At 41.5% G+C, this 288,358-nt stretch overlaps 5 protein-coding genes and 2 long non-coding RNA genes across 19 annotated transcripts; 4 read left to right on the top strand and 3 right to left on the bottom strand.

Annotated features, from left to right (window-relative positions):
* Positions 1-16,477: 16,477 nt before the first annotated feature.
* Cltrn (collectrin, amino acid transport regulator) lies at positions 16,478-45,150 on the bottom strand. Of its 2 annotated transcripts, NM_020626.2 has the most exons (6): positions 45,007-45,150; positions 44,590-44,648; positions 40,376-40,461; positions 29,248-29,361; positions 26,818-27,012; positions 16,478-17,141 (listed from the first exon to the last, which is right to left on the bottom strand). In NM_020626.2, exons 1-6 carry the CDS (start codon positions 45,062-45,064, stop codon positions 16,985-16,987), a joined length of 669 nt encoding a protein of 222 aa, NP_065651.1. In that variant the 5' UTR covers positions 45,065-45,150; the 3' UTR covers positions 16,478-16,984. The 2 variants fall into 2 exon arrangements, with proteins under 2 accessions (NP_065651.1, NP_001300648.1); NM_001313719.1 differs by lacking the exons at positions 26,818-27,012; positions 44,590-44,648; positions 45,007-45,150 and adding an exon at positions 42,994-43,148.
* Positions 45,151-58,843: 13,693 nt separating this feature from the next.
* Siah1b (siah E3 ubiquitin protein ligase 1B) lies at positions 58,844-64,634 on the top strand. Of its 3 annotated transcripts, none has more exons than NM_001308385.1 (4): positions 58,844-59,150; positions 59,668-59,759; positions 61,987-62,047; positions 63,110-64,634. In NM_001308385.1, the coding sequence occupies exon 4, from the start codon at positions 63,255-63,257 to the stop codon at positions 64,101-64,103; it is 849 nt and encodes a 282-aa protein (NP_001295314.1). In that variant the 5' UTR covers positions 58,844-59,150; positions 59,668-59,759; positions 61,987-62,047; positions 63,110-63,254; the 3' UTR covers positions 64,104-64,634. The 3 variants fall into 3 exon arrangements, with proteins under 3 accessions (NP_001295314.1, NP_001295315.1, NP_033199.1); NM_001308386.1 differs by lacking the exon at positions 58,844-59,150 and adding an exon at positions 59,202-59,222; NM_009173.2 differs by lacking the exon at positions 58,844-59,150 and adding an exon at positions 59,202-59,322.
* Positions 64,635-107,326: 42,692 nt separating this feature from the next.
* On the top strand, positions 107,327-158,515 carry Car5b (carbonic anhydrase 5b, mitochondrial). Its single transcript, NM_181315.4, has 8 exons — positions 107,327-107,402; positions 120,343-120,534; positions 134,901-135,098; positions 143,868-143,986; positions 144,817-144,912; positions 146,925-146,987; positions 148,084-148,239; positions 155,967-158,515. The coding sequence occupies exons 2-8, from the start codon at positions 120,393-120,395 to the stop codon at positions 156,144-156,146; spliced, it is 954 nt and encodes a 317-aa protein (NP_851832.2). The 5' UTR covers positions 107,327-107,402; positions 120,343-120,392; the 3' UTR covers positions 156,147-158,515.
* Gm38561 lies at positions 151,504-176,596 on the bottom strand. Its single transcript, XR_878297.3, has 4 exons — positions 176,492-176,596; positions 158,538-163,256; positions 152,957-153,042; positions 151,504-151,900 (listed from the first exon to the last, which is right to left on the bottom strand). It is a non-coding gene; the product is annotated as a predicted gene, 38561 (long non-coding RNA).
* A 74-nt stretch (positions 176,597-176,670) lies between these two features.
* Zrsr2 (zinc finger (CCCH type), RNA binding motif and serine/arginine rich 2) lies at positions 176,671-202,743 on the top strand. 5 transcript variants are annotated; one of them, NM_009453.3, is made up of 11 exons: positions 176,671-177,063; positions 177,342-177,421; positions 178,784-178,865; positions 180,855-180,963; positions 181,681-181,767; positions 185,112-185,150; positions 185,959-186,077; positions 192,024-192,237; positions 195,163-195,218; positions 195,922-196,031; positions 198,372-199,894. In NM_009453.3, exons 1-11 carry the CDS (start codon positions 177,011-177,013, stop codon positions 199,046-199,048), a joined length of 1,626 nt encoding a protein of 541 aa, NP_033479.2. In that variant the 5' UTR covers positions 176,671-177,010; the 3' UTR covers positions 199,049-199,894. The 5 variants fall into 5 exon arrangements, with proteins under 5 accessions (NP_033479.2, NP_848909.2, XP_011246117.1 ...); XM_011247815.3 differs by lacking the exons at positions 176,671-177,063; positions 177,342-177,421; positions 178,784-178,865; ... (1 more) ...; positions 181,681-181,767; positions 185,112-185,150 and adding an exon at positions 189,988-190,044 and having other exon boundaries at positions 185,988-186,077; positions 198,372-202,743; XM_011247814.3 differs by lacking the exons at positions 176,671-177,063; positions 177,342-177,421; positions 178,784-178,865; ... (2 more) ...; positions 185,112-185,150; positions 185,959-186,077 and adding exons at positions 186,084-189,899; positions 189,988-190,044 and having other exon boundaries at positions 198,372-202,743.
* Positions 201,671-226,883, bottom strand: Ap1s2 (adaptor-related protein complex 1, sigma 2 subunit). Of its 6 annotated transcripts, none has more exons than NM_001290379.1 (6): positions 226,064-226,320; positions 223,830-224,008; positions 218,754-218,862; positions 217,494-217,631; positions 203,966-203,974; positions 201,671-203,204 (listed from the first exon to the last, which is right to left on the bottom strand). In NM_001290379.1, exons 2-6 carry the CDS (start codon positions 224,006-224,008, stop codon positions 203,157-203,159), a joined length of 483 nt encoding a protein of 160 aa, NP_001277308.1. In that variant the 5' UTR covers positions 226,064-226,320; the 3' UTR covers positions 201,671-203,156. The 6 variants fall into 6 exon arrangements, 5 of the variants coding, with proteins under 5 accessions (NP_001277308.1, NP_001277307.1, XP_011246071.1 ...); XM_011247769.3 differs by lacking the exon at positions 226,064-226,320 and adding an exon at positions 225,690-225,905 and having other exon boundaries at positions 201,974-203,204; XR_387077.4 differs by lacking the exon at positions 203,966-203,974 and adding an exon at positions 214,337-214,431 and having other exon boundaries at positions 202,751-203,204; positions 226,064-226,883.
* Gm52456 (predicted gene, 52456) lies at positions 225,806-227,227 on the top strand. The gene is made up of 2 exons (NR_165469.1): positions 225,806-225,926; positions 226,039-227,227. It is a non-coding gene; the product is annotated as a predicted gene, 52456 (long non-coding RNA).
* The last annotated feature ends 61,131 nt before the right edge of the window (positions 227,228-288,358 follow it).

The following is a 288,358-nucleotide window of genomic DNA, read 5'->3' as shown; positions in this document are numbered from 1 at the left end:
CTTCTGACAGAAACAAAAAGGGTGATATTAGGAATACGAGAGAGAGAGAGAGATTTAAAGTTTACATAACCAGGAATGAATCACACGCAGTACAATTGGTTTTGGCTACACATTGATCACATACAGTAAGTTTAAACGTTCTTTAGAAAAAACAGCAAGTTGGTTTCTGCCCACTCTCTCCTTTTTCCATATTCAATTTCACAGTAGACCGTTGCTCCTACAGATAATCTCCATTAACCAACTTGACAAATCTTTTCAACAAAAGTCAAATTTGTAGGAATACTCTGTGTGTTCCTGGGAAGGTAAACCGATTGAGTTCCTGAAATTTATGACTCTGTCTTACTTGATGCAGTAATCCTGATATATTTTCACATATAAACTATAAAATATCAGACAGCACGGGAACAGGGAAACCACTAATATCAATTTATGTCTAGGACCTTAACAAGGCTGTTTCATGAAAATCCTGTTTCATGTAGGCTTTATCCTACATGAAACAGGATTCGTGGCAAAGGTAAAATAGAAATGTGACATGATCTTGTTTACCGTTGAGAGAAACCACTTTGGTTGCTATTCCAAGAGTACACTCTACATAAGGCAAGACTATATGCAGAGATCAGTAAGGACAGCCGTCATCCAAGGAAGGTATAATAGGGCTTGGTGGCGGAAGTATTGGCAAAGCGTGCTTAGATTCTGAATGCACTTGGTTTTTGTTTTAAAGGAGTCTCAAAAGCTGAAGGATCATTTGAGTCTTTGGAAGCTAAACAAATAAAAGGTCAAAGTTGAAATCAATTTAGAAGGAGAAGATTGCTAGTAAACAGGTTTGGAGGGATGATTAAGAGTCTGGTGGAACTTGTGAGATCAGTTGGAAACCCAAGAAAGATGCTGAGAAGACAAATATGAAGTTTGGCAGAGAGTTCAGGGATAGGAATTTAAATCTGATAATTGCCAACTAAGGACGGTAAATTAAACTTACCTTGACAATTAAGACCAAGTGATCCCAGTGTACTGAAAATTATTACTTAGTTCAGACTGAAGAGAAATAAGATACACGAATAAGATTCAGGTGTGGTGGTGTCCACCTTCAGTCTCAGTCCTCCGGAGGCAGAGGCAGGTAGAGCTCTGAGTTCAAGACCAGCCTGGTCTACAAGACAGCCAAACTTACCCAGAGAAACCCTGTCTCCAAAAACCAACCAACCAAACAAACAAACGGACAAAAATGAAAAAAAGCTACTGAAACAACCAACCCTAAAAGGGTCTTCTGCGAAATACACACATGGTCATGATGCAGGGGAGTTTTAGGAACTTGACTACTAGTTTTCAGCCACATTAGAACTGTCTTCGAAGCACAGAGATATTGAGTTGTCATAAGATGAACAGCCAGGAAAGGCAACTAACACAAAAGCAATGTTAAGTGATTTAGAGCCAATGCACAGAAAGGCTTCAACATTGCTGGGCATTCAAAATACAGTTAAAAAAAAACCTCATTTTAGAGCCAGATCCTGTCTATCAGCTAAAGTTTAAAGGTGACTAAAGAATTTTCCATGTTGGTCAATGCTCCTAATTGTCTCTAAATATCTTAGAAAAGCCTTCGCTTCTGTTGGCTTCTATCCCGGGCTACGAGTCATACTTTCTGCTCCAACTGGAAATGTTCAATGGTAGTTGTCTTCTTGACAGACTGTGCCTGGAGACCTCATTGTACTCTTCCTCATTCATCTAATGGATGTATCTGTTTTAGGTCATCAGGGAGAGCCTAGTCAAGACCAGTTATTAACCTTCTCCCCCATCTCCATCTATTCAGAGTCCATCTTATCAATCTGGAAGATGGAACCCCCTGCAGTGCCTAGTAATACTAAATGTCTCCCATCTAAGAACTAACCAAGCCTGACCCTGCTTAGCTTCTGAAATCAGATGAAGTCAAGTGTGAAATTCAGGATGGCATGACCATAGACAGGATAAAGGCCCTTAAAAACTAATGAAATATTATGTAGCATGGTGGTTTAAACTTTATTGTCAGCTTGAGTAAGATTTGAATCACCTAAGACACGAGGTTTGACTGTAGGTACCACCATCCCATGGAACATGAAACTTAATGGAAGGAGGAAGTGAGCTATGTGCCATCCTTCATCTCTCCCTACTTCTGGACTGTGGATACAATGTGACCAGCTGCCTCATGTTCCCACTACCTTGCATTCTCCACCATGATGGATTGCATTCCCCACAACAGTGGACCAAAATAAACCCTTCCTCTCTAAACGGGTAATTCTTGCCAGGTATTTTGCCTTAACTACGAGAAGGGTAACTAATATACCTAGATTATCGCAACTGTACTAACTTGCAGAAGAAGTTATGTCCAGAAGAAATGCTGATAAAGGTTATAATGAATTTATTTCATTTTATTTTTGCAATTTGCCAATCTGACACTTGAATTTTTTTCAATGTCATAATCTTCTTTTTTAATGAGTTGAGAAACAGAACTCTACCTACACAACCACATTACTAAAACTGCTCATCACCATCACCACATACACATATATTAGCACTATTTAGACCATTTCCATAATTTATTGTCCTACACAGCACTTACCACCATATGTGGATAATTACATTCTATTAGTTTATCTTTAATATAGCCTGCCCTACTAAAACATCATCTCAAAGAGATTAGAGAGTTGTCTGCTTTGTTCACTGCTTATTAGCTTCAGCTGTTTAGAAGAGTGAACATCACATTATAGGCACACAGTAAATATTAATATATTCTAACACTTAGAACCTCAGCAATAAGAAAAGGAAGGTAACTCAGTTACCTATTCTGTATCACTTATTTTATGTTCAGGGTCCAATCACAGAATATGGTAGAGAGGGGTATCAGCTGAAAAGGGGGCAGGTAATTCTTTTCATACAAGATGAAATTTGGAGCTACAATTTGAATTAATATGCTGGATGATATGAGAAGAAAAACAGCATGATTATTCTAAGCCAGATGTTGTGCTAAATGCCTTATATGTGTTAAGTCACTAAAGAGATCAACTAAGTGATCCTATAAGGAAGAAATTGGCACCACTTTTTGTAAGTGAAAATCTAAGTCCATCAAACTACTCCTTCAAAGAGCATACTATTAATTTAGGAAGTTGCAAGTGTAAATGTTGAATACAGGTCATTCTTTGTCTTGATCCAGATGTCTCAGTCTCCAATCAGTGAATTAGGCAGCAAAAGGAGTAAGGACACTTTGACATTGTATGATACAAAATATTTCTATATCACAATCACCATGATACCAAACTTCTTGCTGCCTGAGAAAGTGAGATGTCAAGGATTGATGTAGCACATGTGGAAATCTTTACAGTTGATCTCATTAATAACCTTTATTTGAAAATCTTTATTAAATTTACTCATTCAGTTTAAGTTTTTATTACATTGATTCTTCAGTCCTATTTAGTACTGTCTCATCTGTAGCCATAAACTAGCATTCATTTTCCCACAACTACATTTATCAGAATCCTTAGATGAGGTAAAAGGTACTTTTCTAATAGTGATAGCAAATTGAAACACTCCCTAAAATAATAGAATTTTAGAATATAAATATAAAATTTTCTAATAGTGTATAGAATACATATTCTGGAAAAGCCATTAGGAGGTATATATACTCTTTAAACTCAGCAGTGATTATAAGAGTGCTAATTTATTTATTCCATAATCTAGGAGTGCTATGAACTTAGAATGTTAAAAATCCATTAGAATGTTAGAAGTCCATACCATGGGGGACGAAATGATGGCTCAGCAGTTAAGAGCACTTGCTGTTCTTCTAGAGGACCCAAATTTGGTTCCCAGAACACATGTTGGAAAACTCACAAGCACCTTTAACTCCAACTTCAGGGGATTAACACCCTCTTCTGGACCCTGAGGTACCCATGAATCTGATACACACAGCCACATAAATTAAAAATAAATAAATAAATCTTTAAAGTGCGCCTTTAAAAAAAAAACCAACAACAAAAAATGAGTCCATCCCAGAGTCATTATGTTAAGGCAAATAATCCAGAGCACACCCCACCCTACGAGAGAGAGAGAGAGAGAGAGAGAGAGAGAGAGAGAGAGAATGAAAGAACAAAAGGAAGACAAAGAAAGAACGAAAGAAAGAAAGAGAGAGAGAGAGAGAGAAAATAAAAGAAGGAAAGGAGGAAAAGAAGCCATGCTTTCACTCATTTGTAGAAATCAACAAATCATACTCAATATTGCTGAAGAACAGGATGGACTAGTGGTCACAAGAGACTTTGGGGGGGGCAGAAATGGAGAGACAATAAACTCAATGAGGACCACTGAAACAGAATGGGGAAAATACTTTTAATTCTTTAACATGGTAAGATAATTATTAGTTAAAGCAAGCTATGGTATCTTTTAAAATAACTAACAGGAAGAATTTCCCCCAAACATAAGGATGATCCCAGTTTGAGTGGGGGAAAAAAGTGCTTCTCGCCATGATTTGTTTATCACACACTGTTTATATGCATTGGATTGTCATAATATTCCCTGTAAAGATGTACAGATATTCTGATTCCATAAAAAAAATGAGTCCCGGTCATTGTTGTGCTCCTCCATTAGCTAAGTAACTACAGCACAAATAAGCTCGGATGCTGGTAACTGAAAGGCGTCTCTAACAGCCATGGTGGACGTACTCATTCCTACAGCCACAGTTTGTGAGAACAAGGATGGAATACTTATGACCTGCAGCTGTGAGAGGCACCACACCTGCTAACAACAATTGTGCTATTGGAATGGGTGTATTTACTTCATAATAAATAGCTGACATCAATTATAGAAGCATAGGTCACCCTATGAATCACGAGATCTTTGGGATTCTCTGACACGTATGACCCAGAAGTCTGCCCATCCTCTGAAGTCCCATTTTTTGTACTGCATGGGATAATTCCATCACCACAGCTTTTTATATTATGTGGTTGAGCAGTTGATTTAAAGTTAAAATGTGTGATTAATATGAGAAAAAAAACAAATAAAGTCAAGATACTTGATGACTTCATAGTTTAATACATCATAAAAATAATATTCCTAAAGTTCTGAAAGAGAAGAGAATGATTGTTGAGAAGACACAGTGTGTGAAAATGGCTTTACAATGCATAGAATTCTCTCCATTTTTGTCCTTCACTCACTGTATCTCAGATAAGAACATCAGTGATGCTGTAACAACTATAAGCTTCAAGGACACGAGGCTTCTGAAAAACTAAACAACCAGGATGAGGCTCTGAGTGAAACTTGCTTGTCTTTCTTGTCTATAGTGCCAGAGAAAGAAGCTTGATCAGATCTCCAAAATTGTATCCTGTGAAACTAGTACTGATTGTGATAATGAGGGAAAGTGTAGGTGATATTAGAACCATTGCACTTTCCAATATCATTGACATTGAGAGTAGATATGACACTTTGTAACTCTTCAGAATCACAGTATCCTAACTTCAAAGAGGACTAGTCTAAAAGTCATAAGTTAAAGGTGTGTGCTTCAATACCCGCACAAATATATGAACCTGGAATTATAAAAAGGTGCTGATGCCTGAGTCTTCTTATGTTTTAAGTTACTGCCTCTTGGCTTCTACAGTGCTGGAGATGTGATGTCATCATGAATATATATACTAAACACTGGAAGTAAGTTAGGGAACTTTATTTAGCATTTGATATAATACCCAAAACTCTCCATTGAAAGGTATACGAGCCTGTATTGAATCCTATCAGGAGTCTTTGTTAATCATAAATAATGATTAACATTTACATGCAAGATTTGCTGTGAGGCATTTTACAATCATGCATTTTAATATTTTTAATATGTTTAAAAATAAAATTACATCATCCCACCCTCTTCCTTTTCTTCCCTCCGTTGTCTTCCATGTTTCTCCTTTAGGTTCCCCTATTCCCTCCCCCCAGTCCCCATATCCTTCTCAAATTATTGGTCCCTCTTTCTTTGATTATTGCATTTTGAATGCAGAGTCACTCCACGAGTAAGGAGTCGTGGTTTTCATTTTGTGGAGGTATAAATGAAGACTGAAAGACATTAGCTAAAGAGCCCAAGTCCAACTAACAAGTGGAAGTGCCTGGATTTTAGTCTATATATTTGTCATGAAGGACTAATTAGACAGAGGGCTGTGTAAATGTGTACTATAAAGTATTTGTGTTACATTGAAAAACTCTTTCTCACTTGATCTTTGACAAAGTAGCTAAAACCATACAGTGGAAAAAAGACAGCATTTTCAACAAATGGTGCTGGTTCAACTGGCAGTTATCATGTAGAAGAATGCAAATCGATCCATTCTTACCTCCTTGTACAAAGCTCAAGTCCAAGTGCATTAAGGACCTCCACATAAAACCAGATACACTGAAACTAATAGAAGAGAAAGTGGGGAAGAGTCTGGAACACATGAGTACAGGGGGAAATTTTACTGAAAAGAACACCAATAGCTTATGCTCTAAGATCAAGAATTGACAAATGGGACCTCATAAAATTGCAAAGCTTCTGTAAGGCAAAGGACACTGTCAATAGGGCAAAATGACAACTAACAGAATGGGAAAAGATCTTTATCAATTCCTACATCTGATAGAGGGCTAATATCCAGTATATACAAAGAATTCAAGAAGTTGGACTCCAGAGAACCAAATAACACTATTTAAAAATGGAGTACAGAGCTAAACGAAGAGTTCTCAATGAGGAATACTGAATTGTTGAGAAGCACCTAAAGAAATGTTCAACATCCTTAGTCATCAGGAAAATGAAAATCAAAACAACCCTGAGATTCCATCTCACATCAGTCAGAATGGCTAAGATCAAAAATTCAGGTGACAGCAGATGCTGGCGAGGATGTGGAGAAAGAGGAACACTCCTCCATTGTTGGTGGGATTGCAAGCTTGTACAACCACTCTGGAAATCAGTCTGGCAGTTCCTCAGAAAATTGGACATAGTACTACCTGAGGACCCACTAATAGCACTCCTGTTCATATACATGTAATAAGAACACATGCCTCACTATGCTCATAGCAGCCTTATTTATAATAGCCAGAAGCTGAAAAGAACCCAGATGTCCCTCAACAGAGGAATGGATACAGAAAATGTGGTACATTTACACAATGGAGTACTACTCAGCTATTAAAAACACTGAATTTGTGAAATTCTTAGGCAAGTGGATGGAATTAGAAAATATCATCCTGAGTGAGGTAACCCAATCACAAAAGAACACACATGATATGCACTCACCGATAAGTGGATATTAGCCAGGAAGCTCGGAATATGGTGAGCCAAAAAAAAAAAATGCTCAAAGTAATATGAGACAGAAACAAAATGACTTACAAAAGTACCATTGAGTGCATTTTGTGTTGACCTTCAACTACTGGGCATGGGGTCTACCCTCAAGTGTAGTTAATATAACCAGTGAGACTTCACTGGACATATTTTTCCTTTCCAAGCAGGTACCAATTGGAGATAGTGTCTTGGTTAGGAATGGAGGTAGTGCTTTTTTACGGCTTATTATTATTATTATTATTATTATTATTATTATTTACATGTTTTTGTGCCTGGGTGAATGTATGTGTGCCATGTGTGTGAAGGTCTTCATGGAAGCCAGGAAAAGGTGTCAGATACCCTGGAACTGGAGTTACAGGCAGTTGTGAGCTTCCTGGTGGGTTCTGGAAACTGATCCTACATCCTCTTCAAGAGCTGTGAGTTCTCTTAACCACTGAGCCATCTCTCTAGCCACTACCTTGGTTATGTCTTAAGGAAATAGAAAGCTGGGCAGTGGTGGCACTGCACTTGGGAGGCAGAGGCAGGTGGATTTCTGAGTTCAAGGCTAGCCTGGTCTACAGAGTTAGTTCCAGGACAGCCAAGGCTATACAGACAAACCTTGTCTCGAAAAACCAAAAACCAAAAACCAAAAAAAAAAAAAAGGATATAGGAAGGGCACCTTTCATACAGGGCATTATAAATAATCTACTTATTCTGCCTACTGTAGTAATATTCTGAAGAACAGTTTCTATCGTGTCTTCATCCCAACTTTGATGTTAGGGTTCTTGGGAACTTCAGACACCAAAGGGAAAACTTACAAGATCATGTCTGTGACCTTCCCGTCTGTCCATCTTAACATCAACATCAGGCTAAGGCTTCTTCATACTAACTGAATCTGATATAATCATCAAAGAATGATGTTTTCCATGGGTACTAACTCCCCATGTGGTGTTAACAAGCACTACTACTAGAAGTAGACTCTAGAATGGACATCACACACACCACACAGATACTGTCACTGGAAAATTGTTTTCAGATGGTGTAGATAAACTACGATGTGGGTGAGCTCTGATCTGTACAGTTACAAGACCTTCCCTGATGGGATGTCATTAGGAGCCCAGTAGCTTTTCTGAGGAAGACAAAGAGGTGACCCACAGGAATTGCTACTGTGGCTGCTGAGAATTAAGTTCCAGAAGCCACTGGGTGCTTGCTAGGTGCCAGACCTTTTTGCTGCTTTGTTGGGGTATGTCAATCACTGTTACCTTTCTGAGTATACCAAACCATATCTTAATGCTCAGTATTTTAGTTAGTGCCTGGTTTGTTTCACCCAGTATGAGAAATGGAGTTTAAAACAATCCCCACATCTTTCTGTGGAAGGTGGGAAGAGACTCAGAAAAATGGATATGATTCTTGAAGGAGAAAATAATTATGATTTTTTAAAATAGACCGAAATAGCAGAGTACTTTTGCCTTGGAGCTTGTTGACGTCAGCGCACAAAAGACATTGACCAGATACCAAAGCATCTCTTGAGACAGGAACAAGAGGAAATGACTGAGAGGACACTGCACAAGCTCATGTTTAGCCCTAAGGGAGAATCGCTTGACAGTTGTAAACACTGATACACATTTCTGAAGGAGGCTGTATAAACTGCATCTCTGGAAGGTTCCGTGGGATCGATCCCTAGCTCCGAGGTTTGAGTGTAGTCCTGACTATGAGGGAGCATGGAAAACCAGAGGTCCAGATAAACAATAAGCCCTGACCACAGTCAGCTGTCGCCTTCCCCTTACCCACTGTGCCACTTGTATTGCTGTTATAAGGACATTGGTTCCCTAGGCAACCAACCCTATCCCCACTTTATCTATAACACGAGAAGAATGAAACCATCTGTCCCTGGCTCCCAACACTCCTAGAATACAGGCTCCCCTTAAACCTCTATCAGGCCACTTATGAGTGGTTCAGTAAAGATAGTAGACAAGCGCATGTTTGTTTGCTGCACTGATTTTCTTCTACCTTTGCTTCACTGTGAGTATGTTTTATGATCTAGAGAGGGGGAGGGTTTATAGGAGGTAAGGACAGAATGTTGGGGGGAGGGTTCCCATGATTGAGACACCTGGGCTTCTCCCCTGGGAGAAATTAGTAGATGTTTGAGAACGAAGAATGGTGTGGCCTAATTTTCAGTTATAACAGGAAACACTGGGGTTTTTCTTTCTCTAAATTGGTCTTGGTACCAGGATGAAGAGAATTCCAGTTCTAGATGCAGCTCTTTCTCATCCCCTGAAGCATGCTCTCCACCACAGACAAGAAAAAACACAAGGAAAACGGGGATCCACTCAGCTCATGGCTCAGGAATTTGCAGCAGGCAGTTAGCCACACCGATATCTAAATGGGAAAGCAAAATAACAGCCCTCTCTTTTGGCCTCTCCAGCTGTGAAACACACCCCAACTGCCCAAGTTCTGCTGCTGCTCTGCACTGTTGTTCATGGTGCTCAGTGTTGTGCGCTGCTTGCCTCCGCGCTCAGCCTAGCAACCACCTCAAACACTCTCCAGCCATGGGGTTCCAGACACCCCTCCCAGTTCCTGCCCTCTCTAGAGTGCGTACCTGGCATGATATGCTCCAGTTATTCCAGGAAGACAAGCTGACGATGAAGCATTTTTTTAAAAAAACTGAAATAAGATAAAGGTAGAACAAAGGGAATCAAAACAGAAACAAGACCGGACAACGTTAGTCTTCGGCAAGGCTAGCCTCAGCTAAACAGGAAGTTTAAGGACGGTTTGGACTACAGGAACTCCTTTCTCAAACCATCAAAATGATAGTTGTTGGGAGAGCTCAGCAGATAAAGGCAGCTGCTGTCAAGCCTGATGACCCAAGTTCAATCGCCAAGATCCTTGTTATGGTAAGAGCAAACCTACTTCTGGAAGTGTCCTCTGGCCATTACATGCACACCATCACACTCTCCCCTCCCCTGAAAGCAATTTTATAGATATCTATTTAATTTTATGAATTTAAACATATGCCTGATCATATGTGTGCCATGTGAGTATAGGAATCTACAGAGGTCAGAAGAGGCAATGAGTTGTCTTGAAAAAACAAAACAAAATAACCAAAAAAAAGAGTAAACCTGAGTGAATAAAATAAGACCAATAAATGACATTTTCAAGTGATTTATAAAAACTGACATGGAAACTTCCCAACACAAATCCACAAAGCAAAACAAGGGAGGGCTTATTTAAGGAAATCTTTGATGCAATAACTTAGTCTTCACATCCACAATGACTAAATCTTAGGGCTAAGATGAGTTCCTGATTGGAAAGATCGGGAGATCTGTCAGAAAGGTGGAAGAAGGGAATGCACAAATAGGAACCTACCTCATTTCTTAATGCATGCAAAAATTACACAACTCAGAAAAACTGCCAATACAATGATTTCTGACCCGTCACAAGACCTTCAAGCCTCCACCTGCCCTGCAGAAACTAAACTCTGTTCTATTCCTCAACCAAGTTTCCGAGGAAGTATTTAGTGGACTGCTTTACTGGAGTGTCCCAGCACTCCCTTCTGCAATCATGGTACTTACATAAGCCTCACTATTCTCTCACTGTACCCGCACAAATGATAATCCAGCAAGCAAACAATGTATGATAGGAATTAAAGCGAAAGCCCCAGTCACTCAACATGATGGCAAGTGTATTAACACTGGCCACCTTTGCCATTTTTGAGCCAGTAGATTCTAGGTCCTCTACTCATTGGTTTAAATTTCTTTAGCTGTTAAGAGAGCAAGTTGGGTCGCCTGGAATTATCCTACGCAGAAGCCCCAAAGGCTTATCCTGAATGTAAAAACCCATTCCTCCTCTTGCAGGGCCCTGTCCTCCCAGGGACCTTTGAAACCTTGCTCATAGGAGGTACAAGTTATGAAGAAACAAGGCAGGTGACTCATCCCCAGGTATCCGGGAAGCAAGACAATGTCAAAGAGTCAGAGTGTTACTTGCCTTTGCCCTGATGCAATGCTGGACTACTTAATCACAAAGCAATTTGTCCAGTTACTGGATAAAAGCTTCACCTTGGGTTGGTGACTGGGAAGAAAATTTATTCAATAACTATAAAAAATGGGATGATGCTCATCAGAGGCTGGGTTGGTGACAGCAGTAGAAAGGGAAAGAAGAAATATTGGTTAAAAACTAAATGAAGGCCAGTGTAGCTGGACATGATAATGCAGGCCCGACACCCAAGCTGTTCTAGAAGCTGGAACAGGTGGATCCCAAACCCAAGGACTTCCTGGCCCACAGAATGATTTCAAGGCCTAGCTAAATGTCTCTGTGAGACCCTGCCTCAAATATAAAGTTAAAAAAAAAAAACATAGCTGAGTCCATAGCTCATTAGTGGAGGGGTTGATCAGCATGAACAAGCTGGCGATTGGGGATTAAGAGTCATGATATGCACTCACTGATAAGTGGATATTAGCCCAGAAACTTAGAATACCCAAGATACAATTTGCAAAACACATGAAACTCAAGAAGAACGGAGACCAAAGTGTGAACACTTTGCCCCTTCTTAGAACTGGGAACAAAACACCCATGGAAGAGTTACAGAGACAAAGTTTGGAGCTGAGACGAAAGGATGGAGCATCTAGTGATTGCCATATCCAGGGATCCATCCCATAATCAGCTTCCAAACGCTGCCACAATTGCATACACTAGCAAGATTGTGCTGATAGGACCCTGATATAGCTGTCTCTTGTGAGACTATGCCGGGACCTAGCAAACACAGAAGTGGATGCTCACAGTCAGCTATTGGATGGATCACAGGGCCCCCAATGGAGGAACTAGAGAAAATACCCAAGGAGCTAAAAGGCTCTGCAACCCTATAGGTGGAACAACATTATGAACTAACCAGTACCCCAGAGCTCTTGACTCTAGCTGCATATGTGTCAAAAGATGGCCTAGTCGGCCATCACTGGAAAGAGAGGCCCATTGGACTTGCAAACTTTATATGCCCCAGTACTTGCAAACTTTATATACCCCAGTACAGGGGAATGCCAGGGCCAAATAGTGGGAGTGGGTGGGTAGGGGGGTAGGGGGGAGGGTATGGGGGACTTTTGGGATAGCATTGGTAATGTAAATGAGGAAAATACCTAATTAAAAAAAAGAATCATGAGCTATATCTATAGGGTGTTGGTGCTGTAACACCAGCTTCACAGAGACTCTGGAGGGGTATAAACTAAGAAGGCCGTGACCTTAGCAAAGAAAACTCCAGTGACCTTTGAGGGAGCAGTCTCGTCAGAACACAGAACAGAAGTGAGCAAGCAGAGCCTCAGAGAAAGTGTAAGGCAGTGAAGGCAAATATGAACTGGGCTGACTTTTCATGAACAGGTCTTGCTGTGTTGCCTTGACTGCTTTTAAACTCCTGAGATCAAGCCATCCTCCCACCTCAGCCCCCCCCCCCCATGTAGCTGAGGCCATGGGCAGCCACCACTGCAGCTGGCTGATAGAACTACCTTTTTATTTACCAAGGTCAGTGTCTGTTGAAGGCCTTCATACCTGTCCTTGTTCCTATTTCTTGAATCTGGCATGATTTCAGGAATGGAGTGAAAAGCATCAGACATGTTCTTGGGGATGGCAGGAGAATAAAAAGGGAAAGTAGAAATGAAGCCAAAAAAAAGTTTTGTATGGTATGTGCTCACTTAAGGGAGAGAACAGAATATAAAATATAATACAGAATATTAGAGTTTCATGGCTTTTTAAATAGAGATCAGTAGTGTATGTGAGTGTTTAATTTCTTCTTCTTCTTCTTCTTCTTCTTCTTCTTCTTCTTCTTCCTCCTCCTCCTCCTCCTCTTCCTCCTCCTCCTTCTTCTTCTTCTCCTCTTCCTCCTCCTCCTTATTCTTATTCTTCACTTCCAAACTTGTTTAAATAATTGCAGACTGCTCCAGCAACTTGCCGGCTCCAGATGTTCTCTCTGAATCTGCACCCCAGGTGTTGGCACCAGATGAATGAAAGGAAGAAAAAAGGATATGACTGTTCCTAGGTAAGGTGAAGGAGGTTTATTGTAGATATGAGAGAGCATACTCAGAAGCAGAGATGTCTTGGAGAGCCCAGAGTAAACATGACTCTGAGTTGAGCCATGTAAGGAGACAGGGAAAGGGAAAGGAACCACTGGCCAAGAAAGGTGGCCTGGGCATAGCCAAAATGGCTGAGTTTCATAGGGACCAGAGGAGTGGTTGAGGAGGGAAGTTCAGCCCAATACTTGGGATGGAGAGTTCAGGGTAGTGGACAAGGGTATGCCAGCTAGGAGGACAGTGTAACAGGTAGAGACTGAGGGATACTTGGAGAACCTGGCAGCCAGATCTGCTTTGATATGTTAGTGGTACCTCAGCCATTTGCTCTGGGTTTGAGACCTAACACTCTTATTCCTTGATACCCGGGAAAGACAGTAAATGTTCCCTGTTTACAATACGAAATATGTAACTGTATAAAATATGGTAATTGTGTATAAAATATGGTAATTTTTCTAAATACCCTAACCAACTATCCCCCACCGTGTGTGTGTGTGTGTGTGTGTGTGTGTGTGTGTGTGTGTGCGTGTGTGTGTGTTGCTGTGGGTGGAACTTAGAACCTTAAGCTTCCCACACGTTCAGCAAGCACTGTACCACTGAAATATACCCTAGCCCCACTCTCCCACTCTTTCCTTCTATGATCATTTATCTTAGTTGTTTTTTCTGGGAAACATGAATGTTAAAAGTCTATTTTCAAAGACCAAGGCAGCAGTATTTACATTTCTTCGGTGAAATAGGTCCAGATGTCATCACCATCTAAGTGCTTCTGTGTTGTGTTGGTTTTCAGGTGCACCCTGTCTCCCCAGTTTCACTGAGGAGTTTGTGCTAAGGACAGAGAACAAAAAAAAAAAAAAAAAAAAAAAACAACCAGTTCCGTTCCCACCTGCTTTTCCATTTGCTTTCCAGTACATATTCCCTCCCAGTGGCTGCCCGCCTGCCCGCCCGCACAGCACATTACGTGATCATTGCATTAAGAAGGAGAAGCGGGTTGATAATTGACTCCTGTGTCCCCCAGAGTGTTTGTCAAAGGCAGGAGGCAGAAGCTCCATTTTGCCGTTGTGGTGATTGTCAAGGTTACAGCACATCTCTGTTAGCATAAAACTTTTCTCAAACAAGGTGTTTAATGGAGCAGACCTTTCCAGGGGGAGGGTTTAAACCCTCCCTGTCAGGATAAACAGTAAAGAAAATGAGCTAGTGACCAAGGTGAGCTCATCTCTGCCTTCCAAACAAAATCCATATCTAGTATTAATGTCACTTAATCTTTTTCTATAACTAAGACATTTTCCTAACAGATATATATATATGTGTGTGTGTGTGTAATACAGTTGTAATATTATAATTATGTAGTATATACAATATGCATGATGTTCTTTAATCTTTTGGAGGGCCATAAACCATTGTGACATGGTAATATCTCAAATTTCACCACCACCCTTGTGTGTATGTACACTATGTACCTTGTCGCAAGTGCACATCTTGGATTCGGCTTGCTAACACACTCTGAGTCAATTCAGATGACGTTTCACTGTTAAAGACTTCTCTATATAAAGCCACACTAGAGTGCTTCTAGAGTGTAGAACTCAAGAGAGTGGAAGATATAAAATTGATCTTTAGCAGGCTGGAGAAATGGCTCAGCAGTGAAGACTGCCGGCTGTTTTTCCAGGCGACCTTGTTTCATTCCCATCAGCCACATTAACTGGATCCAAGAGACCTGGGCTGCTTTTTCCCGGCCTCCTCAGGTACTGCACGCGAGTGGTACACAGAGTCACATTCAGGCAAAGCATCCCCCCCACACACAAAATATAAGTAAAGCTTTAAAAATTAAGCAAAATAAAAACATAATTGTACTTTAGTAAGTCATATATGTTGCTAACTAAATGATCAAATCCCCTTCCTCTCATAGAAGTTGTGAGTAGAAAGTAGGGGAGCTAGTTCCATGGTGTGATGTTTTCCTAGTACATGCAAGGCCTGGTTTCAATCCTTTGTACCACATACCAAAAAAAAAAAAAAAAAAAAAAAAAAAAAAAAAAAAACAGAAGTTGAGAAGAGAATGAGAATAATTATTACTAGAGTAGCAGGGAGGGAGGGAAGGAGGACGGTTAATCCGTGGGATTAACCTAAGTAATAGTTGGACAGGAACATGCAGTTCTGGTATGCCATTGCACAGTAGGGTGACTACAGATAGTGCTGTGTTTTATATTCTAAAACCATAGAAGAAAATATTTTGAATATTGAAAATATTTTTTCACCAAAAAGAAATGTTGTTTTTCAAGAAGATGGGTATGTTAAATCTGCATTAAACATCATATAGTTGTATACAGATAACAAAACGTCATGCTGGGTGTTCCAGGATGCCTCTAATCCCAGTACTCTGAAAGCAGAGATAGATGAGTCTCTGTGAGTTCATGAGGTCAATGTGATCTACACAGTGGGTTCTGGGCCAGCTAGAGTTACATAGTGAGATCCTACCTTAAAAAAATCATGCTGTATGTAATGTATTCTTATGAATATGTTGTAGATATGCATCACCATGCCTATATTTTACATATATTAATATATACAATTTACACTAGTAGATAATTTCATGGGTAACCCTGCTTACTGCAAACCCAGACAACCTGAGTTCAATCCCTAGAACCCATATGGTGGAAGGAGAGATTGATACCCCCCAAACTGTCCTCTGACCTCCACATACCATATACATGTTATGAATGCACATGTGGACATTCACACACACACACATATAAACACGTATTATGCACATTAAAATAAATGTTAAGTTTAAAATATACAATTCTATGGTTTATGCATAAGTTTAAAGGTTATTTTAAAATTTTAAAAACTTGTGTCCGTAAACAAGCAAGGATGTACACAAATAAAGTCAGACAGTGGTGGCACACTCCTTTAAGAAGAGGAAGACAGATCTCTGAGTTTGAGGCCAGCCTAGTCTACAAAGTGAATTCCAGGACAGCCAGGGCTATTACACAGAGAAACTCTGTCTCGAAAACAAAACAAAACAAAATGGATGTACACCATAAGAGTAACATCCATTTCCAGGGCTGTAGATGAAATTAAATATAACTAATAAAGTTAAACTCACTATGTTCCACCTTGTGAAAATGTCTAAAAGCGTAGTCAGCCATACAATCAAAATGAGATGATCACTACTTTATTAAATCAGCATAGGTAGGATGTGTACAAATTGCAGGCAACAACAAATAGATCTGCTTGCCCTACTAAAGACTAATATGCAGAAACTATACAAGCAACTGTTGGTGTGATAACAGAATAAAATTCCCTTGCCATTTTTATCCATCTCTTGTTTAATTTTACTCGATGCATCATATACAGAGTAATATAAACAGTATTCAAAAAGATCCATTTTTAATGATTTCTATGCCATGTTATAGCCATTCTCCAGTGAAAATTTTTTTCTTAGGTCTTCAAAATATGAAATATAGTTACAGCCCTGACTTTATTTCTAGAAATGCTCAAATCAGTAACTACAAACACACACTATACCTACATAATCAGTTATCAAAAAGAAAATTCTAGAATATTTTGAGAAGCTAACACCTTATGATTTCATTGGTCTTTGTGGATATAATTTGTTGTCAATCACATTCAAGCATCTTAAAATTTTCTTACAAGACTGTCACTCTCAGAGAGGGGTGAGGCGCTCATCCTCTGTCAAGAAGCCATCATTAATGTGCCCTCCCTTCATGTCCAAGGGATCACAAGGGATGCCATTTTCTATTGTGATGATGTTTTCACACTTGTCTTCTGCATCTTCCACTCCAGGTGGTCCTTTGTTGTTCCTGAAAGCACATAAAAAAAGAGAGTGGAATCTAGAATGAGGAAGGGTTGGATAAATACAGTCTTGTTTGCAATTGTGGCAAATAAAAAGAGGCACAAGAAGTTATGAATGCTGAAATAATTTCTGTGTACTTTCCAGGACTATAACAGTTAATGGGGTAAAAAGACTACCAAGATAAAGATTTGCATTAATGATGTAATCTTATTTACAAGTAGTCTTATTTAAAATACTAGAATAAGAGCATAAGAATAGGTATATTAATATATTACACATATGAATTCATTTGCATATAAATCCTTACAAACAAGTTGCATAAAGGAGCATGAGGAAATATATAGTACACTGGCAACTTTTTAAAAGTTACCTCAGCCGTGCCGTGGTGGTACACAACTTTAATGCCAGCACTTGGGAGGCAGAGACAGGTGAATCTCTGTGACTTCAAGGTCTGTCTGGTCTCCAGAGCTAGTTTCAGAACAGCCAAGACTATATAAAGAGAACTTGTCTCAAAAATAAATAAATAAATAAATAAATAAATAAGCTCTAAGCAAACTCTGTAACATATGGGCTTTCAAAAGGTAATAAATTCCTCTCATGGAATTTGACAAAGTAATGTCTCACAAATGTTGAGTGAAACTCAAATTAATGAAATATCAGAAAGCCAATTTACCTGACTTTGAAGAAAAGTCAACTGACCAACTTTACTCATTAGCAAATAGTTGTATTCATTTTTAAGTCTGGGTTTGGAGTTCAAAAAAACACTTTGCTAATTATATTTAGCACACAGCTGCATCTCCAAATCATTCCAATTCTACATGACAGAGTTAAGTGGTGGATTTTCTGATGTTCTGACCTCCTGTGTACCTTGCTATTCCCAATTCATATCCTTAATGTTTCTTCAGAGTATTGAGAGCTGTGCCACTGGGGCCTTGAGATATCATGAGGTGAGGGACTCCTCACAATGGTGGAAGTAGCTCAGGTACCTGACAGATAAGGAGATAGCAAAGATTCCTTGATGATGATCAAGAGTGGATTTCCTGAAATGTCCTACATGAGAGTCAAATTTCACGTGTTTTAATGACTATTAGGTACACAAAGGTGAAAGAAAAGAATGCTTTTCTTTACAGGAGAATTCCAGCTAATAAAGAATAATAATAATAATAATAAAAGAATAATGAAAAGCCACTACTGCTATAACAGTCGATTCTGTTGAGGCTCATCAATGAAGACAAAACAGTTGAGTAAGTGATGCTGGAAATAAGATATACACATGGTCTCAAAATACCCTCATAATCAACTAATGAGATACAAAAGACTATCCATAGGTAGAAAAAAAGTCAAGTGCGTTCAGATGAACACTGAGAAGATCCCAAATATTGTTTATTTTTCTGCATTCTTTCCCTTTCTAAAATTTTCATCTGAAACACATAATTAAAAATGCAAGTTTAAAGATATTTTATAAAAATAACTGTCCTGACCAGGTTGTGGTAGCACACACTTTTAATCCCAGTACTTGGGAGGCAGAGGCATAGAGAGCTCTGAGTTCAAGGCCAGAGCGAGTTTCAGTACACCCGGGAATACATAGAGAAACCAAGCCTCAGAAAGACAAAAACAAACAAACAAACAATCACCTATTCTGGACTCACTCAAAGATAGACATTCAACTCAGGGGGATGGATTAAGTCAATGAAAGTAGAACACTGGTTGGGTACATAGATAACAAATTTTGGATGGTCAGATGGATGGATAGATAGATGGGTGGATGGATGGATGACTGAACAAACAAGTGGATAAGTGATGTGCAAACTAACATTGTAGGCTAAGGTGCTCAAATATTACTCCAATGTAGATGTTGAATGGAATCCATCATAAGTAGAAGAAAGGGAGAGGAGGAAGCAAGAAGAGAAGGAAAGAGAGGAAAGGTGGGGGACATATATACTTAGGAAATTTGGTGAATCTCTTGTGCTTTCTTTCAATGGCTGAAGAAAATACTCACATTCCAACCTTAGGAATTAGGAGTTAGTATTGTTTTACCAGGTTTTGCTGATGACTTACTAAATACTTTAAATAGTTGACATTCATAATGAAAAATAAAATAGCATTCCAATTCTGCCAATCCCAATGTTATCATTTGACAGCATTTTGCCATTGTATATGCTACTGTATAAGATGGCACAAGCAACTCTCGGGGCAATTACTAAACAGGAGTCATTGGATTTTTAACATTAACTCATACAACTTTTGGCTTAATGCAGGGCTGGAAGTTTGGAGTTGTCTTTGCAGGTAGGATATTGTGTTGCCTCTTCCTTGGGATGAAGACACATCACTGGCCACTCCAAATCTTAGCAATCAGCACAGACTTGGGTACATGAGACCTTAGTATGACGAGAGGATCCTCATACCAAGTTAACTCACCCACTGAAAGACCTAAATACTCTATTTAACACAGGGATGCCACCATTTTCTATCCCCTCCAAAAAGTCAAAGTAACTAACATCCGTAACAGTGAATCACATCACTTCCTCTCACAGTAGGCAGCATTTGCTAACAGATATGACTTGAATTGGAAGACAGTCCTTCACCTTTAAAAAACAAAAAAGGATTCAACAAAAATGAAAAAATTCCAGATTCACCTATCCTCTCGCTCTCCACTTATAACATTCTATAAAAGACAGAAGTGATTTTTTTTCATAAAAATGAAATCCTGCTGAGAAATGTGTACATCTAATGACCTGATTGTGATTCCTGGAACCCACAGTAGAAGATTGACTCCTGAAGGTTGCTCTCTGACCTCCACACATGCACTGTGGCCTGCACACACACACACACACACACACACACACACACACACAATATAATAATAATAATAATAATAATAATAAATATAATTTTCTTAGTACAAAACTAGTGCTATGGTTACTTAAGACAGGAGCCTAATATGGCTGCCCTCTGAGAGGCCCAACAAACAGCTGAATGAGTCAGACACAGATACTGACATCCAACCAATGGACAGAAGCTGGGGACTCCTGTGGTTAAATTAGGGAAAAGCTGGAAGAAACTGAGGAGGAGGGCAACCCCATAGGAAGACCAGCAGTCTCAATTAACCAGGACCCCCAAGATCTCTCAGATACTGAGCCACCAACCAGGCAGCATACACCAGCTGATATGAGGCCTCCAACACATATACAGCAGAGGACTGCTGGGTCTGGCCTCAGTGGGAGAAGATGCGCCTAGTCCTCAAGAGACATGAGACCACAGGGAGTGGGCAGGCCTTGTGGGGCGGGTGGTGGTGGTGGGGACTTCCTTGGAGACTTGTGAGGAGGAATGGGATGAGGAACTAGGAGGGGAATAACAACTGGGCCGTAAAAAAAGATAATTAAAAACAGAAAACAAAACAACCACACACACACACATACAAATACCCCTAAAATTGTTCTTTGGCTTGGAGCGAATAACAACTTTCTAGAACACTAGATTTTAAACAAAGTTTGCTCTGAATTATGTCAATCCATGTGACAAAACCTTTTGGTAGTGGTGGTTCACATCACTAAATCTCATCATTCAGAAGGCAGAGACAGATGGTACCTGTGAATTCAAGGCCAGCATGGACTACAGAGTAAGTTTGGGGCCAGTCTGGGCCACATGGTAAGACTTTGTCCCAAAACAAAAAATCTTGGTGGATTTTTGAAATAAGGAACACACAAACAGACAAACACACACACACACTGGCATATACTTACGTACATATACATACTATCTGTGATATGGCAAATATATATATATATATATATATATATATATAACATACTGAAATATGCAATTCAAAGGTAATCTGAGAAACATGGCCAGTATCTACTGGCCAGCCAGTTTCTTCTGTAAAACATAGTTTTGTGGGGTTAGAAAAATAATGACACAGAGCTAAGTATGTGCAGATCAATGCAAGGGATCTAACCTCCCCTATTCCAACTGCAAAGGAAGAACAAACCATCAGGCATCAAAGTGAATAGGGAATAAATCAAAGAAAAAGACAAACAGCAGATGAGTTTCTCTTATTTCAAAGAAGGTTCAGTTCCCCACCAGAAAGAGTCAGAGGGAAATCCTCATGGAACCCTATGAAGTTGAGGTGTGTTGGAGACAACTCAGGGACATCTTGTTCTATGTGACCTTGGGTCCAGTTGTTCAGAGTCTTGGTGCTCGTAGGCTTCACAAACTGCGGCATCAGGAACTTGCTGGTTGGCAGACATGATAAGCAGCTCAAAGGTTATCTAACAACTTTATAGCACTCCGTCACATTGCATAGCTTGTGCCATAATAAACTGATCCAATACGCGTGGGTTGCTCTTACTGAGGATAATAAAACTTAACTGTCTTTCGGGTTATTCTGATTTGATGTTCTGCTAAAAGCATGAGTTCTTTTTTTCTTGAAAGGTCTGAGAAGGAAAGCTATGATGAAGCTACCACCTAGGAGACTTGAGGGTGGTTATCCCTCATAAATGCAGAGAGAGGTGGTCCAAAAAGAGGACATGAGAAATCTCAGGAGGCCTTTGAGGGTACAGTGTGTTGTTAACCAGAATATGCTCTGTTCTGAGTATATGAGGAAAAGCAGAAAGAATATTCATGTCTCTATTAAAAGAAGGGCTCGGGAGATAAGTCCCAAGACTGGCCAGGAAAACAACAGTTAGACCAAATACATTTTCAAACAAGACAGAACTAATTATTGGCAATTGGAGCAGCTCTAATGGTCCATCTAAACAATTCCTAAGGAAAATGTCATTGTTGTTGGAATGACTTAGTAGACATTGCAGTATAGTCCTGGATTCTCTGGCAACTTTCTAATCGTGCATCACAGTAAGCAAGTTCTTTCATATTGGTCAATAGCCAATTTTATTCCAATAGCTAATTATTCCAATCATATTGAAATAATAATGGTGATAAGAATCTCTTCATGGCATGAGTCACACTAGATACTTTCTATGTGTAATCTTACTGAGTTCTTGTTACAATGCAATACAGATTTTATTATTCTTGGTTTTTAGGTGATGCAAACTGAGTTTCAAATATATAGAGTGACTTTTCTTTCAGAATGGAACATAATCCATGAAAGGAGGTGGCCTAGAGTACTATTTTAGATACACCAGCCTCGACCCAAAACACACTGACTTACTACAGCATGTGTATTTTTATTTCTTTATTGATGATTCATTCTGTGATAGGAGCTTTTGTACAGATCACAGAAAACATGAACATAGATAATAGAGATGGGCCCTGCCTACAAGGTGATCATAGTCTGGTTCTTGGTAATGCAGCAAGGCCAAGGACTTAAGACATAGAACCCTAGCTAATGTTCACACATGAGCAGAGTCATTATTAAATTTGCTTGCTTTGTTTCTAGTTATTCTTCTTTTCCTGTGAGGCCAGTGGCAAATCAAAGTATATTTGGGCTTCTTTTAAATCCTCCCTCTTGTACAAGGCTGTAATTCTCTCAATAGTTTCACATATTACAACTTGACATTCAAGCCAGATGTAGTGGCTCATGACTTTAATCCCAGCACCCGGGAGGCAGAGGCAGACAGAGCTCTGTGTCTCAGAGGCCAGCCTGAATTGCATATTTTAGTATGTTTATATACATATATGTACACACACACACACACACACACACACACACACACACATATATATATATATATATATATATATATATATATATATATATATATATATGAGTTTGTCTAGTTTGAACTCAAGCCCATACAACCCAGCAGTCCTGAGTGCTCAGCGTAATGCTGTCATTAACAAAACTAACAGATTAATGCTCAATAGTAAGTCTAACTATGCATCCTATCTTAGACAACTTTAGCATGCCTCTCCACAGAAGCAGAACAGTAGCTCAAAGGACCACATAGCTCCTTCAGGTCTTCTCAGTCTCAGCTTATGATCTTGGAACACAAAACTGTGTTCATTATTGTTTAACATATAGATGGGTTGGTTAGACATTTCTTTTAAAAATGTTCATTACATTTATTTATTTATTTAGTGTAAGCGTGTGTGAATGGGTGTTTGTGGACCGTGGCATGAGTGTGGAAGTCAGAAGGCAACTTGCAGGCATCTGTTCTCTTCTAGCATGTGGGTGGGTTCCAGGGATCAAACTTAGGTCATTTCCTTTTACCTTCTGAGCTGTCTCTGATGGCCCGAGTTGAACATTTCATTAGCTTTCTTTCTCAAGGCTTAAAAAGAAACATCTACTTTCTCTATGATTATAACAAGTTTTCAGACCAGGCATGGTCACACATATCTGTAATCTCACTATATGGGAGGCAGAGGCAAGATGATCAATGGTTCAAGGTCATCCTCAGCCATATAATTAATTCTAGACCACACTGGGCTACATGAGACCCTGTCTCCAAAAAACTGGAGCCATAGGCTTTCCCCCAGTTAAAACTGTACCCTCTCCTAATCTTTGAAACAATATTTTGCCAAAGAGAAAAAGCACCACAGATACTATCAAACTTAAAACCCAGAAACAATTTTGTTCTGGGAGGTTGTCATAATTGTCCTGACTATATTTGATAATTGTTGATGCTTTCCAGGTTTACACAAAATATTTGTCCATCTGTTTTCCTAGTTTGAATGTGAAATGAATTTGTAAAGGCCGAGTTGTAACAACAGCCTCGCTTCTCCTAGGCAACAGATTATGATACTATGCAGCCAATTATTATATTACTGCAGAATCTGTTTGGAAGGACATAGCTGGAAGACCTGCAAATGGCAAGATGGTAAAAGAATAGTAACAACTAACACTTGCTGAGCACTAGCTGAATGCCAGATAGCACTCTAAGGACCTCTTGTACTGAGTCTTTTAACCTATCGAGTTAATTATTCCCAGTACACTTAGCTTATCAGTCAAGAAAAGTTATCTATGCACAACCAGCAAAGGTGAATTTAAGCAGAATGACTAAGACCACAAAGCCATATTCTCCTCCCAAACTCCGTTTCCCTGCCTCTTTGTTTGTACTCACATAGAGCTAATGGGTTCCATGTGAGAGTGCAATGTAAGAGATCAATACTTCGAATCTAAGCAGTTCATCTCCTCAATCTAGTCCTTTTATTAAACTCCTACATTGTATTGTACTAGTAAGGAAATTGGGAATCAAGCAAATGACGTCAATTCACAAAGGTTTTAAATCATTTGGGCCCACGATGTATAACCATCTCCGAATGAACACAACTTTAAAGTGCTAAGTGTGGATTTCAAATATTGCAAGAGAATGTGTCTTGATATTTTAAAACCCAAAACAAATGTATGTGCCATAGCAAATAAGTCAGCATCTCATGTCACAATCACCCAGAAAAATCAAACAAGTACCACTCGATCCTAATCTTTAGGTTTAGTTTAAAGCATATACATATAGCACATTTATACCATAGTGTATACCACTCGTGGAAAAAATGGAAGTATTTGAAACTTAAAATGCTTCTGTTAGTAATCAGGGAAGCCCACAGGAAATGTACTAAATCTGAGGAGAGGCGTTTAATTTAACACATACTTGATCAAACATACCCCACAGGTCCAAACTGTATATCAACCCTTTCACAAGCCATGTTCCTGTGGTTTTAGAATGTATATGTCCCCATGAGTGCCACTTCTGTCTCTGTATCAGAAAGGAAGGTTTAGACAGGTATAGACAGGTTTAGAAAAGGATTAATTGGGGTGGGGTTGGAAAGATGCCTCTGCTTTTAAAAGCACATACTGCTCTAATTGAGGACTAGAGTTGGTCCCCACAACCACATCAGGTAGTTCACAATCACTTATAACTCCAGCCCCAGAGGGATCCATCTCTAGCTTCTTCAGGCTTCTGCATTCATGTGTACAAACCCCAACACACATGCACATAACTTACAATCACAATTGTTTAATTGAGGCAATTCTCATTTTCCTCTCCTTTTATCATGCTGACAAACCTTGTCTCCTCTCCTGGCTGCTACTTCAGTAACTGCCAATGATCTGAAATCCGCCTTTGAAACAATATTAATAACTTAGACATTAACTCAGCTTGTCTCACTGAATGCAAGAAAATGAACTCAAGAAACTGAACCCTGCATGTAAGTTGGTAAACTGAATATTTGAAAACTAAAGAAATTAACACAACCTGGGCAATATCAAAATGTAGTTCTTTCAAGTATTCTAATTTAGTAAATCTGAGAGTCAGAGGAAAAAAACTACACTTTATAAGGAGATCCTGATTCAGAGAGATGGTTCAAAAGCCACAAGCAACAGGGCTCTTTACAATGACAAACACATAAGGGACCAGTATCCATGAAGAGAAGAGAAGAGAAGAGAAGAGAAGAGAAGAGAAGAGAAGAGAAGAGAAGAGAAGAGAAGAGAAGAGAAGAGAAGAGAAGAGAAGAGAAGAGAAGAGAAGAGAAGAGAAGAGAAGAGAAGGAGTTTGGCTTACAGGCTTCAAGTCAGCAATGATAGGGAGGCCTTAAAACATTTGTGTAACTATGGACATTCGCATGTAGGTTGCTACCAAAACCTTAACTCTGCCCCTGCAAAAAGTGTGCTTTTCTCTGTATATCCTGCATACAAAATTACAGCATAGAACTTTACAAAACCTAGAGTCATCTGAGAGGATAAACCTCAAGGAACTGCCTTTATCAGGTTTATCTGTGGGTATTCATATCTGTAAGGGACTGTCTTGACTATTAATTCATGTAAGAAGACTTAACCCTCTCTGGCCAGCACAGTTCCTCAGACAGGAGGTTCTGAGCTGTATAAGAAAGCTAGCTAAGCACGAGCCTATGAATGAGCCACAGGGTGAGCCTGCAGCTAGCATCCCCCATGGTCCTTCCCTGGGAGTTTGTGCCCTGACCCTGACTTCCCTTAGTGATGGACTTTAACCTGTAAGAGGAAATAAATGTTTTCCTCCCCTATGCTGCTTTTGGTCAGCATTCTGGCATAGCAATGGAAAGGAACCTAGAACATATACCTTAAACGTAAGTCTGGATATGAAACAGTCATATAATATACAATGGAGGAAACCAATGAGGTTGCTTATTGGGTAAAGGTGCTTATTATGCAAATCTGAAGGCTTGAGTTTGAGATCTTGGGCCCACATATAGGGGAGAGGAGAAAAGTAACTGCATAAAGTTGTCCTCTAGCATACACACATACATACACACATACACACACACACAGAGAGAGAGAGAGAGAGAGAGAGAGAGAGAGAGAGAGAGAGAGAGAGAGAGAGACATGCATAAGAATAATTAAGAGAATAGAATAAAGTACAACACAATAAATAGAGGAAAATAGTAATGAAAGGAACCTCATTAAATAAGAGTCACTGGATTCTAAAACCATCAAAAGGGTAAAATTAAAATAGCTATATTGAAAGTCATGACTTAGGTAAGTTTTAGATATTACCTTAAACCAAGCATAAGAAAGTAGGTAAATATTCCTTAAACCGTTCATTCTCAGGGCATTGGAAAGATGGCTCAGCAGTTAAGAGCACTGACTACTCTCCCAGAGGTCCTAAGTTCAATTCCCGGCACCCACATGGTGGCTCACAACCATATGTAATGGAATCTGATGCCCTCTTCCGGTTGTGTCTGAAGGCAGCAACAATGTACTCACATACATAAAGTAAATAAATCTTTTTAAAAAATCATTCTGAACATCCTACCTTCTGCGTTGCCGGATTCCAGATAGAACCAGTAGTGCAATTGCAACTGTAACAATGCAAAATATCACACCGAATACAATAATCCAGACGGGCACAGATGGCTCCATCGGGGGAGCAAGAGTAGAAGGAATTTTTAAAAATTCCAGAGTATGGTCATCCAGAAAAAATGCACTGTTGATCCGGTTCCTATTCTTTCTAAAACAAAAAAACAAACAAAAAAAAAAAAACAATGATAATTGTAGAAAACAAAGACAGCAGTAAAAACACTAGTTACCAAGCACAGACCTATCTCTCCACTGTTGTACATCAGAACCTTTGAGCTCTGCCCCTACCCCATTTTATTTCTTGATATTTGAATGAATAACAGAACTTCAAGGTGGCATACATAAAAACCAGCTGTTTCTTTAACTTAAAACATTTTAAAAAGTGCTTTTGTGTGACTGTCCACAATGACTTCTCAGGAGCCCAAAAGTCTAAAGGCATATGAAGGCAAATGGTTCTGTTTTCCTGTAGGAAGGGAAGTCTCAGTGTGGTAAGAGTCAGGTTGGTGGGGAAGATTTATTTTGCTTTGTTTTGTTTTTGTTTGGAGACAGGGTTTCTCTGTGTAGACCTGGCTATCCTGGAACTCACTCTGTAAACCAGGCTGACCAGAACTGAGAGATCTGCCTGCTTTGTCTGCCTTCCAAGTGCTGGGATCAAAGGCATGCATCACCATCACCAGACTATAGATTTTGTTCGATAATTGGTGTGTTTTATACTTTGCATGCACCTGACTTTTTGACTAGCTCTAATTCAAATGTTTGGTAGGCACATTAGGCTATTAGTATCAGGACTGAGCAATCATGGTCTAAGGCAGTGGCTCTAGAATCTCTGCAGCCCAGCAGCCAGCCATCAGGAAAGATCTCCATCAGCAAATAAAACTCTATGCTAAGGTCAGAGGATGTTGCTCGGTAGTACATCTCCACTCAGTATGCACAAAGCTGAGTTCCATCTCCAGAATCACATACATTCACAATTCTATGCTCTGGCATGACCATTCATAGACAGGAAAGAGGACCCCAGTGGCAAAAGGATAATTTAAATGTAATTTTAGCAAATTGTTGAATGTTTTCCTTTTTAGTCATCTAATATTTTAAAATAATTGTGTGTGTGCATGTGTGCCTCGCCTTCCATCTTCTTTGAAACAGGTTCTCTTTCTTACTTGCCATGAAATAGGCCAGGCCAGCTGCCCCCATGGGCTTCCCTAGGTTCTGCCTCTCATCTTGATGTAGGAGCCCTGGGATGACTGACATGGGCCACCATGCTGGTTCTTGGCATCCAAATTCAGGCCCTTATGCTTTGTGGCAAGAGTTTTACTCACTGAACCATTTCCCCAACCCTCATAATCGAATCCTTTTAAGTATGAGAATGAAAACCTTTTCCCAAAATAATGCACATCATTGCTAAGTTAGGAGGAAAATGAAAACTTGTCCTGTACCCTCCCTTCATCTCCCTGCCTCATTAACCCTTTGCTGCTATTTTGCTCCACACCAGGAACATCCTCTGTCACCTCAGGTAGACTGGAAATTCTAGTTAGGTACAGATAATATCACCTCCACCACTGAACTCCTCCCCCTAAGGATCAGACAAGATTTAGCCAAGACCTGGGTTTAATTACTTCAGTCTTCACAATAGAGCTATAACAGGCACTTTAGAACCAGTTGTTCTTATCCACACCTCAGTCCATACATGTGACTACTTCTAGTGCCGATTTTAAAATCACCATGAAAATGGCAACAAATAGAATATTACCATAGTGCATGTATCAAAATGTCTATTGAGACCAATTATTTTGTATGATTAATATATGCTAATAAAGCTTAGTTTAACTTTTCAAACTCATTGTAGATGGGGTAGCAACATATTTGGGTTTGGTTCTTCACTCTTTTGTGCTAATATTTCAACAAGGGTACACAACTGACATTTGAGATCAAATAAGTTTTAAGGGAGGTTCTGTCCTATGCATAGTAGGGTGGACAGCAACATTCCTAACATTTTGTGCTAATATTTCAACAAGGGTACACAACTGACATTTGAGATCAAATAAGTTTTAAGGGAGGTTCTGTCCTATGCATAGTAGGGTGGATAGCAACATTCCTAGCTTCTGCCTGATTAGTATGGGTGGTGCCTCCTTCTCCTCCAGTTGTGACAAGAAAAATGTGTCCAAACATTTCCAAGCATTTGTTTCCTTGAAGGCAAATTGCTACTGGATGAAAATTACTGATCTATACCAATCTCTCTGTTGGAAATGAAGTGAATGGAATACTTGACACGTTAATCGGTGCATCACGTGTGGAGTGGAATGAGAGCTCTTGAGTATCTTTGGAAACAGATGAGCTCATCAGGAAGTTGATAGATGGATCAGTGAACAGCATACATGGGGAGGATTACCTTATGGCCGACTGTACTTCAGCTGCAGGAAGAGTATAATTGTTGGAAGGGTCCGTGACCACAAACCAGAACGACACCCTCTGGGTTATGTTGCAAAGCAGGACATGGGAAATTCTGTAGAGATGGGAGAAATGCGTTATAAGAATATCATCATAAATGGCATGAAACTATTCACTCTGATGTGATAACCATCACACGAGGGAGCTTATATGTGTGTGAGAAGTCATTTCTACCATTGAAAAGAATGTCTTCACAAAAGAACTCACATGATATGTACTCACTGATAAGTGGATATTAGCCCAGAAACTTAGAATACCCAAGATATAAGATACAATTTTCGAAGCACATGAGACTCAGGAGGAACGAAGGCCAGGGTGTGGACACTTTGCCCCTTCTTAGAATTGGGAGCAGAACGCCCATGGAGGGAGTTGCAGAGACGAAGTTTGGAGCTGAGATGAAGGGGTGGACCGTCTAGAGACTGCCATATCCAGGGATCCATCCCATAATCAGCCTCAAAATGCTGACACCATTGCATACACTAGCAAGATTTTGCTGAAAGGACCCTGATATAGCTGTCTCTTGTGAGACTATGCTGGGGCCCGGCAAACACAGAAGTGGATGCTCACAGTCAGCTATTGGATGGATCACAGGGCCCCCAATGGAGGAGCTAGAGAGAGTACCCAAGGAGCTGAGGGGATCTGCAACCCTATGGGTGGAACAACAATATGAACTAACCAGTGCCCCCTGGAGCTCTTGTCTCTAGCTACATATGTATCAGAGGATGGCCTGGTCGGCCATCAGTGGAAAGAGAGGCCCATTGGTCGTGCAGACTTTATATGCCTCAGTGCAGGGGAACGCCAGGGCCGGGAAGTGGGAGTGGTGGTGGTGGGGAGGTATGGGGACTTTTGGGATAGCACTGGAGATATGAATGAAGAAAGTACCTAATTAAAAAGAAAAAAGAAAAGAATGTCTTAATGCCTTTAATCCCAGTACTTGGGAAGCAGAGGCAGGTGGATCTCTTTAAGTTTGAGGCCAGCCTAGTCTGCAGAGTGAGTTCCAAGGCAGCCAGGGCTACACAGAGAAACCTTGTCTTGGGGGGTGGGGAGAATAGAAGATAAAAATTCAGTTTATGAATGGATTTAAGGTCTGTTCCACAGGAGGAAACACATGCCTAGTACTGCAAATATGACAAAGAACCCTTGGTGGGGAAGCCCACCCAGAACCTAGGAGTGAAGCTATTTCTATTATTTTGCTAAATAGACACAGTACCAACTGCTCCCTAAATTTATAGCCCGACACCCATGGATCATACCCATAGATTATACCCATAGATTAGTGCAGCCCTCAGACCTCACCAAGAGAAGCTTCTTTGTGCAATGGATCGCTGTTAATGCAAAAATTCACAATTGGAGAAAGTAAAGAGAATGCATGTCTGTGGAATGCTTAACCATAAGGGGATATCTGTACCACCCTCGCCCTGGGACTCAGGGACTATAGAGGAAGAAGGGGCAGAAAGACTGTAAGAGGTAAGGGAGGTCTGGAATGAAACAGTATCTTCTGGACATAATAGGACTACTGTGCTCCTGAACCCACTATAGCTGTGTTTGTCTGCACAAAACTATACAAGATGGAGCCAATCAGACTTCTAGCACAGACTGGGAGAAGTTCAAAGACCCCTACTTCTAACAGAGGAGCTATTGACACGTTGATAGCTTCTGGGAGAAAGTCAATTTTCTTTAATGCTATGGCCTTTGGTTGGTTAATCACATAGCAGGGTGTCTCTACACCATGAGTATACAGGCAACACAAAGTGGACTTGGTTATGTTTTTAAAAGGATACAAAGTTGAAAAGGGGTGAGGATGAGAGAGTGGATCTGCGAGGAGCTAGAGGGAGAAGCAGGGGTGGGGTGGTGTTAACAGTAATCAAAATACAAGATAGAAAACTTTCAAGGGGCCAGCTGGTGGTGGCACACACCTTAAATCCCAGCATTTTGGGAGGTAGAGGCAGGCTAGCCTGGTCCACAGAGTGAGTTTGAGGACAGCCAGAACTGTACAGAGAAACCCTTTCTCAAAAAAGATAAAAATAAGAATAAAAGAAAAAGAAAAGAAATTCCAGTTATTTCAAAATCATGCACTTGGGGATTGTTCCTTAAAGGATCTGTCAAAAAATAAAATAAAATAAAATAATAAAAATAAAAATAAAAAAGTTGTGATTTGGAAGTAGAGAGCATGAGTGGAGTTCATTGCTCATTTTCTAGAGGCTGACAGCCTCCTGCTTTCTCAGCATGTGGCCTCTGTCTCAGCTGCAGAAGCCTCAATGTTTTCTCATCAAGTCTGCACTTGGCCTGTCCATTACCTCCCAGCAAAAGCTGCTGCCCACTCTTCAATTTACTGCTCTCTCTCTCTCTCTCTCTCTCTCTCTCTCTCTCTCTCCCTCTCTCTCTCTCTCTCTCTCTCTCTCCTCTTCCTACACCAGCTTTGGGATCATTAAGGGGTGCTTTCCAAATGTACTTTGGAGGGTGAAGTTCACAAGAAGAGTGAGCTGTTTTTATACTGCCTTGAGTAGTCCCCCAAACACAAGTGCTACCTACAATCACCAGCAACTCTTGCCCCTAAACCTTAAGTCACATGCTTTTCTCCTGAAACTTAGAAACGGGACATGCTCTATTCCCTACATATGGGTTACTAATAAAAGTGAAAAGAGAAACGACGTTAGCGTTCAAAGAAATGAAAATCTTTACAGGGGTGGATGAAAGCTGAAAATTATAGGAAAGGCCACAAGGCTGGTATACAATGTCAATCCTGCATGCTGTTAGCAATTTCCTAAAGAAAAAAATTGCAAAAGCAAGAATGTGTGTCATGAGTATCCATCCCACAAGAATGAGACACACATCCATCAACTTCATGGAAAAGACCAGAATCTTGCTTTTCTTTAAAATGAACATTCAAGACTATATAATATTGAAAGCTAGCAGTCCTTCGGCCAGAAGCTGTGTATTGCAAAGTTATGTCTTTTCTTCGTTTCCGTATCACATACAAAAGTAGAAGCAAGCGCCCCTCTGCCCAGAGCTAAGTGTCTGGGACCAGCAATAGGAAACGGGGGGGGGGAGGGGGGTTAGCTCCTTTGTCTTCTATGCAGCATCAGCTCAGCTGCAGCTGCTATACCCCAAGGTGGCCTGTTGCCAACAGGCTCCAATCTAGAGGGTGAGGAGCTAAGGGCAAAGGTTCAAAGTGGGCCCCTTGCCGTTCAGAGAGCAGTTTCGTAGTATCAGCTAGCTCAGGTATGGCCCATGCAGATCTTAACAGTATAGGGTTGTGTGCTCCCTTTATCATCTAAGCCAGTGTTTCTCAACCTGTGGGGTATGACCTTTGCGGGGGCAGTGAATGACCCCTTCACAGGGCTCGCATATCAGATATTTACACTACAATTCATATCAGTAGCAAAATTATAGTTATTCAGTAGTAACAAAAGTAATTTTGTGGTTGGGGATCACCACAACATGAGCAACTATGTTAAGGGGTTGCAGCGTTATGAAGGTTGAGAACCACTGATAAGCAGTAGCAGCCCCTAATGACATTGTCTATGGTCACCTACCTGGTAGTCAGGTAAGCAGAGGGTCCCTGGCATCTTTTGTGCTTTGCTTGTGCCCTAACACCAACCATCAGTCCCTCTAGTCCTCTGTGCTTCGATGGCCACATCCTCTCAAGAGCTCCCATCCCCCTGCCTCCCTCCTAGATGGGCAAGTGAGGAGGCACTGGCTCGGACACGGGGACACAAATGCAGGTGGGCAGAGGGTCTTTCCATGGCACTTTGCCAGAAGGCAGGGACGCCTTCTCAGGCCCACCCGTGAATTCTGCAATCAGGACCTGGAGTTCACGGTCCACTTGCCTAAACATCACCAGAGCCCTCAGAAAGCTATCCACTCTGCTCCAAGTCCAAGCTAAGGTCCCCAGAGGCTGCCCCTGCAGCTTCACCAAAGGACTGATTGTGCTTGTCTTATGAGAAGGAAACAGAACCCCAAGACCAGGCCATCTGCCTTCAAGCTGGTCACCAGAAATAGAGTGGCCTGCCATATAGAATAGGAAGAGTTTATCATCTTTTATTCTGAGACTGTCATTTATTTCTCTCTAGGGCTACAGCATGATTTTCTGCAAGTGGTACTGTTGAGGCTTGGGGCCAGATTACATTGTATGCCTTAAGGAAAGCAGCATTCTTGGGATCTCAAGCAGTAGACAACAGTAGTGACAACCAACTAGGGTCTCCAGGCACTTCAGTAATCATTGGAATAAGAATCCAAAAAGGAATAATAAGTAAATAAATAAATAAATAAATAAATAAATAAATAAATAAATAAGAAAGAAAGCACTGGCTGAGAACCACAAACCAATTCTGACCTCTACTGGCAAGAAACTGGCAAGCTTAGTCTTTCAAAATGTGTGGCTCTGCATAATAAGTAACAAAGATACAAATATGACCAGAATGAAGTAGGTAGGGCATGTTTGCTCTCTCTCTCTCTCTCTCTCTCTCTCTCTCTCTCTCTCTCTCTCTCTCTGTGTGTGTGTGTGTGTGTGTGTGTTTTCCATTTTAGGGAGGTGAAGTCTAAGGAAACACAGGTCTACTTTTTGTAGCCTGTATTAGGTTGGGAATAATTTTTGTTATTTAGCCTCACTAATAAGCAAAATACGTAAAATGGATTTTAAATTAGAGATTTTAAACTTTTAAACTTGCTTAGCATTTTAACAGATGTATTTAACTCTTATTTATGTGTCTGATTGAGTGTATGTGCTTGTGAGCAGGTACCTTCAAAGGTCGGAAGAGGGCATCCAATCACCTGGAACTAGAGTTACAGGCCACTGTGGGCTGCTGGGAAAAGGAACTTGGGTCCTCTGGAAGAACAGGAAATGCCAATAACTGCTGAGCCATCTCTCCAGCCTCTTCCTCAAATTTAAATTTAAATAATACCAAGTACTGGCAAGGTGCACAGAAATGGAATTCCAAGAAGCTATGAAAAAGCCAATGGGTCAAGTCACTCTGGAACATTAATTATACGTATTTTCCAGAAGATGGACTGACTGTGGCTACCTAAAATTCTTACATCTGCACACACGTACCCAGAGACACTGATAAGGACCGTCTTTGTAGCATTCTTCATTAAGCATCGAAACAACATAAGTGTCTATTGATAAAGGGGGAAAGGATAAAGTAACTAGGATATATGCCATCAAAGAAATATTTCTCCATATACTACTAGAAAGATACAACAAAGCCCAATCAAGCCAGATAATTCTGTCGTGGGGAAAAGGGTACATATTTTCTTAGCAGTGAATTTGAATTCTAAACAGCCTCCAGCTTTGACAATCAAAAATGTCTCCAGGTATTGCAAAACATCCCTGAAGGGCAAAATAATCACTTAATAGAAACTGCTGAAGTAGAACTACATATTTTTAACAAAAAGTTAGGGGCTGGAGAAATGGATCAGCAGTGAAGATACTTGCAGCTCTTGCAAATGCCTAGAGTTCATTTCCCAGTGTCCACACCACGCAGCTCATATCACCTATGGCTTCAGCTCCAAGGAATCTGATGCTCTTTTCTGGCCACTGAAGGCATTCACACACACACACACACACACACACACACTCAATAATAAATAAATAAATAAATAAATAAATAAATAAATAAATAAATATTGTTTTTAAAATATGTGGTGGTGATGGTGGTGTACATCTTTAATCCCAGTATTCAAGAGGCAGAGGCAGGCAGATCTCTGTGTGGTGAGTTTGAGGCCAGCCTGGTCTACAGAGTGAGTTCCAGGACAGCCAAGACTACACAGAGAAACTCTGTCTTGAAAAACCAATAAAATAAAATAAAATTGAAATACGTTTAGCACAACTAAATACAAATCCTATATTTTCCAAATTTTATATATGGATGGGTCTAATGAAACCATGTGAGTTTATTTTAGCAACCATTCTGAACAATGATTGGTTGATTGATTGATTTTCTTTTGCTTTGCAATCATGTATGTATGTGTGTACTGAAGAGCCAGGCTGCCTCCACCTTAAGCTTAAAAGCCATCTTATAGTGAAGACAAACTAGGTTCACTCCTGTTTATGATTAAACCTCTGTTTCTCAAGGATTAGGCTGTGCCCCACCTGTAACCTTAACTACAAAAGGTTCTACCTGCCTGTTCCAGGAATGACGATCACTCCTATGTTTCATAAAGTTGTTGGTAACCATCTTGCAGCCCTGCCTTTGTTTCAAAGGGTTAGATGACCACCTATAACTACCTTGTTCTGCTCACGTTGAGGCCATGTCTTTGTTTCAGGAAGGGCTAACTTGTTATCCTTATGTTCTGCTCCTGTAACCCTGCCTATTTTGCCTGCCAAATGCCCCATTTGGAAATTTCCTACCTCCCAGCTATAAAATAAAAGTCTTGTCTTCCTTACATCCAATGCTGACCTCTCCAACTTTGCCTGACGGGGAGACAGCCCACGTACATGAATAAAAAAAAATCTTGCTTTAGTTGATTTGGTCATGATGAATTGGGTCTGTGGTCTCTCTCCTCCCATCCTTGGGATTAACAGCACCATGCACATGCTGGTGCCTATGGAAGTGAGAAGAAGGCATTGGGTTCCCTGGAACTGGAGTTATGGATAGTTGTGAACCACCCTGTGGATGCTGGGAACTGAACCTGGGTCCTCTGCAAACGCAATAAGTGTTTTTAGCTGTGTTTTTAACCACTGAGTCATCTCTTCAGCCCTTGACCAATGATGTTTATCAAAAAATTTGTTAACATCTACATGAATGACTTCTTTCAGCAATTCACTAGAAAAAGCCACAAATGTTCCCTCTGCCTCCTTAAGTGTGTGAAACACTGACCTGGAGGTACTTCTCTAGCTATTTCTCATCAATGAGGCCAGACAAAGCCAAGGGTGGTAAGAATTAGGCTCTTGTTTCTGAAAATCAGGACTAAAAATGAGCTGGCCAGCAAGCACGAGATGGGTAATCCCCTTACCTATCCATGGGCACAAGAACACATTGTTCATTTTAAGTCACAAGACTTATCCTTGAATAATTAAGTAGAGCAAGAAATCCATTACGTGCTCTATGCTACTTTAAAAGAGAAAGCATCACCTGCAACAGACTTCTACCTATCTTGCTAAACGTGATCAATTATCTTAAAAGCCAACATTTGTAGAATACGTAGTTAAATGTCTGCTTGCCTGAAAACTAGACTAAACTTCTAACTAGCTGATAGTTTCCTTGAAAACAACTTAGAACACTCTGGAATTCCTGCTGCAATAAATCCAGCTGAAGTCATTTGGAACCTGTGCCCTAAGCAAGGCCCAAACACCTAACCTCAATAAACCAACTAAAAGAGTCGAATTAAAAGCAGAACGCAGAAAAGGAGATTTATTTAATGTGGCCACATTGGAAGAGAGACTATAGGATCCAGAGAAGCCCCAAAGTCCATCTTGAAGGCCCTAAAGTGAGATCAAAGTTTAAATAGAAGGCCAAGGATATGCACATCTAACAGCTTCTGTCAAGGTGTGGTCCTGCCCATTATCGGCCCCCCACCCCCGCCCCGTGTCTGGGATTCAGTCTCATCCTGGAAGGTGGTCTGAATCTCTTTCCAGAAGACAAGTTCCTCTTGGCTGGTACCTGCCTTTTCCTTCTCCCAGCATAAGATTTGTGGGGAGATTCTCATTCCTTGAGGCTCATTGTTTTTTGATAACAAGTAGTCAAATTGAGAGGCATGGGTATGTTCAAATGTCTTTACATCTGTCTGGCCTGTTCAAGTACACAGCAGGCTTTCAGAACAGGGTATTTACTTCTGGGGCTACCACTACAGCAATATACTTCCTTAGGCTGACCCCACAGTCCAACTGAAGGAAAATGTGTTCCTCACGCCGTGGTCACCTTTGGCCTTCACAGAAACAAACTTCACTGATCTAGTTTTATACTTTGATAGATTTAAGATAAGCAACAAAACTTCCATATATCCTGGGTGACCATTGAAAATTGAATCACCTTTCAAAACACACACACACACACACAAACGCAAAACTAGATCTGATATGCACAGACCACCACAATGTCCCAAGTTCTGAAGGAAAACATTCCAAAGGTGAATTCCTCAAATTCTGAAATGTTACACAGCTCATCACTTTTGTCCAAGCACCCAAACATTTGGTTGAACAAAACCATGAGCCAGGGGAAATGTAGGCACGTGGGAGAAGTCACATTGCCAGGGACACAGCAATGTAGAGAAAGCATTTGCTGACAAGGAGAGCTAGTGCACAAAAGAAACGCTTAGTGCTAACCCCAAGACATAAGTGCTTTCTTTCCTTTTGAAGTTTTGTAATGCAATCACCTTGATTTTATTTAGATTGATTCTCTTCTAATTACATGTATTATATGTGTCTGTGTGATTATTGTTTTATGCATGCATGTATCCCCACAGAGGCCAGAAGAGGACATCAGATCCTCTAGAGCTGGAGTTCCAGGAACTGGAACTGAATTCATGTATTCTGCAAGAACACTGTACATCACTGCTAAGCCCTCTACCCTTCTCCCTTATTTTTACTTTTAAAAATTATAATGCTAGGGGGTATGGAAGGGAGGTAATAATGGATGGATATGATCAAAATATATTGCACAAATGTGTGAAATTTTCAAAGAATAAATTTTAAATGTCATTAATTTTTTTTTAGAATTTGATAAAGCATGGGGAGAATTTAGGGCACACTTTTTTCTTGTTTTTCTATATACTTTCTTAAAAATTGTTATTATATAATACATTATTCATTATTATTATTATACATGCATACAAATATACATGTGTTGAAATTGGGGAGATATCTTAGTTGTTAAAATGCTTGACACATGACCATGAAGACCTGAGTTTCAAGTAACTGTCACTAAGTGAACAAAGGAGGCAGAGAGACAAGTAGATGTTGGAGCTTGCTGGCCAGTCAGTCTAGCCAATCCTTGAGCCCCAGGCTCAGTGAGAAACCCCTTGTTAGAACAACAAAAAAATAAAGTGGAGAACAAGAGAGGAAGACACCCAAAATCAAACTCTGGATTTCACACACATACACACACAGGAATGCATGTGCACATCCATTCACATATAGTATACAGATATACACACAAAATTACTTTAAAAATGAAAGTAAAAAATAAAAGGGGGAAAGATCCACTTTTAATACGCATGTGTGTATACAAATATACATTTCATGTGTTTCATTTCCTCAAAATCTACTCTTTCATTTCTTTATATTATACACACACACACACATACACACATGCACACACACACACACACTGAAATAATGTTTCACTATGTAGGCCTAGTTGACCTAGAACTCACTTTGTAGACCAGGCTAGCCTCAGACACTCAGTCCCACCTCTGGAAAACTGCCATTAAAAGGTGTGTACCATCACACCCGGATTCCTTTTCCTTTTTTATTTTTTATGCTCACATCAGATATTGGGAATCTGAGGGAAATCAACTGATAGTTATCCTCTTCTCTGGGCTCTGAATTATTGCAAAAGTCACTCTTTAGTAAAGCACTTAGGACTTGGAGATAAAAGGACTGGTTGGAGACTATTTAATCCCCAGGCAAATTTTTCCTCCCAATCATAAAAAAATCCCAAAATTAAACCAGAAGAGGGTGATACATGCCTGTCATTCCCAGTACTCAGGATGCTGAGACAGAAGGATCAGGATTTCAAGACCATCTTTAGCTACATAATGAATTGAAGGCCAGCTTGGACCACATGAGACTGTCTTACGCCACCACCACCACCAATCCTGAAATGAACTAAGTTCAACCGTAACTGTCTTTGGTAGAGCTGAATTGAGATAGGTATCCTGTGTTTGGGGAATACATAGCAGGCTGTACAATATGGAAACTTCCAATCTAAGTGCTCCTTAACTGTACAGAGCAAATACAGCCTGCTCGTACTTGGAAGTTCTACTAGGAAGCAGCACCAGGAGAGCCTGGTGGGAGCAGATAGGGCAAGCTTGCTTGAAGACGCTTTATCCAGCCCACCAGTCATTTCACCTCCTGCTGGAGGCACTGGAGAGGGAGTAGAGAGCCACCAGGAGTGGTAACATAATCACAAATAGAAAAGGACAGAATCTCTACAAATAGAGAAGATACATGCAGGAGAGTAGGGAACAAATATAAAACTGTTAAAAATGGCCCAGGCATGGTAGCAAGCACCTTTAACTGCAGAGAGACAGGGCAGGCAGATCTCTGTGAGTTCCACACCAGCCTGGTCTACATAGCTCCAGGACAGCCAAGGCTACATCATGAGACCCTGTCTCAACAAAAAAAAAAAAAAAAATTAAAACTTTGTACTAAGTGATTTTAAGAAAATTAACAAGATATATATCAATGTGGGGCCCATATTTTGGTTACTTTTTAGAGAATAGATTTCTTTGATATTACCTAGCTCTCTGCAAGAAAAATTACAATGGAAACATGGAAAGCTTAGGACATAAAAGATGTAAATATAATTTTGATCATGGCCATTGATAGTCATATTACCTAACCACTGAACAAAGGGAATATGATAGAAATTGTAAGCTGAGCTCTACTGTGAATGTTTAAGTGTTCCATAAATATGCAGGTTCCAGGCTGGTCATGGTATCTCATGCCTGCTACCCCAGCACTTGAATGGCTGAGGCAGAAGGATCATCACAAGTTCCAAACCAGCCTGGGTTACACAGCAAGTTCCAGGACAAGCAAGTTTACATAGAAAGTTACTAAGCAAAGCAAGGGCTGGAAAGATGGTTCAGTGGGTAGAGACAGTTGCTGCCAAACCCGAGGGCCTGAATTTCATCCCCTGAACCCACGTCACAGAAGGAAAGAATTAACCTCCCACAAGATGTCCTGACTTCCACTTGCATGTCATGATGTGTGTGTGTGTATGCACACATGTAGACATACACACACCTACACACACACAAAATAAGTAAATAAATAATAATAAAAATTAAAAAGAAAACTGCTGGTCCCTTAAATCAGGGGAGGGTACTAGATCATATTCAACATAGGAAATTGAAATAATGTATTATCTCAAACAGGCACTTGAGATTTCGTGCTGTCAGCTTACTCTGTTGCTTCTCTGTTGGGAACTTTTCTCATGGAGAATGCCACCATTGCTCTGAAGAGGTATTCTTGATCCGTGTCCCAGACATACTGAAAGAAAAGGGAAAGTCGGGATGAATGGGATAGGAAAGAGTCCATTTGATGGTATGTTCCATCACCCTCCTCCTCCTCCTCTTTCTCACCCACCTCCATATGTTTCTCACAAAGCAGGGATCATGACAACTCACACCTCATTCTAGCACCTCATGAGAGTATTGTTAAGAACCAGGCTCATACTGAGATAGAAACACATATTTTATCATAACTGTTCTTTCTTTCTTAGAGTGCTGAAAAATAAATGATCCTAAACAACAGCAGAAAATTTATCCCCTGGTTACCTTCTCTATACATGAAGGGTGTATATATATATAGATATAGATATAGATAGATAGATAGATAGATAGATAGATAGATAGATAGATAGATAGATATTCTTTCCTAAGTAGTTTCAGAGTCCAAGCTTACAATAAATAACCTTAACACCCAGGAGGGTGGGGTAAGAGAGTCGAGACAAGCTCAAGGCTGGACCAGCCTGGTATATATAAAGAGTTCCAGGCCAGCCAGAACTGCATATTGAGAGCTTGTCTAATAAAAAACTATACATATAGGACTAGGTAGATAGCTCAGCAGGTAAGAGCACATACTGTTATTACAGAGGACCTGAGTTCAGTTCCCAGCATCCATATCAGGTGGCTCATAATCACCTGTAACTCCAACACTAGAGTATCTGACACCCTCTTCTGATCTCTATGGACACACACAAAACTAAATATTAATTTTAAAAATAAGTATACATATGTATTACATGTATATGTAATTTTATATACAATATTACAAATGAGTATACACGTATACACATCCCTCTGTGTGTGTGTGTGTGCGCGCGCGCGCGCACAGGGAAGCCTTGTTGTGATGTGGAGACAGGGAAGGAGCCTGCTCAAATATAAATGAGAATGCCAGTGTAGCAAACAAAAATGACAATGTCAACCAGAACTTGCCAGAGCATGGCTTTAAGTTGCATTTGGGATCTTAGTAAGGATACCTTAGTTCCTTTTACAAGATGAGCAGAGCTCTCCCAGCAGGAGTGTGGCTTAGGCCACAGAATAAAGCTCCTGAGAGCTGGAAAACACTAACTAGTGCTGCTTTGTGTTGGGAATTGAGCAGAGAGAACTAACTTGAGTTGAAGGCAAGACTAAAAGTCGGTGTGTCTAGCAGTCACGTCACATTTCTACTATGGCTTTCAAAGTATTTCCGAGTAGTTTCTAGGAAAAAATGTATAGTAATAAAAAATGTACACAACTAAAGAATGATAAGGAACGTGTTGCTCAGAGATACAGTCCTGGCTTAATACCCACAGACCAAAATAGCACGGAAGAGACATAGACAAGAAGGCTCATAGTACTTTATGTACCTGTTGTCCAGGTATCTAACATACAGACAGTATAAGTATAGACAACTGAATGTATTGTTAGAGAACAGTTGTGGCTTCATGGACCACACAGTGCATATCAACTGCATGTATTTATCTGTCATCTCATATTCCTTGCTTCCTCATTTGAATAACACTTCTACCAAGTCCTCGAGTCTCCCAGGTCATTTTACTTTCTGCTTGCATCGAAGAACACTGAAACCTCACATTTTAGTTGAATAGTCAAAAGTAACAAGAGAGTCACAAAAATGGGACTTGTTTAATTTTAAATTCATGATGCCTGACCCTCAAATTCCCTGCTCGCCTCTTAGCATTCTCCATAAGTTCTTTGTCTCAAGACAATTGTCTGTCCCAAGATGGCTTCAAACTTCCGACAGTTCCCCACCTCATCATAATACTTTTTCTTCCACCTCAGCTCTCAGTGGATGCTTTTGGTTTTATACTCACTCCAACATCCAAAGCAGAAGTCTGAACCCAGGGACTTTCCCTTGCAAGCTCTCCACCAGTGAGCTTAATCCTTCACCCCTGAGTTTGTAATTTAGAGATAAAAGTCTCAAGTTAGCGATTTAACCTCCCTTGACCTCCCAAGGCAAAGAAACAAACCTTCCACCACTGTACTTCCTAAGCACTTCCTCTCCTCAAGTGCCAGACATTTGTCTCCTGATAAAGGCTAATCCCCACAAGTGTGCTGGGAATGCCTCTGCTCCTCCCTTCCCAGACTTGAAACCGCATCAGTTTCTTCTGAGTACTCAAGGCCAGTTGGAGTCTGTCCGCTGACTTTTACTCATGCTCAACTTGTTTCCACTAAACCAACAGTAAAAACCTGTGGTTTTGCTCCATCTTCCGACTGCTAGCTCTCTCCAACCTTTCAGAGCCAGACCTCCCTCTCCCTCCCCCTCTCGGGGTCTTATTATCACAGGCTAAGTGGGTAATGAAGAAGGACCGTGAACTTCTGATCCTTCTGCCTCCATCTCCTAACTGCTAGCAGGCCTGGCTTATGGGGTGTTAGAGATGGAACTCAGGGCCTCACACATGCTTGGCAAGTATTCTCCCAGCTGAAGTACAGCCCAAGTCTCCTGACTCAGCAGCCTCCAGACCAATCCAAAGGATTTATAGGAGTGACCTATACTTCTGCATGTTCACCCCCAACTTACCCTGCTTATTTTATCCCCCTCTCCAATATCTGACTTTTTCCTTCTCCATCTTTGCAAAAACAGCTCCTGCTAACCTCCTCAGCCTTCACAGAATGATCTTGGCCTCTCACCAGCATTTGATGGTTTAAACAGTTCCTTTGTCTTGAAACAACCTCCCTCCCACCCACTGCCCGCATGAAACACATTTCCCATGCAGTCCCCCTTTTTCAAGGTCCTCAATGTCGTGTTCTTCCTCACAGCTTCTGTTCCAGACATCCTGGTCTTCTTTCCATCCTTCAGGGTCACCGAGCTCCTGGAGATTCTTGTTATGCTCACATGTGACAGCCCTCTGCCATCCTTCCCTCCTTCTCTGTTCTGTGTCTCTTCATGGTTACATTAGACATTGCAGAAGTGCCTGGGACAGAGGCTCCTGCTGAGGCCAGAGACCAGTATACTTCTCCTTCCTGTAATGCTTCTTAAGACTGCACATCGTATTTGCTTTACTCACTATTTGACACACAGCTGACTCTCACTATTATAAGTTCCGCAGGGAACAGACAAGCCCAGTGTTAGCTGCCATCACATCCCTAACATGCAGGCAAATCTAAAGATCCTGTGATAAGAGATTTTATACCCTGGCTGGGAGCAGGGTCTCTGCAGTCAAACTCGCTGGGTCTGACTCTCCTGCCATTTACTGACTTGAGATCTTCAAAGAGTCGCGTATGTGTCTGGGCCTGTATGTTTTCACTCATCCAGTCAGAATGGATATACCTGTACTCAAAGGGGAAGGGCTCAGAAGCTGATAGGAGTTTAGTGTTTAGAAGAGCCTCCACAAAGAAGTAATAAATAAATAATGATTTGATAAAGGTTTATTTTATATGCTATAACAACTATTACTTATCAGACGAATAATGAAAACTCTGGCAGCTGATTAGTTAGCAAGTAGAATACTTTCAAATCCCTTTAGCAATCTGGGTTTTGTTTGTTTTTTTTGTGGTATGAGGCATTAATATCACCTACTGGTCTTTTTTTTTTAATGCAGAGCATACTAGGACACTGACACTAAAGTTAGACAATAGCATCTCCTTAATTCAGTGATCTTTCCTACTCTTCACCCCCTATAGACTCTGAGGATCTTAAACTTCTATTATTTCAAGCACAATCTCCGTACTGTCACCTTCATAGATGGGAAGAATTGAAGCTTCACATAGAACTGGATAATTTTGTACTATGAAATAAATTGGTAGCACCAGTCTTTCTTTCTGAGAACTAGAAAACAGACTGATAACATTTAGATGCCCATGATAGTGGAGGGCAGACTTTACCTAGACAAACACATCTACATCAGACCAGACAGCCCACTTTGCTCTATGTTGCTGGACTGAGTCTTTCAAGCTTTCAAAGCTGTTTTCCATAACACAATTTCCCCATGTATTTTCAATCACTCAGTACTGATTGTGTACTTTAAGAAAACTCATTCTATCAGTGACTCCCATGTTACTGTAATCTAGCTTTGGCAAAAGATCAGACTTGAAGACTCAGAAGCCATCTATTTGAGAAAAGCCCAGAGCTATTGGAAAACAAAACTTGAAATGAGCCAGCAGGTGTTCTACTTACTGCTTTATCTCCAAGAGCTGCTCTGATGCTAAGTCTTACTTTAAAGGCATTTTCTGCATCTGCCAGAGAGAGGGGGAAAAAGAAAAGGGAGGGGGGGGACAACAAAGAGCAGTAAATTAGGATAAACTGTGAGAAAACGGAGCCTGATAAACCCTAATGTTTAACACAGCCCAGATGAACATAACAAAGAACTACAATTGATCTGTACTAGTGCCCCTGCAACTTAAAAGAAAAAAAAAGCCTATGAAATCACCCCCATTTTCCCTTCCGATTGCTAAGAGTCACTGGTTCAACTTTCAAGCCACATGTCCAAAGACTTAGGAAAAAAAAATCATTCTTTTTTTTTTTCTCCACTCTATGACTTTTCAAGCATTCAGGAATCTGTTAATTTATTTTTTAAGCTTCAAGGCTACGTACCTGGATGGCAGAGTTCAGCGTGAATAGTAGTCACCAGGAAAAAGAGCGCCCACAACATTCTTTCAGAGCCGCAAACAGAAGACAAACTGAGGGGAAAATAATCCACTCTCTACTTAAAGCTGCTTTAACCATTCTGTGACCCGGATTAGGGTATCGGAGAAATCAGCGAGCCACCATCTAAAAGGTTTAATAATTAACGCCCATCAGTTGGGTTAATACGTCCATAGAAGCGAACCATCCCCTGTCAGTTATTTACGAAAATCTATTTGAGAAGCAGGTTAGTGGGTTCTTCCTCAAACTCTACCTCATAAGAATGTTTCCTGAGCTGACACAATCAGAAGCCTCCCACCTGCCTCCTGTAGTTGTTTGGTTAAGCTAAACGTGGAGAGCATGGAGTTTTCTTTGGCATAATCTTTGTGCCCTTTCAGGCTAACCAATCTGATTCAAAGACAGGCTACCATACTTAGGAAACAAATATAACTCCTTTTTCACCTCTGGAGAGTAAAGGGAACAAGACTTCCTAGACTGTTGGTTGGTTAACAATTCCCAACTAGAGGATGGCTAGGTTAAACTCTAAGATCTGGCTACTGTCTAAAACTCAACATTAATGATATAAAGCCTCACGCTGGAGATGATGATCATTGGGTGATGACGATGGTGATGGTGATGACGATGGTGATGGTGATGGTGATGGTGATACCTTCCCTGAACAGTGCTCTGTCCTGGTGCCACTAGGAAGAAATGAATGCTAACCCTTTAAAAGGGGCTAGAACTGCTAAGAACCTGTCATTTAGTTAAGTTGCTACACAGTGCTAGTGACAACATTGTTCAGCGCAACTATTTAACAATGACTAAGAACTACTTACTGTGAGCTAGGCTCCCTGATTATTTCTCAAATCCTTACAGTGGTTACAACCGTCTCACATGTGGGGTATCCAAGGACTGAGCGTTAAAGTCATTGGGTGCAATGACATGAGGAGAATGTCCCTTTCCCAGCTACCCTGACTTAGCTTCAAGCTTATCACCATTACACTGAGTCTCTGGTCCTAAGAGGTCAAAACTGAAATTAAAACCAACCCCTGAGATACTCTGAGGTCTAAGATAGTGGGATGAAGGCTCTCCCCCAGTGGGCATCCCACCAACCATGGCAATAGAAGTTCCTTGGGGCCTAGGCCTGGGCTTTCCTCTCCCTCGTGGCAGTTCCTTCCTGGAAAGTCCTGAGTGGGAAGATGAGCCTGGATGACTCTGATGTTCAGTAGGACATTTATTTGGGTTTTGAAGCAACAAGGAGGAAGCTATGAGCAGGGGCATGTCTGTTCCACTGAGAGACACGGTGGGGGCAGGGTATGTTGGAGATGGCTCTCTTCTGTCAGCTCGACCCACCCAAGGGAGGTCGAGCGATACCCACCATTTCTCCACCTTGGCACCAGGGATGTTGAGAGAAGAAAAGCTGTCCCAGAGGAAGAGGCAGCCAAGCCAGGCCAGCCACTCTAGCAATGTCACTGTTAAATGCAATGGAAATTTCCCAGAGGAAAGAGCTGACCTCATTTCAGGGGAGAAAAAAAAAAACTAGATGAGAAGAAAAAGACCGTAGGCACAGAGAGATAAGGAGTCAGTCAGGGTGCAGTGGTGTGTTGGAGACACAGACATCTAATTTAATTTGCTTGTAGGCTTTCACTTTATAAAAGTAATAAATTCCCATATGCTCTTATATGGCTGTGACTGGAATTGTAGGAAAAGCACACTAAAATACTGAGTCTTAGCCGGTGTACAACATTCATTTCCAAAGGGAAAAAGTCTCTGAACAGCTCTTGTTTCCCAGTGATTGATATCTCTCTCTGTATCTCTGTCTCTGTCTCTGTCTCTGTCTCTCTCTATCTCTCTCTCTTTCTCACACACACACACACCTGAAGGCACTGCATTGCACACATGTTGTGCACAGACATACATGAAGGCAAAACACTAATATACATAAAATAATAAAAGAAGAAAATATGGAGAAGTAAAAAGAAAGGTTTTAAATACACCTAACACCACCAGTATGAATGAATAATGTGGACATATTTTAAAAAATAACACACATTTTTCTTGGCTGTGAACTTTTTGTCTTCTTTCATTTTCGTTTTCTTTTCCTTCCTTCCCTCCTGCCTCCTTTCCTTTCCTTTCCTTTCTCTCTCTCTCTTTCTTTCTTTCTTTCTTTCTTTCTTTCTTTCTTTCTTTCTTTCTTTCTTTCTGACAGGTAGCCCAGGTTGCCCTCATACTCACTGAACAAACAAGTATGACCTGGATCTCTTGATTCTCTGCTTCCACCTCTCAAGTGCCACAATTATAGATGTACATCACCATACCTGACAGCTCTGGACCTTCTGGTCTGTTCCTATGAACTGTTGTTTTGGCTCATAAACTGGCACAATCAGCACAAGGTGGTATGATGCTGGAACTTGAAATGGCCTCTTGTCTTCTCTCCTTAAAGAAATGCTGCTATTCCGCAGAATCTAGTGAGTTAGTTTAAGAAATGATACCTATGGAATAAAGGTAACTTCTTACTTCTAAATGTGTTTTCTTATTTTCTGTATGCCTGTGGTGCATGTGGTTGTATGAGTGTGTTCACTTGTGTGAGTGGGTTCATGTGGGTGGCTTCATGAATGCCAGGAGAGAATGTCTTGCTCTGTCACTCTGTCTTACCACTTGAGACAGGGTCTTATTCTGGCCCAGGAAATAAGCTGAGTCATCAGGAAACCCCAATGATCCTCCTGTCTTTGCCCCACTACAGTTTTGGGGGTTCCAGGTTTGAGTCCACATAAGTCCTCATTCTCAGGCAGTATGTGCTCTAACCCACCAAGTCTCATCTCCTCAGGTGTGTGTGTGAGAGTGTGTGTGTGGGGGGGTGTATACACCATATTGTGGAAGCACATGTGTGCAGTGCTGTTTCCCATCTGAAGGTCAGATATTAACTTTGTACATTCACACCTCTCCTTCGACCCTTGAATGGGTTCTAAATATCAAAGTTGTGTCTACAGGCTTGCTTAGCAAGCCCCTTCACCTGCTGAGAGCCCTCTCCCTGGCTCCCAAGGGGCTTTGTTTATATGTTTATTTTTTACTTCTTATTCATTAAATGTGTGTGGTGGTAGTGTTTTGTGCACATGTGTGCCTGTGCAAGAGAGAGGCACAGAGAGGTGGGGATAAGGGGAGGGGGAGGGGGAGAGCACATGAAAGCACATAGGCTTTGGCTCTTGTGTGGAGATCAGAGAAAAGCGTTTCGTGTTTGGTTTTCTCTTGTTTTTGTTTTGATTGTTTATTTGTTTTTCCAATCTAGGACCTAATTCAGGTCTTCGGCCTCCTCACACAGCCTTTATCTGCTGAGCCATCATGGGAGCCTATCAGTAATTGACAGGTACACTTTAACCAGTTGCCTTTTCATTATCTATAAGCGCATTATGATCTTGGGGGTTGAACCACCTGCTGCATTCAAAAAATTCTTGCAATGTTTAAACTTTTTTTCTATGTTTGTTTAAGTTGTGGTGGTGGTGGGTGGTTGTTTGTTTTTTGTTTTTGCTTTTGTTTGTTTTTGAGAAAGGGTCTCACTATGTAGCGCTGGCTGTCCCTGAGTAGCACAGGATGGTCTCAAACTCACAAAGTGAGTCCCTCCCAAATGCTGGTATTAAAGGCATAAAGGTGTGAGTCATCACATCCAAGTAAGCGAATCTTTTTTTTTAGAATTATTTTTTATTAGGTATTTTCCTCATTTACATTTCCAATGCTATCCCAAAAGTCCCCAATACACTCCCCCCCCCCACTTCCCTACCCACCCACTCCCCCTTTTTGGCCCTGGCGTTCCCCTGTACTGGGGCATATAAAGTTTGCAAGTCCAATGGGCCTCTCTTTCCAGTGATGGCCGACTAGGCCATCTTTTGATACATATGCAGCTAGAGTCAAGAGCTCCGGGGTACTGGTTAGTTCATAATGTTGTATTTTTAATAGTATGGTCTCTCTACATACCACTTTCTGGCACGAAACTCACGATGCAGACCAAGCTGGCCTTGACCTCACAGAGATCCACCTGCCTCTGCCTTGTGAATGCTGGGCTTAAAGGCTTGAGCCCCCACACCTGGCACATTATTTAAACCCTTAAACAAACTTTGCTTCCAACTTTAACTTTAGCATTAATAGTTTGTCCTGTAATCCTTTGAAAAGAGATTTATTTGCAACTGTGTTGGTGCATGTGTTTGCGTGTTGGTATATGAAAGCAGGTACGCAAGGAGAACAAGTTATGGCATTAGACCTCCCTTGGAATGGAGTTACAGGACTAGTTTTAAGTATCTGGTCCCAGGTGCTAGAACCAAACTCTGATCCTCTGTAAGAACAACAAGCACTCTTAACTGCTAAGCTACCTCTTCATCTGCCTACCTGGTCAGAGTTGGTTTCAGCTTATTTTATTTGTATAGTATCATGTTCTAAACCAATGCTTAAAATTCCCCCCCCCCTTGCCCTTACAGCATCATTTTGAAAATGATATGAAAGACTTCTAGCCCTTTCTATGTTTATGCCACTGGACTCTATTCCATCACCTCTTTTCTTTCATATTTTATTATTTATTTATTTGTTTGTTTGTTTATTTATTTATTTATTTATTTATTCATTTAACAGGTTCTCACTATGTAGCTCTGGCTGGCCTGGAACTCACTCTGCAGTCGAACTCACAGAAATCCACCTGCCTCTGCCTCTGCCTCCTGAGTGCTGGGATTGAAAGTGTGTAGCCTCTCTTCTGTTTCTTTTTTTATTTCTAATTTGAGACAGGGTCTCGCTTGTCCAGGTCGGCCTTGAATTCATTCTGTAACCCATTCAGTCCTTGAACTTTCATTCCTCCTGCCTCAGCTCCAGGGTAGCTGAAATTACAGACCAGCACCAGCAGGCCCAGCTACTAGATTCTGTTTATGCTTTTTAGTATGTGTATTCGTTTCTCTCATTTTCCATTGAAATTGCCAGAGATTTACCTATTCATGTAATTGGAGAAAGAACAAGATCCTGGGTCTAGTTTTTGATTCTGTTCTGATTCCTGACTTATTAGCAGTTTATAATTTGTTAAGCCCTTATTTCTATGACCAGTATATGTTTCTTGTCTCCTTTTTCTAATTCTTGAAATGGTTAATGGGTTAATTGTGATACTATACAAATAAAATGAGCTAAAAATGGGGAGACAGGTAAAGAGGTAGTTTAGCAGTTAAGAGTGATATATATATATTTCATTTTTCTCTGTATAGCCCTGATGTCCTGGAACTCACTTTGTAGACCAGGCTGGCCTCAAACTCAGAAATCCCCCTGCCTCTGCCTCCCGAGTGCTTGGATTAAAGGTGTGCACCATCACGCCCGGCTAACAGTGCTATATTTTTAATCTTTTTCAGTTCATAATGATTTCGAACATCTAAGATTAGCAATATACTTGGAGTATTGTTCTAGCTATATGACCTAAGACAAAATTACACTCTTTTTAATTTAGTTTTATTTTATAAGATTATTTTATGTGTACGGGTATTTTCCCTGAATGTACGTTTGTGTGCCATTTGTCTGTCGATGCCAAAAGCAGGTGACAGCTCTCCTAGAACTGGAGTTACAGAGAGTTGCGAGATATGATGGGTCTTCTGAAAAAGAAGCTTATGTTCTTAACTGATGAGCCATCTCTCCAGTCCTTACTGATCTGATTTTTATTTTTTAAAACATTAAAGTTGGGGCTGGAGAGATGGCTCATCAACTAAGAACACTGGCTGCAGCTAATGGTGGCGAACACCTTTAATCCCAGCGCTGGAAGGCAGAGGGGGCCAGATCTCTACAGCACCCAAGTTCAGTTCCCAACATCCCCATGGCAGATCTCACCATGTCCCCTCTTTGCCTCCTCAGAGACTGCATGTACATGGTACACTTACTCATACACATAAAAACGCGTTCTCCACCGAAAATCAGAAACAGCAATGGAAAATGGGAGTGTGTGTAATATAGTTGTGTTTAGATCCTTTCACACAAATAGAGACACAAGCACAAGTGTCAATCAGGAGACTCTGCCAATAATGTGAGTTGACATGTGAAGGTACCACAAGTGACTTGTCCCAGTGAAAGTACTGAAAACAACGTCGTTGCTAAGTAGCTTGATAAAGATCTCAATAAAATATACAGAAAGCTGAGTTGTATACTGGGGTTTTTGTTTCTCAATGTACCTCCTGCAGGTTTCCAAACTTTGCATAGATTTGGTGTTCATTTCAATTACAAGTATTCTATTTGTTATATTTATTTACTTGATTTGTGCATATGCATAGACAAGTGTATGTGCCATGAGGTGCATATGGAGCTCAGAGAACAACTTTCAGGAGTGCTTGTCTTCCTCTATTATGTATAGGTTCTGGGGATCAAACTCAGGTTGTCAGACTTGCCAGCAGTTACCTTTACCTACCTGCCATCTCACTTCCTCTTCATAATCTATGTCTGCCTGTCTGTCTATCTGCCTCTGTGTGTGTGTCTGTCTGTCTGTCTGTATCAATTTTGCCATGCTAGGGATCAAACCCAGGAACATGCTAGGCAAATACTCTGAGATATATATATATATATATATATATATATATATATATATATATTTCTCATTTTATTTTGTATTTTGAAACAGGGCTCATTAAGTTGACCAGGCTGAATTTAAACTTGCGCTGTGGCCAGGCAGTCCTTAAACTTTGATCTTCCTGCCTTAGCCTCCCACATAGCTAAGATTCCAGGCCTGTACCACCTGATTCTGTTTCATGTACAAATTTTAAGTAGCAAATTTCCAGAAGATTCTTATCTGTTTAACTTGCTTCACAAACTGCTCATTTTGGCAGTTTTAGTAACTTCTTAGTCACTGTGGTAATGATGACAAAGAAAAGAATTTCAATTGTAGAATATCACAATTTATGTCCAAATGTTCAGAGTATAGAAAGCATCAAAAATATGTTTAGATTATTGTTGCCATAAGCGCTCACAGGGGTAGCCAATATCCTGAGGCAGGAAACAGACATTGATCTCTGCATGTTTTTAATATCCTAGCTGTTTCTGGGTACATAACTATTGATCTACTCAGACAGAAGTCAGTAAAATATGAGATGACGCAAAATGGAAATGTCTCTCATGTTCTACTGACTCATGTAGGATGCTATTTTCGTTTAGTTGGTTTATCTTTTTGTTGTTTTCTTGTTTGTTTGTTTGTTTGTTTGTTTGTTTTGAGACAGGGTCTCTGTACTGAGCCCTGGCTGTCCTCAAACTTGTGATGCAGACCAGGCTGGCCTCTGCCTCCTGAATGATGGTGTTAAAGGTTTATACCATCATGCCCAGCATAAGATGCTTTTAAAGATCACTAAAACTGTAGAAGTGCATTTACCAATAATAAAGCAAGAAGTAGGAAGGACTAATGTCCCTTTAAAATTTTAACCTATTCTGTTTGATTGTCACAACTAGAATGATTTTATTCTCTTTACATTAAAACACATGGGAAACCAAGATATTTCTGTCCATTCTGCAAAATATTATATTTTCACTTAAATATTTTTTTCTTTCTTTTCTTTTTGAGACAGGGCCTCACTATGTAGCCCTGGCTGGCCTGGAACTTACTATGTAGACCAAGTAGATCTCAAACTCACAGAGATCTGCCTGCCTCTGTCTCCAGAGTACTGGGAATAAACGTGGGTGTCACATGGCAAGTCAGTTGTTTTCAGTCAGAGCGATTTTGTCCTCTGTAGCATATTGCCAGTGCATGAAGACATTTTTGATTATCATAAATGGGAGAAAAGAAACACACTACTGATAGCAAATGAAGAGGCCACTGATGATGCTAAGTCTTTTAGAAATTTTAGGAACATAATTTGGGTCACTATCTAGTAAATTGTCCTTCTTATCTGTAGTGAAATTAAAAGAAATAGTCCATGCAAGAATAACAGGAGTTAATAGGGAACCAAATTTGTATGCCAGGGGTGGCTATGTAAAATTACTCACATTGTAAAGATGGTATAGTATATGCTAGACAGATGGGTCAGTGGATAAGAGCCCTTGCTGCTCTTGCAAAGGACCTGGGTTCAGTTCCCAGAACCCACATGGCCATGGTACCCCACAACTGTAGATAACTACAGTTCCAAGGGACCGAACTTCCTCTTCTTATCTCCTTGGGCACTGCCCAAACATGATTCACGGACAGACATGGACGCCGAACACACACAAAAATAAATAATGCGAGCCGGGCGTGGTGGAGCACGCCTTTAATCCCAGCACTCGGGAGGCAGAGGCAGGGGGATTTCTGAGTTCGAGGCCAGCCTGGTCTACAAAGTGAGTTCCAGGACAGCCAGGGCTATACAGAGAAACCCTGTCTCAAAAATAAATAAATAAATAAATAAATAAATAAATAAATAACACTTAAAAGAAAATATAGTAGGGCTGGAGAGATGGCTCAGCAGTTAAGAGCACTGACAGCTCTTCCAGAGGTCCTGAGTTCAAATCCCAGCAACCAAATGGTGGCTCTCAGCCATCTGTAATGGGGATCCAATGCCCTCTTCTGGAGTGTCTGAAGATAGCCAAAGTGTACTCACATACATGAAATAAATTAATCAATTTTTTAAAAAAAGATTGTAGAAAATCATATATGGGGTTTTGTTTTTGAAAATAGTTTTTTACACAATATATTTTAAACATTTTAAATAATGTATTTATTTTTATTTTATGTACAGTGGCGTTCTGTCTGCTTGTATGTGTGTTTGAGGGTGTACATACCCTGAAACTAGAGTTACAGACAGTTGTAAGCTGCCATGTGGATACTGGGAATTAAACTTAGGTGAGAAGAGCAACCAGGGCTCTTAACTGCTGTGTCATCTCTCCAGCCCCTGTACAGTATATTTTAATCTCAGTTTACCCTCTCTCATCTCCTCCCAGATCCTCTCCACCTTCCCTCCCATCCAACTATATGCCTTCTTTCTCTCTCTTTAGAAAACAAACAGGCAAACAAAACAAACAAACTGGAATAGAACAAAACAGAGAGAAAAGGGGCAGGAAGCACACACATACACATGCAGAGACACGTGTACACACACACACACACACACACACACACACCACAGGAAAGTCACAAAAGCATGAATCAGAAACCATAAAACCATAATATATAAGCAAAAGGCAAGTGAGGTGTACACACACACACACACACACACACACACATATATATATATCACATACACACATGCCTAGACAAACCATTAAGAGACAAAAAGATCTCCCCAAATCTCTATTTTTGTTCTGTGTTACCCACGTATAGCCAGGCCTGGGGCCTCCCTTAAGTGTGGTTTGTATATCCAGTGAGGCTCTATTAAAATAAACTGGCTTCAACCTGTGCAGGCCCTGTGCATGCTGCTACCATCCCTGTCAGTTTGTATGTGTGTCAGTCCTGCAATTACTACTAACATAAGTTCATTTGTCTTTTAACTAACATTGGTAATGTGAAAAAGTAATTTCCTGGTTATCGGAGCCATGAGCATACACATACCAGCGATTCAAAAGCCCATGATTATTTGCATTAGTGTGTGCACACTGGAGACCAACTGTCTTAAAAGCCCCTTCCTCTCTCCCATTGTTCCTGATATTTATACTCACTCCATTTCCACATTCAAATGCTCATATGTGTTCCAGTGTACACTCAAGAGAATCTCAACTCTTTGTGCCCTAAAATCTGAACAAGCCTAGCTTTCCAGAAACATCTACAGAAATTATACAATATTTTTATCATATTCTCTTCTTGCCCAAGTCCTCCAAGATTCTTTTCTCTCTCTCTCTCTCTCTCTCTCTCTCTCTCTCTCTCTCCAAAAAAACCAGAAAATGAAATTTAAAACAAACAAACAAAAAGCAGGAAGAAAGAAAGAAAGAAAGAAAGAAAGAAAGAAAGAAAGAAAGAAAGAAAGAAAGAAAGAAAACAACGTGAAGCCAAACAAAACCAAAAAGCATGGAATCCATTTCATGTTGGTCAATTACTCCTGGGCACAGGGCCTGCCTGAAGTGTGATCCTAGGCTCATTTTAAGGTAAGGAAGTCATACACAAGCATATTTAAAAGTTCATCAAATTTTGTAAGTTAATCAATAGCTGTAATCACGATGACCTTTGTCTTTTATTTTTCACAGGTTAACATTTTTTGTTAGTCAGAGAAAGTTAATCACTACTGCTTGTGAATAAAAATTAATTCAGAGAAACCATTAAGTAAATGAAATTCTGCCAACTTTTCTAAGGCAGGATTTTTGTTTGTTTGTTTTGTTTTTTTAAAGCGAGGTCTCTATGTAGCCCTGGCTATCCTCGAACTTACTATGTAGACTAGGCTGGCCACCCAAGTGCTGGGATTCAAGGTGTATGCCACCATGTTCGGCTTTAAGACAGGAATTTAAAGGACAACTTATTCAATGAGCTGTGTCTCACCTTGGGCATGGAGATGTTATCATGAATTTCATCTATTAAAAGCAAGACTTAACTGCCCGTCTGTCCTGCAGGTGCATCTGTTTCCACTGTTGCTCAGGTGTGCTATGCAAGGATTATAGAAGGACATTGTTTTGGATTTAGAATCTACATGAAGCCCAAAGAGCCATGCCCTAGCAAAATGGAATCACTCTTTCAAAATGGCATTGACTAACCTGGAACTTTAAGGAAGCAGATGCAGCTGATCAGACCAGCTTTTCCTAAAAGTACTCTAAAGGCGCCAGAGGACCCAGGAGCTCAGTTGAAGTGGAAAGTTTAGGCAGTTCCTAAATTTCACTTATTGTCAATGTAGCAATGGTTTACATGAAAGGGGTCAGTGGATTGACACTTTCTTCCCACTTACCTCACATCATCCTCATGGGTTACAGTCTAGAGGTCTTGAATGGGTTTGTTTTCTCAGCCAGTTAAGAAGTGAAAAGGCAGGGAAAATCTCCAGGGCATCAGGTAACATTGGGAGAAATCTCAGACACAGCAGACAGTAGCAGACAAAATCAGCAGTAAAGAAAAGACTTTTAGTTGGGGTGAGGAAACACATACACACACACACACACACACACACACACACACACATACAGAGCACAAAGGACACAGAGAAAAAGACCCTCTACAAAGTAGAGGGGGAGAGCCAAGAAGGTAAAGTCCAGCCCTCAATGAGGGCTGGGCATTTTAAAGGTCTTTTGAGATGGGTCTTGCCCCCAGTTTAAGGTTGATCAGTTTGAACAAAGGGAAGGGAGGCTGAGAGCTCCACATGTCTGGGGGAAACAGGTTCCGTTTTGGCCTTGGACTTGTTGGACAGGAAGGGGGTCCCTACTAGTAAGAGAAAAAACGCCCAACAGGCTTTTTTTTTTTTTCAGACAGGGTCTATCTGTGTAGTCTTGGCTGTTCTGGAGCTCACTTTGTAGACCAGGTTGGCCTCGAACTGAGAGATCCACCTTGGGCCTTTGTTTTAAACTGCCTGTCATTAGTCTCTGGTCAGGAGGATGAGGAAGAAGCCAGCCATCTTGGAAACTCACCATCTATTGCCTAGTCATAGCCCCAAACTCTTACCTGTTTGCCTGTCAGGGAGTCTGATTAGCTCTTTGTCCCCAGCAAGGAATCACAAGTTTCCCTCAGGACAAGTGTTTGGAAGTATGCTTTATGAAACCCATATCTTGATCGGCTTTTATGAATACTCTAAAACCTTAAAATAAGTTTCATTTCTTCTGTTCTGTAGCCCTTTTAGAAACGTAGAGCCGCATCTACTTCCCACCTTCAAGTACTGTTTTGAATCTGATGATTTGCAATTGGATGCCTATTTATTCGCCTCATTTATCCCCATGTCCAAATCTTTAAAATACTTCTCTTGTAGAATGTTGTGTACATTTTAGTAGGCTGCTTCGAGTCATTTCTGAAAGATGAAGGATAAATAATGCTATCAAATTCAAAACAGTCATGTTTATAGGGTGAGGCAGAAACTAACAAACCAACAAACAAAAAACATGGATGGCATTTTGAGAAATAAATGAGGGGTCTCAGGGCCAGGGTGAACTTAATAAAAATGCTTTGTTAAAACCTATTCTTTAAAACTGGAGGTGAGGGGCTGGTGAGATGGCTCAGGGGGTAAGAGCACATGACTGCTCTTCCAAAGGTCCGAAGTTCAAATCCCAGCAACCACATGGTGGCTCACAACCACCCGTAACATAAATCTTAAAAAAAATATTTAGAGTTATAAAAAAAAAACTGGAGGTGGGGGCAGACACCTGTAGTTCTAGCACTTGGACTGCAGAGGCAGGTGAATAGCTGAATTTGAAGCCTGGCTACACAGAGAAACCCTGTCTCAAAACACACACACACACACACACACACACCAAAAACCTGTTCTTTACTCTGTGCTCGTCTAAGGTCAGGATTGTTACCCTGTGCATACACACACTGTCTTCAAGCCACACAAGGGTGGAAAGTGGAGGAGAGGGAAACTCATATTTTAAAGTGATCACAAAATCGTGACTGCTGACACATGGAACTAATCTTTGTGTGATGGAGGGGAAACTTGTAACCCTCCACACAAATGAAAAGGCGATATTGTCAGTGAATATTTGTTGAGAATTTGATTGTGTGAGGGCTGTAGTAACTACTATGGAAATGGCCAGTGGTTTCATGCTCCCAGCTACTCCTGCCGATTGGATCAACACACCAGCTCTTACCAAGCACTGGTTCCACCTATCCAGTCTCTTATCACATCTTTTTTTATTTATTTATCTTGTCCTTGAAGCAAAGAACTTCAAGATTCTTTCAGGCTTCTTGTACTTTCAGAATATAGTCACAGATTTTGAATGTAGGAACAAAGAGCGAATGGAACGGTTTTTTTCCTCCCTGTGTGCCCATTCAGAGTTTTTTGGGTTAGCATTGTCTCTGTGGGAGCCAAATTATAAGAGTAATGTCGGAGTATGGGGTAGGGGTGGAGGGCTTCAAAGCAGAGATGAAAGTGTGGTGCAGTCTAGAGAGCTTCATAGTATGAGGGAGAGCTGGTGCCTAGAAAAAGTCATAAGAACTAGAAGGGCAGTGTGCTTCCTCCACGTACCTGTCTAAAATTTAAAGCCTGCTGAGTGAGAGGCTGGAAGAAACACTGGGTTGGCTCCCCAGGTCTCATTAAAAGGGCACGAAAAAGCCGGGCATGGTGGCGCACACCTTTAATCCCAGCACTTGGGAGGCAGAGGCAGGCAGATTTCTGAGTTCGAGGCCCAGCCTGGTCTACAAAGTGAGTTCCAGGATAGCCAGGGCTACACAGAGAGACCCTGTCTCGAAAAACCAAAAAAAAAAAAAAAAAAAAAAAAAAGGCACGAAAAGGAATTGCGAGGTTTCAGTTCCACCACTGAACCCCACCACTGGGCAAGCAGTTTTGTTTCCCATCGGTTTCTGCTCATAAATTACCACTGGCAGAAACACGAAAAAATAAAAGTGTCATTACTTTACTTTTTATTTATTTATTTATTTAGCATCTAGAATTTGGACTGTTTTCAAGAGGGACTTTGGGGTATCCTTTTTCAAGAGAGACACTCGATCTGGCGAGAGAGGGGCGGCCAAGGTGAAGGCCACGGTAGGTGATTAGGGAACCTCTGAGGTGTCTTAGACTTAAAGCAGTAAAATATGCTTGCAGGGGAAAAGAGGTCTCTTTGAGAGGCGGGCTCATAGCTTGCTCTCAAGCCAAGCTCTGATAGGCCAATAAGAAAGTCTAACGAAAGAGGGGACGTGACGTGACGTGACCCAGCCAGGCTTCGGCACCATGGTAACGGCATCACCCATAAGAAGGAGCTAGTGGTACAGCCCGGAGGAAAAGGCGTGGTCTAAGCGACGGATGGAGGCGGGCTGGTGACATGGGCGGAGCGCGAAAATCGGCCTGTGGTCTTAGGCGCAAGGGTGATCGCATGCCGCTGTTCGAGATCAAAGGCCTGGGCAAGTCACTTGTGGCTGTTCTCAGGGTCTCCTCAGCGGTCTCCCTGTAGAGCTGCGGTCGAAAGCCGGAGCCGGAGCCGGAGCGAGCCAGAGCCGGATTGAGCCGGAACCGGAGCTACCGGAGGGCGGGACTTCCGGTTTCTGGGCCCAAGACAGAGGGCGGGTCAGGAGTCAAGGTCTCGCGAGGCTGCGGCGTGAGGTAAGGGGGCGTAAGCAAGCTCCTCATAGGCTGGCAGCCTCGTGCCGGGAGCCCGCGCGGAGGTTGAATTCGGTAAGGATGGGCGACTGTGTGTGACCGCGGCCGCGGGGTCGCAGGGCCTGTCTGTGGGGACAAGGACTACCCCTTTGGCCTTTACACGCACTGTCTTGAGGTACCTTGGTCCGGGGAGACCCGAAAGATGTAGGTCCGAGAGTATAACGGAGGGGCTACTCGAGCTTCCCCCAGGAACCGGCTTCCCAGGGCGCTCTCGTCAGTACAGGGTCACTAACTAACCCCTGGGGATTGGATCCGGTTTGGAGATGGGGCGACTGCATTTCTAGACACCGAGGCTGAAGACGCTGGAACTCATCCGGATTGGGGGGGGGGGGGACGGATAACGCCACCCTCCAGGGTGGGCATTGGTAGCACAGTAGTGTCGGGAACACAAGTCTGACCCGTCTCCACTTCTCAAGTTCTTAACATCTTTTTTTTTTTTTTCTTTTGTGCCCTACTCCAGATCGAGAGACCAGGAACTTCAAAATAGTGCCTGGGATCCGGATGACAGCAGGCATTAAGGGCTGGCTACTGGACTGAAGCTGCTGGAAACTTGTAAGTATAACTCCACCTCGTTTGTCTTTTCCTGAAAAAGCTTGAGAAATAATTTGAATGTGTACACCTTAGTTTGAATAATCTCTTCTGAAAACCACGGTTGCTTTTTCTCCTGCTTTCTGGACTGTAAGTCTGCCAATCTCCCCTTTGCTATCCAAAAGTTTGGTTGGCATGTGTGTGCCCGAAGAACTGTGAGCATGACTAGTATGCACAACAAAGCTTTTCTTTTTGAAACTTTAAGCATGCTGAAGTTATGCAGAAACGGAGAGAGAGTTGCAACCAGTGTCAACTATCTCAGAGTCTAGTGTGGCCTGTTTGAGGTCGTCTTTTTTTGATAAGGCAGGTCTCTATACTTCTGTTTATTTCTGTGGATCTCAACCTGTCCAGAGGTTAGATTTTTAACATTTTCAAGCAGTTCAGGGTTAATTCTAGCTGGATGGTGTGTAAGTGTGTGCCTTGCTGTGAACATGGAAAATGGAGTGAATTAGAAGATGGTTTTTCTCACATCCCTCTCTAGTCCTTTCCTGTAAGTTATGTCTGTTGAGGTCTCCTGCCGTAACATAGCTGTAGACATTTTGTTCCATGCCTGCCAGCTATTTCATATTGTTGCAGTAATATGGGTACCAGTCATTAACACAGAAAAATAACTTGACTCAAAGCAGGGTCATGCTGACCACATACCTTGTTATGTTCCGAGGTTATGACGTTTGTTAATCTTAAGAAATTCCACAACTATAAGCTTCACCAGTAGGACCTATCAAATTAAAGAACTGTTATGTGACTTCCAACATTGGCATATGAGCTCATTGTGGTTTTAGTTGTTTTAGCCTTTATAAGCTGGCCCTGAGAAATGTTTGGGGTCATAGTTCCCAAAGTCTGAGCTGTGTCAGTCAGTCCTACGGTGTGTTGTTTAATAAACCATCCCTGTTTGACTGAGGTTGGTGTTCATGTGGTTTGTGGGGTGACTCCTGAATCCCAACAATATCCAGGTCCTGATAATGCCAGGCAGAAGGGAGTAATTATAATAGGAGATAATAATTTTAGTTTTAACTATGGGTATGTGTGTAGGCTTCTGCATGAGTCCACTAAAGTAGAAAGAGGCTGCTGGGTCACCTGGAGCTCGAGTCACAGGCAGGTAGGAGCAGCCTGCCATGGCACTGAGACTGGAACTCACTCAGGTCCTCTGGAAGAGCCTTTGACCATGGAGCCACCTCAGCTCCAGGACTTAATTATTCTCCATTGTGTGCATCTTCCTGAGCCCTGTAGCTATTAAAGGGCATTTCTGACCTCTCAATAGCACCTTCCCCCAAATGATCACACTAAAATGGGTCTCAAGACATGTCCAGACCTCCCCTGATCACATTCAAAAGGGTCTCAAGACATGTCCAGACCTCCCCTGAGAAGGATGATGTTGTTAGAAAACCACGGAGACAAGACTTGTGTATATGTGATCTTGATGAGTTTAATGAAATGTCTAATATCTTTTAAATGATTAATATGTATCCACTATTGACAATGAATTAGTGTTTTTGAACATTACTTTGCTCTAAGGGTTTCTCAACTTCTTTGCAGTTTATTAATTCATGTAGGAGAGGAAACTCATTACTAGTGCTAGGTTAGTTCCACCCGAGGCTTGAAAGTGCATCATGAACACACTGCCACTGGCAGTTTCTTTTCTCCAGCATTGATTGTAGTTTCACTGAAAGGAATTAGCCCTGACCAAAATACATTCCTGGCTGCTGGTTATGCCTACACCCTCCCTCGCCTGGTTATTCAGAACACTCGCACTTGATGTGCTTAGGCTTAAAAGGTCATGTTCATCTAGTTACTAATGTTTTTGTGAGTGGGACTTTTCTTTCTGCAGGTTATTATTATGATTTGGTTTTATGTATGGAAGTTAAAAGCTGAAGGCCTGAAATCGCAATGTTCATATTAGGATTGTTTGCTGGGTTTGGTCCTAACCAAGAAAACAAAAATAGTGGCCCACAGATGCGGAACTTGATTTGATTGACTTCCCATACTGTAAGCCATGTTCATATTTCTAAATTGTTTTGAAAAAAAATAATGTACAGTAGGCCTTGATTGAGCTTTCAGGATGCTATCTACACTGTCTCAACCTATTTCTACCCAGGAAATATTATGGTCTTTGCTGCGCTCCTGAGTATATGTCCTCTAGTGATAATGCACCCTTGGTAATACTCACTGTTTCTGGCAACTTCATTGACAGGGGAAGACCAGGTGTACACTCAAGACCTAGAATGACCAAGAATGTGGAACCTTAAAAAAAGGTAAAGTGCGCTGGGCGTGGTGGCTCATGCCTTTAATCCCAGCACTGGGGAGACAGATTTCTGAGTTCGAGGCCAGCCTGGTCTACAAAGTGAGTTCCAGAACAGCCAGAGCTACACAGAGAAACCCTGTCTCAAAAAAAAAAAAAATAGGTAAAGTGCAAAACCCTTTGCTAGTTCCCACAGCTCAGAACTCAATGTTGACTGCTGTTTCAAGTAAGAGGATTGTCAACATATCGTTAACATTCTTCTTCAGATGTTCACATCTGACTTGTTGAAAGCAGCATTACTAAGAGGTGGTAGTTTATTCAGAAACCAGCATTTCAGGCCATCCCTGAGCACTGTGCTTATATTTCTGCTTGCTGAATGGAATCTTTGGTTGTAAACTAAGATTGTTGCCTGCTGTTTTCTTAGATAAGAGACTATAACTGGTGACTATTCTGACTTGAATTTAACGGCTTGCATATGTTAGTTACTAACGAAATTCCTAGTCACCTAGAAAAGAAATGAGGCATAAGGTCCTAAACTGTGGGGAGATAAACTGTCCTTTGCTATTAATGAGCTATGACACATATGAGCTAGAATGGGAATGGTAGAAATGTAATGTTACTCCAGTGATTGGTAATGCTTATGGTCCCTGTACCTTTAGAAAGAAGTGAAGCAGGGCTCACACCTGGGACCCTAGGGAGGTCAAGGCAGGACTTCAAGACATTCTGGGCTGTATAGCTATGAAACAGTATCCCCAGCAAAACCAAACAGATAGAGTGTGAGTCTCTGAAATGTAGCCACAAGTCACTTGTTATTTACAAGTAAATTTTAATTTCATTAAACATTTATAACTGTGCCTACTCCTTGCTATATTTATATCATACATTTCCATCTTCAAAGAAAATTTGGTGTTATGACTGCATTACTAAGTTCTCCCAGTTTTCCAATTAATTTGGAAGGCCATCAGACTTGGAGAGCAGTAGTAATAACAGGCTTGTTTTATGAAGTCTTTAGGAAGAATTCTGATGGAGGATGGAGTGCTCTTTCATTAACCTTCCAATAACTGGTGTTCTCTAGGGTGGCGGCCCAGGGTGTCCCATAGGTCTCCGTGCGACTAGGAGGGGCAGCGGTGGCGGCGGTGGCAGCGGCAGCAGCGGCAGCGGCGGCAGCGGCAGCAGCAGCAGCTAGCAACCTGGTCAGGGTACGCTCTCCATCCACAGAGATGAGCCGTCAGGCTGCTACAGCATTATCCACTGGCACCTCAAAGTGTCCACCATCCCAGAGGGTACCTGCCTTGACTGACACAACTGCATCCAACAATGACTTGGCGAGTCTTTTTGAGTGTCCTGTCTGCTTTGACTATGTGTTGCCACCTATTCTTCAGTGTCAGAGTGGCCATCTTGTTTGTAGCAACTGTCGCCCCAAACTTACATGTTGTCCCACCTGCCGGGGCCCATTGGGATCCATTCGCAACTTGGCTATGGAGAAAGTGGCCAACTCAGTACTCTTCCCCTGTAAATATTCCGCTTCTGGATGTGAAATAACTCTGCCACACACCAAAAAGGCAGAGCACGAGGAGCTGTGTGAGTTCAGGCCTTACTCCTGCCCCTGCCCTGGTGCTTCCTGTAAATGGCAAGGCTCCTTGGATGCTGTCATGCCCCACCTGATGCATCAGCACAAGTCCATTACCACCCTGCAAGGAGAAGACATAGTTTTCCTTGCTACAGACATCAACCTTCCTGGTGCTGTTGACTGGGTGATGATGCAGTCTTGTTTTGGCTTTCATTTCATGTTAGTCTTGGAGAAACAGGAAAAATATGATGGTCATCAGCAGTTCTTTGCAATTGTACAACTGATAGGAACACGCAAACAAGCTGAAAATTTTGCCTATCGACTTGAGCTAAATGGTCATAGGCGCCGATTAACTTGGGAAGCGACTCCTCGATCTATTCATGAGGGGATTGCAACAGCCATTATGAATAGTGATTGCCTAGTGTTTGACACCAGCATTGCACAGCTTTTTGCAGAAAATGGTAATCTAGGCATCAATGTAACTATTTCCATGTGTTGAAACGGCAATCAAATATTTCTGGCCAGTGTTTAAAATTTGCATTTGACTTCACAGAGAATAAGCCACCCATCTGCCTGCCAACCTAAAACATTCCTGGTAGGTAGAAGCTAGACATGAAGGTAAAGAAAAAGAAAAGCTGTTAATACAGGAAACAGTTGCATGTAGTAACACTAATAGATTTAAAAATAATTCAACAGTAAACCACTGAAAAACCATATATACTCAAGATGGGCATCTTTTGTATTAAGAAAGGAAACGTTGTAAAATATTTCTGAACTTTGTATTTGTTGTAGATTGATTGTATTGTTGACAATTTTTCGGGGTGGGGGTGTGCCTGCACACATGCGTGCACGTGTGTGCTTGGTTTTCCTTTAACAAGCCATCTACGTGTCATAGCCCACTGTTTTCCCCTTGTGAGTCAACACATAGTGCTGCTGTGGTTTTGGTTTGGTTTGCTTTTGGTTTTTGATGTGTGTGTATTTGATAATTTTTATTCTAGTTTTTCATTAAATAAATTTGACTTTTCTGTCATTCAGGTTTTTCTCACTTTTGTACCTTTTAAGTTAGTGTCTTTTTGATATTCATAATTGCTTAATGTCAAAAGTTTGTGTTCAGTACATACTTTCTTTTCCTTCAATCAATTTATTAGAACTCTTTTTGTCTCTGTGTATCCCTGGCTGTCCTGGAACTCACTTTGTAGACCAGGCTGGCCTTGATCTCAGAAATCCGCCTGTCTCTGACTCCCGAGTGCTGAGATTAAAGGCGTGCGCCACCACGCCTGGCTAGAACTATTTTTTTTTTTTTTTTTTGGTTTTTCGAGACAGGGTTTCTCAGTATAGCTCTGGCTGTCCTGGAACTCACTTTGTAGACCAGGCTGGCCTCGAACTCAGAAATCCGCCTGCCTCTGCCTCCCAAGTGCTGGGATTAAAGGCGTGTGCCACCACGCCCGGCTAGAACTATTTTTAATTTAGCCCTTTTGTGAAAATAGGAATTGCAAAAAGGAAAGGTAGCAGAGCAGCTGTCAAGGCTGAAGCGAGTGCAGGGTAGGTTAGGGAGTAAACTCTGATTTATATAAATTTTAAAAAGTCAGGCTTTTCCTCTCTTCAAATATCCCGGGCAAATCACATGTTTGAATTGGCTCTTGTATTTATTGTTTTTGCAAAAGAGTGCAGCGTCATACACAGTATTTGTAATTAAAGTAAATCATTTGTTTTTTTAAAAAGGCAGTTTGCAAAAAGTGTTTTTGATCTTTTATAATTCTCATTAAAAGATTATCTGGCAATTAAAAAAAAAAAAAAAACCTTCCAATAACCTTGAGAAGCAATGGCTGAATTAAGAATTTCTTTATTTTCAGGCCGTCTGCGGCTCCTGGGGACTAACAGGAAGCCCTGGAGCTAGCACAGGAAATGCAGGCTTTATTCCCTGTGGCAGCAGTGCCATGTGATTCCACTGATTAGTCAGTTCATCGGCAGAGTTTTCCCCATAGCCCTGACAGTCCAGCAAGGAGACTTGTGCTTCTGCGAGTGTTGGTAAAGCCTTAATGAGAGCCTGCGTACTCCATTGTTTGTACCCTGGCTTAAGGTCAAAGCCTACTAAGAAGGTCTTTGGTGCTGTGCTTTTCCTCATGAAAAAGACAGGCTAGAGAGCTGTCAGGCAGGTGGGAGTGAGCCACAATGGTCATTCTCAGTTTTCTAATAGGTTAGAAAAGGCGAAAGGAAAATCATTTTGGTAACTTCATTGTTTGATTTTTTTTTTTTTTGAACCAGGTTCTTTCTGTATAGCTTGAGCTAGCTTGGAACTCATACAGATTTTCTTGCCACTGCCTTCTGAATGCTGGGTTAAAGATATGCACCATGATGCCTGGAAATGTATTTAATGTAAGCCTGTATAGTTAGGATGTTGACCTCTTTAATATGTAGTCAGTTTAAGAATCACTTCTAAGTTTTCTTCATAGCCCGGTGGGTGTGTTCTGTTCTAGCACCCCGTGCTTTGGACTGACCGAAGGAAACAGCAGGAAGAAAGCAGAGCTTAAGAAGGAAGGGAGAAAGGGGGTGAGAGAAGTTGGACTTTAGTACAACAGTCCAACTGGGTAATTTCAGGAATCTGCTGAGAGTCAGGACACAGATTTAGAAGAGTGACAATGGAAGTTTCATTGGCTGGCTGGGATCTAGAGGCCTGAGCTAGATTGGCTGTCCTGGGCAACGAGAGGAAGAAGTAATGTAGTGATCATTGTGGTAATGGGAACTAAAGGACAATCAAATGTCTCTAGTGATGCTCTTCATCTCATGCCATTCAGTCAATCTACAGGTTGGGGTGTGTTTGCTTTTCAGACTAGAGAAAAGGTATTACTGACAGGGTTTTTTTGCTCACTCCATGACTAATAAAAATGCTCTCCTTTTTCCACCAATATGAAAAATCCTTGGTTAGACAATATCCTACATTGAAGGAAAATGAACATATCAGGAGATTATTTCAGACTGCTTTTTATTTAAGTAGAGGAAGAGAAGGAAGGAGGGGATGAAAGTTTTTTTTCTTTTTAGAAAAACAAGCCAGGGCTGGAGAGATGACTTAGTGGTTAAGAGTACTGACTGCTCTTCCAAAGATCCTGAGTTCAAATCCCAGCATCCATATGATGGCTCACAGCCATCTGTAATGGGATCTGATACCCTTTTCTGGTGTGTCTGAAGACAGCAACTGTGTACTCACTTAAAACAATTAGGAAGAAAGAGAGAGAGAGAGAAGACAGAAAGACAGACAAGCCAATGGCAAAAAGCTAATGAAGAGCCAGGCTGCCTCCACCTTAAGCTTAAAAGCCATCTTATAGTGAAGACAAACTAGGTTCACTCCTGTTCATGATTAAACCTCTGTTTCTCAAGGATTAGGCTGTGCCCCACCTGAAACCTTGACTACAAAAGGTTCTGCCTGCCTGTTCCAGGAATGATGATCACTCCTCTGTTTCATAAAGTTGTTGGTAACCATCTTGCAGCCCTGCCTTTGTTCCAAAGGGTTAGATGACCACCTATAACTACCTTGTTCTGCTCACGTTGAGGCCATGTCTTTGTTTCAGGAAGGGCTAACTTGTTATCCTTATGTTCTGCTCCTGTAAATCTGCCTATTTTGCCTGCCAAATCCACCATTTGAAAATCTTCTATTCCTGAGCTATAAAATAAGTCTTGTGTTCCTCACATCCAATGCTGACCTCCAGAACCCTGCCTTAGGGGGAGCAGCCCTGTGTAGATGAATGAAAAGTCTTGCTTTAGTTGATTTGGTCATGATGATTTGGATCTGTGGTCTTTGTCTTCCCATCTTTGGGATTGACTCTGGATCAACCAAGAAGTTGGTGAGGAAGTCTTCTAGTCAGTATCTTAGTTAGTCAAAGAGGAGGTGAATATGGGGAAAGAAAATACAGATGAAACTGAATTTGTAAGCCAAAGGCTAAACATGATAGGAACATATGGCCAGAAGAGGCCAGTTGAAAGGGTAGGCCCTGGTCTCTAGCTGGTGAGTGTGTGTGAGAGAAAATAGATAGTTTCCCTTTTTTCCTCCCTTCCCTCCTCCCTCCCTCCCTCTTTTCCTTTTTTTCTTCCTTCCAGTGTCGTCGTTGTTTTCAAGACTGTTTCTTTGTGTAGCCCTGACTGTCCTGGAACTTGCTTTGTATACTAGGCTGGCCTTGAACTCAGAGATCCATCTGCCTCTGCCTCCCAGTGTTCCACTACCCAGCTCAATTTCCATTTCTTCAAGTGGTAAGCCATTATGGATTGCTTAAACAGGGAGTTCTTGACTATTCCCTTTCTTTCCCAGTTTTAACAAAGACTTTATTCATTGGCTTTGAAAAAGATGACTTCTGTGGCAGTCACTTAATATGCCAGAGGGGAAGATGTATGGCCTCTTTGACAGATATCCTTAAAACAAAACCAGCTGGCTCTAGTGGCACTAAAGAGGCTGTGAGGTGTTTAGAGTTTGATGCCAGCCTGGGATACAGACAGACCCTGTCTCAAAGAATTAGAGCCATTTAAGGAATTTCCAGAAACACTTCCATTCTGATCAGATTATACTATTAAAATAGTGTGCCATTTAAACATTTGTGTCCTAGTTGGTTTCTGAAATACAAAGCTTTCCAAAGAACATGGGCTTCAGGTATCTCCAAAGAAAGAAGAAAAGTGTGCTGTACAGGGGAGTAATAAAAAGCATCCTGGTTTCAGAAGCTGCTTATCAAGCATTCCTGTGCCTACTTTGCCAAGTTCCAACTCAAAAAGTATGTTTCCCTTTCTTTCTCTTTTTTTGGATACTGGCTAAAAGCCTGGGAGTGCTTTCCCTGGTACTTTTTCTGTGAAGTCACTTCCCCTTTGCACCATGAACATGCTGCCCCTAGACTAACAACAGCTCAAAAATGCGACCCCATTTTCTGTGACAGGCTTCTGCTAGTCAGTAGCTCTGCCTTTGCCATTTGTCCCCATCTATAATCGTATAATACAACTTTATAAACCAAAATAAAAGACCTAAGTTTTCATAGGATGGGATTTCTCAACTGTAGCACTCAAAATTTTAGGCTGGAAAATTGTGGGAAGACACATATACTCTAGGGCAGTGGTTCTCAACTTGTGGGTCATGACCCCTTCGCAGGTCACCCTTTCCTAGGAGTAGCATATCAAATACTTAAATTATGACTCATAACATCAGCAAAATTACAGTTATAAAGTAGCAACAAAATAACTGTGCTTTGGGCTCACCCCAGCATGAGGAACAAGTCATGAGCTTTTTATTATTTCCCCCTGTATTGCAGCATTCCTAAGTTGAGAACCACTGCTTAGGGGTATTGAGAGCATCTCTGCCACTTGACCACTAGATGGCACTGCCGCACCTTGTGATAGTATGACCATCAAGGGCAGACTCACTGGCCTTGACTTTTCTAAGAGTTCCCTGTCATTGTTGCTTTGACACTTGTCCCCACCCCCACCTCCCAGTACACACATACCTGGAAAGAAAAATGAATATATGTTTTGAATTTCTATTTTTAGCAATCGGGGGGAACTGTCTTTTCTGTGAAGGTGAATGAGAATAAACAGATTCCTATTTTTGTGGAAATAGCCTTCCCAGGCACTTAGGTCCATAAGCCCTTCATCTTAGTTTACCTGAATTTCAAACGAAACCAGCAAACAGAAATTGATAGAGAGATGATTTTTTTTTTTTTTTTTTTTGTAGTTTGGACAAATGTTGAGTTGTTGGCTTCTTTTAAGTGCCTTTATAAACTCGAAGACAGAAATTTGGGGTTGCTAATTTTATCCAACTCTAGGCTCAGAGAACACAGGCCTCATAGGGAAGCACTCCCCATTTTCCCAGGGACCCTCAGATCTTGGGTTTTTTAGGGTACTAGGTAGAAAACTTCTGCTTACAGTCCTTTGTTCTCCTTAGAAAGATTTATTCTGACTCTACTGCAGTTTTGGAGCCCCAGGGTCATCCTGAAGTCCTATTAACATACTAATAAGGAAAAGAAAGAAGGTAGAGCCCAAGTGTGAAGGATTAGTTTGCCTGTGAACCCTGGTGATAATCGAGTCTTACAGGCTTTGTTTATTTTGCATATCAATGCATACTTTGTAGTCTATTCTGTTACCTACCTGTTTAATTTCTGTCCTGCTCTGCCTATGGCCTTCTTAAGATTTACCGGCAGCCAGGAGACAAAGGCTAGAACATGGGCTAATTAGGTCCAAGGTGGGTTATCTAGTCCACCACTCGATGGGAGGGAGCAGAACTCCAGCTTGCTTCTGTTCTCTGTTACTGGAAACAAGTTGTTGTTGTTGTTGTTTTTTAAAGTCTGGGCTGAGGAAAATGGAGTCCTGATGATATCACTCCCTCCAGTTTTAAAAAGAAAAAAGTCCTTTTTTTAAAAGATTTATTTTTTTATTTCATGTGAGTGTGTTGTTGCAGTCTAAAGACACACCAGAAGAGGGCATCGGATCCCATTACAGATGGTTGTGAGCCACCATGTGGTTGCTGGGAGTTGAACTCAGGTCCTCTGGAAGAACAGTCAGTGCTCTTAACCACTGAGCCATCTCTCCAGCCCTCGGTTGTTTTGTGTGTGTGTGTGTGTGTGTGTGTGTGTGTGTGTGTGTGTGTGTGTGGCACACCAGGGTACAATCCCCATTATACCCTTGCCAAATCCCTCATTATATTCCTTGCCAAATTCTTTATGCCTAGGTGTCGAAGTGCAAGCCTTTTGTGTTTTGTCTTGGATGTCAGCTTCCTGTGAACTCCTTACCCGAAAGGGTTCAAATTCTCTGAGGTAAAAAAGAAAGATGAGTCTGATAGCAGGGCCCTGCTGTCTCGTTAGAGCAGGGTTCTCAACTGTCCTAGTGCTGTGAGCCTTCCATACAGTTCCTCGCGTTGTGCTTATCCCCAGCCAGAACAGTATTTTGTTGCTACTTCAAAACTTTAATTTTGTTACTGTTATGAATTGTAATGTAAATATCTGATACACAGGAACTCTGTGATAGCTTATTTCTCTGCCTCTGGTGAAATGAGCCAATTCAAGCCAGATTAGATGATATTAAAGGCAGGTTTATTGGGAAGCTGCTCTTGGGTGACTTTACTGACCCCAAGGATCAAGGCCAGGGGAGTCACCATGGGGAGGTAGGAAGGGAGAAGAGAAAGAAAAGGTGGGCACAGAGGGAGCTGAGGAGAAGGAAGGAAGGAGGGAGGGAGAATATGAGAGAGAGCATGAGAGAGCGCAAAATGGATTATATAGGGAGGAGCCTCTGGGGGAAAGGGCAGCCCAGCCGCTGGGCTGGAAAGTTGAAGGTTGGTTGCAGGGTATGCCAGGTAGGGACTGAGGGATGCGGGGAAAACCTGGAAGCCAAGACTGCTTTGGTCTGTTAAATATGCACCTCAGTGACTTGTCCAAGGTCTGAAACCAAACATCCCAGCCTTTTGCTGGCCATAAATGAATAAGGGATGTTGTAATTGTCCACGACTACTTCTTGCTGACATTAGGGTGCATTTTAGGGTGGGGGCAAAAAGGTGGAATGTCAGCCAATCCAGGAAGAGCTGGTTGTGTCACTGCTGTCCAGGTTGTGGAACCATTTTAGGGAAGGAGGGTGTAGGCCTAGTTGAAGCAGTCTGTGAGGCTGGGCCAGAACACCTGTGGGATAGACAATCTATGTCTGTTTCTAGTTATCTGTTCCAAATTGTACATCTAGCCAACAAAGCAGGAAGCGAAATAAAACTTAACTGCATCACTTCTCAACATGACTTTAAATATAATTCTGTACACATTAAAGGATATGATCATTTATAAGGTTACTGGCTATCTACCTGTATTTTTCAATTATAATACCTTTTATAAAACTAGAACCAAAAACCTTACCTCAATTTTAAAGTATCGTTTGGAGACCTGCTTCCCTGCTCATGTTGTTGCCCTTAAGAAAGATAATGGTGAAGCCACAATTCGGCCATCTTTATCCCAAAGTCAAGATGGCAACCAGTCACAATCTGTTTGCCCAGTGTGCTCCTGTCAGTGAGGTGGGTGATTTAAAATGAGCAAGCTAGTTGTTCACTATCATTTTTTGCCTTCAAAGCTGCTGGTGGTGCTGCCGCTACCACCTGGGCCACACAAGGACAAGCTGGAGGTGGGAATGGGACGTGGAGGAGGGAGGGCCTATGTGGCACCTGGAGCCCTTAGCTCTCTGCGGTGAAGGGAGGGTGGGAGGGCACAGCTTCCAAAAAAACTGGACATAGCAAGTGCAGACCAATTTGAATAATTTTTTTGTTTTAGATCCCGTGACACCCATCTTCCCAGTACCAGAGATCTCAACACTATTGAATTGATGTCCTAATTCATAGTCTGGAATCAAATGGTGTGTATGTGAGGGCAGTAGCCTCAAATACAACATCTCAGGGCTCAGAAACTAAAGGAGGCTACAGGCTTGAGCTGGAAAAGCAATTGAAAGGGCAACTTGATATTGAAGGGAAGAAAGATATCTGTTTGTGGGAGGATTGGAGCACTTCTTATAGCCAAAGGATACCACTGGTCCCCAGAAGAGATGAAACGGTCTAGAATGGACTGCGATCTGCAAAAGATCGTCCTTGAGTGCTTCCAGGAACAGCAGAAATTGGGATGTGCTCTGGGATATCCAGAGTATCTGGAAGGGAGGGGATCAGAAACAAGAGAGGCTACTTAAGAGGTGTGGAGACAGAAGGAAGGGCAGCAGTTTTCCTGGGACAGTTGTACACGACAGGTTTCAGAGAGAAAGAACTAGATATGGGTAAAGACAGAACGAGCCAGAGAATCAGCACGAGGTAGAAGATTAGATTCCGAGAGTTAGTGAGGCCAAGCAGAGCAAGTCAGGAGAAGCTGAAAGAGACAAGCCAGATTGAATCCGTTGCTGTGGAGAGGAGTTTTGAGCCAGAACAGGCGAGTTGACCAGCCAGCTGGAGTTCAGAAAGAGCTAGAAAGGGTAAGCTTATTCAGCAGTAAGTCTTAGAGACTGAAAGCATTCTAGGCCTAGATTAGATTGTACCGAGGCTAAAAGCTTCCAGGACTAGCCCTAAGGTTAGCAGACAGGCAGGAAGCCTCCAATTACTGTAACTGAATCAAAGTTACTTTTACAGATGGTGTTTTTGGTGTTAGGGCTTGATCTGGATATGACAAGGTGGTCTGTGGAGCCAGTTGATTGGCGTGGTTGTCAAGAAGAGAGATATTACTTGTCTTCTTGATGTCCACTATAGAGAAGATGTCCACTTGGGTGGGGAGGAGACAGCTTCAAGGAGTTCCTGTAACAAAAGGCAGTTAATAATTGGTGTTCGCTTTTGCATCACGGAGCCCCTTTCTCTCCAGATTAAGATGTTGGAGTGTATTATATTGTAAATGTATTTGGAGTATATATATATGTATGTATATATGTGTGTGTATGTATGTGTGTATATATATATATATATATATATATATATATATATACACATATACATATACATATATACCGACCATGAGGTTGGAAGCAAGTGTGAATGTTAACATTCTGTTTAAACTCCACCCCACAGTTACCTGGCAACAGCCAGATATGCTCCACCCTACAGTTACCTAGCAACAGCCAGGTAGGCCCGGCCCACTAGAAAAGGGGCTGCTTACAGCCTCCTCCCTCTGTTGCTTCTGTCTTGCTCTTCTTGTTCTCCCCTTCTTGCTCCTTTCCCCCTCACCCCTTCCCTATCCCCCCCCATGCTCATGGTCATCTCTATTTCTCTACTCTTCTCCTTCCCCCCTCTCTCTTTCTTGTCTCTACTACCCTCTTAATTCCCCTCCCCATGCCCTGAATAAACTATTCTATGCTATACCATCCTGTGGCTGGTCCCTCAGGGGGAAGGGATGCCTTGGCATGGCCCGCCAAGACACCCCTCCCCCCCACCCCTCACCCCCCACCATAGAACATATTCTCTCTCGCTCTATTTTTCTTTTTATAAACACATCAGTGAGTGCTCGGGTGAAAGCTGTTAGTTCCACATGTTGGCAAGTTTTGCTAGGGGTAGAGATTTGGCTTATGTGTGGACTTGTGGGAGTAGCCAGGTATCCTTGGAATACAGTATATCCTGCCTCCACCCTAAAGACTTGGTTTAGGGGCTGGAGAGATGGCTCTGTGGTGCTCATCGAGAGGTTCAGAGTTCATTTCCCAGCAACCATATGTGGTTCACAACCATCTGTAATGGGATCCGGGATCCGATGTCCTCTGCTAGTGTGTCTAAAGATAGACAGTGCACTCACATACATAAAATGAATAAATAAATAAATCTCTTTTTTTTTAAAGACTTGGTTTAGGGTATTACCACCTATAAATTGTGATATCTAGGAAGATTCCATTCTCTATCAGGTGCCCTCTGAATAGCCTTGGCCTCTGCCCTAAGTTCCTGAAAGTCGAGTTCCTAGAAACCTGTACCTTTCCCAGAATGGTGTACCTGTTGTAAGATAATAAACTGCTTGCTTCAGCTTCTCTAAACCCACTTATTGCTATGTACAGGGAAGCGAGGCAGCTTCAGCTTCTCTAAACCCACTTAGTGCTATGTACAGGGGGAGCGAGGCAGCTCTTCACATAGCTGAGGGGATTGAAGACGATTCTCGGCTGCAGATTGATTCCACAGAAGCAAGAGAATTGTGGTCTCCACCTTTAAAAACCCTTCCCTTAGCCCCTGCTGGACAACACACCTTTGATTTGGCTTTTGTTACCTTGCTAGCAGGTTTTAATCAATTCAGCTAATTACAATTTAAATTGAATCTGTGGTTTATTTCCTGGTGTATCAAACTTTGTAACATTTTTGGATGCTCCAACAAGATCCCTGGAGGACCCAGACTCAGGGACAGGAATTGGGATGATTCCCAAGTGAGAGCAAGCCTGAGGTGGAATTGGAAGCCCAGAGAGCCCAAGACCACTGCTGCCACAAATTTAAGGTTGCTAGTAGGGAATTGGCCTCATAAGAGGCCTGGGAGCATATAGCCCTGGACAGGAATGAGCATTCTTGCAGTGAAAGGTAAACCTCCATTGTCTCCATTTAAGGACCAGGACTGATTTTTTTAAAAATCCATAAGGTACAGCTTCAGGAACAGACCGTAAGTCCCAGAAACTAAGTCATAAGACACCAGCTCTAGGAAGAATCCATAAAATCCAGAATAAGATCATAATACTCTCTCTCAAAGAATAGCCTAGGGATAACCACAAAAATGGGGAAATATCTTATCTCAGAATGGGCCATCTGTGCTGGACAGCCCTATTTCATATGATTAAACATTCATGACATAGGAATGCAGACCACTGGCCACCTGTGACCCCTAGCACCCACCAATGAAATTTAGATTACTGAATCCTTCTAGAGAGTTCCCCTGGTTACCTATAAGGACTGTGTGCCTTTGTCGGGGGTCACCATAACCATTTCAAAGAACTGTTGACCCCTGCATGCTGGTTGTTTCTCCAGAATAAATGCTCTTTGTTTTCACATACTGAGTAGGGGAAGGAGGCCTTCCTTCAGCGGTTTTTGGGCCCTTACAGCAGATTTGAGAGGCCTGGGGAGCTCAGACTTTGACTAGCACAAATTTACAAATTGAAAACAAAATGAAAATAAATTGCTGGCCAATATGCTCTGAAACTCAGACCAGTTGGTGAGTTGTTGTGTTCTGTTTTGGAATGCAGACATTTGGAGAGACATGGGGGAGATTGAAGCAGTTATAGGCCCAGTCTCTGGGACAGAAGAGATGCCCTTCTGTGCTGGTTCTGGTGTGTGCGTAAAGGAATCTGCCATGTCTGCGTTTGTTTAGTCTTCTCTGACTGTTGACACATGATACTCTTTCCAGACTGCCCCTGAGATGCATACTGTAATGCTTTCAGGAGTCCCATGAGGCAGACTATGGGGCTAAATTGTCACCACAGAAGCTCTGCTAGAATGGTCCACTTTTGATGTGGAGTGGCCAGATGCAGGATCATTCAACCCTCAGACTGCCAAGGGAGTCTGGCAGGTGGGTACAGGGAATCTTGGCCACCCTGATCAGTTTCCTTACATTGCCCCCCCCCCCCCCCGTTCTCCCTCCTCCATGGCTGGAATGTACCCTTAAAGGAGCTCCTCTGTTTTAGTCTCAAAGTCAGTGAGCCAGAGCTGAATACGAACCTTAGTAAAAAGCCACCACTCTCCATTATAGCCTCTTACAGTCCACACATTCAGCCAGTCCAGGACCCAACTGTGTCTGAAGGGGACTCCAACTGTGGTCCCAAGAATTTATCTCAATTGTTCTCGCTTTCATTTGGTTTTGCCCTCACTTCTGCCTGACTGGCTTTTACCTCTGAATACTGAGTCAGAAACCCCCTGTTCTCCCTCGACCCCCTCTGGAGGAAGGAGGCAACCGGGAACAGACCTTACCCAGACCTTACCTTTTTTTCAACCAGTGGTTTGTATAACTGGAAGACCCAGAGACGCTTCCCTTTTCTGAGAAACCTCAGGCTCTCATCAGCCTATTAGAAAGTGTTTTCTTATCATCCCACCTGAGCTGATTGTAAGCAGCTTTTAGGTCTCCTTTTCACTACTGAGGAAAGGGGCCAGATAATAGCAAGCCAGGAACTAGCTGCAATGGGCCCAGGGCCCCCGGGGTTCAATGCAGAAAGGTGATCTAAGTGAATATTGTCCTCAACCTTACCAAACTGGGATGCCAACACTGACCAAGGTAAGGAGGCATTCAACACTCATCGCTAGGCCCCATCAGCAGCAATGGGTTGAGCTTCTTGAAAGTCAACTAATCTCTGAGAAATGGACACTCTCCTGCTGGGTTCCTGGCGTGTCTCTGAGAAACTTACTGGAAGTTCATAGCCATTGATCCTTATGCCCCAGGGAAACAGTCGGCTATTCATGTTGCTTTCCTTGCCCAGTCAGCCCCAGACAGCCCCAGATATTGGCAGAAAGTTACAAAGATTAGAAGGGTTGGAAGGAATGAATAGGTCATAGCTATTAGAGATAGCTCAGGAGACTTTTAACAATAGAGATCCAGATGGGACGAAACACAGGAGGCTTGCCATGATAATGGCAGCCATGTTCAGAGAAGGATCCAAGAGAAGCCAAAAGTACCTTAGGCACCCCAATCAGCATTGTGCCATGGTGGAGAAAGACCCAAGACACAGAGAGGACAAAAGCCTTCTAATTCTCAGGTGGCTTGTCCTTCACTCTCCCGGCTTTCCCCCTCCCCTCCCCTTCTCACATGGTCCAGCTTAGGGGTCAGCTTCAGCCTGGACTCTCCCACATGTCTCTGCCTCTGGCTATGCTATCCCTTTTATCTACAGTACATTTTTTTCTCCACTATACCTAGAAGTGGAGTGGTCCTGTCCTTCCTTTTTGATTTCTCTTTTTCATTTGAAGAATACTTGATAAACCCATGTACTTTTGCTCCTGTAACCTCCTCCGTGAGAGATCATGGCATTCAAAAATAAACATGCTGTTCTGGGTGACTTGGGTTCATTTACTAGGGAATGGAAACCTGTATTTGCCTGGGAATAAACTGTTTCTTGACTTCATAGTTGCATTCTTATGGATACACCATGTGCTGAGAAGGGCTCATTGTGTATCCTGTTGCAGTCTCCATAATTCCTTGTGCTATCGCTAAATGATGAGAAAACATTGGACATTATCAGTAAGAGCCTTTCGCTAGGGGCTGGAGATGGCTCCACAGTTAAGAGCACACACTGCTTTTTTGCAGACGACCTGACTCCAGCTCCCCCTACCTATATCAGATGGTTCATAACCACCAGTAACTCCAGCCCCTGGAGAATCTGATACCGCTCTTCTATGGGTACCTGCACTCACCTCACGTGTGCACACACATAGGCACACACAATCAAAACAATAAAATTACATTTAAAAGAATTCATAGCCAGCCTTTCAAAGCAGCATGATCGCCGACATAATGGAAAGGCTGAGATAATGTCACAGGGTGGGGCAAAGCTAGGGAAATCCGGGTCCAGTCTGGAATTTACTTAGTTGTTTTCATCCAAGTTAATGCCTTCATTTGAATGGCTGTATTGTAGCTAGCTTTAGGGAACCTAAGTGAAGGGGCAGAGTGGCATGTGTGTATCTGTATCCAACCCCCAATCCACAGATCATGAAACCTAAAATTTTGTTTGAAAAACAAACAAACAAACAAACAAAAACCAAGTTCTAGTTGTTATCATTGATGACTTGATACAGAATTTTGTTTTCAAAATCATGTTGCCTGACTTGGTGGCCCAGGACTTTAATGCCAACCCTAGGGAGGCAGAAGCAGACAACTTTGTGAGTTCAAGAGCAGCCTGTTCTACATAGTGAAGTCCATGTTAGCCAGGGCTATATACTTAGACTATCTCAAGAAACGAGTACAAATTGATGTGATTGAGAATGCTCCCCATAATCTCATAACTTTGAATACATGATCACCAGGGAGTGCCACTATTTGAAAGGTTTAGGAGGTGTGGCCTTGTTGAAGAAATGGGGGTTTCAGTCTCTTTCTTCCTGCTGATCTGGATATAAAACTCAGCTACTTCTCCAGCACCATGTCTGCCTGCATGCTACCATGACAACAGTGGACTAATTCTTTAAAACTAATCAAACCCCACTTAAACGCTATTCTTTATAAGAGTTGCTGTGGTCATGGTGTCTCTTCACAGCAATAGAACAGTGATTAAGACACAAGCAAAACAGACAGCAACAACAACAATAAAATCACATAAGCTCTATCTGTCCTACCTTGGTTTCTATTGCCATGATAAAACAATGACAAAACACCCACCACCAAAAAAAAAAAAAAAAAAACCATAACTTGGGGAGGAGAGTTTGTCAAATCTTACAGATTATTGTCCATCATGAAGGGAAGCCAGGGCAGAAGCTCAAGCGAGGATTATGCTTCCTGCCTCACCCAATCTGTTTTCTTCTACAACTCACGAGTGACTGCCCAGGGGTGGCACGGCCCACAGGAGGCCCTCCCGCATTAATTTTTAAAAATGCCCCTGTACTTTTGCCTACAGGTCAATCTGATGGAGGCACTGTCTCAGTTAAGGGTCCCTCTTTGCAGATGACTTATATCTAGTTTATAAAGAAAGCAGCACAGTATTCAAATGCAAGGTAGAAATATCCAGTCTTAGTAATTATCCAGAAACATTTAAATGCAAGTCATGGGATGTATGATCCAACTTGTACTATGGCCTCCCCATGCTATGTCTACCATGGGAACATCCTCTTGATGGGGGAGGGGAGGAGGGAAGAGGACAACAGTGAAGAACAGGTAGAAGAGGAGAAGAGATGGTTTGGAGACAGTGATGCAGAAACCCTTGAAGACCAAAGCCAATGTCTCAAGCCTACCAGAACAAGAAAACCTGAAGTAAAAGCCAGTAATGCTTAAGATGCCAGAAATCTTACAAAGTTTATGGACCCAGGACACAGGGAGGACAAAAGGCTTCTAGTTCTCACATGGCTTGTCTAAAGCCTTTGTCAGGAGATCTCCAATCCCTTCCCTGGTTTGAACTCCATGACTTGTAAGCAGAAAACACCCTCTTTAAATTTTATCAGCCACAGAGTCACCAGGAGAACCATCAACTAGTTTGTCCACTGGCAATAGAACAGACTTCTCTGAGCAAGGGAAATAAGAACAAAATAATAGCCTGTGAGGCAAGTGGAATGGTATCACCAGAAGGAAAAACTGGTAAGGTTGAGCAGATTAGGGAACCCTGGCAATTCTCATAATTGAGAAAGATAGGCATTTAATCTATTTCCGACCTGTTTCCTGTCCTGGAGCATGTGATCATAACAGGTCACATATCATAGAGCCTAGAGTTCCCTGTGCTAATGAGATATCTAATAGGCCCTGAGAGTAACTAATAATCTTCCCTTCCTTGGCTTCCTTTCCCGGGCATCCCTTCCTGCAGAAGGGATTTAATCTCTGGTTCACCCGGAGTAAGTCGCATGTATCTTCTTCTGCTATGAATAAACAGTTTGGACAAGCAAGGACTATCTCTCATCAGGGACCGTTCTTGGAGGCCTTAGTCATATAGAGCCATGCCTAAGTCTCCCACAGAAGGCCTCTCCACACTCCTGGCACTCCCCCTGAGCTAAACTAGATTTATCCTTTTCCCCTCAATGTTTAACTTCATAGTTCCCAGCAACGTCTGGATGTCCAAGTGTTTGAGAAGTCCAGCCTCTGTCTCAGCCCACGCCATTTCTCACTTGGAGAAACACTGACTGGGACTCCTATGTTAGGCTGCGTTTTGTCTCCCCTGAGTGTCGTTCTGACACCCCAGCGGTTAAGCCAACTGCAGGATCACACTAGTCCACTCTGTGCTGTAAGGTTCTGTACTCCTGAAAGGTGGTCCAAGTGGGCACCCTGTGAAATGGATGAGTAGAAGGAAAATTGACAGCTCATGGTTCCTGGTATTTTTAAAATTTATATTTACTTGGGGCTGGAGCTTACCACATATATGGAGGTCAAAATGCTAGGGGGAATTGGTTCTCTCCTTCCTCCATATAGGTTCTGGACAGCTAACAAGTTGTCAGGCTTGGTGGCAAGTGCCCTTACCCACTGAACCATCTTGATGTCCCCTCATGATTCTCGACTTTTTCCCTACAAGACCCCATAGAAGCAAAATTGAGTAGGGGCTAAAGAAATAAGAGAGAGATGAGAAAGATTACTTACTGAAACTTCTGCCCAGACACATTCTGGAGACTCGTAACAAACAAACAAACCAACAAAACCTATAAAGAAGAACCTGCAGATGGGAGTAGCTAGATGGAAATGTACACGTAATGACAGGAAAGCCAGTGCTAAAAAGTAAGAAATAAAAATAGTTATAAGACAGGAGTAGTTGTAAACACCTCTATCTCAGCACTCGGAAGGCAAAGGCAGGGTTGTGAATTCCATGTTAGCCAAGACTAAAGAGCAAGTTCCAGGCCTTTATAAATTATATAGTGAGACTCCATTTCCTCTGTTACAAAATACAAAAGAATGATTGGAGAAGTTAAGTAGTTTCGACTGGAGAGATGGCTCAGTGGTTAAGAGCCCTGGCTGCTCTTCCAGAGGACCCAAGTTCAATTCCCAGCACCCACATCATACCTATCTGTAACTCCAGATCCACGACTTCTGACACCCTTACATGGCAAAACACCAATGAACATAGAAAGAAGTTTTATATTTAAGAAAATAGTTAATTATTAAGAAATCAATTGTGGGAGGTACAGATATCTCGTGCTCACAGATAAGTACCAGGGCAACCAGAATGTTAAACACACAGGTGTTATAGAATATTTGATTATTGTTCTTAGAGCAAAATAATGCAAGCTTAGAAAGATACCACATTTGTCAGATGCAGTTAGGTATGTCCTATAGAGATGCAGTTTGGGTGTGCCTCTAAAACCCTCCTTAGATAAGAATGCTAAAGAATGGAAACGTCCTGCCTATTTAAGGCAAATTACTTGGGAGAAGCCTGTGGTCTTTGCTCTTTGATCCCAGGTGAACTCAGCTGGATGGTCTTGACCTGCCCACCTTAAAAGTGAAAATGGGTCAGCCTGCACCATGACGGTGGCTTGGCTCGCCTACCAAGCTGTAAGGGAGGAGGTAGCAACTGGACCTTTGAGAGGGCTCAGTGGGCTCTTGCTTTGGACTCTCCTTTGGCTTGGAAGAGCTTCATGGAAGAAGCACCAGGTAAAAGATAGGGATTTCCTTTGGGCTTGCAGGAACCACAGGGAAGCAGCTGGCTAGACACAGGCGAAACGGGATTCGAGGTGAAAGTATAACAACGTAAAAACAGAATTCTAGGCCTTTAGGCCCAGGCTTGGGAATGTGGCCTTTGTAAAGGTATGCTAATCAAAAAAGAGAGCAACATTCCTCTACCCACCCGCTTCCTGGGTTCAAAGAGTGCTCATTCAAAGAAAGTCACCCTGGCCATTACCAGAACCTGCAATGCAAATGTGCTATTGTTAGAGGCTCTTAGAAGCTGTCTTGAGAGTTAACAATTACCAGGTATTCCTTGTGACTCTTGTAACTTTACACTTCCTTGTGACTCTTAACTGGTATCTTTGGTATCTTCCAACAACGCCCTCCCCACTTCCTTAAGTTTCGGTTTCTTTAAATACCCCCTTACCCAGCTACTCGGGGCGCCACGGTCCTCTACCCCTGCGTGGTGTATGACCATGGGCCCGAGAGCGCTCTTGAATAAAAATCCTCTTGCAATTTGCAGCAAGACCCGTTTCTTGTGGGTGATTTTGGGGTGTCGCCTCTCCTGAGTCAGAACGTGGGGGAGCCCTCACATTGTGGGTCTTTCATTTGGTGCGTTGGCCGGGAAACGCGACCACCCCTCACACCCGAGAACCGACTTGGAGGTATGGGGATCCCCTCTTGCGTGCGTGTGTGCCGGCCGGTGTCTCTGTTTTGAGTGTCTGTTTTCTGAAACGAACATTGGAACATGTGCTTGTTGTGTTGGGTTGTTTGTGTCTTGTCCTATGTTTCTGAAGTACGGCGAAGTCTGAGTTTGGATCCGTCTGAGTTTATTGAACTTGTGCCTTGGTTTTCCGGTTGCGAGATCGTGGGTTCGAGTCCCACCTCGTGCTTTGGTTTTACACCTGGCAGAGTGAGAAACAAGTGAGATTCTCTGGTTTTGGTTGTCTAGGTAGAAGTGGACGACGGTGTTTGTAGACGATGGGGTGATGGGGTTTTCTGAAATGCGCGCGTCTGTATTTGCAGCTGTCCTTTTGGGCCGTAAGGACCGGAGGACTGTGGTCGGCAGACGTGCTAAGAGGACCACAGGCTGTGGCCCTGGGGGACGCCCTGGGAGGTAGGGAGAGTCAGGGACGCCTGGCTGTCTCCGGAGATCGGTCAGAGGGACCGAGTTCTGTTGAAGCGGAAGCTTCCCCCTCCAACATCGTCTAATTCTTTTGCCTGCTTGTGGAGGACAAGAAAGGGTCGAGTGTGTCTGGATCTGTTGGTTTCTGTTTTGTGTGTTTTTGTGTATGTGTTTAGAGCTATGTAAAAATCTAAAAAAAAAAAAAAAAAAACAAAAGCAAAGGTAATTCTCATAGGTGCTTTATACCCTGACTAGAGATAGTTTACACCTGAGATGTGAGAAAATGGGTTTTAAGAAAAGTAGTACTCTCCGACTATGTGGGGGTAATTTGGTAATAAAATAAAATAAACAGTATTAATTGGTCTTTGGAGCCCTGAATCTGTAGTTAGAAATCTAGCGTGGCTGGAGAAGCCCTGCTAGGCGCTGATTATAAACGCTGCTCTTATAGGGACGAGCAGCTTCTCAAGTTCTATGGTAAGGGAACAGATGGCTGCTTTTCCTACAAAAATCTCTGTGCTTGTGATTATTGGATTCATCAGGTGACAAGGTGCTCCTCTCTTGAAATTACAGCTAGAAAAATTAAGAATTTTGTTTGGTTTAAATGAGCAAATGTATACGGCCATTTCATTTTTGTTTCTAAATAGTTTCAAAAGTATAAATATGTTTTATATGTCTTAGTTATAGATTAGTGGCTCATAGGTTATTGGTTATGATTAAAAATTTGTAACATTGGTAACAAAAAGTTGACTTAAAACTGGTAACTCTGGGTTAGAGTAATTCAGAACATGTGGCATGAGCCAACCCATGGGAACAGGTCTCTAAAGATACGCCTAAATTGGGTAATATTCTGTGTAATTCTTATCCTAGAAACCCGATTATAATAGATATATTGGCGGCTACACCTTCTTGTGTTTGTGTGCAGGAACGGACAGCCAAAACTTTGTAGCAAGTAATGTTTTTGGAGTTCAGTTTTAAAGAAAATAGATTGTTTTCACTGTTAAAATTGGGTTTTGCTTCTCAAAATTGTGGTTGTACTCTCATGTTACAAGAGAAATTGAAGGCTTCTCCCGAATCGGAGCCACCAGCTAAATCGGCTCCTCTAAAATCTATAAAGCCTCCTGAGTGGCCTAGTCCACAACCTTCCCCTTATCCACAGCCTCGACCCCAGCCACCGAGGGAACCCCAAACCCCTCGGGGCGTCGAGAGGCGGACCGCTGTGAGTACATGGAGCCACGGGGAGCCTCAGAGCGCAGAGTCTGGGCGGACTCTGGTGGACCTGCCCAAACTTTAAACCCTTCAGTACTGGTCATTTTCCACTGCTGGTATTTATAACTGGAAAATTAACCACCCCCTTTCTCAGGATCCCCAACGCCTCACAGGGTTGGTGGAGTTCCTTATGTTCTCTTATCAGCCTACTTGAGACGACTGTCAACAGCGGTTGCAGATGCTCTTAACAACCGAAGAGCGAGAGAGAATTCTGTTAGAAGCTAGAAATATAGCCCGGAAGCCAACGGCGGTCTACACAACTACAAAATGAGATCGACATGGGATTCCCTTTGACTCGCCCCAGTTGAAACTGCAACATGGCTAAAGGTAGGGAGAGCTTAAAAATCTATCGCCAGGCTCCGATCTCCAAGGTGTCTCAAAACAGGCCCACTAATTTGGCTAAGGTAAGAGGTAATGCAGGGGCCAATTGAACCTCCCTCAATGTTCCTTAAAAGGCTTATAAAAGCCTTCAGGCGGTTCACTCCCTTTGATCTTACCCAGAAGATCAGTGGCCATGGCCTTTCATAAGGCAGTCAGCTCCCGATATCAGAAAGAAACTTCAGAGATTAAAAGGTGTATTACAAAAAGGAGACAGTTATGCGATCTAGTAAAAGAGGCAGAGAAAGTGTGTGTAAAAAAGAGGCGGGAGGCAAAAAAAAAAAAAAAAACAGGAGGGATCGTAGACAAGAAAGAAATTTGCCACAGTGGTAGGAGAAAAAGAAAAGACAGGATCTAGACAGGAAACCTGGGCAACTGAAGACCGAGCCTCAGCTAAAGAGGCTCAGCTGTGTCAGACTGAAGTGACTTATTTGGGATACACCCTTCGAGGTGGAAAGCAGTGGCTAAAAGAAGCCAGAAAAAGACTGTAACTCAGATCCCCACCCCAACTACACCAAGGCAAGTAAGAGAATTCTTGGGTACTGCTGGCCTTCTACAGACTCTAGATACCTGGGTTGGCGACCTTAGCTGCCCAGTTGTACCCCCTAACCAAAGAAGGGGAGGTGTCTGTGTGGACCCCAGATCACCAGAAAGCCTTTAAAGAGATTAAAAAGGCCCTACTGATGGCCAGCCTATGCCTGACCTAACCAAGCCTTTCACTCTTTATGTGAAAGAGAGAACAGGGGTCACCAGAGGAATCCTTACTCAGACTTTGAGACTTTGAAAAAGGCCAGTGACTTACCTATCCAAGAAGTTACACCCTGTTGCCAGTGGGTGGTTTTCTTGCCTGAAAGCTATTGCTGCCATAATCTGCTTGTCAAGGATGCTGATAAGCTCACTCTGGGACAGCAAATATCTGTAGTGACATCCCACATTCTTGAAAGCATTACCAACGCTCCTGTGACACATCAGAGCTTTTTGTTGTCTAAATGAGTGACCTTCACTTCATTCCACCTGCTGTCCCACTGTGTGAGACTGCACCTACTCATCACTGCGCTGACATTCTGGCAAAAGAAATGATCTGAATTATCAGATCAGCCTTGGCCTGAGGGTACGAGCTGGTACACTGATGACAGTAGCCTCAAGGTTAAAGGTAAGCAAAAGGCGGGGACAGCAGTATGGTGGTGAACAGAAAGCAAGTGATCTAGGCCAGCAGCCTTCCTGAGGGACGTCGGCCCAGAAAGCTGAACTTGCGACTTTAAGACAAGCTCTATAAATGGCAAAAAAAAAAAGTCTACACTGACAACAGGTATGCTTTTGCCACTGTACGGGACAATATACAAAGAGGGCTGTTGACATCTGCAGAAAAAGACCTAAGATGCTGTGGCTAAAAAAAAAATCAGATGGCAGATCTAACCGTCAAGCAGGTGGCTCAAAGAACAATGATCCTGGCAGTCAAGAAGTCTAAAGATTATTATGACATCAGAGAGACCAGCTTTAGATACACCGCTGAACACTATCAAGCTATAGACAGTATTTGGCTTGGCCTGGGGGCCAAGAAATTCAAAGGTGTAGTTAGGTCCTGTGACTACTATGTTACAGGACTCTCTGACTTGGCAGAAAAAATAGTCAAAAGCTTCAAGGCCTGTGCTATAATGAGGTAGAATTTCTAAAAGAAATCTTCCCAAGGTAATGGACCTGCCTTTGTTGCCCAGGTAAATCAGAGACTGGCCAAGATATTAGAGATTGGTTAAAAGTTACATTGTGCATGCAGGCCCCAAAGCTCAGGACAGGTAAAAAAATTAATAAAACCATTAAGGGATCCTTACCAAATTGACAGCGGAGACTGGCGCTATGATTAGATAGCTCTCCTACCCTTTATGCTCTTCAGGGATAAAAACACCCCTGGACAGTTTAGACTGACCCCCCTATAAATTACTCTACAGGGGGCCCCCTCCACTGGTAAAAATAGCCTCTGTACATAGTGCTGACATGCTGCTTTCCCAGCCTTTGTTCTCTAGGCTCAAGGTGCTCCAGTGAGTGAGACAGCGAGCAAAAAGCAGCTCCAGAAGGCCTACTCAAGAGAAGAAGACCTGCTACATTAGACGTCTCCACACAGAAAACCTTAAGACTCCGGTGGAAAGGCCCTTATCTTGTACTCTTGACAGCCCTACTTTCTACCTTTATGGGACCTCTTTTGATTTTGCTTCTGCTTTTAATTATAGGTCCATGTGTGTTAAATAGGCAAGTCACCTTTATTAAAACAGAAATGAGTGCAATGTGGCTTTTAGTTTTAAGACAACAGTACCATGCCCTAAAGTAAAGGATCAAGTATGTCAGGAAAAAAATAGTGTCTAGTTCTAAGATTAGAACTACTAACAAGTAGAAGGGGGGAATGAAAGTATAACAACGTAAAAACAGAATTCTAGGCCTTTAGGCCCAGGCTTGGGAATGTGGCCTTTGTAAAGGTATGCTAATCAAAAAAGAGAGCAACATTCCTCTACCCACCCGCTTCCTGGGTTCAAAGAGTGCTCATTCAAAGAAAGTCACCCTGGCCATTACCAGAACCTGCAATGCAAATGTGCTATTGTTAGAGGCTCTTAGAAGCTGTCTTGAGAGTTAACAATTACCAGGTATTCCTTGTGACTCTTGTAACTTTACACTTCCTTGTGACTCTTAACTGGTATCTTTGGTATCTTCCAACAACGCCCTCCCCACTTCCTTAAGTTTCGGTTTCTTTAAATACCCCCTTACCCAGCTCTCGGGGCGCCACGGTCCTCTACCCCTGCGTGGTGTATGACCATGGGCCCGAGAGCGCTCTTGAATAAAAATCCTCTTGCAATTTGCAGCAAGACCCGTTTCTTGTGGGTGATTTTGGGGTGTCGCCTCTCCTGAGTCAGAACGTGGGGGAGCCCTCACATTGTGGGTCTTTCAGAGGAAGGACAGCTAATGAGCCCTCTTGGGTTTGGAGGAGCTCAAGAGAAAGGTAGACTAGCTTGGTAGAATGACACAGATAGAAAGATTTCTAAAGCGCTAGGCTAGCACATTGATTGTGGAATCAGGCTTGTAAATAGATATTTTGTATATAGTTAAGAAAATAAAGTTACCTCGCTGAGCTAGCAGGTTTTTTTTTTCCACAGCTCCCACATCACATGTCATTTATATAAGTATTACACAAATTTAAGAAGTTAAGTATTACACACAGGATTTTCCCTTCATAGGAGAGTCATATAACCCGTTACCTGCCCAAAAGGTTGAGAGTGGACATAGTTAATAGCCTGGTGATCTCTGCACTCTCTGTGTGATCCAGACCACGCCAGGTCCTCCCCAAGACCCTCACTGAGAGCTTGTCAATCTATAGAAACGATCTTTATGGAAGGTGTCACATCTAACGAATCTATAAAACCCAATTTTATGGAAGATGTCACACGTACTTTAAGAGTCTCGGTGTAGTCGTGTCTTAAGATTTATTGTCTACATGGGATTGAGTTATCACCAGGAAAATTTTCACCAAATTGTTCTGTGCTTAATTAAATATGCCTAAATAACGTACTCAGGGTCGGACCCTTGAAGTTTGAACCAACACCAGCTACTGAATTGTGTTGAGCCAAACTACCTTCATGCCTCCTGCAGATTGTTACTCTGCTAGCTGTGGTGGTGGCAGAGATGCCTGCAACCAACAAACAATGATAGAAATAATTATAAACAAAAGAATAATATGTAATTCTTCCAGTTATATATTATGTGAATGGTGCTTTGAATGAGCAATGTCCCTTATATGCTCAGATATTTAATCACTTGGCCCCAGTTGTAGTGCATCTGTGGAGATATATGGAACATTTAAGAGGGGAGCCTTTTGGAGGAAGTAGGCCACTGGGTGGGCTTTGAACTTTAAACCCTAGCCCTCTTCTAGTTCTCTCTCAGCTCCCGGTGTGACCAGGTAGCCTCCCGATTCCACTACGTGCTGCTATGCCTCCTCTGAGAATTATGAATTTTCTCACAGGAACTGGAAGCCAAAATAAACTCTTCCTTCTATAAGCTGCTTTGGGTCATGATATTTTAGCCTAGCAACGCAAAAGTAACTAATACAATGTGCAACTATGATTCTTCCGTGCTGTTTCCTCCAAGGTAAGTACTCTGAATAGCTCCAAGATTTGCACAAAATAATCATTTGTTTTGTTTAGTTTGGTTTTTTGAGATACAGGGTGTTGTGGTTTGAATAGAAATAGCCCCTGTAGGCTCGTAGATTTGACTGTCTGGTCATTAGTGAATGGCACTACTTGACAGAGATTAATAGTTGTGGCCTTGTTGGAGGAAGTGTGCTGCTTGGGGTGAGCTTTGAGGTTTCAGAAACTCAAGCCAGGCCCAGTGTCTCTCTTCCTGTTGTGTGCAGATCCAGATCCAAATGTCAACTCTAGGCTCCTTCTCTGGCACCATGCCTACCTGTGTGCCACCATGCTTCCTCCCTCCCATGCCGATAAACCTCTGAAACTGTAAGCAAGCCCAGGTTCAATGCTTTCCTTTATAAAAACTGCCATAGTCATGGTATCTCTTCACAACGATAGAACACTAAGACATGCTCTAATGGAATCCAGGCAGCCTTGAAGTCACTATGTAAGGAGACTAACCTCTGACTTCTTCCATCCACCACTGCTGGGACTATAGCAGTGCATTCCTTCCTTTACTTTGTACCAGTGCTGAAGATGAGCATGCTCAGAGAGCATGCTAGCAACTAAGCCACACTCCCAGCTCCTGAGGTTTTATTGTTTTTGTTTTCATGTAATAAAGTGCGATGCTTGCAACATAAGTAAATACATTCTTTTTTTATTTTCAAGATGTTACATATGTATGGCTCAGATGGATTCACTAGTTGTTTTGTCCAATTATATTTTAGTCAATAAGTCATTTTAACACATACAAATGGCTTCTTCAAGGAAAAGTGCTTATTCCCTTTCCTTAAGCGTGGGAAGCCTTGGCCTGAAGGTAATTCTCAACAAATTGGCTCCACTGCCATTTGTCATCAGTGGTGCCAGACAAAGCCAACACTATCCAAGAGATGCTAAGAATCAGGTTCTTGTTTCTGGAAATGAAAAGGACTGAATGGGAGCTGGTTGCTGTTTTACAAGCACAAGACTGTCAATCCCCTTAACTTGCTGTGGATACAAGAGCACGTTGTTCCTTTGTAGATCACAAGATTCACCCCTAACTAAATAGAGGGGAAGCCCATTCTGTGACCCACCCCATTTAACTCAGAAAGAGGCTCCACTGCATTACACTCTTGCCTTCTTACTGAATGTAGGAAATAGGGAAATCAGTGAAACTGTAAACTTATATTATAGCTTCTACAGAAACCACCTTCAACATTTTGAAATTCCCATGAATGAATTATAGTAGGTCTTGTTTAAATCTTTCTGTAAATAGGGGAAGTGCCTATTTTCTACTGTTTGTGTGTGCACACATGTATGTAGAGGGCAGAGAGCAACCTCGGGAGGCAGCTACCATGTTTTGAGAGAGAGTCTCTCATTTATCAGGTAAACTAGGCTGGCCAGTGAATGCCAGGGATCAACCTGTCTCCCTCTAATTGCCTCCTCAGTCTCAGGATTATAAGGGATACTACTGTGCTGGGCTTATTGTTATGTGGGTCCTGGGAATCAAACTCAAGGTTTGATTTACATTACCACTGGAGCTACCACTCCAGTCCCCCTCCCAAGCTGCTGTCTTTAATCTAAGACCTTAGCAAATGTTGAGCACTGTTACCATGAAAACCAGAGGCTTCTACCAACTGATTTTATTTTAATCCAGCTTGCATTCTGGTTTTAGCAAATTGAGCAGGTCTAACAAGACGGCTCAGCTGGTAAGAGCATTTGCCACCAAGCCTGCTGGCCAGAGTTCAATATACATGGTCTACAAGGTGGAAGGAGAGAACCAACTCCCACAGGCTGTCTTCTAACCTCCACACGTGCACCAAGGCATATGTGTGCCTAACCCCCTCACACACACACTAAATAACAAAATTAGCAATCGTGTTTTTAAGGAAGAAGTTTGAGCAAATAAAAAGAAGACGATATGATGTGAACATTTGTAACCAGATGCATTGAGTAGAATACCAGTCGTCCTTGGGATGCCAAAGTGGTAAGATCACTTGAGCCGATGTCTCCAAAAGGGACACACTAGGGAGGAAAACACACACACGCACACTTGCAAGGAGATTGCCTTATTTCTTACTTATTTAGTTCACCTGCCTCTCATTCCAAGCTAGGCTGGTTTCTTGGCATGAGACTTGTGCAGTCCTGAATATGCCTTTCCTCGAGGAGCTTCAGTTTATAGTCCTGCTGTCACAGTCTTGACATTCTTTATTATCTTTTAACAAGAAGCTCTCGCTTTTCATTCTGCAATAAACTTTGAAAAATTACATTGTTTGTCTTAGGTTTGATCCTTAGTATTTCCTACACAAAACAAAGCATGGTGGCCCACAACTATAATCCCAGGATTCAGAAGGTGGAGGCAGAAGAATAAAAAGTTCTCAGGCAACCCTCATTTGGCTACTTGTTGAATTCAAGGCTAGACTGAGCTATATAAGATACTATCTAAAAAAAATTTAAAAACATATTACAGCCGGGTGTGGTGGCGCACGCCTTTAATCCCAGCACTCGGGAGGCAGAGGCGGGCAGATTTCTGAGTTTGAGGCCAGCCTGGTCTACAGAGTGAGTTCCAGAACAGCCAGGGCTATATAGAGAAACCCTGTCTCGAAAAAAACAAAACAAAACAAAAACCATATTACAATGTGTTGATAAAATAATCATTTCAACATATCCCCTTCCTATCTAGACTAGCTTCCTTTAGCATCAGGCTATGGTCTTCATAGAGGCTATCCTGAAATGGCTAGAAGCTAATGGTTTCAGATTGCACATATGGCCTCTGGACAATCAGACTCTGCATTTATCTTAGGAAAGTAGCCGTAGACAGCAGGTTCGACAAATGTCTGAGGTGGTATTCCAGTAAAACATTGAGTGTGAAGACTGAAATGAAATTCAGATACTTTACAGGCATTACTACAGACCTCTTTAATTTTAAGCCATTTAAAATATTAAGTGCTACCCAGTGAGCACTTGGCCCTCAGGCTGTGTTTTGCTGACAACTGGTGGTACCTACCCATCATTTTAACCTATGCTCAATGGGTAGCATGGAGCTGTCCTGAAATAGGACAGATGGCTTACAACTGTGCTTCCAACGGCAACAATGCAATGCCCAGGCTAACCCCCATGTACAGGTGTCTTCCCTTATATGCACATGTACAGGTGTATTCTCCTTATATGCACATGGGCATATCTGTGCCAGCTTCCTCTTCATGTAAGGGTAGCAGTTATATTGAACTAGAGTCCAGCCTACTTGAAATGGAAAAGTAAGGGTTCTCTGGAAAGTCAGTTTTGTTGGATAGTGTTTTGCTGGGGAAAAAGCATGAAGGAGTGTTTTCCTGAAGCAGACACAGGTGCAAGGATGTTTTGCGAGCACATGAAAGGATACGTGATGAAGGATTCTTCCCTAATAACATGCATATATTGGTCCAACTTACATTGCATGGTTGAGCTCCATTTGTCAGGACTCCATAGAGAGAAACACACCAAAAAACTTCTGGTGCTGTGCTGGCAGCTTCTTGCTATCCGCATTCCCAGTTTTCTCTCCACAAACCCCCTATATTCTTTCTGCTCCCCCCGCCTCTATGAGGGTGCTCCCCAACCAATCCACCCACTCCCACCTCAGCACCCTAGCATTCCCTTACACTAGGGCATCCACAGGACCAAAGGCCTCCCTTCCCATTGAAGACAGATAAGACAATCCTCTGCTATATATACAACTGGAGCTATGAGTCCCTCCATGTGTACTCTTTGGTTGTGGTTTAGTCCCTGGGAGCTCTGGGGGATCTGGTTGGTTGATAATGTTCTTCCTATGGGGTTACAAACCCCTTCAGCTTCTTCAGTCCTTCTCTAACTCCTCCATTGGAGTCCCCATGCTGAGTCCAATGGTTGACTGTGAGCATCCGCCTCTGCATTGGTCAGGCTCTGGCAGAGCCACTCAGGGAACAGCTATACCAGGCACCTGTCAACAAGCACTTCTTGGCATCTGCAATAGTGTCTGGGTTTGATGGCTGTATATGGAATGGATCCCCAGGTGGGGCAGTCTCTGGATGGCCTTTCCTTCAGTCTCTGCTCCACTCTTTGTCCCTGAATTTCCTTTAGACAGGAGCAATTATTCTGGATTAATATTTTTGAGAAGGGTAGGTGGCCACATCCCTCAACCAGAGGCCATGAATACTCACTCAATGTGTTCTCTACAGGTTCTGTCTCCCCCTTTGTTGGACATTTTGGCTAATGTCATCCCTGTTGGGCCCTAGGAGCCTCTTGGGTCCCTGGCATCTGGAACTTTCTAGTGGCTACCTCCGGTTCTCATTCCCCACTACTACACACCTCCATTCAAATTCCTGACCCTCTTACTTTCTTCACCCCACCCCCACCCCATCTCCTCCCCCATCTCAACCTGCCCACCTTTTCTCTCCCTCCCAGATCCTTCTTTCACTCTCCCTCCCTAGATTATTTTCTTCCCCCTTCTGAGTAGGGCTGTAAAGAGTACATGGCCTCAGAAGGAATTTTTCTTGATGCTGTGAAGCCGCTGAAGTGGCTGCACTCACGATGCAGCCTGCAGCCCCAGGGTAAGCGCAAGTGATAAGAACAACTAATGCCTATCACCTGAGCCCTCAGTGGGGTAATGCCATGGACCATACCTGGACCCTAGATAACTATGAAAACCAGGCTTTAAAGCACGCATGTGTGTGTGCAAATGATAAAGAAATGCAAATGATGCAAATGATGAAGAAATGTGTGGAATGCCCTAGTTGTAATTGGCTGAATTTAGCTTTAAAACTCAGTCTGGCACAGCAAAATCGCTCAATACCCGAGAGCTCGACAGAGACAACTCTGCAGTCTCCACGTGGACGCCCACGCGGACGCCCACGCGGACAGCAAGCCTGCACTGCTGCTGCTCAGCTCCAAAGGATCCGAAAGCAAGTGTTTACCTGTTCACTGCCAGAAGCCAGCCCAGCCAGCCTAGAAAGGTTAGTGAGGAGGGAGTGTGAAAGAACAAGTGCGGGCCCAGGTTTTCATTTTTTTCTGTTTATGAATAAATAAAAAGTGTTAGAACCTTTCCACCAAGATTCGAGGTTTGCTTTCCGTCCCATTTTACGGCAGTTCGCGACAAGAACTGAAGCATTAACTTTTTTTTTTTATTAGATATCTTCTTTACATTCAAATGCTATCCCCTTTCCTAGTTACCTCTCCGAAAGTCCCCTATACCCTCCCCCGAGCCTGCTCCCCAACCCACCCACTCCAGCTTCCTGGCCTTCCCCTGTACTGGGGCATATAATCTTCATTGTTTTTAATAGCTCAGTAGTATTCCATTGTGTAAATGTACCACATTTTCATTCCTCTGTTGAGGAGGGTTCTTTCCAGCTTCTGGCTATTATAATTAAGGCTGCTATGAACACAGTGGAGCATGTGTCCTTCTTACAGGTTGGAGCATCTTCTGGGTATATGCCCAGGAGTGGTAGAGCTGGGTCCTCTGGGTACTATGTCCAATTTTCTGAGGAGCTGCCAAACTGATTTCCAGGGTGGTTGTACCACCTTGCAAACACTAGCAATTGAGGAGTGTTCCTCTTTTTCCACATCCTTGCCAGCATCTGCTGTCACCTGAGTTTTTGATCTTAGCCATTCTGACTGGTGTGAGGTGGAATCTCAGGTTGTTTTGATTTACATTTCCCTGATGATTAAGGATGTTGAACATCTCTTCAACTGCTTCTCAACCATTCAAGATTCCTCTTGAAATTATTTTATTAGCTCTGTACCCCCTTTTTATAGGGTTATTTGGTTCTCTGGAGTCTAACTTCTTGAGTTCTTTGTATATTTTAGATATTATCCCTCTATTGTATATAGGATTGGTAAAGATCTTTTCCCAATCTGTGGTTTACCGTTTTGCCCTATTGATAGTGACCTTTGCCTTACAGAAGCTTTTTAATTTCATAAGGTACCATTTGTCAGTTGTTGATCTTAGAGCATAAGCTACTGGTGTTCTGTTCAGAAAATTTTCCTGTCCCTATGTGCTCGAGGCTCTTCCACACTTTCTCTTCTGTTAGTTTTAGTGTATCTGGTTTTATGTGTAGGTATCCATGAGCATGAGAGATCTTTCTATCTTCTGGGTTCTTCTTGGATTTCTTTCTTCAAAGACTTGAAGTTCTTGTCATAAAGATCTTTCACTTGCTTGTTAGAATCACACCAAGATATTTTCTATTATTTGTGACTATTGTAAATGGTGTCATTTCCCTAATTTCTTTCTCAGCCTGTTTATCCTTTGTGTAGAGGAAAGCTACTACTAATTTGTTTCAGTTAATTTTGTGTTTAACCACTTTGCTGAAATTTTTTTTATCAGTTGTAGGAATTCTCTTGTTTCTGTTTCCATGATATGTCCATTGGTGAGCGTGGCGTGTTGAAATCTACTATTATTGCGTGCTTTGAGCTTCAGTAACATTTCTTTTAGAAATGTGGGTGCCCTTGCATTTGGGGCATAGATGTTCACAGTTGAGAGTTCATCTTGGTGGATTTTTCCTTTGAGTATGTAGTGTCCTTTCCCATCTTTTTTTGATAACTTTTGATCAAAAGTCTATTTTATTGGATACTAGAATTGATAGTCCAGCTTATTTCTTGGAACTATTTGCTTGGAATTTTTTTCTAGCCTTTTACTCTGAGGTAGAGTCTGTCTTTGTCACTGAGGTGCATTTCCTGTATGCAGCAAAATGCTGGGTCTGTTTTACCTATCCAGTCTGTTAATCTATGTCTTTTTATTGCAGAATTGATTCCATTGATGTAGAGAGATATTAAGCAACAGTGATTGTTGCTTCCTGTTGTTTTTGTTGTTAGAGCTGGAATTATGTTTGTGTGGTTCTCTTCTTTTGGGTTTGTTGTGAGAAGATTAATTTCTTGCTTTTTCTTGGGTGTAGTTTCCTTCCTTGTTTTGGAGTTTTCCTTCTATTATCCTCTGTAGGGCTGGACTGGTGGGAAGATATTGTTTAAATTTGGTTTTGTCATGAAATATCTTGATTTCTTCATCTATGGTAATTGAGATTTTTGCTGGGTATAGTAGCCTGGGCTGGCATTTTTGTTCTCTTAGGGTCTGTATGATATCTGCCCTTAAAGAAATACAGGAGAACACAGGAAAAACAAGTAGAAGTCCTAAAAGAAGAAACACATAAATCTTAAAGTCCTCTATCATATTCATGAGATGGGAGTTTAGATCTGAATCTTGCTTTTCAGGTGTGTTGGGATATCCAGGATATCCTTGGTATGGTGGAAGTACTGGGTTTTGATGTTGCTGAGTAGCATTGGTTTCTGTTGCTTATGCTCTTGCACTTGCCTTTTGCCATCTGGTTATCTCTAGTGCTTATACTGGCCTTGCTGTCTCCAACTGGAGCCTGTCTCTCCTGTCATCCTGGTTGTGTCAGAACTCCTGGGAGTTCAGCTGTCTCTGTGAGCCTGTGATTCTGTGATCCTGTGATCCTGAGATCCTGGGTGTGGCAGAGCTCCTGGGAGTCAAGCTGCCTCTGGGATCCTGACATCCTGGTGTTACCAAGCTCCTGTGATCTAGGTGTATCAGAGCTTCCGGGAGTCAAACTTTCTCTGGGTATTATAAGAGTGAGTGGTGGGGATGGGGTGGGGTGGGGGGTCAGAGCCCTGGGTCCATTCCAGGAGCAGGTGCAAGCCTGAAGGACCATGTGCCTCTGACTGGGCAGGGGTTCCTGTGTCCCAGTTAAGCTGTGTATTAGGTGGGGCAGAGGTTGGGGGCTCACCTGAGATCCTGGTATGTCAGAGCTCCTGGGAGTCAAGCTTCCTTTGGGTGTTGCAGGAGTGGGTGGGGAGCCAGAGCCCCTGGGTCTGCTCCAGGCAAACAGGAAGGAGACACCTGTTCTTAAGAGACTTTCAATCTTCCTTTGCTTTATATAGTCCCCTTTCCCACAGGAGAGGTCTGATTATGGAGGGCTGTAGCCCAATACTCGAATTGCATCTTAACCATTCTGCTTCATTAAGTAGCCCTCATTACTCACCCCCCTCTTCCCACCCTGACAACAGTGTTGTTGATCTCATAGGACCTGGCAGCATGATCAGCCAGCATGTCTCTCCCTCCAGGGCACCCTGCCAAGAGCCAACTCCTCTGCTTTGAGTCTTTACCCCTTGCAGGGTCCTTGTTAATCCTGTCTCAGTTTAAATTGATCCCCCGCAGGGAAGCCATGTTCTGACTAACAAAGAAAGCCCATCATTTCATATCATTATCAAGTTAGTCCAGAGTGATTTTCCTCTGTAATACATGTTTACTTCCAATCTCACCACTGGGCTACAGATATCTTGAAGATCATACCCTAAGGACACTTAAAACGGTCAATAATTTGCTCCACTTTGCCTTGAGAAATATTGTGTGTCATAGGCCTAGCACTATCCGTTAGTTTTGTCACTGTGACCTATAGTTTGTTGCTTTTTCATTGAAAAGTGAAGAGAGTGGCAAGAGGCTCTATGGCATGGTTTAGGAGTCTTTAGTCCATGGTAATTTCCATCAGCATCTCTCTCTTAGCCACTTTATGTAAACAGGAGATCTCAGTGAGCAGAGAAAGCTCTCCACAAAATCTGAAGTCACCATTGCCTCTCCTCAGCAGTCTCACCGACCATTAATCTCTGAAAGAATGCCTCATGTGTCACTAATATCTGTTTTGCTCAGAAATGGAAATTTTATTAGCATATATCCTTTGTGTAAAAATGGGTTTTATAAAGATGTTTTCATACATGTACTTTGTTCATATTCATCCTCTCTTCTGTCCTTTCCCCTCATATTGGTCCCTTTCCTTCCCTTCTTCTTCGCAAATAGTTGCCCTCCTACTTTCATCATACATATGTATTAATTTTATTTTATGCATATAGATCTTTTTGTTTGCATAATGGATGTTTGTGTACCATGTGCATGCAGTCAGTGTCCACAGAGGCCAGAAGCATCCAGATGTTCTGGAACTGGGGTTACAGATGTTTGTCATCTGCTAGATGGGTGCTGGGAACTGACCCTGGGTCCTCTGCAAGAGCAGCAAGTGTTCTTAACCACTGAGACTTCTCTATAGCCTGCCCCCATGAGCCATTCAGTTGTGAGGGAAGGCTGGGGATCGTCACAAGAGTGGGTTGAAAGCTCGTAAGATTAGGAGGGGGTGGATGACTCCAAGATAACAGTGTTTTCTGGGTACAACAGGGCAGTTGCACATATGAACTCCTAGAAATTGTGACAGCATACCCAAGGTCTGAGCAAGTTCAAGCCAGACAAAAATCTCAGCATGGACGGGGAGGAGATGGGCACAGGTTCCCAGCCTTAGTGGAGAGCAATTGACTTTTGTTAGCTGCTGGGAGAGGGAGAATCAATTACTGAAGGGTGTGGCCCCTGGTAGTTTGATCACGCACCAGGGCAGGCTCCATGCCCAAGAGGATTTGGGCAGTATCATGAGTTGATTGGGCTTGTTCTTGTTTTTAAGGTAAGAGAACACGAATTCAGGTGGGTAAAGAGTTGGGAATAGATCTGGAACGAGTTGGGGAAGTGGGTGAATATGATCAAAATACATTTTTTTTGAGACAAGGTCTCTCTACATAACTCTGGCTGTATTGGAACTCACTATATGTAGACCAGGCTGGCCTCAAACTTACAGAATTCCACTTACTTCTGCTTCCCAAATGCTGAAATTAAACTCATGCCCCATCAAGCCCAGCCTTGTATGAACTTGTCAAAGAATTAAGAATAATAGCACTTGGGTTTCATCTTTTGAGAATTCTCTGTGCATTTACTGTCATGGGATATTTCCTGAGGCAATACAGAGAAATGTCTATTACCTCTAGATAGAGAAGATACAAACAGACCAAAGAAAGGATTCTAAGCTGAGCTTGGTGAACCAGTGAGTTTATTGGATGGCCCATAGGCAGTTTTACCACTGAGGAGCTTACAGTCCGCTATATACAAGCAAAGAGTGTGTTTCCCCACTCGTTCCCCTCCACATCACAAAATTGTTTATCTGTTCCATTATCTTGATCATCATCCTCATTATGATTTCATGAAGGGGGCTGGAAAGATGACTCAGCAGGAAAGTGCACTTGCTGCTCTTGCAGAGAGAGCTTGGAGATCTAGTTCTCAGGGGCCACATAGGCTCACAACTGCCTATAAACCTAGCCCTCTTCTGCCCTCCACAGGAAGCCCACACACATGGTATATACTCAACATAGATACACATAAATAAAAATTAATAATTAAAACCTGTTTTATGAAGGCTCCTGAGAGTCTTGTCCCTCCCTTCATGAAGGCACGTTAATAGGCCAGATATATCATAAAGGGTCTCCCACATGTGACTGCAGCTGCTCTGATCCAAGGGCAAGAGAACAATGGTCATGTCCAACCTAGAGGAAATAGCTCACTTTTACCCATTTGATTTTTACTTACTATTACAGGTCTCATGTAGCCCAGGCTACCATCAAACTGTGTAACTGAAGACGACTTTGATCCTCCCGCCTCTACCTCTTTGTGCTGGAATTATAGCCATGTGCCACCCTGTCCAGTTTACATTTGCCAGTCTTTTGATTGGACGATCTAGTCTTTGGCATCTAATGTTAGGTTCTTTATATATTCCAGCTATTAGTCCCTGTCAGATATACCTGCCAAGATTTTCTCCTGTTCTGTAGGCTGTCTCTTTGCTGTGCTGAATATTTCCTTTGCTGTACAGAAGCTTTAAAAAATTATGCAGTCTCACTTGTCAATTTTCAGTATAATTTCCTGGCTATTGGAGTCCTTTTGAGTGCAAGACCAAGAAACCTTTACAAGGTGGGTCTGTGGGTCCTCCAAGGCAGTGAGAGTAGAGAAGAGAAAGCAGATAAGTACCATTAAGAATTCTGGCTAGGGAAACCTAGTGGACTGTAATAACCCTGCTCTCTTGATCGAATGCACATGAAGGCATAGAAGGAAAGTAATAGAGCCAAGTCAGCTGAGGACGTGGCTCAGTTACAATACATGGCAGGGCAACGGGGCTGGAGGAGGCTGTAGAAAGTTCAGCTCTTCCCGTGGCCTCGTGGCCCCGTGGCCCCGTGGCCCTGTGACCCTGGTATCCACTCATCCATTCTAAATCAAAAGTACAATGAGATTTCATCTTACTGCAGTTAGAAGAGGCATTTTCAGAATGTTGATAAAGGTGATGAGAAAAGGGACCCTGAGCTTTCTACACTGTTGAAAAGTATGTAAGTGAACAAAGACACCATGGGAAGCAAAGTGGAAGCTCCTCAAAATACTAAGAGCAGAATTTCCCTGTGCTCCAGCCATACCACTCCTGGCTCTATCCTGAAGGACATGAAATTGGGATGTGAAGACGACATCACTCCTGCCATGATTTACTTCAACACTATACACAGTAGTTGTCTTAGTCACTGTTCTATTGCTGGGAAGAGACAGCATGACCAACACAACTTATAGCAAAAAGCCTTTAATTGGGTGCTTGCTTACGGTTTCAGCAGGTTAATCCATGATCATTGTGTCCAGGAGCATGTCAGCAGACTGGCAGGCAGGCATAAGCAATATGAACTTTGATTTTTCTCCCCCACAGACTAACTTTTTTTGTTTACTTCATGGAAAGTTAATCACTACTCCTTGGAAATAAAAATTAACCCAGACAAACCCAGATAAGTTTTGCCAACATTATATTCTTTAAAGTCAGTTTTTATGCTTTCATATGGGTATAGGTGATTTGCGTCCATGTTGGTCTGTGCAACACTTGCAAGCAGTGCCTTTGGAGACCAGAGGAGGGCATGAGATACCATGGAACTGGAGTTACAAACAGTTTTGAGCCACAAGATGGGTGCTGGGAATTGAACCGAAGTTGTCTGGAACAGGAGAGCCAGTGTTCTTAACTTCTGAGCCATTTCTCATCCTCCAACACTATATTCTTCAGTTTGTTATTTTGTTTTTGTTTTTTTTTTTAGACAAGGTCTCTCTACATGGCACTGGCTGTACTAGAACTCACCAGGCTGGCCTTAAACTTAGAGAGCTCAGCCTCCTGAGTAATGGGATCTAAAGGCATATGTCCACCATACTGAGTGTACTGGCTAGTGCTATGTTAACTTGACACAAACTATAGCTATCTTGAGAGGAGGGAATCTCAGTTAAGAAAATGTTTCCAGCCAAGCAGTGGTGGCACATACCTTTAATCCCAGCACTTGGGAGGCAGAGACAGGTGGATTTCTAAGTTCGAGGCTAGCCTGGTCTACAGAGTGAGTTCTAGGACAGCCAGGGCTATACAGAGAAACCCTGTCTCGAAAATCCAAAAAAAGGATAAAAGAAAGAAAGAAAGAAAGGAAGGAAGGAAGGAAGGAAGGAAGGAAGAAAGAAAGAAAGAAAGAAAGAAAGAAAGAAAGAAAGAAAGAAAGAAAGAAAGAAAGAAAATGTTTCCATAAGATTGTGCTGTAGCCTGTAGGGCATTTTCTTAACAAGTGATTGATAGGGGAGGGTCCAGTCCATTGTGGATGGTACCACCCTGGGCTGATGATCCTGAGTTCTATAAGAAATCAGGCTGAGCAGGCCTCTGCATCAGCTCCTGCCTTCATGTTCTTGACCTATTTGAGTTCCTGCCTTGACTTCCTTTGATGATGAGCAATGATGTGGAAGTATAAACCAAATGAACCATTTCCTGCCCGAGGTGCTTTGAATCATGGTGCTCCATCATATCAATAGTAACTTTTAATCATGGTGCTCCATCATATCAATAGTAACTTTTAACTAAGACACCTGGCTTTTCTTTTCTTTTTGGTGACTCTTTTGAATACTGTGGTTTCATATGGTTTTTCTCTTCTTTACATCGTCCCCAACAACTTTTAGGCTTTGCAGGATTCCAGTTTAAGATTGGAATTAGTCAGTCATACTCAACCATCAAATAATCCTGGGATCTGAGAAATATAAAAAGGCACCAAATTGTAGGCTCTGCTTTCCAGAAAATTTCACTTCATTTTGTCAAAAGAGGAATGTGACAGGTATGAAAAAAAATGCTAGGGACACCTATCCAAAGCTCATGGACTGTCAATTTAAAAAACTGTCCTAAAAACAATAGAAGGGGTTCTGACAGGAGGGGCTAATCACAAGAGACCTCAGGTAAAGGCTAAGATACTGAAGAATGTCAGCTCACAGGAAACTGTGAAAATACATACCCATAGAGACAGGACATGGCCAAATCAAGGAACTGGCTGGCTCAGAGGAACATGGAAAGGGGCGGGGTTGGTGTAGATACTTTCAGGAACCAAGCCAGATTGGGTTCAGCTCTTAGAGGACAGGGTGGATTGTCTGACACTGGCCCTGGGGTGCAGTGTGAGTGAAGATATGGATGTGGAAATGGCTTCGGTGTAAATGACACGGGGAAGGACCATAGGAATCACAGAGATCTACCTGCCTCTACCTCCTTAGTGCTGGGATTAAAGGCACACACCACTATGCTCAGCTCAACTTTTAAGGCATCTATAAGTACTTGTTTGTGGGTCTCAGCTTATGAGTGAGCATTAAGTCATAGAGAATTGCATACATTAATAACCACACGGAACTTTTATTTCTGGGACATTATGTTGACATCTTTAGATGCTATTGGCACGTTATGCTTGCTTGTCTAAAATTCTCACATCCAGTTACTAATTTGACAGACCATTGGAGTTTACTCCAAAATGTTTAGCCATGCCCATGCAAATGTCCTTTGCTTTTATAAAGAAGAGCTGGTACATTAGGACATATGCTGGTTTGAATGAAAATGGGCTCCATACACTTGTGTTTGAATGCTTGGTCCTCAGTTTGTGAAACTGTTTGGAAAGGGTTAGGAGGTGTGGCCTTGTTGAAAGAGGTGTTCTCACTGGGGGTGGGCTTTGAGGTTTCAAAAGCCCATACCTTTCCTAGTTAGCTTATTCTCTCCGCCTCTGCTTGTGTCTCAAACTGTAAGCACTCAGCTACCTCTCCAGTGCCATGCCTGCCTGCCTGTTGCCATGCTCCCCAGCACGGTGGCCATGGACTCACCCTCTGAAACTGTAAGCAAGCCCCCAATTAAACTCTTTCATCTGTAAGTTGCCTAGGTTATGGTGTCTCTTCACAGCAATAGAAAAGTAACTAAGTTAGGCCAAATATTTTTTTGTTTGTTTAGATCCTGTCATTTTCATAACAGAACCTAAACTTACTCCCTCAATACATAAAGCATATAAATTATTCAGTGCCTTGACATTTCTACCCTTACATGTTGGCTATTGTTGATGTTGAGCTTTCTGCCGTGGTGTTGCTGTCAACAGCCCGATGGTGAGAAGTGCTTTTGAGGACTGCAGAAAGATGTTGTGTAAGATATTTGTTGCTACCCAACAGAGATGCCAGATAGGTTGTCTCATGCAGCTACTCAGCCATCCAGTATCCAGTAGACTGTGTTAATCAGTCACAGAACTTTTTCCTCGTGAGGCTAGACTCACAGAATTTCACAGCACATCTCGCTCAGGCAGCGACTAGAAACAGATCAAAGTTGAAATGTGAATTGAAACCTCCTTGCCATCCACAGGATAATAATCTAAATGCTGCCATGGTTACGTCGGCCCATTCTGGAACTGTACACTCTACTTATTAATCAGCAGGAACATTTGGACAGTACAGAGAGTTGACTGAATGTAGTGTGCTTTCTGATTGTAGCAGGGATATACTTTGAAGGAACCTGTGTGCATTTCCTTTGAAAGTCAGCGATGTCTTTCCACCATGAGTTCCAGGCATGAATCTTACGCCTTCAGGCTTGTATAGCAAGCTCTTTTGCTCCCTGAGCCATCATGTGGGTAGTGTGATTCCTTAAGATACATATTTGCTGCTTAGCTCACACAATCATCCTCATTAGAATTTGAGACTTTTCTTTGTACTAAAAACTAAGGAGCACCATGCCTTACAAAATCAATTGAACAAATTGTATTGGGTACTTTTACTGATACTTTCCCCACAGTATCTGATGGAAACAACTCAAGAGAGGCAAGATTTATTTTCACTCACAGTTCCAGAGGGCTCTGTCCGTCAGGAAGGGTGTGGCCAAGCAAAACAGTTCATGACATGGTGAGCCAGGTCGCAGGAATTCCACTTTTTCTGGTTTCCTCTCTGTTGCTATAAAAAAACACACGGCCAGAACAACTTAGAAGAGGAAAGGATCTATTTGGTTTGAAGCCAGGGCCTTCAACCTTCAACCAAAGGAACTAATTCTAGCCAAAGAAATACAGCAGAAACCATGGAGGAACATTTGGAGGGGAAGGCTCAATTGCAGGCTCATTCTTAGCTGGCTTTTTTATATAACTCAGGACCACCTGCCTAGGAATTAGTTCAGCCCATAGTGGGCTGATAAGACAGTTTCTCACAGACATGTTTGCAGGCCAATATGATCTGGACAATCTCTTACTGGAGACTGCCTTCTTGGGTGACTCTAGGTCCATCAAGTTGAAAATTAAAACTAACTAGGCCACCAGTGCTTGCCTTGTTTCTCCTTTGCTCTTTTTATTCAGTGTGGATCACCAGCTCATGGTATAATGCTGTGTATATTCAGGGTGGGTCTTCCCAAACTTCTCCAGAAACATACTCTTGGACACCTTTACTGGTGTACTTTACCATCTTCTATGTGATTTTGCAATCAGTCAAGCTGACAAAAAAACCAAACAGTGGTATTAATTTATGAATAATAGAAGGATATTAAAATGTCATCATATCTTTGATAGGAACACATGGAATGCAGAGCCAATCAGTCAGCCCATTTTTAATAAGGATTTTTCCCGATGTGTTCAGAAACACGCATTTTCCTTACTTTAAAATCATGTTACTAACTGCACTATTTTCTATTTTAAAATTATTTGATTTTATTATATGCTTAGGGATGTTTTACCTGTGTGTATGTCTTTGCACCATGTGTGTGCCTGATGCTGGAGCAAGCCAGAAGAAGGCCTTGGCTCTCCTGGAATTGGAGTTACATATGGTCGTGTTCTACCATGTGGGTGCTGATAACCAAGTCAGGGTTCTGCGTACAAGCAGAAAGTTCTCTTAACTGATGAGCCAGTTCTCCAGTCCCCAGAATCGTTTTTGACCAAATATCTGGACACTGTGTTGCAGCCAAGTTATTAAAGTTATAACCATTACATATGAAATTTTGCCAAAGAACTTGGCCTCTTTACAACTTTTTGTTTTTTTCCTGTTATCTTCTATTCTCCCCCAGAACAAAGTTTGTCTTTCTCACAACTGTCTGCTTTCTTCTACAGTTTCCCACTACCTGCCAACCCCCTACGCCTTTTGGGAGACAAGGTCTCACTGTGTACCTGGTGTGAAACTTATGACATAGACCAGAGTGGCCTCAAACTTGCAAAAACTGATTTTCTTTTGCTAGAATTAAAGGTATGTGCCATCACATCAGAGTTTATTTTCTTTTTATTTTACAATTAATTATTTTCTCCCACAAGTCCTCATTAACTCATACCATTCTTTGTTCTCACTCTTCTCTAATTATCCACGCAGACAGTTTTCCCCTCTACTCCACAATTCCTCATTATGTTCTAAAACTCTTTATCTTACACAGTTATAATAAAAACATGTCACAGATGAAGCCAGGATGAGGTTAATCCAAAGTTCTGTTGTAATGTGTTCTTTTTTCTATGTTCTTTTGAGGACATTTTGACTATTCTTGCCATCTTCAAGCCAGAAGTGTAATAGAAGAAGAGGAAGCAAGAAAGAACTGATGTGCGATCATAGTGTTTTTACTATTGGGATGTGAAGAAGTACAGCCCGCCAGCAAATCATATAGCCATGAGGACAGAAATTGTGTCTTTGTGTACATGTGAAAAAGTAGGTACTCACTAAAGATTTATGAGGGATTTGTTGTATGAACTAAATGTACTAAGTACTATAAGGTGTCTTTCTGTGTTTGCTACCCAGTAACATTCTTCCTAATGGGATAGAGAAGACCAGTGAAGTGAGAAATTCAATGCATGTTACTGTATATGCACTAAAATATGATTTGAATTTTTTTCTTTTTCAAGATAGGGTTTTTCTGTGTAGCCCTGGCTGTCCTGGAACTCACTCTTTAGACCAGGCTGGCCTCGAACTCAGAAATTCACCTGCCTCTGCTTCCCAAGTGCTGGGATTAAAGGTGTGCGCCACCACTGCCCAACTAAAGTGTGATTTGAGATGCATACATGCTTGTACTGTGAACAGAAAGTGATAGATGTTCAGTTTTGTTATGTATTGCTCTATTTGTAGCCAAAGTTGCTTTAAAAACTAATTATCATTAGCAGTAGGCTATAGATGTGATGTTTTTTGTTTTGTTTTGTTTTGTTTTAAGATAAACTAGTTTGTCTCTTGTTCGAGATACCTGAAAGCTTTTTTAAAGAAATGTATTTTCAGTGGCTGGAGAGATGGCTCAGAGGTTAAGGTCACTCTCTGGTCTTGCAGAAAACCAGGGTTTGGTTCCAGCACCCACATGGCAGCTCATAACCATCCATACTTCCAGTTCTAGGGGCTCCAACACTGTCTTCTGACCTCCATGGGTACCAGGCATACATATGGGGTGTGTGTGTGTGTGTGTGTATTTACATATATATATATATATATACATATATATATATATATTTACAAAACACTCAAGCACACAAAAAATTTTTTAATCTGAAAAAAAATATTTTAAGGAAAGAAGTGCATGTTCATGGCATCGAGGAGGAGAAGGAACTGTGACTATTAAATGCTCTTCACCTACCAACTCCTTGCTACATCTTCCCTTTTGACTTTTTTGGGGGGGAGGGGTTGTCACATCCCAACCTGAGTTGGGGCAACATCCAACCATCAGCACCTTGAGGTTTGTCTTGTTTGCCAGAGGAGTATCTACACCGTAAATGTGATTTGAATGAATGAGTCAGGGACTTAAGTACAAGGGCAGCAAGCTGGTTGTAACTTCTCCACATTTTTTGGGGTGGGGAGACTTGAAGGAGGAAGGATAACTGAATATATACTCTCAGAGCACTGAGTCACAACCAGAGTTTCAGTTAGTTTAGTGTCAAAACAATCAGTCTCAATATAGCAAGATGGTGCTGGTCACCTAAGAAAAATCATCTGTAAGAGACTACAGGAAAGACTGGAGACTGTTTGATGCCTCTGCCTCTGCCTCTGCCTCTGCCTCTGCCTCTGCCTCTGCCTCTGCCTCTGCCTCTGCCTCTGCCTCTGCCTCTGCCTCTGCCTCTGCCTCTGCCTCTGCCTCTGCCTCTGCCTCTGCCTCTGCCTCTGCCTCTGCCTCTGCCTCTGCCTCTGCCTCTGCCTCTGCCTTGCATTTAAAGTCAGATAAGGCCGGCGGGCTAGAACACAATGTCACAGTCCTGCTTTTCTTTTAATTACCTTTTTGTATTTTATTTTTATTTTTTTATGTTGATTGGTGTTTTGTCTGCATGTATGTCTATATGAGGGTGTCAGAAGGCCTTGAATTGGAGCTAGTTAGACAGGTATGAGCTGCCATGTGGTTGCTGGGAGTTAAATCCAGGTCCTCTGGAAGAATAGTCAGTGTTCTTATCCACTGAGCCATCTCTCCAGCCCCAGTCCAGTTTTAGAAGGATTTACAAACTGGCTGGAAGGACCATGAACCCACAGTTCAAGTTCAAAGGATGTTTAGAAACTTGGGTAAATTGAGCTGAATGGTAATGGGAAAAAATGTATCCAGCATTTCTTTCGCTGGGGGTCACCTGGCCCTAGCTTGTCAAAATCATGATATTCTGAGATGGATGAAACTTAAGGAAAGACACTTTTTAGACCAGGCTTTTAGGCCAGCAGTCAGATTTTATCCAAGAATTGTTACTTTTATCCCAGAAACGTTGCCTGTGGCAAGCAGAGAAGGGAGCAGGGTTGACCGGGTTAGGAGGTTCTCCTCCTCCCCCCCCCCCCCATCCCGTTCTGAAGGAACTCAGAGGCGTGGCTCGGGCTGAGGGGCGTGGCTTAAGTTAGAAGTGGTCTGTTAGGCCAGAGAGCAGAGGCACGCCAGGTCTAAATGGGGCGGGATTAGGGCGGTCCCAATGGCTCTAGCAGTGCTTGAAGAGCTGGGGGCGTGGCTTCTGGGAGGCGTGGCACGGGCGCCAAGGGGCGAGGCCTTGATGGACAGTAGCCAGTAGCTGGTCCTGGGAAGCTAACTTGCCAGTGGCACTTGTTAAGTGCTGTTGGAGAAACGGAGAAAAACGTCCAGGTAAGGATGGGCAGCCGAGCGGAGTGGGAACCTCAGGGAGGTTGGAAAGATCCAGAGAGGACCGCAACTCTTCTCCGAACCCTCCACCCCACAGATCCGGCAGTGACAGCTGTTGGTTCTGCCAGTCTTGCCTCAGTTCCAGCGGGCCTGACTAGGCTTGGTCCTCTCTGCCCTAGCCCCCTTTCTCTACTATTCAGAGTCCCCAGAATCCTTCACATTTTTTTTCACTTGAGAGAATTGGGGGGTGGGGGTGGGGGCGCATGGGAGGAGCAGTCCCTTGTGAGGGCATGTTGCCTGAGTTGGTTGAATCTAAGTTAAAAAAAAAGTTCAGCCTGTTTAAAAAAAAACAAAATAAAACAAAAAAACAGCTGGAGACATGGGTAAAAGCTACCAGTTCTGAGACTGCGTAGAAACTGAGGCACAGTTAAGACTCTCCCTCTGGTGTTTCTTCTTCATCCCCACCCCCACTTAGCCTGGAGCTGGGGACAGGCTCACAGCCATCCCCAGGCTGTGGAGCACTGTCACAGCACTGTTTGCAGAAATCAGAAACGTTTTCACTTTGGCCTTAACTTTTTTTGTGCCCCGCCCTAGACCTAGAGGAGAGGTACCTCCAAAATATAGAATGGTTGGTGGCTGTTCTAGTTTGCGTGCGACATTCTTTGTTAAGTATTTCTGACCCCGGGGCTGGTTGGCAACCTTTTGATATTAATTTCAGTGCCCTCCCTTTTTATGTTTGAGAAACATTGGGCACTAATGGGCACACCTTGGTTCCGGACAACTTGTGCCTTCTCAGCCATTGAAAAACCACTTTGCCTTCCACTTCCTGGTCTCCTTTGTTGGTAATCTGGTATCTTTACATGCTGCTGTTTAAAGACCTAGCTAGATTAGGAACAGAACAGAAGTAAGCTCCATTTTTTTTTCTTGTGAGAGAAACTGCCATGGATCCCTGAGCAGTCCCCGCACATTGCCCTGAGTAGCTGATGTTCACAGGTATGTTGGATGCAGAAAACCTTTCTTATTCTTAGGAGTTTCATCCTTAATTCACAACCTTTAAAATTAGGCTGGAAGGCCTTGAAAGGCCAAGGAGTAAGGGTACCACTCTCAGATGGGAGTCATGCTCCCAGGGAAGAAGTGGGTGAGAGGAGGAAGCTGAGCTTTCTCCATCAAGATTTGGCAAGATAATCTCTAATTCAGATTTGAGGAGTTGCAAAAGGCCTGCTTCCTTTTGAAATCAGGAGTCAATCTGATGAGAAACACACAGTTTCTTTCCATGTGATTGTAACCTTTATTCAGAGTACATTTTCTTTCTGCTGTCTGTTTTGCACAGAGAAAGTTTAATCAGGCAGAGTTCACACAACCTATCACAGTAAATTCCCAATTCATCAATGATTCTTTAGTAGCTTTTCACACTTCTTTCTCCTTGCACACATTTCTAAGTTAGCAAAGCATCAGACCTGTCAATAAAATCCAAGGGGCTACGTGAAGAATCAGCGCTGGCAAAGGGAACATATGTGTGGAAAGCTTAGCTTCCCCGTGGCACATTGATACAGCTCTCTGAGCAAATGGGAGCATGGGTGCATTTTTCGGGAAACACAGTAATAAGTGGTGGTAGATCACTAAGATGTGGTATGTTTGATAGTTCAACTTTATTTACTGTTTAACAGATTGGACAGTATGAGTTCAGTAAGTAAGTTATAAATAACCAACTCTCAAGAAATTTACTTTCAGTTTAACAGAAGGGATTGACCCTAGACTTGAACATTAAAACAAATTCAAGTATTGTTATAGGTAGTGTAGCCTAGTGGTAATTAAGATGAGTTTCTACTTATTTCGATTTTCTTCGAACTCTGTTCACACCCGACCAACGGTTTTCAGTTCTTTCTGGACTCATCATTCCCTTGTGGGCAGGTGCACCCTTAATTGTCCCTTTCTGCCAGCCTGCCTTGGTACACCTGTACCTCTTGGAGTTTTGTGTGTGTGTCTAGCTTTGTAATGGCTCCTGGGCACCAGAACCAGGTTGCCAACTACCCTGGAGCTTTCCTCTTGGCTCTCCCCTTGATGTCTCCAATTGAGTGCAATAGATGGTAAGACCGCCATGTTTCCTTGTTTCTCATGCCAGGTTCTGTTTCTCTGTTCAAGGATTAATTCTTATTCTGCCAACTGGACACTCTTGATGCCTCCTTCTATTTGTTCATCGAGGGTAGGCCCTACTGCCTTCCTTCTAATGTCAAAATAGCAGTCTACCACTGAGCTACACTCCTAGCACCCTTGACCAGTGTGTGACTATTGTTTGTTTGATTTTTTTTTTTGGTTTGTTTTAACTCTGATTGGCCTGTCATTTGCTATGCAGCCCAGACTGACCACAAACTCACCATGATCCTCCTGCCTCAGCTTCCCAAGTTCTGGGATTATAGATGTGTAACATACCCAGCTCCAAGGCAACTTTTGTTTTTTGTTTTTTGTTTTGTTTTGTTTTGTTTTTCGAGACAGGGTTTCTGTGTGTAGCCCTGACTGTCCTGGAGCTCACACTGTATACCAGACTGGCCTCGAACTCAGAAATCCGCCTGCCTCTGCCTCCCGAGTGCTGGGATTAAAGGTGTGCGCCACCACGCCCAGCAAGCAACTTTTACTAGGTAACAGTAAGTGACTCCCTCCCCCCACCCCGTGTATATATATATCAGATTTGCTCTTCTTTAGGACAAAAAAAATCCCCATTTTTGCCCCCATTTCCCTGAGAGTACTGTTCTCAACTTGGAACAACTTTTTCCACCATCTGGCAATGTATAGAGATATTTTTGTTTTTCTAACTCTGGTGTAGGTGCTAGTAGTTTCTACTGAAGCCTAGATAGTATAGATACAGATAAACACTCCACAATTCACAGGACGGCCCCTAGAAACCAGAAGTCTTCTGGTTAACAATGCCATGTTTGGGAAGCTTTGGTTTAGAGAAAGAGCCATTATTATGGTCTAGAAGTAGGTGACACCCGTTGCCTCTGCATCTCATTGGCTCATTGCTTGTTTGTCTTTTCTAGTCACTTTGCTTTGGCTCTGTTAGCCCCCTTCAATATGGCAGGGTTGTTCCTACTTTTGGATCTTCCCACAAACACTTTGTTTACTTAGAATCCCTTTCTTTAGATAGCTATTTAACAAATAAGGGTAGAGACCCCTTTCAGTCCTTATCTCAAATGTCACCTTGTCAATTAGGCCAAATATAACACTCCCAGTCCAGTGGCACTCCAGATTCACTATGTCCTGATCCATATAGTTCATTGAATGTACTTGAATAGAAGCTATAACTGACGACTACACACGACTTGTTTACTAGCTGTTTCTCCCTAAAACCTAAGCTTCACAGGGGTAGGATCTTTGCTTTCTTCCCCTGAGCCTAGAAGAGTGTCTGGCATTTAAAAGATATTCAGTTACTCTATTGAAGAAACTAAAAATGAACGAAGGATGACTGAAGTACTCACCTCCTCCTTGACTCGTCTGGCTCTCCTCTTCCTACTTCTACCCATCCTGTGCTCTGCTGCCAGTGCCATCAGAAATCATCCATTACGTGAAAGAACATCCAAAAGGCTTCTAGCCACCTCCCAAATCAATCTCAGATCCTCATCCAGCACTGCCTTCCACTGCAAGCCCGGCTATCTGTTAGGCCTGGGCCATTGCAGGTATTAATAGAAGGCTTGGGGTGATGAGAAGGAGGTTCAGGTAGTTTTTGACCTAGTTTCAAGAAAGAGATTTTGAATTAAATGTATTTAGTAATATATAAATAAGTATATCTATGGTCTTATGTAATACACACACACACACACACACACACACACACACACACACACACACACACATGCATGCAACCCAGGCTGGACTTGAATTCCCTACATAGCTAAGGGTGACTTTAAAGTTCTGATCCCCCTGCCTCTACCTCCTGAGTTCTGAGTACTAGGACAATTGGCCTGAGCCACCATGTGCTGTGTATGGGGTGCTGGCAATCAAGCGCAAGGCTTCATACATTTTAGGCAAGCACAGTACCAACTGAGCCACATTCCTCAGTTGTTTTGTTTGGTGTTTTCTTTCCATAGAACACAAAAGGAAGTCTGAAGAATCAGGGTCCCTTACAGGGAGATCAGCAAGAAAGGTTCAGATTTCCAGAGCACTACAGGTACTTCCGGAGAATGACAAAGAGTGTAAGGGTGACCTCAGGTCCTCTAGAACCTTCCTCACCCCTAGCCCTAAAACAGCCAGTCTTGAGATGCATACGCAGTGCTTCTGGGCCAGGCATTATGGACCATAAGCCTGTTATATGACATACAACCCCGTAACCAGATAGGGTTATTGTTGAGTGTGAGACATTCAGTGAGGTGTCCTGAAGGCCCTTTGTTCATTCTCAGCTTGCCAAATAACCCAGCCTTACCTCAGGGATTTCCTGATAACTGTGTAAAGGGATGAAGCCATAAGCAAGAGTTTTCTGGGAACCCTGCTAACAGGTCTAAGGTCCCCAGAGTACTGTGCAGTACCTTGTGCTCTGGCTGTGTGTATCGCTATGCATCTGTTTGTCCAGTTCCAGTGGCCAGCCACCGTGCCCTTGGTCTTGTCTTATCACAACCTTCCATTTGAAGGCTGAGCTAGCCTACTCCTTCTGTTGAGTACACACTGTACCTGAAAGTTACTAAGTCTCCCACTTCCTCTGTTAGCAAGAAAGTAGTCTTTTTGTCTGTGGAGCCTTCGCCTATATACCCAGCATGGGCATTGTTTGAGGGATAAAGCGAAGTTCTGCCCAGTTCAACCTCAATTGCCCTTTCTGGCTTTGGTGCCTGATCACCCTCCTCATGTTGTCACTCACTCTGCCTGGAATGTTCATTGTCCTCTCTACTCTCACCCCTCCTGTTGCTGAACTCTGAACCCCTGTCTCCTGTGCTCTCATTGCACTGAACTGCAACTGTCACAGCATCCAGCTTTAATTAAGAGCTTCCTATTCTATTATTCTAAATGAAGTACGCCAGCCATAAAGGAAGAAAGAGCTACATAGTCTAGAGATTAGCAAGGAGTGGGGAGGAGGTAGTACGTAATAAGTACAGGGTTCACTTGAGGGACGAAGAAATTGGTTTTAGCACAGATGGGAGTGATAGCAACAGAGCTTTATGAATGCTTTTGAATTTGTAGAACTAAAATTGGTTAAAATGGTAATTATGCATGTTTTATCACAAATTTTTAAAGATAGGAAAAAACTAAAGTATTTGCTTTTCCTTATAGATGGCAAGCTTTAGGGGTTGGGGAGATAGCATATTATTTCCTCAACATCGAAGTCCACTGCTATCTACTATTGCTTCAGGGTGAGAATGCAACTTAATTCACAGAAAGCATAGAGCGAGCGGAGCAAGTTTTCCTTATATCTCCTGATAGGTTTTTAAATTCCATTTTAGTATAAAATCAATTTTATCAAGGAAATCCAGAGTGGTTCAACTTTTTTGGTGTTATTGGCTTTTAAAAATGACATTTAAAATCATCCCAAATGCTGGTTATATCATTTGTAGCATTTATGCAATGCTAAAGTTTTCAGAGTTTCTTCTCATTGTTTGCACTGTTTGAACTCACAATGTTATTGAACAAATGTGTTTCCTGTTCCTCTAGTTCCGAGTTCTTGCTTAGCTTGTTGTCCCCACCACCACCACCACCACCCATCCCCGCCCAGGGTATCCTTGGATATCCTGGAAGTAATTCTGCAGCCCAGGCTAGCCTCGAATTTACAGAGCTCTGCCTTCAGAGTGCTGGTATTAAAAGTGCTCGCTACCACCGCCCGGGTGATCCTTGCTTAAGTGTAAACGTACAAGGTAAGGTAACCTCATACTCCAATTCAGAGAATCATTGTATCCAGCTTCGGTGCAGCTGCACATTATACGGTTTCGGGCTAAACATAGATTTCCAAGTAAGAATGTAAAGTTCTCTCACTGAACTTTAATCTGAACTCTCACCGAGTCTTAAGATGTTGACACTAAGGGTTAGGGTGACACTGAGCTCTGTAGGATTATTGGGCTTTGTGCTATCTGTCTTTTTCTTTTTCTTTTTCTTTTTCTTTAAGTTGAGTGAGACTATTCTTTCTCTTCACCATTTTATTTATTTTTTATTTTTTTAATTAGGTATTTTCTTCATTTACATTTCAAATGCTATCCCAAAAGTCCCCCATACCCTCCCCCCCCCCACCTCCCCTACCCACCCACTCCCACTTCTTGGCCCTGGCGTTCCCCTGTTCTGACGGATATAAAGTTTGCAAGACCAAGGGGCCTCTCTTCCCAATGATGGCCGACTAGGCCATCTTCTGATACATATGCAGCTAGAGACACGAGCTCAGGGGTACTGGTTAGTTCATAATGTTGTTCCACCTATAGGGTTGCAGACCCCTTTAGCTCCTTGGGTGCTTTCTCTAGCTCCTCCATTTGGGGCCCTGAGTTCCATCCAATAGCTGACTGTGAGCATCCACTTCTGTGTTTGCCAGGCACTGGCATAGCCTCAAAAGAGATACCTATACCAGGGTCCTTTCAGCAAAATCTTGCTGGCATATGCAATGATGTCAGCGTTTGGAGGCTGATTATGGGATGGATCCCTAGATATGGCAGTCTCTAGATGGTCCATCCTTTCGTCTCAGCTCCAAACTTTGTCTCTGTAGCTCCTTCCATGGGTGTTTTGTTCCCAATTCTGAGAAGGGACAAAGTGTCCACACTTTGGTCTTCTTTCTTCTTGAGTTTCATGTGTTTTGCAAATTGTTATCTTGTATCTTGGGTATACTAAGTTTCTGGGCTAATATCCACTTATCAGTGAGTACATATCACGTGAGTTCTTTTGTGATTGGGTTACCTCACTCAGGATGATGCCCTCCAGGTCCATCCATTTGCCTAGGAATTTCATAAATTCATTCTTTTTAATAGCTGAGTAGTACTCCATTGTGTAAATATACCACATTTTCTGTATCCATTCCTCTGTTGAGGGACATCTGGGTTCTTTCCAGCTTCTGGCTATTATAAATAAGGCTGCTATGAACATAGTGGAGCATGTGTCCTTCTTACCAGTTGGAACATCTTCTGGATATATGTCCAGGAGAGGTATTGCGGGATCGTCCAGTAGTACTATGTCCAATTTTCTGAGGAACCTCCAGACTGATATTCAGAGTGGTTGTACAAGCTGCAATCCCACCAACAATGGAGGAGTGTTCCTCTTTCTCCACATCCTCGCCAGCATCTGCTGTCACCTGAATTTTTGATCTTAGCCATTCTGACTGGTGTGAGATGGAATCTCAGGGTTGTTTTGATTGGCATTTCCCTGATGATTAAGGATGCTGAACATTTTTTCAGGTGCTTCTCAGCCATTCGGTATTCCTCAGGTGAGAATTCTTTCTTTAGCTCTGAGCCCCATTTTTTAATGGGGTTATTTGATTTTCTGGAGTCGACCTTCTTGAGTTCTTTATATATATTGGATGTTAGTCCGCTATCTGATTTTGTGCTATCTTTCTTAATGTTTTGAAATTTTGATAGCTTTCGTGTCCTCTAATAAACACCTTCAGAGGTGATTCTATTCAGATACTTTTTATTGTGGGGAAACTATGAAACAGGATATTTTCCCTATGAAAATACAGCCACAGGGCAAATTAATATGATTTCTGAGCTCTACTTTAAAATAACTCAGAGAGAGGGGCTAGAGGGCGAGCTCGGTAGTTGAGAGCTCCTAGTGCTAACTCAGAGCACCAAGGTTCAGTTCATCCACACCAGGTGGCTCACAACTACAGATAACTCCAGCCTGGTGCTGGTGGTGGTGCTGGCGGGGATAGGGAGCTAACACCCTCTTCTGGCCTCTGAGGCTTCTACATGCTTGTGATGCACACACACACAAACACATACATGTAAACCACACAAATTAAATGTAAAAATCTTAAAATGACCCGAGGAGAAGTCAGAGTATTAATAAAAGCATGATTATTAGTGGATAGATAATTGTTGGAATAGAATGTTGGATATATATATAGATAGCTGGGTTTAGGATAGTATTTCCCATCATACAGGCATCCTTTAATATCCAAGGAGAGTGTATGAGCTACTCAGAAACCAAAATCTGAAGATGCTCAAGGTTTTTTTAATATAAAATGATACACTCAACATATAAAGGATATATTTGAAAACAAGGTATTATTTGTTTGAAGACACTATCAAGATAGTGTGTGTATCTTCCTCATCACCCCTTTTTTCTTTTTCTTCTTTTTTTACTAGATATTTTCTTTATTTACATTTCGAATGTTATCCCCTTTCCTGGTTTCCCCTCTGAAAACCCCCTATCCCCTCCCCTCCTCCTGCTCCCCAACCAGCCCACTCCCACTTTCTGGCCCTGCCATTCCCCTATACTGGGGCATAGAGCCTTCACAGGACCAGGGCCTCTCTTCCCATTGATAACCGACTAGGCCATATTCTGCTACATATGCAGCTAGAGCCATGAGTCCCACCATGTGTTTTCTTTGGCTGGTGGTTTAGTCCCAGGTAGCTCTGGGGGTACTGGTTGATTCATATTGTTGTTTCTTCTATGGGACTGCAAACCCCTTTAGGTCCTTGGGTGCTTTCTCTAGCCCCTTCATTGGGACCCTGTGCTCAGTCCAGTGGATGGATGTGAGCATCCACCTCTGTATGTGTCAAGCACTGGCAGAGCCTCTCAGGAGGCAGCTTTATCAGACTCCTGTCAGCAAGCTCTTGTTGACATCCACAACAGTGTCTGGGTTTGGTGGTTGTTTATGGGATGGATCCCCGGGTGCGGCAGTCTCTGGATGGTCATTCCTTCAGTCTCTGCTCCACACTTTGTCTGTGTAACTCCTTCCATGACATTGAACCAAGAGCTCACCAGTTGACTAGATCAGCTGACCAGCAAACTGTAGGGATTCTCCTATCTCTGTTTACCTAGTACTGAGATTACAGGCATGCTCTGCAGCACCCGCCTTTTTACATGGATGCTGGAGATCCGAACTCAGATCCTCACACTTGCATACCAACCATGTTACTGCTTGAGCTATCTCCCTGCCCCTAGCATGAGAATCTTTGTACCAGTTTCTTATCAGATTGTATTTAAATCCCGAGTCAGGCTTGGTATATGTGCTTTATCCAAAGATATATACCCTCAAAAACATAATAGTATAAACAAAATTGAGTTTAACTTTGGTCTGAGGATTTTAAATACCTTTTGAGCAAATTTACACACAGTTTAGAAATCACTTGCCTAAAACCCCTAGGTAGACTAGGACTAGAAATGAGGACCCTCGCTGGCTTTCACAAACTTCTTATGTCTCCTCTTGTTTGATGGATGTCCTTTGCTGTTCCAGGATGTGCCTTTGACAAAGTGCTGTGCACTGCATGCTGGGGACTGGGTGAGAGACCATGTAAGCACCTGGGGTGATGGTTTGATTACTGTTGACCGTTCTGCCTGGAGCCTTTAACTGTCCCTTGTAACTACAGGAAGTAACTTTGCTCCTGTTTTTGTGCCTTTGCTCCCTAGAGCAAACTGTCCAGAGGACTGCCTTTTCTGCTGTGTTAAATGGTAAACACCATCCTGTGAAATGGTTTGCTGCATCGTTCTCAGGTTCTTGGCTTTATAAAATAAAAATGTTGAGGTAAAAAGCCCCAACTTCTTTAAGTGAAAAATGCAGTGGCATTTAGAATCTTCACAGTTTTGGGCGAGATAGTTCATCACCTCAAAAACAACCCCTTTCCCACTAAGTGGCCGGCTATTGTTTTCCTCTCATGCCTTAGCAGCCGTCAGTCTCTGTGGACAGTTCCCTTTCGTCAATACTATGGGGGCTCGGCTCGACCTCATATAAGGCAATGCATTTTACTTTACAACAGATCTGTTTCAACTGTGACGTGTAGATGATGTTAGGTTGGATTTTTTTGTAGTCATTCTGAGCAAGACTATTTTAAGTCCATATTTATTATTATTTTTATTCATGGGTGGCCATGCGCACATGTGTCAGTGAGAGGACAAGTTCTACAACTTTCTAGAAGCCAGCTCTATCTTTTCACCATGTGTTCCAAGGATCAAACTCAGGTCCCCAGGCATGTATGGTCTTTACCTTTCCCGCTGAGCTCTAGAGCTCCCCCATGTCCCTTTTTGAGATAGGGTCTTATGTAGCCCAGGGTGGCCTCACATTGACTATGTAACCAAGGATGGTCTTGAATTTCTGATCCTCCTGCCTCCATTTTCAAAGTGTTGGGATTATAGGCACGTAGTATAACACTGGCTTTGATCAACATTTTTCAATCTTTAAGACACTCAGGTCCCAACAGTTGTTTAGCATGTCACACCAGTTAACAAGTCTGGTGTGGATTGCATTTGAAGTAGAAATGATAAAATAGAAATGACAAAGCCAAAAGAGGCATTTGTTCACCACAATTTCCTTATTTAAAACCAACAGATACTTATGGCATATTTTCTTGTTCTTGTTTAGTCGGCAGTGGTGGTAAAAACTACTGTGTAAATGTGAGTTTGTCTTAGTTAGCATTAACAGTCAACTTCCTTATGTCTGTATCTATGAGGGATTAGCCTGACTATTAACTGATGTCAGAGGGCCCAGCCCTCTGTAGGCAGTACCATTCCCTGGGCAGGTGGTCCTGGTCTATATAAAGAAGCTAGCTGAGCCTGAGTCAGAGCAAGCCATCATGCAGCATCCTTTCATGGTATCTGCTTCAAGGTCATGCTTCAGTTCCTGCCCTGATTCCCCATAATGATGGGCTATGGCCTGGAAGTGTAAGCTGAAATATACAGCAACAGAGATGAAACGGGCTTCTTTCTGTCTAGCAGAATAACATAAAAGCAGGTATCCGGATTTACTGTTTTGTTTTGTATGACTTTTGTCCCTCAGAATCACAGTATTCAACACAGTATCTGGAGCAAAGGAAGTGATAATAAATGTTGAAAGAACAACAAAAAAAATGTTGGGAGAATTCCCACCTTGAGTGCCTAGATTGGAATTACACTTTGGAAGTTTCCTATTTAGACTAAGCAAGACTTTGAATCTTTTAGGTCCTGTAAGAAGAGATATGAGTTGCTCTGAAAAGGTATATCAAAAATATAACAAACCATGCTGTCTGGGGATATAACTGTGGTAAAGCACTTGCCTGGCATACTTGAGACCCTGCGATACTTAACACTGCAATAAATAAAACGAAACTCTACGAAAAACCATTAGTACTTTTCCAAATGTCTTTCATGTCATAGTTTTCACTGCTTAAAATTGGTATCAACAACTTTACCAATTGCAAGGAAACCTGCTCAAGTCCTCAAATCCATATTTTATTATTATTTTTAATGTTATGTGTACAGGCATTTTGCCTGTATGTGTGTCTGTGTACTACATGCTAGTAGTGCCTATGGAGACCAGAAAGGGGGTGTTGGATCCCTTAGAGCTGGAGCCACAGATAGTTGTGAGCCACCATGTGGGTCCTGGGAATCTAATCCAAGTCTTCTAGAAGAGCAACCCTTGTTGTTAACTGCTGAGTCCACTCTCCAGTCCCCAAGCCCATGTTTTGTAAGGCACTGCCCCCAAGAGATACAGCTCTGACCAAGACAGACACAATCTCTCCCACTCGGGGCTTAGGCTCTGGGTAGAATGGAGTCTTAAACTGCATTTCTGATCAGCTACTTAAAGCAGCTGTGATAAGCACCAAGAAGATGTTAGGCTAGCCTGGTGAGTGCAGGGTCAGGGGAAGCCTTAAGGAAGTGGCTCTGCAATCAGTCACAAAGGTAAGCAGGAATTGACCAGGCACAGAAGGCAGGGGAGTGGCCTTAGGAATGGATGTGTTTTTTGAATCAAGTCATTTTTTTTTAAATTTCAGAACTTGTTTGTTCACTTGTTACAGGAGTTTTCAGGAGAACTTAATGAAGCAATAGTGGGCCAGGGGTGAGGGACTGCTGGAAGGGAACCCCTCAGAGTTGATGTCACTGGAAACTGCCCACTGGGCAGTGAATACCTTGGAAAAGATGGCTTCTGAGATGTTCTCAGTAGATGTTTGAGTGGTAGAGACAAAGTTCAAGACTTAATGTCCATTTCTCCTGTGTTCCAGGGCCAGTGTTACACGGAAAACTGGCACGAGTCACAGATTATACTTAAGCTTAGATTTCAAAATCACCCACAACTATTTTGGCAGCGCACATTTACTGTTGGTTTTCTTTTTTTTTTTAACTATTTATTTATTTATGTATATGAGTGCTCTATTTACATGTATGCCTGCATGACAGAAGAGGCCATCTGATCTCATTACAGATGGTTGTGAGCCACCGTGTGGTTGCTGGGAATTGAACTCAGGACCTCTGGATCAGCAGCCAATGCTCTTAACCACTGAGCCATCTCTCCAACCCTTGTTGTTGTTGTTTTTAGTTTAGTTTAGTTTAGTTTAAGTTTAGTTTAGTTTTGGTTTGTTTTTTTAAAGCAAGCCCCTTTCAAGCAGCCTGAATAAGAAAATAAATCATTTATTTCTGGCTACTTTTTTAAAGAAAACCAGAAACAATGATTTGTTTTTCTATTCAGGCTGCCTGAAAGGGGCATTACTCATTGAACTCTTCCTAGATATAATTACCATACTGGATAACTAATTATGATTTGAGGCAATATATTTTCTTTTAATTTGAAGGGCTGGTAGGAGCCACAGTCTTTATTTATGTGTATGAAGAAGAATCTTTTCTCTGGGCCTCTAAAGTTTGCCAACTCTGAGGGAACTGCCAAGCTCCTGAGTCAGTCATCAGAGCCCTGCATGCCACCAAGGCACTCAGTTTGAAAAACAAGAGTGAATAAACTATCGACTCTCATTGGCCCCACCCCCGCATCAGGACACGGACTGATCTTTCCAGTGGTGTCTTCTCCCAGGTTTCCTTGGGCTTTTCACTGCTTGCTGAGTTTAGCTTTCCTTCCTCTGTCCTCCAGGTCTTAGGTTCCCGAGCTGCTTAGCCATTGCTGGGTATTCCAAGCTAAAGATGGCTGTGATGAATCACCTGAGAGTGATTCTACAAGTCTCTTCGAGTACATTGCCATGGAGAAGGTGCTGGGTTCCGAGGTTGGTGCCACGGAGGTCCTGCAGTCTCTATACCTGCACATACAGAACCAGGAACCGAGCCTGTGAGTACCCCACTCCATGAAGAGAGTGAAAAGTTTGCTTGCTAACTACCTGTAGGCATTCCAGTGTGGGATTATACACCTTAAGAATGGTGAACATGACTGTAAAGACAGCAGACATGGAAAGTCCTTTTCCACCTGTTTTAGTATGCTAGATGATGTCATGCTGAAAGTGGACAAGGGCTATGAAGATGTTGAAATGTCTTGAAGTCTGGTATCTTACCATTCGTTTCCTTTGACTAAGGTTGACCTACAAACTACAAATTGTTACAGTGGATTATCTATCTATCTATCTATCTATCCATCCATCCATCCATCCATCCATCCATCTATTGGTTTTTTGAGACAGGGTATCTCTGTGTAGCCCTGGCTACCCTGAAACTCTCTCTATAGACCAGGGTGGTCTTGTACTCACAGAGATCTGCCTGCCTCTGCATCATGGGTGCTGGGACTAAAGGCCTGCACCACCACTGCCTGGCTGTTGCACTGGATCTTACATTTATAGAATTTGCATATAGGGTTTTGCAAGTGGGTCATTGTGTTCATGCTCCAAAATATTCTGTCTGGAGTTATAAATCCAGGAGTTAATTGTAGCTGACCAGCTTGCAATTGTGTGCTCAACTGTAAACATGGGCGATGAAATGAGGCAGCATATGTTCTTCCTTCAACGCCCTGCTGCTCCCTCGGAGACTCGAGTGATTGTCCATAGCATGGTGTTGCAGGAATTCTCTACCTTGGCACCGGCACAGGGCTGGGGGGTGGGGAGGTATATTTACTCCCTCGAGCCCAGGCTCCCATTGCCCCCAAATATAAAAACCAAAAGTAGATATTTCTCTATGAATTCTAGGGAACAAAATTGCCCCCTGGATAAGAACCAACCATTGAGATGAGGAGAAAGAATGCATTTGTGACACGGTTCATTTGAGTTTATGGGCAGATGAGGTCGCTAACTAACTAACTAAAGAGGAAATTTCCACTACCAGAAAATAAAACATTGCAACAAAGCCCCACACAGATGTCTTGAATGTTGGCCTGCACTGAGACCTAAGTTTTTCCCTGACTCCATGTGTAAAAGACGGGTAAATGAAAATGCTTGCCCACAACGGTATTAATCTCACTTAAGCCTGGGATTCAAAAACTGCTCTATAAATCTATGTTAACTGAAAGTTCCCTTACCCTCAGCACTGGGTGTCTTCTCGTTAAGAGAAACTGGCCTGAGTCATAAGAAATTTCTGGTTGTTGGGTGTGGCATCCTACAAGCATGCCCACATACTATCCAGAGTGTGAATTCAGTACTTTGTGGTTTATGACCTGAAATGGAAAAAATTAGTCATACTTATCCAGCTAATGAAGCTTTCTTCTTTTGTTTTTTTAGCAGGAAGCTAAAAGTTACACATTTAAAATCCTGTGGGCTGTGACTTTAGGACAGGATTTGCAGCAGACAGTAGTGGCAGAGAGGACCAACTTCCTTTGAGTAATCTCCCTCATACTCAGACATGTTCTTGTTTCTGACTTGGTGAGGAAAATCGGGCACAGTTTCCTTCTTTTTGACTCTTGGCATATAACAGCATCCCAACGTTTTTTTCAGGCAGGAGAATATTATGGTCTTTGCTGCCCCACTGAGCATATGTCCTTGTCTGTAGGCCTATATCCTTCCCCTGCTTAGTTGGAAAGATAATACTTATTGTTTCTGACAATTCAATAGCCCAACAGAAGGGTGGCTACTTGGAGACAGGAAAGGATGTGAAAGATTAAAAATTCAGCTCTGGTGCTTCTTTTAGTGTCATAGTCATTCTTACCTTCATCCTTTTTGTCATCTTTATAGGTTCGATACTTGTGTCCGGGTTCAAATCTGACCATTTTATCTGTTGTTTGTCTGCTTTTATGTACTTCAGACTGACTTCCGACTCTCTATGTAGCCCAGGATGGTCTTGAAAAGTTTTTGGGTTTTTTAGATTTATTTATTTATTATGCATACATGGTTCTACCTGCATGTATGCCAGAAGAGGGCATCGGATCCCATTACAGATGGTCATGAGCCACCATGTGGTTGCTGGGAATTGAACTCAGGACCTCTGGAAGAGCAGCCAGTGTTCTTAACTGCTGAGCCATCTCTCCAGCCTCAGGCTGGTTTTGAAATTTGGATCTTCTTCTTGCCTTAGTCCCTGGGTGTGCCAATGTGACGGTCATGCACCTCTACACCCAGCTTCCAATCTGGCCTTCTTAAGGTCATGTAAAGCAGACCAAGAGGTAAAGGAAGTAGAAGATTGTGGGAACTGCAGAAGCACACTGCCATTCACCTTCTTTCTCTGCCCAGGAACCATGGGCTGTCTATTCAAATTGCTGTTTACTGTTTTCCTGAGATGCAGTCAGTAACTCTTAAAGACTTAATAGGCTATATACCTATTACCAGAGATGAAAATAAAATTAGTTTTACTCAGAGTGCCATTTAGCTTAATTGTTACATTAAACAAAATTAGGCGTAAGAACCTAAAACACGGGAAAATGAATTTGATGATTTAGTGATTTTTAATTTAATGAAAGGCATAAAGAAGATCATGGCGCATAAAAATGGGGCAAACTTATTATTACATTAGTGGTGCTTGATGGTCTCAGTCTTCCTATAGTTATTTATTTATTTATTCGTTTGTTTGTTTGTTCCTTTTGAGACAGGGTTTCATATACCCCAGACTTGCCTCAAACTTGCTGTGTAGCAGAAGTTGCCCTTGAATTTCTGATTCTCCTCTCTCCATTTCTTGAATGCTGGGATTACAGCTGTGTATCACATCTGGCTTCTTTAAGTAAGGAAGAGGACTATTAAAATTATTGAACATCACTGTATCTAATACAGCCACTAAAAAAAAAAATAAACCCATGAAATTACAAAGATAAAACAGAAGAAGAAACAAATGACAGGAAGGAAAAGAAAAAAATGTCGTCGCAAGTCTCATGTATTTACATGCCAATTTAAATTCATTACTATTTTAGAACCATGTGTACCTAATAGTTACCACACTGGAAGTTTCCATCCTTCAAATCAATTCTCCTGAATGCTTCTGTATAGAGTTTTTACAGCATTGTCTTCTCTGTGAGGCTTACTCAGAGGGCTGGAGAGATGGCTCAGCAGTTAAGCTGCACTTGCAGAGGACCAGCACCCATGTGGGACAGCCAGCGCACATCCACCTATAACTCAAGCTGCAGAGGACTTGACACCCTCTTCTGGTCTCCTCAGGCACACATACCACACAGAGACACACGAATAAAAATACATAAATGCATACATACATGCATACATACATACATACATAATCTGACAGGAAAGAAAAGCTTCTTTAGGATACTCTCTTTAAGAAGCTCATACTTGGGTATGTCTTATTTTATCCTTTTTTTTTTAAATTTTAACTTACATACTTAAAATTCCGTATTAAACCAAGAGTGGTGGCACATGCCTTTAATCCAGTATTTGGGAGGTAGAGGTAGCAAATCTCTGCGAGTTCCAGATACATAGTGAGACCCTGTCTCCAAAAGAAAACTATATTGAAAATGTCTTTTAATAAGCTCTAGTTCTATTAACAATCTCTATTTAGCTGGGCATGGTGGACAGTGGCTAAAGCTGTGTGTGGTAATCCCAGCATCAACAAATAAACATAGTTAGACAAAACTAAATCAATAAGCACATTTAAGACTTTCTTCTTTTATATAGCTAAATTTTATTATATTTATTCATGTGTATGCATGCCATGTGTGTGGGTGCCCTCTGGGGCCAAAAGAGGGAGTCAGATCTAATGGAACTGGAGTTACAGATGGTTCTAAGTCTCCCCATGTTGGTGCTGGAAACCACACTTGAGTTCTCTGCAAGAAGAGCAGGTGCTCTTGACTGCGGAGCCATCTCTCCAGCCCATTTAAAGGATTTTCTTTTTTAAGTTTGGTATAACAACTCACGCTTGTGTTTTCAGCACAAGTATTCAGAAATCCAAAGCAGGAGGAGTGTGGATCCAGGCCAGCCTAAGTTACAGACTGAGAACCTGTCTCAAAACCAAACCAGACCAAAACCACATTGATAACTCCTTGGTATTTAAGTATTTAAGATTGAGAGCTCCATGGAATTTCTTTATTTTCAGGCCGTCTGCGGCTCCTGGGGACTAACAGGAAGCCCTGGAGCTAGCACAGGAAATGCAGGCTTTATTCCCTGTGGCAGCAGTGCCATGTGATTCCACTGATTAGTCAGTTCATCGTCAGAGTTTTCCCCATAGCCCTGACAGTCCAGCAAGGAGACTTGTGCTTCTGCGAGTGTTGGTAAAGCCTTAATGAGAGCCTGCGTACTCCATTGTTTGTACCCTGGCTTAAGGTCAAAGCCTACTAAGAAGGTCTTTGGTGCTGTGCTTTCCCTCATGAAAAAGACAGGCTAGAGAGGCAGTGTGGGTTAGAATATTGAAAAGGAAACTAATTAATTTGGTAATGTATTTTTTAATCCAGTATATTCTGGATGTTGATGTATTTAACAGGTGTTGAATTTAACAGTGTAAGAATTATTCATAACTGGTGTTGTCCAATAGCTGTGTAACATGAGCCATATATATGAGCCATACAGGCAGTTATGTTTTCTAGTGACTTCATTTTTCTTAAGTACAAGTAAGGACTAGAGAGAGAATTCAGTGGTTAAGAGTACTGGCTGCTCTTCAAGAGGACCCAGGTTGAATTCCCAGCACCAGACTCTATAACTCTAGTTCCAGGTCACCTGACATCTGATCTCTGCAAGCTCCAGACATGCACATGTTGCACAGACATAAATGTAGATAAAACTGCATATATGTAGGCAAAGTACCCATATGCAGTCAATAAATAAAAATTAAAAAGTACAAATTAGATAAGTTAATTCTAATATATTTTCATTAATCTACTATATTAAAGATATTATATTTCTAATATGAAATTACTTTAAGAACTATAAGTGAATTTTTTTTTGCTAAGTCTTCAAAGATCTTAGAGTCATTCATTTATAGCGCATCTCGGTTTACACATAGTTAAGTGAGTATCACACTGAAAAGCTCAGGTGCAGAGAGGGACCAGAGCAATAATCTGAGCTATTCTAATTTAATGACAGAGAGCCTAAGAATGGAAGGGAGGATCGTTGGGAGGAGGAAGGAGAGCTGCATCTCTTTACCGGCTGTCTTCCTGTCCCAAAGCTGTCTGTGTGCCATGTAGCCCTGTTCCTTTCATTTAGATCCCATGGGAAGTTCAATATCGATAGCATAACTTCTTTCCTCATGTTGTCATTTTGTAAATGCTCCGGGTTTCTAGAGCTTGCAGACATTTTCCCAACTGCTATCAAGCCTTGCTTCGGTGGACTGCAGCAACTTGTGCCTGGACTGCTTTCTTTCTGGCCAACAACTATAATGTCCCCTCTAGAAAAATTTTAATATTTGAGATTATGATATAGTTACTTTATTCTCTCCCTGCCTTTATTACTCCCAAACCCTCCCATGTATTACTTCTTGCTATTTTCAAATTCATGGCTACACACACACACACACACACACACACATACACATATACACATATACACATACATATATACATATATATTCCGAAATATGCAAGTATAACCTTCTCAATCTGGATATTGTTACTTGTATGTACGATTTCAGGGATGACTGTTGGTATTGGATAATCACTTGGTGTGCTCTTTCCTGGGGAAGACAATTTCTCCTGCTCTCAGGATTCCTTGGTGACCTGTATCTTTGTCTAGGGTTGAGTCCTTGTAAGCTTTCCTCTGTCCACCGTAGCACATCCGTTGTTATCCTTGTTCGAGCCATGTTTAGACAGTCATGTTGCTGAGATTTTGTGTTTTGCTTTAGCTAAAACCTCAAGAGTAAAGTTTGGTTTCAACAAGAGAGTGAGTGCTACTGAGTAAGAGTAGACAAGTAGGGGCTGAGTGAGCTTTTAAGACAGGGTTTCCTGTAGCTCAGGATGACCTCAAACTCACTATGTGAAAGGTGATGACCTTGAAATTCTGAGTCTCCTGCTTCCAGAGTGTTGGGATTACAGGCATTCACCACCACACCTCATTTATGAGGTGCTACGGATTGAACCCACGGCTTCACTCATGCTTGCCTAAGCCCTTGAGAGTCATTTAAAATGGGAGAAAACCAGGCAGGTCTGATTGCGTGAACTAAGGTGGTACTGGGGGTAAACCAGCTTACCTGTTAGAGAAGACACTGAAGGTGAACTTCAGATTGCCTGCTTGGTATTTCTCTCTGACTAATACAAACATTTAGTGCCTTCACTGTTCCCAGTACCAAGTGTAGCCCAGGAGCCTATGGAAAAGGTGTAGGACATAGTGTCTGTGGGCTTGGACACAAGGAGATAAAGAAAACGAGTGTTCCATGAGGAATGTTTGGGTGCTGAGTGCCGTAGAAGTAAATACAGTGAGTTTTGACCAAGGAAGATCTGGATGGCAGGAGAAGATGGCTTGGAGACGAGATGTGGAACTGTTTCCGCAAGTGAAGAGGATGTGAAGGGTCATTACGCATGAGCAGAAGGAGAGCTAAGTCTGTAGAGGTTGACAGCTGGGGGGAGAGTAGCAAGAGAGGCAGCACACGAGCCTTGAAGGAAGTGGGGAGGACACAGGGCACTGCTTTAGTAGGGTCAGCTGAGCCTCAAGCCCCAGAAACTTCAACCTGAGGGACAGTCTTTATTTGGCACATACATGTCCTGAAACTCTTTGTTTCCAGAAACTGTCAGAAATGGTAGGAAACAGCTAGGCAGAGGGGGAACAATGCCTTTAATTTCAGCACTTGGGAGACAGAGGCTGGTGGATCTCTGTCAGTTTGAGGCCAGCCTGATCTACAGAACCAGTTCTAGGACAGCCAGGGTTACACGAGGAAACCCTTTCTTGAAAACAGGGAGGGGAGGGGAGGGGAGGGGAAGGGAGGGGAGGGGAGGGGAGGGGAGGGGAGGGAGGGAGGGAGGGAGGGAGGGAGAGGGAGGGAGGGAGGGAGAGAGAGAGAGAGAGAGAGAGAGAGAGAGAGAGAGAGGAGGGAATGCCACCAAAAGACTTCCTAGAAAGGGCTAGGTTGTAGAGACTTGAACTATACTGGTAGTCATGGGCAAGGCAAGGAAGAAGTAACTCTGAAAGACCCTACAGAAGAAGTGATATGGCAATCCAGTGGGACGGTGAGAGGTCAAGCAGAAGGCAAAATCACTGTCTCAGTGCCACATTTATGCTACTGTAACCAAATTCCTTACCCTGGGTGATTTATAAACAACAGAACTTGATTTCTCACTTCTGGGGGCTAGGAAGCCCAAGAATAAGGCCCTAGAAGATGAAGTGTCTAGCAGAGCCTTGGTCTTTGTTTTAAAGATGGCACCTTCTTTTTGGCCCTTACAAGGCAGGTTTTCTGGGTGGGTTTGTATCCTTATCCCTCCACTGGGCATCGTGCCTGGCTACAGGAGGTACCCGCTTCAGGCTCCATATCCCCCACTGCTAGGAGTCTCAGCTAGAGTCACCCCATAGACACCCTGGAGCCTCCCCTGTCCCAGGTCTTTGGCATGTCCTAGAGATTGCCCCTCCCCCACTTCCTGTCACGATTTTCATTCTCTTCCCCCTTCTCTGCTCTCCCCACACCTGATTTCTCCCGCCCTGTTCCCCTCCCCATCCCCTCTCCTACCCAGTTCCTTCCTTCCATCCACCTCTGATAGCTATTTTATTTCTCCTTCTGAGTGATAGTCAAATGTCCTCCCTTGGGCCCTCCTTGTTATTTGGCTTCTTTGGGTCTATGGATTGTATCATGGTTATCCTGTACCTGGCCAATATCCACTTATCAGTGAATACATACCATGCATGTCCTTTTGAGTCTGGGTTACCTCACTGCATTCCTTGAGCTGAATGAAGGAAAATTAGCTTCTGGGGAAGGACCAAAGGAGCTGGCTGGACAAGTAGCTGACTGCAGTGAATTCAATATGTGTTTCCCTAAAACTTGTCTGTACAATTCCTGACTTCCCACTGATGATGCTAGGAGATGAGGCCTCGGGAAGCAATGAATTGACAAAGACTTAGCCCTTATGAATGGGATAAGGACCCCTTAGCCCAGAAACTTAGTATACCCGAGATATAAGAGACAATTTGTAAAACACATGAAACTGAAGAATAACGAAGACCAAAGTGTGGACACTTTGCCCCTTCTTAGAATTGGAAACAATCACCCATGGAAGGAGTTACAGAGACAAAGTTTGGAGCTGAGACAAAAGGATGGATCATCTAGAGACTGCCATATTCAGGGATCCATCCCATAATTAGCCTCCAAACGATGACACCATTGCATACACTAGCAAGCATTTGCTGAAAGGACCCTGACATAGCTGTCTCTTGTGAGAGTAGGCCGGGGCCTAGCAAACATTTAAGTGGATGCTCACAGTCAGCTATTGGATGGATCACAGGGCCCCCAATGGAGGAGCTAGAGAAAGTACCCAAGGAGCTAAAGAGATCTGCAACCCTGTAGGTGGAACAACATTATGAACTAACCAGTACCTGGGAGCTCTTGACTCTAGCTGCATATGTATCAAAAGATGGCCTAGTGGGCCATCACTGGAAAGAGAGGCCCATTGGACACGCAAACTTTATATGCCCCAGTACAGGGGAATGCCAGGGCCAAAAACTGGGAATGGGTGGATAGGGGAGTGTGTGGGGGGGTATGGGGGACTTTTGGGATAACATTGGAAATGTAATTGAGGAAAATATGTAAATATATATATATATATCACCAAGAAGATAGCTGTGGACCGGAAAGTAGCCTTCAGAAGACACCAAATCTGTGCTGTCTTCTGTTGGCCTTTCTAGACTCTAGAACTATGAGGAAAGTTGTATTTCTTTTGCTTATAAGCCACTCATTCCATGATACTCTGTTAGCTAAAGTACACACTACGCCAAAGCTACACAAATAAAAATTGAGAGCAAATGTATGGTTAACACAGAGTCTACAGTTTAGAGGGGCTAAAGAGATGCAAGTAGTACAGACAGCCAAGCAGGCAAAAACAACCATGTCCATAAAAATAAAAAAAAACTTAAACCAAACAAGTATTGGTGTTTATCAGCTGCAGAATCTTTTATTATTATAATAACTATTGTTTGCAGTCCTGAGGATTGAACCTAGGGTACAATACTTGGGAGGTTGGACACTCTACCACATCCACCACCATAGTGATTACAGATTCTTATGAACAATCTGACTCTACTAAGTTGAGCTGTAGTTGACACAATCATTGCTGTTTTCTTTTCTATGAGAAATGTGTGGAAAATAAGACCTCTTAGAACACAACACAACCCTCTTCTCTCAAGGGAAATGGTCGTCAAGTACCAGGAAATCATTCCCATCTGCTTTTTTGTTTAAAAGGAGGAAGAAAGGGAGAGGGGAGAATAAAAAATGTGAGAACTACAGTTCCCAATGTCTGAATGGAGTCGTGAACAATCAAGAATGACAGAGGGCCTTATTTTAGGGACTTGATGACCAGCGCTCCAGTTCTTCCATAATCTCCACAGGAGACTCTCACTTGCTGATTTTTAAATTGTCTTTCTTCTCAGGGATATTAGTCTGAGAATATCATATGTACAAGACAGGAGGTTTCCTTGGGACAGGAATCTTTGAAACTGAGTGGGATGGGAATCAAACTTTGAATTCATGTATTGTTCTTTGGCTTTAGGTGAAGGTTTCTCAATTCTGGCTCTAGGAACATAGCCAGCGGTATAATGTAGGGAAGGGTGTTTATCAGCATCTCTGGCCTTTGTCCAGTAGAGGTCAGTAGAACCCTACTCTGAAGCATCAGGAAACTATCAACTGTCTCTTAAGGGGCTGAATCCTTCATGATGTTGAGAACAGCTAGCTGGTCGACATCCTCAGGAGCACTCAATACACTGCTGGGACACTTTAAAAACTCAAGCAAACAAGAATTTAAAGCTGAGGCTTGGAGAATTTAGCTCTGGGCAAGTACCAAAAGGAAGTGAACTATCTTCTCCATACGAGAGAATCAGACATAGGATTCTGCCCTAGCGTTAATAGGAGGATTAGGATAGCACCGACTTGTATGGGAGATGTTCCTGGCTAACAACACGGCTGTCATAGTCAAACACTTAGACTCACTGGTGGGGCAAGATGTACAGGACACTGTACACTGTAATTATGTGTAATGTCTATTTATTTATGTATATGTATGTAAACTGTGTAAGTGCCTACAGAGGCCACAAGAAGACAACAGATCCCTTTGAGCTGGAGTTGAATATGACTGGGGTCCTGTGATGTGGGTACTTGGAACCAAATTCAGATACTCTGGAGGAGTAAGAAGCACTCTCAATCAGGGACCCAGCTCTTCAGCATTTTTTCTTGTTGACCTTGAAGCCGTGCATCCCGGGGCTTCTATTTTTTTTCTTTCTATTGAAAATAGTTTCAATAGAAAGAGCAGGAGGTGATGGTGAACAGTTTTCATCCTGGTACTCTGCAAGCAGAGGGAACTTGATTCCTGTGAGCTTGAGGCCAGCCTGGCCTACAGAGGGAGTTTCAGGACAGCCAGGGCTCCACCTCCATGTTTCTGTCTCTCGGTAGAGAATAAACAAGCTTCTATTATTGTTGTTGTTGCTGCTGTTGTTTTTGAGACAGGGTCATCCTATACAGCCTTGGCCATCCTGGAATTCACTCTGTAGACTAGGCAGACCTTGAACGCAGAGATCTGACTTCCTCTGCCTCCTGACTGCTGGGATTAAAGGTGTGCGCCACCACCATGCCTGACATTTCTAATTTATTATTATTATTATTGTTATTATTATTGCCATTATTATTTGTGGGTTTTTTAAGGCTATTTTGCCCTGGCTGTCCTGGAAGTCATTCTGTGGATCAGGCTAGAAAACAAACAAGCTTCTAAAGGATTATAATATAATGATAAAAACTAACACATTGGAATAGGACAAAACAGTCAGAAAGAAAAGAGCAGGCAAAAACGCAAAAAAATAAAAAATAAAAACAATAAACTATAAGCCATAATGTATACATATGTATACATGTATATGTATTTGTGTATATGTATATATGTATGTATATATGTACATACATACATACATACATACATATATCCCCGACTGCCATTGAGGTTTTTTTCTTCTTGGTCATCTACTGCTGAACATGCAGCCTACCCTTAAGAGTAGTTTATTTCCCCAGTGTGTCTCCTTTGCAGGAAAGTAAATTTTCATTTGCAAGTGGTTATCAATTGGAGATGGATGGTTAGGGATGGGGGCATGCGTCCACTTCTTTCATCTCTAGGACCCCGTCTGGTGCAGACCTGTGCAGGCCCTGTGCTTGCTGCCTCAGTCTCTGTGAGTTCATGTGAGCTTTGCTTGTGTTCATTCATTGGGCCTTGTTTCCTAGGTGTCCTCCACCCTCTCTGGCTCTTACTCTTTCTGCATCCTCTCCCACAGGGTCCCCTGGGCCCTGGTGGGGAGGGGTTTGATGGAGACAGCTCAACTAGGGCTGAGTGTTCCAAGGTCTCTCACTCTGCACACTGTCTGGCTGTGGGTCTCTATTTGCTCTCATCTGCTGCAGGACGAAGCTTCTCTGATGATGGCTGAACAAGGCACTGCTCCATGAGTACAGCAGAATGTCATTAGGAGTCATTTTATTGTTATGGTCTTTCAGTACAACTAGGCTATCTAACTACTCTTAAGTCTTTGGTCCCTCCAAGAGTATTAGGTATAAATTCTGTCTCGTGGAGTAGACCATAACTCAAATCAGATCTTTGTTGGTTGCACCCACAAGCTTTGTGCCATCATTGCCCTAGCATGTCTTACAGGCAGAACACTATTGTAGATCAAAGGTTTTGTGGTTGGGCAGGTGTTTACGTTTCTCTTTTGGTAACATGCACAGTAAATTTCTGTATCAAAGATGCTAGAATAGAACCTACGGATGAAGACTCTATAGGCACAGCTCAATATGTTCATGTTCAGTAAATGGTGTAGATGTTGTCTTCATCAAGAGGGCCTTGTATTCAGTTTGTGAAGAGTATCTATAGTCTTGGGAGCAGCCTGGGTTGTATGGGAGGTTCCTATGAGACCCTTTGGCCGACAACTCCATTAGATGTAACCCATTCTCAGTACTAGATGCTTCATTTATTAACAAGAGATGTCCAGTTGGGGCTCTGTCTCCCCATTTATGATGCTATCATTTTGATTTCCTATATATGTGTATATATTTTAGGAACTTTCTTACTGTATTAGGTTCCCATACTACCCCTCAAACAGCCCTTAATTTTAGTTATCTCCTTTCATATTTCCTCCCTCATCCCCTCGTCCCCCCCCCACTTCATTCTCCTATCCAACCTCCTTATCCATAGATGTCTATTCATTCCCCTTTCTCAGGGAGATCTGTCTGTTCCCTAAGTCCATAACCTCTGTGGTTCTATGGGTTGCAGCTTGGTTATTATTGACTTAACAACTAATATCTATGTATAAGCAAATACATACCATGTTTCTCTTTCTGTGTCTTGATTATCTCACTCAGAATAATATATTTCTAGTTCCATCCATTTTGTAATTTCCTTTTAAAAAAAAAACAGTTGAATAATAATCCATTATGTAAATGTACTGCATTTTCTTTATCAGTTCTTCTTTCGAGGAACATCTAGGTTGTTTCCAGTTTCTGGATATTATGAATAGAGCAGCAAGTGTCTCTGTGTTAGGATGAAGTATCCTTTGAGTATATCTGGGTCTTGAGGTAGACCCTTTCCCATCTTCCTGAAAAAGTGTCCCCCTGATTTCCATAGTGGCTGTACAAGTTTGCACTCCCACCAGCAGTGGAGGAGTGAACCCTCACTCTACATTCTCATCAGTATGAATTATCACTTGTGTTATTTTATCAGATGTGGAGTTGGTAAAAAATCTTTTCCTATTCTCTAGGCTGCTGCTTTTTCCTAATAATGGTGTTGTCTTAGGGTTTTACTGCTGTAGACAGACACCATAACCAAGGCAACTCTTATAAGGACAACATTTAATTCGGGCTGGCTTACAGGTTCAGAGGTTCCGTCTAGTAGCCTCAAAGTGGGAGCATGGCAGCATCCAGGTAGGCATGGTGCAGGAGGAGCTGAGAGGTCTACATCTTCATCTGCAGGCCTCTTAGAGAAGACTTCCAGGCAGCTAGGACTAGGGTGTTAAAGCCCATGCCCACAGTGATACACCTGCTCCAACAAGGTCACCTCCTAATAGTTCCACTCCCTGGCCCAAACATATGAACCATCACAGATGTCCTTTGCCTTACGGAAGCTTTTCAGTTTCATAAGGTCCCATTTATTAGTTGTTAATCTTGGTGACTGTGTTAATGGTGTTCTGTTCAGAATGTGCTTTCCTGTGCCAGTGCATTCAAGGCCACTCCCCACTTTCTCTTCTATCAGGTTCAGTGTATCCAGTTTTACGTTCAGGTCTTTGATCTGTTTGGACTTGAGTTTTGTGCAGAGCAATAAGTATGGATCTACTTGGATACTTCTAAATGCAGCTATCCAGTTTGAAGAGGGAGACCACCCTAAACTGATAGTTGAGGGTTTTGTTCATCATTTCTAGTTCAACAGGTCTCTCTGTGTTATCGTCAGGACATCTGCTGATATATTGCTGCAAAAACCTAGGCTTGGCTTTATGGAAGAAGGCACAAGCCATAAGTCAGGACGTGTATGTGTCTACCTTAAGAGATAGTGTGCACATTCTTGTTACACACTGAACTTGGGGGACTTCAGCAATGCTGATATCCACACAGGTCTTATAAGGTGGCTGCTTAGTCCTCACAGTTGTTTATAGAGCCTAATGTGGCATGCACACTTATGTGGCGCAATCACTGTCTAGAAGGCAGGCAGGCAGGCTATACCAGCCAACCAACTGACAATACTGAACTAAATGTTGCTTTCCAACAGTTCTAACCCTGTTTCCTTTGTTGAGATAAAGTCCACTACTGAAGGTTCACTCGACTTTGTACCTGAAACCAGTTTAGATGGTTGGAGGTCAAGGAATTGCAATGAAGCAGCACCATTTGTGAAAACTGTTTCCACTCTCCACTCTCCAGGTATTGTGCTGCTTCCTCAGAACGATGGCACTGGATTCATATCACATTAGCAGACAGGCTGAGATGAGTTGGTTTTATGAGATGACAGAATGGAGAGGTCCCCCTCCCCAGGAGCTCTAGCTTGCCCTGATCTGCTTTACACAGTCCATTAAGGCCCCAAGTAGCTAATTCCTGAGACTGTGAGCTGCCTTTACACTCTTTGTGTTCTTCTCAAATGGGATGGTCTTATGTGTAGTATTATGTAGCATTTGGTTTTGCTAATTGCCTTGACTTGCTCTCTCCTAGTACCTCCACTCTGGGAGAACTTGGACCTTGTTCCTGCGGGTGATCGACAATCACCCATCAACATCCGATGGAGGGACAGTGTTTATGACCCTGGCTTAAAACCACTCACCATTTCTTATGACCCAGCCACCTGCCTCCACATCTGGAACAATGGGTACTCTTTTCTTGTGGAATTTGAAGATTCTACAGATAAATCAGGTAAAGGCAAGATCTGGTAGTCATTTGTACAGTGAAAGGAACTACATTATATCAAAATCGAACACATCTGGGCCTGGAGAGATGGCTCAGAGGTTATGAGCACTGACTGCTCCTCCAGAGATCTTGAGTTCAATATCCAGCAACCACATGGTGGCTCATGACCATCTATAATAAGATGTGGCACCCTCTTCTGGCATGAGGCTTACATGCAGGCAGAATACTGTATATATAATAAGTCTTAAAAAAAAACAAGAACAAAACCCCACATCATGCAGTCTCTACCTCCATGGTACTAATGACCTTTTTATTAACCTAATTTTTACTTTTTTAATACATGTAAAATGTTTTTGTAATCATTTTCCATCCAATATCAGTGATATTTACTTGCTTACATGTAAATTCCATAACCAGTATAAAGGAGAATATGTGAAATTTAACTTTATTAGAAATTTATTTTCTATATATATATTCAATTTTTCCTCTGCTTGCTGACTTTACATGAACCATCATATTAAATAGAAATATTATTAATCACATTTAACTTACCAGATTGCAATATACCCAAAATAGGGCAAAAATAATATTTATGTGTGTTGCTAGATTATGATCTTAACTAGTTCTGATGAGCCACATATTAGAGAAATAAGAAACTTGGGTCATGCTAGTTTGGTTAAGCAGTATTACTTAACTGTGCCAGGTGTGGTGGCTTGTGCCTTCACTCCTAGTCCTTGGAGACAGACACGGGTGGATCTCTGTGAATTCAAGGCTAGACTGGTCTCCAGAGTGCTGTCCGTGGTGTCCTTGGTGTGCATGGTGAGATCCAATTCAAACAACACAAAACAACAAGAAAATGCTGTGAATGTGATGATGTCTAGTAATTACTACTCTGAAACAATTATTATCCAGAATAGTATAGCTAATCGAGTGATTCTCAGTTAGGGGCAGTTTGGACACCATCCTCCTATTGCTCCACTCCTCCCTGGTCCATGGACTGGGGATTCTTGGAAAACTCTGTAGGCCTTTGGAAGTATTTCAACTAGTGAGGAAGGAGAACACAAGTAGCATTTAGTGATACAGGACCAGGGGTGGTGCTCATGTCAGATACCATTAGAACTGATGTTGACATTTCCCAAGCTCAGAGAAAATGGCTTTTTTTTCCATGCATATGAGGTAAGTCCATTACAGTGATGCTGGATAAATTGAAGATATGTAACTTAAAACACATAGGCATATTTAATTGGTCTGGAAATCTCAACTGTTCCTTTGTTTTATTTGCATTTTCTTGTAATTCTTTGGTGTTTAAATATGCTGCTCTGGCCTCTTTGGCTCCATGGACTACAAACAGACTCCTCTTCCAGCTCTCTCTCTCTCTCTCTCTCTCTCTCTCTCTCTCTCTCTCTCTCTCTCTCTTCCTCCCTCCCTACCTCCCTCCCTCCTTCCCTCCCTCAATTCAGGAATTATCTAAACCTGTTTTTCTGGACTAAAATGTTTCCATGTCCCCCCTTGCCCTGAGTAGGTGCATGTGTGTGTGTTACGTGTATAATAGTATATACAGGTATGTGTAGTACATGTCGATATGTGTACCTGTGTACATGTATGCAGAGACCAGAAAATGATGTAGGTGTCTTTCTCTATTGCTAGCCACCTTATTCCCTGCAGGTGAACGTAGTGCTTTCAGTTCAGCTAGGCTGGCCAGTCACAGTACTGGTGGGACCCTCGTCTATTTTCCAATGCTGGGGTTACAAGCTTGTGTAGCCATGCCCAGTTTCTGCATGGATGCTGGGACTTAAAACCTGGGTTCTACTACATGCATAGCAGCTCCTTTTCCCCACTGAGACATCTTTCCACCCTGCTCTGCTTTTTTCTTTATAGTTTGACACAGCCCCATCTCCCAATCCTTGAATGTGTCACTTAACATATCTCATAGCTTCTTTTCCTTACAGATTTGTGGATTTTTTTTTTCATAATTTCCCTCAAGCTCTCGAGTCTGTTGTTCCAATTTCAACTGGAAGTTCCAATTACCGCCATGTGTTAGAATTCCAGAAAATTTCAAAACAGTAAACCAAATCCCTGTGTTCCCTGGGACCATGCTGGAGCTCCAGTGTCATCTCTGTTGACCAGCTGTGGGTGCCTACCCCTATAATTCACTCTGGATACACCACAAAGTCCCTTCCGAGCTGAGTCCTATCACAGTTCCTGGTGATCTTTCTTTTCTTCTGCAAGTCCTAGGGTGTTGGTCAGCTGTGAAAGCCCTTGGTAGATTTAGCATGTGGACAGCTGTCGTGCTGCGTTGAGTTGGGAATCTTAGGAAGCTGTTTATTGGGTTTTCTTAGTCAAATGAGTTAAGGCCAAGAGCAGTCAGAGTTAAATTGTTGTGATGTGGTTTTGTTTTGTTTTTGAGACTGGCTCTCATGTACCCGAGGGTAGCCTCCAACTTTCAATGTAGCCTTGAACTCCTGTTCCTCCAGGCTTTGCCTCTCAAGTGCTGATATTACAGTGTGCTACAACTTGGCTCAATGGCTGTTTTATTTAAGTTAGTCCTTTTCTTTTGAATTGTAGATTTAAAAAAAATCTTATTCTGTTCATTTGCATGGGTTATACCAACTAGAGAGAAATGACTCGTGTTTTACTCGCAATCGATACTCAGGGACTAGAGAGCTGCCTGATTAGGATGCCTCTGTCCTGCCTCCCTGACTGAGTAGATCTGTAAGAGTTAGTCATACTGTTTGGTCATATTTGTTTGTATAAACATGCAAGAAAATTTCTAAAGAAGTTACTTATTTGCCACTTTCTTTGAAAGGACTAAAAATGTTGCCTCTTTTATAGAGTTTGATTATTATTTCCTATAGAATACCATCAGTCTCTAGTAATTACCTGACTTTCTGTCTCCCTCTTTTTTTTCCTTTCAGTGACTGACTGCCTCTTAAATTCCTGCTTATTCTTCATTGTCATTTCTTCATCCTGTTTCCAAAAAAATCCATAGCACTTAAAGAGGGACAAAATTAGAGCAACTGAACATAAAAATAAAGGAAACAATGAAAGGAAGCAAAGGCATTCTAGAAATGATGAAATGCAAGAAAGTTCTAGGGAGAATATCTAACTCATGGATTTCAAAATACTATATAAAATGAAAATGCCCTCCGATATGCTGCTGCTACAGAGTATGTTATAAGATCTGGAGTAAAGCGGAGGAGAAGGAGCCAGGGAAGGTATGTAGCATCACATATCTTGCCAACCCTTATAGAATGCAGCTGAAGGAGTGTTCGGAGGGGAAGTCATAGATGAAAACAGGGAAGAGCATTGCCCCATCACTAAACCTAGCTTCCTCCCCTAAGAAATTGCAACAGAAGAAGAAATTAAACCCAAAGCAAGAAAGAAGGACATGATAACAAGTTGAACAACAACAACAAAGCAGTGGGATGATTTCCAAAGTGGGTCTTTGGAGGGCCAAGAAGCACATGAGAGAAGATCACTAAAATCTGGGATGACAAAAGAGCCTGACCTTTTCCAGGGAGCGGGGATTGAAGTAGGGGCCCCAGGTTGCCACCATTCTCTGTTAGACAGGCAGTATTTTTTTTTAATTCTTATTTATCCATTGGACATAACATTAGGTTTCATAAAGATAATTTTAAAGGACACCATGTATTATAAGCATAGGGACCCCATCCTCCCTCTGGCTACTTTTCTTCCTTGCCATTTATGTATATTTATATGGTTTTACATATCTATAAAAATAGTATCCACAAATTAGAGAAAATGTGATTGCTTGTCTTTCTGAGTCTGGCTTATTTACAGATTTATACCACTTATTTTCCAGCAAATGACACAGTTTTCTTACTCTGTGGCTGAATGCACACACACACACACACACACCTCTTAAGGAAGTTTTAATTTTTAATTTATTATTTTATGTGTATGGTTGTTTAGTCTATGTCTCTGTATTATGTGAGTTCAGTGCCTGCACAGGTCATAAGAGGGCATCAGATCTCCTGGAAGTAGAGTTACAGATGGTTATGAACCACCATGTAGGTGCTGGGAATCAAACCTTGGTCCTCTGGAAAAGCAATCAGTACTCTTAACTACTGAGCCATCTCTCCAGCCTCTTAAGGTCTTATATGACTATCTTTGATCTATTTCAAGTTGGCTTGGGGACAAGAGTGCTTATTTGTTTGAGGTAGGGTCTCATGTAGCCTTGAATTCCTGACTCTTCTGCTCCCACCTCTTAAGTGCTAGGATTACAGGCATGCACCACCATGTCTGCTATGGTGGTGATGTTTATACTGGGTAAAAGGATCTACTTTTATTCTTCTATGTGTGGATATTTTCCCAGCCCCATTTGTTGAAGCTATGGAGACAGTTTTTATCTAAATCTGGGTCAAAAGTGTGTGCGCCTGCGTGGTGTGTGTGTGTGTGTGTGTGTGTGTGTGTGTGTGTGTGTTGGGGAGGGGTGGGTAATAAGATCCCACTCTAGGCATGCCAGAGTTCTTTTACACTACCCAAAGGGGGTGCACAAGTGTCTTTCTAGAATGTCTCTTCTCCTACGAGGGCTTCAGCACAGGGTCAAAATGATCCAGGCACTCACAAGAGAAACAGGAAGAAGGCTTGACTCCTGCCTTTAAGGAGTTTATAGTACAGTAGAAGGAGTGCTGCTACTGTACAGAAGTAAGAGCTATGACAGTGGTGTGTATATATATATGGGGGAAAGGCATCCTGGAAGAGGTGACGCATAGGGGATCTCCATGTTACCAGAGGTGTGAAGCTGTGTGATGTTTGTAGTGTGTGTCTGTTGTAGGAAGGCAGTGGTATTGAGGCTAGTTCAGAGGTGTGGCAGGAACTGGTTAGGTAAGAGTTGTGTACAGACTGTGCGCATAGACTAAAACTCTGCACACAGCTTAGCTGTGTGCTCTGCAACTGATTTTTCTCCCAGGGCTGTAAGCAAGTATCATTATGTTTGTGTTTCCATCTCGCGGTTCCTTAGGCAGAGGATTCTTTTACAAACTCACTCAAATGGTGATAGCTAGAGGCCACCTTATTTTCTTGTCCTGAAGACGTCCTCAGAGGACCACTTACCACATGACAGCAGGCTCCGTCAAGCTTTGCCAACAAGCATATGAGAAAAGTCAGGGAGGGCAAGCAGGATGACAGACAATCTTTTTTGTAACCCAATCTCCATAGAGACATCCTGTCACTTCCTCGCTTAGAAACAAGTCATGAGTCCCAGCTAACACCCAGGGGAGGGGATCATACAACTGTATGAATACCCAGGGATGGGGATGACTGGCCATCAAGTTAGAAGTTGACAGCACAGGTGGCAAGGGATGTTGCTGGGGAAGGCTTCTCCTTGGTTCTTTGCAAAGGAAAGAATTCAGGTGAAACGAAGACAGTTCAAGCCCAAGCTTATTTAACTGAAGCAAAGCAAGCCATACACTCAGAACAGAATGGGGCAAACCAAGATGGACCAACGGTTAGGTACCAGCACTGCATTGAATTTTAAAGACATTTTAATCAATATTTATGAGGTGGATGCCATATTCATAGAAGTCAAGTGATAATTAGTCTCCTCTAAAATCCTGGTGGGCCATATGTCCCTTTTAGGGTATTTCTTCCCATGATCCTGTTAAAAGGGGGTTGAAACACACACACACCACAGTGTGTGGCTGGAGCTGTGGCTCAGTGAGTAAGAGTACTTACTGCTGTTCCAGAGGCTCTGGGTTCAGTTCCCAGCACCTCCGTGGTGACTCTCAGCCGTCAGTAACTCCAGTTCTAGGGCATCTGACACCCTCTTCTGAACTCCATGGACAACAAGTACACATGTGATTTTACGTTCATACATGCAGGCAAAGCATTCATCCATATAAAATACAAATAAGTCTTTTTCTAAAAACTCACAGTGCCAGTGATAGTGTAGGAAGCCTGGAGCTTGTAAGCAGACACTGCTAGTGAGCATGTTTAACAACTGAGGAAGTTCATCAGCCTTTGCAAACAAGCAAGTCGGTAGAGTGGAAGCCAGTCACTGTTTCCTGTGGCCCGGGGTTTCTGATATATGGGAACAAACCTAACTACAGCTTGAAGAATGCTTAGCTCCAAAGGACACTCAGAACCGTAGAAAGTTGGCTCCCAATGCACAGATCCAGTTCATTAGTTTCCTTGCATCTCTCCTCCTTCCCAACCCAGGAGACACAACTCCCAACATACAGCTGCTGTTTCCTTGGTTACGTTGTATCTGGCTTCTTGCTTACCACGGGTCTCAGTGACAGGTAGCTAACTGGTTCAAACCACAGTTCTTTTCCTTCAGAGTGCACCCTGTCAATCATATTATGTGGTAGAACACTTCTCTTCCTTGCTTCTTCCAATTGACATAGATATGATGCTAAGCACACACTAAGGATTTTGTAAGTTACTACGTGCCAGAAACAATGATGGTCTTCTAACCTTTGTGCCCAGGGACCACTAATGTGGTTACATCTACAGACCAAGGAGCTAATGGGAATTACTGAGGCTGTCAGAGTTTGAGGGACATAGCAGCTGTGGCAAATATGTGAGTCGACTTTACTCACCCATCATGGTGCCCAGTGAAATTGTATACCCATCATGGCCAGGGGAGTCTCACTGTTACAAGTCAGGATGAAAATGTGTATTTTTGTATGAAATTGTCCAGCTGTAACTTATTTTTCCTGTTTCCATGTTTCATGTATGTGTATGGTGTGCATGGGTTTTGCTTGTTGGTTTGTGTTTGTATACTCATGGTAGCACACGTACATGTGGAAGCCTCAGGTTGATGTTAGGGGTCATCCCGAATCACTCTTCCTCCCTATTGTTTGGGCTCTCAATCGAAACCTCAGCCTGCTACTAATGCTGATCTTGCTTGTTCTGGGTATCTCCTGTCTATGCCACCCTAGGCTGGAATTACAGGTAGGTCACCTTGTCCACCTACCTACCTAGCATTTTACATGGGTTCTGAGAATTCAAACTCTAGTCCTCACACTTGGGTGAGAGTACTTTAAACATTGAGTTTTCTGTGTCCTGAAATGGTCTAGCTTGAACTTTGGGCATGTGAAAAAAATTTTTTTCATTTTTATTGGATATTTTCTTTATTTCAAATGTTTTCCCCTTTCCAGGTCTCCCCTTCAGAAACCCCCTATCCCATCCCCCCTCCCCTGCCTCTATGAAGGTGCTCCCCTACCCACTGACCTATGCCTTGGCATTCTCCTACACTGGGGTATAGAGCACCCTCAGGCCCTAGGGCCACTCCTTCCACTGATGTCCAACAAGGCCATCCTCTGCCACATATGCGGCCAGAACCATGGGTCCCTCCATGTGTACTCTTTGGCTGGTGGTTTAATCTCTGGAAACTCCAGGGGTCTGGCCTGTTGACACTGTTGCTCCCTCCATGGGGCTGAAAACCCCCTCAGCTCCTTCAGTCCCTTCTCCAATTCCACCATTGGAGACCCTGTGCTCAGTCCAGTGGTTGGCTATGAGCATCCACCTCTGTATTTGTCAGGCCCTGGCAGAGCCTCACAGGAGGCAGTCATATCAGGCTCCCATCAGCAAGCACTTCCTGGCATCCACAATAGCATCCAGATTTGGTGACTGTATATGGGATGGATCCCCAGGTGACACAGTCTCTGGATGGCCTTTCCTTCAGTCTCTGCTCTACACTTTGTCTCCATATTTGCTTCCATAAGTATTTTGTTTCCCCTTCTAAGAAGCACTGAAGCATCCACACTTTGGTCTTCCTTCTTCTTGGGTTTCACATGACCTGTGAATTGAATCTTGGCTATTCCAAACTTTTGAGCTAATATCCACTTATCAGTGAGTGCATACCATATAAGTTCTTTTGTGACTGAGTTACCTAACTCAGGATGGTATTTTCAAGTTCCATCCATTTGTCTGCGAATTTCATGAAGTCATCGTTGTTAATAGCTGAGTAGTATTCCATTGTGTAAATGTACCACATTTTCTGTATCCATTCCTCTGTTGAGGGGCATCTGGGTTCTTTCCAGCTTCTGGCTATTATAAATAAGGCTGCTATGAACATAGTGGAGCATGTGTCCTTCTTACAGGTTGGAGCATCTTCTGGGTATATGCCCAGGAGGGGTATAGCTGGGTCCTCAGGTAGTACTATGTCCAATTTTCTGAGGAACCGCCAAACCGATTTCCAGAGTGGTTGTGCCAGCTTACAATCTCACCAACAATGGAGGAGTGTTCCTCTTTCTCTACATCCTTGCCAGCATCTGCTGTCACCTGAGTTTTTGATCTTAGCCATTCTGACTGGTGTGAGGTGGAATCTTAGGTTGTTTTGATTTGCATTTCCCTGACAACTAAGGATGTTGAACATTTCTTTAGGTGCTTCTTGGCCATTTGAGTTTTCTCAGTTGAGAATTCCCTATTTAGCTCTGTTTCCCATTTTTAAATAGGGTTATTTGGTTCTCTGGAGTCTAACTTTTGAGTTCTTTGTATATATTGGATATTAGCCCTCTATCGAATGTAGGATTGGTAAAGATCTTTTCCCAATCTGTTGGTTGCCCTTGAATTGGATAAATACACCAAGAGAAATTTGCACTTTGTTCCCCACAATGGAAAACTTGAACCCAAAAATTACAGAAGCAAAAATTAGTGAAGCTGTGTAAAGTGAACTTTATATGTGTGTTTACTTTGTGGAAATCAGTCTCATAAATATTTGTAGGTGATATCACATACTCCAAATTATTCCAAGGCGAGGCCCACCTTTTCCCCACGCTCCCTGAATTGCTGGATGTTTTCTTTCAGTGGTCGAGGGGGGGCCCCTGGAACACAACTACCGACTGAAGCAGTTTCATTTTCATTGGGGAGCCATTGATGCTTGGGGCTCTGAGCACACCGTGGACAGTAAATGCTACCCAGCAGAGGTAGGTCTCTCTCTCTCTCTCTCTCTCTCTCTCTCTCTCTCTCTCTTGGTTGGTTTTGAGACAAGGTATTCTTGTTGCTTTGGCTGTCCTGGAGATCCCTTTGTAGACCAAGTTGGCTTGAACTGACAGAGATTTCTCCTGCCCCTGCCTCCCCCGTGTTGCAATTAACGGTGTTCTCCCCGGCTTGAACAGCAGAGGTACATTTTCAAAGGTCGCAAAGGCAATGGGTGTGGAACGGTGGGGGATATTCTGAGGTTTCTAGGCTTGAGAATGGTGGGTGAAGAGTGATTGGTATGGAAATGCAAGCAAGGCACAAGCAAATAGGATTTCTCCTTGCAAATAGAATTTCTCCATGCAACTTTCCCCTTAATTTAGTTCCAAATGTGATGCTAAAAGTGAAAACATTTTAAGTGATCATCCCTCCAAGAAGAAATTTGTCTTTAGTTCCCATCTAATTTTCACGGGGAGAACGCATTTCTCTTAATATAAACATCTTCTCTCTAGATGCAAATGGATTTGGGATATTAGTATTTCATGCAAATCAGGGTGGGAATGAAAATATGTTGATCCCTCTCTGCAAAGTTCTTGACTATGTGAATTTTATTTTTTTCTCCGCTAACAAATCCTCTTCTTCCAAAGTAATACTGCCACAAAGCCTTCTTCAAATTCTTTATGTTGTTCTTATTTCACACCAGACTGTCATATACATCTCAGTGGATGTATTTCGGGTGATGAAACAAGAGTAAATGTTTCATGTTGGACGGGGCTGTCATTTATTTTGGACCAATCCTACATGGTCATGTATAAACCCACTTTTAATTCTGTTTCAGCTGCACTTGGTACATTGGAACGCAGTCAAATTTGAAAGTTTTGAGGATGCAGCACTGGAAGAAAATGGCTTGGCTGTGATAGGTGTATTTTTAAAGGTAAAAACAAAAATTCAAGCTGGGTGTGGCAGTGCACCCATAGTTCCAGCACTCGGGAGGCAGAGGCAGGCAGATCTCTGTGAGTTCCAGGCTAGCCTGGTCTATATAATGAGTTCTGGGACAGCTAAGACTATAGAGAGAGACCCTGTCACAAACAAACAAACAAACAAACAAACAAACAAACAAAAACTCATTTTACTAAGTTCAAATGATACATTGTATCACTGAAAAGATAGAACATTATAACTTATTTACTTGAAAATAATTTAGAATTTAAAGGAAAAAAGTTCTGTAGAGATTGTGTACTGGTTAAGAATATGTGCTATTAATGTAGAGGAGCCAGTTCAGTTCCCAGCACACACATTCTCCAACTTATGACCTCCTGTAACTTCAGCTCCAGGGGTATCAAAGGCCTTCAACTCATATGTGCGTTAACTTTATACACACACACACACACACACACACACACACACACACACACACACACACACACTAAGAATAATGAAATAAATCCTTTTCAACAGAGAACATTGGGCTAGGTATAGTAGCACATGACTTTAATCCTCAGCACTTGGGAGGCAGAGGTGGGTGACTCTGTGAGTTCAAGGACAGCCTGGCCTACAGAGCCAAATTCAGAACATCGAGAACAAAACAGAGAGATCCTGTCTCAAAAAAAACATTGAGAACAATAGGAAAGAGGAGGAGGAAGTAGGGGAGAGAAATGGATATAATTCAAGTATATGATATGTGTATATGGAAATATCACAATAAAATTCATTCATTATTATATATTAGTATTTAAAAAAGATCATTAGTACCAGGCCATGTGTGGTAGCACACTCCTTTAATTTCAGTACTCAGGAGGCATAGGTAGGTGGATCTCTGTGAGTTTGAGGGCAGCCAGGAGTACATAGTGAGACTCTTAAGTGTGTATGTGTGTTTTACATGTATATGGTAAAAATGAGCAGTTGTTAAAATAAAAAAAACTCTTATGAATATATTTATTTTTAAAAATTTTTTAAAACAAATTATTTATTATATATAAGTACACTGTAACTGTCTTCAGACACACCAGAAGAGAGCATCTGATCCCATTACAGATGGCTGTGAGCCACCATATAGGTGCTGGGAATTGAACTCAGGGCCTCTGGAAGAGCAGTCAGTGCTCTTAACCTCTGAGCCATCTCTCCAGCCCATGAATGTGTTTCAAATGACATAAAATGTAGCCCAGGGGCCAGAGAGATGGCTCAGCAGTTTAGTGCTTGCTGATCTTGTAGAAGACTGCTATTCAGTTCCCAGCGTGGACATCAGACTACTCACGACTGCTGTAACTCCAGCTTCAGTGGCTTTAACAGCATCTTCTGACCTCCATGAGCATCTGCCCACACATGTACATATACACATGTACATGTACATATCACTACACATACATACAAAAAATAAAATCAATCTTTAAAAATAATACACAGCCAAACACAGTGGACACAGTCCACATGAGGCAAGTGAGCACTGGAAATGTGCTTCTCTTGGGAGGTTGAGACAGGAGGATCAAGAGGTTGAGACCAGCCCAGGCTATAAAGTAAGACCCTGTCTTGGGGGAGGGAGTTGCTCTTCTAGAGGATCTGGGTTTGATTCCTAGCACCCACGTGGCAGTTCACATCTGTCTATACCTCCAGTTCCAGAGCTTCTGACACCCTCATACACACATACATATATGCAGCAAAACACTGATGAACATAAAATAAAGATAATTTTTAAAACACTAAAAGAGAAGGCACTTTTCTCTAGAAACACCGGTCTCGTCAGCAAACTGCCTGTTCATTTTGTTCTAAGTCTAATTTAATTTAGTGATGTTTATAATATTTGTAATTACCAGCTGAAATATAGTTGTAGTCCTGCAGTTTGTTTATATGTAACCACCAGGTGGTTAATTTTGATTCACATTCTATTTGAATGTCTACAGTGAGGTGGCCATTGTGTGTAATAGTTCTTTTTTTTTTTTTTTCTTTTAGCTTGGTAAACATCATAAAGAACTACAGAAATTGGTGGACACTTTGCCATCAATTAAGCACAAGGTAATTATCCCCTTGCATCACTTGAAGTATATTTTATATTTGGATCTCAGAGGAGACACACACTTTGAAGCAGGAAGATGGATTAAATGGACGGTATTCAGGTCTCTTTCAACAGTGCTGCAGGAGACCTGGCAGAGCCGATGGTGTACTGATGGTAATTGGCTTGTGGTTAAGACCCACAATTGGCACAGGAACAATTGCTTTAGTGGAGCTTTCTGGGTTTGCTGAGCAGTTGCTGACTGAGGCACCCACTCTGTCCCTGATACCAGCCCCTTCTCTATCTTTGTAGAAACACTCTGACCATTTTTTTTCTTAAAAGTTTCATTAATGAGACTTAATTTGTCTAGAAGCAAAGAACCCCATATGCCATGTCCAGCTCCCCAGATGAATTACTCAATATTCAGAATCCCTTAGGGGCTGCTTCCAGAAATCAGTACAGCGTTCCTCTATTCTCTGTCTTTACTCCCCTTCCTCCCTCTCCCCCTTCCTTCTTCCCTCCCTCTCCCCCTCCCTCCTGCCTTCCCTCTCCCTCACCTCTCCCTTTCCCCTCCCTCCTTTCCTCTCTCCCTTCCCCCCTCCCTGTCTCCCTTTTCTTCTCTTTCTCCTTTGTCCAGGATTCTAGCATTCTCTTCCTTCTTTCCTTCCTTTCTCCCTCCCTTTCTCTATCACTGCCCTGCTTGGGATGCTGTGCTTGAGCACGCCAGGCAAGCTGTCTACCACTGAGCTACACCCTCAGCTCGGTGCTAGTTTTAAAAGGACAAATCTGTATTCATTTCTCTTGAAGAAGAGAAGCCTCTCTGTTAATGACCAGCCACTACCTAATACCCTGCAAGAGAATCAAAGAAGACTTTTTTAAAAATCTGTTTTCCTAGAGAAAACTGTCAGAAATGCACAGCGTGATTTTGTATTAAGTAATGATGATTGTTTCTGAAATTGCCTTAACCTCCCCTTGACCCCACCTAGAGCTTAAGCTCCCTTAACTTCCCCTGGACCATTTTTGGTCCCTGTACACTCTAGGAGAATCACTACCTCACCTTTTGATACCTGAGGAACTTTCACCATAGCTAATAACTCAGGAACTCCTTCTCTTGGACAGGACACCCTGGTGGAATTTGGATCATTTGACCCTTCTTGTCTGATGCCTACTTGCCCAGATTACTGGACCTACTCTGGGTCTCTCACTACGCCGCCCCTCTCAGAGTCTGTCACCTGGATCATTAAGAAGCAGCCAGTTGAGGTTGACCGTGACCAGGTATTACATTTTCCACCTGAGGAATGCTAATCTGCCTGTTCAAGCTGGGCTCCCATCATGACATCATTCTGGTTTGCTAACTTGCTGATTTCTTTTGGAAGAAGTAGGGTCTCATGTAACCTAGGCTGGCCTGGAACTGTACGTGAGAGATTGGTGTGCTCGTTTTATTGTTTTGTGCTTAGGGATTGAACTCAAGGCCTTGCACACATGAGGCAAGCATTTGGGACTCTATCCCCAGTCTTAATTAGGAAAAAGAATGAAAGCATAGAAGGACATATGGTACTTGCTTCTATAGTTCCTTATGAATTGTGTGCTTCCTCAGTAACTGTGAATCTCTATTTCAATTCAAGGCCCAAGATAAAGAGACTCTTAATAATGACTGTGAGGAAATTTTAATATTTCTTCATAATAAATAATAAAACTATGGTCTAATATTTCCTTAGTAAATTGGTTGAAGTGATAATTACTATACGTATACCTATAACACAGTCTTATTTAATTTACCACTGAAGCACAATAATATTTGCTCATGGGCTTGGGATCTAGCTTAGTCCCAGTTCAATTCCCAGCAACCCCTGCCCAAACACACATGTCAAACAGATAGCTCCTAATATTTTCTCATACTTGCGATGTGGGATGTATATTGATTTCAAAGCATTGTCACAAGAAGCAAGCCAAACTTTCCAAGCTCTTTTTTTGAAGCCGAGCTAACTGACATGAGTCTGATGTCCCTAGCAAAGTGAACTTTAGACTGATAGACACATAAGGAAAAAAGAAGGTGAACTAGAACATTAGAAACAGAGCCCAGCACTATAGCAGAAGCAGAAGGATGCTTGTAACTGTTCATTTCTTTTTCTCTTTTGGGTTTCTGAGACAGGGCTTCTCTCTGTAGCCCCGGCTGTCCTGGAACTTACTATGTAGACCAGGCTGGTCTCGAACTTACAGAATCCCCCTACCTCTGCCTCTGCCTCTGGAAACCTGGGATGAAAGGTGTGCATCACCACCACCCAGCTTCAATTTTGTCCTTAATATTTTTAAATAAAATACAGATGAATAGAGACTTCCTTAACATGGCCAAATGATCTTCACTCAAAGGTTTGTACAGGAGCTAGGGAGGTGGCTCAGCAATTACTGCACTTGCTGCTCTTCCAGAGAAGACAGTTGTTCAGACCCAAGCACCCAAGCACCCATGTCACGTAGTGCACAGCCACCTGTAACTTCAGCTCCAGGGGATCCCACGCCCTCTTCTGGTCTCCAAAGACCACACACACACACACACACACACACACACACACTTTTTCTCATAAACAAAAAGTAAAATAAGTATTTTTTAAGTAAATACGGTCATCCATTGGTAGCTGTGGAAGACTTGGTCCAGAACCCCAAATATGCAAAATATGCAGCTGCTCAAGTACCCTATCTGGAATTGCAGAAGATTTGAAAATTTGCATATAGACTACACAACTCTTTAAATCACATCTATATTTTATACATCTTCTAATATATTTTAAATCACATCTATATTACTCTTTATATAATCTTCCAATACACTTTAAATCACATCTACATTACTTTTTAAGATTATATTGCCCTACAGTGTAAATGCTATGGAAATAATTTTCCTACTATATTGGTTAGGGAATAATGACAAGAAAAATATCTGTACATGTTTAATAGGAACAGTTTTCTGGCTGACTTAGACTTCACTATATAGATCAAGCTGTCCTTGGGATTACAATGTCTTCCTGCTTCTTCCTCCTGAGTGCCAACAGCATTTTTCTAATATTTATGTGTAAACCAAGGATACAGAGTACCAATCATTGTGTTTAATGTAGAAGTGCTTTTTTTGGTCTCATGTGGCCTCCAACTCACTGTGTAGCTAAAGATGACTTTGAAGTCTTGATCTTCCCACCTTCCCAAATGATGGGATTATAGGTATGTTCTACCAAGCCCACTGGAAATAACTATTACCATATTAAATGTTATATTAAATTATATTCTAGAATTAGCTATGTGTTGTGCATGCCTATAGTCTTAGCTACTTATAAGGCTCAGGCAGAAGAACTACTTGAGTCTAGCTATTCAAAAGTAGGCTGAGCAATATACCAAGTCTCCCCTCTCTTAAAACTATGTTATAGAGCTGGGTGTGGTGGCACATGCCTTTAATCCCTGTCTCAAAAACCAGAAACAAAAATAAGTTATAGAAATTGCCAATATGATCAGATCAGAAAACAAAGCTAAGTGAGGAAAACAGTTTAGAAAATAGCACAAAATAAGGTAACTTAGCAATTGGTGGGGTATAATATTAATATATAGTCATATATCAAATATATGTCAGAGATATGATACAAAGATATAATGGAAGGAAGTTCTAGATATGATCAGAATAAAACTATAAAATACCTTTAAGTAGTTTTAACAAGAAGTGTTAACAATAAAACTTAAATCTTCCAGGATACTGAAGATGACTTAATTAAATTAAATTCATACTCTATTCCTGGCTTGGAAGACATCATAAAGATGTCAGTTTTTCTTGTATTTTCCACGAACTGTTTATTCTCCATAATTTAATGTACCTCTAATAAATATGCCAATAGGGTTTAAAGTAAATCAATCACAGTTATAACATTTAATTCTGTTTATTTTTATTTTATTTACATGAATGTTTGCCTTCATGCATGTGAATATACGTCATGTGAGCCTAGTGTCCAAGGAAACTGCACCTGGGGTTAGGGATGCTTCAGAGCCTAAATGTGGCTGCTGGGAACCCAACTCAGGTCCTCTGCAGCAAGTGCTCTTAACCACTGGACCAGCTCTTCAACATTTATTCTGTTTTTCACTGTGTGTATGTGTGCACACATATGTGTGATGGTGCTCCCAGGTGCTCCCAGAAGTCAGACAAAGGCTGTCAGATAGAGTTGAGCCTGAACGAGAGGCTGTTATGAGTTGCTCAGAATGGGTCCCGGGAACCAGACTTGGTTCTTCTGTAAGAATAGCAAGCACCCTTAACTACTGAACCATCTCTCCAGCCCCCCAGACATAAATCTGAGTCAGAAAATATGCATAAACAGCCATAGAGATTTCTAAAAGAGCAAAAAAGGGAGTGATTAGTTATAAAAAAAAAGTTATAAAGCTTCAAGAACTAAATGCCCTGGTCCTGGCACAGAAATAACAATAGAAAAAAGAAAAATCAAGAAAAGTGTTTAGAAACAGAGACACAGAGCCAATGTGTGTGTGTGTGTGTGTGTGTGTGTGTGTGTGTGTGTGTGTGAGAGAGAGAGAGAGAGAGAGAGAGAGAGAGAGACAGACAGACAGATAGACAGAGACAGACAGACAGAGACAGAGAGACAGAGAGAGAGGGAAGAGGGGAGAGGAGAGAAAGAATGGGGAGAGAAAGGAAGAAGGAGGAGGGGAAATGGGGATGAATTAAAATGGCTTCTCTTGAGCCAGGTGTCTTGTGCTCCTGTGATTATGAAAGCTGAGAAGGCTTCTGGTTTGCTGTCGTACAACCTGAAGTTTCCCCGAGAGGTGACCTCAAAGGCCTGAGAGCTGGAAAGCCAGTGGTGTGTGTTCTGATCTTGGCTTTAAGGTCTGAGAACTAGGGGCTCCCAGAGCTGATGTGGGCTCAGGTCAAAAGCAGTCAAGCCAGCCACGGCGGGGCCTGTAAAGCATAGGAAAGGAGACGGAACAATCAGAAAACAGGCTGCAACCAAAAAGCATCAGGTTATCCCTCTCTTGTGACAGGATTAAGGCAGAGGAATGTTCATTACAACACCAACTAAAATGGCCTGTTTGGGACTAAGCTGTTAAATTCCACTAATCACTGTTCCTCAGAAAGGCAGATAAGCAGTTTAATTTCCCCTTGGTGAAATGTAAGTCTAGTAGGACTCCAACTCCATCTTTCTTTCTTGTTCTGAGACCGGGTCTCATTATGCATACATCTCTGGCTGACCTGGGACTCCCTGTGTAGACCCAGATTGGTCTCAACTTCCAGAGATCTGCTTGCCTTTGCCTCTCAAGTGCTACGGTTGATGAGCCACCCTCTCCCCCTGGCTCCTGCATCTTAATTTTTATGTTGGTCTATTAGAACTTCAGGCCGGAACTTAATCCAAACCAGTAGGTTCTCTAATTCCATACAAACTAGGTATGGTGGTACAGCCTATTAATACCAGAGCTTGGGAGATAGCCATCAGAAGATCGGGTAGTCAAGGCCACCTTCAGTTACATAGCAGTTCAAGGCCAGCCTAGGCTATTTAAGATTCTTTCTCAAAACAAACCAGAGACCAGTCAGCAGAGAGCAAAGTGGACCCTCTATTTTTTGGTTCTATTCGGGTTCTCCACAGTGGCTGACACGCTCTCATAAAAGAAGCCCATCTGCTTCACTCAGTCTCCAATCAGCACTCTCACAGACGCACTCAGAAATAACAGTTAACCAGCAATCTGCACACCCTCCCTCATTCTAGCTGATAGAGAAAAGTAGCCTTGGCAAGAAGAAAGTAGTAAGTTCCAAAATGTGTCCAACCACATAGGAGAATTTACAATGAAGAGAGCATCTCAGCTCAGTGAGGACAAAAGACAGGGCATTCTATAAAATGTGGTAAGGACGATGCCTGGTGGTAAAAGGGGAGTTGGATTTAGCATTCAAACTTTATACAGAAACAGGTGCAAATATAGCCCAGTCGGAGCTGGGGATACAGCTATGTGGGAAACTGCTTACCGAGCATATATGAGGCCTCCACATGGAGCCCTCAGCACTGCAAAACAGAAGCCACTCTTTGTCTGGCTTCTGGGAGTAGCCACACACTGCAAAACAGGAAAGCACCATAAAAAATCAGCACAGGGAGATCCTTTCATAGTGCCAAATGAATGGAGCTCTTTTAACTGTAAAAGAAAACCGGAGGTCTGAAGGAATGCAGGTAGTTTATAAGACTACATTTAAACATTTCTTTACGATCGAACTTACAAACAAATCACAGAGAAATGAGAGTCCAGAGCTGGACTGCTCGTAAGCCTAGCCTTTGTAACCTACGCATTCAGTCTGCCATACTGCTGTCCTTCATAGTTATTTTTTTTTCCTGAGAGTTTCTCTATGTAAAGTGCTAGGATTAAAGTTATACACCACTATGGCTGGTTTACCCTTCATGTTTAAAAATTGATATAACATTGAAATGTAAGCCAGAGGGTCAGTGGCTTATATAAGGAATGTTCAATAAAATTTTAACATAGTAAGGAAAGTGTTTATTTTATTTTTAACAGCTTACAATCCTTCATTCAGAGAAGTCAGGAAGGAGATAGTTCAGTGGTTAAGAGCGCTGTCTGTTCTTCTACAGGTCCTGAGTTCAATTTCTGACAACCACATGGTGACTTACAACTATTTATAATGAGATCTAGCGCCCTCTTCTGGCAAGCAGGTGTTCGTGTACACAGAACACATACATAAAATACATAAGCAAATCTTTAAGGGGAAAAAAAAAGTCAGGAAGGAGGGAGAGACATTTCCTTAGCAGCATAGCCTACTGGTAAGGTGCCCACCCTCCTGTAAGTGACCCTAAAGAAACTCATTGGGTCATATAATATTTTTGAAGACGTGAAAGTAGTTAGGAAGAAGGACAGTGTTAGATTTTTGGAGCATAGAGTAATGCGACAGGAGGCAGAAAGGAGACCAGAGTTTGACCTCAGCAGAGGAGATGTTTATTTCAGACAGCAAAAGGCAAGCCCTTCCCCACAGGATAGAGGCCCTGTGTAGGGAACAAGTTAGCTAGGACCCTTTAGGGAGATTGGTGGTAAGCTTGGGAATGAGGAAGTTGACATGGCTTTGGGGAGGGCTATGTGTGGTCTGTAGACACTCCTTCCTGAATTCATTTGCCCAAACCAGATTATCTTGGGAGGTATACTGTCCCATCAAATAGATCTTCTCTGTGTGTGTGTCTGATAAGGGTGAGCAAGGCCATCTGGAATTTCATGGAAACTCTGTTTTATATCCAGACCCTTGGTCATTCCAGCCCCTGAAGCATAGAAAGAAGTGGGGACAGGGCCACCAATTCCGTCTTAACTGTTTTGTGCTTGAGGGCTCATTATAAGTGAGAGAGAAAGGGGTTTTGTTTTAAATCAAAGTATCTTGATTGCTCATGAATGTATATTGGCTTTGTGGGATCATCTGCTTCCAGGACTTGAGGGGTTTGTGGTCCTTAGTCAGGAGTTGAGTGATAGTTGACATAGGCTTAAACTCATTGCTGCAACAGATGAGAGAGGAATTTTAAAGCATAGAGACTGAAAATAGACCTAGACCTATCAAGATTAGGGGCCCAATAAAGGGGGTTATCCTTGGTCCCCCAAGTACCCTCCAAACCTGTCCAGCCTGATGGGTGGGATCTGCCTTGTGATTCTATTCTTTCTTTTAGCTTTCTGGCATTGTTCTTTATGACACCTGAGAAATTCATGTAGAAACAATATTCCTTCACTTACACAGCACAGATTTCTCCCTTCTTTGCCAGAATGAGATCTAATCCTCATCTACTTTGTAATACCATGGCTGCCAGGAAGTCTAACTGAGTCTGGAGTGGTTTTTTGTTTGTTTGTTTGTTTTTAAAGTTGTATTTATGTATTTTGTCTGCATGAATGTCCTGCACACCGGAATCGGGCATCTGATCCCAGGGAACTATGATTATAGGCAGTTGTGAGCTGTCATGTGGGTGCTGGGAATTGAACTCAGGACCTCTGGAAGATCATCCACTGCTTTTAGCCACTGAGTCATATCTTCAAACCCAACTCTAGAATTTTTTGATGCTGTTCCTGTACCAATGTCAGATCAGCCTTGATTTGTCGAGTGAGCGAGTTGGTTGTGTTGAACTTGTTGGAGTGCAATGGTCATTGTTCAGAGGCTCAGAGTCCCTGCCATGGTTGCTTTCAATATCATCCCTTTTGCTTTTAATAGGTGTGGGCTGGCGGTTTATTTTAAAAAGGATCAGTAGGTGGAAGGAGAGGATAATGGGGATGGGGAAGCAATAAGTAGGATCAAAATATATTACATGTAAGAAAATTTCATAATGAGACCCATTATAGTATATAATTAATATATGCTAACAAAACATTGAAAATGTTATCTGACATTTATAATCTTAATCGCTGGTCATTTTAGCACTCAGCATTATTAATTATTTGGGCAAATCTTTCTGATTTTATAATATACATAAGTTTATGACAAACTGCAATCATTTGTATGTATCATTTTTCTAGTCTTTTCTCTCCACCTACATACCTCAGAACCAAGGAGATGCTGTAACTCACCTTTGGCAAACAGCTAATTAATATGTTGGGACAAGGGCCTTTGTCCCTAATCTTCAGATTCTAAAAGCTTGGCTTTTGACCACTTCCTGCTGCTGTCACACAACCATGCCAGCAACATGGCATTTAACCCCTTATCAAGGGGTGAAGAGAGCATTCTCAGAAATAAGTTCTCTTTCTGAATCCAATTTGAGACAAAGGATTGTAGAATTATAGAAATGAAAGCAAACCAAGTGTGGTGTGGTGCATATCTATAATCCCGTTATTTAGGAAACAGAAGGGGGTGGCTCTCCAGGAGTTGGAAGCCAACCTGGTCTATATAATGAGTTCTAAGGGTTACACAGTGAGACTCATGACAAACAAACAAACAAACAAAAAAGAAAGTAATTTATCCATATACTAAAGCTTGTTTCTGATTGATATTCGTAATGTTTTGTTTCTAGCTTGAGCAGTTTCGGACCCTGCTTTTCACTTCTGAGGGAGAGAAAGAGAAAAGAATGGTGGACAACTTCCGCCCTCTTCAGCCGCTGATGAATCGCACAGTCCGCTCATCCTTCCGCCATGACTATGTGCTCAATATACAAGTGAAGCCCAAGCCAACAGCCAGCGAAGTCACCCCCTAAGACAGCATTCTTCAGCAGCATCTTGTTTTAATGACTATTAGCTTAAAATTTTAACTAGATTATTTTAAAACACAGCATTTAATAATACTTATATGTATACATTTCTATTTTTTTCTTCCTTTTTTGGGTAACATTTCAAAATTCCTACTCTTGTAAAGCAAAGACCGGGAGACAAACGAAGAAAAACAAAAACCTGTACCCAAATAACGTCAATCTGAGGTCACCCTTTCTTTCTTTCTTTCTTTCTTTCTTTCTTTCTTTCTTTCTTTCTTTCTTTCTTTCTTCTTTCTTTCTTTCTTTCTTTCTTTCTTTCTTTTTTTTTTTTGAGACAGGGTTTCTCTGTGTAGTCTTGGCTAGCCTGGAACTCACTTTGTAGACCAGGCTGGCCTCGAACTCAGAAATCCACCTGTCTCTGCCTCCCAAGTGCTGGGATTAAAGGCGTGCGCCACCACGCTCAGCAGATTTACTTATTATTATATGTAAGTATGATGTAGCTGTCTTTAGACACACCAGAAGAGGGTGTCAGGTCTCATTATGGATGGTTGTGAGCCACGGTTGCTGGGAATTGAACTCAGGACTTTCAGAAGAGCAGTCAGTGCTCTTAACTGCTGAGCCATCTCTCCAGTCCAGAGGTCACCCTTTCTTATGACAGCGTTAAGGCAGAGGAATCTGCCAGGCAGTGGTGGCGCACGGCTTTAATCCCAGCACTTGGGAGGCAGAGACAGGTGGATTTCTGAGTTCGAGGCCAGCCTGGTCTACAAAGTGAGTTCCAGGACAGCCAGGGCTACACAGAGAAACCCTATCTCGGGGAAAAAGAAAAAAAAAAGGCAGAGGAATCTTCATTAACTGTTAAATCTCTCTAATCTATTTCTCAGACAGTCAGAAAGACAATTTAGTTTCCTTTTGGTTAAATGGGGGCTTAATATGAGTGCCTGATCTTGATTTTTCTGTTTGGGTCTAATTCAGGAGCTTAGCTCACAACAAGAGGTTCTTGTGAATTTGATTTTAAAATGCCCCCCTTTTGTTCAAACTGGTGAATTGTCTCACCTTTCATTGTTGGTCAAGTTCTTAGCTACCATCATTTGGAGGTGAATGGCTCTCAAAGTTTAGGTGTAAACTTCCTGGTTTTAGAGTATTTCATGTCTTTTTTAAAAGAGAAGGTCTCATCTGTGTAGCCCTGGCTGTCCTGGAAATCACTATGTAAACCAGTCTAGACTTGAACTCACAGAAGTCTGTCTGTCTTTGCCTCCCAAGTGCTGGGAATAAAGGCTTGTGCCACCAAGGCCAGCTTTCATTATATTTGCTCTTTGACTGATAATAATATGTGTCATTGGAATATTAACAGAACATGCAAGTTGCACTTATAGCAATCTGTTAGTAATTGTGTTTTTATATCTGAAATTGTGTATGTGTGTGTGTTTTGAGACAGTGTCCCACTCTGTAGTCCAGGCTGGCCTGGAACTCATAGTTAAACTTTTGTCTCAGTCTCTCAAGTGTACAAGGCACCACACTCAACGATTATATTTGCCTTCCTTGGCTATCCTTTTTATTTGTGAAACAAGGTATCCTTTAGCTCAGGCTGTATTAGAAGGTGCTGTGTAGCAGGAGCTGCTTTGAAGCTTCAGGTCCTCCTGCTTCCACATCCCAACTGCTAGCATTGCAAGTGTGCGCCACTCCGCTCAGCTTCAGCTCTCTTCCAGTGTTCATAGCTGTGTAGAATCACAAGTAGGGATTACAGTCAAACTGTTAAAAACTACCAATGGTGGTGCTACTTACCACACAAAGCCCAGGCTTCTCAGAAAACGTCTGTGGGAGCCCAGACCAGCAAGTCCGAGCTGAATGCTGGCCATAGTTTTAGGTATATTTTGTTTCAAAACTTGGGTGTGAATTTTTGTATTCATACTTCTCAATGAGTATGTTTATACTAATCTTTAGTTGCTATTACTAGCATATGATATGTCTACTTATTATCAATTTACTGTATAGAAAATACATTTGGTAGTCATGGGCTGGCTCAGTGGGTAAAGACACTTGCCATGTGAACCTAAAGACCTGAGCTTGATCCCCAGAGCTCACATAACTAACCCCACCAAATTGCTGTCTGACCAAGCATCTTTCATCCCATACATACAACCACATACACATTATAAATGCACACAATAATAAATAAAACTTTGGGGGACGGTTCAAGACAGGGTTTCTCTGGATAGCCCTGGCTGTTCTGGAAACTCACTCTGTAGACCAGGCTGGCCTAGAACTCAGAAATCCACCTGCCTCTGCCTCCCAAGTGCTGACATTAAAGGTATGCGCCGCCACTGCCTGATCTAAATAAAACTTTAAAAGAATAAAAAAGAAGCTATATTTTGTAATCACAAGAAAAGAAGAGCTTACTGTTTCTAGAAGTTCTTTTGCATTTTTCCAAGTCAGATGCTTTACCATAGAGTTTGGGATTGTATAGGGAGTATGTCTCAGGGTTATTACTGCTGTGAGGAAGCACCATGAGCAAAGAACCTTGGGGAGAAAGAGGGTTTGTTTGGTTTACTCTTCCACACACTGCTCATCATTGAAGGATGTCAGGGCAGGAACTCAAGCAGGCTTGGATGCAGGAGCTCATGCAGAGACCATGGATGGTGCCGATTACTGCCTTGCTTGCCCTGGCTTGCTCACCCTGCTTTCTTATAGAACCCGGGACTACCAGGGGTGACATCACCCACAAGGGACTGGACTCTTCTCTATTGATCACTAATTAAGAAAAACATGCCTTACAGCTGGATCTCATGGAGGCATTTCCTCAATCAAGTTTCCCTCCTTTCAGATGACTCTAGCTTGTGTCAAATTGACATAAAAGTAGCCAGGACAAAGCATATACAGAACGTTCTAATGATTGAAGTGCTAGAGGACAGAAATATTTCACGCTGGATTTATAGAAATACATCTCAAATCATCTAGTAGTCAATTATTTTTAATATTAGTTGCATTGTTCATACACTGTTACATAGAATACAATAGCATTTCCAGCAATATTTTTCTTTTATGCATAAGGGTATTTTTCCTGCATGCCATGTATGTCTGTGCACCACATGCATGCTGGGTGCCCAAAAAGACCAGAAGACAATGTTGGATCCCCTGTAACTGGAGTTACAAATGGTTATTAGCTATCTTGTGGGTTCCTCTTTAAGAGCGTCAAGTGCTCTAAACTTAGGAACCATCTTTTCAGTACCCTTTAATATTTTATAAAATTGATTTTATGTGCTTATTAGCCAAGGTGTGTGTGTGTGTGTGTGTATGTGTGTGTGTGTGTGTGTGTGTGTGTGTGTGTGTTGGGGCTGGAAAAGCATGCTGCTGAAGTTCTATTTTTTGGCTGGAATATAAAAATTGTATCATATTTCCTGAATATATTTTCTATAGTACAAGCTATGATTACACCAGCTCTTTGGCCAACATGATAGTCACATAGACTTAGAGTAATTAGAATTGTAAAAGCCTCTGTGTTCAGCATATGCCTCCCTTGTGGTGGTATGAAGCTAAACCATGCACATTCTATACTATTACTTTTTATTACTGAAAACACACATAAGTGTATATCCAAATGCAATAGTCACAGAATTTTATCTCATTCTTTTGTTAATTGTCCAGTTCAAAAATTAAGAATGATTCTACTACTTAGTATATAACTCTCCCCCTAAGCACCATAATCACCTAAATTTATTAGATTATCATTTTGAATTGGATATTGTATTTGTTTACATTTCAAATGTTATCTCCCCTTTCTGGGTTTCCCCTCTGCAAACCCCCATCCCATCCCCCCTTACTCTGCTTCTATGAGGGTGTTCCCCCACCCACTCCTGCCGCATCACCCTAGCATTCCTCTACACTGCGCCATCAAGCCTTCACATGATCAAGGGCCTCCCCTCACATTGATGGCAGATAAGACCCCTTCAGCTCCTTCAGTCCTTCCCCTAACTCCATTTTGGTCCCTGTGCTCAGTCCGATGGTTGGCTGCTAGCATCCACATCTGTATTGCTCAAGATCTGGCAGAGCCTCTCAGGAGACAGCTGTATCAGGCTCCTGTCAGCAAGCACTTCTTGGCATCAGCAACAGTGTCCGGTTTTGGTGTCTGCATGTGGGATGGATCCCTAGGTGGGGTAATCTCTGGATGGCCTTTTCTTCAGTCTCTGTTTTGCTCTTTTTCCTATATTTCCTTTAGACAGGAGTAATTCTGGGTTAAAATTTTGGAGATGGGTAAGTGGCCCCATCCCTCAACCAGGGGGCCATGCCTAACCTCTGCATATGGTCTCTACAGGTTCTCCCTCCCCTTTGTGGGGTATTTCAGCTAATGTCATCCCCGTGGAGTCCTGGGAGGCTTTTGCTTTCCTGGCATCGGGGACTTTCTGGTGGCTACCCCCAGTTCCCCATCCCCCATTGCTACACACATCTGCTCAATTTCCTGATCCTCTGTACTTCTCCTCTATCTCCTCCCATACCTGATTCTGCCACCCTTTTTCACCCTCCCCCTCCTCTCTTCCTCCCAAGTCCCTCCCACCCTCTACTTCCCTTGATTATATTCCCTTCTAAATAGGACTGAAGCATGCACTCTTTGGTCATCCTTCCTCTTGAGTTTCATGTGGTCCATGTATTGTGGGTATTCCATGTTCTTTGCCTAATATCCACTTACCAGTAAATACATACCATGTGTGTTCTTTTGTGACTGAGTTACCTTACTCAGGATGATATTTTCTAGATTCATCCATTTGCCTGCGAATTTTGTGAAGTCATTGTTTTTAATAGCTGAGTAGTACTCCATTGTGTAAATGTACCACATTTTCTGTATCCATTCCTCTGTTGTGGGACATCTGGGTTCTTTTCCAGCTTCTGGCTATTATAAATAAGGCTGCTATGAACATAGTGGAGTATGTGTCCTTATTACATGTTGGAGCACCTTTTGGATATATGGCCAGGAGTAGTATAGCTGGGTCCTCTACTATGCCCAATTTTCTGAGAAACTGCCAGACTGGTTTCCAGATTGGTTGTAGCAGCTTGCAATTCCACCAACAATGGAGGAGTGTTCCTCTTTCTCTACATCCTTGCCAGCATCTGCTGTTGTCACCTGAGTTTTTGATCTTAGCCATTCTGACTGGTGTGAGGTGGAATCTCAGGGTTGTTTTGATTTGCATTTCCCTGATGACTAAGGATGTTAAACATTTCTTTAGGTGCTTCTCGGCTGTTTGAGTTTCCTCAGTGGAGAATCCTGTTAGCTCTGGCCCCCATTTCTTGATAGGGTTATTTGGTTCTCTGGAGTCTCCAGTCTGTTAGTCTATGCCTTTTTATTGGGGGAATTGAGTCCTTTGGTGTTAAGAGATATTAAGGAATAGTGATTGTTGCTTTCTGTTATTTTTGTTGTTAGAGGTGGAATTATGGTTGTGTGGCTATCTTCTTTTGGGTTTGAAGATTACGTTCTTGCTTGTTCTAGGGTGTAGTTTCCCTCCATGTGTTGGAGTTTTCCATCTCCTTTGTAGGGCTGGATTTGTGGAAAGATATTGTGTAAATTTGGTTGTGTCATGGAAAAAAATCTTCGTTTCTCCATCTATGGTAAATGAGAGTTTTGCTGGGTATAGTAGCCTGGGCTGGAATTTGTGTTCTCTTAGGGTCTGTATGACATCTGCCCAGGATCTTCCAGCTTTCAGAGTCTCTGGTGAGAAGTCTGGTGTAATTCTGATAGGCTTGCCTTTATATGTTACTTGACCTTTTTCCCTTACTGCTTTTAATATTCCTTCTGTGTTTTGTGCATTTGCTGTTTTGACTATTATATGACAGGAGGAATTTCTTTTCTGGTCCAATCTATTTGGAGTTCTGTAGGCTTCTTATATGTTCATGGGCATCTCTTTCTTTAGGTTAGGGACGTTTTCTTCTATAATTTTGTTGAAGATAATTACTGGCCCTTTAAGTTGAAATTCTTCACTCTCTTCTATACCTATTATCCTTAGGTTTGGTCTTCTCATTGTGTCCTGGATTTCCTGGATGTTTTGGGTTAGGAGCTTTTTGCATTTTGCATTTTCTTTGACTGTTGTGTCAATGTTATTTATGGTATCTTCTGCACCTGAGATTCTCTCTTTTACTTCTTGTATTCTGTTGGTGATGCTTGTATCTATTACTCTGGATCTCTTTCCTAGGTTCCCTGTCTCCAGGGTTGTCACCCTTTGTGATTTCTTTATTGTTTCTACTTCTATTTTTAGATACTGAATGGTTTTGTTCAATTCCTTCACCTGTTTGGTTGTCTTTTCGTGTAATACTTTAAGGGATTTTTGTGTTTCCTCTTTAAGGTTTTCTACCTGTTTATTTCTGTTCTGTATTTCTTTAAGGGGATTATTTATGTCCTTCTTAACTTCCTCTATCATCATCATCAGGAGATGATCAGATTCTTGCTTTCCTGGTGAGTTGGGGTATCCAGGGCTCACTGTGGTGGGAGAACTGGGTTCTGTTGAAGCCAAGTAGCCTTAGTTTCTGTTGCTTATGTTCTTGCCCTTGCCTTTTACCATCTGGTTAACTCTGGTGTTAGCTGGCATTGCTGTCTCTGACTGTGGCTTATCCCTCCTGCAAGCCTGTGTGTCAGTAGTCCTGGGAAACCAGTTCTCTCCAGGATTAATTTGGGTATGGTGAGCTGTGGCACTGGATCAGCCCTGGGGTGTAGGCAGAAACTGGAAGGATCGTGTCCCCAGCTTTTCCTTGGTTCCTGTGTCCTGAGGGCTCTCGGTGGGTCCCTCTTGGGCCAGAATTTTGAGCAGAGATGGTGGTTTTACCTGTGCTCACAGGTGTGTCCGCACTCCTGGGAGACCAGCTCTCTCCTGGCAGCATTTGTGTATGGAGAGCTGTTCCACAGGGTCAGCTGAGGTGCTTTATACAGCAGGTGCCTGATTTAAACCTCCTGATTAATACAGTGTTTTGGAAGACTTTGTTATACAAACACAGAGAGAAACTTGTCAGTATGAAATCTAGATGATTTACTTATTTTTGAGGAATCTGCAACACTGTTGTACTTCCTTATAGATACCTTAGAATGTTTATAGTTGTCTCCAAACTTGTGCTTCAAATATGGGAAGTATTTTATTTAGTCTGCAAAACAAGATTGAAGTAACATAAACTTACAACATTTGATTATCACAAAAAACACCCAGCAAAGTGGAAAGAGAACTATAAAAGGGGAGAAGATAATTGTACATCACATATATGATACGAGCTTAATATCCATAATACACTAAAGAACGTCAATAACTCAGGAACAGTCCTCCCCCCAAAAGCCCAATTTTAAAATGAGCAAAGGACTTGAACAGACAATTCTCCAAAGCAGATACAAGGGGGACCAGTATACACACAAAAAGCTACTCAACAACACTAAGTTTCAGGACAATGTACATCAAAGCAACAATGAGCTATCACAGCATGGCCATCATGATATGACTACCAAACAAGAAAAAAAATAGAATGATGTGAGGATGCAGAGAAATGTCATGGTATATTCACTAAAACCCAAATTATGATATGATCCAGAAATCCCACCTCTGGGTAGAGATTAACCAAAAATCCAAACCAAGATCTCAGAGAGATACTTGCACACTCTTTCTCATGGCATTATTTCAAATACCCAAGGAAGCAACCTAAATGGCCAAGCCAGATAAATTATAAAGGGAATGTAGTACAGTAGAATATTAGCTTTGAAGAAGAAAACCCTGCTGGATGGACAATATGGATGAAAGCAAAAGCCATTCTGCTAAGTAAAATAAGCCAGTTCCCGGACACACACTATATGATTCCACTCCTACGATGTGTCTAAAGTCATCAAAACCCTGGGAATAGAAATTAGACAGTTGCTAAGGGTTGGGAAGGGAGGGAAGGTGAATTGGGTTTAGTGCTGTAATGGTTAATCTTGTCAACTTTATTTGGTTCAGAGGCTCACAGGAGTTTTTACTGAGTACCCATGGAAGTTTCCAAAGATGACTATATCATGAACTATCTAATGTGATCGATTTAATGATGATCAATTTAATTTAATGATAGATTCAGAATTTGAATAGATTATCGAGAGGTGGTGGAACTGTAGAAGCTGTGGCCTGGCTGGAGGAAATAGATCTCTGAGAGTGTGTCTTTGGGGGTTTTGTCCTATTATGGGTGAGTTCTGTTACTGCTGTTTCCTGGCTGCTTAAGGGAATAGTTTTACTCCACCAAGCTCCTCTGTGATGATTTTTTGCTTCACTTCGGGCCCAAACACATGGGACCAGCTACCATGGACTAAAACCCATTAGACTCCAGGCCAGATTGCTGGTCAGGCCACAATACTTATAATAGCCACTCTCATCTCCCCAGCCCCACTGATACTAACAGGCAGCCTATTGAGATATTCAATTCTGTGACTATCTAGCTAACAGGCTCCCAGGTGTCTTAATTTCTCACTTTGGGAGTTTTCAGGCTCAGATACATCAAAGGGATATGGATGGCTCCCAGTGGCACATATCACCCTCCTCATTCCCTTTCCTGCCATCTGCTGGGGGATCAGAAAGTCTGGCTGGAGGTGCATGCCCTACACCTTTTGTATTTCCTCAGAAAACTGTAAGAAGGAACCCTGACTCCTGCCTCCTCTCTAGGATCCAGTTTCTCTTCAGAGTCACCATCACGTACAGAGTCTATCTGTGGGTGTTGAGGTTTGTGCCCGTCCGTGGAATTAATGACTTCTAATACATTTCTTAACTCCAACAATCTGTCTCAGTGTCCCCCTTAACTTCCATACCCAACACTTTTAAATCCTTTGACCAAAATAAATATTTTCTTCTTTAAACTGTTCCTCTTCTTCCAACTAGTTGTTATAGTAACAAAAAGTCTAACACAAATGGATAGTGTTCGAGTTGCAGGATGAAAACGTCCCAAAGACTTGTTGAATATGAGTATATCTAGCATTATTGAACTGTATACTTACAAAGACTTGGGATGACTAATATTAAAAATAGTTAAAATGGTAAATTTTATGTGTATTTTGCCACAGAGGTCCAGAACAAATTCAGTTTTAAAGAAAGGTAAATTTGGAGGTATACATGCAGATCTTGGAGATATCTCTTCTCTAAACAAAAGGTGGAAGCAGACTTTAGCATGTGTGTCTTAGAATCTGCAAAACATGCTTATGTTTGATTTCAGACCCCCAGGACAAGGGACTGAGGTGCATATTTTACATATCAAAGCTTTTCTGGCCTCCAGGTTCTCCCAGCACTCCCAAGTTTCTCTCTGGCATACCCTGTCCCCCAAACTTGAACTTTCCAGGAGTTGGATTGCACTTCCCCCAGAGGCTCCTCTGTACATTATCCAGAATTTCTCCCTCTCCCCCTCCCCCTGCCCCTCTCCTTTCCCCTGCCTCCCCCATCTCTCCCCCTGTCTCTCTCCCTGTCTCTCTCTCTCTCTCTCCCTTCCCCCATGGAGACTCCCCTGGCCTCAGTCCTTGGGGCTAGTGAAGTTGCCTGAGAGCAGCTTCTCAATAAACCTGCCTTTGACATAATCTAATCTGGCTTGAATTGGTTCGTTTGACAGAAATAACCTATCAGCTTAAAGCGATTAAATGGGGGTGTGATGGTTAGTTCTAATGGTCAACCTGACATAATTTAGAGTTACCTGGGAAGAGAGTCTTAACGAGGAATTATACAGAGCGAATTAGCCTGTGTACATGTCTGTGGGGGGAGGATTGTCTTGTTACATGACGTGGGGAACCTAGCCCACTTTGGTGGCACCATTGCCTAGGCAAGGGAGCTCTGGTTTATATAATTGTAGAGAGCAAGCTGAGCATTAACAAGAATGCATGCATTTGCTCTGCTCTTGACTGTGGCTAGGATGTGACTAGCTATTTCAAGTTCCTGCCACCTTGACTTCCTCACAATGATGGGCGGTAACCTGGAATTGTGAACTAAAACAGACCCTTTTCCCTTTAAGATAATTCTGTCAGGGTATTTTATTACAGCAACAAAAATGAAACTAAAGCAGGGAAGAAGGTACAGGGAGATGGCTTAGTTGATAAAACTGTGTAAGTCTAACATATGAGTTTCAATATCTGGAACTCACATTAAAACACACACACACAAATACTCCAGAGAGAGTCAGGGAGAGATAATACACACACACACACACACACACAGAGAGAGAGAGAGAGAGAGAGAGAGAGAGAGAGAGAGAGAGAGAGAGAGAGAGAGAGAGAGGAGAGAGAGAGAGACAGAGACAGAGAGAGAGAAAGAGATTGAGAGATGATTTAAAAGGAGCAGGGGATACTGTCTAGTAGTAGAGTGTTTTGCCTAGCATGTACAAGGCCTTGGGTTCAATTCCCATTACCACAAAAATAAACGTTTTGAAAATTAATTCTATTTACTTTATTAAATTCATGTATTTCAACTATTTTCCCTCCAAAGGGCAAACACAAAATATTCATTTATCAGGGTACTTGAGCTCCTTCTGTGTCTCCTAGCCTCTTACACACCTTTTACACCTTATTGCAGCAACTCTTCCAGATTGGATCAAGAACCAATGTAAAGAATACTGACTTGTCTTTATATCTTTGTAAAAAGTAAGGGTTTTCCTATGCTCATTCTTGTTCTGAATAATGATAATGACACAGACACATTTATGTTTATTAAAAGCTTCAAGCACTATAGCTAGGCAGATTCTGAGCCAATCTAACCTGATAATGCTGGCCTGCTCTATTCCCCTGTTACCTACCATCTTAGTCTCTCCTGGATCTTCCTTCTTCATTGCTGTCCTGATGGCAATTCCACTTGGTCTGCACCTGAGACACACACACACACTCTTCCTTCCTTCCTTCCTTCCTTCCTTCCTTCCTTCCTCTCTCTCTCTCTCTCTCTCTCTCTCTCTCTCTCTTTCTTTCTCCCCTTCCTCCCAGAAGTCCCGCCTTTTCCTCTCCTGCACACCTATAGGCTGTTCAGTCTCTTACTTTAACTAATTAGAAGGTGATGGAGTATAATGTTTACAAGATACTGAGTCATGAGATGCTTCATAATAATGAAAATACCAAAGTTTAGACTGAAACCAGATCTCTGGGTACAGAAATCAGCATTTGAATACACAGTACACATAAACATCCCCAATATATCATAGAGATACAAATCCATCTTTCCTTCTTTCTTCCTCATCTTCCCACTTCCCCATGCCTTCTTTCTTTTAAATATAATAAATTAAATAATAATAATAATAAAAGAGCAGGTGTTAGACAAGAAAAGACACTGACACATTCTACTTAAAAGATGCAATTTATGGGAGAAAGAGCCTTCAGATGAGAAGAAGAACATTAGACAGGAAAAAAATGTAATATATGGAAATCTAAACATGACCGTAGAGGAAGGAAGAGGTGTCCTAGGGTTACTATGCTGTGACAAGGCACTATGACCTCCTTTGGGGAGGAAAGGGTTTATTTGGCTTGTGCTTCCACATTGCTGTTCATCATTGAAGGAAGTCAGGCCAGGAACTCAAGCAGGGCAGGAACCTGGAGGCAGGAGTTGATGCAGAGGCCATGGAGGGGTGCTGCTTCCTGTCTTAGCCCTCATGTCTTCCTCAGCCTGCTTTCTTATAGAACCCAGGACCACCAGCCCAGGGATGGTACCACCTATAATTCGCTGGCCCGTCCCCCATCAATCACTAAGAAAATACTCTACAAACTTAGCAGCAGCCAGATCTTATGGAGGCATTTTCTCAGTCGAGGCTTCCTCCCCTTCTCTCCCTTTGCCTCTAGCTTGTGTCAAGTTGACACAAAACTAGCTAGCACAAGAGTCTTCACTTTAAAACATGGAGAGGAGCTAGAGCGATAGCTTGGTGGTTAAGAGCACTTAGTGCTCTTACAGAGGACCTGAGTTTAGTTTGCAGCATTAACACAGTCACAATCACCTGTAATTCCAGTTTCCACTGGATCTAATGCCTTCTTCTGGCCTTCAAGAGTGTCTACACATGTGCTACACATAAATTCATGTGTGCACACACATAAAATTTAATTTGTTTTTTAAGGTGAGAATTTGTGCACGTGCAGGAGCACCAAATCTTTTACCATGTCCCCTAATCCCTACCAAGTACACTACATCCAGGAAAAAGTAGATTTTATTAGGACCAAGGTCTCTTGTTGCTCGCACATGCCTTAGAGCAAATTTGAGGGATGGTGATGGTAGTGGTGGTGGTGATAGTGATGATGATGATGATGCAGGAGATTCCTCTAGGAATGACATACAACACTTATTTTGTAGTCTATAGGAGAACTACTTCCCCACCCTTCAATGCCATGGCCTACTATATACCAAAAATAAGCCAACCAATCAAGCAAGTATCCTTTCTGTCTTTCTGATACTTCGACTTGGAGATCCCTATACCTCTGGCCCTGGAATTTAGTCACTTGGGCTGTGAAAAACATTGCCTCACTGGTCTTATCTGAACTAGCTGGCCATAAGAACACAGGGTCCATAGTTTCTCTAGTTCACAGGCTTCTGTGGTTTCTGGAAACAAAAAACAAAACACTATGGTGCCGCAACCCATACGAACCAGTTAGTCATCAGTTTTTGCCCATTCCATCTTAACATAAGGCTTACTTTTATTTTCCAGATGCTTGTTTTATAAGATCTATTTTTTTATTTCATGTGTATGAATATTTTGCCTGCATGTTTATATATGTACTGCATATGTGCTTGGTGCCACAGAGGCCAGAGGACAGTACTGGATCTCCTGGAACTGGCATTACAGATGATTGTGCGACATCACATGGATGGTGAAAACTGAAAATGGGTCCTCTGGAAGAGCAGCTGGTGCTCTTAACCACCAAACCATCCTTTGACCCCTATTTCAGATACTTGTACATTTTCATATAGTTCACTGAAGGGCAGGGGAGAAGTTCTGCTACCACTTACAAAATGAGTACTGTATTTCATTCCTGGAGGCATCTTCAGACATCATCATCATCATCACCACCACCACCACCATCATCATCATCATACTCATCATGGCTATTTTAGAAACTTTCATGTATACCAGACTCCCTCAAATTCACTCTGTAGCTGAGAATGACCTTGAATTTCATTTTCCCCTCCTGTTAATAGTGGGATCTCTACAGCTATGAAGGAACTCCTCAGGCATCCTCTAGACTGCAGACCCAGAGTCTATGAAACAGGGCAAAATGCTCTTCAGAGAGGGCAGGTGAAGGAGACCAGGAGATCCTTGTGCTCAAAGATAAGCTCTAGAGAAATTACCCAAGGAGCTAAAGGGAACTGCAACCCTATAGGTGGAACAACATTATGAACGAACCCGGAGCTCTTGTCTCTAGGTGCATATGTATCAAAAAGATGGCCTAGTCGGCCATCACTGGAAAGAGAGGCCCATTGGACTTGCAAACTTTATATGCCCCAGTACAGGGGAACGCCAGGGCCAAAAAGGGGGAGTGGGTGGGTAGGGGATTGTGGAGGTGGGTATGGGGGACTTTTGGGATAGCATTGGAAATGTAAACGAGGAAAATACCTTAAAAAAAAAAAGGACCGTTGTTTACCACTAAGAAAGGAGCTAGGTGGCCGGAAGTGGTGGCGCATGCCTTTAATCCCAGCACTTGGGAGGCAGAGGTAGGCAGATTCCTGAATTCAAGGCCAGCCTGGTCTACAAAACAAGTTCCAGGACAGCCAGGGCTATACAGAGAAACCCTGTCTTGAAAAACAAACAAACAAACAAACAAACAAACAGACAGACAGACAGACAGGAAGGAAGGAAGGAAGGAAGGAAGGAAGGAGCCAGGTGTAATGCTAGTCTATTGTTAAGCCCACTGCCAGGGGCTCTTTTTTTTTTTTTTTAAAGATTTATTTATTTATTTATTTATTTATTTATTATATGTAAGTACACTGCGGTTGTCTTCAGACGCACCAGAAGAGGGCACCAGATCTCATTACAGGGGTTCTTAGTAAATGCCTGATTATGCTGTTCCTTTGGGCCTAGTGAAGAAACCTGTCTGGGGGATTCCCTAACTCTTTCATGGTTAACCCACCTATTCGCAACTTGTTTGGGTGAGACTGGCTACTGTCCTAAGTAATCACTCTGCAGACCAGCCCTGAGCTATTCTAGCTCCGTTCTTTGTAATGCCTAATTCGTTTCACCATCTGTAATAGAAGTGTTACTGAATAGGTAACATTCTTACTGAATTCCTACTGAGTTCCAAGCTTAGCTATGTCAAGAAATCAATCCTTAAAGGCACTTATAATAAGACAACACTGAAAGAGAGCACGTGGATCCATACACCAGACTAACACGGGGATAGGGTATGAGTATACGAGCTATGGGAATGCCAAGGTTCCAGGAGGCATAGTTTCCTTGAAACTCTTTGCCTCATGAGTGCTTCCAGGCCTCTCGGAATGTCAAGCAGACGTCACTGGAGTGGGCATAGCATATACTGATACTTTATGAACTGGGTGCCGCACATGGTACCTGCCAGCTTGTGATTAAGCAGCACAGGTTTAGCACAGGCCTCATGGCACGGGCACCACCACTGTCCTCTCTGGTTGTTGAGACAGGTGGATCACTGTGAACTTGAGGCCTGTGTTGAGGTTCAGGAATCGCCACACAAACCATAAGATCACTGATCTCAGTTAAGCAAGAGTAGTTTATTGAACGAACACCTTAATACTGAGTGATCAGGACTACAAAAAGGAATAACCCAATTGTGGCATCAGTCTGTCCTCAAGACAGACTTTTTAATAGGAAAAACCAGGTTCAAACGTTTAAAGGCAAGCAGTGAAATGCAGTGAAATGATACATTTTTGGCTAAGTAGGTGGTTCTAGGTAAAGTAAAAAGGGAGGCACAAGTAGTGAACTGGGGAGTTCCAGTACATTAAGAGAACAGAGTATGAGTAATTCAACCATAACTTTTGACTTATTATTAGTTACTCTTTAATTATTCAAGCCATCACAAACCATGTCCTTTAAAATATGCTTTGTTTGTACCTTCCTAAACATGAATTGGCCCAAAGGCTTGTCTGGAGAGGTGTGTGTGTGTGTGTGTGTGTGTGTGTATCTCATACCTCATGTATCCCAGATTGGCCTTCTACTCTCTGTGTAGCGGAAGATTTCCTCAGATTCCTTATATTCTTGCCTTCATCTCCCAAGTGCTGGGGTTATAAGTGTGTATCACTGTATTACTTTCCTGTTGTTGTGACAAAACATCTTGACCAAGAGCAACTTAGAGAAGAAGGGCTTTATATGGCTTATGGTTCCCGAGGGATCGAGTCTACACTGGAGCAGAGGGCACAGTGGAAAGCAGAAATGGTAACCAGAGCAGGAAGCAGGCTAATCACATTTTCATTCACCCAGGAAGCAGAATGAGAAGGTGGATATTTATACACAGTCAAAGTCCAGCCCTCGTGATGTGCTTCCTCCAGCAAGGCTCCACTTCCTAATGGTTTGTTCCATAGCCTTCCAAACAGTGCCACCAACTGGGAACCAAGTGTTTAAATACATGAGTCTATGGGGGACACTTCCCATTCAAACCATAGCAACCACCATGAAAGGTTTTATGTAGACTGAGCTCAGCACCTTATCCATTCTTGGCAAGCACAATACCCACTGAGCTACCTCCCCAGCCCAAACAGTTTTGCATGAAATGTGTTGCTCATCCCCAGTAGGTAGTAGTAGAGCACTGAGCTCTTCCATGCTTTTATGATTATTTACAATGTCAGTGGTTTTTAATGTATTTTCATTCTCATTATTCATAAAATTAAAGAGATATCCTTTAACAGATCAGCTAGCAACTGGAAAACACATAAGGGGAAAAACCAGAGAAGCAGACCCACCAACTTCCCATGGCTCACCTCTGTGCACAGCCTAGCATGCAGTTTTTAGATGTTACTAGGCACAGCTGGCTGCCAGCCCCATTTTTCCTTCCCAAGATTACTCCGTGTGGAGTATGTTCACTGGGCAGACATTCCCCAACTCATCTAAGTGGTAAAACAAACCATGTTTGTGTAGAAGTTTCACAAAGCAGACATTTTTCTCACAGGTAGGTATAAGGCACAAGTGGATCTTAGGATCATTTGTGAGCTGGTCCTCCAAAGCTTCCTGGGGCAGATAGAGTCTGGACTGCATCTGCGTCACTTTTAGTACAGTTGAGGTTCACCCCCACCAAAAGTTTCTGTCTCCAAGGTGTATACCCCAAGGGCCGTGGGACTTAGTAAGCAAAAATTTAAAGGGCGTTGTGTTTAAAATGGAGTGGAATAAAGTTTGGGCTGTCCAGAGCAGTTTCTCCTTAATCTGAAATGGGACATTCAGAGGAAGGGCAGGAACAAGGTCCAGGCTACATTGGGTAGGCCATGCCTTGCCAGCAGATTTTACAATTATTCTGAAGAAGTATAGGTAAGCCACAAGGAGGAACAGAGTAGGCTCAAAATCACCTGAGAGTTATCCTGCACATGCATTCAGATAAGGTTGTCTATTCTAAAACTAGGCATTGCTTCCCCAAAGTTTACAAAGGCATCTTTCTTTATTGAATTCAAATGACAGTAATTTCAGTTTGGAAATGGAATTGGCTTTCAGAATTCCTTCTGCAAAGAAATTAACTTGAGCAATTCAAGCTTGTTTTCTGGAAATGAATTCAGTAGTTAACTTGAAAAATAAATGTCTTCCTCCAATTGAAGGAGATTTACATTCACTTATCAATCATAATAATATGAAATCTACATCTGTGTCCTTTTTAAAAATTGGAACATCTTCCCGGAAGATATGCTTTTTGTTCTAAAGTGACAGTCACATGCAGTGCATGTTCCAGCCACTAAAGCTCTGCAATTTGAAGTACCAATCCTAGTCACAGGGATCTGTACGACTGGTGACTCACACAGCTGCGATCATCAGTGCCATCCAGGCTCTTTGGAGTTTGGGGCTATTTTGGCCAAATCTCACAGAACATTAAGATTCATATAAGGGCTAGGCACCTGGCACATGCCCCTGATACCAGCACCCGGGCTACAGAAACAGGTGGAGTAAGAGTTAAAATCATACTTGGTATCAGGTAGATTTGAGACTACATGAGTCCCTGTTTGCAAGAAAAGCAATTAAAACAAGCAAGCAAGCAGGAAAGGTTTAATGTAAGAAGCACACAAGTGAGGAAAGCCAGTCCAGCATACAGGGGACATATGATGGGACTGTGACGCCACCAGCACTGACCCACATTTGGAAGGAGAGTCAGGATGCTTTCACACTAATGATGATGGTGGTGGTGATGCCAACGACGCTTTTACAGGTGAGGTTTGGGGATATCATTGCTAAACATTGTGTGCACATATAGCAGGGGCTATCTTATTCAACCTTCACAATAAAATACTTCCTAAAATAGGAACTATATTTACACTTTGATATTTACAGATGAGAAATCTAAAGACGAGATATTCAGGGATCCATTTTAGACCACTAAGAACCAAAGATGGAGTTTCCTGGCTCATTCAGCTCCAAAGCCAATTTCCTTATTGATGCACTGGGCTGGACAAAGTAAACTCAGAGACAAAAGAAAGCATTTGTCACTAGGTGACTTTTGAATTTTCAAGATGGGCTTTCTCTGCGTAGCCCTGATTGTTGTGGAACTTGCTCTATATATGAGGCTGGCCTTGAACTTACAAAGATCCTCCTGCCTTTGTCTCTCAAGTATTGGGACTAATGGCTTACGCCACCAAAACTAGCTTGCTAGGTGTCTTAATAAAACAGAGAAGGGTGATGTTTTCTATAGGGGTTGGCCTTCAGCTCAAAGATTCCAAAGAGGAATTAAGAGGGGCAGGAACAGTTTAGCCACTGGGTGTACCAGCAGTTTTAACTTGGACAGGAAAGAAACAAATCTATAAAAGAAAGAAGCAAAGGAAGAAGAAGGGAGGAAGGAAGGAAGGAAGGAAGGAAGGAAGCAAACTGGAAACAAGCACAGTGTCAACACTTACAATGCCAGCACCAGCACATGAAGACAGAAAATAAGTTCAAGGTCAGTTTTGTCTACATATGGAATTTGAGGCCAGTCTGGGATATTTATGAACTTGTCTTAAAGAAAAAAAAAGGCAGCCGGGCAGTGGTGGCACAGGCCTTTAATCCCAGCACTTGGGAGGCAGAGGCAGGGGGATTTCTGAGTTCGAGGCTAGCCTGGTCTACAAAGTGCGTTCCAGGACAGCCAGGGTTATACAGAGAAGCCCTGTCTCGAAAAACAAAAACAAAAACAAAAACAAAAGGCAATGGGGGTGAGGGTGGGAAACAGCTTAAGAGATGGCCCAGCCATTAAGAACACTAGCTGTTCTTCCATAGGACTTGGGTTGGATTCCCTGCACCCAGGGGGCAGTTTATGATCTGTAATTCCACTTCCTGGAGATCTAGCACCCTCTTCTGAGCTCTACAGGAACTGGGTATGCAGGCAAAGCACCCTACACATTAAAAAACCCGAGGCAAAGCATTGGCTGGGAGCAGGGTGAATGGGTAGCCAGCTCAACCTCCGCAGCAGCAGCCTGGGGGTCTGCGTTCCCCAGAGGCAGGGAGCAGAAGGAGACTCCTCAACAAACACAGGGAACCAAGATCCTAGAGGCAGGCTGCAAAAGCCAGGATTAAGAAGAGGGACTAAGCCAGTCCTGGTGGCGCTTACTTTTAACCCCAGCACTCAGGAGCTAGAGGCAGGAGGATCCCTGAGTTCAAGGTTAGCCTGGTCTATAAAGCAAGCTTCAGGACAGTCAGAGCTACAGAGACACTCTAATAAGACAAGACAAGACAAGACAAGACAAGACAAACAACAAAGTAACAACAACAACAATGACAACAACAAACTCAACAAAATCCAGGAACTAAGAGTTCATCAATTGTGACAAAACAAGAAACTTGTGGCCCCAGGTAAGGCTTCTGATAAGCACTGCGGGGGAAGTTGCCGCAGAAGGTGAAGGAGATGTCCACTGATGCCCTTGAGAGCAGAAAGAGCAAAGTGTTAGCATTCTGTCTAAACTCCACCTGCATAGTTACCTGCCAACAGTCAGGTATGCTCCTCCCCACAGTTACCTGGCAACAGCCAGGTAGGCCTGGTCCACTATAAAAGGGGCTGCTTGCCACCTCCTCACTCTCTTGCCTCTTACTCTTGCCTTCTTGTCTCTTGCCCACTTGTTGTTTTTATATTTATTTATTTAATGTGGGAATGCATGCCAAAGAGGACAATGTGTGGGAGTCTGTTCTCTCCTGCTATATAGGTCCTTGGGGATCGAGTTTAGATCCTCAGCATCTTTACCTGCTTAATCATCTGCCAGCCCTATTTTTATTTTCCTCTCTAGTTCCACATCACACCTCACCTAGATGATTGTGATACAGTATTACCTTTTTCTTGTCTTTCTTATTTATTTTATTTTTGTTTGTTTTTCGAGACAGGGTTTCTCTGTATATCCCTGGCTGTCCTGGAACTCACTCTGTAGACAAGGCTAGTCTCGAACTCAGAAATCCACCTGCCTCTGCCTCCCAAGTGCTGGAATTAAAGGCCTGAGCCACCAATTCTTTTTTAATGGAAGTGTCAGGTAGCTCAAGTTGGCCTTGAACTCTCTAAATAGCCAAGGTTGACCTTGAACCCCTGATCCTCTTGCCTTAGTTTCTTAAGTTCTAAGAGTATTGGATTAGGTGTGAACTACCTTGTCCTGCTAATTTAATCCTTTACATTGCAACGTAAAATTTCCCCATTAAAAAAAAACACTCCTGGAGACTGCTATAGTTGTCCAGCTCAACCTCCGCAGCAGCAGCCTGGGGGTCTGCGTTCCCCAGAGGCAGGGAGTAGAAGGAGACTCCTCAACAAACACAGGGAACCAAGATCCTAGAGGCAGGCTGCAAAAGCCAGCCGAGGATTAAGAAGAGGGACATTTTCTCGTTGCATATGTAAATGTTTTTAAAGATTTATTTTATGTATGTCCATTGCGTGTTTGCAGCACAGGATCCCCTGAAACTGGAGTTACAGATGGTTGTGAACTGTCTGGTGGGTGCTGGGAACCAAACTTGTATCTTATGAAATAGTAGTAAAGCTCTCATTACAGTTACAGCTGAGCTCTCTTCTCCAGCCCTCCTCCCCTTTGCACAAAGGCATGGGGTAGCAGCAGCCAATCTCTAGATACCCTTGCCTTGCACTTTTGTTCCAGTAACAAAATTCCCTGCTTCCCAGCACATTCCAGTCAGTTTCACCTCCAGACGCTTTCGGCTTGTTTTTTTTTTCCTCTTTCTCCAAGCACAACTCCAGAGCCAGCCGAACAGATCCCGTTCCCCTGCACTTAACTCCGGTCCCTCTCTGCTTCTCAGGATTAAGAACAAGGGTCACAAACCTGATTCCTTTGGAACCAGAGCCAGCAGGTTTTGCAAAGAGGAAGCGGATTCTTAAACTTCGTCTGGGGCGCTCATGGGTGGAGCCGCGGAGAGAGGCGGGACCTAGAGGCGTCGCCTTGGAATTTAGATGGGAGGGGGCGGAGCTAGGCCTTAACGCCTTGAATTCTGGGCAAGGGGCGGTGCTAAGGCCCCCGCGAGGCCCCGAGGAGCTGGGGCACGAGTTTCCGGGGGTGGAAGATCTCCGGGGGGCGGCTTCGGTGAGGAGACATTTTCTCAGCCCGCGATGCCTGGCTGACTGGCCGAGGGAGGAAAACTCAGGTCTGCCGCGGTGGCTGCGGCGGCCTCTTTGAGGGTCTGTTTTCTCAGGCCGCGGCGCCTGGCTGACCAGCTGCGGGAAGAAAGCCGTCTCCTTCCGTCTTGGGCAGGTACCGGTTGGTGGCCGCGCGGAGTGGGCGACCGAGGACCTGGGTGGCTGCTTCCGCTGAGACCTTGCCGTGGGAGAACACAGCGACAGCAGTATGGAAACGGCGGGGGCTACGGCGGACGCTACGGCGGGGCCGCAGAAACTGAGGTATAGGAAATGACGAGGCGAGGCGACTGGGGCGGGGACGACTATCTCCGGGGCTGTCCCGGGCCGCCCGAGGAGATGGGGGGCGGGGCGCAGGGGGGGAGCGGAAGGAGGGGCGGGGGACGGACGGGGCGACCGGCGCGGGCTAGCCTGCCTTCTTCCTTTGCCTCCGAGCGCTGTCCTAGGCTGGCCCCTGGCCTGAGGGTGCAGAGCCGGGTGTGCGGATGCTCACTCTGTGTGTGCGCGTGCGCGCGCGCGCGCGCGTTTTTTCAATCTTCCAGCCGTAAGAAGTACTTGGCCCTCCGGAAGAAGGAGAGACGTAAGAGGCGACGGCAGGCGCTCGCTCGGCTCAGAGAGGCAGGTAGTTGTTGCTCTGGATGTGGAATTGCTCCCTCTCTTCCTGCTCCGCCCTCCCACGCGGCCTCAGACAGGCTAGGCTGCCCTTACATCCGCCACGTAAATGAGGACGACTCTTAAACTTCTGATCCTCCTGCCTCTGCCTTCGAAGTGTCGGGGTGACAGAGTTTCGGCGACCATGGCACTTTGCAAGTTGATCGGTTCGTGCGTGCTAGGCAAACCACTCTGCCAAGTGAGCTACACCCCCAGCCCATGCAGCTGCTTCCCTCGATTTCCTGCCCAGCTCATCTCTGCAGCTAGCCACCACACCACTTAAAAATGGCCCGCACGTGACAGAACCCGATATTCTAAGTGGTAGAGCTATACATTTAGTAGATTCATAAAATTAGATGTTTATAAGATGACCAAGCACTTACAAATGCAGGCAAGAGGGTTGAGCTCCCACAGCAGTGCTAGGTTAAGGTGATGGCCAGCCTTACCACCGGAGACTGTGGAACAGTACTTGAGAACTAGTTCAGGAGAGGCAGGCTCCAACATCAAGGATGAAAACAAAAAGGAACAGTAAGCTGTTGTGTTACTGATGACAAAACCCTCCTGCTTTAAGTCTGAAGCTAATCTGCTACAATTTCCTAAGCTCATGTCAGTTATCCCCTCCCACTTGTCTCAACTGGCATTCTTTTTTTCCCCCTTCAAATTTAAACTTTGAATAGAAGGTATAAACTTTTCTTCCATTAAAACTATTTTGCCAGATTTTTATTTATTTATTTTTGAAAAGTCTTCCAGTGTACACAGAGTTGAAAAAAAATAGAACACTTAAATATTCATGAGTACTTCTATAACTTTGTAAAATCATTAAATATTTGCAGGCTCTCTTTCCCTCTCTTCCCCCTCTCCTTTTCTTGTTTGATTCTGAACTCGTTGTACAGCCATGCCATGAGTATCATGATGGAAGCATTGATTAAAAAGAAGTGCGGTTAGAGGAATGCTTAAGAACGCCCGCTTAGCCAGCACTCTGGTGCTATACGCCTTTACCCCAGCACTCAGGAGAGAGGGGCAGGGGGACCAGAGTCAGAGTTCAAGGCCCAGCACACATGTGGAAGCTTATAACTACTATTCTTTTTAAGATTTTTTTTTTGAGGTAGGATCTATATAGCCTTGGCTGGAATTTACTGTGTAGACCAAGCTGGCCTGAACTCAGAGATCCATTTGCTTCTGCCTTCTGAGTGCTGGGATTAAAAGCTTTCCCACTATGCCTTAAGTTTAGGTTTTTACCATAATTATAAAGGTTAAATATTTATCTTTTTTGCATGAATAACTGACCAAGGATTGTGAGACTTTACTTAATAAAGTATTTGAATTTCTACAGAATTGGCACAGAAAGAGGAGGAAGAAGATCCTCTTGCTGAAGAAAAACGACTAGAAGAAGAAAGGTTGTTAGAGGAAGAGAGGTCAGTACTAACTGAAACACTTAAACTCATTTTATTGTAATATCAGCTGTCTACCAACTAGTAGCGGCTTTTCATATAAAATCTTGTAAAAAAATGGGTTTTGGAAAATAACCTCTTACAAACTAAATCCCTAGCTGACAGGCTAAAGTTAGGTGTCTTTTTTTTTCCTCTCTTTCTTTTTTTGTGTGACAAATCCAGACTAGTCTCCAACTCAGGATCTTACTGCCTTAGCCTACCAAATGCTGGAATTACTGGCATGTGCCACTGTACCTATTTTGTTGTTTTGGTTTTTTTTTTGTTTGTTTTTTGTTTTGGTTTTTGAGACAGGGTTTCTCTGTATAGCCCTGGCTGTCCTGGAACTTACTTTGTAGACCAGGCTGCTCTTGAACTCAGAAATCTGCCTCCCGAGTGCTAGGATTAAAGGCGTGCACCACCACGCCCGGCTGTTTTGTTTTGTTTTGTTTTTTTAGTGGAAGTATTTTTTATTTCTTATTGATAAATATATGTGTGTGTGTATGTATGTATGTATAGTAAATATACATATAAAGTGTTGACATAAAGGCCTAATTCTATTGACAGTATAACGTAAGCTATATGGATGTAGCATAATTGTTTATTCATAGTTTTTAGTCTTCTATAGTTCACCAGAGTGGGGACAGTATGGTGATGAGAGCTGTTCTGCTGTGGCAGCAGGAACAATCTAGAAGTAACTGCTCCAGGTTGTCTGTAGTCAGGGAGCAGGGACTCAGCTTCATTTTTCCCTTTCCCCTTACTACTCCAGCCAGGAACTCTAGTCCACAGATGGCTTCATTTAGGGTAAGTCTTCTTCCTCAGTTAATAACTTCTGGAAACTCCCGCAACAGACATGACCAGAGCAGTGTTTCCTAGGTGGTTAGAAACCTAGTCAAATAAAGATTTTAAATGAGAATCTTATACTGTTGGATGTCTGGGACTTATTGATTTAAGGTGACATTACCTTTTGGGGAGGTATGCTTTGTTTGTATGTTTGTTTTAGGCAAGGGTCTTGTTCTATAAGCTCAAATTAACCTAGAACTTGTAATCCTCTCTCAGCTTTTCAATTGCTAGGATCATTGACATGTATCACCTGGCTAGTCTGTGCATTTTCAAAGTCAGGTTTATGATTATGGCTCTAAAAAAAACCCATGGCATCTTTGTCTATAATCTTTGAGTTTCTATTCCATAGAATCAAGGGATTCCTATGATTTGCTTTCCAAACATTTAAACCTCTAGGGAAAAGGTATGTTGTGAGTTGTGAGCATGTCTTTAAAACAAAAGTTTTAAGGGAGCTGGAAAAAAGGCTCACTAATTGAGAACACTTACTTTGCTATTTCAGATTATCCAAGTTTGGTTCCCAATGGTGACTCACGATCCTCTGAAACTCCTATTCCCTCAGTCTTTTCACCTCTTCTGCCCACCAGGCATTCACGTGATACTCATGCCTATTTGCTTGCTGACAAACATTCATACACACACAAATTAAGTAAAGGTTTTAAGACAAGATGAAATGGAGTTATAAAAATAAATTAGTAAATATACATTCAGCCAGGTGTGGTACACCACTTTCATCTCAGCATTGGGGAGGCAGAGGCAGGGGCATCTCTGTAAGTCCAGCCTCGTCTACAGAGTGAGTTTCAGAAGAGGATGAGGAGGAAGTAATGTTAGTGGGAAAAGAATGCATCGTTAGGAAGAATAATGCTATGTGAATGTGAAAATTCACAGATACTGCTTTGACCTGTTTGCCTGAGATGAAAACAGAAAGAAAAGGCGGAACAGGTGCAAATGCTTATGAAGTAATTGTAACTAATTTCTGTCTGGGAAGGTAGTTGCTTTTCCGAGAGCCACACTCCCATCTTCACTGCTTTATAGAAAATATGTTCAGATTTCCATGTTGTATACTGGTTCCCTGTCTTCTATACATTCTAGACTAATTCCCTTTTGTTTTTATGGACTACATCATTATATTAACAGGCAGAGACTGCATGAAGAATGGTTACTGAGGGAAGAAAAGGCACAAGAAGAATTCAGGGCAAAGAAGAAAAAAGAAGAGGAAGCTCGAAAACGGAAGGAAGAACTAGAGGTAGGCATTAAGTATCTAGTTCATTGAGTAAGTGCTTAGCTGAGCTAAGTCTCTTTAAGAGCTGTTTGTCAGGAGAGATGATTGGAGGTCAAGAGACCTGGTTGTTGTTCTAAACACTTGGATTTGATTCCCACACCCTCGTGGTGGCTCACAACCATCCATAATTCTGGGTCCAGGGAATCCAATGCCCTCTTCTGACTTTGAGGTAGCAGGCATGCATATGGTACATACACATAGATGTAGGCAAAGCACCAGTACACATCAAGTAAAATAAGGTTATTTAATAATAAAAAAACCCAGGTGTTTGTTACAGGGTTGGAGAGAAAGCTCAGGAGTTAAGAACACTTGCTGCTTTTCCAGAGGACTTGGCTTCTGTTCCCAGAACCCACATACGCGCTTCAGTGTGTATACCCTCACACACATATGCAATACACTCATAGGGGCACTCAAATAAAATCTCTTTTAAATAAAAGTTGTCTTTCTTGGGGTATAGAGCTCAGTTATAGAGCTCTTGCCAGGCATGTGCAAGGCCTTGGATCCCTTCCCCAGCATGTGTAAACAAAAGGAGAGCTACATATGTTAACATAAAACATAATAGAAACTGATATTGTCTCTCTTTCCAATGAACACTTTCTAAAGCTTTTCAAGTATTTACTCTGTAGGCCATGTGTTTTTAAGAATGAGTGAAAAAAATTACCTTCTCTTTTTCCTTTAAAGAGAAAGTTAAAGGCAGAATGGGAAGAACAGCAGAGAAAAGAGCGAGAGGAAGAGGAGCAGAAACGACAAGAGAAGAGAGAAAGAGAGGTGACTTCTGTCATAGGAGGATAGAACCCTGCGTATCTTCTTGGTGTGCACGTGTGCATGTAAAGAGTTTGCAGATTCACCAGTGGGCATGTCAGGGCTTGCCTTTGGTTTTATATTTTGCTCATGTTCTGTTCATTTGGAAGGAGTCAGTTTTTGTTAGAAACACTACTAGTTATTTGGAAACACTAGTTTCCAAATGGTTCTCCTCTTGGGGTGGTGCAATGACAGATACCTTTACCCTAAGTAAGTTATCTTACTGTTTATTTTAGAGATGGGTGAACATTTTCCTTAAGGGGTAGATCATATTTTAGGCTGTGATATCTGTATGGCTTCTGTGGACATCCAGGTCTGCCAGTGTACCCTAAAGCAGACATAGATAACATGTATATGAATGGATGTGGCTGTGTTGTAGTAAAACATCTCTGTAAACTGGGCAGCTGCCCTGTTTTACACTCTGTACCACTCTGTGGCAAGTGTTAGTTTCCTCTGGTTCTGTCATATATGTGTTGAGTTCTTCACGGAAGAACAGTATTGTGAAAAGTTCTAAACCTACTAAACTCATAAAGAGACTTAATAGCTAATGACGTCTCAGCAAGAATTAGTTTAATAGACATTAAAGAATTAAAAAATTATTTTGTTATTAAATCTGGTATCCTGTCTAACTTTGTTGTCAGAGCAATTATACTCATTTAAGAAATTCTGAGAAACCTGTGCTCGCTCTAGGGCACATGCTAATGTCCTTTTCTAACATGCTTCTCTCCCTGTCTCTTAATGCTTATGCTTAAATCATTGTTAAAACCTTTCCTTAATAATCCCCACCATTGCTTTAAAAAAAGAAATTCTGTAATGTATATGTCTATATCGTGTACATTTCCTGGGATTCTTTTTAAAAGCTTGGTTTGTTTTGCTGCTGGTCCTCAACTGTGTATTTGTTTCAAATATAACATGCACAGCTCATCTTGCCTTGAAGATATTTTTTCTCTTTACCATCACTAAATTTGAATGGCACGACATTCCATAGTCACTCATCTTAAAATGAGGAGAGATGTATGGAAAGGTGGCAGCAATTTCCACAATCAGGTCGTGTCTCAGACGGCAGTTCCATTGCTCATTGTTGGTAGCATTGTTTGAGCACTGCCTTTCAGATGAGTCACTATCCAGATGGGATGTTAGGGGCACAAAAATGATCTGGATTGTCATACTTTACAGACATGAATCAATTCCTGTTTTAACAGAATATTCTTTAACTTCTAGGGATCAGGTAAAAGCTAAGGCTTCTAAAAGTACTTGTTTTAAAGGGAGCTTGGTTAAGGCAAAGTGGGTAAAATGAAATCCATTCTAAGCATATATAAAGAAATACAAGACGGTGTGTATCATTTTCATGCTTAGACAAATACAAGAAAAAGCAGTGAAAAGCAGAGTCTTGGTTCTCCTTGAGTGACTTCTGGATGGGAGGGGCTGAGGGTAAGTCAGCAAAGTAGATCATACAATAGGATGTTAGGAGAGTGGTGTGATAGAATAATAGGAGTCAAGATACTTATTTGAATTGCTGGCCAAGGAAGTCACTGAGGAAGTGATGTTTGAGATAATTAACTGAGTGTGGAGATATTGGGAGGAAGGGACCTGGTGGTCCCTGAAGCTTAGAGACCACAGGAGACTAGAGCAAGAGCATGGGAGACACTAGGGAGGATCAGAAGGGGCAGATCATAATTGAAATAGATTCTCCTCTTATACATCCTGACCACAGTTTCCCCTCTGTCTACCCGGGCCTCCCTTCTCCCCCAGATCCACTCCCCCTCCCTTTCCTCTTCAGAAAAGAGCAGGCCTCCAAGAGACAGCCAAACAGAAAAGTCAAACAGAAAAAAAAAAAACCAAGATAGACTATGACAAGTTGAAAGCTCTCATATTGAGGCTGGACAAGGCAAGTGAATAGGAGGAAAAGAGTCTCAAGAATAGGCTAAAGAGTCAGAGATACACCCGTTCCCACTCTTAGGAGTCTGACAAGAACACCGAGCTAACAGCTGTAACATACGTGGAGGACCTAAAGCAGACTCATGCAAGCCCTGTACTTGCCACTTCAGGCCTGTGAGCCCAGGCTGTGATGGTGCCTACTAGCTGGATTTGCAGAAGGAGGCAAAGGCAGGAGGGTTACAAGCTTCTTAGATGGAAAGGAGTTTGCTTTTATTTATCATACTAATGAGAGTGGTTTTTTTTAACAAAGAGTGACTTCAACCTGTTAGTATTGTTACTTCCAACAGATTATCCTAATTTTTCTACAAAGAACAGGGACCAGAGAGAAAATTGGATGAATAATTAATTACAATGTGGGTGATAATGATGAGGTCAGACCTTCAAACAGATAGGCAACACAGTTAACAGGACCGTAGCTGGCAAATTCTATGGGAGGAAGAAGGAAAGGGAACCGAAGCCATGTTTGAAGGTTTTTGGGGTTTTTTGTTTGTTTGTTTTAAACAAATGATAAAATGGCTGTCGCAGTTACTGAGGATATTTAGTTAGGTTGGGTCATGGGGGTGAGGAGATGGAGGAGATAAAGAGTTCTGTTTTGTGAGTGAGGTATAGCAGAGTGGTAAAAGTAGAATCTTGGGTTTGATCTCTTAACTCCCAACCAAAACTAACCACATTAAGCAATAATGACTTTTTTTGGTGTTTTGGTTTGTTTTTGAGACAGGGTTGCTCTATGTAGCCTTGGCTTGCCTGGAACTTATTTTGTAGATCAGGCTGGCCTCACACTCACAGAGACCCACCTGTCTGCCTCCCAAGTGCTGGAACTAAAGGCGTGCACCACCACACCTAGCTGCTGCAATGACAATTAAGTTGCCAGAACGAGAGATACTTACCAAGTAAGCTAAACAGTCATATGTATGGTTTTGAGGCGCTAAGGAACCTAACTTTGTACGTATTTAAAACCAACCAGTTAGAGATTTATTGCTGCCTTGTTGGGCTTCCTGTAAAAATTTTCATAAATCCTAGTTACTATCCCTCATGTTTTTGCTTCTGTTAAATATTTGTGATGTTTAATCTAACTTTTAAAAAACAGTCATTATTATTTCAAAAACCAGAACCTGGTATTTATGTATAAGTATGTTGCTGAAACTATTATGACTTAAATATTTGCAATGTACTCTATTCAAATTTTGTATTTGAATAAAAATTCTAAGCTCTATATCTTTTAAAAACTTTTTAGGAGATAATATGCTTAGAAAGGAAATCAGAATCAGAAACCTTTTCTGTGTGTGTTCACGTGTGTGTTGTCATGTATGAAACCGGACATGACTTGCTTGACATCCTGGTTTTCATTAGTCCTATGTTTACACCACTTATAGGAAGCTGTGCAGAAGATGCTGGATCAGGCTGAAAATGAGGTATTTTCCAAACCTTTCATTAAGACTTTGAGATAACTAGCAGTGGCACGTTCCAGGCATCCTAGCTGGGGGGTGGGGTGGGGGGCACGAAGCAGGGGAATGACCACAAGTTTGCGGCCAGTCTGTTGTTGTGTGGGCTACAACAGAGAGACCATTGCCTTCAAAAAAGGTTTTGAGATCAATTGATATTTCATTAGAAACAATAGTTTAAATAATATGGCTTTTGTGGTAGGTGGTTTTGATTATTTTGGGATACCCAGAATAACTTTTATAACCCTTCAATTATATTACAACAGAAGACAATTGATGTGTTATTGAATCATGTCATGGGCTATACTTGTATCAAGTACTCTAAATGTATCTACGTGACATCACATACTACTGGTCCCAAATGGTTGGTTCACCCACCTTGATTCAGAGTAATTTGTAGTTCTTTCTGCTGGCTCCCTACATCCATGGACCCTTTTCAGAATAGATGAATAGAAGAAGACCTTCTTGAGTTCGAGGCCAGCCTGGTCTACAAAGTGAGTTCCAGGACAGCCAGGGCTACACAGAAAAGCCCTGTCTCGAAAAGACACACACACAAAGACCTTCTTAACTACATCTGTTAACATTAAGTGACGTCCCCCCCACCCCCCAAATCAAGAAAAGTGACTGGGAGCCAAGAGAGGAACACAGCTCATGTTTCTGAACTATGCGAGTCTAAACGGAAAACCCTTTGTGTTCTGACTAAAATATTTCACTAAGTGGAGAAACTGTCTTCCATGGGCTTTTACATCACCAGTAAATTCATGGTTGTTTTTAACAGCTGGAAAATGGTGGCACCTGGCAGAACCCAGAACCGCCCATGGATATAAGAGTACTGGAGAAAGATCGAGCCAACTGTCCGTTCTACAGCAAAACGGGAGCTTGCAGATTTGGAGATAGGTAATGGATTTGGCTTTGTGTGAGAATGAAATTCTGGAAAGTGTTGGGGTTTTGGAAGCGGCATAGACTTTAGTCTGCTATGCTCACCATCACATATGTGGTACCCCCTCGCCTGCTAATGAAATGGGCTTAACGAGTGAATCCTTTGCATTCCATAGCCTTAGGGAAGACTTACTTTTAATTAGATTTTTTTCATATAATATATTCTGATCATGGTTCCCCTTTTCCAAAAATTCCTCCTAGGTCTTCCCCCAGCTCCTCATCCACCAGAATCCATACCCTTTCTTTCTTATTAGAAAACAAACAGGCATCTAAAAACCTCAAATAAAAGCCAAAACAGGCTGGACGTGGTGGCGCCCGCACGCCATTCATCCCAGCACTCGGGAGGCAGAGGCAGGTGGATTTCTGAGTTCAAGGCCAGCCTGATCTACAGAGTGAGTTCCAGGACAGCCAGGGCGACACAGAGAAACCCTGTCTCTAAAAACCAAAAAAAAAAAAAACAGTATAAGACAAAATAAACAGAAAAAACACACATAAACACAGTTAGAGAGACACACATTCTCACACACAGAAATTCCATGAAAACACAAAATCAGACAGACACATACACACACAAGAATATATATATATGCGTGCATGCATGCATGCATGCAAGCAAAAGACCTATAAGGTTAAAAAAATAAAACCCAAACCAACCAACCAACCAACCAAAAAACAATGTCTGAATTATTTGTAACAAAACAAAACAACTCCCAAAATACCTTCGAGTTTGTTTTCTGTGTCCTTAAGTGTGGTTTGTATGCCTAGTGAGACAGTAGGACCCTTTGCTTGTTGGTTTCTTCCATGCTCACATGACTCCCAGGAGGCCACCGTGGGTAGGGAGATTACATGTTGGAAGTGATTAGAATAGCCAGAAATGCCTTTTGAAGAGTAAATCCATCCCCTAAGGAGTCTTCCAATTTGGCATGGGTATAGAGATGTTTATGAAAGATAGTATTGTAGCAAGTAGAGGAATGGGCTCTTAATTCTCTGCTGTCAGTATGTTCAGACTTAGGAATCGACTCCTTTGGTTAAATTCTCTACATTGTAACTCCCTCATCAGGGAAATGAAGATGATGCATAATCCTACCTTTTTGAGGTGCCTTGGAGGCTGAGCTGAGCATGGCGAACACACAGGGCTGGGTGCCTGGGTCCTGAGTTTTCATCACTTTCATTGTTCATTATTTTTGTTGTTACTGTTGTCATTTTCTGATATGGTCATGCTTCTTGCCCTCCAACTTAGTTTTCGAAGGTAAGATACATAGAGACATGGTATTGATGTTTTCAGTCATTTAGCAAATAGTTGAGGTAATGCAAGGTAATGATGATATTTTTATACTATGACTTTATGTGGAAGTCAAAGGAAGCAAGCGCTTCCTAACAGTAAGCGAGTCTGTCGGCGTGTGGCATGGTCTCATTACTACTTACCGTTTTGTGCTAAGCTGTCGGCGGGTGGCATGGTCTCATTACTACTTACCCACTCTGTGCCAGACAAGGGGTAAGCGGAATCATTGCTTTTCTTTTTCTTCTTCTTCTTCTTTTTTGTTATTTTGTTTTTGTTTTTGAGGTCTTACTGTGTAGTGGGCTTGGAATCCATGTCCCTCTGCTTCCAAAATGCTGAGACTAAAGGTGTGTGCTACCAGCTGGGCGTGGTGGTACACGCCTTTGATCCCAGCACTCGGGAGGCAGAGGCAGGTGGATTTCTGAGTTCGAGGTTAGCCTGGAAGCCTGGTCTACAAAGTGAGTTCCAGGACAACCAGGGCAATACAGAGAAACCCTATCTTGAAAAAACAACAAAAAAAGGTGTGTGCTACCATACCTAGTAATCATTTGGTTTCTTGAGACGGTCTCATGGAGCCCAGGTTGGCTTTGAACTCTCTATGAAGCCAAGATTGGCTTTGGACTACTGATCCTCCTGCTGCCATATCTCAAGTGTGTGCCATCATGCTGAGCTTATTTCTTATTTTTCAAGAGTACTAGCTTCAGGCTGGAGAGATGGCTTGGCCCTTAAGAGTATGTGCTGCTTTTCTGAGGACCTAAGTTCAGCTCCCAGCTCTGTGTCAGGCAGCCTCAGAGGATCTGATACTTCTTTGACCTCTACAGGTACCTATAGATATACTCCGCAATACACACAAATACACAGAGTTAATAGAACTTTGTAAGAATTAAAAGACAGTAGTAGTTCCCAACCCTGGACACACGGTGGAATCCTGTAAAAAGGAAAAAGGCTAAACAAAACTGTGTCTCACCTCAGATTGTGGAAACCAGAATTGTAGACGCGTAGCGAGTATTTAGATGCTTCCAGCTATTTCTGGTGTGTTCCAGGATTGATGTATAATATGTAGTACCTTGTGAATTTGATGGCTACAGTTGTGGATCGCCAGCCTGTCTGTGACTCAGAATCCGGTAAAGAAGTAGAAAGGGCTTCTTCTGAGGGACTGGGGGAACTGAGGGAAGGAGGCTACCTTCCCTTCCGTACCTTTAGAAACATTTTTCTAAGAAAATTCAGTGTCAAGTAGAAATAATAAAAGATGGCTTAAGAGCCAGTGAGATGGCTCTGTGGGTAAAGGCGCCTACTGCAGAGCCTGATTACTGGAGTTGGATCCCTGGATCTCCAAGGTGGAAAGAGAGAACTGAGTCCTAGTGATCCTCCAACTTTCACATTTGTGCCATGGTGTGGTGCATCCACACAAAATAAACAATGGTCTGTATAAAACACCTCCTGCCGAGGAAATATGTTATCAGAGGCACATGAAACTTTACCATCACAAACAGCAAAGGATGAGAACAACTTGGCTATTTGCATTGTTCAAGTAATGAGTTGGGGCATAGCATTGTGTGAACTTAGTTCTGGAAGCCCGAGCTGTCTTCAGACAACAGTTGGTCACATGCCAGAGAGACATTGCCATTGCTTGTTCTCTCTCTCTCTCTCTCTCTCTCTCTCTCTCTCTCTCTTTTCAAAATGAGGTCTTAATCTATAATGCAGGCTAAACTGGAACTTGTCCTGAGGAACTACATTCTAGGCATGTGAACACCTTGTCAGGAAGAGAAATAATTCCTTAACCTACGCATTTCTTTGGATGCTTGCTTTTGTTAAACTTTTTGGTTGTAGTTTTTAAAAAATTCTTTGATAGTTTCATACATGTCTGTAATGTATTTTGATCATATTTACCTCCATTACTCTCTTATCCCTCTGGATCCCTTCTTTCCAGTACGTCCGTCCTCTTTGAATGTCTTTTCTTTTTAAATAACCCACTGAGTTTAATGAGTGTTGCTTCTGTGTGCACAAGTGTGAGCTTATTCACTAGATTTTTGGCAATTTACTAGTGGTGACATCCCTAAAGTCCCCTATCTAGCAGTTTGACTGCCAGGGACAAGGCCTTTTGAGTACCTTTCCCCTCTCCATGTTAGGATGTTGACGGGCTTGATTGTATGCAGGGCTTATGTCTTAAGTCACTTTTTCTATTGCCGTGAAGAAACCAAGGCAACTCTTATAAAAGAAAGCATTTAATTGGGCCTGGCTTACAGTTTAAACGTGTTTAGTCCATTATCGTCATGGTGGGAAGCAGACTGACGTGATGATGGAACAGTAGCTGAGCACTGATCCAGAGGCTACAGGGAGGGGCTTTTGAAACCTCAAAGGCCATCCCCAGTGACACACCTTCACTTATTAGGCCATACCTTCCTAACCCTTCCCTCAACAGCCTACCAACTACGGACTAGACATTGAAATATATGAGCTTATGGGGTCCATTCTTATTCGAACCACCACATCTTGCAAAGGTAACCATAGTTGCTTTGAGTTCGTGAATGCAATGGCCATGTTGTGTCTAGGAAACAGTGTTTCACAATATTCAATTCCTTCCACTAGCACTTATGTTTTTCATCTCCTTCTGTGATGTTCCCTGGGCTTTGGAGCAGTTTAGAGGTGAGCATTCAATAGCCACTTATTCTTAGCACTTTGGTCAGTTATTAACCACAGTCCACTACAGAAAGAAGTTTCTTTAACTAAGGTTGAGAGCAGCAGTAGTTAGGTGCTAGGCCACAGAGATACCTTAATTACGACTTTGTTGTTGCTTTGTCTTGGGTGGTCTAGACCTCACTATATAGACCAGGATAGCCATTGTCCGGCCAGGGCCATTGTACCCTTTTTTCCTCTTCACTATTCCCTACTTTTAAACTTCCTTCCTAAGTTTTTCTTTCCCTTAAGTTTGTCTTACTGATATCTAATTAGCACCCCAACCAGGAAAATTTTATTTCGGTCTTTGAACTGTATTATCCCTTCTACTGCTTGCTTCAAGAGAAAGGAGTAAATGAACTCCTATGTTTTTTTTTTTTAAAGTTACTCTAGAATAGCATAGTTAGCTTAACCTTGTTCCATTTTAAACTATGAAAAAAAATTGTTCTTCACAGTTATTAGTTACCTTAAGTGAATAGAAATTAACTTATATTTATTATACTCTCTAATCGACCACGTGCCAGAGGTCCTGCTCTTCTCAACCACATGACTTGGGAAGGTGTGCTGCTTTAGGTTTCAGCTGCCTTTCTGTATTGCATTCTTTTCTGGTTGCTGTGGTAAAATATCCAGGAATTTAATGGAGAAAGAGGTTTCTTGGCTCATAGCTCCAGGCTTACAGTCATCATTGTGGGGAAGCCAAGGTAGGAGGGACTTATTGCAGCTAGTCAAGGGTGGTGATTTAATGCATGCATGCCTATGCTATTTGACCTCTCCAGGGTCCCCTGCCCAGGGAATAGTCCCACTCATAATTAAGATGGCTTTCCCCACATCAATTAAAGTACCAAGGCAGTCAGTCCCTCACAGACATTCTCAGACGATAACCTTAGCCTAGACAATCCTTTATTAAGACTCCTTTCTCTGATGATTCTAGAGTCTGTCAAGTTGACAATAAGTACTAGCCATCACACTTTGCAAAGTGAAAAAGTAAAGTACCATCAGCCTCACTAGGTTGTTAAGGATCAGAGTGGAGAAAAATATTTAAAAATACATGAAACTTTAAAATGCTATATATAGATAAAATGATGATACTTGAGTAACTGGAAAATTTTAAATTATCATATTGTCTCTTTTAAAATTAGAACTTTAAAATTCTATCTGTCTATCAACCATCTATTCTGTCTATCAATCATCTATCTGTCTATCTATCTATCTATCTATCTATCTATCTATCTATCTATCTATCTATCTGTTTTTGAGATATTCTCTCACCTTAAAACACTGGCCTGGAACTCATAGTTTTGCCTCTGCCTCCTAGGTGCTGGGATTAAGTGTCCACTACTGTGCCCAGCTTTAAAAAATTAATTATCATTGTATATGTGTAGGAGAGAGAGTAGTGTGTGTGTGTGTGTGTGTGTGCTTGTGTGTGTGTGTATGTGTATATGTGTGTGCGCATGTGTAGGAGGGGGGATATGGAGATCTAGGGATCAAATCCAGATCATTAGGCTTATGCAGCACGTGCTTTAACCCACTGAGTTATCTCACTGGTTCAGATTACTGAATTTCATAGGCATGAGAATCAGTTGAAGATTGTAGAAGCAAAATATATTTCTACATACAGCATCTTATTCTTGTCACTGCAATCTGTCACATGACTGGGCCTTCCTTTTCCCAATAGTTCAACATAGAGAAATCTCTATGAATGTATTCAAAGGCTCTTGAATGGCATATGACCTTGGAATTCATTCCTAATCTTGTATTTCAGTGAGAAATCAGCCAGTTTTACAACATTTTTCTTGAATGCTGTAACTGAGCCTCTCAGCAATGTTCATTACTGTGTAGTTAAGGCTAAACAGTCATGTTACTTGAGTCTTGCTCTTGAACTTAATGGTAAGCTTTTAATGTGTGATTTTGTTCTTGGACACATGAGTTCACTTTTCTTTCTTCTGCAGGTGTTCACGTAAACACAACTTCCCCACATCAAGTCCCACCTTGCTGATTAAGGGCATGTTTACAACATTTGGAATGGAGCAGTGTCGGAGGGATGACTATGACCCTGACTCAAGCCTAGAATTCAGTGAAGAAGAGATCTACCAACAGTTCCTAGACTTCTATTATGATGTCCTGCCTGAATTCAAGAGTGTGGGAAAAGTGATTCAGTTTAAGGTGAGCACAGACTGGAATGGGACCTGACATCTCCTGAAATACAGGGGCATACAGGGCATACAGGGCATACAGGGCATACAGGGCATATAGGGGCAGAGCTAGGGCTTGTTCCAAATATGCCTGGCCTGAGGCTGAGCATGGTAAACTTGGTAAACATTGTCTTCCTTTCCACTCCTCTACCCTGGACAGTGCCATGTAGATACACTCGGAAATCATAAGCATGTGTTGGCATGTTTTCTGAATGCTAGGGCCTGGGTTGGAAAGGGCTCTCTTGTTCAGTGCCTTTGTGCTACAGCTCTTTCCAGAAGTTGAACTCACTGTCAGGCCTGGTGTACATAGCCATCCAAGCCTTCACTTAGCTGCTGTCTCTAATGGACATGCAGCGCCTCACCCAGAACCCTGTTACATGTACCGACGTTGAGTTTCACTCACTGAGGAGGGTGAGATTTGGCTTCTGCTATTCCAGGGACTCAGTGGGTGAATCCCAACATGTAGGCCTCTTACTTTGTCTGTGAATTGATCATATCTGAACCTGAGTGACTTTGTGATATAACGACAAGGGAAGTACCCCTTATTTTGGAGAAAGTAGGAATAAAGCCATAGGTCTTTTTTCTTGCTGTCGGAAATGAAAGTATACAGTTGGACTAATCAAGTGCTATGGATATTTAAGAAATCTGAGATTACAATCTGCTTTTCAAATTTAAAATATAGTCTTTAATATTTGGTTTCCAAAGAAGGGGAAATAGAACGTAGTATTATAAAAAGATAAAGGAGAAACTAGAAAAGGGCAATTAAATGGGGAGCGGAAAAGGCTTTTTGTTTTTAATAACATTTAAATTTTAAAGGTGGTGGTGACACACACCTTTGATCCCAGCACTTAGGAGGAAGACAGGGAGGTCTCTGAGTTTTGAGGCCAGCCTGGTCCTCAGAGTGAGTTCAGTAAGGCTATATACAGAGAAATCCTGCCTCAAAAAACCCCAAATAAAGAAATAAGTAAGTAGTAGATAAACAAAGTTTAAATGTACAAGAAGTAAAAATTGGTCTTCCTCTTGGGCTGGCATGATGACTCAGTGAGTAAAGGCACTTGCCACCGAGTTTGACAAAGCTAAATTTAATCTTCAGGACCCACATGGTGGTTCCAAGGATTGAATGTAGGGCCTTGTACACACTGGGCAAAAGTGCTGTAGCACTTTTTCTTTTGAGACGGGGCTCACTCTGCAGCTCAGGCTGGCCTGGGCCCATAGTAATCCTTCTGCCTTAGCCTCCTTATTACTGGGATTTTAGATATGCACCACCAATCCTGACTGGATTAACTGATTTTTAAGGTCCCTAAGGCATGGGTGACACGAACAGCTGAGGCCCTTTAGTCTACTGTCTAAAGATGGCATTACAAATTGAGTAGGATCCTGTCCCCCTTAGGATGTTCTAATAACAACACCCTGAAGTAAGATGGGATAGCTTCATTTCTAAGATAAAAGCTAAACACCAGTAGGGATATTTAAGGGCTATTTATGTCATTTTAGACAAATCAAATTTGTAATTTTTGAAAGCAGTGATCAATTATTTATCCCTACTTATATGAAAATGAGGTATTATTCACAGCTACATGATGTAAATTCTATTAATATCAAGATCAAGTAGAAAATATGTACTAGTAAAGCTACTCGTGAGAGCGTTCATGTACAGCAGAGTGAAGTGGAAACCCACCAGAGAAGGCCTTACATCTACAGAGATGGCTTTGTGAATGGGAGAGTGCAAGCACTGTAGATAATTATGAGCAGACATATAAATATGATTTGATTAGTGTACTTTATAGTAGTTGAGGCATTAAGCTTGTATTACTTGACAAAGAATAAAGAATACCATCTATATAGAAATTATAGAGCCAGGCATGGTGGCACTCTCCTTTAATCCCAGCACTTAGAAGGAAGAGGTGGATCTGTGAGTTCAAGACCTACATAGTGAGTTTTAGGACAACTACAATTGAGTTTAAATTGAGGTTTTGTTTTTTGGGGTTTTTTTGTTGTTGTTGTTGTTGTTAATAAAGACAAATTGGAAAAACATCTGGACACACTCGCTGGTATTACTTTGGACCTTTAAAATTCGGAAACGTTTTCTGAGACAGGCTCTTTGTACAGAATTTTAAAAGTACAAAGCAATACCAGCAAGTGTATCCAAACTTTTGACATTGTGACACAATGTGATCTACAGAGTTCATGCCTGAGAACCACAATTGAACTGACAGAAGCAAAAACAAATTAGAAGAAAAATCATAATGTTTTAATTAAGTTTGTGATTTTTGTGTTTGGCCACATTTTTGTCAACTCATAGTCCACAGGAGACTACATGTGTTGGTTATATATCCAACCTGAATCAATCAGTACACACACACACACACACACACAGACACAGACACAGACACACACACATGTACATAAAACTTTTATATATCATTTTGGTTACTATATATTTATGTGTATGATATATTTTTTAGAATATATGTATGCCTATATGTATACATGTGTCTGTAAAAGTATGCATATATATAATCTGTATTCCAAACAGAAACATATCCGTACACACACACATAGCAAGTGCTCTTAACTGATGAGTCATCTCTCCAACCCCTGTATTCTGTTTTTTTGTACATTTTATGTACATGTTATGAAACATTTTATACTTAATAGGGTTTAAAACCCACAAACAAGGATCACCAGAGACCAGGCATTTGAGGTCTGTAATGTTGTTAGGTGCTTAGATTGGCCTTGACTTGATAGGAAAGTGTTCGCCTGTCTTGGACTCTGAGGGACTATTTGCCTGGACAGGATGCATGTGATCATTTGCTGCTTTTGAATACTTTGTGTGTATGTGTGTGTGTGTGTGTGTGTGTGTGTGTGTGTGACAGAATTCTTCTTTGTTCCTTAGGTCAGCTGCAACCTGGAACCTCATCTGAGGGGCAATGTGTATGTTCAGTACCAGTCGTAAGTATTGGGGACATACACACATCGTCCATGTTTCATCATAGCTATGGCATTGTTTCTTTGATGTCTGTCACTGAATATGTAGCTTTCCTATGCATGATACTTTTCAAAATGTCAATATGAAGAGCTCATAAACAGTCAAGATGTGAAAATAATACTCTTTTATTTCATTCTTTTTATACTTCTGAAGTTTTGATTCTTTCATACAGTATAATCTTCATAAAAATACAAACTGAATAAAGGCTAATTGGAATAGAGTAGAAAATACCAATCTAAGGTACAAAGGGTTAAAGCTCCCAATAGGGTGCACTTGACCAGATAGCAATGTAGTTACTGAGTCATTCCTGCATGTATTGCCATTTCTCTAAGCAGTGCCATGGCTAATGGCTTCAATTAGCCATAGTAGTAAGGACAGCAGAGACAGCATGGGTTCTAGCAAGGGGAAACACTTTTGCACATGTAATTGTCAAATCTTGCAGATTAAGAAGCTTTAACTAGCCAATTTCCATGTGACAAAACTTTTCGGAAGTCAATGAGAAAGGTCTCTGAATAAACTAGGCTGTGGGAATCTGAATGCTCTGAGGACTACCTAGGCAATACAAGAGCTGAAGTCCTACAGTAAGCGGACAAGGGGCTAATTTAGAGTAGGTTTGCTATGTTGTGAGAGTTACTATAAAGCACACCCTTGATTTTTGCCTCCAAGGGAAGAAGACTGTCAAGCAGCCTTTTCTGTTTTTAATGGACGATGGTATGCAGGACGACAGCTCCAGTGTGAATTCTGCCCAGTGACCCGGTGGAAAATGGCAATTTGTGGTAAAAGCCAATGTAGTGGTACCCTTCCCCCACAGCTAGCTGCACTATACAAAAGGGATCTTCATAGGAAGAAAGCAGTATTTTAGAGGGATGAAGCACCACTTTTGTCTCATACTACAGATGAGTAGTTCCATAAAGGACACCATAGTGTAGATATGGTTTAGATCTTTAACAGGTCTGTGCTTCACTCTGTGGATGAAATAAATGCCTGAGGTCACACTATATTGGTGACAGAATTGCAAGTTGATTTTCAGTCTTCAGATCCTCAGTTCTGGGTTCTGTGTGTGACACTGCAGCAGCATCTAAACTAAAGATACCCACACTAAACCACGCTGCACTTTCAAAGGTGTTTTCTATTCATTGGCTTTCCTCACTTGAGCTGTTTGTTTCAGGCTCAGTCCCTAAGCACTCTTCCGTCATGACCAGCACAATCATTACCCATGGCTAACATTTCCCACATTACTTGAAGTAGGTGTGGATCAGTTTAGTTGTACACTGGGTGCTCTCAGTTACACTGACTCATCTGAGCGCGGCTGCCAAACCAGGAATGATTCAGCACTGCACAGTAGCCAGCTGCTGTGAAGCTCTCATCATTTTCTGATTGCTAAGAGAGTGCCGAGCCAGATCAGTCTGCAAGTTCCCCAGATGAAGAGACACAAAGCTCTAATACCTCACGGGTATTCTTCTCCCTTCTCTCTGGGTTTTTCTGCTCTTCCTTCCCAGGTGCTTAAAACTGGCGTAAAAAATATGTAATTTATCAAGCAAGTCTAAATCTTGAACAGCCTTCTCTTAATGGATGCTGTCATTTAAGAAACATTTATGGTGGGCATGGATGGTACCACCTTACATTCCAAAACTTGTCTAGGGAGGCCAAGACAGGATTGTGAGTTCAAAGCCAGCTTGGACTATATAGTGAGACCTATTCTTGAAATAAATAAACTAATTTATTGATCAATTTTAAAAAGGAGGGGCTAGAGAGATGGGGATCTGATATCTTCTTTTGATCTCCATGGGCACCAGGCATGTATATGATGCACATATGTAAACACAGTCAAAACACTCACATACATAAAATAAACCTTAAAAGTTTCAAAACTAAATAAAAAATCCTGGGCAGTGATGGTGCACATCTTTAATCCCAGCACCCTGGAGGCAGACACAGGTGGTTCTCGGTGAGTGTGAGGCCAGCCTGCTCTCTACACAGGGGGTTCCACGACACCCAGGGCTACACAGAGAAACCTTGTCTTGAAAAATCAATCTCTCTCTCTCTATTATATATAGGAATACATACATATATATATGTGTATATATATGTGTATATATGTGTGTGTATATTTGTGTGTGTATATATATGTGTGTGTGTGTATATATATGTGTGTGTGTATATATATATATGTGTGTGTGTGTATATATATATATATATGGAATTTTCGAATTCCTTGCTAGGAAAATGAAAACCACTATTACACCCTAAGATTAAGGGTTGGAAGCTGGGCGGTGGTGGCCCATGCCTTTAATCCCAGCACTTGGGAGGCAGAGGCAGATGGATTTCTGAGTTCGAGGCCAGCCTGGTCTACAGAGTGAGTTCCAGGACAGCCAGGGCTATACAGAGAAATCCTGTCTTGAAAAACCAAAAAAAAAAAAAAAAAAAAAAAAGATAAAAGATTAAGGGTTGGGTATATAAACAGGATGGTAGTATATTTTTTTTATAGGAAGTTTAATTTTGCAAGTTTCTAGAGTTCTAGAAATGCAGGGTGATTCCAGTGATATACTTGAGTAAAACTCAAACCTCAAACCAGGAGTTTTGTTTCGTTAAAACCAGCAACAAAATATAAACAGCTTTAGTATTTTTCTCAGTAACTAATAACTAACTTTTTTGTCTCATTATTCTGGTATATCTTCTTTAGAGAGATCTCTATTTAGATAGTTACCAACTTCTAATCAGCTACATCATTTTATTATTCAGCTATAGTTCTTGATAGATTCTCTATACCAGTACCTGATCTCCAAGGTCATCTGAAAATACTTTCAGCCACAAAAGTGCCTTTATTTTGTTTTCTTTGTGTGTGTGTGTGTGTGTGTGTGTGTGTCTTAGAGATAGGACCTCCTGTATTCCCAGACTGGCCTTAAACTCACTATGTAGCCCTGGCTGAACACTACTGTGTCACCATGCCTGGGTATTTATTATGTTATTCTTATTTTGTAAAGAACGTTGAAGGATTCCCCCTCCTATGTTAGACCTTCAGAGCAGTGTATGAAAACAATCCATCCTCAGACTTGAGAAACAGAGCGAGTCGCAGTAATACAGTGGTAATTGCTGCCTCTCACTTGCCCTTACAGGCTTATTTGAAGTCCAGCAGTGTCCAAGAGGAAAGCACTGCAACTTTCTTCACGTGTTCAGAAATCCCAACAATGAATATAGGGACGCTAATAGAGACCTCTACCCGTCTCCAGATTGGACTAGCTCCTCCTTCGGTAAGAATTCAGAGAGGAGGGAAAGGGCCAGTCACTATGATGAATACTATGGCAGGTCAAGGAGGAGGAGGAGGAGCCCGAGTCCCGACTTCTACAAGAGAAATGGCGAGTCTGACAGGAAGAGCAGTAGCAGACACAGGGTGAAGAAATCTCACAGATATGGAATGAAGAGTCGTGAGAGGCGCAGTTCACCCAGTAGAAGAAGAAAGGACCACAGTCCGGGCCCCTGGAGCCAGAGCAGGAGGAGCCACCGCAGCAGGAGTCGCAGTCGCAGCCGCAGCCGCAGCCGCAGTCGGACCCGTAGCCGAAGCCGGGGCCGGGGCCGGAGCAGGAGCCGGAGCCGGAGCAGGAGCAGGGGCCGGAGCAGGAGCAGGGGCCGGGGCAGCGGCAGGGGCAGGGGCAGGGGCAGGGGCAGGGGCAGGAACCAGAGCAGGAGTTGGAGTCAAAGCCGGAGCCGGAGTAGTAGCTCGTCAAGGTCCAGAAGTCGTGGCAGGAGGTCAGGTAGTAGAGACAAAACCACCCAGAGTCCCAAATCTAAATAAACTTGGTTGTTTTTAAATATGTCTGTCTTTTTATAGCAGCTACTCACCTGTATAGATAGATGATGCTAGCTAATGCTATCATGTAAATCATACTTTTTGAGAAATTATACACACACACACACACACACACACACACACACACATGAAATTACTTGTAATAATAACCTCGAGAGCATCAGTTAATGCTGGAGTGATGCTTTACTATTTTTTCCTGTTTTCTGCCTGTGCACCTCTCCCCCTCCCTCCATCTCTCCTTTCCTCCTCTTTCCCTTCCTCCCTCTTCCTCTTCCTCTTCCTCTCTGTCTCTCTGTGTATGTGTGTGCATATGTGTGTTCAGAGGACAACTTTTAGGGGTCATTTATACAATGTGATCCAGGAATTGAACCGAGGTGAAGCTTTTACACCAAGGACCTTTACTCACGGAGCCATCTTCTCAGCCCGCCTTTTTTCTTGTTAGGGGTCCACACCCTTTATTTCTGCTTAATGTATATGGGTGTTTTGCCTGCATGTATCTATGTGCAACATTTGGGAGCCCAGTGTCCGTGGAGGCCAAAGAGTATGCCAGATCCGCCTGGAGCAGAATTATAGATGATTGTGAACTGTCATGTGGGTCCTGAGAATTGAACCCAGATCCTCTAAAAGTACACTTAACCACTGAGCCATCTTTGCAGCCCTACACACTTTATTTTTTAATTCAAAGGCCATATTGCTTTGATGGTTTTCACTCAATTGTCTCATTTCATCAATCTGATGCTCAAGTCCCATAATTCTTATTTTTACTCACTACATAGAGTATATCTGCCAATAGACTTGACAACATTCCTATTGTTGGATTTTAAAGGTGGCCCTCTTATTTCTTAGAGTAAACTATATCAAGAAAGGTAATCCAGGTTTCCTCCCAGGAAGACTCCAAGCATCACTCTAACCTTTTAGCACTCACAGCACAGAATTAGAATTTTCAGCTTTGCTACTTTGGCAGGGTTTAGGTATTGAAGTGAAGGTTTTTATTATCACTAATTTTTTCTACTTTCTGGCCATTTCTTTTAAAATATTCTATTTTATTTTTCTATATGTAAAAGTAGATTTTTTTTTCTCTAAAACATCCCATTTCAAAATTTTGAAGTACCATTTCCATACTTCTCTTTCCCCATCTCTTAGAGTTCCTCCTTCCCCTGGGGGCTGCCAGGGTATATCTTGAATAGTGTGTTGTGAAAGTTTTTTATAAAGAGGTAAAGGATTTTGTCATTTCCCAGGAAATTAGAGTTGTCAGTGTTGAGTACATCCAGTGTTAAACCCAGTCCTTGTGTATGTAACCAGCACAAGAGTGATCATCAGTGAATGTGGTCGCTACCGGCTCGGCTCGTGGCCATTATCCCAGCTTTCCTGAGACGCTTTCTTCGCAGACGTTCATTGTCAGGCTTTGGGCCTCCAAGCTCACTGTCACATGGCACTTAGCAATCTGACATTTGGGAATTCAGTAAAGATGCATACAAGTCATGTGCAGTAGCTTATGCCAATACTCCCTGCACTTGGGAGGCGACCCTGCCTCCTTTTTAAAAAGAGGAAAAAAAAAACAACCAAAACAGGTACAAAGTGCTCAAAGTTTAACAAAATCCAACTTGTTCCAATTCTAAATGCCTGCTTCATCCCCAAAATGGTAGGTTTCTAGATTTATTGGGTTTATTAATACTGTATGGCTTTAAGTACGTTTGGTATTTTTAAAATACTGTTCAAACTGCAGCTAAGATTATGTCAAGATAATTTTGTATGTGTGGTGCTGAAGCTTCAAACATGGTAGGCAAGGCTGCTCCCACTGAGTTACATACCCAGTCCTAACGCTGAGAATTCTTAGATCAGGGTGGGAAAGGAAATAAAACCCATCTTCTTGAGCGCAAGACAAGCAAGCAAGTTAGGACTTGCCCTTAAATGTTAATGGGCCTGTATACAGTGCAAGGGACGTTTAGAAAATCTGATTGGGTCATTACCCTGATAGGAACTTTGAACTTACCTTTTCCATAAGGAATGGGTGCCTGCGCATGTCTGTGATAAACCCGATTACTGCTTATGACTCAAATCTGCATCACTGACAGAAAGCAACAGGCTTGATAGTGAACAGCTGCATTTACAAGAGAGGCCCACTGGACACGCAAACTGTATATGCCCCGGTACAGGGGAACGCCAGGGCCAAAAAGGGGGAGTGGGTGGGTAGGGGAGTTGGGGTGGGTGGCTATGGGGGGCTTTTGGGATAGCATTCTAAATGTAATTGAGGAAAATACGTAATAATAAAAAATATTAAAAAAAAAAACAAAGGCACTTTAGACCTACAAATGCCTCTTTCAAATTTGATGAGAATCCTTCCCTTGATCTTAAATGTCTCCGGTTTAGAATGCAATAGTTCCTATTTGCAGCAGCAGAAAGGCCCCATAACCATACTCTTACTGTAACTAGAAGTTTCGATTTGCTGCTTACATGAGGCAACACACTCAGCAAATATTAATCTGTTTCTGTTGCATGAACTAGCAACTTTCTCATATGTAGGAGATGAGGATTTGCCATTTGGCTATCACTTGACTATCTGGAATAATCGAGTTGCTAAATCAGAAAGCGTATAAAAGTCAACTGCATCATGGCTTAAAAGCGGCATTTATTAATTGAAAATGTGTTGTAAGTAAGTAGCATAGAATCTATGTGATTTTTTTTTACTGAGTTGAAATACATGAACATTCCTTGATCCTTCTGCTATTTTTGTGCGTGTGTGCGTGCGTGCGTGCGTGCGTGCGTGCAAGCGCCATCACATTTCGCTGCAGGGCTGGGGTGTCAGATGGAGAGGAATTGTCAATATTGTATGGGAAGAAAAGAGTACCCTTCCTTTAGAAGATCTCCCTAGTTGAACAAAACTTTTGGAAAGAGAAAAGCACACCACAGTGTTGCAGAACATTTATTACATTAATTGGTGATGTGATAAGACAGTTCCGGTGGCTTGAAAGTTGTTCACAATCACAGCAAAGCTTACTCCAGCCTAGCATATTACAAGGGAACATAGAAATCAGGGAGATGTGTTCAGGTATGTGTCAGGATGTATAAAAGTGATGCCGCGCATTTATACAGCTTCAAAAAATATAGGGCCAACCAATGCCACTTTGCTCAGTCAACTCTCACTTTGCTATATGAAAGGTATCTTTTAAGCTGTCATAAGACTTCCAACGACTAGACAGTGACAGGAAAGAATAGGGAGCTGCTGTCAAGTCTATAGCACTTCTAACTGGAAGGAAGCAATAGGGAAGCAAAATAAATTTGGCTTTAACAAGCACCCCGGAAGGAACATTCATGCTTTAGATAATGACTTTATGTAATACTTCGTGAAGAGAGCAACATACTGTTAGGAAGAATACCTGGTAATTAACCGTGCTATTTTATTTTGGGGCATTGAAAACACGATTATGACCACCAAAACTTCACCTCAGGGAGTCAAATGTTACTTGGCCTTAAAAATTATGTGCTCAAGATTAGGAAAGTCTTTGTTCCTTGTTCCATTCATTCAGAATACTTAATGAATTTTAGTGCAAAACAGCATCATTCTAAGTTAGTCCTCTAAAAGCATCTAAATTCCCTTTGATTTAAAGTATATTGTATCCAATATGGGTATTTGGTATCAATTTGGTCGCTGACATTTTCAATAAACTTGCATTAATTTGATCTGTGTGATGTGTCAATTCCTTTTATTTTTTATGTGTACTGAAATGTTACTCTAGTCTTTGGTTTCACATAATTTAAGTTTCCTTTTTTAAGTACAATAGTAAATGTATTTTGCCAAACTGTTGGATAATACATGGATATAGACATATTTTATATAAGCACATAATTATGAGACTGGCCTTTATACTTTAAAATGTCTGTATCTTCCTAATTCATATTTATGTCCCTTAATTTATCATTTGATTAACCAAAGTTCCCTTTAAAAAAAATTGGGTAGGCCTGAATGAAGCAGCTTAGCAAAACAGTAATACTGACAAGACATCATCTTACACCATTAGCTAACATGGACATGAGAGGCAGTGACCATCTACAGTGTGAAATGCCACAAGAAGTCATCAGCAAGGGAGGACAGTTATGTCAGTCCAATTTCTTCAAGAACACTACGTGGGGTTTCAGCTTCCTGTGGAGGGAAAATGTGAGACTCTGGTAAGCAGATACAGAGAGTCTTGAGAATATAAAAAGCTCACATGAAGGGCACGTTCATTATAGAGATTAAAGAAGGCAATTCAGGATCACAGGAATAATCTGCTGACAGCCAGTAGTTTTCAGATTTGTGTCTAAAATGTCAGAAGAATGTTTTTAGCACTTACTAAATACCTATTATTGACTAATGTGTTGGGTATCGCTATAACACAAACAGCAATCAAGCCCATTGTAAACTAACTAGCAACAATGTATAAAAATACATACAGAAAAATATTATCTAAAATATTAAAATTCAAAATGTCTTCCAAATGAAAAGCTCCCTCCTCTCAGGTTTTTAGTGTGTTTGAACAAACTTTCAATGTTCACTTTTGTCACATGTTATCGAGAGAAATGTCTGCTTGTGTCATTTTTCCTTAACTGTCCACTACAGTGCTTTAGAAAAGTTACCTTCCCAGACCTCCCCTGGGCAACCACTGGCACTGGTGGAGGTGACATACAGAAAAAACACCATGGAACAAAAGCTTTTTTTGTCTTGATGTAAGAATGAATATTTGTTTTTAAATATTAAAGACAAATCAGCCAAATCTAAAAGAGATATTTAAAAAATTTCCAAACTGACCAATTTTATACACTACAAAAATAAAAAAGGACCATATAGGCCAGACGTTTGGCTATTACTAGCAACTTTAATAGATGAAAATAATGTAAGATTTTGTTAACCAATAATAAACTTACTTTTGCATCCTAATTATGAGACAGCACAAAACAAGGAAAAGAAAAATTAAATTACATCAGGAATCTTTAGAATGTTAGGTTGAATGGTAGGAATCTATACAGTGTCATCTTAAATGACTTAAACTCTGTTGTTTCCATATTTGGAAAACAAAAGTAGTAGTACTTACCTCCATGTGTTGAGAATGAGTTTAAGGCTCAATGCCTGATTTAAAGAAAGTGCTTCAACAAATATTAGCTGAAATCTAAATGAAGGGTTTAGCATTTAGTATTAAATACCATAGCCAAAAAATGTTCTTAGAATGCCTGTTAATATGCTTATCTAGTAATGAAATATGGGTGAAAATCAGCTTAAGTGGGAAAGGACACTTTTCAAAGAGGTAGTATAATCTATGAAGTACACTTGCCGCCCCAATTTTAACTTCAGTGTAATCAGGTTACAGATCTAAGAAAGTTGGAGGATAAAAGAGAAAGGTAAACACTGCCACAAGAATATAATCACCTAAATAGGAATGTGGCAAACTGGTATTAAAAGGTGTTTGGTTTTTAATGGCAAAGACTAGGGGGAAAAACAGGCTTGCTAAAAATTGAGGGACTGAAGGCCTATGAACCATCTGATATAAAATGTCTTTGGAACCTAATTTAACTGTAAGAAGTCATTCATTCCCCTGACAATTAGGAAAATGGAGCCAATCACAAGACAAAAGTAGTTCTTGTTCATTTTGTGTGGTGTGCTTCTTAGCTGTTAGGAACACTTTAATACTGGAGCACTAAAGGTGAAGTAGCACTTTGTGCCTGAGGCGCATGTGAGGTTGATAACTGCTGTTGTTGAATGATGTGTGTATGAATCCTTTCTTTGGGATTCTCTGTTTTTGTCTAGATGTTTTCATGATAGGTTTTTTTTTTTTTTTTTAAAGACAGTCTAACAACAGTAGCAATAGAGTCCCATCTCCCCTGCTTAAAATGTTTGGCTTTTATAACCATTAAATATACTGAGAGTGACATCTGAACCACTTAACTATTTCATACTGTGGGCTGAGTAATGGTTAAAATGGTGAATTCTATGTTTTTTTTTCTTACAATTTAAAACATTACCTGGAAAAATGAAAATGTAAAATATTTTATCAAAAGAGGTGGAAAAGAAAATAGTCATTGTCCTGAGTCAAAGGACATGTGAATTTAAAAGTGCTTCCACCTAATACCAACTCAAAGGAAAACTTCATGGAACCCTGACTTTGTTAAAGCATCATTACACTGCATTTTATACAGTTCATATGCTCAGCATCTCTAGATAAAAATGCCCTATAACTATTCCCTAAAGCTCATCACATTTCTCCAAGGTGCTCACTGCCTGTGCTCTGGAGAGAATCATGTTGCTTTTTGAACATGCATTATTTAATAATATATGTCCTTTCTAAAGGTCTGGTTTAATTTACACATTATATTCCTTTAAGACTGGACAAGTTCAATGTTTTTACAAAGTGTTTGTAATACAAAATGTAATTTTTGCAAGTTGACACTGAAATTGTAGCTCAAAATTATTTAGGGAAACAATTAAAATAGAATGGTTGTTACCAGGGCCTGCCTTCAGTAAGAGAGAAATGGGAAGTAGTTGGCTGGTGAGTTATGTAATTTCAGTTCTGCAAGCTGAAAAAGTTCTGGGGATCTGTTGTACAACAATGTGAATATACTTAGTACTATTGTAGGCTCAGAAATTGTTATTTTTTAAAAATCACAACTTAAAAAAATTACCTGGAGAGATGAAAATATAAAATGTTATTTTATCAAAAAGGATGGAGAAGAAAGAAGTCATTCACATGAGACAAAGTACATGCAATACTTTATTTCAGACATGCAGGAAAAGCTATTTGAGAATGTGCTAATTTAAAGCAAGCAGCTGTATACAGATACCCCCTCCCCCTCACAAAAACACAACATTTTGTTACAGCTCAGCACACAGCATCCAAAACAAACAGGCATGAGACAATGCATATTTATGCAACATTAAAATCAGGTGAACAACATGTAGTGTGGGAGGATGGGAAAAATGGAAATGAAAGACCAATGTTTTGTGAAGTTTCAGATGGTAATGGAGAGAGCTGACCTGTACAGCTGCCTAACACTACATTTCCTAAGACATTTTATAGATCTTCTTTCAGTGGGAAACTCATTTGGGTACCTTCTGAAGTTCCTAGAGTTTTTGGCATATTTAGTTTTTGTCTTTTGAGACAGGGATGCCCTAGGTACTATAGTAACTCATCTTGCTCCTGCATCAGCCTCCCAGGTACTAGGATGACAGGCATGCACTACCATGCCACTTAAGTTACTGTTTAGTAACAATTTACTTAGGTTTTAAACTCTCTAGATAGACAAATGAGTTATCTGGTATTTTAATAGTAGAATTTGATAAATATTATTAAAAGCATATTTTTATAAAATTAATATTAAAAACTTTTAGTATTCCAAAATATACAACCATTGTTAACACAGCACTGAGTGTTTAGAAGAAGGCTTAATATATTAATTAGGAAGCCATTAACTAATAAGTATAAATGTTTGAATATTGAAAATGAATATCAGAATTTTGTATCACATAAGTAGGCTCAGTACTACTGACTCAAGGGCTGTTACTGAGCAACAATACAAGAAACTTTGTGACATAGCTTTCTGATAGTTCTTAAAGGACTTTTGACACTGCATAAATGTGGCTTAATAAATATTGGCAATACAAAATTTCTTAAAAATTGAAATGTTTTAACCTTAGATCTTAGAGAATTATACAATTGATTTTTTTCTTATATTGCTTCAACACATTTTTATGTGATACTGTCCAACATATTAGCTTGTACAGACTATAAAGTAATCTTAGTGCTAAATAAAGCTTGGTTTTCTTCAACAGTGGAAGATCAAACTACATTAAATATTGTGGTGCTCCTAATTTTGCCTGAGTTCCTAACTATTTTCTTTGGTAAACATTTGTGATTGTTCCCGGTCTTTCTCTTATACCCTCATAAGATTAATCACAGATGATTTACTAATGATAACTTGTATGTGTTTAGAATATTAAAACATTCACAAGTCATATTTTGTAAAGAAGAAATCAGTAGTAGACAGAAAAAACTATGTCATATCATATACAGAATAAATAGAATTAGGAATAGGCACAGAAAAATACAATCATAAAGGTACTAGCTATAAAATGCTATATATTATTTTACAGGAGAATTAGTCACCAAGCTGAGGACATTTTCTTTCATAAGTATATCAGTTCTCTATTTCCTCTGTGAAAGTCTGCATAGTCGATGAGCAGTCATTAGTACACAGGGACATTAAAATATTCATGGCGTGGCTACAAAAGAAATGCATATATTCTTACACACAGTACACAAGCTGATGGAGACACAATCAGAATGTTTAGTTCACAGTAAAATGATCTAAAGCATCAGATTTGCTTTTGTTCTTTGGTTTGTGGCTGAACACTTAAGTTCTTAATGCCCAGTTCAGATTTATCTTTTTCAAGTTCATGGTATGTAACAGTAAACAAGATAACCTACATTTCACAGAATCCTAAAGCACTGTACTTACTACTAATCTGAGAAGATTGCCAGTTTAAGTAAATGCTAATTAGTGGCAAGTTCAGTTAGAAAACTCCCTTTCACCAGTGTGTCACATTCATCAGGGTCCTATTACACTAAGGAGAGGTCCAGAGAAAAGGCTTCCTCCCAACAAGTTAAAACTAGCCATCATATGGTATTGTTAAGTATGAAAGCTTTTAATTGTTGACTTACTTTAAAAAAATGTGACTTTGAAGCTAAAAGATTAATTTTTTTGAAAGTCCTCAAAATGATTCTAAGGAACTCCCTAAAATTTTTAAACATCTGCTTATAAATATATCTGACAAGATGTTAGATGTTTTCACATCAAAAAGTGACAAAAATATCCCAAGGTGGGGTCTGAAATGGACCTTACAGCATCCCCGATGAATTTTAAAGTTAGAACTCTAAAATATTAGGCTACAAAAGCTGCCCCTTTCCCATTTAGAATAGAGCAAGGATAAAACAAGTAAAGCAACATTAGTAACAGTGCTTCACTTTATAGAAGCTTTCGTTCTCACAGGGAAGGCTTCATCTGTGATAACATTACTGATTTACAATATTTAAGAATACTTTGTCAATGAGTCTCACCCAATTTCAATATTCTGTATAAAAGGTAAATTATAATCTCAATTATGAATTACAGGGAAAATTTCCTAAAACCCATCAATTTAATGAAATAATAGGGCTATCCATTGGTATTGCAATTAATTTTCCAAATAATACCAAAACACAAATAATAAACTTGACAAAATGATAATTAGAACTGAATTCATATATCCTACTACATTTTGATGCATGTCTGTACTTCCAGCACGTATTCTAGTACGCTTTCTTATACCCAATGAAACTCTTGCTGTGATACATAGTCTCTGTTTTCTGGAGAGAGAACAAGAAAAGTTTAAGTCTCAAAAAACCTTATACTTCAATACCAATTCTTTGCCTTTATGTTACAGTTTTTAAAGTTTTTGACTTCTCAACTTTATATCATGTCATATGAAAACTAACCACAATAATTTTTATGCCCATTGAAGGACAAAGGCGGTTTTCCCAACAGGGCTGAATAAAGTAAATTATAATAAAAGTAAAAATAGAATAAAATGCAGTCATTCCTTCCTGGAGAAAACTTACAAGGACAATTTTTGAAATGTGGTCACCCCAGGCACTGCCATTGTTTTTTAACTAACAGGTTTCAGTTTGTTTTTCTTTCTTTCTTTCTTTCTTTTGTTTGTTTGTTTGTTTTTAATGACCCTTTGGTAAGCAAAAGGGTTGATGATAATCCAAACTACTTTTTTAAAGCCAAGGGTCCACACTACTATACTGAAACAAGAAATTAGCACCTATCAATTGTCAAGAATATTCTTTATAGGAAGAAACCCCTCTTCACTGGAAGAGCATCCTTCAAGAAAGACACCTCTAAAATGCTCAAAAATAAATGGTGGTATATATAGTAAATGGTATCCTTTAATCATTTTTAGGATACTAGGAAATGTCCAGTTTAGACTGTTAACATCTGGACTTTTAGGTAAAAGATTTAACTATGTAATTGACCAAGACTCTCCCCGTCTCATATGCAAAGGATATACAGTCAATTCAACATAAACACCATTCTGGACCCTTATCAGTACATTTTCTGAGTAAAACACAAGGACATAAGGATTAGAGGTGATGGTACAGCCCATCACAACATACAAAAGACCCTGCACAACTAGGTCTACTATCTTGAACTTCCTGTGGGCACCTTTGGAAGCAGTCACACACACACACATATATAAAACTCAGCAAACTGAATTTATGACTATTACAAATGCATTATTTCCAACCTGAAATGAGCCTTCCTTTTTGGACAATCCCTTTGCTCAGCACTTATTTATTCTTTGGTGAGTCTGTTGCCAAACCCCACACTTCGCTTGCTATTTTCTCTTTTCCCCAGTCCCCAGTGGGTCTCCTCTAGATGCCATTTTTCAAGTCCAAGAATAAGAACTTCTCAAGTTTGCTCATCAACTCATGAAAGATCTCCAGCTTTACTCCACTAGTGCCTTCTAACAAAGGAAACATTGCTTGCCTACAACCAGTGCTTTTGATTCTGCCCCATCCCCCTTTCAATCCAGCATATTTTAAACCCCTTTATTTCTAATGTTCGTTACTCTTTGCATGAGCTCCTTCTCGTCAGTATGCATGCTTTTTCATCTTTCCTCTGTACTAAGAATAATTCCACTCTCAAGTTACAAAAGGACTAGATGTAGTGTGGCAAGTTTAAGATGTCAAAAACATCAGACAAGAATCAACTTAGCTCTCTTTTCAAAATCACTGTCTCCCTAAATACCATAAAATTTCCTAGATATTCATTCACCATTATAAGATTATTATGTGGCTCATAAGTAAAACTAACCAGAAAGCTGAAATACTCCTAAAATAGCAATTGTATTAGCTTAAGTACTGTTAAACTGAGAGATACTTAAATAACCTAATGGTGTTACATATCCAAGACTGAATGGCTACTCTCCTGATTCTAGTTCAATGTGATAAGAGAAAAAATTATATATAATAATAAATATAAGAAATAATATATATATATATATATATAATATAAGAAAGTGTGATTTCAAGTTTATTACCTTACTTCAGTTGTTTTAAAAGGAGTTTCTTTCCATACTCCTTGTATTATAAAATAGTGTATTTTGTACCTTGTTTTAAAGCCCCAAAGGGCCTCACAATATACAAAACCACCAAGATCTATTTTGAGCAATGAATTTTAAAAACAGAAGGATTGAAAACAGTTTATAAGGCACCTTTAAGATGACAGGGTTCAGCCGAGCGTGGTGGCGCATGCCTTTAATCCCAGCACTCGGGAGGCAGAGGCAGGCGGATTTCTGAGTTCGAGGCCAACCTGGTCTACAAAGTGAGCTCCAGGACAGCCAGGGTTATACAGAGCAACCCTGTCTCGAAAAACAAAAAAAAACCAAAAAACAAAACAAAACAAAACAAAAAGATGACAGGGCTCATGGTGTAGTCCATCTGTAACAACACAATGTAACAATGTTACATTGTGTTGTTATACATTCAGACTGCAGCATTCTTCCACCAAAAAATTTATAATATAAAATAAATATTTTAAAACTTGCTTGGTTTTCTTATCTGAAAAATGGAGGTAGAAGCTATCTCATAGTCAGTATTCTGCTTCTTGATCATTTGTAATTTCATATATCTTGAGTATCTTTCCATATCATTACATGGAAATTTAGTCTTTTGTATTTCACAGTTAGATTAGCAATGGCAGATATGACTACTATAATTCTCTTCAATTGTTTCCCACTGATGGACATTTGGGTAAATTCCAATGGCTTAATATCATGCTGAGACTATGTCTTGGTGCATAGACATACATACGCATGGTATGTGTGTGTGCATATATATATATATATATGTGTGTGTGTGTGTGTGTGTTTCTTAGTTGGATAAAATACTTGGATGTATATGTAATGGGACAACAGGTATAGTACACGTTTCATCATGAAACAGACACCACAAAAACCAATCCTTAATGGAATACAACGTTAAGTGTTTACAAGCAGTAACAAGAATGTCTCTGATTGTTGTAAGACAATAGTTAAAAGGGTCAGTTGGTGTTTTAGTTTGTATTCCCTTTGGAAAGACTTTTTTTTTCTCATCCCTGACTTAGTCATGCCCTCTGCTCTTTCATACTGGGCTACTCATCTATTTCTATTATTATTTTCTTAAAAAGAACGAGTTGAGTAATTTTTAATTATGTCTTACAAATGCTACTTTAAACCTGTTAATTATAAGATACTAAGGACAAATTACTTTCTCTGGCATCTAATTATACTTTTAAAATAAAAAAATAAAACAACAGAAAAATTAGCTCAGATTAAAGAAATATTTAAGCTTATTCTAGTGTCGGTGAATTTGCCCCGAAATTCTCTAAATTTAGCCAGTTTTCTAAACAAACAATTCCTTAGAATCAGAATTTCAAACAAACTCTTCAAGTCTGATAGGATGAGGAAGAACAAAAACTCTGTAACAAAAGAAAGTCTGACTGGAAAGTCTGGTCACTTTAGTCCTCCTTTATGGAATGATCCCATCCTAAAGTGGATGAGAAAATCACCAACTAATTCAATAGTGTTCTGCCTGCCTGCAGGGTAGAGTCAATCTTGTTTCCACATAAAAACTCAATTACCTTAATAGAAGTGAACAGATCTAGTTGTTGCTGAGGAAATTAGATCATTCCATGACATCCCATAAGCTTTGCTGTGGGTTAGGTTCTAAAGGCAACCATACATTATTGCCCCAGTTGCTAGTTATCAGGCAAAGGTAATTTGTATGAATCACAGGGGTGATTTTTCTATAGTTATTTATGTGTTAACATGTTCTTCTTTTCACAATTTTAAAGTTTTTGCACTTCTTAGTATTTCTAATTTTCAGCCATCATTTATACTGAATATTACATATACTACATTATAATACTACATATTAAAAAGATGTAACAGTTCATAAATGAAAAATGAAATTTTTAGCTCAAAGTGTTAAAGTAAGTCAGGGTTTCTCAACTTGGATACAACTGATTTTAGGGGCTGGCTAATTCTTTGGTAGGTGTGTCCTGTGCAGAATAGGATATTTAACAGTGTCCTTGGTCTCTACCTAGGAGATGCTATGCACTGCTTTGGCTCTGCTTGGTGGGTAAGATTATATTCAAGTATGTTGGCTTGTATTTACTAATTTTTCTACTATGGAAATTAAATTTTTTAAAGTAACAGGAAACAAAACAAATTATAATGTCAGTAGGGGAATAACTCAAATCTAAAATTTTTCAGCAAGTACTGTTTAATGAAAAAAAATCACCACTGACCACTCACAATATGCTCTTAGTAGGTCCTAACTCTAGGATCATGAAATCAATTATGAAGGTTAAGATTGACATTAAAAAAAGGAAAAAATAGAATAGAAGACAAAATTTGAGAGAGCACAGCAAGTAATGAGAATATTATTCAATAATTTTTGTACTTTGTATAAAAACAGTAATATAAATGCATTAATATAAAACTGCATTACTATGGGTTCTCGTAAAAATTGTTTCAAGATTAAATTTATAATTGACTATTTAAATCATTCCAATTTTTAATCATTACAAAAAGCCAAGTGAAGCTAGGGATATAGGACTGTGATGAAGGGTTTGCCTAGGGTAGACTCTACCCTGAGTTCTGGCCCAAGGTGCTGCAAAAACAAACAAGAAACAAAGAGCTAACCAGTACCCCAGAGCTCGTGTCTTTAGCTGCATATGTAGCAGAAGATGGTCTAGTGGGCCATCATTGGGAAGAGAGGCCCATTGGACATGCAAACTTTATATGCCCCAGTACAGGGGAATGCCAGGGCCAAAACGTGGGAGTGGGTGGGTAGGGGAGCAGGGCGGGGGGTGGGGGGAGGGTATAGGGAACTTTCAGGATAGCATTTGAAATGTAAATAAAGAAAATATCTAATAATAATAATAATAAAAAAGAAACAAAGAGCTCACAGTAGCTAGCCACCATGAGTTAGAAAAGAAACAAAGGGGGGTGTGGCTAAAAAATTTCAAAGGATAAACAAAAAAGAAGAGGAGGAGGAGGAAGAGGAAGCTGACTAAAACTACATAGAACAAAATGATTACAATTTGAAAGCCAGACACCAGTGACACTAGTCATAGTATATGGTACTAAAAATAAAGCTAAAGGATAGAGATCCATTCTACCTTGTATATCTGCCTGCTTCTGGATTGTCTATTTCAAGTATCAATAAAATCTCATTTCTCCATATCTGTTCTAGCAGATCCCAAACTACATTTAAAGTACTCTTGCATTAATAACTATAGCCTTAACTTTTAACCCAGTTAAAGAAAGAGTTTTAGGCTTAAAAGTTATAACATGAAAGAGTGGTACTTACAAAAGACTTTAAGGGGTTTTATCTTATAACAGGAAATAAAGGAAAAGTTTTATAATAAAATGTTTTGCTGTTAAATGACAATTTTATATATTTGAAAAGATATGTGCTTTTTAAACAATTTAAGATATTCTTGAATCTCACTAGCGTGCCTAAATATTCTTAAGTAGCAAGGCTTAATTTTTTGAAAAATTTAAATCTTCACATTATAAGATACTTTAAGAAATATTTATTTGCTTAACGTTATTATAAAAGCCTCAATTTTTTTTACAGAAACCATCCTTTCTCTCAGGATTCTTACCTTTCCATTTTTATGCAGTCCCACAGATCAGTGATTACTTTTACAAAGACACAGCAAACTATTTAAGATATTTCATGCAGGCCTCAGCACTAAAACAAATCAATTTGAGCAGCAGTAATTCTCCATAGACTATCATGTTCTAGATGAGACAAACATCTGCAAGTCCCATGACCCTATTCATAAACTGGATCATCTTCAAGTAGAAGCAAATTCATGAGTACAGTGCTTGCTTTTGGCACCTCACCTTTTTCCATTCCATGGATTACTTTAGTGAGAAGCAATACCAACAGCAAACAAAGCTCAAAAAAAAAAAAATCCCCACGAATTTCAAAGTGATGCTGTTAGTATAAGAAAGAAAGGTCGGCACATCTCAAAGCGCTGATCAACACCATCATGCATGTACCGCTAAGGTTATATCAAGCCTGATGCCTAATATTTAACTATTTGATCTTCACAGATCAAGCAAGGACTTGAAATCATCTCACGTGCAACAGTCTCTGCATAGTGCCATTTTATTCATGCCACAAAAATGGTAAATTTAGTAGTTACCAATAAATAAGTTGGGGATCAAAGGAACTAAAGTCTTAGACTGTTCTTTATCATAAGATATCCTCAGACAAACCTCCCCATTCTTCATTCTGGCTCTATAAAATTAAGGAGCAGAGAAAAGCTGGTAAGTGCCTGACTTCACAGGAAAAAAACAACCATACTATTATTTCCTTATGTTCAATTGCATCATTAGCCCTCAGATGCCCACCCCCAAACTAGGTATGTGGGGAGGGAAATATGCTAAGCATTGTAAAGAATATAACTTTATTAATCTCATCATGTCATATGTTCATATAAAAATCAACTTTAGTACCAGTGGCATGTTAAGATGGCATGTTTAAAATTCCAACAGTCAAGTAGTAACAAATTGAATAACAGGCCAATTTCTGGGATTTCCCTCCAAAAGGTAATTATGAATTCATGCAACCAAAAGTTATAAACACGAGTTGGTTGCAAATGTCAAATATGAAAAATATACTATTAAATCACAATGTTTGCTAATATTTTGGCAGTTATTATTCAGATATACATTCTTTTTGTTCTGTAGCATGATAACAAGAAAATCTACTTTAGCCACTGAATATCTGCCCACAAGATGAAAGAGTACCTAAATTACATATTTATATAAATTGTGCAAAGTAAAATTTTAATAAATTTTCTGAATAGAAATTTTTAAAATATCTAAAATCAAAACTATATTAATTTATATATATTCTTCAGCCAACAGATGAAGTTCATTGTTAATTCAAAATCATCTTCAGTGCTCAAAATAGTCCAAATAAAGATTTTGACACTAAATAGAAAAGTCAAAATACATGAAAAATTACATTAAAATCAGGTTTTTAGTACTTTCACTGCAAAGTTTAGGATGAATTTAGCTACAATAGCATCCTTAGACAATTTTAGAAACAAAATCACTTCAGGACATTGACAAAGTGACTAATATATCTCAAATTATAAGACCTACGAAGCTATTATATTCTAGGCATTTTGGTAAATCTAACAAGAAGAGACTTTTGAAAATACTGTCTATAAATCTCCATATCCATGAAAAGTTCTAACTACTGGTAACAACAACAGTGACTGTCCTCAGGCCTAAGAAGTGGTAAATAGCACATACTGACTGCCCTAAGAATGCTTTGATCCCCTCACAAGGGAAATACACACTATCAAGTAAACACAATGGCCTTGTCCTAGTGCAAAGCATGGAGCCATTTTCTAGTAGCATTTACAAAGTAACCCAGGGTCAAGGAGATCCTAGTGCCCTAAGCATCACTCTCTGGGAACATCATTAAAAGCAAAAACTGAACTTTTAACAGCTTTAAAAATGTCTTGAAAAGAACAAAAAATTAACCAGAAAATAATGAAAAACTTAGAAGAAATAAGTTCTGCAAGAGATTATAGTTCTATAATAATTAAACATTAAGACAAGACACAAATATGAAGAATTTTGAATTCCCAATCTTGGGGCCTAACTTTTGGTTAGTTTTATTTTTGGCAGGGCCTCAGGTTACCCTGAGGCTTCCCTCAAAACTTCCTTTGTAGCCCAGACCTTTAACTCCTGATTCTTCTGTCTCCACTTCCCAAGTGCTAATATTCAGGCATACCCCACCATATCTTGGTTTATGCTGAGCTAGGGACTGACCTCAGGGCTTCATGAAAGGTAGGCAAACATTCTACACCCCTAACTTAACCTCATCATTTTTGTTTGTTTGTTGTCTCTTAAGTTTGATAGTAAACAACAGAAGGAGATGCTAACTTTAAAACCAATTTTATAACAGTAGACTATAGTCTTAAAGTCAGCAGACCTGATGTTAGAATTACAAACCTCCAAAATGGCATGTTTGTAATCAGTAATCCACATGGCAAACTGTGTACACAAGAAAAACGGTCTGTGTTCATTTGACTACCAAACAGCAGATGGTGTGAAGGCCGCCACTGAAATACTACAGTTTTGTACTCACCAACCTATTTTCTGACAACTACTACATTAAACACACAGTCTGTAGCCTCACATTTAGCAGTTGTAGAGTCTGGGTGATATCAAGAAAATTTTAAGCAGGCCCTACAGCTGATACAGAGGCTTTACGAGGAGTTCCCTCCACTACAAATACCAAAAGTAAAGAAATTATAACGGAAAATTAAAGTTAGTCTTCTTTTAGTTATTCCTTTAAAGGTAGCAATTTCAGAAATACTAGAAAACACTGATTTTAAAGTTTATTTTACTAATTAAACATTAATATGTAATAGATAAGAAAGGGTTAAATAAATGAGAAATAGAAACCTACTTTCAATACTTCTAGTAAATGAATCCATGGGACACAAATATTTATGTCATATATATATATATATATATATATATATGTATATATATATATGCCTTAATGAAAACAGCCTATATTTTCTTTAGTAACACATTTTCATGCTAAACTCTCTGTATTTTAATAAGCACCATAAGCTCTAAAGCATAATTTAGCTTGGTACCTCAGCATCAAGCACATGATTAGCTCAGGACGGTGAAGGCAATTAGAAAGGAAAGGGGTTGCTATGGTTCTGGGGTAAGGAAGTTAAGACACGAATATAACAGTTTTGACAGAATATGGTTAGTTATTTCAAAAGAACAAAGAAGTACTAATTCATTTTAAGTTAATTTTCTTAACTCAAAGCCAGAGGGTTCTCTAAAAAGTTTAATTAGAAAACACTAGCAATTGCTTGACTACATTTATTCTTAATGGACATGAGGTGAAAACATGAACCAATTTGGAAAGGAAATGCCATAATCTCACAGTCAACTCCTAATTATCCATACTAATGAAAAAGGTGGAGGGGCTTTAAGTAATTCAAACAAAGGATGGCAAGTTCTTAAATGATTGTTACTTTTGGCCAATTGTTTTCCCCTTTTAATATATGCATTTATTTCTCTATTGATTCATTTATTTATTTGAATTAAAGCTGTCTGTCCTCTAAGCCCGATGGGGAGGCCCATCTCCCCAGAGAACCACCCATTCATAGATAACTGAGTTGATGTGACTGACACATGAACACTCCATACAAAGCATGCTTTGAGGTCACTTCTAAAACTCGAAGGAATGATGCCTGAGATTTCCCTAGCAAAGCGAAACATGCTAGCTCCTTTTCAGGAGCCTAAGTAGCTTACCTCCTGCAGGAGATCGGCCTGCTCAATTGCTTTAAGGACATTTTTCTTGGATGTTTCCTGAACTTCTCCTCCCAAGAGAAATTCATCCAAAATAAAATAGGCCTTCTCAAAATTAAAGATGATATCAAGTTCACATACCTGAAAAGCAACAAGAAAAGAAATAAGCAAACAAAAACAAGGCCTGATAAAACTTAAGCCAAAGATGCTTATTCACTACTGGGCAGTGAAGAAAATCTCATCAGATTGAATTGATCTTAATTCTTTTCCAAATGGAAATCTTGCTGATTAAGCACCATTGATTTAAGTAAGCTTAATTGTCAAATCTCAAGCACTTGACAGCACAATGCCTACAAGATCTGGCTCTGCACACTCCCTATGTAGTCAACTTAATAATTTTCCACTCATCAAAACTGATCTTTAAATACACAGTTTTTGAGTAATGTGATTAAGCTGCTAACAATTCTGAATGATATACTTTACTCTTCCAGAATGTTAACGTCAGTAATAGAACTCTATTTCACACGTGTGTTCGTGTGTGGGTGCATGTATGTATGTGTGTGCATGTGTACACTGATGTGCAAATGGCTGTTGTTCCTCAGGAGCCATCTACCTGGATTTTAGAGACAAGGTTTCTCACTGGGACCTAGGCCTCACTGACTAGGATAGGGCTGGCTGATCAGTGAGCTCCAAAGATCCATCTGTCAACACCACCCTGGGAATTAGAAGCAAAAGCCAGGGGCTGCACAGATGGTTCATCATTTAAAAAGACTGTCTGCACTTGCAAATGACCAAGGTTCATTTCCTAGCACCTACATTATAGCTCATCACCATCTGTATGTCGACTTCCAGGGGATTTGACATCTTCTTTTGGCTTTTGTGGACACCAGTGTACAATTGATGCATAGATGTCTATGTAGGCAAGACACCCATACATACAACATTTAAAAAGCAGCAGCAGCAGCAGCAGCCAACGCTGGCTTTTGATGTGCATACTTGAGATTCAATTCAGGTTCTCATACTTGAGTGGTAAGCATGGCACCAACTGAGCTATCTTTCCAACATCCCTATTTTACTATTTTAAAACTTATTCTCACCATTATAATTAAATGAGTACATCTGTGGGGCCAGAGATTCTGAAAAGTTGACTAGAAACACTGACAACAAGAAAGAGCCAGCCCTGTCCTCTCCTTAAGTTAGAATCCTCAAATAATAAGCCTGTTAGAGACAGGATAAAAAAAAAACCCTAAAACTACTACTCACACTGCCAAAATACTTGTCAAGTAATTCCACGTAACGATGGATTATTTCCAGGGTAATCAGTTCATTGTCCTGATCCTCAATAGCACAGCAAAAATATAGACTGGCATATCTGTAATGAAACAGAATTACAGAAAAATGTTACCCCTATAATCATGTTATCTAAATATATTTTCATGCCCTGTTGTACAAGTCCTCATGCTTATTATAATCATGTTTATTCTTCTTTTAAAACAAATTCTTTTTCTCCTAGATTACAAAAGTAATAAATGTGCAAGAGAAATTTTGGAAAACACAGGCAAAAAGAAAAGAGAAAAATAATTCAATCATGTCTCTTAGAAGGAGTAATTGATCTTGCTCTTCTTCCTTTCAGATTGCTTTCTACACATTTGAAAAATATAATTGAGCCAGTTTTCTTAAGTTTACTTAATTAGTGTGATTGATTCACACTACAAGCAAATGGGAGAAAACAAGCTGTCAATTTATCCAACTGAAGGGCTTATTGAAGATATTGTCAATGTTTTAGAACATGGTATTGAAGGGCAATGTATACACAGAAATCTTTAATCTGCAAGCCTGTGGTCTCTCAAAGTAGATCTACCTTTCAGTGTGTTCCCTTGTCCCGAGTAAGAGAAGTCAGGAAAGACAAAACAGGGCACCATCTCTAACTTGAGCAAAACACTTGCTCTTGCTCCCATTCTAACCTTGTTTTGTTTATTTAGAAAAGCAAGGCTATTCCGACTCTCCATGCTCCCTAATCCATGCCAGCATCTGGAGAGCCTGGCACAAACTACATAGGGTATTGGTTCTCCCCCTTACTAAATGCTCGATATTTTAAGACTGCTCCTCATGTTGTGGAGACCCCCTATCATAAAAGTATTTTCATTGCTACTTCAAAACTATACTTTTGTTACTGCTATGAGCTATAATGTAAATATTTTTAGAGATGGGGGTTTGCCAAAGGGGTTGTGACCCACAGGTTGAGAACCGCCGATATAAGGGATTCTTTGAATTATGAAAACTAAAGAGTAAATGATATAAAAATGACAGAGCAAAAGGCTGATACAATTGTTTCTATGAACAGAATAACAAATAATTCTTTTGCAGAGATTACTAATAGTAAATTTGGGATAAGATTATTTTCAAACTTGTCCCATGCTAATGTTAGGTAGGTATCTGGTATGGGAACTCTCTCCTTGTTTCTTGATCTACATACTGCCTCTTTCTTTACAAATAAAAATATTTAAGCAACAAAACACCTGAAGGTCCTAAATTATACCAGTCATGCATTTAAAAATAAGCAGGACTGATTGTCTAGGCACCAACCTAAAACACTGTAAGAAGAAAACTACTCAACAGCAGTTAATTTTTTTTTCAGTCATATTAGAGATCCAATCAGGGTTTCCTATGCTATCCAGTGGCAACTTCAATCCTCCAAATGCCTCCTTCACTAAGACGGGGGAGAAAAGGGCAACTTGAAGAAGTATTCCTTCTTAGCATGATAAGAACACCTCTTCAGAAGAAGCAAGTAGAGCAGCAAGCTCCAGGAAGAGCCTCACCGTCAGCGAGACAATAAATGTTCGCCAAGGCTTGTGCATATTTTACATCTTAATCTTCACAACAGCCTTACTAAGATAGCATTACTATTTGCATTTATAGGAGACCCAGGCTTGAGTAACCGGCTCAGAACAGAAATTTGACCCTGGAGCCCAAATTTTCTATTAAAAACCACAGCTGCGAACTGTATTAAAATAATCCTGCACCTGGTTAAAATTAAAATATGCTCAATGCAATATATTAAGAGCTTTGAAGAAGGGAAAGAGATTAAAAAAAAGATTTAGTAAAAGATTACCAAGAGAACCTGAAGAATACTCCCTATTTTTAGGGCCAAATGGTGCTTTAAAACTCAATAATGGGCTCATTTTGTTCTCTAAGTACATATTTGTAAGTCTAAATCTGAAGTAAAATTAATAATAGACTAGTAAGGAGAGAGGTATGGTTAGTTATTTTTAGCACCATGGATTAGGGCTTACTCTAATTACTGGCACTCAGAACATCTGAAAGTGCCTATTCTTATATTCAAAACACATGACTTCTCCGCAGTCAGCTAAATATCAGCTGACTGTGCGTGAATGTAGCTAAACAATTCTCAACACCCACTAGTATGTTGGTAACATTTCTTTTGTTAGTAAAGAAAATCATTAAGTATCCTTCAACAAATTCTCAAGCTGGTAACATGGGGATGCATTTTAACATTAGTCTTAAAAGACCAAAATTCAATTGCCTCTCCTCTGAAATGCTGCACAAACTCGGCACACAGTGTCCTGGCTCTACGCGAGCTTCAGGAGCACTTACTTAAAAGATGAGGAAACAAAGGCAAAGCCCAGCATAGTCAAAGTCAAAATACTAGATAATGGCACATGGCAACACCACCCAAGTCCTCAGATTGTCAACGATATTACCCAAATCATTCTATTGCAGAGATTATGAATAGTAATTGTAATAGCCGGTGCTTCCTCTCACGAGGGAAAACATGCATGGCAAATGCTCAGGGAACAAGGGCGGCATAACAAACACGCTAAGAGGAACAGTTCAAGTGCTAGCGCAGAATTTCTTAGACGCTCAGTAGAAAGTCTCTGGCTTAAAAGGTCTTCCAGTCGGAACAGGGAAAGCACATCACCTGATAATAACAAAGTACACAGTTAAGTGGCTAGCAGATGAGGTTTTCAGGGTGATATGGATAAAGAAAAGCATTATACATTTTGTCTTCTGAATACAAAACATCTCAATAAAGCTTTTTTCCTTTTTGTTAAGTCCAAATTAGGTTTGAAAAAAATCTTTGATCTAATTATCAGATCAGGTTGGAGTTCTTTTTGAAATTCTGAAAAAGGTAGGGAGATGGACAGATGGACAGGGATGGGCTGCGTGGCAGCTGTCTGTGCACCCCAACCTGCTCTTTCCTTGGAATGGCCCATTCATGGGCTTGTTCTCTTGCTAGAATTTTCCTCCTCCACACGGGGGACTCCTTTCACTATCTAGAATAAGCTTAAACTTCTCACACCTTTTATAAACCCTGTCCAGGAATCCAGAATTCATGTCTATGGGTAGTTACAACCTCTTCTGGCCTTGGCAAAGCTCTCCTATATACTCTCTATACATGCTATTTTGATTTCTCCACCTCTCCACCTTTGCCTCATTATATCAAAAGTTCTGTCTCTACTCCACTGAAAATGTTCTGGCAACAGTCAATGCATGAAACGCTCACCGTAAGACTCCAAGAGCTCTCAGTCTTAGTGACCTTCATGTAAACCTGGCATTAGTGTTCTTACTCTCAAGTCGCTCTGCCTCCATGACTTTACTGACCTGACACACTCGGCTGCTTCTTTATCCCTTCCACCTGCTGATTATCTGCTATGCTATGTCTAACTTCCACCCTCAAGTTCCATGTCTATTCCCACCCCATCCCATCAGAGAACAAGGGAACAATAAAAGGCCACATGGTGACTCCACTTCCTTTCCTAGGTAACAGGTCTCTCAGAGGTCTTTCTGGCCTCTCAGCTCAGGAACCAATCATCATGCAGTCCCCTACTGATCCTGCAGGTGCCAGTCTCAGCCCACTCCTCAGCCATTGTTTTACTGCACTCTTTGCAGAAAATGCAAATCTGATCTCTATGTCTTTCCACACCTATTTAAAACTATTGCCTCCACATTTAAGACTTAGATTGTAGCCCAAAGCCCATCACTAGTATATGACCTTGGGCCAAGTCACCACTCACAAATTCTCATCTTTTATAAATTGAAATTTGAACAATAAACTGTTTTTTCAAATCCAGTACCTGTCTCTTGTGCAGAGAGCAGAGACCAACTGAGCCAGAGTACAAGGTTCCTTTTTCTGATTCCACAAAAGCAATTCTATTTCTATTTGCTTTATTCAAGATTCTAACCCTGGGCAAAAAGATTGTAAGTGTGTTCTTAAGGATTCTTCCAGTTCTCAAATGCTATGTATGATCTTTCTCAACAAATACTAAACCAAACATTGGATACAAAAATCACCCAAGCTGATGAAATTTACTATGAAAGAAGAAGTCTAATGGTCTCAATGTCCTATTAATCTCTGTTTTCCCCTGCCACCTCTTCCATAAAACACACCCATATTTGAAATATAGTGATAGAAAATTACACTTCTCTCCACCATCACTGAATTGCATACTGTTCTCTGAGTACTCCCCATACAAGACCATGTTTTATATGAAGAAATGCTTTTATGTTGAATTCAGTAAATTATTCAAAGGGGACCAGAAATGGGGAAGAAATAAGGAAATGTTCCCTCAAAAAAATCCTATAAAAGAAGAAATTATATTTCTTTTAAACTGCTTAGAAAACTTTTGGTTACCAACAAAATAAAGATATGTAGCATTAAAGAAAAAACTGTGTAAAAAAGCTATTTTTTTACAAGTTATTTTGAAACATCACTTTAAAAAAAATCTATCCTTGGTAAAATTATCATATCTAAACATAACTCCTTCACAGCAAAAAGTCTATTTTAAATTAATAAATGCTACTAGGAAAGACATTCTATATATACACAAAGTATTTAAACATCTGTATACTGAGATGGTCTATGTGTCCAGGATCTTTATGAATAAGATTAATTCTAAAAGTCAGAAAAGAAATACCAAATATCAGTAATTATTTTATAGATTTGTTATAACAAGGAATTATTACACTGTTATCTATGCATGCAAGAATTTAGCGAAGTACTTAAAAATTTAAAATACCCTATTTACCCCAGTAATGAATTTACTAAATTTTTCTAAAATGGTGATTAAGCAGGAATAATTGTCTGTCTTTTTTATATAATTAATTTAAAAATGATTCCCTGCTGCTATTGCTTCAGCCTAAGGCAAGCAATCAAAATAGCAGTTACTTATTTTTAAATGGAAAGTTTTCCTTTAAATTTATTTCATTTAATATTTATTAATCTTTGTTTATTGACATAAAAGTCTGCAATTTCCTCATTAGAAATAACCCTAATATTTGACAGTATTTTACCTTTCTGATAAAAAAAAACAAAAATACCTTTTATAAACAATCTTCAGATCTCTCCACTCAAGGAAGCTGCACATCTTGGGTTTCCGTGCTAAAACGGTTTGAACAAGTTCTCTTGTGATCTTCTTCTTTTCTTTGTCTGACAGTGGGACATACCATTTCTGCAGTCGAAGCTTTCCCTGGCGACTAAAAAGCAACATAAACTGCATCTGTTAAAATAAATAAAATCAAAATTACATACAATTACCTAGGATCAACAGTCAAGATCACATGATGTTTCAGAGCTGCTTTGGGGGTACAGTAAACACCCTGACACATGATCAATAAGCCATCAACATTTCTACGCAGGTTATAATAGCAGGAAATTCTATTGGAAAGATCTTACTATATGTAGGTAAGTGTGGAAGAGTGTGTGGAAATCAGAACAGGTGGTAAGCTGGAGTGAAAATTTTGAAGAACAAAAACTCTGATAATTTCAAGAAACAATTTTCTACCTGTTCCACACTCCACCACTCTATGTGCATTAAAGGCAAATGCAGACATCAGGTAGTTGATTTAGGATGTTGATTTACATGTCTAGGAAGAGGAGACCTACTATTTTTCACCCTGAGGCTATTCTAGTTCCAGGCTGAATTTCTTGCAGAAAAACTGCTTGTCATTTAAAGCATTCCCTTCAATTTATGCTAGCATATTTTAAGCAAAATCACAATATTAATCAAAAAGATCTCACAAACAACACATTTTAAAGACAAAAGCCCGATTTTTATGTTTGCATTTCATAAAATCCAACACAAACAAGCACTCAAGAACTGAGTTAATGTATGTAAAAGAGAATACACGCTTAAAAAGCTTTATTCAAAGTTACTCATATCGAGACACAAGATATTTAATTTAAAACAACAAATTTTTGGGACAGTGCACAGAATACTTCTTTTAAAACAAAAACCACATTTGAATGTTATGCTGGATTTGAGTATGTTTTATACCGAAGCTAATTTGCATTGATTTACTTAGTATTTGCATGTCTGTTGGTCAGTCTATATTTTCTAAGGCATGTATTTTATAATTCAACTGGTAAAAGCGAGCTGTATTGTAAAGCTAATTTGAAGGTAAAATTTGGATAGGTGTTTTGTTTTAACCTTTTTAAGTTCCTTTAACAGTGACAGTGCAAGTAAGATCCACCCAAGGGCGATTCTTAATATTCACCACACAACCTTAAATTTGAACACCCGGAGGAGGAATTTACGTAACTAATATAAAATCAAATTGGCTCTAGACAGGAAATCCACCTCGCAATATCCCAAAAAGGCATCAAGAAAACATCCGGATATTTATGGCGTAGCCATTTAACTTTAATAAAGTTAAAATTGGCTATTACCCCACACAACACTATATAATTCATTGAGAGCAAAGTGCCACCCTTGTAAGTCCTGAAGACAGCGGCATCGAAAAGAACGGCATCGAAAGAACTGGACATTGAACGCAAACCGTTATCAGAACTTGGGGAAGGGACCGATCGGTTTTCTTAAATCTTGACCAGGAGAGATGGTTTGCTAATGACTGGGGTGTGCTCTAGGCTATCTGTAGCGGGGTCCAGTATCCGCCCTACCACTTTGGAGGACGAAGAAACCAAGCATTTTCCTCAAAACAAATGATGTGCTAACATGGGACGAAACCCGCGGCACAAGTATTCCTTTTCCCTCGCTTTGATTTTTGCCGCAAATCCCGGGACAACAATTTCTCCAGATTGGTATTAAAACAAAAACAAAACAAAACAAAACAAAAAACCCAACAATGAGCTCAGCCTTGGAGTGGGCTCTGGTCCAGCATCCCTGGGGTCCCGCAGTCTCGGACGCCTCCCCTCCTCCCGGGACTACACTCCATCAGTACCCAAAGCTGGGCGAGGTGACCGGCAAGGAGTGGAGCAGAGACAATGGCATCCGCTGGCCCGCCAGGGGCGCCAAGTCCTCGGTCGCCGTCACCCCAGCCCCTCCCCAAAACGCCCCGTCAAACTTGAGGCGATCAGCGAACCACAGGTGCCGCGGGGTCCCCGCGGAACCTAGGACCGGTTCCCCTGCATCACCGGCGCGCTGCCGAGTGGAGAGCGGAGCGCTACCGCCGGCAGAAGTGAGTTTCGGGGCGCGGCGCCCCGGGAGGACTCGGGGTGGGGTCGTCGGGGCGCTCACGGGGCGGCGGGGGGCGCGTCCCAGCCATCACTCCCTCTTTCCATCCCTGCCAGCTCAGCGGACTCCTTCAGCACTTACGGCGGCGGCGGGCCGCGGACGCGGCGGAGCTGGGCTGGCCGCGGAGACTGAGGCGCCGGCAGCTGCTGAGGGGAAGCCCCCGTCGCCGTGCTGTGGAAGGGAAGCCGTGGTGCCGCGGGGAGGGGACCCGTCTGGTGGAGGGCAGGCTTAGGCTGCGAGGGTAGGGCGAGCCGACAGATCCCGCCCTGGAGGCTGGACGGAGGAGGAGCCCGGGCTGCGGCGAGCGGAGAGGCGGACCGGAGACCGCGCGCCAAGCTGCCGAGGGGGCGCCAACCGCCTCTAGAGTGAGCGCTGTTGCCGGCAAGAACGAGAAGCCGATTGGTCAAATAACCGCAGGGTAGGCGTGGCGAGGGCCGGAAGTCTGGCCACGTGACCCGGAAGCGGCCTAGGCTGTGGCCAGCGCGCTTGCGTACTTCGGGCTGTGCTGCCGGGACGCGGCGCGCGCGGCTGTCCTGGCTCCTTCCGTGGCAGGGTGATGGGGCTCCGCGGCGCCCTTAGCTGACCCCGTGGTGCAGGCTAAAGGATGGTCCGCACCGCAAAGGGGCTGATTCCGAGCGCCAGTGACTCCGTGGGTCTCCAGAGGGTTGGGCGGGGAGGTGTGACAGTCGGCGATGATGGTGGGAGCCAAGGACAGGAGTGCTGCAACTCAGGGGAAAACAAGTCAGCGCTGTCGCGGTGCTCGTGCCCGCGTTTGCAGGGAGGCCCCTCCTTTCCAGCCCCAGCTAACCTAGACATTTCTCGCCACAAGCTTTGCTAGAGCCTCTCTTCAGGGCTTGCTTCCCCCAGCAGTGCGGCGGACTGGAGGAGTTGTAGTCCGCTCTCTGCTGCAAAAAAAAAAAAAAAAAAAAAAAAAAAAAAAAAAAAATCCAGACAGCGCTTAGTCCTTTTAGATCCCGCTTCCTTCTCACGGTCTCGCCCGCACCTTCCCCATCCCGGGTTCCAGTTTAGCCTTGGCTGATGACTCGCTCGCCTTGGCATGTCCTTCCTCTAATGTCACATCTATAAAGCCTCACCCTAAAGCCCCGGAACAACGAATTCCTCTTTTACCCACATGCTTCTGTTTAGCGCACCTTGGATTTTATTCGTTTAACAACCTAGTTCTCTGCCTGGTTTTAACACTACTGATAAATGTGAGTTGTCTAATAAAATTATAAAATGATGATAGACTTGTTAAAAAGCTGAAATGTTGACTTAGTCTGGGCGTATGATGGATGTCTGTGTTTTATTTGAATGGTGGAATGGATGGATCATCGAGTTCAACTCATCTTTTATAGATAAGGGGAATGGAGATCCACAGGATTAGGTGACCTTGCTTGGACAGCCATGGATTTCCCCTGTCAAATGCTACTCATTACTACTGTCACCTCTGTCCCTACAACAAAAGCCAGAACAGAGTATTCATTGGGCATGCCTTTCTTTGCAGAGATTACTAAACAGGAATTGTAAATTAACTAATGTAAGAAAAAAAAGATGCTACACTTTTAGCGAAGCTGTGTTTACTTAATGTAAAGAACCCCCTTATTAGACATCAATGTTCATTTTTATGTCTTAGAGTGCCAATGTAATAGGATCTTATACGTTAGGAATTTGAGGTCATTTTGTATATGCTTTTGTTTAGCAAAAATAAAACTAGAATACTTTCCCCTTTTCAGCAATACTATGCTGCTTGGAAAGTTTCCTACAAACGTGTGTGAGTGAAATATACTGGAGTATTAAAGTGGTCAATAGAAAGCAGAATTGGCTTTTGGTAGGTCTTTAGGTCCCCGGCCCAAATTTCTCTGTTTATTGTTGAAACATGCCTCTAAAATGCCAATGTACTTTCTCACAAGAAACAGATGTCATTAGCCAGTTCAAAGATAGCAATGATATTACACAATGAAAAACGGCCTTCTAATTCTAAACACTGCCTTTCCTTTTTGTGTTCAAAACACCTACGTCCTCAGGGTGCCTAAGTCACCACCTCCCAAGTTTAAACTCATTGGATGTGTTACTAATGTTGGTTAGTAGCTCTGGAAATTATGGGAGACTTGCAAATTGGCAGTCTCATTTCTGTGTTCCTAGCCAAAAAGAGAGAGAGAGAAAGTGGGGAGGGCTGGGGGGTAGAGAAGGAATTATGGGAAAATAATTAGCAGCTGAAAGCAGCTATTACATAATCTTGGCTGCTTATTAATTTAGCAGAAGGAATGGCTTATTAAATTCTAATACCAACAGCAAAACTGCAAACAACCTACAATTAACAGAGCAGGGCCCATTATTTTGTTAATACGTTCTCTTCCTTTGGCAAGTATATGAGAACAAAATTTATAGAAGCAGATGGTCTTTTTCAGTAGATTATAGATGGTTTATTCCCCAGTCTTAGTTCAAAGTGCTAATGGTGCATTCACTGTGAAAGACAAAAGGAAGCACGGCTGCCATCTTTGTTAGTAATTAAGTAGTTTGACTTTGATTTCCACATTTTCAAATTGTAGGCTTTGTTATATATATATATATATATATATATATATATATATATAATCTTCTGACCCACTACCTTTTTCATCTGTCATGTCAATATATAATCTTATTATTCCTTTGTGTTTGTTTTCAAGGTGATATTGCCTTCTTTATGCAACTATGGAAAACTATACAAAATCATGTGTGAAAAATTAATAACCAGAATTTGTAATTGTTTGTTAAATTTCAAAAATTGTTTTGCTGTCATGTATGCTAAACACAAGACACGATGGTAAAATAGAGATGCTATTTTTTAGCAATAAAATTTGGATACTATAAAATCTAAGGTTTTAATAAATAATTTTAGTTTCCTGTTAAATTTGTGATACCCATACATTTTTATGTCTGTTTCATCTCAAAATATGACTAAATGAAAAGGGGAAAACAGTGCAGTGTTTAAACATGCCCGCATGAGGCTGGAGAGGCAGCTCATTGGTTAAGAACACTGGCTGCTTTTCCAGAAGACTCTGGGGTGTGCTCTAGGCCTCTCTGGAAGCCAGGAACACAAGAGATGTGCAGATATGCATGTAGGCAAAACACCATTGTACGTAAAATTACATTTATAAAGATAACTAAAAAGTGACCACATGGATGGTTTGATGGGACATGCGTATGATGAAGTCAATAAGGATATCAGGGTGTACTATCAACATATTGGAATACTTTTTACTTAAAAAGTTAAAAAATTGAAAATATGGGGTATTCAAGTAGAAGTAAGGAGAGGTTATAGTAATGTTGCAGTAAATGATATCTGAAATAAGCCTAGAAGCTGAAGAAGCCTTCTTCGATTCTAGGAAGCAACCTCCAGAAACAATAGTGGATTTCCATGGATAGAATCTTGAGGTAGAATGTAACAAGAGAGATTAGTATATTTTATTTCAATTTTTAAATGACAAATCCTAAAGTAGCTAAAACCCATTTAGTTAGAGATGCATTCTATAGTACTGACTTATACGGAGTTCCTTTAGCCAGCCTTTAGATTACTTAGAAATTACCAATAATAGAATCCAGCATTAAATCAGTATATAAGTTATGTGCAAAAAATGATGCTTAGAGTTTATAAATTTGCATATCTCATGATAAAAAAATGTTGTCCCGGAGGGAGGGCAGACATAAAATGATGAATGTTTGTAAACTAGATCCTTTCAAAAATAGTTCTATCACTGCCAGAGGCCTCAACAGTGAGCTAGAGAAAAATGGAGAACGGATGCTCTTTCTATACAAAGTATTATTAGGTTATCCTCTTCCTGGGATAAGGGTATCCTTGACAGTACCTGTAATATCTGGCTTGTCACCACCTGGAGTCCATGGTGCTATAGCCATCCAGTGGATGAACAGAGTTCAGAGGAGCTTCCTACAGCATACATGGTAGCCCCACAACAAAGAATGACCCAGCTCCAAATATCAATGCTACCAGGGGACAAAGCCTGGCTTAGTCACTGCAAATGTTAACACGAAGTAGCAGATCTTTTATAGACATTTCCAGAAATGGAACAGCACAGCCTTCATGGAAAGTCTTTTCTGTGTCTGTCAGAGGAGTTGGAGGTATTAGTCTTAATACTTGATAGATAAAATCTTAAGCTGCAGAAAAGGATATCCCTATATCTAAGGCAGTCAGAATTCTTTAATAATACTTAAATAGAATAAAGCACCCAAGTGTGATTAAAATAACTGACCCCACTCCAGAACAGTAGTCAAAGGTACTTGAATCTATTAGATGACTACTCATTCATTCAACATAAATGCTTATTAATCTATCTTTGCTAGAAGGCAATAGGGATATAAAGATAAATTCAGTATTCGCTATGTCCTTAAGCAAACAATTCTGACAATTTCTTTTCCTCCCTTCCTTTATCTCTCTGTTTCTCTTCTTAGTTATTTTTTCACAATCTCACATTTGGCTCTGAACTCACTGACCCAGCCTGGCCTGGAACCTACAGCAGTCCTGCCTCGTTACTCTTACTGCTGGGATTATAGTTGTGAGTCTCAATGCTCATCACTTGGAGACAAGCCATGGATGGCCAAAGGAACAATCATAGCTCACATATATGACTACATTTTTAAAAACAAGCCACTAGACATGCTTCATTAGAACTTTAGATATTTATGACTGACATTTTTGAAAGGTGCTTTTGTGATATCTCAAGAGCAGCAATATTTTCATTTGGGGAATTTACTACATCTTAATTCACAGCAGCATGAGAAAAAAGGAGGTTTATGATTGTTGTTTGTTTTCTGGGATGATGGCTCAGTGGGTACAGAACTTGCTGTACAAAGATGAGGAACTGAGCTTAAATTTCCAGAACCCACGTAAAGCCTGAAGAGATAGTGTATATCTATAGTCTCAGCAGTCCTTAGGGGGAGATGGGAGGCAGAGACAGAATGCTTGGAAGTTCTCAGGCCAGCTACCCTGGTGCCCGGAGGCAAGCAGGAGACCCTGTCTCAAGCAAGGTAAAAGGCGAGGACTGCTGGGACTATAGCAAAGTTATCCTCTGACCTCTACATACATGCTACCCCCAACACATACACATGCACACACACACACACACATGGGTGGGGGAGAGAGACAGAGAGACAGACAGACGCGCAGAGAGAGAGAGAGATCATATACAAAAGCTGAAAGAAAAAAAAAAGAAATAGTGTTTAGACTTGGTTCTTGAAATACTTCCCCTCACCAATCCAACTCTACTAAATAACTGGATTAGTGGCTCTAGGATACTCTAGTACAGGACTTGTGCAGATTACTGGGCCATATTACCTAAACTGCGGCAAAAGCTATATATATGACAGAATTTGAACTGAGACCTGAAAAATTGTATTACCAAATTCCCACATAGAACTGATAATACTTTAGGGGCCATATTTTGAGAAATACTGCTATACATCAAATAAAAGCTACGGATCTTAGAGGAAGGTTCTTAAAGTCAGCAGCTATGATTTAATTTCCTAGATAAATGGCCTAAAGGAAAGTGGAAGCCTGATTTCTTTTTAATCATTGACCTCTTAAACCTGATAACATTAGGCAAGTAATATTCCTAGTTTTATGAACCTGAAGCTAAATCTATGTGCCATCCAGAGTGACATATGGTCACTATCTACGCTGTATGAAGTGACATACTGAGATTCTAAGGCACAAATGAGAAACCTGAAGCTTGCACCATGAAAACCACGCTTATTTGATGAATATCAACACTCTGATTCTGCTTTCCAACTATTTGTGGCACGTTGGTATCAACTCTGAAATATTTTATCAGCAAGTGTAGCCATGGTAGAAAAGAGGCAGCTGAGAGGGAACGTGTAGAAAAAAATAAGCAATATCCATGGGAAAGGCAGAGCCCAAAGACTAGCATGGGGCAATCAAACTGTGCCATTTTTCTTCATTAGCACACAAGTAGATCCTCTTCCTCAACCTCTGCTGCAAATACGTGTGCCTGTCTTGCTGAGGTCAGTCCAACTGAATGTGGACAGAAACAGAACCAAGACTAGTCACAAAAATCATTCAGAAAACATCAGAGCACGGTGGCACGTGGCTTTAATCCCCAGCACTTGGGTGGCAGAGGCTGGCAGAGCTCTAAATTTGGGGCCAGCCTTGTCTATACAGTGAGTTCCAGACTAGCCAGAGTTACTTTGCTAAGACCCCGTGTCAAAAAGACAACAAAGAAAACAAAAACCTGCCACCACTCCACAAAACATTCAAAAAGTAAGACCTCTCCGTCCCATACTCCTAAACTTTGCTTTTGACATCTGAATGTTAACAAATTGGGCATCTTTGGAGGTCAAAGGTTGTGCCGGAGAATAACTGAATCTCTGTCCTGAATGACAGACTGCATGGAACAGGCAGGTATCAGCACCACCATCACTCTTGCGGACAATTGTACTGTAAACGAAAGAGAGATGGCCTTATTTTAAGTCACTGCTCTTTCTGGGCTCATCTGTTACAGCCGCTAGCATTTCTGACCACTCTCATAAGCTGTTGCATGCCTAGTTACAAAGAAAAGATCAGGTGATGAAATAGCTCTTTTCAATGATTCTAATCCTATTTTTTGTGTGCCTTCATATATCTAACTTCCACTGATATTTGAAGACATTTGTCACATGGTCTGAGTCCAGAATTTAAAAAGACTCATTTATCAAAGCAGGTTTTAAAAAAAAAGCCCACTTATTTGAAGTACTCCTTTGCATTCCTCTAACAAAGACTAGCATTCCTATTAGGCAATACATAAAAGCAAAATAAAAAGAAAATCAATCATAAGGCTAGAAGGGCTGAGAAAGTGGAGTGTGAAGCACATTTGAGCCAATTGTCCTAAACTGGCAAAGGTAACTATTATTATCCATCTCTTAGAATCAAGAAATCAAAGCCTGCCATCTGTGACCATGTTACAACCTTATCTTCTAAACGTTATAGGAAATGTTAGTACACTTAAAGTGATATTAGTGGTTTTTCATTTGTACTGACATTCTAATCAGATGACTGCAAAAGTTTTAGAGCTGCTTCATATTTTAAATGTGACAAATATATAAAATAATAGAAATTTAAAGGTCATTTCATTTTAGAAGTTCATCTTACAAATGAGAAAATTAAAAGGAAGTTGAGCAACTTGTTCCAGACAGTGGGAGGTGAAGAATCAAGGAACCCTGTGTTCTTTTCTCAGACAGGCAATGCTCTTCCCACCAAGGTACACTATGTTTAATGTCACTGCTTACTCGCCCATGAACTCTAGACAAAGAAAATGAGAACTTTAAAAGCCCACAAAGCCTCAAAACATAAAGCTCAGTTCCACCATCTCTGACTGCTCTGCTTGATGTTAAAGTATTTAGGTTTCCAGCCTGCTAAGAAAAACCCTTGCACCCACCAGGTTAGGATGTCTTAGTAATTAATCGTAATGCCTCATAACTTTGTCCAATGCTTTGCACAGAGTAGGTATCCAAAAATGTCAATGAAATGGATTCGAAACGTTAAGACATAATGCCATTTTATGACTTTTAATTTTTATTTATGGTTAGTGTGTGTGTGTGTGTGCGCGCGCGTGTGCACATGAATGCGTATACCATGGTTTTCGTGTGAGGGTGAAAGGACAACTTATGGGCATCTATCTGTTCTCTCCTACCTTTACCCATCCACTGAGCCAGCCCTCTGGTTCTAGTTCTTGTATATTACATTTTTCTAAAATAGTCTCCCTTTTATTGCCAGGAATACCGCACTCCATTAGACCAGCAAACTGGATTTCTATCTCAGCCTCTTCCCTCTAACTGATCCAGCAGAGCTCCTTTTCTGCATGTATATTTTCCTAAGACACAAATGCAATAAAGATTAGACCTTCTGTTTAAAATGCCACAATTTGGGACTGAGTATGCGAGTCAGTGGTAGAGGAGTTATTTGTCCATCATGTGTAAGGCCCTAGGTTGGGTTCCTAACACAGTCAAAATATATAAATAAAATAAAATAAAAGCTTCCATTTTTTATTAATTCATCTAATTTAAACATTCAACTCTGGGCTAGGCACTCACTCAGTAGTGAGAATTAGGAAGTAAATTAGACACTGACCCCTTAATGTGTCCTAATTGGGAGTGGGGGTGTCTCAGTTTACAATTGACAATCACAATTCAGTGGAGTGTTTCAAAGGTAGGAGAGAGGATGCTGTGTGAGGACATGGGAAGGCATTAACCTAGGGTCTGGGTGATAACGATGGATGGTGTGGTCATAGAAGCTTCCCTGGGGGACACAGCCCTTAAACCAAACTGAAATAAAATGAGGGTTAGCCAAGAGAAGACAGGGTGAGAGGGAGAACAGCAGATACTGAGACAAAGACAGGGCACATGACAGGTTTAGGGACCTGAATGAAGACAAATATGGCCAGAGAGTGAATTGACAAATATAAGTCTGGAAAGGCTTATAAAAGGCTCAAGTTAAAAGATTCAAATGTTGAGATGTACGCCTGGAGACATGGCTGAGTCATTAAGAGTGCTTTCTGGTCCTCCAGAGGGCCTGAGTTTGGATCCCAGGTCTCATGTCAAGGGCCTGTAACTCCAGCTCCAGAGGAGGATCCACAAAGCTCTCTTCTGATCTCCACAGCCACTCTCATAGAAAAATTCTTCATTTTTAGCTTATTTATGTTTATTTTATATTATTATTATTTCTTTTTCCTTCTCTATCAGAGACCCCAATTTCAGTTCTTGGCACCCATATCATGTTCACTATGCCTGTGATTCTAGCTCCAGATAACCCAATGCCTTTTTGGCCATCCAGGGTACTTGCACACAAGCAACATACGCCTGCACAGATACACACACACACACACACACACACACACACACACACACACACATACCACATGCACACAAGTAAATAAAAACATATCTTGCAAAACACAAATGTTCAAAGTTGATAAAATGATACTGGAGCTATTGGAAGATCTTAAAGAAAGGTAGTGCTATCATCGATTTTGAGTTTTAGAGTTTGAGGACATCACAGTGGGTGAGATGTGGCTGTTTGTAGCAATGCAGCAGTCAGAGTTCGGGTGCAGATAAAATACACCTCCTGGATATAAATAGAAGTGGTATAAAAATGATTGGAATAGTTAGGGGAGGAAAATCTATGCTGAGCTTCCAAGAAAACTTTCAGAATAAATAAACCTGACTGTCAGAGATCTGTAGCTTCTGCTGTGATCAGTGAACTGGAATATTAAGACCGTCTCCACATAATGCCTGGCTCCAAGACTTCTTCTTTGCCCTGGTCTGGAAATCCTCCAGGAAACTGAGTGCCTTTTTCACTCATGTAGCTAGTGGACACAGGGCTCCCTCCACAGCAGCCTCTGAGGGCCGACTGGCTCCATAACTCTGCTTGCCAACGGAAATAGCAGAAGCAAGGCCCTCAGGTCATGACACATCACTTCTACCTTCTACAGCTCGTCTGGGTATACTTGGTGGTTAATTTGTATATCACAACCAGGAGCCAGGGCTAAAGAATGCAGGTTGCTAAAAGGAAGTGAAAGGAGGTTACCGTAAAAGCCTGCAATGTGCTCTATAGAGGTCAAGGCTAAGGGATACATTATGGGGTTGCTGAACAATTCATGTGAGAGGTGGAGGTAGCCTGAGCTGAGAGGAAAGAGATGAAGGTAGGTTTGAGAATTTGAAGACAGGATTGATTGATATACGGTCCCCTGGGGGTTACTTTGAATTTCCACTTGATTGGCTTAAGAAACACCATACATAGGCTGGGTGTGGTGACACAGACTTTTGATCTGAGCACCAGGGGGTAGAGGCAGAAGAATCTCTAAGTACAGGGCAGTCTGGAATACAGAATGAGTTCCAAGATAGCCAGGGCTACACAGAGAAACCCTGTCTCAAAACACACAGACACACAGACACACAGACACGCAGACACACACACACACACACACACACACACACACACACACACACACACACACAGAGAGAGAGAGAGAGAGAGAGAGAAGAGATAAAGAAAGAGAGAGAGGAAAAAGGAGATAGAGAGAGAGAAAGAAAAAAGAGATAAAGAAAGAGAAAGAGAGAAAGAAAGACAAGTCAAGACAAGATAAGACAAGATGACAAGACCCAGAACATACTTGAGGCACATCTTTAGTGAAGTCAGTGAAGGATTTTCTAGCAAAGATTAACTTAGGGAGCTTGGCCTTGCTCTGAACAAAAAGCAGAACAATCTTAAGAGCTGAGTGTGAGCCCCCCCCCCCACTTCTTTATCCATTAAGATGTGAAGAGTCTCTGGCACACACTCCCACTTCTATGAACACTATGCTTTTCCTATCATGAGAGACTTGAACCATGAGTCAAGTAAATCCTTCTTCCCTTAAGTCACAGCAATGGGGACAGTAAGGCAGCTATAGCAGCAGGGCATAGGGGCATAAAATCAAGGATGACCCTGAGAAATGCTTTAAGGGAAAGAGCCTAGAAAGAAGTCCCATTGGTGCCAAGATGGTGGTTTGGTTTTCAACATCCTGAATCACACAGGGCCTCTAAATAGAACAATAGGATGGTACAGGTCTAAAGACTACAGCATGAGGTCAGCAGCTAGAGATCTAAGAGCCATCGGCACCTTTGAGCTGGTTGGAAGATGAGATCATTCCAGAAGTTTGTACACAATATATCTGAAAGTACCATGCCAGATAGAATTATCAGCTGCTTCTTACACATTTCCTATCTGATTGCTGCTATGATTTATAGTTTACAACTCACAAGAAATTAATTTGAAGGTGTAATTAAGGTGCCAACCAGTTGACCAGAAAGTGGAGAGCTTATCAAAATAGTCTTAACCTGATCATATGAGGCTCTCTAAAAATAGTTTTCTTTGATTGAATAATTTTCTACCTTTGATGAAATATTTGGGGTTAGAGAGATGGCTCAGTGGATAAAGGTACTTGATGCTAAGCTTGGCCACCTACGTTCAATCCTCAAGCACTACACTGTACCATTATGCTTGCGTATACACACAGAGATATATACACCATGCTTGGGTACACACACACACACACACACACACACACACACACACCGTGTTCAAATAAATAAAAAAAGGTTTTTAATGTGAGATATTTGAAGCATAAAGAATTATAAGGAAAGGAGATTTTTAAAAATGTTTTTAGATTTTATTTTATGTATTTGAGTTTGTCCATATGTAAGTATGTCTGTGTCCTACTTGCATGCCTGGTTCTTTCTGAATTCAGAAGAGGGCATTGGATCCTCTGGAACTGGAGTTACATATGGCTGTGAGCTGCTTATGTTGGTGCTGGGAACCAAACCTGTGTTCTCTGCAAGAACAGCAAGTGCTTTCAGAAGATAAGCCATCTTTTAAAAGCCTAAAAGGTTTGTTGTTGTTGTTGTTGTTTTCACTGCTGAAATGGAGGAGGCCACTTGGAAGGACATAAGAATCACCTCTAGGAAATGAAGAGAAGCCAACTGATAGCCAACAGTAGCAACAGCAAAAACAAACAAAAGCACGCCCCTTCTCTATCTGTTACTTAGCCCATAGGGCTTGCACAAACAAAGGCAACCAGGCAATTTAAGTTAGATGTTAGACAGATATGACCAGTAACTGGCGACTATTAACCAGGGCCCTAGCAGAAAAACCTACAGCCTTTTACAGTGCTTTGAGGAAGCTATGTAAAAGTCCACTCTGATCTCTCTTCCTGTGAAGGCTGTATCTTTCACCAAGACAGTTGTTCCTCAATCTGCCCCTGACATTTAAAGGAAATGACAAAATTTGTCTTTGGGCTCTAACACCCCCATTGATGGCCTGCTAAATACAGCAAATTCTGTTTTCTAGAACCAGCATGTAGAAGAGGAACAGAGCAGATAGGAGGCTAAAGCTATCAGAGGGGCAGAAAACCAGGCAGAACTTCCTACAGCATAAGGTCTAAGATTTCCCATTGGTTCTGCTCCTGCAGAAATTTAACTGATAAATGCTGTCTCATTGTAGGCAGGTCACTGCAGAAAACCGCCCAGATATTGGATGCTTTCCTAAGGCTACTTGCCCTCAAAATGGCAAGGAAGACACTGGTAGGCTTACTACCTATCAGAATCTCATGTGTCCTTGGAACAAGAAAGCCCTCAGCTCCAGTTGACCTCTGACCATTAACATCAATGGAATGGAGCCTTGGGTAAGTCACATGGGTGTGTAGTCTTCTAGGTCCTGAGGCCTCCTATTTGGTTCTTACCTTATATTATATATATTCTCATGTTATATATTTATACTATAATGTATTGCCTCATAATATATAATAGATATCATATAGATAATTATTATAATATATAACATATAGATAATTGGTCCCCAGCTTTTGTCAAATAATAGACATCCACGGGACTCCTATAACCAAATGTTTTACTCTGCCTTTATACTATCTATGGAATAGTGTGTGTGTGTGTGTGTGTGTGTGTGTGTGTGTGTATTGGTCTTGGGTGTCTTCCTCCATCAGTTTCTACCTTATTTTTGGGGATAGGTTCTCTCATTAAGCCTGGAGCTCAGTGATTTGTTAACCTCTCTAGCCAATGAGCTCCAGGGATCTGCTTGCCTCCTTCTCCCCTCCCCAGCACCAAGATTTCAGGTGGAGATTGCCACTTGGCTTTTAAGTAGCTGCTTGGGATTTGAACTCATGTCTCCATGCTTTCTCAGCAAGCACTTTACCAGTCCTAGTTATTTATTCTTTTTACACATTCTTCTAGAAATCCTTGAATATCCTCTTATTTTACTAGGCAGAGACCTATGAACAAACACAGGAGCCCAAATTATCTTCAGTCCTCTACAAAATCCCACAGACATAGCCATGATCACCTCTACTGAAGAGGCAAACGAGGATTCGGTCCTTCCAGGCATCCTCATTAACCCCCAAGTATGGGCTGCTGACTTGCCAGGTAGGGCACTCATAAGCTATCTTTACAATCAGATTAAAGGGCTTTCATACTTTCTCTAATTATAAAGATTTTTTTTTTATGGCCTAAAGTGTGAGTACAACTTAGAACTCTAATCAGTAAATTACCCTCATTATGAGTTTTTACCTCCTGCCAGTCAATCAAAATACCTTAACCCTGGCCATTAAAATTACTCCTCAATTTGGTCTTCCAAGATCTCTTTAAAGCTAGTACCTAGGGGTCTTTTATTTACTTTTTAGTTTGCGTAATATGCAGCTAACTGAGAACTCCACACCATTTTCATTCCCCTTGAAGACCTCAGTTCTCTGGAAAGGTGGAACATACCAGTCAGACCCTAAAATTTGCTTTCCAAACCATTGGCAGGAGACTCAGCTTGCTGGGAGGGCAATAGTACCATCAGCTCCACAGAGAGTGCACACAGGCTCTCAATTCAGCTCCCTGCCTGGCCCTTTGAAGGGGCTTCATGAACAGCCTGTTCTATATTCAGATCTGTCCCTAGATGATAAAGCCTTTAAACCAGTTTGCCTCTAGACTCAATGAATTCCAAGCAGATATCAAAGAATCTGAAATACAGAGGCTGCCTAACCCATAGAGAAAAAACATTAACCTCCTTTTCAACTGGGAGAACAGGTATTAATTAAACCTAACAGGGAGGGCCCTCGGGGCCAGCAGTCTCTCTTTGGAGAGGCCCTCTCCTGGTGCTTTTACCTTCGCTTATACACATCAAGGTCTCAAAAATCCTAACTAGGACCATCACTCCCCAAGTACAACCTTGCAAAGGAGATCTCCCTAAGGAAATACATCCTCATAGACTCTTGGGAAAGTCAACACATATGTGACCTTAAATACTGTTTCTTCCTTTCTCATAGCTCTAGATCACCTTAGTATTGTACCTGTGTGTTACGCCATTAGTATTGTACCTGTGTGTTATGCCATCACCGAACTCATATTAACTGGCTTCTATTTTTATACCATTTGTTGGACTAGAGGATGCCATTTGAACAAGTTTAAATGCTTTATACATAGTCCCGATAATTTAACTAATGTTTCATCTGCCATATGTGGTCTATAAAACCATATTCAAACCATATCACACCACCATCTCTTTCAGTGAACAGTTTTGGAATTGGATCTCTGGATTTTCCTTGTGGAAATGGGTTATATGTGCTAAAATACTCATAGTGATTCTATTAGTCTTTGGACCTCAAGTAACTAAAAGCTGTTGATTCACCATCAGATGGTCCTGTGCCAATATAACTCCATCCATCTGGATCCCCTTGATGATCCTCCAAAGTTAATAGTGAGCAGAACTGGAGACCCTAAACCCTTCTATATTCTATTTTACTTAAAAATTGCCAGACCAATTTAATACTCGTCTCCCAGAAGGCTTTAGGGTCTCAACTCTTGAGAGGGATATTTGGTAGCTTAAAAAAAAACCACTGGGGATAGACCCATCCCTTATAATTAGTGGCTTACAAAAACAGTAACTGAATGAGACTGCAGGACATTGGTTACTGGGCAAAAGAATTGCACCTGAGTCTTAGCTCTGGCCCTGGGTAGATCCATGGCATTCTAAATTGCCACCAAAATCCTAAGATTTCTATGAACTTCAAGGCTTTCGCATAAACAAAAGCATCTTGTATGCCACCATAAAACATTAAAAGTTAATCTAAATAGGCCAGTTGATCACGTGGGCAAGAGAACATCCCTAGGAAAGCAGTCTGTTCCAGAAATTTGAAGAAATAGTATGAAACATATTCTAAAATGTAGGCTGGCATAATAGTCTCTCTGGCCATTGCACTTGTTAGCACAATCAGTGACAGAATGTTGTCATAACTCGGTACAGAAATCCTACAGCTCTCTGCCATCACTCTACAATTCTTACACGCGTTCTCGCGACCGGCCAGGAAGAACGCAACAAACCGGAATCTTCTGCGGCAAAACTTTATTGCTTACATCTTCAGGAGCAAGAGTGCAAGAGAGCAAGAGCTCTATTGCTTACATCTTTAGGAGCCAGAGAGCAAGAGAGCAAGAGCTCTATTGCTTACATCTTTAGGAGCCAGAGCGCAAGAGCGCAAGAGAGCAAGAGTGCAAGAGAGCAAGAGCTTTATTGCTTACATCTTCAGGAGCAAGAAGCAAGAGCCAGAGCAAGAGCAAAAGCAAGAGAGCAAAGGAGAGAATGGCGAAACCCCGTCCCTTTTAAGGAGAATTATTCTCCGCCTAGGACGTATTACTCCTTGATTGGCTGCAGCCCATCGGCCGAGTTGTCGTCACGGGGAAGGCAGAGCACATGGGGTGGAAAACTACCCTTGGCACATGCGCAGATTATTTGTTTACCACTTAGAACACAGGATGTCAGCGCCATCTTGCAACAGCGAATGTGAGGGCGGCTCCCCACATACAATCAAGCCTTCCATGCAGCGTCACAGTCCACTGGAAACTTGGAAACCAGTAATCTGCTTCCTATCTGCGCATTTTCTTATTCTGTCAATTACTTATAAAGCAATGGTTCTTTGTAACTGGCTACTATTATATATATATATATATTGCAATTCATCCATGTTGTAGCATTTATCTGTATCTCATGTCATGATTGTATTTAAAAAATATTCATTTTATGTTATTCCTTTTATGTGTATGAGTGTTTTGCTTGCATGTACATATGTGTACCACATGACTGCCTGGTGTCCCTGGCACCTGTGGGTCAGAAGAGAGTGTCAGATTTCCTCATATTAGTCACAAATGGTTGAGAGCTGTCATGTAGATACAGAGAACTAGACCCAGTCCCATGTAAGAATGCAAGTGCTCTTAATTGCTGAGATAACTCTTCAGCCCATCATGCCATGATGTTAATGGATGAAATGAATGTCAAGGAAATTAACGGAGGTGCAAGGCCAATACTTCCACGTTGGCTCCAATTATTTATCCTCTGTGCTTAACTGTTTCAACAACCTTTTTCTCTTGAGATGAAAAGAAGACAATATTAAGTGTTCTTGTTTACTTATTTCCTTTCCACTCCCAGCTGTAACTACAACTGAAAACCTTGCTTGATTATAAAACTGGAGTCAGTCATTGACGCTTCATGGTAACTGCTTGCCAAAGAAACACATTCATCTTGTCGAAGATGTAATGAGCAAAACTGGCAATGCCCTAATAAGCTCTAAATTAAGCATACATAATGTTGAACAAAATATAAGAATCAGCAATTTTTTTTTACTTATTGATCATTAGTGTTAATGAGAACAGCAGCAAGTAGCTTTGTTCCTGTTCACTTAGAAAGTATAAAAACAAGGTAAGCAAGCAATTAGGAAGGTTAATATGAGGATTCAGTTCTCATCCTGATAAATGGAACAATTTATTTCCCAGCCTATTGACCTCAGAAGCCCTCGACGACTCCATCTTCTCTGCTTTCAAACTAATTTTCAAGCACATTGGTAACAGGAACTGTGGAAATAGCACAAGAGCTTACCAAAAGCAATAAAACTGAATAAATACATCTAGTTCCAGGAAATCTGTGTTACAAACAAGCTAAAGGACTTGTTTGTGTGAAGGTACTAGAAGGTACTAGAGGCCCTAGTGATAATAGCAAAGTGCCTTCATTGTGCAGCTACAACAGAATACCATAGATTAGGTGGTTTAAAAAATACTAGGCTGGGGTGCAGCTCAGTGGTAGAATGCATGATTTAGTATGTATCATATCTTCACTCCAGTGCTCAGCACTCTCAAACCCACACATTAACAACCACAGAAACAAAAACAAGTATTTATTTCTCACTATTCTGGAAGCTGGGATGGTCAAGATTACAGGGCAGCCTATCCAGATGAGCAGGGCTCTCTTCTTGGTTGGTAGGCAGCCAGTCTTCTCATGGTATCCTTAGAATGGAAAAAAAAGAGAGGGATGGGAAGAGAGAGAGAGAGAGAGAAAGAGAGAGAGAGAGAGAGAGAGAGAGAGAGAATACAAATTCTCTTGAGCCTTTATTATAAGAGCATTAATATCATCTTGTAGACTTGACTATCAGAGTCCAATTATATTCCTCAGGCCCCAACTTCAAATATAATCATACCATGTATTGACATTTCAACATAGAAATTTGAAGGGGACATGGACATTAAGTCTACAGCATAGAGAAATCAACTCAGAAGTTCAAAGTTGCTAAGGGAGCAGGGCTGAAGCTCTTTGAGGTGCTAAGCTTGTAAGACACATAAAAGTCTGCGAAGAGGCAGATGGGAGTCAAAGATTCAAACCACAAGAAGAGCACAGATGTGGAGTAGTAGTTTCAGAAAGACTAAGTATAAATAACTAAGTTTTAAGGGATTTTTGCATTTGTATGTTCACTGCCATTATGAAATGTTTTGTTTGCTTCACTCACTTTGAAAACAGTATTGTAGCTGGTCTTTGCTACTTTGTGGGTTCTTCTTTTCTCCACCCTTTATTCCTTTTGTTTCACTCCCCATCACTAGATGGGAGAGAAACAAAGATGGAGAGAGAGAGAGAGAGAGAGAGAGAGAGAGAGAGAGAGAGAGAGAGAGAGAGAGAGGAAGGAGAAGAAGAAGAAGAAGAAGAAGAAGAAGAAGAAGAAGAAGAAGAAGAAGAAGAAGAAGAAGAAGAAGAAAAGAAGGAAAAGAAAATCCCCAAATCTATTTCCTTTGTTTCTTCTTTGAGCTTAACTCCTAACAAACTGCAACCAACCCCCAACTACCCCTCATTCCCCAGCCCTGTCAAACCAGCACCAACCACTGACCCCTCTTATTGGGACATTAGCATTCATATATCCTCTGAAATGTTCTCAGAAGTCCAAACATCACACAGTCACAGAAACTATCTGCAGCTGGCCAAACCATGCCTCTGCTAGAGCACAAGGCAAATCATAGTCAGCTGCCGTGGATGGTCCAAGGCAGCCCCATATCTCTTCACCTGGGATTAAAATGAAAACACATTCCCTATAATATTTCTGTGTCTTTAAATAAACTGAAATTCCAAAATTGTCACTACACAGTATTCTCATTTGGGGATGGGGTGGGGAGGGGGGCTGTGTTCTCCTTATTCGGTCCATTCCCAATACTGCAAACAAAAATCCATATTTGGGCTGGGGATGTAGCTCAGTGGCAAAACACTTGTTAACCATATACAGTGACTTGAGTTCCATGCCCAGCCCTGCAAGGGAAACAAGCAAAACAAACAAACAAAAGACACTGGAAAGAGAATATAAATCTTCAGATTTGGATAAATCTTGTCTAAGAACATGGAAACAATTTTCAAAATATCTACAAAATATCAGCTGCAATCTATGGGAAATAGAAATAATTTGTGAAGATAAGAAATGGCAAATGTCTTGCTTTTCAAAACTGGGAAGACAATAGATGATACAAATGTTACCCTGAGATTTCAATGTTAAATCTCTTTTAAGGATACCATATATTCTTATCAGTATATTTTAGGGATGAAGCTGTAGTTTGGTGGCAGAGTGTTTGCCTAGCATATGTGAGGTCCTGGCTTCAAACAACTTGTAGTGAGAAATCAAATGAGAGGTATGTCAGTACAGAGAGTGGAGGGAGAGAGAAGAGATTATTTTACCAAGAGAATGACAAACAGTTATTGAGGTCTTTTGTGATATTCTTTTTGTCCTAGTAGAATAAAGGAGTCATGTGGATATAGTTCCTGTATTTTCAGAAGGAATTTTCAAAGCCTGCCTTAGAATTACATGGAAAAGACCTGAGTTCTTATTAACAGATCTGTCTTTGTCAAATCTGGCAAATTTTGTCAACAGTCCATATGGACCAGGGTTATTTTCCCAGAATAGTCTTTTTCCAATCTCGATTTTAAGTAACTTGGATAGGGGCTGATTGGACATGGTTCTCAATATTGGAGATCAAGAAGCTGGGGAAAAATGTGAATAAATCAACCTTCAAGGCAAGATCCAAACTGACATTAGTCCAGAGATGATATATTGGCCACCCAATACATTTTAAGGAAGCAGGATACATGTATAAATGAATACATATATTAAGGTGAGATTTAATTTGTTTTCATGATGCTGGGGATTGCATCTGGAGCCTGGTATATGCTAACATGTGCTTTACCACTGAGACATAGCTCCATCTCAAGGTAAAAATGAAATTATACCGTGTTCTGTGTTCGATCCTTGAACCAAAAGGCAAGGATATGAGAAGAACTTGGTAAATTAGCAGCATGTGGAAGAAATTTCTTTGAGAGCATTAGTGGCCTGAATTCAATGGCAGCCAAGCAACATGATGAAGCTTCAAAACATGGGTTGTGTGCAAGGACACCCAAAGCAAAGGATTCCTAGGCTGTTGAAATAGAAATACAGCGTTCTGACTGTTCTGGGCTTTGATGATACATCTTACCATTCTCTGATTTATTATGTCCAATTCTGGGAAATATATTTCACGGAGACACAGACCAACTTCAAATCCTCCACAAGAGTCACATCGTACAGCATTATAAATCATGACAGATGAGCAACAGACAAGATGAGGGAGGACGGTTTGTTCAGGAAATAAAATATTTAGGGGCACAAGGCAGGTCCTTTTGGAGTTAGCACAGGAAGACAGGCTTCTCTTTAATTCCAAGAAGAAAAAAAAGGATGAAAGTTACAAGCTACTAGACATTTTCAGATAAAGTATAAACAAGTAGCAAGTACCAATTAGGAGTGTGAGTTGGAGCAGGAGAACTGAGCCTTGTTTGTTGGGGCTATTCAAGGAAGGGCTGGCCAATCAGAACCTAAGAGGGACTTTTAACTCAACTCAGTGATTCCCAAAAGCCCACTTGAAATATGCTGCTGTTTAGCTGTGTATGACAGGGGGAGATATTTCTCTAAGCAGAAATGAAGTGTTTCATTGGTTATGAAACAGTAGAGATAGTGGAGCACATGTTGGAAAGGTAGTATCCAGACAGTTCCTTAGGATTACTTCCATAATTGCTAATGTGCTAGCTCTCAAGGAAGGATCTCTTTCTTGAGTGTTCTTTGTGGTGGCCGAGAAAAGGCTTTCTTATTGCACGCCTTATCTATATTCATGATTTAGATTTGAAGTGATTTCCGTTTTCTTAAAGGTCTTCCCTCCAATCTTTCTTTGCCCTATACATATCTCCTAATCTTTTAAAAATTCTTTGCCCATTCCATACATTATATATCATGCATTTCCATCCTTTCACCACCCCCATGACCTTCTCTCATCCCCCTCCTCCTCCCACCATGCCTCTTTTCCTCCCCTACCTTTTTTTTCTTTTCTTTTTTTTTATTATTAGGTATTTTCCTCGTTTACATTTTAAATGCTATCCCAAAGGTCCCCCATACCCACCCCCCCAATCCCCTACCCACCCACTCCCCCTTTTTGGCCCTGGCGTTCCCCTGTACTGGGGCATATAAAGTTTGCAAGTCCAATGGGCCTCTCTTTGCAGTGATGGCCGACTAGGCCATCTTTTGATACATATGCAGCTAAAGACAAGAGCTCCCCGGTACTGGTTAGTTCATATTGTTGTTCCACCTATAGGGTTGCAGTTCCCTTTAGCTCCTTGGGTAATTTCTCTAGCTCCTCCATTGGGGGCCGTGTGACCCATCCAATAGCTGACTGTGATCATCCACTTCTGTGTTTGCTAGGCCCCGGCATAGTCTCACAAAAGACAGCTATATCTGGGTCCTTTCAGCAAAATCTTGCTAGTGTATGCAATGATGTTAGCATTTGGAAGCTGATTATGGGATGGATTCCTGCATATGGCAATCACTAGATGGTCCATCCTTTTGTCACAGCTCCAAATTTTGTCTCTGTATCTCCTTCCATGGGTGTTATAGAGGAGAAAGTAGGGAAAAGCCTCGAAGATATGGGTACAGGGGGAAAATTCCTGAATAGAACAGCAATGGCTTGTGCTGTAAGATCAAGAATAGATAAATGGGACCTCATAAAATTGCAAAGCTTCTGCAAAGCAAAAGACACCGTCAATAAGACAAAAAGGCCACCAACAAATTGGGAAAGGATCTTTACCTATCCCAAATCGGATACGGGACTAATATCCAATATATATAAAGAACTCAAGAAGGTGGACTCCAGAAAATCAAATAACCCCATTAAAAAATGGGGCTCAGAGCTGAACAAAGAATTCTCACCTGAGGAATAACGAATGGCAGAGAAGCACCTGAAAAAATGTTCAACATCCTTAATCATCAGGGAAATGCAAATCAAAACAACCCTGAGATTCCACTTCACTCCAGTCAGAATGTCTAAGATCAAAAACTCAGGTGACAGCAGATGCTGGTGAGGATGTGGAGAAAGGGGAACACTCCTCCATTGTTGGTGGGATTGCAAGCTTGTACAACCACTCTGGAAATCAGTCTGGCGGTTCCTCAGAAAATTGGACATAGTACTACCGGAGGATCCCGCAATACCTCTCCTGGGCATATATCCAGAAGATGTCCCAACCGGTAAGAAGAACACATGCTCCACTATGTTCATAGCAGCCTTGTTTATAATAGCTAGAAGCTGGAAAGAACCCAGAGGCCCCTCAACAGAGGAATGGATACAGAAAATGTGGTACATTTACACAATGGAATACTACACAGCTATTAAAAAAATGAATTTTGAAATTCCTAGGCAAATGGATGGACCTGAAGGGTATCATCCTGAGTGAAGTAACACAATCACAAAGGAACTCGCACAATATGTACTCACTGATAAGTGGATATTAGCCCAGAAACTTAGGATACCCAAGATATAAGATACAACTTGCCAAACACATGAAATTCAAGAAGAACAAAGACCAAAGTGTGGACACTTTACCCTCCCCTACCTTTTAAACTCATGTCTTTTTGGTTTGTTTTTCATTTTGACCCACTGAGTTTGATTTAAGGTTGCCCCTGTAAGCACTGGTGTGGGGTTATATACTGGAGCATTGGCAACTTGCCAATATCTACACCACTGAAGAAAATGAATCCTTCCTCCCATAGCAGCCATCAACTGTCAACAGTCCCTCCCCCGTCCGGGATGGAATGTTGAAGGGCCCATAGTGCCTAGCTCTTGTGAGTGTGGGCAAGGACCAACTCTATCTCGTCCTGAAGACAGCTTTCTAAAGGCCTTCTCTCTGACCTTCTGCTCTTACATTCTTTTTGCCTCCTCTTCTTCAATGTTCTCTGAGGGGTGACATCTCCTCATCTGAAGAGTAGAGAATTATGCCTTTTCACAACTACTAAGAAAAAAAAATCTGTTAACTTCACTACTTCTAATATTATTTTTTTAGCAAATTCACACTTTCTTCATTCTCCCTTTTTTGTAAAGTCTATTCAGTGTGCTCTTTGCGTGTATTATGTGTGTATGGGGGTGCACATGTGGTGGTCAGAGGGCAACTTCATGGAGTCGGTCAGTTCTCTCTTCCCACCTTAGCCTGGCTTATGGGGATTTAACCCCGGGGAATTAGGCTAAGCAATCGGGCTGGCCCTGTGATAGGCCTTTGATTGTGCCTACCTGGAACCCAGGATCATGTTGTGCATGCTAGGCAGGTTCCTGACCATTGGCTTGGGCCCCTCAATCTTGAACTTCTAGTAGGTACTTGATCTTTGTCACTGAATACGTTTCTTGGAAATACAATACAAAACAGTTTGCCCTCCAAGTCAGATTGACCCAGGCTTCAAGTCTTGGCTTCGTTGTATTCCTAGGTCAGCTTGCTTAATTTCTCAGGAACTCAGTTTTCACATCTATTTAATGAGCTTAATGGCATGTATATTTTCCAGAAAGCTGTTGGAAGATGAAATAGAATGAAGTCTGCCAAGGACCTATCTATCACAACACTTAGTATGCAGCAGGTATACAATGGAATTCAAATTTTATTATGAACTCCTTGCTTTCCAACAATTCTCAGCATTGCCTTAAAATAATACATCAAATTTAATTTTCTAACACTATATCTATGCTTAAGTTGTTTAGTGCCAAGGTGCATTTATTTCTCGAATGTAACCATTTACCTACAGCTAAAATGTCCTCACTTCATAATTACTGATGGATTCATTAAAATAATTGACCTAATAGTAGCTAAGTCTATGGCATGTTTTTGTCAGTAGCCAAGGGCTTTGTTTGTTTGGTTTTTTTTTTAAATAAAAACTGCCGGGCATGGTGGTACACGCCTTTAATCCCACCATTCGGGAGGCAGAGGCAGGCAGATTTCTGAGTTTGAGGCCAGCCTGGTCTACAGAGTGTGTTCCAGAACAGCCAGGGCTATACAGAGAAACCCTGTCTCACCCCCCCCCCCCCCAAATAAAAACTACCTGTGTCCTGTCTAAGCCAGAAGCTGTAGTTTTCCAAAAATACTTTGCCTAGAGAAAAGCAATTGCAGGGTTCCTGCCTCTGTAGCTGGCCCTAGTCACGCTGAGGGCGCCGACCGTTTCCTTCCCACACTTTGCAGAAATTGGCCTCCTCTGTTTGATTTGAAGTCATGAGTCTGGATCGCAGTGAGCGGTACAGTCTGCTTAATGAATCATTAGTAGAACAGAGAAAAGGACAGACTCAATTACATGCTGGGTTGGTTAACCAGCCTTTCCCTGAACACTGCCCTGCTCCAACCTACGCTGAGACAGGGAGGCTTTTGTCTGGCAACTACTCCCTCATCAGTAGTTCTGTCTGTTGAACCTAAGACCCATATTCTACATTCTTGATTGATTTTAATCTGACTTGGCAGCTTTCTTAAGTACTATGGCCATCTGTAAGCAAGGATAATGTGGGCTTTGTACAAATAGCATTATTGGTTGGGCGCTCAGCCTTGTCCCCCCACTTTCTGTCTTGATCACATTGTTCATTGCCCACAGGTGTCAGACTCTGAGTGGTGGCTTCTCAGGGTCAGGCTCTTGGAGCTTGATCTGAATACAAATAAACCCAAGAGGCCTGGGAAAGGAGAATAAGAGGATAGATGGACAAACTGACAAATAATGGGGGTAATAATAAAGTGCTACCCTTTTCTCCAGTGCAGTTAAAGCCTCTGCTTCAGAATTTTGAGAGTCTCAGAAGAAGCTGTGATCTCTTGTAACCGCAGTGAGTTGGAATACCCATGGAAACCTTCCTTTGTCTTTTCAAGAGAATCTCAGCTCTTTCCATGTTCAGCATCTCTCAGCTCTTTGGATGGCCACCAGTGCCTAGGATATCAACATTTCTCAGTAACTCTGATCAATTGACTGAGGAAGGGGAGTTAAAGCCCAAAGTTTGATTTATTTACAAATAATTACTGACCACCCATAATGTACGAAGGAGTCCAGATAATAAAAAAATGCATAAATGTATTAGGGAGGAGTGTGCCAAGAGGTAAGAGGATGGAAATAACAATGAATGATGCACAATAAGCAGATGAATAAATGGTCCTGGAGATAATAAATAGCCAGAGAAGAATGTCAAGAGAGAGGCCACTGCTTTGGATATAGTGGTGAGAGAATTCCGCCCCTCCCTCCCCCCACCAAATGGGCAAAGTGATAATTGAGCACAGATGTGAAGAAAGTGAGGGTTTCCAGTCATAGTGAGCATGATGGTAGTTGACTTTCTGAAAAGCAAGAGTCAGGAGGATGATAAGTTGGAGGCCAGCTTGGACTCTATCTCTGAGACTGGGCCTTTAGCTCAATGCTAGACTACATGCCTGACATGCAAAAAGCCTATGGATCTTGCCCCAGCACCATGCACAAAAGGTGAGGGCTAAAGTGTGGTCCATAATCTTTTCAGACAGAGAGATCTGAGTTTGGGAGCTGAGTAGGAGAAATGATGACTTTTTTTTTTTGAGGTAAAGAATTAAAAGTTAGTATTTGAGCCTGGGGTGTAGATTAATGATAAAGTGCTTGCCTAAACACGCCAATGGCCATCCATGGCTTAGACTCCATTACAAAATAAGAAGAATCTGGTGTGGCTGGAGCAGAATGAGCAGAGAAGGGAAGAGTGGGAGGGGATTTGGAAAAGAGACACAGGAGTTGCTTGAAGGTAAGTACAATGCTAGTCCCAGGTAGTGATTTAAATACTCAAAAGAACGATTTTTCAAGCACCCACACAGGATGTCCATGAGCTGCAAGAGCTGGGCCACTGAGGGTCACAAAGAATATTTATCACATATGTCACTAGATCTCCTTTCACCTGCTCCTTCACCCATGCATGGCTGATCAAAGTAAAGTGGTACAAATAGGGTACAGAGACTTCTGCGCCGCATTTGGTCTTGGTATCCCTGTGGGAGGGTTGGACAGTCACTGTGCAAAGATAAAGATGGCTTCTTTCTGTTTGTATTCCTTTGAGTGGGGCAAACTACATGTAACACAACATTTGCCATTTCAATGATTTTCTTTTTTCTCTTGAGACATGGTTTCTTGATATAGTAGCCCCAGCTGGTCTGAAACTCAGTCTTCCTGTTCTGGCTTGCTGAGGGTGCTACTCCACCCATCTCATTTTATGGTCTCATGAAGCCTACCAAGATCAGCCTCTAATTCACTATGTAGCCCATGCTGTTCTTGAATTCCTCATCAGCCTGCCTCTACTTCAGGTCTGTGCCATTAATCCTAGACCTTTCAACATAATAAAATAAATTTTTGAAACAAGGTATCATGTATCCCTGGCTGGTCTCGAACTTGTTATGTAACAAAAAAAGACCCTGACACTCTTTTCCTCCAGCCTCCATCTCTTGAGTACTGACATGACAGGACCATATCATCATGCCCAGGTTATGCAGTGGTGAGAATTGAAACCCAGGGGTTTGTACAAGCTAAGGCAAGCACTCCACCAATTGAGCAATCTTCCCAGCCTACATTCAAAAATCTATCAAAATGCTTATATGATATTTTCATCTTCAATATCTTGATCGCTTCAGAGAACAAGGCAAATACTCTCTAAAAATTTTATGAAAATGTAAAACATTGAATTCTATTCAATTTTTAACTATGTGTAATATTTATGAGTCTACAAATTGCGAATGAAAAAGAAAAAGGTAATAAGCGTGATTTGTTTTCACCTGGGAACCTGCCCCTCTGAAGCCACGCTCGCTCTGTTTGCTCCTGAGGGCCTTGCGAGTTAGCCTCCTATGTAGAGATTTTCAGGTAGAGAATGACTCTCAGGTTTAAATGTGAATAAATGTCTTTAATTTTGACAGCTTTATGTGCTATTTGAGGACCCAACTCTTAGCCAGCCACGGGGGTGGGGTAGGGGGAAACTCTAAAATAATTGGAGGCTGAGAATGTAGCTTAGTTGATAGAATGTTTGCCTTCGATGAAGCCCAGCTCTGGACGAACTGCCCATGACTCTGGAGGCGGAGGAGTGAGGATCAGTCGTTCAGGGTCATCCTTGGCTACCCATGGACTTCAGGACCAGCGTGGCTTAGAGATCTTATAAATAAATAATCTGAAATTATTGAACAGTGTCTCAAGGTCCCCAGGGCCAGAGAGATAGGTTAGCGGTTAAGAGCACACACTGCTTTAGCTGAGGGCCCAATTTTGATACCCACCCACTCTGGGCAGCAGCTCGCAACTGCCTGTAACTCCAACTCCAGAAGATCTGACACCCTTCTGTGGACTCTAAAGGTACCTGAACTCCCACATGCATGGGAGCCCACATGGATACATGCATAATACCCACAATACATGCATAATACCCACAATACATGCATAATACCCACAATTAAAAATATAGAAGTGAGATTGAAAGAAAGTCTCCTGAGGACCTCAGGTAAGAATTATCAAAACTACTTTCATGCTCAGCACTATACATTTCAAACATGTTTTTCCCCCTACCCTTGAAGTTGTTTGCAAACTGGAATGATGCTATTTGACAACTTAGAGAAGTTAGTATTGATAAGGACAATAATCCTAACAAACATATTTGGAGAGCTGGGTACCAATCACCTCTTTCAGTTAGAAATCTGCCTCAAAGGAGATATGCATGTATTGTTCATGCCCTCCACCTGAACTCATTCTCATTGATCATCTACGAACCAATAGCCAAGATGAGAAGTCCCAAAGAAAAATATTGAGGGTCAGAGGTGTGACTCAGTGGTAGAGCGCTTCCCTAACCGATACAAGGTCCCATACGAGTATTGAAAAGATCATTGTATCTTCTCATTTCACGATGAAAATGTCATATTATTTGCTACCAGAAAAACAGGCATCTTTTTGTTCATCATTATTATTATGTGTGTACAATATCGGTATGTGGGTGTGTATACCATGGTGTTTGCATGGAGGTCAGGTGGCAACTTTTTGGAGTTGGTTGTCTCCTTTCACCGTTTTATGGATGCTGGGGATCAAGCCCAGGCTTTCTTCGAAAGGGTCTTTACCCATTTAGGCATTTTACTGGCCTGAATTATGTATTTTGTACAATGTACCTCTTTGCAGTTGATCCCTAGGCCTGCCAGACTAATCAGCATTGTGATCTGGACACGGCTACAGTTTTCATTAATAGATGAACATGCCCATTATTGCCACTGTTGTTGTCAGGAATAAAAATGCTAGACTGCAGATGCAGCCTAAATCCTCTGATCTCTCTGCGCAAGATGATCACATTTAAGTGGAACTGTCTGTGTGCTGTGGAAATGCTGACCAGACTGAGGAGGTCTTCAAGGGTCCTTGCCAGCAAACACAGCACTTCTCTGGCGCTCCACTAATTCTCAGTGTCTTTATTTCCCTGCATATCTGCTTCTTATTCTTCAAAAAAAAAAAAAAAATCCTACCTCTTCAGCTTGCATGCCCTTCTGTTAGATGAGCCTGCAGGGCTGGCAACCAGGAGTGCTCCAGATGTTGTCTTTGTTAGTCTGACTTCTCCCTCAGACATGTAGTACCTGAATTTCTTTTCCTTTGTTTTCTTTTCCCCCCCCATCAGGCGCAATTTGCTCTCATGCATTGACATACTCCATTAAGAAATACGGGCTTTGCACTCACTTTGTCTGAATGACCGTGATCCTGGCCTGACCCCCACATAGGACTGAAATTGCTTTTTTTCCCCACTTGGGTCTGGAACCAGAGGACTAAGTGGAAAAAAAAATCTCTGAAAGATTATGATATCCCTTGTGAATGGTGTTGTTTAAATGTTTCACAATCTAGGTTTTTTTTTTTCAAAAAATAAAGCTAAAATGAAATATAAAACTAAATGGCAAAAAAAAAAAAAACAAAAAAACAAAAAACAAACCACCCACCTAAATGGCAACTATCTGGCTAACACGGTTTGTTCTGTATTAATTGGACTTCAAGGACATGCTTTCAAGCTTCTTACAATACAAAAACTAGATTTCTAAACTTCAGTAAAGAGGCCTAAGAGCTGTAATTGTACTAGGAAGAAGTCCTGCTTTGTGAAGAGAAACACGCGGGGTAGTGAGCCCTGGCTCGCCATGAAAGAGACCATCACAGCTCAAATCAAATTCTTCTACTGTGGGATTATCCATTCCATTAGGGATTTGAACTCAGACAGAGCTGTACGTTTTTGCTCATTCTTATTCTCAAAATAATAATATCCCATCTTTGAGCCAATTTTATTTCAAATTCTTTCTAGCTAAGACTGCTATAAGCTATAATACCTAGCAAAGAAATAGCAAAGTATATTGCTTTTTTTTTTTCATGCAACCCTGGTGATCTTCCCCTTTCGATTTCATTTTTATTTAAATTGTAACAGGACAGGAAAAAATATTGAATTTCTCTGTCATTCCTAGCCTGTGATCCATATTAAATTGTTTTTGTTCCCCACTCAGTGAAAAATGTTTCCATGACACACATTTTTTTAACCCAGAATTTTACATAATGAAGCATGGATTCATGATAGAACTTGAAGAAAAGAAAAGAATAGCCCTGACGTTGTTACAATAACTGCTTGCATATCCGCTGTATAAACAACAGAATTATTTCTAATGTTTCCTCTAGTAGGTCATTTTTCCTTGGGAGGAGCCCACTAGCAGCAAAGTATATGCATTTGGGGAAAAATTAATCTATGTTTGTCTTCATTATGATAACAACATACATTTCTCTCAAGAATTTCAAGCCCATGGCATCCATTCTAAAACACTCTTGTGGCCGAGCTAGACAACATCTTCCTCCTTTTGTGATTAGAATGAAAGCATTGGGGAAGGCTATTTATGCACCAATTAGTGTCTTCCTTGTCTTGATGCTTATTTAGAGCTGAGGTCAAAATGAGCCACTCAGAGGCTGTTTTAGTTTGGGACTAAAGCAGAGATCTGCAGTGTGGGAATCAGAAACCGAGATCGGAAAGCTTTGAGTTAACTGTGGAGGCGATCCAGGGAAGCCTGAGGGACAGAGGGAACACAACACGTTATACAAGCCCAGGGGAAGTCACTAAAAAGGATGAGTTACCGAGGAAATAATCAGTGAGTGAACTAAGCTAAGCTTCCAAACAGTCTCACTGAGAACAAGAAAGCTGAGATGCTTAGCCATAGACTTTTTGGTTGGTCTCTCACTGGTTAAGGGCTGCCCCTGGAGGTGATAAATCTGAGGCATTTCCTGGACAGCCTGGGCACAAGATGGGCAGCTCTAAAGGTGCTTTAAGGAAGCCACAGGCAGACAAGCAGAGAGACACTGGCAGTTGCCCCAGGGAAGAGCTGTCTGCATGTGCCAGACAGTCTTCTTTAGTCACCACAGATGACCCTGGAATGGGTCAAGACGTGGGGAAGGAAATTTTCGGTGTGTGCCAAGTTGGCCAGGACATGCAGCTTCATTAGCAGAGCTAAGGTCTGATCCCTGGAGGAGATCAGTATTGTCCGTCCTGGCTCAGGCCTATCATAAACACTTCAGATGAGTGAAGCATCCTAGGTGAAATTACCCAGCGTTTCCTTTAACACTGTGGACCGGTGCCTCTAGAGCTATTTTTAGATACAGCCTCTGCTGTTTCATGCTGTGGTTTGAGAGGAAGCACATACTAGCATAATTTGTTCTAACTCTGGGTTTTCATTTGAAACATCTGAAAGGCTTTGAAGGAAAATACAGATGCTCAGGCACCACCCACTCAAAATAGAATAGCTATACTCACCAACAAATGAACGGATGGAAAAAATGCAGATATGCATGCAAGGACATCTTATTCAGCTGGGGAGTGCTTGTTATTTGGAGGAAAATGGGTGTGACCAGAGATCATCACGTTAAGTGAAATAAACCAGACTCAGAAGGACAAACATCTGTTTTCTCTCATCTGTCGACTTTTGAGTGAAATAGGAATGGAAGGAGAGCATGAAAGTAAAAGGAGCTACTATGAGGTGAAATGAATGGGGAGAGCGAGAATAAAGGGGAGCAAACACAAACTATTGCATGCTGTCTTTCACGTGCAGAATACAGATTTAAATATACACATGTGTGTGCGACATAGAAGCAGAAGGGGACCATGGATAGGAGCAGAAGGGATGAGATGGGGCTGTAGGTGAACTGAGTAAGAGCAAGGTATGATGATACGTATATAGGAACATGTCATTGTTTGTTTGTTTGTTTGTTTGTTTGTTTGTTTTTTAAATAGATTCAAACTGTGTACCCCTGGCCTGGAACATGCTATGTAGACCAGGCTGACCTGGAACTCACAGAGATCTGTCTGTCTTTTGCCTCAAGGCTTCTCCACCAAAATGTCATTTTTAAGCAATAAAAAAATAGGACTTCTAAGATAGAAGTCAAGTATGTATGTGTTTGTATGTGTGTCCATGCATGTCTAACTCTCCCGATGATTCTGATGTGTAGCCAAACTTGACGCTGTCAGGTAATGAAGGACATAACTCTGGAAAACTGGGTTCCCACAGGCTGGATATAGGTTTCTGGGACTTCACTGATTCAGTCTCTCTACAGCTTTCTTTGAGTACTGCTCCCTCCGTAGAGCTCAGTTTCCCCATTAGGGAAACAGGGATACCATCTCTATGTCACCAACTTCTTTGAGGAAAATGTCTGCTCTCAAGGCAGGCACATAATTGGTGCCTGTTCACTGTCAGCTTTCACATTCCCCAGCCCTGAGCAACTTGCTCTGAAAAGTGCCAGCAAAGTGCCAGTGCATGCCCATATTCTGGCAAATGAAACTGGAATTCTCACATGTAGGTGGAGAGGGTGGTGGTGCAAGGACAAAAGGATCGTTGCAGTGTCAGAAGTAAATGTGAAGGAACGTAAGAGGGCCTGAGAATGGAAGTAAGAAAACTACTAATTGACTACAAAGCCATAGTGCAAAGGCATGAGGACCAGTCCCTGACCATGGTAAGCAGAAACTACAGGATCAGGCCTTCTGAAAGGTTTCTATATGAGGTTTAAGTCCCAACTGAAAAGACCTGCAAGTACTGGTTGAGAGAGAGAGAGAGGAGAGAGAGAGAGAGAGAGAGAGAGAGAGAGAGAGAGAGAGAGAGAGAGAGAGAATAATAAATTCATTTTTCTAGACAGAGTTTTTCTGTGTAGCCCTGGCTGTCCTGGAATTCACTCTGTCGACCAGGCTTGGCCTCATTCCAACTCAGAAATCTGCCTGCCTCTGCCTTTCCCAATTGCTGGGATTAAAGGCGTGTGCCACCAATGCCACATTTATCCACTTTGAGTTTGTTTGTTTGTTTGCTTTTGAGACAAGAGTCTCTCACTAGGACTAGGGTTCACCAATTAGATTAGACCAGCTGGTCAGCAAACTGCAGGGATCTGCCTGTCTCTACTGCTCAAATGCTGGGCTTTTACATAGGTGCTGGGGATAAAACTCAAGTCTTTTTGTTTTCCTGTCAAGCACTTTGCTGACTACGCCATTTCTCAATTCCTTACTTTACTGTTACTTTTATTTTTATCATGCTGGCTTATGTAACAACTTTTTTCATTCTTGTATATAATACAACAATGCTCCTCCAGTATATTCCTGCTTCAATACCTCCAATACCCCCTCAAACTTTCTTTTGGCTTTTCTCTTATTAATCTCCTTTGTTCTCCTGGAAAGTTTTACATCTGCTTTCATGTCATTTGTACACATATGTTTCTATGCGTTGATACAAAATCTAGGGTTACCTTTCAGAGAGTGTTCGGTATGACATTCAAAGTAGCCATTTATGTATTTGACCAGAGGACTGTTTCTTTGGAGCAATACTATGTTCTTTCACCAGCAATGTCAGGCACATAATAGATTTAACAATTATCAAATAGCCTTGGCCATTGATGTACATCTTAACATTTTCTCTGTCAACAAATAGCAGCTTCTTGGGCTGGAGATGTAGCTAAGTTAGTTTTCCTAGCTGATGGGAAGCCCACAGGATGCTCCTTAGCACTGGATAAATCAGCCATTTTGGCACTCACCTATAATTTCAGGACTAGGGTTAAGAGGCAGGGAATCATCAGAAGTTTAAGGTCACTCCTTGCTAAGCACCGAGTCTGAGGCTATCCTAGTATACACAAAACCTTGATTTAACACAACAATAATAAAAACAAAATAAGTAATCTCCCTACCAAAAAATACCGCCCCCCCCCAAAAAAAAGAAAACCCGAAAAGCAAATGACACCTGGGGTGGTTTGAATAAAAATGGCCTCCATAGGTCCACAGGGAGTAGCACTATTAGAGGTTTGGCCTCCGTGAGGTAGGTGTGGCTTTGTTGGAGGAAGTAAATCACAGGGGGTGGGTTTTGAGGTCCCAAAAGCTCAAACTAGTTCTCTTCCTGCTGCCTGCTAATCTGGGTATAGACGACCCCCCCCCCCCAGCTCTTTCTCCTGCACCATATCTGCCCATCATGAAGATAATGAACTAAACCTCTGAAACTGTAAGCTAGCCCTAATGAAATGTTTTCCTTTATAAGAGTCACTAAGGTGCCTCTTCACAGCAATAAAACCCTAAGTAAGACAACACCCTTAATCTCTTCTTTTCTGATTCAGGAATGCTGTTGTTTGATTTTGAAAGAGTCAAATGTGAACTAGAGAGATGGCTCAGTGGTTAAGAGCACCGACTGCTCTTCTGAAGGTCCTGAGTTCAAATTCCAGCAACCACATGGTGGCTCACAACCATCTGTAATGAGATCTGATGTCCTCTTCTGGTGCATCTGAAGACAGTTACAGTGTACTTGGATATAATAAATAAATCTTAAAAAAAAAAAAGAAAGAGTCAAATGTTAGAGGAGACAGAATTCTATAACCTTTTTTTGCTGCCATAAAGATTGTGAGTCCTCTTAATGGAATCCTTTTTAAAAGAAGGACACGAGGTAGGCAGTATTGGAGGGGGTGTAGCAAGAAGGAGCCTTATACATAGGAGGCAGGAATGTAGATTACTGCAGCCATTGTGGAAAAGAGTGTGAAAACTCATAAGAAATTCAAAACGAGCTACCATATGAGTCAGCAATCCTTTTCTGGGTTTACACTGAAGAGAAGTGAAATCAGCCTGTCCCGGAGATAGCTGCATTCCTATGTTCACTGAAACATCATTTACAATAGCCAAGATGTGGAAACAACTGGTCTTCATTATAGATGAATGGATAAAGAAATTGGTATATATGTGTATGTATGTACACATATATCTTAAATAATCCAATCAAGAAAATCTTCATAGATGTACCCAGATGTTTGGATTTTAGTTGATTCCAGAAGTAGTCAAGTTGACAAACATGATGAATCAACCCCCTGAACAAGTCCAACAAACTCTGCCCATATACTCATGGGTATGGGGCCATCCACTGGGTGGCTGACCCACCAGGGGCCACACTCTTAAAGAAAATTGACTTTTCCTTCCCTGAAACCTTCAACTGTCAGTAGGTCTTCAGATAGGAATCAGGGATCATTAGGTCCTCCCCACTCCATGCTAGAGTGTTGATTGGCCTGATTTTGTGTAGGCAACCATAGATACTGCGATATAATGCATGTAGTGGTCTTGTTAATATGACACTGTTTCAGGGACTGGAGAGATGGCTCAGTGATGAAGAACACTGGTTGCTCTTTCAGAGGACCAAGGTTTGAGTCCCAGAACCTACCCACATAGCAGCTTGGGGAATCAGATACCCTCTTCTAGCCTTTGTGGCATAGGCATGCCTGTGATGCACAGACATACACAGACAAAATATGCACATGGATCAAATAAGAATAAACAACAACAAAACAAAAGATACAGTTTCACTTTGGTCCTCTTCACTTCTGTCTATTGTAACCTCCTCTCCCACCCCTTCCTCACTTAAAAAAAAATCATGTTAAAAAGTGAAAGTAAAAAGGTGGTTATATTGAACAGAGGAAGATATAGACCAAAGGGTTAAAGCTGCAATGATCTATGATAAATAATCTGCAGAGCTGATGTCTAATATGGGGGATATAATAAATAATATTATGTTGCATGATTGAAATTTGCCAAGGAACTAGATTTTAGATATTATTGTCACTATAAGAGAAAGAAGGTAAGTGCACATGAAATGGTGCATGTCATTATACTTGACTGTAATACTCATGTCACCTCATTATCTACATACCTACACATATATACACATACATGAATATCAAGATATCATGTTGCATACCTTCAAAATATGGGATAAAATTTGAAACAATTGCTAGCCCTAGAACATAAAGTCTAGAGCCACAACTAAGTAAAAGAGGGGTTCCTACACTATACACTTTGTCAGTTAGGCAAGCTGATCCTAATTTTAAAAAAATCATTAGCACAGTCTAGAGTTCCTGTGTGAAGATGGTAATACCTATTTGAATTTTACATCAAGTCTATCAAGTGCACTGTTGTCACCTAAGCTGGATAATGGTTAGACTTCTGAGCACCCATTGCTGTTTACATTGGAGCTTTTCACAGCAGATGACAAAGCAACACTGAAGGACAGTTAGGTAAAGGGGGATTTATTGGAAGGATCTCTGGACAGCTCATTGCAGAGCAATCTCAGCAGGATGCTGATGTGATTGGTGGAAAGATGCCCACAGACACAATAAAGGAGTATTCTTTCTCTGTTAGCAAGAGGTAGAGCTATTTAGCTGCACACAGCAGGCTCATAAACGAGGAGACGATGCAGCTTGCATCTGTGGTCCCCAGGAGATCTTCAGTGGATGGATGGAGAGGACAGAGTGAGAGGTTTGCTGGCTTGGAGAAACACTCATTCCCCTCTCTTCATGGGAACTTTAAACTCTCTTAGTTCCTTTTAGTCATACTACAGAACCTAGCTATCTTCATGGCTACTTACCAGACATAAGAAATGAACACAAATCTGTGCACATGATTTCTGTTTGCCACAAGACTGGTTGATACCGAAGGGTAAAGTATTGCCAGCTTCTTGGTCTGAGCCTTCACATTGGCCTGAGGTCCACTCCACTTTCCCAGAAAGGAGGATGAGATCAGTCAGCTGAATCTCAGGGAAGCAAGACACAGAGTCACCCTGAAGCACTAAGGGACAAGATGGTGATGGCCCTGTCCTCAAGAGTCAGCTTCACTTTCTTTTTTATTTTATTTTATTTTATTTTTTTAAGAACCTTTTCTGCTTTATTTTGCCAACCTCAACTTTTCTCTGCAGTTTTCAGCCATGATGCACGTTCATGTGGATACACGTGTGCATATGGGTATTCATGCATGAGCATGTGAACATGTGAATGGCAGAGGTTGATGGCACATATCTTAAGCTATCACTCTGTATTGTCCTTTTGTGACAGCGTCTCTCACTGAAAATAGAGCACATTGGTTTGACTAAGGTAGTTGTCTTAGTTACTTATAAAAGAAGGTGTTTAGTTTCCCCAGACCATCATGGTAGGGAACATGGCAGCAGGCAGGAAGGCACGAGGTTGAGTAGTATCGGACAGGTCATACCTTAAGACCCAAGCATGAAGCAGAGAGAACGAGAGAACTGGAAATATTATGGGCTTTTGAACCCTAAAAGCCCACCCCCAGTCACACACTTTCTCCAACAAGGCCACACCTCTTAATCCTCTCAAACAGTTCCACGGACAAGTGATCAAACATTCAAACATATGAACCTACTGGGGACCATTCTCATTCACACTGCCATAGTAGCTGGCCAAATGAGTTCTAGGGATCTGACAGTTTCTGTTGTACAATTGTATTCTTTTTGACACCATCACACACGTGTAGTATGTACTTTAATCATATTCACCCCATTCTTTTCTACTGCCTCCTTACCCTCCTGTGTATCCTCTTCCTCTTTATGTAGTTTGCTTCATTTGCTTGCTTTAAGAAACCAATGACTTTAATAAGGCCTGCTTACAGGAGCATAGGTGAGTAGTTTGCAGGAACCTGGGCAATTTCCCAGTGGCTCCAGTACTGAAGAAAATGGCTTTCATTTCTCCAGCCACCATTAACTGCCTATAAATCCTAAGAGACAAGTTGGGGCTTTGTGAACCTCCTTTCTTTTCTGGTTTCATTCTTTTGTTATTGTTGTTTCTGTTTTTTCAACCCAGGGTTTCTCTGTGTAGCCCTGGCAGTCCTGGAACTCATTCTGTAGACCAGGCTGGCCTTGATCTCAGAGATCTGCCTGACTCTGCCCACAGAGTGCTAGAATTAAAGGTCTGTACCACCATCACCCAGCTCTGGTTCCATTTTTTTAAATGAAATGTTCAAAAGAGGCAAATTCACAGGGATTAAAAAAAAAAAAAAAGATTAGTGACTTCCAGGGCCTGGCAGGATAATATAAAAAGAAGTTTATTTTGGAAACTCAAAGTCCAATGTTCAACAGTTCCATTTGCTCAGTCAGTAAGGGACTCATAGCAGATGATAGCATGGCAGGAATAAATGTGAGAGGACTCACATTACAAGGCCAGAAGCCAGAGGCAGCAAGAGGGGCTAGGCTCACTCATGTATACAGCTCTTTGCTGTGTGAATTTACCTTGAGCTCTTTATAGGCCTCACCTCTAATGCTTTATTCATCTCATAGTAGGCCTCACCTTTAAAAAAAACATTACTTTTGTGTATGTGTGTGTACCTGCTTGCCGAGATTGGACTATGTGTGTGCAGGTACCACCAGAGGCCAGACCTGGACCCTCTGGAGCTGGAGCTGGAGTTAGAGGCAGTTATGAGCTGTCCAATGTGGTTGCTGGGAGCTGAACTCAGGTCCAGGTCTCATCTCTTAATAGCTTCTTCCTCTCCATGCCACAACACTGAAGACAAACTTTCTGACACATGCATCCTTCGGGGGCAAAGTACATTCTGCCCCCAGCAATTCAGTTCTTTCTGAGGTGGTGGAACTATTTCCAAAATTATTTAATGGTTTCTGTCTTATTCCACTTTTTTTTTTTTGATATATGGTTTGAATGAGAATGGCCTCCATAGGCTCATATTTTGAATACTGGGTCCCCAGTTGGTGGACCTGTTTAGGGAGGTTTAGGAGGTGTGGCCTTGTTGGAGAAGGTGTTTCACTTGGGGTGGCCTTTGAGGTTTCAAAAGCTCATACCAGTCCCAGTTAACATATCTTTTTGCCTTGACCTTGTGGATCAGATGTGAGCTCCCAGCTACTGCTCCAATGCCATGCCTACCTGCCTGCTGCATGCTCCCCACCATGATGGTCATGGACTCACCCTCTGGAACTGTAAGCCCCCAATACATTCTTTCTGCTACCAGTTGCCTTGGTCATGATGGTCACAGCAGTAGGAAGGTAACTAAGATAGTTAGCATAACAGAATATCACAGACTAGATAATTTATTTAGAAAAAAAAGAGCCTATTTTCTCATTGTTCTGGAGATTAGGAAGTTCAGGACCAAAGCTATAGGAGGTTCAGTTGTCTGATGAGGAAGCCATCTTCTAGAAGATGATTGTAACATGACAGCATGGCAGAAGTGAAAGGGGACAAGAGAGCTGATATGCTATGGGAAACCTCTTTTATAATGGTATCAAATCCATGGATAAAGGAGAGACTCTCACAGATCTCTTCTCTCTCTCTCTCTCTCTCTCTCTCTCTCTCTCTCTCTCTCTCTCTTTCTCTCTCTCTCTCTGTGTGTGTGTGTGTGTGTGTGTGTATGTATGTATGTATGTACGCAGGCACATGTATTTAGATTAAAGGACAATCTTGCAGGTGTGTTGGTTCTCTCCTTCTACCACATGGTTTCCAAGGCTTGAACTCAGGCCCTCATGCTTGGTAACAAACAGCCTTACCCGATGAGCCATCCCACGGACCTCTAGTCACTTCTTAAAAGCTCTGCTTCTTAATATTTCCATTGAAGTACCTACCAAGCTCGACTCTGCTTAGTTTCAGAGTTTAGATGCAATTGGCTATACTCAGGATATGTATGGCTGTACACTTCTTAATCCTATTCCACTGGCCAGTAAGTTTTAACACCTGAATTTTAGATGGGAAACATTCAAATGGTAGAGTTGCATAAGCATATATATGAAGAAGAATGCTAACATTTACTCCTCAAGTGAAAAATTGTATGGTGAGAAAATTCTGTCTCCATAAAGTAGTTCTTTAAAAAAAATAGAATGAGGTGAGATGAGTCAGCAGGTAAAGGTGAGATGAGTCAGCAGGTAAAGGTGAGATGAGTCAGCAGGTAAAGGCTCTGGCAAGCTAGCCTGGCAGCAGCCTGAGCTCAGCTTCTGGAACGCACACAGAAGTAGGAAAGAATTTCTCAGTTTAGGGATATAGGTAAAGGAGGCCCAGCTCCGCACTGTCATTCTCAGCAACCTGAGGGGTACTTCAACTCAGGCAACCCAGGATCTGTGACATTGACACTGAAAAACACTTCAGGGCTAGCCAGTTTGTGAAGCAGGCCTGGGGATTTTATTAAAGATGTTATAATAGGGGCTTGAGCAAGAGAGTTGGGAGAATAAGAGCCTCTCAGAGGAAAATCAGGCACATCCAAGTATAGGCTCCCTAAAGGAGAATCGGAGGTCCTTGTTTTTACAGTTGCCATATATAATGGCAAAGCTCTCCTCAGTCTTATGCATTCAGGTAGTAAGCCTGGATCTTTGCTGCTTCAACATAAACTATCTACACATGAAAACAATACTCTATGTTGGCATCCTTTCGTTGTTACTGTACTGGCTTTCTGCTTTCTAAACAATCAAGAGGCTTTAATTAGACTCTGGGACAACAGGCCTCTTTCTCCTGACCCTATAATGTTTCTATCTTCTTATCCTGACTCAAAGTAACTCCACAAAGTTGTCCTCTGATCTACACACCCATGTTATGGCACATGAACATACACACACACACACACACACACACACACACACACACACACACACACACTAACAACAAATAAATAATTTCTAAGAATTACCGTATAGTTGGGAAAAACTGAGAACTAGGTAGTTTCTGGGAAAAGTTTAGAAACATACAAAGGAGGAGAAGTACAGGAATACCCCTTCAGCAAACCAGGAACACACCCAAAGACAGTTGGCAGAGACAAGGTCATCTCTTCCTTCAGAGCTGATTTGGGTATGTGCTTGGGTATGTTTAATGGACAGTCTTTTTTTTTTTTTTCTTTTGAGACAGGGTTTCTCTGTGTAGCCCTGGCTGTTCTGGAACTCACTTTGTAGACCAGGCTGGCCTTGAACTCAGGAATCTGTCTGCCTCTGCCCCCCCCCCCCGCCCCCTGCGTGCTGGGAATAAAGGCGTGCGCCACCACTCCCAGCTTTAATGGACATTCTTACGGTTCACCCCAATCTACCAGTCAGGAAGATCTCTTTGGATCACTAAAGCTTAGAAAGCACTAATTTGAGTCATTGCTGTTTTAAATAAGCACTAACTCCTTCCCTACCAGTGGCCAAAGGTGCTCAAGCAAGATATAAAAGCCTCAGATACTGGTTTCTTTTAGCTTAAATTTTAATTTAAAATCTAATGATTTATTTATGTTATTTACACCCATGCATGTTTTGCTTGCATGCATCTATGTGTACCATGTACAAGTATGGTGTCCACGGGAGTCAGAAGAGGGCACTGGATTCCCTGGGACTGGAATTATGAATGCTTGGGAACCACCATGTATGCTCAGAATTGAAGCTAGATCCTCTGCAAGAACCAGAAATGTTTTTAACCTCTGACTCTGAGCCATCTCTTCAGCCCCGCTGCTTCCCTTGCCCCGCCCTCCTTTAGTAGTACTGGGGGAGTTGGAGATAGAGCTCAGTTGGAAGAATGCTTGCCTAGCTTGCACAAGGTTCTGCGTTCCATTTGATGCCATATTCCTGTAATCATTCTGAAGGTCAAGGCAGGAGGATGAGGTGTTCAAGGTCACCTTTGGCTTCAAAATGAGTTCTGGGCCAGTCCCAGATATGTGTGATTCTGTCTTTAAAAAAAGAAAGCAAGCAAGAAAGAGAGAGAAAGAAAATGTTAATGTTAGTTGGAGAAAAGACCTTACTTCTGTACGTTACAGCTAATGACCTAGCTGGGCTTATTAACAAATGGCAGTTACTCAAAGTGAAAGTGGGTTACTGGCTGGAAGCCGCTAAAGCAGTTCCCCAGACTGATGTGCGTTGGACCCTGAAAGAGCTTCCTACGTGAGCCTCTGGAAAGATGCCGCTATCACTTTTCTGCAGTGAAGATACGGAAATTGGCGTGAATGCAACGAAAGCTGAGATGCAGGTGGAAATTCTGAGATAGTTTTGTCATCTTGAAAGCCAATTACTTGCTCCAGTGCTGCATTTCCAGATTCAAGGTTTGAGGACAAATTTCTTACCACTTGTGATCACGTGAGGCCTGCAAATGCACAACACATATAGGAAAGACTAAGAAAAACCAATCCAAGATTGCTCCCAAAAATAGTCAGAAAGTTTCTTCTGTAAGCTGTGGGTGTATATAGCCATTTAAGTGATACTATGCCGTCGTCCTTGACTCCAGGAGGTAAGTTTTGACCCTGCTAGGTTACTATCAGGAAGATTTATTAGGAAGACAACATTGTCTGCAGCAGAATTCCACCCACCCAAGCCCAGCATGTACTTTCTCTCACTTCAAATGCCGGTGAATGTTTATTTAGTTACTGCAAAATTACAAATGTATATGTGTTGCCCTGGTTTGCTATGTAGACCAGGCTGGCCTTGAGCTCATAGAAACCCATCTGCTTCTGTCTCTGAAGTACTGGGATTAAAGACATAGGTGAACACACCTGATACTATGTTTGTTTTGCTTTTATAAATATTATTGTAAAGTGTATGTGTGAGTGTGTGAGTGTGAGTGTGTGTGTGTGTGTGTGTGTGTGTGTGTGTGTGTTACTGCAAGTGCCAAGGCATGTTGGAGTATAGCTTGTAAAAGTTGGTTCGCTTCTATTGTGTGTGTTCTAGGGATGAACCCGGGTCACCAGGCTTGGTGGCAACAGCCTTTATCTGCTGAGCCATCCTACTGTCATGCAAGACTGAGCTTCTGTATTTAGTAGGTCTGTGGCCTGGCTTTGTTTTTCTTCTCACATTGCTCCTTTGTTTTGGTGCTGGAGGGCCTCACACATTTGAGACAAGTGCTTTATAGCTGAATCCTAGTAAGAGTACTTTTTTTTTTTTTTTTTTTTTTTTTTTTTTAGTTTAGGTAGAAAGATGAGTGCTGTCTGGATTTCTAGAGCAAACTTGCAGTGAGAGGTCAGGCTTCTGCAGGATCTTGGAAAGGAGGAACTAGCTTTTTTGCCAAAGCTGAAATGCTTTATGTGCTCCACCCCTTCCTTCAGTGGATGAAGAAACAGAGATGGAGGGAAGTATCTTTGGTGGGGGGAAAATGCACAATACCGTTTTTTTTTTAAACATCATTATACCAGTTGCAAAGTGGATGAGTCCGGCAAAAAGAAAACCTCTTCGGGGAAGAATATTTTAAGAAGCCATCCCCCAGGCCCTGCTGCACCACCACTTCTGGCCTGCCTTTCTCTCTCTGTGTGTCTTTCTTTGTCTGATGCTCAATGCTTGCTGCTATCCGGGTTGCAGCAGTCTCGAGAGGATTGTCTAGCCATTGCCGGCCAGGCAACCTCACTTTTCGCTTCTCCCCCTCTTGACCCCAATAGATGCTGCATGAGACAGTAAGAGTGCTCACGTTAGGTACTGATGTGGTGGTCTTAGATAGCATGACTTACCTACAGATCACGGAGGACTAGATTCCATAAATAGGCATTTTGTTTTTGAGCCAGAGTCTCCTGCAGCCTAGGCTGGCCTTGGACTTCTACTCCACTCCCTTTGGTTTTCTGTAGCGCTGGGGATCAGGCCTGGGGCTTTGTGTTTGCTCCGCAGGCGCTCTAGCAAAGGGAGTCACAGTTCCTGGCCGCAATTCCATCTTGAAAGAGCCACACACACAATCCAAATAGAAGTGACTAGTAAAAGTGTAAGTCCCTCTTTCAATCCCAACCCCCACTGTTTTCTTTTGCCTCTTTCTTTCTTTCTTTCTTTCTTTCTTTCTTTCTTTCTTTCTTTCTTTCTTTCTTTCTTTCTTTCTTTCTTTCTTTCTTTCTTTCTTCCATTTTGTTGAAAAGGGGAAATGAAGACTAAGCTAGCTTCCACAATAGCTGCAAAAAATGAAGTATCGGGTTGCAATTATGGGTCTGGTCAACTCCAAGTCCATGTAACCTTCCCAGTAACCCACTGACTATAAGCTGTGTTGTCCTTTTCATCCTGTTTAATCTTGTTTCCAGCAATTCATTTGGAGTAATTTATTTGTGCACGCTTCTCTGAAAATAAGGTTGTCAGATTAAACATGAAGCAATATTTGGGACACATTTATACCAAAAAAATAATCATTTGTCATTTATTTGAAATTTGAAATTTAAATTTAACTAGGCATTTGATATTTTCTTTTTGAGACAGGGTTTCACAGTGTAGGCCAGACTGGCTTTGAATTCAATATAGTCCTGTGTCATTCTCCTGAGTTCTGGGCTGGGATTATAGACCTCTACAGAAGAGTCTCTCTCTCTCTCTCTCTCTCTCTCTCTCTCTCTCTCTCTCTCTCTCTCATTTCCCAGAGAAAATAGTGCCAAAGCCATTTATGTGGCCAAGTTAATTTACAATTATGGATGCTGGCAGCAGCAGGAGTAGCCTCAATTTGCAAAATACTTTAGCAGCAGGTATCACAATAGACTTCTATCAGTTTTTGAGCCTTTCACTATGTTCCCTGAATGATGTCCCGTTCCCCCACCCCCACCCCCCAACTTGCAATTGGGGGCACAGTCAGAAAGAAAATAGTCAGCTAATAGGCTGAAGCAGATGCTGACTGGTTGAATCTTAGCACTTTCCTGAGACCAAGTTAATGTGTGCCTCTAGGTGACTTCACCTAAGGAAAGAAACTTTCTAACCCCATCCAGTCTTTGAATTACAGAGTCTTTGTTAGTCTCAAGGGTTACTGTGGCTTTTGGTCCAGGGATAAGACTTCTACTGAGCAGCCAGAGGGACAGTTTTAATTACTGGGGAAACTTGGTCTTGCTGTACCTTTCTTCCTTCAGTCTGCATCCATACTTTCCTTGAAGTTGGCCATATAGAACAGGGCTCCCCAGGCATGGGAAGTACACCTAAGCCTACTGCAAGGGAACCGGCTAGTAATAGGGATTGGTGCCTTTAACATTTTATATCCAGATTTATCTTAGGCTCTTGAGGTAAACAGTGAGCATTGTAAGTTATTTATTGTTATGTCAAGAGCCCCTAGAGATACATAGGACAGGAGAAAAATTGGAACTGCTTTTGTTCGCCCTTCTAACAAATGAATACAAGATACATTTGGTGTCATATACTTAGTGGGTGGGTGGGTGGGGGAAAACCTTCTTTGTTAAAAAAAAAAAGACTAAAGGCAACAGATACTGAAGTGATTTGAACTTTGTAGCCAATATACTCCTAATATTTTTAGTTCGGCACCATCTGTTTATCTGACATTAACTTTCTAGCAAGTGGTCATGCCGAGAGATGCTGTTTTCATTTTCATGTGCAGCTGAAACACAGAATAATAAGAGTCTGCTTGAGTTGAAGAAATATGTTCATAAATGATCTATTTTTTTTCAATCAGAGATGGCCAAGAAAGTGACTTCTGAAGCTAGTGGCGGCCACCTTTTTGCCCAATTCTCAGTCCAAATAGTTGAGGTTGGAGACACCATTTGTTGTGTATTTAGATGCAGTAGAGGAAGGCCTCTGCAGCTCCAAGAAAGACCCAGATATCACCAATATCTTCTTCTCCTCCCCATTAAACTACTTTCTAATTATTTCTTGTCTCTATGCCTGACACGAGCGACAAGCAGTCACTGGGTCTGTAAATTAAAAGCGCACGTAGCAAATTACATACCACCCAGTTGCTGATGTTATTTTTATTTGGCTCTAAGAAAATCATAGCCTACACATTAATTGGCATTTGTTTACAGGAGGGGAAAAAGATGACCTTTGAAAAAGTGTGACTCAGTGGAAACACTTTTTGTCACACTGGCTTGCAAATGGAATCGCGAGGCTCCCTTTGGGTGGCATGGGTGATTCCAGCAGGGACCTGGGATCCTTCCCAACAGAGTGTTAATTAAAGACAGCCACCTCTTGCCATGTTCTCACTCCTGCAAGGCTTCAAAATCCTCCAGTCGCCTCTTTAATCAACAACATGTGTTGGATGTCTACTTTTAGTGTGAAGCGCCTCAGCTACCGCACCGATTTCAAAGGCAGTGGCGAGGACAGGGTTTGATTGCGTAGCTTTAAAGTCAAGGCAGCTAAATCTGCATTAAGGGAGGCCCTTTTTACCTGCCATTGATGTGGGATAATTTTGTAGAAGAGACCGATCTTGCCTTTTTTGTCTTTGTACTTTCATGATTAACATCCATTTGTTTCATCACAGGGTTTCCTGTAGCTCAGGCTGGCCCCAGATTCACCAAGCAGCCAAGGTTAACCTTGAATTTCTGATCCTCCTGCTTCTATCCCCTAGGCTTGTTTTATTATGCCAGTTCATTATTTTTAAACCACATAGGTCTTTTGATGCTTATTGAACAACACTGACTTTCTTTTCATTTTTGAGATAGGGTCTGGTGTAACCCAGGCTGACCTTGAATTGACCTTGGATCAGAAGATGAGCTTCAACTTCTGACATCCCTGCCTCTGGCCATCAAAGTGTTGAAGCTACAGGTGTGTACCACTGTGCCCAGTTTATGTGGTACTGGAGATCAAGCCCAGGCTTTGTGGATGCTAGGCAAACACTCTACCAGATGAGCTCCATTCCCAGCCCCAGTAAAAGGAGCTTTCTTATTGAACAGGATGAAATTAGTTTGGTGTGCCAACTTAATACTAAAAAAGACAAAACGAAAAAGTAAAACCTCAGTGCATTATTTTGGATTGTAGTGGTTGGTCTTCAGGATCAAACTTCACTCACAAGTTCCCACTTTGAGCTGGAGGTGTAAGGCAGCTGTAGATTCCTTGCCCCACACTCACAAGGCCCTAGGTTGTATCCCCAGAAACATCAAATGAAGTTCTTACTTGAGTTAAGGTAGGGGATAGGGTCCGTACCCCTGGGACTTCTCTGTGCATGCACAGGGCACTCAGGCCATGTTGAATGAGTATAGAAATAAATAGTAAATTATGCACATGTTACTAGGTGAATAAAAATATACAGTGTGCTTCTCTTGTCTAGTTGTCCTCTTCAGTATTGTGGTTTCATAATGTAAAGTCCAGATTGAATAATGCCAAAGTTATCTGTGAACTCATTGAGCAGAGGACACTTAGCATATATTCAATAAACAGAGAACACAGGTTGTGGACAAAATTTTCATTTCCTATTCTGTATTTTATACCAGTCAGAAAGTCTCTATATAGATAGATATCTAGTTATTAACCAGTGCTAGGGCAGTTACCTAGCATGTGGTAGGCCCTGAGTTTGATCTCTAGCATTGCAAGAAAAAAAAAAAAAAAAAGGAAGGTGAAATTACATTTTTTAAAAAAAATAAGAAAATTGATGCTGTAGTCAGTGTAGGCTGTTGTAACAAAACGCTATAGACTGGGCGGTGTAAATATCAGAAATCCCTTTGCACAGTTCTACCATCTGGGAAGGCCAAGGCCTCTGTAAATTTGATTTGTGGCGAGGGCTCTTTCTAGTATAGTAGAGACTGTCGCCTCTGTTCTCTATTCTTGCATGGTCACAATCTTCTGTGATTAGTGCCCTTCACTTATGACCTTCCTTCTTACCTCTTGAGGGACATCTAACCTGGGAGGTCGGGGCTTGAGCACAGGAATGAGGGAGAGAGGCATAGTTCTCCCACAGTGATGCTCAAATGGGTCTGGCAAAGAGACTTTGATTTTAGAACCCTCAAATTACTAACACACACACACACACACACACACACACACACACACACACACACACACAGAGAGAGAGAGAGAGACTCCTTCAACTTTCAAAGGGCCTGCGTCACGATTGCCTGTCAGTTTTATGTCTCAAACAAAAGTTGGCCAGTGAATTTTAAAGTTTAAAAATACTAGCTGACACTCTTCTCAATGATACCTTGGTCAAGGAAGGAATAAAGAAAGAAATTAAAGACTTTTTAGAGTTTAATGAAAATGAAGCCACAACGTACCCAAACCTATGGGACACAATGAAAGCATTTCTAAGAGGGAAACTCATAGCGCTGAGTGCCTCCAAGAAGAAACGGGAGACAGCACATACTAGCAGCTTGACAACACATCTAAAAGCCCTAGAAAAAAAGGAAGCAAATTCACCCAAGAGGAGTAGACGGCAGGAAATAATCAAACTCAGGGGTGAAATCAACCAAGTGGAAACAAGAAGAACTATTCAAAGAATTAACCAAACGAGGAGTTGGTTCTTTGAGAAAATCAACAAGATAGATAAACCCTTAGCTAGACTCACTAAAGGGCACAGGGACAAAATCCTAATTAACAAAATCAGAAATGAAAAGGGAGACATAACAACAGATCCTGAAGAAATCCAAAACACCATCAGATCCTTCTACAAAAGGCTATACTCAACAAAACTGGAAAACCTGGACGAAATGGACAAATTTCTGGACAGATACCAGGTACCAAAGTTGAATCAGGATCAAGTTGACCATCTAAACAGTCCCATATCACCTAAAGAAATAGAAGCAGTTATTAATAGTCTCCCAACCAAAAAAAGCCCAGGACCAGATGGGTTTAGTGCAGAGTTCTATCAGACCTTCAAAGAAGATCTAATTCCAATTCTGCACAAACTATTTCACAAAATAGAAGTAGAAGGTACTCTACCCAACTCATTTTATGAAGCCACTATTACTCTGATACCTAAACCACAGAAAGATCCAACAAAGATAGAGAACTTCAGACCAATTTCTCTTATGAATATCGATGCAAAAATCCTCAATAAAATTCTCGCTAACCGAATCCAAGAACACATTAAAGCAATCATCCATCCTGACCAAGTAGGTTTTATTCCAGGGATGCAGGGATGGTTTAATATACGAAAATCCATCAATGTAATCCATTATATAAACAAACTCAAAGACAAAAACCACATGATCATCTCGTTAGATGCAGAAAAAGCATTTGACAAGATCCAACACCCATTCATGATAAAAGTTTTGGAAAGATCAGGAATTCAAGGCCCATACCTAAACATGATAAAAGCAATCTACAGCAAACCAGTAGCCAACATCAAAGTAAATGGAGAGAAGCTGGAAGCAATCCCACTAAAATCAGGGACTAGACAAGGCTGCCCACTTTCTCCCTACCTTTTCAACATAGTACTTGAAGTATTAGCCAGAGCAATTCGACAACAAAAGGAGATCAAGGGGATACAAATTGGAAAAGAGGAAGTCAAAATATCACTTTTTGCAGATGATATGATAGTATATATAAGTGACCCTAAAAATTCTACCAGAGAACTCCTAAACCTGATAAACAGCTTCGGTGAAGTAGCTGGATATAAAATAAACAAGTCAATGGCCTTTCTCTATACAAAGAATAAACAGGCTGAGAAAGAAATTAGGGAAACAACACCCTTCTCAATAGTCACAAATAATATAAAATATCTTGGCGTGACTCTAACTAAGGAGGTGAAAGATCTGTATGATAAAAACTTCAAATCTCTGAAGAAAGAAATTAAAGAAGATCTCAGAAGATGGAAAGATCTCCCATGCTCATGGATTGGCAGGATCAACATTGTAAAAATGGCTATCTTGCCAAAAGCAATCTACAGATTCAATGCAATCCCCATCAAAATTCCAACTCAATTCTTCAACGAATTGGAAGGAGCAATTTGCAAATTTGTCTGGAATAACAAAAAACCTAGGATAGCAAAAAGTCTTCTCAAGGATAAAAGAACTTCTGGCGGAATCACCATGCCAGACCTAAAGCTTTACTACAGAGCAATTGTGATAAAAACTGCATGGTACTGGTATAGAGACAGACAAGTAGACCAATGGAATAGAATTGAAGATCCAGAAATGAACCCACACACCTATGGTCACTTGATCTTCGACAAGGGAGCTAAAACCATCCAGTGGAAGAAAGACAGCATTTTCAACAATTGGTGCTGGCACAACTGGTTGTTATCGTGTAGAAGAATGCGAATCGATCCATACTTATCTCCTTGTACTAAGGTCAAATCTAAGTGGATCAAGGAACTTCACATAAAACCAGAGACACTGAAACTTATAGAGGAGAAAGTGGGGAAAAGCCTTGAAGATATGGGCACAGGGGAAAAATTCCTGAACAGAACAGCAATGGCTTGTGCTGTAAGATCGAGAATCGACAAATGGGACCTAATGAAACTCCAAAGTTTCTGCAAGGCAAAAGACACCGTCAATAAGACAAAAAGACCACCAACAGATTGGGAAAGGATCTTTACCTATCCTAAATCAGATAGGGGACTAATATCCAACATATATAAAGAACTCAAGAAGGTGGACTTCAGAAAATCAAATAACCCCATTAAAAAATGGGGCTCAGAACTGAACAAAGAATTCTCACCTGAGGAATACCGAATGGCAGAGAAGCACTTGAAAAAATGTTCAACATCCTTAATCATCAGGGAAATGCAAATCAAAACAACCCTGAGATTCCACCTCACACCAGTCAGAATGGCTAAGATCAAAAATTCAGGTGACAGCAGATGCTGGCGAGGATGTGGAGAAAGAGGAACACTCCTCCATTGTTGGTGGGAGTGCAGGCTTGTACAACCACTCTGGAAATCAGTCTGGCGGTTCCTCAGAAAACTGGACATAGTACTACCGGAGGATCCAGCAATACCTCTCCTGGGCATATATCCAGAAGATGCCCCAACAGGTAAGAAGGACACATGCTCCACTATGTTCATAGCAGCCTTATTTATAATAGCCAGAAGCTGGAAAGAACCTAGATGCCCCTCAACAGAGGAATGGATACAGAAAATGTGGTACATCTACACAATGGAGTACTACTCAGCTATTAAAAAGAATGAATTTATGAAATTCCTAGCCAAATGGATGGACCTGGAGGGCATCATCCTGAGTGAGGTAACACATTCACAAAGAAACTCACACAATATGTATTCACTGATAAGTGGATATTAGCCCCAAACCTAGGATACCCAAGATATAAGATATAATTTGCTAAACACATGAAACTCAAGGAGAATGAAGACTGAAGTGTGGACACTATGCCCCTCCTTAGATTTGGGAACAAAACACCCATGGAAGGAGTTACAGAGACGGAGTTTGGAGCTGAGATGAAAGGATGGACCATGTAGAGACTGCCATAGCCAGGGATCCACCCCATAATCAGCATCCAAACGCTGACACCATTGCATACACTAGCAAGATTTTATTGAAAGGACGCAGATGTAGCTGTCTCTTGTGAGACTATGCCGGGGCCCAGCAAACACAGAAGTGGATGCTCACAGTCAGCTAATGGATGGATCATAGGGCTCCCAATGGAGGAGCTAGAGAAAGTAGCCAAGGAGCTAAAGGGATCTGCAACCCTATAGGTGGAACAACATTATGAGCTAACCAGTACCCCGGAGCTCTTGACTCTAGCTGCATATATATCAAAAGATGGCCTAGTCGGCCATCACTGGAAAGAGAGGCCCATTGGACTTGCAAACTTTATATGCCCCAGTACAGGGGAATACCAGGGCCAAAAAGGGGGAGTGGGTGGGCAGGGGAGTGGGGGTGGGTGGATATGGGGGACTTTTGGTATAGCATTGGAAATGTAAATGAGTTAAATACCTAATAAAAAATGGAAAAAAAAATACTAGCTGATGAATGGAATGTTAAAAGTCAGGAGAGTTGGTCCTCTGGTCCAGTGACTGAAGAGAGGCAGAAAGAAGGCTTTTCGCATGCTGTCATGTTCCACTTCCTATTTCGTGTCTACTCAACAAATTCAGTTTGGAAGCATTCCTTCAGGTCCTCATATACAGTTTGTTCGATTTCTTGCACACATGTTTTATATAGGTCAATCAAAAATCAAGGCATCATGGCTGGGGTGGGGTGGGGTAACTCAGTTAATAGAGTGCTTGCCTCTGTGAAGCACTCTGTAAACTGGAAATGTGTCATAGGCTTGGAATCCTAGTACTCGGGAAGATGTGGCAGTGTGGAAGCTATCATTTCTAAGTTATTCTTAGCAAACTTAGTGAGTTCAACCTCAGCCTCCCGGGATACATAAAACCCGCCTCTAACCAAACCAAACCGAACCAATCCAAAAAAGAAAGAAAGAAAGAAAGAAAGAAAGAAAGAAAGAAAGAAAGAGAGAGAGAAAGAAAGAAAGAAAGAAACAGAATTTAAGACAGGAAAGAAAAAGAAATCAGAGCGATGCATTTAACACAGGAGATAAACTCTACAAGTGATGTGCTGCTTCAGTCCAGACTAACAGGCCACTCCTCCTTCATTCTTTGTAGTTCAAAAAGTCGTAAGAGGTTAAAATCTAATGAGTCAGAGTGTACAGAGGAGACTGGCCTTGTAGTTGAGTCTAATATTATCTTCCCAGAGGCATAGGCTGAACTGCAGACACAGTTAAAATTTCTGGCTGACATTGCTTGATGCTGTTGCCCAGCCTGGTAGCTTAATGACTGGAGGCTAAAAAGCCATGTTTCCAGGGAGAAGAGGAAAGTTTCCTGTGCGGGGTGGGGGTGGGGGGGGCAATGTGGACTCAAGCTCAGACATATAACTAGGCTTCTCTCAAGAGAGGTGGCAGTTTTAAATGCCTTGCAAATAAACACTGGAGCAACACACCAAAGGGGGAGGGGGGAAATCAAAATATAAAGGTAAATACTGTGTTGTATTCCGGGAGATTCCAGCTGCTCTGGCCAGCAGGTTTGGATCTATGCAGTGATAGAACAGGCTTTCTTAGGTGATGGGTAGAGCTGAAAAGTGAAGCAATATATTTGTGATTCTTAATATCAGTGTTCCTAGAAGCTTTGAGCTCTCACACCCAGGGTGGAAAAAAAAATTACAGCTAAAGAATTAGCCCTGTCACAAGCTTTTGACTAGCCAGTGGCTTTGTAGAGACCAGTGGCTTATGAATAGGTTACTGCCTGAATTTCAGAGTACCGTCACTGCTCCTTTGTCCCCAGCATTTCCATTCAGTTTTTTTTTCTGTTTCACACTGTGCTTTAACTTCTAACTGAACATTAACAGCAGTAGCCAGTTGGATGTTTTCAAAACCTTTTAAACTGGGGGGAGCTAACGGCACCACTCCGACTAATGGAAGTCCCATGTTTCCATGGACACTGTGTTATCAACCATTATCTTGGTGACTTTGTGAGGTTGAGCATGTGTAAGGTAAACACCATCTACCCTTGCTTACCTTTTATGGAAATAGAAGTATAATGTTGGTTGTGAGCCTAGCCTGTAATAGCTGAGCCATCTCTCTGGCCCTGAGATATAATTTAAAAAGCCAGGTGTAGTGGTGTGCTCCTGTAATCCCAGTAGTGCTTATGTGATGGGTTTCAGACAGGAAAAAAATAAGAAGTTCTGACGAGGTCAGTTCAGGACCTTTGGAAAATTCCACCAGACCCCTCCCCTCCTGGAAGAGAAAGGTCATAGGACACTTAGGCAACCCTCCGGAAGGGAAAGGCTAATTACATTCCTCAGACCACGGGGTGGGGGGTGGAGGGGTGACCATAGGCCACCTGTGGGTGGGGGAGGCCCAGAGCACGTAGACACATTCCATAGGATGGACTGACCCTTGGCCACCTACAGACAAGGGAAATCCTTGCCACCACATTCCCTAAAGAGCAATCAGTTTAAAAGTCACATTGTTCTGCCAATCACATTGTGCCTAATGGCTGATACTCTGAAAACCGTGCCTTGCCTTATAAGAAAATGATTTTTGCATTGTTGAAAGATTAGGATTTTGTGTGTGACAGTGGTACACCTGTAGTGAGAATAGGCTTACTTCTTGGAACTTTAGTAAAGTAGAATAGTCTAGATTCAGTCACTTTGGACTCAACATATTGGTAGGTTTATGATGCTTTCTCCACTATTATGTAATTATTCACATTCCAACTGGTCCTGGACCACCAGACCTCCATTATCCTGAGGCTTAGTCAAACATTCAAGGGACAATTCAGTGGCTAACATCATGTGTTGCTCTTCCAGAAGACTGGTGTCTGATTCCACCCACATGAGGTGGCTCACAATTGCCTGAAACTCCAGTTCTAGAGGAATCCAATGCTTCTGTCCTCCATGGGCACTTGCATTTATGCATGCATGCATGTATGCACACGCGCACACATGCGCATGTGCGCACACACGCACAGATACACCAATTTTTTATTAAAAAAACTCAAAAAATGCAGTTTCAGATGCCATCCCCCAATGCAATATAGTCATACCTCAGTCTTCATGGAAAATAGGATCTAGGGCAACCTATCAAGATCTTTGGATACCCAAATCCACAGACAGGTCTCTACTGTAAAATGCCATACTGTTGTCATAGAACTTAGGAATGGCCTCTTTTTAGCATTTATGTCATCTCTGATTGCCTCATATTATCAAATACAGTGCTAAACAAGTTTTTCTATTGTATTGATTAAGAAATGAAGACAAGGGGGGGGGGAGCCTGTACATGTTCAGGTCAAATTCAGTTCCTACTTCCCAACATTTTTTTCTAAAATTGCATCACAGATGTAGAAGCCATGGGTATGGAAGCCTGACTGTGTGAAGCAGTACAATCTGGGTTGGCGTGTTTTTCAGGAGGTGGGCGCTTGTTTACTGTATATGACAACTTGGGTTTACTCTTGAGCTAGATCCCCCCTCATACACACACCTTTGTCATATGTCTCATCACTCATGAACAGGTAGGAAAATGATGACTTTGAGGCTAGCCTGGACTATATAGTGAGCTCAAAGGCATCCTGGTCTGTAGGAAGATCCCATTTCCAAAAATGAAAACAAAACAAAACAGCCACCTAAACACAACACTATAAAGGAAGAGGTCAACATCTGCAGTTTAAAAGTTTCTTTACTAGTTTTGCCAATTTTACCCATTAATTTACTTCATTATGACATTTTCATATATATATATATAAACATATATATATGTGTGTATGTGTGTGTGTGTGTGTGTGTGAGAGAGAGAGAGAGAGAGAGAGAGAGAGAGAGAGAGAGATATGGTCATACTCATCTCTTATTATTCCTTTCCCCTGATCTTTATTTTTCTAAGAGATCCCCTTATATTTTTATCTCTTTATTTAAAATAGATTTGTGTACAGTGTATGTATGTGGTACATACACATGTGGTGCATTTACATGTGTGCAGGTGCACGTTCTAGTACTTCTTTTGGTCATTTTCTACCTCTTCTGTCTCTGCCCCTACTACACTAGGGTTAGGGTTAGAGATGTGTAGAATCACTCCTATCTTTTTTTTTTTCCACATGGTGCTGGGGATCAGGATTCATGCTTGGCACCAGATAGTTTGCTGACTAAGCTATCTCCCCAGCTTCCAGTGTTTGTTGAGTAATACAGTGAGTTTACAGGAGCACATGTATTTTACCAGTGGTTAGATCACTGAAAATAAGTCTCCCCCTCAACCCCTGGAAACCAGAGATCCTTAAACAGAGGCAGGGCTTTGTGATTCCCTTCCCGGAGCAACTGTTAACTGGCTATAAATTATTAGAGAGGGTGGGGCCTCCTGAGCTCCTCCCCCTTTTGTGACAGACTGCTGATGAGCTCAGTATCTATCTATCTATCTATCTATCTATCTATCTATCTATCTATCTATCTATCTATCCCTTTTGTGACAGACTGTTGATGAGCTTAGTCTCTCTCTCTCTCTCTCTCTCTCTCTCTCTCTCTCTCTGAAGCTGAAGGACAATATTATTAGAGTTCAAAAGAAAAAAAATCCCAGGGCAGACGAGTTATAAATTTCAGAAGCTGCTGGAAGGAGATGAATGGAGAAGAGAAAGGGGCTAAAATGGTCTCCTGGTGAGGAAAGGACCAATGGGAAGGGAGGGAGTTGGAGGAAAGAGTAAAAGAGCCCCAAGCAGCAGGGAAAAAAACATACTTAGGCTCTGGCCAGCATCCAGACAAACAAACAAACTAACAAACAAACAACAAAAACAGAAAAAGAAAGGAAAAGTTGAATTTTTCCAATTCAGGACACAGAAGGGTGGAGCTACCCCATATGTAGTTCATGGAAACTCATAGGGAGCTATGTCAGGGACAGAGATTCTGGGAAGGAAAATGTGTATGATTTCATTAAAGGGATAATTCTTTCCTCTATCTCTTTATCATGGTTTAAAGTAAGTCTAAAGTCCTAGGGCAGCTCTGTCATCCTGAGGATGGTCCTCCACAAATTCTCTGTGTCGGATCTATAGGTAGTTCAAGCTTTCCAGTGGATAAAGGGAAACTTGTTTTCAGTGGTGTAAACTCCGATAAGATGCTTCTGCTCTTGTCATGGACCTGTTCAACTGGATTAAGTCTTAAAGGAGAAAACAATATAATATCTCTCCTCCAAAAGGGTAATGCTAAGATAATTTAGGAGGCAGGCTAAACCATTTTCACCACAAAAATCTAGTGATCCAGATCCAAAGTGGCCTACTAGAAAGGGTCGATGTCTGGACTGAAGTTCTAGTCCCCACCCACACATACAGCCTTTAGGCAGGGGTACTAATTGATGAGATGAGAAACTGGGCCTTCGTTCTGGTGTTCCTGGCCAGAGAACCAAAAACATTTCTCGACCTTCTGTTCTGCTTTTGGGATCCCTGCCATGAGCTGACTGTCTAATCTCTCCCTCCCATTCTCATCCCTCCCTTTCTGAAGAGGACACTGTTATTGCCATTAGAGTGTTGGAATGGTAACTGATTTCACTTCTTTTAGGTAAATTAAGGTATTGGGTGTGGCTATTGGGATAACCCTTTAGTGAACCTATCTAAAAGACCCCCAAAGAGCATCAGTGGTTTTATTTGTATAACTGCCAGGTATAAGAAGGGGAGGAAGTCCTTGACTGGTTCCTGGAGAGAGATGTGAGGAAAAGTAAAGGCAAGAGTTATTAGCCTTCCAGGTTCAAAGAAAGGAACCAGGAGAAGCCAGAAAAGAAGATTTAAAAATGTCTAAATCAAGGTTTACCAGACTCTCTTAGTGGGATTACCCTTTGGGATCCTCTTCATTTTTTCCCCTTTGGCTTCCAAGGCTGGATTAGAGATCAATGAAGCCAGGATCTGTTTTCAGGCACTTTGATAGCTGTTGGGGTAGCTAGGGTCACAATGTGAAATTATCCCCAGATGAATTCTAGACAGGAGAGAGTGAAGAAATTTAACTATCATTTTATTTGTAGGCAAAACAAAACAAAACAACAAAAAAAAACAATAGTGGTCCTGTGTCTCTCAGTTGTAGGAAGGCACTGATGTGTTGATGTTGAGCCAGGGTCACAAGTATCTTCTATCTTAATGCAAGTCTTGCACGGGAGATCACAGCTGCAAAGAGTTCAGGAATACAGTGATCATGTCATGTCTAGGAGGCAGTATTCCACAACATGTGGTCACTTTCTCTGGATCCTCAGTTCTTTCCTGGTCCTTCTTCTGAGATGGTCCCCGAGCCTGTTGAATCGGGGATACAGATGTCTTATGTAGGACTGAGCTGAGAATATGCATTTTAACCAGATCTCCAATAACCAAGTAGAATTTCCTCTTCTCCAAACATCCCATACCTGGCTCAGCCTGTGGTTATTTAGGATGCTTTTCACAAGTTTCTATCACTTTTTAGGAAATATCCCAGAACAGCATACACAGGTAACTTAGCAAGTCAATTTTCAGTCAAAGCATTTTAGGTGATAGAAACTTGTGAAAACAAGTGCTTTTAACAACTAAGGCATCTCTCCATCTCCAAGAATGTGATATTTAACATTTGCCTCATGGGCTCACATCTACTAGCAGGACCAAGTAAGTGAATGTTGAGTCTGGATCCCGTGCCTCGTGCATCACAAATGTCACCACTGCACAATGATTCTAAAATAGGACTTCTCAAACTTTCTCAAACATTCAGGACTCCCTATCAGCCAGGAAATTTTTATGTAATTCCAGATATATAGGTCTATAAAATAGGTATAAAAGTCAAACATTTATTGCTAACAAATCTTAAAGAAATATATCTTACAACCATTCTTGAGGAAAGGTTGACAAAACCAAAACAATTCTTTGGTAGACGTATCATATTACCATTTATCAATGATTAAAGCAAATTTGCATACTAATGAGATGGGTATGTTTGCTTATTGCTACAAAGGTTTGATACTGCATGGCATAGAGCTGTTTTAATGTTTTTCAGAGCTGAAGAATACCTTTTAAATTTTGGTATTAATTCTTGGAGAACTCTGTACAATGCGTTTTGATTGTAGTCACACCTCCCCAACTCCTCCCAGGTCCACTCCCACTCTCTGCCCACACAACTTTCTGTACTTGAAAAAAAAATGAATCCATTAAGTCCAATATGTGCTACCCACATATTTTTGGATATGTGGCCTTTCTCTTTTTCTCTCCCCTACCAGGGGCCACATTCTTAAAGAAAACTGACCAGCTGTCTTCTGGCAGCTCTCACTTGTCAGTAGCTCTTCAACTAGGGGTAGGAAAGTCTGTGCCCTCCTCCCTTCTCCATGCTGGGACTTTATCTGGCTTGAACATGTACAGGTCTTGCGTGTGCTATCACTATGCTGTGTCCAAAAGCCACTGTTTCTTTGTAGTTTTCCATTGCCTCTGGCTCTTCCACCTTTTCTTCAGAAATGACTGCCGAGCTTTGGGATACAGAATTTCCATTTAAGGCTAAGCACTCTCATACTCTTTGCACCTCAGCCAGTTGCAGTTTTCCCTGTTCATCACTATCAGTCACAAAAGAAGCTTCTCTGATGAGGGTGGAGAAGTATGTTAATCAATGAGTAGAAATGTAAGTTGTTAGAAGTCAGTTTAATACCGTGTCTATTTGGCAGGACCATAGTTTGGAGGTTCACAGGAAGGCGACCACTGGGTACTGTGCTGGGATTGCCCAGCCCTACAAGACTCAAAGAGCAAATTGGTGGAGTCCAGGGATTTGTCTGTGGACTTCACCAGGGAGAAGCAGCTGTAACCTGATGATGCTCAGAGGAAGCTCTACAGGGACATAATGCTGGACGAGAGTCACATTGCCAACTTTACCCAGACAGATGTGGGTAAAACTGGACACGCAGGGACAATATTCTACCCATTCCTGTGACCTGCCTGGAGAATACATGTTACATACCTGCCTTTCTGCTTTCCCTCCTATCTCCCCATCTTCTAGTAGGAACCCTAGAATCATACCACCAATTTCATCCATTCCCACCAAGCACCCTTTGTTCCTGTCTTTAGGCTGGAACCCTAGATGAGGGATATTTATTTTATTTTATTTTATTTTTTATAATCATCAATGCTCAGAATCCTACCTCACATAAATATATAGTTAGAATATGGCTGAGATATGTCATGTATCCTTTGGATTATTATTTTTTTAATGAAACTCAAGTCAGCAACTCAATCAGCAATTTTTAAAATAATTCTAACACAATACAATGCATAATTACGCTTACTGGATACTTACATGTTAAGGAATTATATTAGGGAAATACTAAGTCTATCTTCTCTAATCAAATTGTTGTGTTTCTCTAAAGGGCAGAAAATGTTGCGTGTGGACTGAAGACACTGAAATTCATAGTGTGCAGTAGCCTCAGCTCTGAACCAAGATGTCTCAGGAAGCATCCTTGATGTCTCATGGCATGACAGCATGTGCAGTATGAGAAGTGCTGATGTGTTCACATGCCTGTTCAGAACCAAGGCCGCAGTGAAGTTGTGCAATGGAACACAGGTGGGTGAACACTGCTGGAGACACTCTGCATTCATGTTGCATATTATTTCAAATTAGGTTTTTGGTCTCTGTGTATTCAGAAACCCTTTATTCTCAAAATTCTATGCCTTCCCATTCAGTTATGCAACTTCAGCTGGGGTGCAGGCTTACAGTTTAAGAAGCTGGTACCTAAAAGATTCTGTGGCATTTCACCAACTGCTTTTCATAATGGAGAAGTGGCTTGGGTTGCTCAATGCCAGACATTCAGATAGAGGAAGCCTGAATGACTCCGAAGCTTTTCTTCTTTTGACTTTGTTGTAGGGATTGGAGGGAACCTTTCCATCTTCTGAGGAGGCTACTATGTAAGTCTATGGAAAGCAACAGCCAACAGAACAGGGGAAAGACCATACAAATTGGTTCCGTGCATGAGAACATCATAGTAAAGTGATGATTTCGTAACTAATTGACAGTCACTTCATAGGTGAGAAGGAAGTGGTGGGGGTGTAGGCAATTTAGAGGTGGAATAAATGACTTTTGAATGTGATTAAGGTCCCTCAGGAACAGACAGTGATCTGGGACAAAATCTGTCTGGGCTGTGGCTATGGTACCGACTCTAGTCTTTGTGTCACATTTGTCAATTTTTTTCTGGCTGTTCAAATATTAGAGGAAGGGATTATGAGCCACTGAACATCTTCTGGAAGCTCTGGCCATTAGGCACTTAGGGGAGCTAATGAGAAAGCCCATCCTTATAGCTGCTGCTTTTCAAGCTCTTTCAATATGATCCATCACCATACCAAAGTGCTACCCGCTGGGCATTGTTTTCTGAGTCCCAACGTCATCAGACCACTTTCCATAAAGTTGTCACATTGAGAGGTGATGTGTGTGTGTGTGGGGGGGGGTAATATTCATTGATAATAACTGTTTCTAGCTACAACTTTTAATTTGGTCAAAAATGATGACATCAATATATATGACTTGTAAAAGGAAACTAGACTGGAGACTCAACAAGGATGCCTCCTCCTTCCTCCCATCTTTTTTGTTGGTAATAACCAGCGACCCAAAGTATTCTACAGGTCTCCCTAGGGATGCAAAACAGACTCTCCAGGATAACTGAGAGAATTTCTGCCAGCCTTGATATTAAGTCAATTTCCAAATGTGATGGGAACAGGCACATACTGCCTCTGCCCTCTGAAACCATATTTTGTTCCAAGAATTCCCTAGAAAGAAAATACAGTAATTTAATATAGCAAGGCTAAACAGCAATAGTAGCAAGAATGGGGAACTACCTGGTGCATTTTAGTAATTGTCAAGGTTAGCTTTTCTTTAAATGTTACTCATTGCTCAACCCACCCATGGTAAATGACTAGAGCTCAAGGTCACTTGGTGGTGGTACGCTGGAATGACAGTAGTGTACCTTCTTAAATAGGAGACTTGGGGCTCAGTTAGGAATCTAAACCCAAGGCTTGATTTCCACCTGTATTTAATCTTCTATAGTTGTTTCTGGCTCCTTTCTAAGTCTGTTTCTAAGACTTAAGATTGTAATACTGTCATTCAGGACAGTGCTTGGTATCCCATGCAGAATATGCAGAGAAAGCTTTTAATTCATGTGTATGTTATCATGCATGTAACCTTGTGCTATAATAAAAGAATGTGTGAAATTTGCAAATAAATGTGTATAAGCATATCGGGTGGTACATTATTCAAAGTTCCTACCCTTCCTTTTAATTTTTCATAAACTTTTCATCTAGTATATTAGCCTGCAAGCATCATGTTACTTTCTCATTTGATAATAATGTATCCATCTTGGTTACTTACTGAACTACAAAGGGCCCTATGAATAGTGTTCCAGTATATACACCCAGATGCCATATTTATTGTTCTTAGGAATGTTACAACTGGGAACAGAGCTAATGATAATGGTGGTACTTTGGGGAAGATGTTACACTGGTAATGGTATTTCTGATGCTGCTGGTGATGATGGGGATGAAGATGAGGATGGCAATTGAGGAAGAAAAAAGGAAAGTGTTATTTATGGCTGAGATGAAAGCAACACAGGAAACTGAAGGTTTCTCCTTTCTGCTACTTGATAATGAGACATCTTCCCCAGCAGTGATGTTCTTTCCTGCTTATTTATCTTGCTTCCTCTACAGCCTAAAAATATTTTCAAGTGTCCCTGAGGAGCTATTGACAGTTAATGGCTTTTGGGGGTAGGGACATCATCATCAGGGATGTAGCCACTGATAACTTGCCCCTGCTTCAGTAAATAATCCCCACGCATGCTCATACAAGCAACCCTAATTAAACTCAGTGGGTCACAAACCAAAACAGAAACAAAAACAACGTGCAAGAAAGTAGGAAGAGGACTTGTTAAGAAAAAAAAAAGGTTCAGCGGGAGTAGGTGGTGGAAGAGGGAGTAGCAGACTATGACTCAAATTCATTATACACACATAGAATTGTCAAAGCATTAATGAGTAAATTAAAAAAAAAATCCTTTAATGTCATCTTTCAGACTGTAATCTCATTGGAAGCTTCCTAGGATTGCAGCCTTGGGAACAGCAGGTTTTCCTAGGCCCCCGGCATTCTTTGGTATTTTGGTCCTGGGCACTCAGAAAGATGTTAAAGCTGAAAGCCGTGAGTCATGATTTCCATATGGTGGGATTCCCCCCCACCCCCATCTACATGACTGCCACACCATCTGCCGCCGCCACTCTCAAGGTTATGGCTCAAGAGGTTACACAGGAAACAGAAAAGAAAACAAACACTGTTTATGAATAAAAGAGGGAAAAGACGCATTATTTGATTACCAAAGCTATCTTTGTATAGTACAGAAAAGTCAGAAGCCAAATGGTGTGCACGTGCATGCACGTGGACACACACACACACACACACACACACACACACACACACACACACACACATCCCAGCACCAAACAAAATAAACACACACCAACCCTAAACAAAACAAAACAGTCTTACTTGTTCATTCGGAACATTAGTAGTCATTCTATCTCTTGCCTAAACCATCATCCTGTATTTATGCAAGCTCAGAAGGAAAATGGGCTCATTACCACATAATTTTGTGACCTTTTCTTTTTGTTTTAGAAATTGAGTCTTGAACATTTTTCTGTGTCAGGAAACATACCCCCACACCCGAATTTCTAATGTTTAATGAGTACTTTCTGTGGAAGAAATCATTCCAGTTGCTGGAGTTTGTATATAAAAATAGGCAAGACAGCCTCTGACCCCCTGTGAGTATCACAGATTTTTCCCCTTTCCCCATTTAGGTAATTTCCACATATTTGCCTTTACAAACAATGCTGTGATGACTATCCTCATAGCTAGGTTCTTGCTTACACACAATTTCCCAATGATTATGCTGACTATTCTCTCTCTGCCCCTCCATGTCCACTTCCCATCCCTCTCTGCCTTGCTTCATGGACCATATCTTTGGGCTTATTTGCTTTCTGGCAATGGACAGCTCCCACAGGACATTGCAGGAGAGAATGACAGATCATCTATTACGACTCTGCCTGACTCTGGCTTGCCTCCTGGTGGGCTGTTGCACTGCTTTTCTTGTCGCTCTGACAGATTATCTGACAAAATCAACTCAAGGAAGTTTGAGTGCACAGTCCATCATGGCGGGGGAGATGCAGCAGCAGGAACATGAGACAGCTGGCCACATTGTACCCATACACAGTCACTAAGTAAGGTGGATGAATTCTGTCATGTGGTTTGACTTTTTTTTTTTTAAATTCAGTTTGGACTGCAGCCTCCACAATGTTGCCACCCATTTAGAGTAGGGTTGTCCCTGATCAGTTAACCCAATGTAGAAACCCCTTCACAGACAGGTGTAGACAGAGGGTGTCCCCTAGGTGAGTCTAGATCCTGCCAAGTTGACAATCAAGATTAGACATCATAGCCTGGCATGGAAGGGCAATGCCTTTAAATCCCAGCACGTGGGAGGTAGAGAGGGAGGCAGATCTCTATGAGCTCGAGGCTGGCCTGCTCTACACAGTGAGACCCTATTTCAAAAGGGAATTAATCCCCATGATTGTCATTTTTATTCCTATATTGATGGCTGTGGTATCTGGGCCACCCTCTCCCACTTTTTTTTATAGGAGTTGCTAACCCCACGCTACTACAGGATGTCTCCTTAGTTTCCCTCAGCCTTAGCCTTCGCCTTATAGAGAGATCTTTATGAAATCTTATCACTTACCTCTGGGAGTGTTCCATATGCTTCCTGGAAGGACTCCAGATGATGAATCATCTGTGCCTTGCTTCTTCTGCCTCCCTGTGACTGCTCACCCACAGTGGGAGCCTGGGATGGGTTGTGTAGAAAGGCTGAAAGCTCCCGTTTTCTCCTTCACTTCAAGACCT

This window comes from Mus musculus, chromosome X (assembly GCF_000001635.26).
Source record: "Mus musculus strain C57BL/6J chromosome X, GRCm38.p6 C57BL/6J".
NCBI classification, from domain to species: Eukaryota; Metazoa; Chordata; class Mammalia; order Rodentia; family Muridae; genus Mus; species Mus musculus.
The sequence above is the reverse complement of the archived record's forward strand: the minus strand, read 5'-3'. Positions and strand labels throughout refer to the sequence as shown.

Coding starts and splice junctions, on each gene's coding strand:
- Cltrn (NM_020626.2), bottom strand. CDS start 45,064: ATGTTGTGGGCGCTCTTTTTCCTGGTGACTACTATTCACGCTGAACTC. Junction 27,013..29,247: donor GAAGTACAGTCGGCCATAAG/GTAATCCTCCCC, acceptor TTTTTGTTTTAG/AAAGAATAGGAACCGGATCA. Junction 17,142..26,817: donor GGAATCCGGCAACGCAGAAG/GTAGGATGTTCA, acceptor ATGTGCTTTCAG/GAACAACAAAGGACCACCTG.
- Siah1b (NM_001308385.1), top strand. CDS start 63,255: ATGAGCCGTCAGGCTGCTACAGCATTATCCACTGGCACCTCAAAGTGT.
- Car5b (NM_181315.4), top strand. CDS start 120,393: ATGGCTGTGATGAATCACCTGAGAGTGATTCTACAAGTCTCTTCGAGT. Junction 135,099..143,867: donor AGATTCTACAGATAAATCAG/GTAAAGGCAAGA, acceptor GTTTTCTTTCAG/TGGTCGAGGGGGGGCCCCTG. Junction 146,988..148,083: donor TGCCATCAATTAAGCACAAG/GTAATTATCCCC, acceptor TCTCTTGGACAG/GACACCCTGGTGGAATTTGG.
- Zrsr2 (NM_009453.3), top strand. CDS start 177,011: ATGGAAACGGCGGGGGCTACGGCGGACGCTACGGCGGGGCCGCAGAAA. Junction 177,064..177,341: donor GCGGGGCCGCAGAAACTGAG/GTATAGGAAATG, acceptor TCAATCTTCCAG/CCGTAAGAAGTACTTGGCCC. Junction 181,768..185,111: donor AAGAGAAGAGAGAAAGAGAG/GTGACTTCTGTC, acceptor CACCACTTATAG/GAAGCTGTGCAGAAGATGCT.
- Ap1s2 (NM_001290379.1), bottom strand. CDS start 224,008: ATGCAGTTTATGTTGCTTTTTAGTCGCCAGGGAAAGCTTCGACTGCAG. Junction 218,863..223,829: donor CTGAAGATTGTTTATAAAAG/GTATTTTTGTTT, acceptor GTTTCATTACAG/ATATGCCAGTCTATATTTTT. Junction 217,632..218,753: donor TTGACAAGTATTTTGGCAGT/GTGAGTAGTAGT, acceptor GTTGCTTTTCAG/GTATGTGAACTTGATATCAT.